The sequence below is a fragment of the Arvicola amphibius genome, chromosome 5 (genome assembly GCF_903992535.2).
Source record: "Arvicola amphibius chromosome 5, mArvAmp1.2, whole genome shotgun sequence".
NCBI lineage: Eukaryota > Metazoa > Chordata > Mammalia > Rodentia > Cricetidae > Arvicola > Arvicola amphibius.
Genome location: NC_052051.1, coordinates 1112250 through 1396747, shown reverse-complemented (window position 1 = coordinate 1396747; position 284498 = coordinate 1112250). Strand labels below are relative to the sequence as shown.

General features: G+C 48.6%; 9 protein-coding genes across 20 annotated transcripts in view; 6 read left to right on the top strand and 3 right to left on the bottom strand.

The window, feature by feature from the left end:
* Ntsr1 (neurotensin receptor 1) overlaps positions 1-4575 on the top strand; it is a 41844-nt gene extending 37269 nt beyond the window's left edge. Inside the window, exons 3-4 of the mRNA XM_038329269.1 lie at positions 3240-3330; positions 4326-4575. Coding sequence (XP_038185197.1) covers positions 3240-3330; positions 4326-4575 — 341 coding nt within the window. The remainder of the gene's footprint in view (positions 1-3239; positions 3331-4325) is intronic.
* Positions 4576-42080: 37505 nt separating this feature from the next.
* LOC119814640 (MRG domain binding protein) lies at positions 42081-45492 on the top strand. Of its 3 annotated transcripts, none has more exons than XM_038330551.2 (5): positions 42081-42311; positions 42747-42868; positions 43710-43791; positions 44101-44172; positions 44648-45492. In XM_038330551.2, the coding sequence occupies exons 1-5, from the start codon at positions 42164-42166 to the stop codon at positions 44791-44793; spliced, it is 570 nt and encodes a 189-aa protein (XP_038186479.1). In that variant the 5' UTR covers positions 42081-42163; the 3' UTR covers positions 44794-45492. The 3 variants fall into 3 exon arrangements, 2 of the variants coding, with proteins under 2 accessions (XP_038186479.1, XP_038186478.1); XM_038330550.2 differs by having other exon boundaries at positions 44503-45492; XR_005285446.1 differs by having other exon boundaries at positions 43710-44172; positions 44648-44724.
* Positions 45493-49590: 4098 nt separating this feature from the next.
* On the top strand, positions 49591-56092 carry Ogfr (opioid growth factor receptor). Its single transcript, XM_038330191.1, has 7 exons — positions 49591-49791; positions 51277-51345; positions 51721-51799; positions 52883-52961; positions 53447-53513; positions 54085-54233; positions 54779-56092. Exons 1-7 carry the CDS (start codon positions 49651-49653, stop codon positions 55779-55781), a joined length of 1587 nt encoding a protein of 528 aa, XP_038186119.1. The 5' UTR covers positions 49591-49650; the 3' UTR covers positions 55782-56092.
* Positions 56093-58438: 2346 nt separating this feature from the next.
* Col9a3 (collagen type IX alpha 3 chain) lies at positions 58439-82520 on the top strand. Its single transcript, XM_038330454.1, has 32 exons — positions 58439-58615; positions 59155-59223; positions 60269-60304; positions 60832-60903; positions 61625-61678; positions 62740-62775; positions 62975-62998; positions 63212-63265; positions 63802-63855; positions 64112-64153; positions 65185-65241; positions 65675-65728; positions 66401-66454; positions 66722-66775; positions 67001-67054; positions 67542-67595; positions 68305-68358; positions 69460-69513; positions 69623-69676; positions 70110-70154; positions 70256-70309; positions 70678-70731; positions 71267-71320; positions 71442-71513; positions 73309-73344; positions 73926-73970; positions 75097-75129; positions 75314-75460; positions 75623-75677; positions 76186-76368; positions 80453-80530; positions 81934-82520. The coding sequence occupies exons 1-32, from the start codon at positions 58550-58552 to the stop codon at positions 82122-82124; spliced, it is 2043 nt and encodes a 680-aa protein (XP_038186382.1). The 5' UTR covers positions 58439-58549; the 3' UTR covers positions 82125-82520.
* A 783-nt stretch (positions 82521-83303) lies between these two features.
* Tcfl5 (transcription factor like 5) lies at positions 83304-107634 on the bottom strand. 2 transcript variants are annotated; one of them, XM_038332246.1, is made up of 6 exons: positions 107021-107634; positions 105984-106167; positions 105411-105573; positions 96801-97047; positions 93664-93805; positions 83304-83426 (listed from the first exon to the last, which is right to left on the bottom strand). In XM_038332246.1, exons 1-6 carry the CDS (start codon positions 107632-107634, stop codon positions 83304-83306), a joined length of 1473 nt encoding a protein of 490 aa, XP_038188174.1. The 2 variants fall into 2 exon arrangements, with proteins under 2 accessions (XP_038188174.1, XP_038188176.1); XM_038332248.1 differs by having other exon boundaries at positions 96801-97044.
* A 17358-nt stretch (positions 107635-124992) lies between these two features.
* Dido1 (death inducer-obliterator 1) lies at positions 124993-181872 on the bottom strand. Of its 6 annotated transcripts, none has more exons than XM_038330069.1 (17): positions 181742-181872; positions 158107-158284; positions 156761-156872; positions 155142-155976; positions 154003-154324; positions 151385-151597; positions 150213-150408; positions 141865-142294; positions 141590-141749; positions 140384-140500; positions 140137-140241; positions 139176-139311; positions 138437-138965; positions 137902-138055; positions 137450-137539; positions 136625-136820; positions 124993-129638 (listed from the first exon to the last, which is right to left on the bottom strand). In XM_038330069.1, the coding sequence occupies exons 4-17, from the start codon at positions 155972-155974 to the stop codon at positions 126391-126393; spliced, it is 6729 nt and encodes a 2242-aa protein (XP_038185997.1). In that variant the 5' UTR covers positions 155975-155976; positions 156761-156872; positions 158107-158284; positions 181742-181872; the 3' UTR covers positions 124993-126390. The 6 variants fall into 6 exon arrangements, with proteins under 6 accessions (XP_038185997.1, XP_038186000.1, XP_038185999.1 ...); XM_038330072.1 differs by lacking the exon at positions 181742-181872 and adding an exon at positions 181450-181634; XM_038330071.1 differs by lacking the exon at positions 181742-181872 and adding an exon at positions 171366-171560.
* Positions 181873-182054: 182 nt separating this feature from the next.
* Positions 182055-189247, top strand: Gid8 (GID complex subunit 8 homolog). Of its 3 annotated transcripts, none has more exons than XM_038331785.1 (5): positions 182055-182191; positions 185270-185399; positions 186519-186715; positions 187314-187511; positions 188363-189247. In XM_038331785.1, exons 2-5 carry the CDS (start codon positions 185282-185284, stop codon positions 188534-188536), a joined length of 687 nt encoding a protein of 228 aa, XP_038187713.1. In that variant the 5' UTR covers positions 182055-182191; positions 185270-185281; the 3' UTR covers positions 188537-189247. The 3 variants fall into 3 exon arrangements, with proteins under 3 accessions (XP_038187713.1, XP_038187714.1, XP_038187715.1); XM_038331786.1 differs by lacking the exon at positions 182055-182191 and adding an exon at positions 182198-182449; XM_038331787.1 differs by lacking the exon at positions 182055-182191 and adding an exon at positions 182916-183194.
* Positions 189248-196180: 6933 nt separating this feature from the next.
* Positions 196181-212010, top strand: Slc17a9 (solute carrier family 17 member 9). 2 transcript variants are annotated; one of them, XM_038332203.1, is made up of 13 exons: positions 196181-196295; positions 202278-202405; positions 202851-202990; positions 204380-204479; positions 206684-206814; positions 207642-207738; positions 207922-208018; positions 208577-208664; positions 209398-209432; positions 210272-210387; positions 210987-211042; positions 211152-211181; positions 211742-212010. In XM_038332203.1, the coding sequence occupies exons 1-13, from the start codon at positions 196287-196289 to the stop codon at positions 211903-211905; spliced, it is 1191 nt and encodes a 396-aa protein (XP_038188131.1). In that variant the 5' UTR covers positions 196181-196286; the 3' UTR covers positions 211906-212010. The 2 variants fall into 2 exon arrangements, with proteins under 2 accessions (XP_038188131.1, XP_038188130.1); XM_038332202.1 differs by having other exon boundaries at positions 202278-202475.
* Positions 212011-241645: 29635 nt separating this feature from the next.
* Bhlhe23 (basic helix-loop-helix family member e23) lies at positions 241646-242319 on the bottom strand. Its single transcript, XM_038329856.2, is given in 2 exon segments — positions 241646-242179; positions 242182-242319. Coding segments are annotated over 2 exon segments (672 nt in total).
* Between the last annotated feature and the right edge of the window lie 42179 nt (positions 242320-284498).

The window sequence follows — 284498 nt, the reverse complement described above, 5'->3', positions numbered from 1 at the left end:
AAGTGTGGCCTGGTCCTGATTCCAAGAGGGAACCCAAGGCTGAAGGCAGAGAAGAGCATCCAAGACTGCAAGCAGAGCTGTGTCTGGGGACGCCAGTGGTCAGTGCTGCCTGCTAGGATCTGGGCCAGGGGACCTGCCAACTGTACTTTTTGTCCTATCACAAAGGTCCAGGCCCTCCCTATAGAGGATAGGTTGCCCATCTTACTGAGTTTCCCTTTGCCTTATTGGCCTCTGTGGGCCTTGTCCGAGTCCCCACCATCCCTACCTGGCTATGCCCATAACAAACACAGAGAAAGAAAGAGAGATGGCCCTTCCTGTCCCTACCAGGTCAGCAGAGGGTGTCCCTGCACCCTCAGCGCCCAGAAAGTATAGCCAAGTTGGCTTGCTTTCTTCCTTCCTTCCTTCCTTTCTTTCTTTCTTTCTTTCTTTCTTTCTTTCCTTCTTTCTTTTTTTTTCGGTTTTTCGAGGCAGGGTTTCTCTGTAGCTTTGGAACCTGTCCTGGAGCTAGCTCTTGTAGACCAGGCTGGTCTGGAACTCACAGAGATCCGCCTGCCTCTGCCTCCCAAGTCCTGGGATTAAAGGCGTGAGCCACCACCACCCAGCCAAGTTGGCTTTCTTTATGCTGGGCCTGGTCACGGCTGTCTCAAGCTGTCTCAGTTCTCCCTCACCCATGTCAACCCAGGCTGGGGATACTGTGGCAGGAGTTTTGGGGATCTGGATGGAGACAGCTGCTCGGGGCCCTTCAGCTTCAAGGCACTAAGGTGCCACAGCTCTGCTTCTAGCAAATTTGGCAGCTTCTCTTAGAGCGATACAAACTGAAGACCTCAAGGGTCCTTATTGGTTTAGGTGAGGAAACTGGGGCCAGCGAGCTAGAACCAGTACCTTGGGTGGTCCCTGTAGTGACTGCCCTAGTAAGGCTCCCAGATTCTGCCTTTGTGATGGCTGCTCACCTTCAAGGTTGTCCCAGCTAGGATGAACTCCACATAGCCTGACAGAAAAACTGGTTCTCTACCAAGTCCCGGCAAGGCAGGGCTTCAGTGCAGGCAGGTCAGACAAAAAAAGAGGGCAGTGAGGGTAGAGCCTAGAGTCCTGCTCCGGTGTCTAGCAGGACTGTTCTGGGAGCGCCCGTCAGGTCTAAGACGGAGCAACCCAAAGAGGCTCTGGGAGATCTTCACTGACAGCAGACACTCCCCCTCTGCTACTGCTGCCGTGGAAATGGCTCCTTCAAGGCTTGCCTTTCATGATGACTAAATCACTGCCGGTCACAGCGTCCTCCACCCCACAGTGGCCACAGTGGCTGCGGTGGAGTAGCATGGGGCTTGGTGGAAGGAATGGAAGCCACAGCAACTGTGAGGACCACACGTGAGCTGCTTAGAAGGGAGGCAGAAAAGGAGGACCAGAGACGCCTAAATCAGTGTCTTAGATCAGAGCATCCATTTCAGGGGTTCTCTGGGGGTCTTCTCTACAGGATCCAGATGACTCTGCCTCAGTACCCTTGATGGGTAGTCCATCCCAGCCCTGCCGCCTGGTGCTTCCCCTCTGAAACAGGCAGCTGCCCTCATAGTTGGTTCCACATATCTGCCACAGTACCAAGGTGGGCTTGCTTAGCTCTATGACTCAAGTGCCGAGCCCCAAGAGCCTGTCACTGCCCACCAGGGGCTTGCAATTAGCCCTGCCTCTTCCTGGCCTTGAGGCTGCAGCTAATCTGCCTGCCCATCATCAGTGACGGGCTGACTGGAGAGGGAATACCCAATATCTCAGACACACTCTGTCTGAGTGTCCACTTGCACCGCCATGCCATACTGTTCTGAGATCTTACATTGCTGTCTGGCTGTCCAGCTATTCCATTCTTCTGATCACACCCACCAGGAGCTAACTCACGCAGGGCAGACATCAGGACTGAAGGGAAGACAACTATCAAGCACCCTCTAGGACCCCAAGGTGTCCCAACTCTGCTTCCACTAACTTTGGGGGTCTGCACCCTCAATGGAACAAAACTGAAAACCTTGAAAGCTCACATTGTATAGATAAGGATACCGAGACCACAGCCTCCCTCCGCCTGAGTGACTAAGTATCAGGTCAAGTGCAGGGCCATCCTGATGCTCAGACCGCTGTGTTGTTCTCAGGGTCCCCCACCCTCTGCTTTCAGGGAGTTCTCTCAAGTAGATTTTTGGTTTTTTTTTTTTTTTAAAATTTTATGCCAAAAATGCATAGCATAAAATATTCTACCATAATCATTGTTAGGTGCTCAGTCTGGGACATTAAGCAGCAATTGCACCTCACCACCTGTGTGTAAAACTCTTCACCTGCCCCCCCAGCCCAGCCCAGCCCATGAGTCTGACTCCTGGAGGAGCCTTGTATGCACAGAATCATACAAGAATTAATGGCTAGTGTGTCTCCATACACAAAACATACTCCAAGCTTGTCTGTGTTGGAGCATATGTTAGATCAGACTCTCCTGCCTATTTAATACTGAATAATATTCCATGGTACAGTGCTCACTTCACGTTTCAGGAGCACACACCCATGACCAGAGACCGGCGTGGCAGCAGCTCCACCCGTCTGTGCACAGGCTCCCAGGTCTCTTCCACTTCTGTGACTGGTTAGGGATGATGCTATTGTAAGCGTGGAGTGCAGTATTTCTTTCAGTTCTTTCAAGGCAATTCCCAGAAACGGGGCTTTGGATCATGGGTTAATTGTTGTTCTATTTTCTTTAATTGCTGTTTATCACAGTGGCTGCAACATTTAGCATCCTTGCATCTGTTTGGTTGTTCTGTGTGTGTTTGCCTTGTATGTTCGTATGTATGTGCAAAGTGTGTATGGAAGCCAGAGGTTGAAAGTGGTTGTCTTCCTCTTTTGCCCTCTGCCTCCTCTTTTAAGATGGTGTCTCTCACTGAACCTGGAACTCACTGATTCAGCTGCACGAGCTTGCCTGTGAGCTCTAGGTATCCACGTCTCAGCGTGGGGCTGCAGTCTCATAGCGCTGGGTTACAGACACACGCTGCTGCACCCACTGTTTTTTTACTACAAAAGAAAGAAAGAAAGAAAGAAAGAAAGAAAGAAGGAAGGAAGGAAGGAAGGAAGGAAGGAAGAAAGAAAGAAAGAAAGAAAAGGAAAGAAAAAAGAAAGAAAAGGAAAAGGAAAAAGAAAAAGAAGAAAAAGGTCCATGAGCTCAGAATGTCATCTCTGTCTCTTGTGGCTCTCTCCACATTTCCGAGACCAATGACTCTGTCTTGCAGGTGCCGTGGTCATCGCCTTTGTGGTCTGCTGGTTGCCTTACCATGTGCGGCGCCTCATGTTCTGCTATATCTCGGATGAGCAGTGGACTACGTGAGTGATTGGTTTATAGCACATGGGAGCAGGGCTGCATGAGCCCCACAGCTCACGAGCCAGTCTGGAACGGGGTGGAGCTGTTGTGAGCATATGGCTCCAGGGAGGATGGTTGGTTGAGGATGATTGTAGCCAAGAGGTCAGAGCAGGCAGCAGATCTTCAGCGTCATGCCTTGGGACATTTGGGTCAGACCTGAAGGTCCTGCGGGCCACAGCCATCCCAGAGTTGGCCTTGAGACTCACACAGAGTGCTGTGTGACTTGTCACAACAGAAGGAAAAGAGGCAAAGTTAGGAGAGACATACAGGTTCAGCTCTCACCTCAAGCCACTTGTGAATGTTAACTGGGCAACTCTTGGGAGACTTGGTGTCCAGGTTCTTAGAGGAGACTAGTCAGAGACCCTGTTGCTAACCCTGAGCCAGGCTCCCAGAGAGAAAGCAGGTGGTCAGTAAGAGCCCTGTTTGTACAAAGAGTCAGCTTCTGGTTAGAGTAGGCCTGAGGGCCGGTGCAGATGCCATCTAAGGGCCAATCATTCGGGAGGCCTGCTCTGTGAACCCTTTCTGTACCCAGAACAGGGCTACCAGATATATGAGTAACAGCGTCTTCAGGGTAATGGGCACAGGAACAGCCCTGTGAAGGTTTCTGAAGCTTATGGATGCCTGGGGATAGGGATATTAAATCCTCACGAGTGGACACAACACACACAAGCATTAGCAGCCTTAGTGGTTCCTGTCTTTGTAATATGGTCAGGGATCAGTGGGCCCTGAAGCCTTAGGACAAAGAGCTTCTAAATAGGACTTGACGGGCAATTAAGATGTGTTACTGAGAGAAGTGGAGGCAAAGTAGAGAGGCCATGCCCAAGGGGGGCTGTGGTCAAAGCCAGATCAACTGGATTCCCCAGGAACAGGGCCCTTAGGGCTGCTATACTGCTCATGCCTGGATATGTACATACTGAGGGCTTTGGGGTCTAAATGCCTGTCCGTCCGTCTCCCGCAGGTTCCTCTTCGACTTCTACCACTACTTCTACATGCTGACCAACGCTCTCTTCTACATCAGCTCTGCCATCAACCCTATCCTCTACAACCTGGTCTCTGCCAACTTCCGCCAGGTCTTCCTGTCCACGCTGGCCTGCCTGTGTCCTGGTTGGCGGCGCCGAAAGAAGAGGCCCACGTTCTCCAGGAAGCCGAACAGCATGTCCAGCAACCATGCCTTCTCTACCAGCGCCACGCGGGAGACCATGTACTAGGCCCTGAGGAGGTTGGAAGGGGGCCTCAGCTTGTGGGCCTCAGGGCAACGCCCTCCCGGGCCTTCACGGGGTTCACTAGTGGCCAGTCTAAACCATGCCGGTGAGGCTGGGGCTCCCCACACCTGGAGGCTTCTTTCTTTACAGTTTCTCTTTCCTTTCCTCCTCTGCTCCCCTCCTCCCCAGTCCTCTATTCCTGCTCTCTGTCCCTCTCCTACCTCCAATTTAAAAACGAGAACAGAGGCCATTTCTCTCTCTGCCCTTCCAAAGGTCTCTAACAAGAAGAAACTAGCACTCACCAAGGATAGCCTCCTTTGTTCCCAGACTAATGGATGCTTAGAAAGAAGAAAAGAAAGCACCGCATTGGGACCCGGCTCTTGGGTAGACAGGATGCTGTAATCATAACAGCACCTTGTAGCTGCACCAGCTGGGCCAGACACCCACTGAAGCTGGACTTGGGCTCAAAGTCCAAAGCATAGGCTCCATCTCAGCTTCCTATGCCTCTGCTCCTGCCCTAGTCCTGCAGGTCCTGTGACTCTCTCTGAGCCTCACGTCCAGACCCTTCCTCGGCAGACTGGCATACTGCCTCTCCCTGAGTGGTCCAGAGAATCCCTCAACATTCTCCTTAAGGCTCAGGACCATAGCTGAAAGCTGAGAGGATCCACGCCTCTGTCTCTACCCTGGACAGCTATGGCCCACTAAAGAGACCAAGTTCTCACGTGCTCAGAAAGGACAAAAGGCTGACCTGGACTCATACAGACCTGGACCCCCTCTTCTTTAGACCCATCCTCACCCAGGACAATCCTCAAGTGGCCTTGCATGGATACCTGCACTGGGGCCTTGACCTTTTAGATCTGCAGAGGGCTGGCAGATGTTAAGTGGGACCCAGCCTCCCCTGTCCAGGTGATTTTGGTGGGGAGGAGGATACATAGTCCTGTGTCTCTTAGACAGCTGTATAGACTAAGGTCTGGCAGCTGCTGGCTTCAAGACAGGACTCCTGAGAAGGGCACTGAGCCAGGTCCTCAGCAAGTTGCCAGTGTCTGAGACTTTGCAGGTAAGGAGAGGCCAGTGCCCCAGCATCCAGCTGGCCAGCAGCCCTGGACTGAGGCATATGCCAATTTGTAACCAGCTGCCAAGCAGCCGCCCTGGCCCAGGTTCTAGGCGCCCGGAAAAGCAGGCACCCTTCATCTCTGGGAGCTGTCTCCAAATAAGACAGAACCATCGAGCCTCCAGCCAAGAAAGTTGGCTGAGCGCTTGGAGATAGTCCCAGGATGCCCTGGACCAGCAAGGGAGGAGTAGCAGGAGGGCCAGAGAACTAAGCTCAGCCTTTTGCAAAAAAGAGTCTTTGGCCTCACTGTCCCAAAGAGAAATGACTAAATGGGCAGTTGGCCGGTGAGTACAGTACTGCCTTGGGTCATGACCTGGGGCTAGCCTTCACTCCCTCTGGGCTATAAAACAACAGATTGAATATTGGGGTATCTGTGATCACCCAGATATAGCCACTGTGCTACCTGAACCCCACAAAACACCACTGCCAATTAAATGACCCTTCAGGTCATCAAAGGCAGAGTCTGGCTGAAACCAGGAAGATGTGATCAGCCCAGAGGGGTCCTCTCCATCCAAGAACTGTCTGCATGGGAGCCCTCGCAGCCAGTGAGTGGGTCGCAAGCCAGTGCTTCTTCATGAGGATATGGACGTATACCCTGACCAGGCAGTCCAGCCCCAAGCCCCCGTCCTGGGTTCCCAGACCTTGGGCAAGGCTTTTTCTGAGCCTCAATTTTCTCATCTCAGCTGACTGGGACTGTCTTGAAGGACCCAGCCTAGAGTAAACAGAAGTGAGAAGCCCTGAGGCTGGGTAGAGCCAATACCCTATGATATAACCTCCCAGAAATGCTGTGGCTGTTACCAGAAGTCCTTGCTGTGGTCTTTAGCCTCTTGTCTGTGTGCTTGACGTAGTTAAGGACATATGTCCATGCCCCACCAGACACACCTATGACCTCGGCTTAGTATTCTCAGCTCTGGGCCAAGTCAGTATGGAAATAGCTCTAGAGGCTGACCTTAGTGTCCTGGGTCACAAGTCCAGAGTCTCATGAGCCCAGTTAGTGATGTAGACACAGGTCATGTGCCCTCAGACATCCACCAGAATACCCCCACCCCATCCCCACTGCGATCAAGGAACACTCTCCCCCATGTGTCCCCCATAAAGAATAAAGGAAACTGTGGACACCCAGTTTGGGCTTTGTGTATGCTTCCATTCACATACCCATCCATTCATTGAGGCAGACAGAGCTGATGCAACATATGGGCTTTTATCTGCCTCCTATAAGCTATGGGTGGGGTCATAGCTCCTAAAAATTGAAAGGATCCTGGACACTTCCATGACCACCTTCCCAAAGACTTAAAAGTCCCCCTCACACACCTGCTGCCCGACCACCTCCCTGCCCACCTTCCTGAAGAGTCAAAAGTCCCCCTCACACACCTGTTCTCAGCAGACAGCTCCACAGACAGCTGAATGATGGCTGCTTTTGAACTCTGGTTAAACTTTAAAAAAAATAAAATACTGGAATTTTAGACAATATAATTTTCCTCCAAGTTGAGAAGTCTCCATCCAGATTGAGGAAGGATCAGCAACGCTTCCGGGCTTTCACTCAAATGTCAAGTGGCCCGAGCTGAGCAGATCTGCACTCAGAAGGGATGACAGCGTGAAGACGGTGATGATGTCGACCGTGAACACTTTCCAGTCCTATCTCAGAAAAGGAGACTCAGCTAAGCCAACAGGACCTCAGAAGCCGCCAGCCTCCTGCCTGTGGAGCTACTCCCCACCCACCAGGCTCTTTGGACCCTCTGTACTGCCTGCGCTATCACTAGCCTGCCTAGATTCTCTTGGCCTTGGGATTACAATCTGTTCTACTTGGTTTACTATTGCAGCGATGAAACGCCATGACCAAAGGCAACTTGGGGAGAAAGGGGTTTTCACTCACAGTTCCATATAACGATTCATCATCAAAAGCAGTCAGGGCAGGAGCTGATGCAGAGGCCATAGAGGGGTGCTGCTTACTGGCTTGCTTCCCATGGCTTGCTCTGCCTGCTTTTTTATAGAACCCAGGGCCACCAGCCCAGGGGTGACCCTACCCACAATGGGCTGAGTTCTAATTAAGAAAATGCCTGCAGACTTGCCCAAAGCCCGATCTTATGCAGGCTTTTTCTCAATCGAGGTTTTCTCCTCTCAGATGACTATAGTTCATGTCAAGTTGGCATAAATCTATCCAGCCCATAATTCCACACAGTGTTTTCTGTCACAGAGGTACAGCCCTGAAGCTGCCTTTTCACCTGCCTGGCTCTCTCCATCTTCCTGCCCCTTGAGGAGAGGGAAAAGTTGCCTTCTTCTCAGGTTGAGCAGCATGGGAGACCAGTACCCAAAGACAGGTAGAGATGAGACTTGTGCCCACTTGCTTAAATATTGGATGGGGAAGTAGTTATAAGCATGTATGTCATGGTACATGTATAAGCCACACACACACACACACACACACACACGCCACACACTTTAAATGAATGAAGACTCAGGGCCACCGGCTTTGGAGTCACCCTGCCCAGCACCCACAGAGATGCTTTCTGGGCTGGGGTATACACTGCCTCTTCTGCCATAGTCAGGGACTCACACTCCAGCCCTGCCTACTGTAAAGTTCTTCTGCCAGATGTGAGAAAAGGTCTCCATCAGAGCCACCAAAATCTCTCCCCCTTCTCCCGGAGTCCTCAAGGAACCTCATACCCTCAGAAGCACACAAGCCTGCTAGCATAGCCTCCCAGCCTTGCCTCACCCTGTGGAAGCAGGAGCCCAGACCTAGGAATCTGCGCTCCTAACAACTGTTCTATGAATTCTCCTGAAGTCCAAGCAGGAGTCACCACATCCTCCCCAGCCTCCTATCTGCTCACTCACTCCTCATTCATTCATTCACTCATTCATTCATCCTGTCTGGCTTCCTCTGGCTGACTCCATCCCCTTTCTGATGGCTGTGAGGCTCTCACACACTGCAGAGAAGTCCTTCAACTCCCTCTCACAGGCATGGGGAACTAGCTGGCACACAGATCCAAGAGATACATAGACAGAAACACCAAAGGAATGAAATACTAATGGTGGGATTCCAGGCTAGTCACAAAAATCAGATTCCGGGACTACTGCCCGTCCCATGGACCCTACAATCCTGGCAAAGCCCCTCCCAGCTCTGATCATGTGAGTGTGTCTCCCATTCTGTGACCTGGACAGAGGAGGAGTCTGCCAGCTCCATCACTATTGCTAGGCAACAGGGCAGGGCTTGGGAGCGAATCCTATGTTCTAAACACATTTGAAAGAAGAAAGAATGCCAAGCTTCCTGTATCTGTGAAGCTCCCCTCCCCAATCCTCCCTTCCCCCACCACTCCCTGCAATTATGATCTGAATTCCAGTTTTTATCAAAACACCATGGAAACCATGTCCAGGCTGAGTCTGTGAAAGAACGATGTGGTGGAAGGATGGGGGCAGGGAACCCAAGTCACGGGAGCAGGCAAGGAGCGAACAGGAGGCAGACAGAGGCAGAGGGCAGAGGTGAGCTGTCCTGGGATGGAGGAGGCTATTGGCACCTGCTGAGCAGAACGAAGAAGCCTCTTCAGCACCGGCACATGTACACACACACAGATGCACACACCGTGCACACTCACACACACACATACACACACATGCACACACCATGTACACTCATACACACATAGACACACACACACACACAGACCATGCACACTCATACACACATAGAAACAGACACACACCACAAAGCAGCTGTACACATTGTGAGAATACATACTTCCATGAAAGCCTAACCATACCATATGCAGATGAGAATGCACACACATAAGTACACATACCATACACACCAACATGGGTGTACACCTGATGTACACATATGCACGTAGGTATGCACACTTATCCTGTGCATGGGCTTCTGTCCACCTCATTCCTTAGGTCTGTGATACCTGCTATTTCTGGTCTTGCTGGCCCACTAGTAAGCAAAGGTTCTGGGGTGTTGGGAAACCCCTAGCCAGGCCCAGAAGCACCAGATTTCCAGGGCTTGAAGTAAAAAGTCCTCAATCAAGCTGAGGACCAGATGATAGCTAGATGGGGTCTTCAATAAGAGCGAAAGAAGCCCAGCTCCTGACACACGAGCTCCATGGCAGCCCTCACTTACACCCATTTGTACTGGAGAAAGCCTCCGGCTTCCCTGAAAGCAACCACTCAGTATAGACCCTGACCAACCGTCCAGTGAGGCACTAGCTTCTACCCCTGCGTAGGGTACCTTCCTTCCCATCCTCTTCCCCACTTCTTTCTTCCTCTTGTATAAACAAATGACAAATATTCAAACTTGGTCTCGGAGCTGCTTGCTGCAGGAAAATGAGACAGAAATACTCCACACAGTCAGAAATGCAGCAGTGTGAAGATGGGGTGGGGGCAGCTTCAGGGACCCCCGCCTAGACAGTGGCCTAAGGTGAAAGCAGAGAGGGGGTGGGAAGTAAAGAAAACAGAGGAGGGAACAAGAAGAGGTTAAGGTAGAAGAGAGAGAGCCACAATCCATCGAGGAGGAGAAGAGCTACCTGGGGATGAGCTGGGAGAGGCTCACGGAGGGCTTCATGGAGGGTTTCATGGAGGCCAGCAGGAGGGAGAGCTCCTGGAATAACCCAGGATTCTTCTGCCTCCGAGACCAGCCTCTCCTGCAGGGCCTCAAGGGCTTGACCTCTCCTGTAGAGCTCTCACAGTCTGGGCTGAACCTTCAGGGCCTCCACGAATCACCTCTCCTCCATATTTGAAAAGCATGAGACGGTAAGATTTAAGATCTGTGTAGATAACCTCACAACCCAAAGGTCCTCTTTTACCCCTTCTAAGCATTTTACTGATGGGGAAACTGAGGCCTAGAAGGGGAAATGGCTAGCCTAGGGTCCCAGAGATGTCAGGACTAGACCGAGGCCTAAAACCAGGGTCCTTCTCCCCACCTCAGAGCCGGGTCTGAATATGTATATCTTTCCCCATGAGACAAAGATTCTCCAGCTTCCACAAACCACAGTGCTGAGGTCCTAGCAACCCAAACCCACCCAGCTAACAAGAATTCGTGAGTGAGGGCTCTAAGCCACTGCCTAAGGACAGTGCAGCTCAGCCCCCACAAAGAGCATCAGATGCTACCACTCTCCAACGGGGACAGATGTGTTACATTTGTATCTGCTGCAGAATATTATTTTAACTGTGTAAAGGTGTTACTTTTGTTTATGCTGCATTTGTTTAACAATGTAAGGATGTGTGTTTCATTGTGTAAAGATGTGTTATATCTGTTTCATCTTGCCTGCCTGAGGCACTTGATTGGTTTAATAAAAAGCTGAGGAGTCAAAAGGAGAAGGATAGGTGGGGCTGCCTGGCAGAGACAATAAATAGGAGGAGGAATCTAGACTCGGGAGAGAGGAATAAGAGAAGAAGGGAAGGAGAACTAGGGAGACACCAGCCAGTCAGCCATAAAGAAGCAGTGAAAGTAAGCTATACAGAAGAAAGGTCTTAAGCCCTGAGTCAAAAGGTAGATAAAGAGAAACAGTTTAAGTTAAAAGAACGTGCCAAACTATGCCAAGCATTCAAAACTAATAAGTCTCTGTCGTGATTTAGAAGCTGGTTGGTAGTTTTAAAGAAAAAACCTGGAACACAAAGGAAAGGAGGGTGCCCTGGAGATTTTAAGCAAGGAAGGCCCTCTGCCCTCAGGATCTTGGGGTGTGTTCCTCATCATTGTCCTCCGATCTGTTTAAACATGGGCTCTAGGACCCAGGGTGAACGTGGAAAAGATCAGTCCCTTTCCAGAGCATCTCAGGGCACCCAGATGGTCGCAGGATGTTCTATAGATAATCTGGGCCACAAGGCTCTGAGCAGAGGGGTCTGGCTGTACATAGTGGGTTCCAGGAAAGTTCACGGGCGCAGGCACAATTTTCCTCAGACTTGATTTTTTTTTTTACATTCAAGGCTGTTGGAACGTCCTCTGAGAATTTAGCTATAAACTGCCTCCTGCTCCCCCAACCCTGCCCCATTTTCATGTGGTCACATGGATGGAAGGTTAACTGAAAGGAATTCTCCACTGTGCAGCCTTAAAGAGGTTGTCACCCATATCGGGCCACCCACACTTCCGCAAATAATCCCTCATCCATTCTTCTGCTAGTAAGCCCAATCAATAAACTCACTTATCCACGAGCTGGGTAAATGGGTGGAATCATTACTTGGTCTGTCATTGGTAACCATAAGTATGTTTTTCTCATCTCCCCAGGAAAAGTTAATGCAGCAGTGCCATGCTCTGATATCCACAGGCAGTGACCCAGGATCTGAAGCCAGGATGGATATTGTCACAGGGTCCTCAGCGGTCCCTATGGACTAAAGAACTCTAACTGCAGGGGCTCAGGCTGGCTACTGCTATACCTTTGCCCTCATAACTGCCAGAAGACTGAGCTCCAGGCTTTGTACCATTGTTGGATAAAGCTGAGAGAGAGGGGGGGGGAGGGAGGGAGGGAGGGAGGGAGGGAGAGAGAGAGAGAGAGAGAGAGAGAGAGAGAGAGAGAGAGAGAGAGAGAGTCATTTCTCTGCTCAAGGCTGATGAAAGGTAGAGGCTGAAACCTGCTCCCAAATCTGCAATCTGCACAAGAGATATACACTTTCATAGTCTGGCTGACAGGATGATCACTCACCAAGCAGGCTGAGCTTCCTGGCTCAGGTCGCATTCAGACAGGAGACGAACAGTTTCCAATACCTCTGGCTCACCTGCCTTCGAAAGAGCTTGTGCAAGGAGGACCTGAATCCAGGCAAACTCAGCCCCATTGCTGACAAACCCAGCAAGACAGCCAAGGTCCAGCTGTGATGCTTGCACGCCAACCAGGCAGTGCCTAGTGGTACTCAATAGATACTCGGACCCATTGATCAAATGAATGGAAGAAACGCCTCTTCCTTTGCCAGTGCTGGAGATGGAAAGGCTGGGCAGTTTAATCAATATTTCTGCCCGTGCACAGCCCGGAGGTGCGCGCCTAGTGTGGGGTCAGCAATCAGGGAATCAGAGTTCCATTTCTGTCCCTGACTTTTCCTAGGACAGGAGAGAGTAGGGTGCCTGGAACATGATAGATAGAATGCAAAGCCTCCATAATGATCTCTGGGTAGACGTTTGTGTCTAAGCTGTAGCCACCTGCACAGTTCTGAGCAGAGCAGACAGCAAGGCCACAGTTAGCCACACACTTGGATCTGGCAACTCCTGCAAAAAGCCTTGTGCACACACATTCCTGCTGGGCAGCCATGCTACAGACAGGGATGGACAGATCCCCAGGGCAGCAGCTGGTCTAGTGTTCCAGCTTGGGACTGGTGGAAGCAGGGAAGCAGGTACGAGCTCAAGTTTGCTGCCATTGGTAGTCTCTCCCAAAGCAGTGACTGTCCCTCAGGACACATGTGTTGTATGGGTTTATCCCTCCCAGTCCCCAGTGGTCAGAGGTGTCAGAAGTTCCACGAGCTGCTGTCTCTCAAGGCTGGACGGATGCCCAGATCTCTGCCTCCTGATGTACTCCATGACATTTTACCAGCTGTCTACTGTCTACCCCATTTCACCGGAAGGCAACACTGCACCTCATTTGCCCCCAAGGCCCATAGCTCTTCTGCAAGCTGTGATTCTGTGGCCGTCTGTGCCAGATGCAGATATCATGGCAGACTCTACTGGAGTGCCAGTCCTTGGGGTAGACTCAGACCCGCATCTCCCGAAACTGAGCTGAGCTGAGAAGTCACCTAGAAACATAAGATTATCACAGCAGCCCACAGCCAAATGTGGGAATCAGAGGGAGAGCAACAGCCCAGCTCCCTCCCCAGTGCCAACATCACAGGGGTAACTGAGGTCTGGAGCCCCAAGTCTGGGAAGGCTCCAGCTGCCCCAAAGTCATCAGTGAACTTTTCTGTGATAAGACCACCCTTAAGTGACCCATATTCCTGTTAGTGACACCAGTTGACTTATTGTTCACCAAAGCAGACGTGGATGGAGGTCTATCTTCTCTGTCTAATATCAGCATATGTTCTTTGTCTCCCGGGCATACGGCATCCTGAATCCCCCCTGCAGAGTTATGGTCATGTGCCCATCGGAGTCTATATGAGATTCTGTAGCTCCCGTCTGAAGTTGCCGGCAGAATATTCCACAGTGTCTTCTTTCCTTCCTCGTCCGGTCACCAGGAGCTCAGAGGGAAGCTGGAGTCCTCAGACTGAGGGTTTCCCTTCCTAGCATGAGGGACCCGCCCGACACAGCACCCTTACCACGGCTGTCACGGGAGATCAAGCACCTCCGTGCCTTCTGCTGGCCAACGGATCCAGTCGTAGAACTTCTCTCGGTCCTCCCATGCTGCCTTGGTGACCAGAAGGGAACGGGGACAAGCGTGTCACTCGCATCTTGGATCAGAAGACCCACAGTTCTGTGTCCAATAATCCTCTTGCCTTCTGCCTTTCAACCCCAGGTCTCTAGCTCACCACCCAGCAAAGCCTGAAGCCCCGAGGACCAGGGCAAACTGTCTCCAATCCTTGCCCCAGAGTAGGCTAGATGTGCAGTGGGGACCCATGACTTTGAGCAGACGCTGTGAAAACGCTCTGACCTGATGGGGAAGGAGGTCCCAGGAGGGATGTGGGCTCCTGGTGCATTGTTTTGGGCTAACAATGAACTTAGCCATCAATTGCTATCTCTGCTTCTCAAAATGGCTCCACATGGTCACCTCCCCACCACCCTCAGGCCACTCACAGGCCTCTTCTCTCTTCCTTTGACTCGGGAGTCACTAGCTGTGATCCCCACTGAGGGGTGCCTGAGTCTGTTTCCCCACCCCAGCCTTCCTCTGGCCTCCTAGCTTGCCGTGTGCTTTCTTGATATCTCATAAAAGCGTTCATTTTCTGGTGAAAACGCTAAATATGCAGGAGTATACCACACAACTTAAGTCTTCTTCCCCCCCCCCCCCCCAAGATTATCACCACTAACAGATGGGCGAGCATGCTGCCTGGCGTTCTACACAGCTGCAGAAATGTATATATATCTATACACACATATATATCTAACTTGGAAGCAGCTCACACACTTGCTTGCCGAGGCTCAGGCTCTTCCTGCCAACAGCCCCGTCGCAGTAACACGCACGGCACGCTCCTTCCTGGTGTGCACAATTGCAAACCCTCATTCAGATTCTGGATAAAATGACTTGGTGACATCTGAAAGCAAAATAACCTGTCTTGCCAGGCGGGGTGGTGCGCACCCTTAAGCCTAGCACTTAGGAGGCAGGGTAGATGGATTTCTGTGAGTTTGAGGCCATCCTGGTTTACATAGCGAGTTCCAGGTTACATATTGAGACTCTAGTCTAAAAACAAAATAAAACAAAAAGCCTGTCTCAAAGGCCTCTTTAATCCAATACAGAAAGGCTTCCTGTCCCCACAGCATCTAAGCAGAGAACCACACCTCTTTATTTGGGACATAATTTGGGGACACAATTGAGCAGCAGGGGCACTCCATCATGGTAGTTTGTGCATTAAAGAGCAACGGGGAGGGCTGGGGAGATAGCGGAGTGGGAGGAAAACCCTTGCTATACATGTGTAAGGACCTGAGTCCTAAACCCAGGGCCCTCATAAATCTGGGTGAAAATCTGTAATCTCGGTGCTCCTGGGGTAGATGGGAAGCAGGGTTCCAGGAGGATCCCCAGAAGCTTGTGGGCCAGTGTCAGCGAGACTGACCGGCACAATGGTGAAAATATCAAGGAGGAAGGTGAGGACCACAGTACCTGAGGTGGTCCTCTGGCCTCCACGTGTGTACTATGGCATGCATACGTCTACATTCACATACATGCACACAGGCATGCATGTGCATACATCACACACACACACACACACCACCACCACCACCACCACCACCACCACCACCAAATAAAAAGGAGGTTAAGAAGGAGGGGCCATCGAGACGGCTCTGTGGGTAAAGGCACTTGCCTCCACCCGTACTATTGATAGAGTGTTTGGCTAGTATGATCATAAACCAGCACGGTAGCCCGTGCCTTAGGAAGAGAATCAGGAGGATCAGAAGCTAAAGGTCACCTTCAGATGTACAGGGAATTGAGGGCCAACCTGGGCTGCAAGATATTCTGCTCCCTATTTTTTTTTAATTTTATAAAGTTACAAATGTAGCTGGGTGTGGTGGTGCACCCCTTGAATCCCAGCACCTCGGAGGCAGAGACAAGCAGATCTCTGAGATGTTGACCAGCCTAGGCTGCAGAATGAGTTCCAGGACAGACAGAGAAGCCCTGTCTTGGAAAAAAAAACAAAAACAAAAATAAATAAGTAAATAAAGTAACAATTGTAACTATCCAGTCAGCAAGGTGGCCAGACTTCGGATTCTTTACCCCTCCCCTCTGACAGTCCTGGAAGACCAGGTCTTGCGGCCGGTGTGAGGTCACCGCCTCTGCCCCTCTGACAATCCTGGAAGACCAGGTCTTGCGACCAGTGTGAGGTCACCGCCTCTGCCCCTCTGACAATCCTGGAAGACCAGGTCTTGCGACCAGTGTGAGGTCACCGCCTCTGCCCCTGCACCACTTTTTGTTTGTGTGTGTTGTTTGTTTGTTGAGATTTTGAGACAGGATTTCACTCTGTAGCCCAGACCCCCCCTCGAACTTGCCGTTTGGCCCAGACTGGCCTCAAACTCATGACTACCCCTGTTCTTCAGCTCCGTGGGTTCCGGGGTTACTGGTGTAAGCAACCGTGCCCAGCTCACTCTATTTTTCCTTTAGTTTTTGTTTCCCTGTGAGGCTGCAGACCCTGGGAAGTACCAGGCTCTCACTCGCCCAGTCATCTGCTCCCCTCAGTCCTGTTACCTAGACCACAGCTTCCTCTTCTTTTCAGTGGAAGAAACTCCCTGATTGTTCACTGAACTGCTCGGCACTAGACCCTAGGGATCACGAATGAGGCAGCACAGTTCCTGCCCTTGCGTTTCCGAAGAGCCACAGTCTGATGGTGTCCTCTGAAATCTACGTCCTAACCCACACACCTGAGACTGGGACCTCATTAGAGAAAAGGCTTTGCAAATGAAAAGGGCTAGGATATCAAGATGAGGTCCCCATGGTTGGGGTGGTCCCTAAGTCAGAAGATAGACATTATTAGAAGACTAGAGGACACAGACTTCGAGGAAGTGGGGACAGCAACCGGAGAGATGCACCCACCAGCCCAGAAGCAAAGATTGTGGCACCTGAAGTGGAGAGAGAGGAAGAGACACCCTGTTTGTTCCCTGGATCCCCAAAGAAACTGACCCCACCAGAACCTTGTTAGAGATTGTTGACCTTCTGAACTTTAAAACTGCAGTACTGGGGCCTATAGAGATTGTAGTGATATTTTGTTCATAATCTAACAAGTAAAGCTTGCCTGAAGGTCAGAGTGCAGAGCTAAACCACTAGTCACCCATAGAGGCCGGGCAGTGGTGGCACACACCTGTGGTCCCAGCGCTCGGGAGACAGAGATAAGATGGATCTCTGAGTTCAAGGCCATCCTGGGCCACACGAAATTGATCCAGTCTAAAAGAGAAACAGAGCCAGGCAGTGGTAGCTCACACCTTTAATCCCAGTATTTGGGAGTCACATGCCTTTAATCCCAGCACTAGGGAGGTAGAGACAGGAAGGGATATGGCTGGACAGAGAGAGGAATATAAGACAGGAGGAGACAGGAGCTCAAATGCTGTCTGAGGATGCCATGTCTGGGGGGTAGTCTGAGGACAGGATCACCCTTTTGGTCCAAGGATTCAGTAGACAAAAAAGGTCTCTCTAGTGGTTGCACTGCTTCTCTGATCTCCCAGCTTTCACCCCCTATATCTGACTCTGGGTTTTTATTTAAGACCAATTAGAATTCGTGTTACAAGAGATGGCTCAGTGACTAAGAGCACGTGTTGCTCTTTCGGAGGACTCGGGTTGGGTTCCCAGCACCCACATGGTGGTTCACAACCATCCTTAGCTCCAACTCAGGGGGTTGGGATCTGATGACCTCCACTGACTTCCACAGGCACCAAGCATGCATATGGTGTATCTACCTGAATGCGGGCAAAAACACTTACATATAAAATAAAATAAATCTAAAACAAAAGAAAGGAAAAATAGCATATTCCTGTTGTTTTCAAGGCTTCTGATTGGTGATGCTGTGTCACACAACACCAAAAACCTCAACCAAGGCTCAAAGACTCATGAATTCACTGTACCATCGGGATGGACATGATCTGCTTTGCAGCCAGGACCTGGCCTTAACTGCTTCAAGAGCTGCTGACACCCAACCTAGGTCACTGCTGACCAGGCTGGGGCCACAGACTCCGTGAGACAAGCTAGACACCTCCCTAACTGGTTCACATTGGCTTCATCTGTCATCCAGGACCCAACCTCTCAGGCTTCCATGGCCCATGCTGTCCTCCACGGCTCCATGGACACTGGCCCTCTGGTCAGCAATGCCTCTTCCTGGTCATGGGCTGCATCAGCCACCAAAGTAAAGCCCTGTCTGTGTGTTCTGGGACCAGCTCTGAGGCCGACATGGGCTCTTCCTGGTGTACAGAGGCCTCTTTCCTCCATTGACAAAGCACATTGTAGGTGTTGAAGCCACCAGGTGCATTATGGGCTGACTGATATGACACTTTTTTGTTTTGTTTTGTTTTGTTTTTGTTTTTCGAGACAGGGTTTCTCTGTGTAGCTTTGGAGCCTGTCCTGGAACTCACTCTGTAGACCTGGCTGGCCTCAAACTCACAGACATCCGCCTGCCTCTGGCTCACGAGTGCTGGGATTCTAGTGTAACACTCTGAGCCTGGTATTCCTACTGTTCTTTGCTCAGCAAATTCTATGCTCTGAAGACTGCGAGGCTATATGCACCTGCAGCTAGCATTGGCACAGAAACATCCTCTGCACCTTGACCAACAGATGTCAGACAGACAGCATTCTCCAGGACACTGGACCAAGAGTCAGAAGACAGTCCCAGACGCATCCGCTCCTCAGAACTACGGAAGACGTTGGTTTTCAGACCTAAGGATGCATGCCTGTTATGCCAACACTCAGAAGTGTGAATCCAGAAGACTGCAAGTTTGAGGCCAGTCTGGGAGTACAGGACTGTCTTTGGCCCACTCCCTGTGCCTCCCCCCTTACATAACCCAGGCTGGTCTCAAGCTCAGGAGCTAAAGAGGCCCTGACTTCCTGAATGCTGAGGTGTCAGGCATGCACTACCTATAGGCTTTGTTTTTATTTTAATCTTCTTTTGGGTTACATCCCCACAGGTGCAATGCTCCCAGATGTGCATTCAGCAGACAACCTTTAAATCACATGTGTAATTAATTTATATGTTTCCATTTGAGGCCGGCAAGATGGCTCAGTGGGTTAAAGCACCTGGTGACTGCTGATAAGACAAACAGCCTGCGTTGCAATTTCAAGAATAAAAAGAGGCTCAATAATAATAGGCCAAGAATAAAAACACACTGGTAGAATTCCATTGATCCCTTTATTATTTTAGCTAGGGTTTTTTGTTTTTTTTTTTTTTTACTTACAAAATAACAGGTTTTCATTTTGACTTTTTTTTTCCAATATTTTATATATTTGCATAGATGTATGTGCACCATGTGCATGCAATGCCCACAGAGGCCAGAAGAGGACGTCATGTCTCTGGACATCAGCAGGTTATTATGAGCCACCCAATATGGGGCTAGAAGCTGAACTCGGGTCCTCGAATCCACTGAACCGTCACTCTAGCCTCCACATTACGGTATTTTTGTTTGTTTGAGATTAAAAGTGTGTGCCACCATGGCCTGGCTTCAGTACGGCAGCTTCATACACACATTTAATAATATATTTCATCTAGCCTGATGCATCCAAAGTGTTAGTCCTTTGACATAGACTCGGAATAAGAAATGTCTATTTTCCTACAAAGTCTGAAATCCATCATGTATTTTATGTTCCCACACACTCAGTTTAGACATGAAATTTGCATTGGTAATACTCGATCCGTATTTAGATTTTGTAAACTGCATAGCTCAGAAGATAAACTCACATATGTTGTTCCAAACAACAGTAGTTTACTGAAGTTTTCCAATTACTGGATGAAGTATGAATTCTTTATTTAAATGTTTACTATTATTTAGTGATGTGATTATGTCCAGCTGTAGATGTGTTGCTTTATTGGTTGATGAATAAAGCTGTTTTGACCAATAGCTTAGCAGAGTACAGCCAGGCAAGAAATCGAAACAGAGATATATAGAGAGAGTAGGTGGAGTCAGAGAGATGCCATGCAGATGCCTGAGGAAAAAGACACCAGAACGTTAGCCGGTAAGCCACAGCTTCATGGTGATACACAGATTAATAGAAATGGGTTAATTTAAGATGTAAAAGTTAGCTAGGAATATGCCTAAGCTATTGGTCAAACAATGTTGCAATTAACGTAGTTTCTGTGTGATTATTTGGGTCTGGGCAGATGGGAAACAGAAAAGTAATCTCCTTTTACAATTTGGCATTTTATGTGTATTGCTGTTTTGCCTGTTGTGGTAGTTTGAATGTAATTGGCCCTCATAATCTTCTAGGGAGTGGCACTATTAGGAGGTGTTGCTTTGTTGGAGTGGATATGGCCTTGTTAGAGGAAGTGTATCACTGTGGGGATGGACTTTGAGATTTCTTATGCTTAGGATTCTGCCCATCGTCCTAGTTAGCTTCCTGTTGCCTGCAAGATGTAGGACTCTCAGCTACTTCGTCAGTACCTTGTCTGCCTGCTGCTGCCATGACAATGGACAAACTTCTGAAACTGTAAGCGAGCCAGCCCAATTAGTATCTTCCTTTATAAAAGGTGTTGTGGTCATGGTGTCTCTTCACAGCAATATAAACCTAACTAAGACACCTGTAGATACACCATGCACCATGCTAATGCACTGTCCACAGAGGTAAGAAGATGGTATCGGTGAGCTGCTCGGAAACAAACCTTGGTCCTCTGGGAGAGCAGCCAGTACACTTAACCACTGAGTCATCATCTCTCCAGCCCTGGCTTTGTTTTTATTTATTTGTTTGTTTGTTCATTTTGGTTCTTGACACAGGGATTCAATCTGTAGCCTTGGCTACTCCAGAATTCGCTCTGTAAACCAGGTGGACAAATTCACAAAGATCCTCCTGCCTCTGCCTTGCAAGTGCTGGGATTAAAGGCGTGTGTTAAGACTGCCCAGCTTTGTTTTTCTTTTAAGTTAATTTATTTAAAATAATAGTTTAGGGCCAGGCATGGTGGTACACACCTTTAATCTTGGCACTTGGGAGACAGAGATAGGAACATCTCTGTGAGTTCCAGGCCAGCCAGGGCTACACAGCGAGACTCTGTCTCAAAAAAGAATAGAATCTGGAGAAATGGTTCAAAGGTTAAGAGCACTTTTCTGTTCTAAAGAGGACTCAGATTTGGTTTCAAGGAGTTCAGAGTTGCCTGTAACTGCAGTTCCAGGGGATCTGGTACCCTCTTTTAGCCTCTGCAGGAACTGCATACATGTGGTGCACGTACAGACAAGCAAGCACACACACATATACATAAATACAAATAAATTTTAAAATTTAAAGAATAAGAGACCCACTGCTCTCGGGCTGACCAATTTGGCTATTATCCGGGCCCAGATCCAGCGCTTTGAGTCAGTGCACCCAACTGATGCATCTACTACTGATGGAACAAGCAGAGGACCTGGTGCTGCAGAACCAGACCCAGGAACAAGTTACCATCAGGGACGAAAACCTGAGGCATGGCTGCGAATGAAACCACCGCCGCCGCCACCACCACCGCAGAGCACCTCCGAGGAGCCTGGGACACCCCGGAGGCTCCGAAGGGAGATGAGGTGGCGGCAGAGGAGTCCGCACAGAGCCCACACTGTCCCCGCAAGCCCTAGAGAAGGACAGGTCCATGGGAAGACGCTTTTAAAAACTGGACTCATGAAACTGGAAGGAAAGATGGCGGAACAGAGCGGATGCACAGACGGCGATGCCAGCCATCCAGACCGTAGCCGGAAACCTTGCAGAAGTCCACGATCCGTGCAGCCGCCGACTACACAGGGCAGTAAGCTTCCTTAGCAGTGGTGTGGTTGACGGCAGACTCACAGTTGAGAATGAGAGACATAGAAGGCTTCTGGGACAACCTCTCCCCCCAGTCCCTCCACAAAAGAACCAGTCTAGGCAGGAAGCCGTTCAAGAGAACCCTTAAAAATTGTGGTAAGGATGCTGACGTGTAACTCTTCACAGTTGATGGCTTCTGGCGGGTGGCGGGTGGAGGGAGGACTCGGTTATCTTTAAAGCGCTGGCCACTGCGAGTTTGGCCATGCTACAGTGAGTATGGGCAACACAAATTGGACTCGATATTCTTTTTTTTTTTTGGTTTTTCAAGACAGGGTTTCCCTGTAGTTTCTAGAGCCTGTCCTGGAACTAGCTCTTGTAGACCAGGCTGGCCTCGAACTCAGAGATCCGCCTGCCTCTGCCTCCCAAGTGCTGGGATTAAAGGCGTGCGCCACCGCCGCCTGGCTTCGATATTCTTTTTTATTCGCCTTTTGTTTGCGGGGAGGTCGTAAGGGTTTGGGGGTGGACCTGAGAGGACTGGGAGGTGGGTGGGATCAAGGTGCATTGTGTAAAATTGTCAAATAATCAATTAAAACATTAAGTTAAATAAAAAGAATTTAAAGGCCGGGCGGTGGTGGCGCACGCCTTTAATCCCAGCACTCGGGAGGCAGAGGCAGGCGGATCTCTGTGAGTTCGAGACCAGCCTGGTCTACAAGAGCTAGTTCCAGGACAGGCTCCAAAGCCACAGGGAAACCCTGTCTCGAAAAAACCAAAAAAAAAAAAAAAAAAAAAAAGAATTTAAAGAACAAAATAAAATGTTAAAGTCTAGCCCCTCAGCTGCACCAGGCCCATTTCAAAGGATATTCATGAGGCTGGTTGTGGATTAGGAGCTGGCCCCAGGACGAGGCCTGTCATCCTAGCGTTTTGGGGTGCTGAGGCAGGAGAATTGCAAGGCCAAGGTCAGTTTGGGCAATTTAGCAAGTTCCTATCTCAAAACAAACAAAAACAAACAAAAGAAAGAAACCAAAGCAATTTGTCAAAAAGGGAAAAGGAGGATGGGGAATATAGATCAGTGTAACGGTCTCAGCCTGGCATTCGTAAAGCCCTGGTTTTCTTTTTTTTTTTTTTTTTTTGATTTTTCGAGACAGGGTTTCTCTGTGGCTTTGGAGCCTGTCCTGGAACTAGCTCTTGGAGACCAGGCTGGCCTCGAACTCACAGAGATCCGCCTGCCTCTGCCTCCCGAGTGCTGGGATTAAAGGCGTGCGCCACCACCGCCCCGCAAAGCCCTGGTTTTGATTCCCAAGACTGGCACAGAAAATCAAAATAAGACAAACAAATAAACAATGACAAAAAAAAAAAAAACCCACAACCAAATAGGTTGTCTTTCATCCCAGAATTTGGGAGGCAGACCCAGGCAGGTCTCTGAAGTTTAAGGCTGGACTGGTCTACAGAGCGAGTTCTAGGGCGGCCAGGGATACACAGAGAAACACTGCCTTGGAAACAAACAAACAAACAAAAAGATTATGGATGACTTGAAGCCTCCTGAAGTGGAGCGAAGCCCCACAGAGGGGAACAGCTCCCTCCTGGGGTATTTCTAGCGCTGCACAGGAAGCCTGCTGCTTCTCACTGCCGTCCAGTTCGCTGGCCATGCTCAGTCTACTCCTATCTCTGCCTACCCTGGACTCTTCCGGTGCCTCTGGATGTCTCCTATCTACAATAAAAGCTTTCCCTTGCCAGGCGTGGTGTCTCACACCTTTAATCCCAGCCCTCAGGAGGCAGAGGGAGGTGGATGTCTGTGAGTTCAAGGCCAACCTGGTTTACATAGAGGACAGCCAGAGCTACACAGTGAAACTTTGTCTCAAAAAAAAAATAAATAAATAAAAACAAACAAACATCAACAACAACACTTTTCCTTCCCCTTAGCCATACCATGGAGTGAGCACGTCAGTTTATACACTAGGCACGTGTGGATGGGGGATAAATGCACACCACGCAGCTCCTTACCCCAAGAGCCACCTCCATCCCCAGTTACCCCGGTCCCACAGATGGGATTCTGACGTTACACACGGAGCCAGTCAGTGTGGCAGCCTGTGTCACTGGCTGTTTGTCCGAGCCAGTCATTTCTCTTAAGCTCAAATTGCCTTTAATCACCTCATTCTCTGTCCGGCAGTCTGGCTCCTCCAAGTGGCCTGGTCATTCATCTGCATTAGAGAACCATGCTTCCAGCAGTCCAAGAGAGCAGAGAAAAGCACCCATTCATCAGCTCGCTGGTTCTGCAAGGCCACACTTCTAACTGGGATATAGAGTAGACAGCCGATGCTGTCCCATGGTGTGGTCCTTAGCCTGTCTATTTTTATAAACTCTGGTCTGTCTGATGATGTAGATCATGACTTATCTGGTAGACCTAGCCAGTCTGACGGGCCTATGATAGCACAGACCCTGAGCTCCCGGATAGTGTGGATTTTAGCATGTCTGATGGTGTGTACACAGCCTGCCAGAGGAGACTATGGTGCTGAAGGGAGCAGCATGTCCCTCCTCTGGCCACCATGAACTCATACATACCTGTTCCTGACTATAGTCCCCAGGGTCTCTCTACCTGTGCCCACAGCCCACCCTATACCTGCAGATCTGCTTACATTGCTCAGCACACATTTAATGAGTTCCTACCACGTGTGCAAACTCAGGCACTGGACAAATGAAGAGGTCATGGGGGCGGAGGGGGCAGCAGGAGCCCTCAGTGCGGGTAATGCCGTGTGTCAGAATGTCTCTCTGGGAGGTAGCTTAGCAGCCCTCATTACACCAGAGGCTCTGGCAGCTCTGGGAGATGGGTCCTTGCCATCCCTTTGCAGACGAAAGGGAGGACTCCCATCCCCTGAGCTCTTGTTCCCCAGGACCCAACTGGTGCAGAAGGAAGAAGACTCAGCCAGAGTCTGGGCTGTGTCTCCCACCCTCATGTTCTCACCTTCTGCCTTGATCCCAGACAGAGCATCTGGGGGTCACAAGAGACCTGACCTTCTATGAGGCAGCGTCTGTGGCCAGGAGAAATGGTCACACATAGTCACATCGTGAAGTTTCTTACTTTGACCCTGACCTTGTCTTGTATGCTCTTCTGCCCCTACAGCCTGCCTCTATCTGAAGTCCCACTCACTACGCCCCTTTAGAAACGATGGGGTCACTCAGCTAATATGCCAACTTCCGTACGCTCGAGGGAAATCTGGTGTTGGCATTCTGCAAGTGTAACCAGGAAGTATGATAATTGCACAACAGAAATCCCTGCTTCATAAAGGGAGAGGCTTGCCTTCTTCAGCTTTTACTTTGAATTTGTAATTGAGATGTACTTGACATGTGTGTAGACCTTCTTAAGAGCTAACTAAGCCTCTAGCGGGCATTCAAGCTGGGAGTCTTTCGGGAGGGTGGGGAGCCATCCATCTCTTTGAAATTAACACCAGGGAAGACTGTGGCGCCTGCCCCACAGTCCCTGCCTGAGGAGGGGGAGCCTAACTGCCTCCTGTCTGAGAAACACCCGGAAGTTTTGCTTCCCAATTAGCAAGCACAGATGGGCCCCACAATCTCCAGGTGGGTTTGGGATGACATGCCTGTAACAAATGGTGCTGTCAAGTCCTCCCACTAGAGGAGCTGGGAACTGTTTACTCTGAAGACGTGTTTGTGATGCCTCGTCTGCCAGGATGAAGGCAGTGAGATGCTCTGTCATCACAGGCTGTCAGCTGTCAGACTGGGCTAATGGTCATCGGTCATCACCTGCTGAAACTGGTTCTTCCTTCTGCCTCCATGGGCAGGGGTCTCTGTGGAACTGGAGGGTTTGTTTTTTGTTTTTTAATTATATTCAATGTGCACAAGCTCCCTCAACTCCATGTGACTTGGAAGAGGGTGGGGAAACCCTGTAGGGACTATCAGATACTATTGCATGTCCCTCCTGACAAACTTTCTAGCTTTTACATGACTTTCGTGCCATAGACAAGGCACCTTCAAGCACCACTGAGCAAGGGGAGCATGCTGGATCCCAAGGCACTGTGCTTGTCAAAAAGGCAGATGGCCCTTCTGGTGTCCACACCCATCCCAGCAGCCAGACAATGCTGCCTTCTACCCACCAGCTAAATGTGTCTGTGATTCTGTTCCCGTCCAATCAGAAGACCAGATTGATCCATAATTTAAGGAACAACTGCTGGATTCCGTGATTAAGAGCAGGCAGTGCTCTCCCAGAGATCCTGAGTTCAGTTCCCACCAACCATGTTGGATGTCAGGTCCAAAGGAAACTCCAGTTCCCCAAACTCCAAAAGGCAGTCCATATATTCAGAAATGGCTCAAACTGGACTACAGGAGGATTCCTCGCAGTTAGATAAAAGCCAGCATTGCTCAGGAACTTGTGAAACCAGTTCCAATCTGCCAAAAGGAGTCATTTCCCTTACTTCTGGCAGAAGGGACATATGGTTCCATTGACATGTACCTGTGGCTGCATGTCAAAGCCCATGACAGTCTCCAGGCTCCCTCGGTCCTTGTTATACATTTCAAAGTCCATGCTACCCTCCCCGGGCTTCCCTCCTCCTCCTCCATACTCTGTGTGTGTGTGTGTGTGTGTGTGTGTTGTTTACTACGGCAAGGTTTTTCCCTGCCCCCACTATCTCTTGCTATCCCCCTACTCTGAATATTCTCCCTTCTCTTACAGGTAGCCCTGGCCACGTCCAGTTTGCTTTCTTTTCTCTCTGCTCTGGACCCTTTCCAGATGCCTCTATTCATTCTCTCTCTCTCTCTCTCTCTCTCTCTCTCTCTCTCTCTCTCTCTCTCACACACACACACACACACACACAATAAAAACTTTCCCTTAACCATACCATGGGGCGATGTCTTAGCCTCTAATCCTTGGCCTATGTTGTGCTAAGTCAGCACCCCGATTACCTATTTACTTTTATTCTGGGTGTGTGTACTCGCGCTATAAGGTGAGGGTGGCGTGTGCACGCCGCCGCATGTGTGTGGAGCTCAGACGACAACCTGCTCTCCGACTTTGTGGAGTCAGGATCTCTCTTGTCGGAAGCCGTGAGAGTGACAGCAGGTGACAACTCGTGCTCAGATGTCCTCCCGCCAGAGGAGTGGCTCTCTGATGGAGGCCAATCCTGTCCAGGCAAGGCCTGCAGGACCGTCGACTCTGGAAACTGCCAAATTTTCTAGAGCAGCCTGGGGTCTCCCCATACCTGCACTGTAGCGTGTAATCTCATGTGATGTGTAGTAGGCAGCCTCTTGTTTGTTCCCTGCTGCCCAGAACCGAAATAATCACACAGAAGCTGTATTAATTACAGCACTGCTTGGCCTGTTAGCTTTTGCATATTTCTAGCTCACTCTTAGCTCTTAAATTAACCCATTTCTATTATTTTATATTTTACCAAGAGGCTCGTGGCCTACCGACAAGGTTCCTGCTGGCAGCTTATGTCTTTCTCCTCTGACGGCTCCATGGCGTCTCCCTGACTCCGCCTTCTTTCTCCCAGCATTCACTTTAGTTTTCCTCTTATCTGCCCTGCTATAGGCTCAAAGCAGTTTCTTTAGTCATTAACCAATAAAAGCAACATATACAGAAGGACTTCCCACATTAGCGATGTGTATATATAATCTCATGATTACACCTCAGTCTTATAGGCACGTATATTTGTAGGTGGTCAGGAAGATAACTTTTCATTGAGATATATAATTTTGAAATATAGAAAATATACCAGGACACGCTTTAAAACTAGATCTATTGTCCCGTGAGGACTGTGGAGGACTGTGGAGACACTTAAAAGCTGTTTTGTTCCTTTTGGTCAGGCTAACTGCACACAGTTAGTTCACTTGCACCTCAGAACAAGTTTAAACTGGACTAAAGGCTTTTTGTAGAGCTATCACAAGTTTAAAACCTTACAGCTAGGCACAAGGACAGAGTCACAGGTGTCCAACCAAGGTCGCTACACAAAGCACCCTAAGAAAAGCATGCCAGCTCTTCACTTGCCAAGCCTAGCTGACAAAAGACCTATGTCTCAAAGTTTACCACTGAGTACTGTGCCATTGGACTCTGATTACAATCTTACTACCGAAACCTTGAAATCCGTGTTGCCACGGCAAATGGCTCAGCTCCTTATCACTTACTCTAAGAATGTGCTTTTGTGATTTTTTTTTTTTATTGCTTCAAGCCTCCTGTAAGAAGAGAATGTTTAGGCTATAGGAGAAGCTAGGAGAATAAGAATTAGGACAGGAGAATTAGAGCAGAGGCAGAACAATGAAGAGATCTGGGTGGAACAGCACGCGCGTGAGCCTTTGCCCTCAGACTAGAGCCGTCCTAGGTTCCCTTCTCTGCTCTGTGGCTTCTGACCCAGACTCTGGAAGGCAGTCTTGTGAATCAGACCTCCCAATCTGCCAGTACCCTCTGTCATTTCTGCCATGTTACATACTCCAGGCTAAGTAGCCCAAAAGTCCTGTGTCTACCTCCCATCTCCCTGTAGGCAGGCTGGAACAGCTTATGGGTGTTACTGTGTCTGGATTTCTGTAATTTGTATTTGTATGGGTGATTGTCTTGTATGTATAACTGTGTACTCCATATGATGGTGCCCCAGGAGGGCAGAAGAAGGCACTGGAGAGTCCCTGGCACATGGAGCTGCCATGTGGGTGCTGGGAATGAAACTGGGTCCTCTGGAAGAGCAGCCAGTGCTCTTAACTACTGAGCCATCTCTCCAGCCCTCCACATCTGGTTTTTGTTGTTGTTTTTGTTTTTTTTTTAAGACAGGGTTTCTCTGTGTAGCAGTCCTGGTTGTCCTGAAACTAGCTCTGTAGACCAGGCTGGCCTCGAACTCAGAGATCTACCTGCCTTTGCCTCTCAAGTGCTAGGATTAAAGGCATGTGCCACCACCTCCCGGCATTTTCTGGCTTTATAAAATACATTTTGGTTCCAAATTCAAATCCTCAGGTTTGCTACTTTGCCTACCTATTACCCCAATTTTGAGATCTAAAGACTAGCTGGGTGGTGGTAGGAATCCAGAATGGAAACAAACATCTTAAACGTTGAAAGTCAACTTGGGTGTTGCCTGGTCTCGGATTTTTCCTGAAGAAGCACTCCAGTTAAAGGGGATGCTATCTGTAGGGTAGATGATGTTTGCAGCCGTGCAGCCATATTGTGGGGACAGAAAACTTTTGGGAGGCAGCACCAGGGATCACTCCTCCATCACATTGCCCAGGACTTAAGGAAGCTGGCCTTGCGGTCAGCAAAGACCTGAATGGTCGCCAAGAGTTTGTTGGTGATGCCTGCCATGATGCTGTCTTCTTCTTCTTCTTCTTCTTTTTTTTTAGATTTTAAATTTTTTTATTAATTATGTATACAATATTCTGCCTGCGTGTATGCCTGCAGGCGAGAAGAGGGCACCAGACCTCATTTACAGATGGTTGTGAGCCACCATGTGGTTGCTGGGAATGGAACTCAGGACCTTTGGAAGAGAAGGCAATGCTCTTAACTACTGAGCCATCTCTCCGGCCCAATGCTGTCTTCTGCTGAGACCACCTCGACTTGGATGTTGAAGATCTGACTCTGAGATTTTGGGGTCTGAATCCCCAGTAGTTACTGATGAGCCACTACTGGTATCTGGGGGTCCTGGAGCAGTGAAATGGTTGAAGTCAACATTGGCCTAAGGGGTGTGGTACCCAAAACAGGTGATGTCAAAGCTACCTGTGGTTGCAGGACCAGAGGATCAAACAGCCTCTTAACGGGCTCCCTACTGAGACCGTATCTGCATCTCTAACAGACTTCTCAGAGTCAGGATTTCTCATGGAGACCATCAAAGAAGGTATTTGTGGCCACACATCCTGCTTCCCACCCTCTTCTCTGATTCCTGCCTGAGAATCAGAGAGCCTAGCTACAGGCTTGTGCTGTGGACTCCCGATCTTCAAAAAAGGCATACATAAAGAACCCACGTCTGCCATAAAAGCCCTGATTTCCTCTTTTCAGAGCCCCCCCCCCATTCCATCTGTCTCTGGTGCTGGGGCCCGAACTCCTCAGAACCTCTGCCGTGCTGTTGTCTGTCAGACTAGCCATGAGAGACATAACTCTTGCCCCCAACAATCCATCCCAGCATCCTCCTGAACCCATATCAAAGGACCTTTACCTACCTCTGAGCTGTGACCCCAGGCTGTCCTGACCTTCCATGTCTGGAGGGTTTCTGCTCAGTGACCAACAGAGGGCTGGAAATGGAAGATGCTGGGAACTGGAGGTGGGCTTCCATCTAGTCAGAGCTCACAGGAACTCTGTTCAAAGTGTCCTTGAGGCTTCGTCACCCAACGTGGCCTCCACAGGAAGTGTCTGGTGTTTCCTGCCTAGAAAGCCACTGGCATACAGGTGGAAACAGGTTGGTGGCCTTCGGGGTGAGAATGGGAAAGAGTGGGCAGCAGCCTTGGTACCTACCCTAAGTAGAGTTAAGGAGACAGGAGGCAGGAGCCAGCGGCTGCCTTCCAGGGTGGCTTACACTCCCCTGGGGCTCAGGCTGGCCCCACGCTCACATTTGCTGCTGACACTGCCCTGAGATCCACGTTTGCCAGCCTTTCCCCACCCCCAGCCTGCTCAGCCTCAGGGAGCCGAGAATATGTCGGCTGTCTGTTGAGATTTCATAAGCAATTGCAATGTGTCAAGCTTTGAGGGAAAACATGATAAATACTTGCAATTTTCCTCAGTCAAAGAGAGAAAGCACACACCCAAGGAAGAAAAAGGAGGGCCTCGAGTCCCCTGCACCCACACTCCACAAGCTTGGGAATCTAGAGAGCTTGAGAGAGCCTCTTGCCCAAGACCCCAAAGCTGGCAAAAGGCCAAGCCCTAACAAGGCAGCCAGCTAGTTACAATCAGCCAAGCAGAGAAACCTGGGACAGCTCACTGCCAAGAACAAAAGAAATTCCTGGGGCCTCTCAGTGAGCCAGCTAGTCAGCCCCCTTTCCCCATCTTCACTGCAGCCCTAAGGGGACCAGGCAACAGCGGCCTCATGTAGCATTCCCCTCTGTACGCTGTGAATGTGTTCTGTTACTATTGGTTAAAGGGTTAATTTAAGATGTAAGAGTTAGTTAATAAGAAGCTTGAGCTAATAGGCTGAGCAGTGTTTTAAATAATACAGTTTCTTTGTGATTATTTTGGGTCTGGGCAACCAGGAAACAAATAAGCAGCCTCTGCCTACAGCAGCCTCAAGTGGCGAGAAACTTCAAGGAAAGAAAAGCCCACTAAGGGGACTGGCCTCGAGTCCCTAGACAAGACAGACCAAGACAGTGCTTTTCTCAAAGTTCACAGCAAGCTCTGTTCTCTGTTTCCTTGGTGGAAGTTGTGAGAACATTGTGGCTCTTGGAATCAGCTTGGCCACAGCCTAGGCAGGTGCAGTAACAGGCATGTTGGGTAACAGGCATGTTTGAGCTTTATCAGACATATCTTTGCTCCAGTTACCAAGAGACAGAAGAGCAGCCTGTGTTACAGTGGGTTGGACAAGTGAGGAGGACCCCTCCTCCCTGTAGGAGCCCAGGTGCCAGGGATTGTTTATACACACACACACACACATACATACACACACATGCATACATACACACACTCACACACACATACACACACACATACACACACACCACACTCTGAGACCCGGATGATCTGTGGTTCTGAGAGTAGAGCCCTGAGCCCCTGGCTCTCAGCACAGGAGGGAGGGAAGGGCTTATAAGGCTGAGTGTAAACTGGATTGATCAAGGACAAGATGTCGTTCACTCTGAGATAGCACTAACCTACGTCCCTAGCTTAGAGTTTATCTGTCTGTCCTCTCTCAGCCTGCTGTGCAGGGGTTACCAAAGCCTGACCACACAGACCCTAGAAAGATGAACTAATGGGGTGCTTATCCTAGCAGGTGGCAGAGTTCCAGGTCCATAGGGGTCATTCCAATGGACCAAGATGGGAAGGGAGGATAGGGCACAGTGACCAAACAGGACCCTAACCTCCAGAGCGTCGAGTCACAATTGTGGTGCACAGTCAAAGGCAAGGGAGTCCCAGATACACACTCCAGAGAGTTGAGCCAGGGATATCTGCTCCCAACAATCTGGGATTGTCAGGGTTCAATTTGGGAGCCCCAGCCACAGGCAAACCTGCCACCAGCTCACAGCTCCTAGGCTCTCCATATTTGCCATCCACACCCTGTTTTTACCAGACAATATCTCTGTCCTGCGAGCCAGTGTGGAGCCAACCAGGTTAGGTCCACATCCTCCATGGGGCATTTAGCGTTGTTTGGTGAGCCATAGATCCTTCTTCTCCCTAGAAGCACCTCATCTTACTTGATACATGATTCCTTTCTCCCTGAGAACCATTGGCTGGGGCGATGCCCCCTTATCGAGAGTATAGATCACCCCTAGGCATTCCTACACAGGGATATGGTCCATGCCAGCCCCCTGGGGCCCCTGCCTACACCTCAATTCCACACCCTTCACGGCCCCAGCACCCTCCACATTCCTCCTAGGAAGCTAGATTGGCTTTGCTATTTAACCACCTCAGAAACCAGAGGACTTGTAGGAACACAAGGTGTGGACGCCTCTCTAGCCAGCAGCAGACAGCTGCCCACATAATCACTGCCCTTGTTCATAAGAACGGAGGGTTGGGCTGGAGAGATGGCTCAGCGGTTAAGAGCACTGGCTAAGAGGCTCCCGTCAATATCTCCTCTGCTTCCCACACTGCACGTTTTCGGTCTGGGGGGGGGGGGGTCATGGGTACACACAGTGAGAACTGTTCTCAGATGCACATGCTTGATGAGCAAGTGTGCACACACCTGTGTGTGGAGGCCAGTAGACAGCCTCGGTGTCTTTCTGCAGATGCTGTACCGGTTACTTTTCCCTGCTGCAATAAAACAGGACAATCGAGGCAGCTTGCAGAGGAAGAGTTTCTTTGGGCTTATGGTTCCAGAAGGAGAGTCTGTAGTGTCTGTAGCGGTGATGGGGGCCTGGCAGCAGACAGGAAGCTGAGCAATCACTTTTCCAACTACACACACACACACACACACACACACACACACACACACACACACGTAGGCAAACTGGAAGTAAGCCAAGGTCCTGAAACTCCTTCTTTAGACCAGGCTGGCCTTGAACTCACACCTCCTGTTCAAGGCTGTAAATTCTTAAAGGCCAATTCTGAAGGTGTAATCCCTCCAGCAAGGTCACTCCATCTAAAGGTTCCTGTAACCTCTACCAAACAGGATCACCAACATTCCAGCAAGAGTCTGGGAGGAAACAGTGCTCTCTGGGCACAACAAGGCAGATGCACACATGAACTCCCAGAGACTGGGAGAACACACACAGAGCCAGACAAATCCCAGCACAGAGAATGGGAAGTGAGCACGAAGTCACTGCTTTATAATTGACAGCAGCTTGGAGAAGGAAAATCAGTCAGCTTTTTTTTTTTTTTTTTTTTTTTTGCACCAGAGCGATGTTGGGTGTATCAAGCACACTCCAGGGCAGGCCTAATGCTCAGCGTAGTTGGCCAACACAAGACAGACTCCATGTTTGGTGTGTGTGTGTGCATTGTCTTTGTTGCATGTATGTTTCCTTTGATTTCTTTTTATTTTTTTATAGACAGAGAACATGAAGTTGGGTCGGGGAAGAGATCTGAGAAGAGCTGAGGAAAGGTAAAGAATATCAAAATTCACTGCAAGAAATCGGGAGCGTGGGGGTCACGGGAGAGGGGAGGAGAGGAGAGGGGAGGAAGGACAGGGAGCAGAGAAAAAAAGTATAGTACAATTAAAAACAGTAAAGAAAGAAACCCATTTTAAACAGTATTTAAATTATTTCACATATTAACCCTGTAACTATAGTTTCAGATGACAAAAGACATTTACTAGGATAGAGAGGAACATGCAGGCCCAAAGTTGACCCAGAAAAGCAATTTGTTTTCTCTCTGATCCCAACCTCAAATATACCGAGGGTTCCCAGTGGGACCCATTAAAAAGAAACACTTGATTCCCTGAGTCTTTGTCAAAAGACATGAGTTTTTTGTTTTCTGTTCCCTTTTCCATGAAGATATTCCCTTTTAAATGTCCCTTTCCCCCACTTTTATAACATTTGCCCTCTCCTTTCTCTCTGGAATCTTTCTCCTCCATTGGTCCCATTAAGAGTCCCCTGATGACATGGGCCTTAAATTCCTGAGTCCTTGGTTTACCCTCACTGCTTGGTTTAGAGTTGCCAATATTGTCTTTGCCAGAGGCACCAGATCCTCCTAGAACAGGAGTTACAGGCAGTTGGGAGCTGCATGACCTGGTGCTGGGAACTGAGTTCAGGTCCCTTGGACAAGCAGCGTGTTCCCTTAACCACTGAGCCATCCCTGGTGCTGGGAACTGAGTTCAGGTCCCTTGGACAGGCAGCGTGTTCCCTTAACCACTGAGCCATCCCTCCAGCCCATTGGCTCTTCTTTCTCTTCATCTCTTTTTATGTAGACCTTCTGGGCCGCTCTCAACGACTCTTCTTTCTGTTCCTCCAGCCTTCAGTCATAGAAGATTAGTTCTCACTGCGTCTGTCCAGCTGTTAGTTACAAAATATAATTTTAGCATCCCTCCTCTCAAGGGTCCTTCATCTAATCCAGGGCACTTCCTCATCTGCTCCTTAAACCTTTCTAGGAAGCCTACAGGCCCTTCTTCCTCTCCTTATTGTACAGCAAAGGCTCTATTCATATTCTGGGACCAGGGTACTGATTCTCTAATCCCCGCCCCCATGGTTGAGTCTCAAAGATCCTGCATGTAGCCTCAATGAGATCTACTTCATTATCATCCATATGGGTTGGGGGTTGGAGAACTTGTCATCTGCTGTCAGGTATTCTTTCTCCTCCTCTCTACCAGAGGGAAAAATACTCCATATAGGCATCAACTTGGACCAGGAATAGAGTTGTGATCTAAGGAACTGATCCAACCAATCAGACTCAGGGCTGAAGAGACAGCTAAGAGATTAAGAGCACCTGCTGCTCTTCCAGAAGACCTACATGGCTGATCATAATTCTCTGTAATTCCAGTTTCAGAGGATCTGGCATACTTGCGCAGACATACACATAGCCAACTGATGAGTCTCTCTATGTGGATCTTCTCTCAGAGGCCTCAGATCCCAGTTAAAATTTTGGACCTCTGAATTGGAAGGATGTGGTTGACAGATCCTATCCCTCCCCACCTAGAGAAATGTCTCTGACTGGAAACATAAATTGAATAAGTTCTTTCATTGGGAAAGGAGGATTTTAGATATCCTTCTGACATTGTTTAAATTCATTTCTTTTTGTTGTTGTTGCTGGTGGTGGTGATTTTGGTTTTTCAAGACATGGTTTTTCTTTGTAGCCCTGACTGTCTTGCTCTATAAACCAGACTGGCCTTGAACTCACAGAGATTTGCCTGCCTTTGACTCCTGAGTTACGGGATTAAAGGTGTGTGCCACCACCACCCAGCTTTCAAATTCATTTTCTAATTTTGAGAATGAGGGTTGAAGAGGGGTCAGGGCTTCAGGGTGTCTCAGTTAGTGCTGCAGGGCCCCAGCAGCTGTCCCTTGGGGGGAGAGGGGAAGTAGTCAATGAACCAACAATGCAGGCACAAGCTCGGTTTATTTTAGGAAGCGGTAAGTCTTATATATCCCCCACCCTGCCCGGGAGGGGAGATCAGCATCTGCTGAGGTGATGTGGTCGTTGTCCATAGGTCTATGTCACCTCTTATTAGGTTCAACAGCTGTTGTCAAGGCCCTCTGGTAGACCCAGGATTTTGGGAAATATCTACTGTGCATCTTCTTACTACCGGTCTTGACTGGTTGGCTCTTGGGCCCATTTAGGCTTAGTTAGGGTTAGTTAGGGTTTCTATTGCTGCGATGAAACACCATGACCAAAAAGCAAGTTGGGGAGGAAAGGGTTTATTTGGTTTACATTTCAGCATTGCCGTTTATTACTGAAGGAAGTCAAGACGGGAACTCTATTTGAACAGGGCAGGATCCCAGAGACAGGGGCTGAAACAGAGCCTATGAAGGGGTGCTGCTTACTGGCTTGCTCCCCATGGCTTGCTCAGCCCACCTTCTTAGAGAACCCAAGACCAACAGTCCAGGGACAGCATCACCCACCATGGGTTGGGCCCTCCCCGAATGATTACTTAATAAAAAATTACCTTACAGCTGGATCTCATAGAGGCATTTTCTCAAATCCTGAGGCTCCTTCCTCTGATGATTCTAACTTGTGTCAAGTTGACATAAAAAACCAGCCAGTACAAGAGGCAAGAGGGAGACCCTTAGGAGGAAGAAGAGGAGCAGAGTAAACCAGAGCTGGCTTCAAGTTCTTTGGGGACTGTTGGTCACTTTGCTTTCATCCAAACACTCATAATGCCTTTCTCCTGTCTGAAATGTCAGCTTTTGACCACAGTGCCACTTGGGGAGGCTGATTGACATTTCCTCATCTCGGATTTGTCCTCACTTGAGTGCAGTTTGTATCCTTCAGGTCAACCTATGGCCCCAGTCCTCAGATTTGCATAGGCTCACAGTAAAGCAGGGATGTCCCAGAGCTGCCTCAAGGATTGTGCTGGGGCAGAAGAAACTTTGTATCAGAGCGCTTCTTATAAAAAGAACATCTCCTTCTGCAAAGAGAAGACTGCCATTCTCTAGGTTGGTTTTGGGAAAGAACAGAGCTAGGCTCTGGAAGCTGGATTCACAAAGGAACTATGTTCAGTGTGTGTGTGTGTGTGTGTGTGTGTGTGTGTGTGTGTGTGTGCATGTGTGTTCACATATCTGTTTATAAGAGAGAGAAAGTGTCAAGGCCAGAGGACAACCTCCTATTATTCCTCAGAAACCATCCAACTTGTTCTTGAAGCAGGTCTCTCACTGGCCTGGCCTGGAGGCCCTCCACTTAGATGAGGCTCCACCACAAAGACCCAGGAATTTGCCTGACTCAACCTCTCCAGCACTGGGAGCACAGATGAATACCACCATTCAGTTAGTCAGTTAGTTGGTTAGTTTGGTTAATCAGTTAGTTGGTTAGTTTAGTTAGTCAGTTAGTTGGTTTAGTTAGTTAGTTTTAGTTCTTTATTTTGAGACAAGATTTCTTTGTGTGACAGTCCTGGCTGTCCTGGAACTCACTTTGTAGACCAGGCTGGCCTCTGCATCCTGAGTGATGGGATTAAAGACCTGCACCAGCATGCCTAGTTCACCCCCCACACCCTTTTTAATGTGGATCCTAAGAGTCAAACTCAGGACTTCACACTTTCATGGCAAGCGCTGTACTGACTAAACCATCTCAGAATGATTCCTCATGACCGTAAAAAGAATTGCTTCTGCAAAGAGAACACTGGTTGTTATTTTTGTTGGTTCATAGAGAGAACTGACCTCTGAAAGCTAGATTAATGGGGGGGGGGGAATGTCAATCCTTTTAAAGATACATTCAGCCCTTCTTGGTCACATTGGAACTACTTGAGACTGAAACTATTAGTAACACAGGCACAGCCCCCACAGGAATGACAGCTGCACCACTGTCCTCCAGTGTGGAAGTCATAATTGCTCAGGGCCCCAGGGATCCAAGATGGGAATAAAGGCACTCCCCACCAGACAACGGAAAACCTTAATGTTACGACATAGGAGGGGGAGGAAGCCTCATGGACAGAGTTATTGCTGACATTTGGCTGAGTCACGAGTAATGTTAAAAGTTGACATCAATAAACATCCTAAGATCAAGGACCAGAGACCCTGAGTGGCCAAGAGGAAGGCCCTTGAGACCATGACCACTGCCTTCATGCTGTCCTGTGGTCAAATCCCAAGCTACTAGCTCCCTCCCAGGAAGAGCATCTTCCTATGCAGTCTCCCTCCAGGGCAGGCTACAAACCTCAATCCTGCTCCTATTGCCTTTGGCCAGCCTGCACCTCTCCATCCACGGGAAACCAGCAGGGTTTACTGGTGACAGAGAGAAGGGCGAGTCATCCAGACAGCAAACATGGAGAACAATTCTGGCTTCACGTCCTCAAGAATAGAGAACAGCTGGTGTTCAGGCACATTGTGAAACCTGCCTCCCTTATCCATTTACCCAACATTCCTGTGCCTCCGTTCCCCCATCTTCCAGAGACCAGTAAGGGCACCACTTTTAAGATTTCCTATATAAAGTTTAGTGATATAATATTCATTGACAGATGCCACCACTGGCCACGTGAGCAAAGACCTCTTCCCCATCCCTCAGCTGGGCAGGTCAGGGCCTGGACAAAGCTGCTTAGCTCTCTAAGTCGCTCCTCACCAACTGGACAAAGGTTCTGCCAGCCAGGCATGGTTCATAATAAGGAAGACCTGTGGCAGAGGTGGTGTTGGCATTCATGAAGACGGCAGACAGGAAATTCTCATCTTTCCCAATATTAGAAAACAAAGATGAGCATCAGCTGAGTCTCAACTGAGCCTCAACTACACCCCCACTTGACCTTCAGAACACTGCCAAGGGGTAGCATGTCCCAGAGTGGTCCTGAATTCTCACCCCCTAAAACAAGCCAAACCCCAGAAAGAATACTTGCCTTTTGGGTATCATGGCAATTCCTCATGGGCTCCTTCTGAAGAGCTGGGTTCTGTCAAAATGCCTGGGTGGCTCAGGCAAGCACCCTCCCTTGGGTTCTGCTGGCAGATTTCAAAGCTAGAATGGAGGTTTGCATCCAAAGAGTTGGCGGACAGCGCCCCCTACAGGCAAGACTCGGCAGCCTGACTGCAGCAGGTCCTCGCCTAATGGCCTTTGTAGGTCCAGGGAAGCCACGACTTTCAAAGACAGCAAACAGCTTTGAGAAGAATGGAAGTAATCACATAGGTCCTTAATTACATCAACTTACCATGAACAGGAAGATAGCGGAGATGGAGCTGAGCTGTGCTCATCAGACCATGGGTTCCCTTCCTGGCTGCAATCCCAATAGGAAAGGACTGGGACTGAACTGGAAAGTCCAGGTTCTATCTGATGACCGCTTAGTTCTAGGCCCCCTGCTTCCAGTGCTCCACAGCCTGCAGAAAACAGCACTGCTGTTCTCAGTGTGCATATGTTCAGGCGAGGCCCAGAGAACAGTCCGTGGTCGTCAGGTGAACACATGTGAACAGGATCCACGGGTAGATTGACTCCAGAGTCCTGAGTCTCCAGAATTCTTTAAGGGAGCAGAATGGAGCCAGCCATGCTGCGGGAAATTTCACTATTGCAGAAATGCAGTCTGCAGGGAGATAGTGTGGCCAAAGGCAGGTAGACAAAAGGCTTCATCTGACCCAAGCTTTTACAAATATTTCTCACACCGGATCCAGTTTTTGTGCCCAAGAGCTAAATGTTCCTTTGGTAGTGGGGGCAGGCTCCTTCTTGTTAGCAATGACCGCCACCATCAGATCCTCAGACCAGAAATGTCATTTGGGGGAGATGACGTCCATTGACTGCATGAAGCCCTGAACTCGATCCCCAACATATGTATCAGTACATACCTGTTAGCCTCCACTTAGGAGGTGGAAGAATGAGGATCCAAGTACATGGCAATCTCTGGCCAATCAGTGAGTTCGAGGCCAGTCTGGAATATGTAAGAACTTGAATGAATAAATGAATAAATAGAAAGAGATGATACTTCGTTGAGACCCAGTGTAGTCTGGGGAATAGTTCACACTGGTCAAGCTTATACAAGACTGGCGTATAAACTGTAAGGCTGGCATACTCATTAAAGAAAGGAGAGCCTTCTTAGGGGCTTTATTTCTAATCTGTGCCCAGTCTGAACCCTCCACCCCTGGGATCAAGACTCCCAGCGCTCATATCCACCTTGAGCAGCAGGGACCTCAACAAGTGATGAGAGGGCTGACCAGATGACTAGGGACCCCATCAGCAGATATCACTGTCCGCTTTATATGCTGACCCCATCTGGGAAGTAGGGAGCCATGCTACAAAGCCAGTCACAGTCCTGGCCCTCTGGAAGTGACTGACGACCTCACAGAGCAGACGAACGTAAGCAAAGCACACCAGGGATTTCCACAGTGGATGAAGTGCAGCCCAGACACCTGCTCCGGGCCAAAGGGACTTGTCTACAGACTCGGAGGAGCCTCTCAGCTCCCCACAGGTATGAGTTCACCCTGAAGCTACTACTGTATTGGGATGACTCGCTGGACATGCAGGAACCCAGGCTGCAGGAGTGCACACACAGCCAAGGGCTAGAAGTTTCTCTACAGCTCCTTGTTAGAAAGCAACCACAGGAGAGCTACAAAATGAACAAGTACGGCTTCCTCTTAAATTTATGGGATTGGATACAAGTCCTACATGTGTCTGGCTCCAGCTGTCTCTTCTGTTCATGAAAATAGGAAGCCAGATGGCTCATGAGACAGTAGGCAGAGTCCTGACAGCTGACCTCACTGCTCAGCCTCTTCCCATTACCTGGCATGCCATTACCTGGCATGGAGTCTGTTCTACTGCAGCTTCACAGAAGAAAAGAAAGAAGACATTCTTCTCCCCTACAGCATCTACCCTGTCTACAGGCATAAAGTCTGATCGCCAGTCACACATTCCAGGGTATGCCTGGATGGCAGTCAAGTGTTTGCAGATGTCATGTCTACTAGGCTATGGTCTGAGCGCAGTGGTAGACACGGGCCACACAGAACGGAGGACCAGCTAGGATAGAGGACACTGAAGGTTACATAAAGGAAGCTCCCTGTAGAAGGAGGCGCTCCAGATTGAAAAAGGATCCTACCTGGGGGGGAGAGACTATGGCGAACCACAGCTAGAAGCAGTCAGCAGCAGGGTCCCCCATGCCCCAGGCATTCAGAGAATAACCAGGATGTTGTTCAGAACTCCTGCTCCTGGGCATTTAATGTGAGGGGGGGTGGTCTCAGGCTGGGGACCTGTTTTAAGGCAGGTCACAAGTGATAATTATGCTTCACCCAAGCCTTAAAATAATTAAGTTAAATTCTGCATGCCAGACAGACAGGCAAGAGCGCAGGCTCCGTGTGGTCTTAGACTCCCAGGGGCGTTATAGCTCCACATGGCAGCAGTGACCCCAGGCCCCTAACGAAGTTTCATTGGGCCATATTCCCCCATGGCATTGTGGGGGCTCTTCTCCCAGCTGCACCTCCACAGTGGGGAAGCTGAGACCTGGCTACAGACTGCTGGTTGGCTCTGAGTCCTGAGCTGTCTCAGACAATGAGGCTGGTCAGAGACTGCACCCTCCACGGTACCCTGCTCACTATTGTGAGCACTGTTACGTTTCAGGCTTGAATGAAGGGCAGGTACAGGGCTAGGACTGGATTCCAAGGCCAATGGCAACCAGGAGACGATTCTTATCAGTACCGAGAGTCCAGGAATACAGTGGCTCCTGGCACAAAGGAAAACGGTCTTACAAAGGACCTCAGTCTCTCACCCACACAGCTGAGAGGCAGCAGCCTGAAGCCTGAACATGGAGGGTACAGCCAAGGGATGAGAGACACCCTATGTCTCTCATGGGAACGTAGAGGGTGTCAGGGAGGGCCCATGCACAGCTGACTGGGGTGGCTCAAACCTCAAGGAGGGACCACATTCTTAAGGCTACTCAGCCCAGCCCTTGGCCCTGCCCAATCCTGTGTAGCGATGTGACCAGACCAGTAACTAATGCCTGCCTGAAATCTGACAACCCATCTCTGCAGAAGTAGATAGCAAGGCTGGCAGGACCCAGATTTCTGTCTCCTGATGCCAAGAAAGCACTGAACTCCTGGGTTGTCATGCGCACCCAGGCCAGGGCCACTCAAAGATAAGCAGAGCCTCACTTCTACAAGGTTTGGTTGTCAGGCTTTTATTTTTGTTTATTTATGGTGTGGGTGGGTGTGCAAGTGTGCACACACCACAGTATAGATATAGAGGTTAGTGTACAGCTCTCGGGAGTTGGTTCTGTCTTGCCCCTCCAGGATCCCGGGGTGGAGATCCAGCTATCAGCCCTAGGTTATGAGCATCTCTATAGAATGAGATCTAGCATCTCACTAGCCTCTAACTTGTTTTTTTGGGGGGGGGGATCCTTTAAACTGTTTAATTGAAATGTAATTTGCATAGTGTATAATTTATCACTGGCAGGGGAGACAAAGCCTGTCACTTTTGGCATCTGTTACTTCTGGCTATGCAACCTGAGCTCTTTTCCAAGACATCATCTCAGGTGAAGCGGGATCTTTTTCATCTTTTAACATATTTAACTTTGGGGCGTGTATATCACACTATGCAGATCTGGATGGCTTGGAACTCTCAGAGACTCTACTGTCTCTGTCTCCCGAGTGCTGGGATTAAGGGACTGTGCCACCACGCCCAGCTGGTGCCCTCTCCCTCGCTATATGAGTCGAAGGCAGGGAAAGGATTGGACACCAGAGGGCGCTGCCGGCACCGGAAGCCAGCCTCTGTTGCGCCTGCGCGGACGCGGGTGCGCGGCGTTCCCGAGCCCGGCGAGTGCGCGCCCTCAGCATCGAGTACGCCTGCGCGGAGCCTGTAGCCAGCCTCCTCTCGCCGGGCGCTCGTTGCTCGCCGGCGGCCATGGGGGAGGCCGAGGTGGGCGGCACGGGCGCCCCAGGTGACAAGGGCCCAGGGGAGGCAGCTCCGAGCCCTGCTGAAGAAACGGTGGTGTGGAGCCCTGAGGTGGAGGTGTGCCTCTTCCACGCCATGCTGGGCCACAAGCCTGTCGGTGAGCGCCGCGCGGCGCCGCGCACCCGCGTGGGGGTGGGGCGGGCTAACCGGCCGGCGGGCGGGCGGGCGGGCGGGCGGAGCCTGCGACCTCTCCCGGGATGGGACCTCCCATTTCGGGGTGCCCTGCTAATCCGATACCCCATGACTTTCCTACCCGAGAAGCCCTCACCCTGGGGACACTCCTGTCCTTGAGACACTTCTTCCCCAGGGAATGCCTCCACTCTCCCCGCTTCTGCAGCCCCTCTAGGACCCGCCTGCTGTACACCCTTGTCCCTGGAACACCCACTTGCCTTGTGACACCTCTATTCCCTGTGACACCTGACTCCTGCACCCCCCACCACCACCTGCCATCTCCTATTCCTGCCCCTCCAGCATCCTTGCTCTCTGCACAGAGGTGCCGCCCCATCCCTTAACCCACTGTCCTGTCTGGCAGGGGTGAATCGGCACTTCCACATGATTTGTATTCGAGACAAGTTCAGCCAGAACATTGGGCGCCAGGTGCCATCCAAGGTCATCTGGGACCATCTGAGCACTATGTATGACATGCAGGCACTGGTGAGTTGGACCGTGGCCCACCCACTTGGGGGCTGAAGGTGAAGACAAGCCCCGCATTCCTGTCTTCCTAGGATCATCTGCGGTACAGGACAGAGCCCACTGCTCACTTGGGGGTTTGCTATGCAGAGTAGATGTGACCTCAGTAGCCGAGGTCCCTCCTTCAGGAAAGCTCAGGCCCTGCTGTGAAAAGCACTAACTAGAAACCTGCTTTAGATTTGGGGTGGTCACAAAAGGTCTCCAGGGAGATAGGTGGGTGCTGAGATGCAGAGAGAAGCATCAGCAGAGTGCTTTAGGTGGAGGGTGACCGTACCTGAGTCCCACGGAGGTGAATTTGATGTCTCTGTGGGAGCCAGACACAGTCCTCTTCATAGAGCTTAGAGGTAGCTGGGTCTGGTGGGAACCTAGGTAACCGGTTTAGAGAGCTGGCAATGTGTGACAGGTATGCAGGGTAACTGGTAACCGGGCTGGTCAGATAGGCCGTGTACCTAGGTACCGGGATGGGTGGAGCTGGAGGCGCCTGTGGTCATGGTGCTCCTGGAGAATACTGTCCTGGTGCCATGCTGCCACGGTGAGCCAGGTCAGGTCCTGGTGTGCCTATCAGCAGGGCTGCCGTGTCTTCAGGGTCCTCTCGGCTGCATGAACCCGATCCTGTCCTCTGCTTTCATTGGGCTGATGCTATCCTGGGCCTCCCTACTCATTTGAAAAGCCCAGCTGAGGTAGATTCTGCCAGCCAAAGGAAGGAGCCCTCAGCAGTCAGCCTCCAGCCTGCTCCCCGCGCGTCTTGGTGCGCTGACATCCTGTTTTCTGTTTCTTGAAAATACAAAATGCTTTGTGCCGGCAGCACGAGTCTGAGATTCTTCCATTCCCAAACCCAGAGAGGAACTTTGTCCTTCCCGATGAGATCATTCAGGAGGTCCGAGAAGGTGAGACGCGGCCACCATCAGGGCTGGGAATAAAAAAAGCCGGACCAGGCCAAAGGTGGGGAGGTCTGGGGCCTCCAGGGAGGTGGAAGGATCCTGCTCAGACCCCGCCTCCAGTGGCACCTGGGAGGTTTTGGGAGCCCAGGGCTGGGGAGAGCGGTGCTCAAAGGCAGTCTCCTGATGGATGCCATCTCGTGATGGATGCCGAGGCCTGTGTGGGCAGCGAGAATCGGAAGCAGTCATGGCCAGACCGTCCCCCAGCGCTGGCCACCACCGTGGGTTTCCAGTGAACGGCAGCTGTCTCCTCCACAGGAAAAGTCATTGAAGAGGAAATGAAGGAGGAGATGAAGGAGGATGTGGACCCCCACAGTGGGGCTGATGATGGTAAGTGTGGAATGCCCCTGTCTCCTCACTCCTGAAACCTGCCTCACGTGGGATCTGAGGGATGGAGGATCCACTTAAAGATGAACTCAGTGCGGATCCCCTTAGGCAGGAGGGGCCAAGCGTTCAGACTAAGGCCAAACGTGGTAGCATCGGGGTGTGCTCAGGAGACCCCTAGGGAGACTAGGTTTCTCTTGTAGCCCAGCTGTGCAGGCCTCCTCCCTAGGGGACTTTAGGGGCAAAGGGCCTGATGTGCATCTGATCCCCTAGCTGAACAGGAAAGCGGAAGGAGTTTCTGTATATTGTTTTCAGCCAAATGATTTTGTTTCTCAGTTTTTTCATCTTCAGGGAGCTTGGGGAAAGCATTAGAAAAATCCAGCAAAGACAAGGAGAGGAACTCCTCAGACTTGGGGTGCAAAGAAGGGGCAGACAAGCGGAAACGCAGCCGGGTCACTGACAAGGTCCTGACCGCCAACAGCAACCCTTCCAGCCCCAGTGCTGCCAAGAGGCGCCGAACATAGACACCGCAGCCCCAGGCGGCCACAGCCATGCTCCAGTGCTGCAAGCCCTCACTGCCTGTTCTCAGGGCCCTGGGTGAATGTGACCATCCAGCAGAGATGCTAGTGGGGGCTTCTCCTGTGTCGGCAGACCATCAGAGCACCTGATTGGTCCAGCGTCCACTCTGCTTGGATGGTGAAGCCTCTGAGCCAGCCTCTTGCTTTCTCCTGGTTGGTTCCCCCTGTGTCCACGGTGTGTGGAGAGGAGCAGGTGCATCGGACCAGAGGACCGAGAGTCAGCAAGCAATAAGCGGCCGCCCTCACTGCCCTTTGACGAGGGAGCCACCCATCTTCCCTGGATGCCCACTCTGCATCCTCTCGTCCTGTGTGCACCAGCATCAGGAAGCGGTGTCTTTGGAGTTCACACTGTGCACAGAAGGCCTCCCCCATCTGGAAAACAGAACTGGATATTTTGCCTCATTCATTTGTACTGTAACAATGTATATAATTTGGTTGGTATTTTACTATTTAATTTTTAAGAAGCCTATTTTACTAGTGTTTTGTATGAAGAAAAATACTGCAGAAGTTAAACTTGTGATGTGTTTTTTTCTGAGATGTTTTGTTTTAAGGTAACTACTGAGATACCTCTGGCCCTGTTTTTATATGCCAGATACAGAATTTTTAGCGGTTATTTTTGTAATTTTAGTAACTTGGGAAAAAAACAATTAAGGCCATGGAATACAGGCATAGCCATCAGACCGAAGAGCCACTGGGCTGATGGTTGAAGCACACTTTCATCTGCAAAACATTAAAGCATTAAAAAGAATCATCTTGGCAGTTGTGTGATTTGCTACTAAAATAAGTGTTTTCCCCACCACAGGATTCATAGCTGTGCAGTTAGACAGCTTCCCGGCATCACAGACTAGCGGGACACCCACCCCTAGCCCCAGCCCTCACCACTGCCTGCCCAGCTGCTGTACTGACCAGACCATCCTGACGATTGCCAGTGACTGCAGGGTCCCAGTGTTGGGCCCCAAGCTGGCCTGTACCAGCCCACTGCCACTCCTAGTCAGGACAGGTGGGTCACCATGAATATACCACTAGTCCCTCCCTGGCGCTGAAAGCATCTTGAGTGGATACAGATGAGTTCATCTAGGTTCCTGTCCTGTCCTCTCTTCTGTAGGGCCTGGACAAAGTCATAACAGTTTCCTGCCTCCTGGGATGGGGTAGAAGAGGAGCCTACTGAGATGAGGCCCTGACACTGTAGACTGCTCGGACCTGGAGCGGTGACATACATGTCCTAGTGCAAGAGACAGGGAAAGCAGTGTTACAGCATGTTTGGGGAACTGGCTTGGGGCCACTCCACGCCCAGTGTTCACTACTGGAGTCTTATTTGGTGGGAGAAGCCTTGCTATTGAATCCACCACTAGCAGGAAAAATGGGGAGCAGACAGTGCCCCTGAGGAGCAATGGGTTATGATCAAGAAGGCAGTCTTCTCTCCAATCAGGTTCATTCTTTTAAAACCACCTGAGAACAATGTAGGGGCACGAGAGCAGCAGGAGGGTCAGGTCAAGACATTTGTCCTGAGTCATTTTCAGTTTGTTCTGGCAGCAGACTTCACCCAATGTCCCATCTGGCCACATTGTCTCAAACCTGCTGCCCTCCTGAGTCCCTGTGTCCCTTAAGAAAGATCTAGGTAGCTGGGCAGTGGTGACACACGCCTTTAATCCCAGCGCTCAGGAGGCAGAGGCAAGCAGATCTCTGTGAGTTTGAGGCCAGCCTAGTTTACAAAGTGAGTTCCAGGACAGCCAGAGCTGTTAAACAGAGAAACCCTGTTTTGAAAAAATAGACACACACGAGAGAGAGAGAGAGAGAGAGAGAGAGAGAGAGAGGAGAGAGAGAGGAGAGAGAGAGAGAGAGAGAGAGAGAGAGAGAAAGAGAGAGGTGTGTCTAGGTCATGCTGCTAGCATGAAGTATGTCACAGCCTGGCAGTATAACCTGGAGTTCTGCTTACCCTTCCCCGGCCTAGGCTGGGATCTGTGCACCCCTAACCAAGAAGAAGAAGCTACCAACAATAGCTGAGGAGTGCAAAGGAGGCAAGAGTGCTACTAGCTGTAAAACAAAAGTTCAGACTTCTAATAACTGAAAAGCCGCACTGGTGCTGAGACTGACAACCTCCACCATAGATGGCATCCTTTGTTGAGGACACGGGACCACAAGGACACCTGTTCTGTAAAGAATAGAGAGGCATTTTCTTTCTTCTCTGCTCTGGAGAGAATTCAGTATGGATCCTTCAGGTAGGTGTGGTCTTACCTCTCCCAGTCTGGCTCAGAGGTGGTAGAGAAGGGAACCAGGAGTGGGTTCTGCACAGAAAACAATGAAGAATGCTGAGTAGCAACAGCAGGCTACAAAGTGTTTGTGGTAGTGGGGGAATCAGAAAGGGCAAAATAACAGGGTTGTAACTTGTTATTCCGAAAGGACTTCTAACCTGAGCTCACTCCAGCCAGACACCTGCAAAGCTCAAGGCAAGCCCTACTACCTCCTATGTGGACAGAAGTCTCCTTTTCTTCATGACTCGGGGAAATATTTTGACCCTCATTGTAGGTGAGACAGCACTGAGCCACCCTGGGCATTTTCAGACCAAAGATACTCAAGGAAAGAGCAGCACGTGGCAGTCTCTCAAAAGCAACTAACAGGCAATTCAACGTGGCTGCAACAGAAACACTGGTGTTGGTATCTTTAACACTAACAGCACGGGTCTGCAGCTGCTGCACTGGCACCCGCCTCCTGCAGATATTATTATCAGCTCATGGCACGTCGATCTTTGAACTTTCTGGGGCAGTTAGGGGTGGGTGTTGTCCATCTAAGGGATGGCCAAACCTTGAGGAGATGTCCCCAGCACCCACTAACATTCCACCTTTAGCTTCCCTATCTAAAGACATGTTTGGTTTTTGTTGTTTCAGTTTGGTTTTTCGAGACAGGATTCCCTGCGTAGCTTTGGAGCCTATCCTGGAACTCGCTCTGTAGACCAGGCTGGCCTCGAACTCTCAGAGATCCGCCTGCCTCTGCCTTCCGAGTGCTGGGATTAAAGGCATACGCCACTGCCAACGAAGTGTTTAACCAGGTCCAGCCTGAGCAGGGCCGGTATCAAAAGCAGTGGAGCAGAGGTCAGACACAGCTCCATGCTGCCACCTACAGCACCGAAATGTGTTTTTTTATTACATTTTTATTTATTTAATGTGCATATGTATTTATGTGGGAGTACACAAGGAGGTCAGGGACAACTTTCAGCAGTCAGTTCTTGTCTTCGACCACGTGGGTCCCTTGGAGTGAGTTCAGGTTGCCAGGTTTGATGGCAAGTGCCTCTACCCACTGATGGTTCTGCTGGTCCATGAGTTCTTTCAGAGATCACTCAGAAAAAGCCAGGATTCTTGACTTCACAGGGTGAGTTGGTGTGAGGCAGAGATGGAGTCTGGAAATCTAGTTTAAACGCATGGGTTGATAGAGGTGTTTGGGAAGAGCAGAGCTCATCCAAGTGGACGAGCTTCTCGAGAGAAAATGGCATATGCATCTCTAGTCGTCCATCAGTCCAGTTGTGGTGGGTTCTGAAGTTTAACTCAAGGAGTTGCTAGAGAATTTAACAGATCGTTCCACAATCTCTATTGTGTACTGGAGAGTCACTAGAGACAATGTATTTTTACTGTGAGATTCCCAGATAATTACAGATTCACATCTGGTCAAGGAGTTAAGGCCACACTTGAAGGTTATATACACATAAACCTGAAGTACAATCATTACTATTTTAATATTGGGGGGAGGGCTGGAGAGATGGCTCAGCATTGGCTGCTCTTCCAGGGGTCCTGAGTTTAATTCCCAGCCCCCACATGGTGGCTCACAACCATCTTTAATGAGATCTGGCGCCCTCTTCTGGCCTGCGGTCATACATGCAGGCAGAACACTATATACATAATAAACAGTGTGCCACAACACCTGGCTATGGCTATATAGAAGGAATATTTTCTCTATGTAGGTAGTCTTCAAAAATTTTTTATTAACTGTCCTAGAATTCCTAACTCTCAACTGGTGAGAAACTTCAGCCATACTGGAATGAGAGTCCTTTCCCCTGCATCCCATTCATGTCCCCTTAACTTTCCCTATCTCGTCTCAAACAGTATGTCACTTAAGGAGGTCAGACTCGTGGCCACAGTCGGCAGAGGAATTCCAACTAATACCCAAAGGCTACCTATCCACATGATCCCAGGAAATTTGCAGTGGACATTAGCGGGTTTCCAGGACTCCCATAGCTTCAGGATTTCACGATTGTTCTTTCAGAAAGCAGAGGGGTGTACGGACATGGCTCAAATGGTTTTCTTGATGTTATTGTTTTAAATGCCTTGCCTTACAAGCATAAGATTGCCTGCGTTTGAGCACAACCTAGAAGCTGGAGTTGGTGGCGTATACCTGTAATTCCAGTGTTGGGGACGCAGAGACAGTAGGATCCCTGGAATTTTCTGGATCTGTGAGCTCCAAGCGAAAGAGCCCCTGTCTCAAAACAATAGGGTGGGCAACGCTACTGAAGAGCTATCCTCAACACCGATCTCTGGTGTCTATGTGCATCCAAACAGCTACACACAAATACGTACAGTGTGAGCTAGTATGGACTCAGAATCCAGACAGGGGATACCGCAGTTAGACAGCTCAACCAAGGTTAGAGACCAGCAGCACCCAGCAGCCTTCACAGCAGGCAGAGAAGCACTTCCCGCAGGGCTGGGGAGAAGCCTCCCTCTATCCTCCGGGAGACGGTGGGGGGCAGGGATCCCCGGTGCACAGCCTCCAGGGGTTGCCCTTCGCCGGGATTGCCTCCTCTCCGCTCCCCGCGTAACGGCGGAAACTGAGCGGTGGGCGGGACCTGGCGCCGCCCCGCCTCCGCGCTTCCTCCTCTTTCACTTTCCTTTCCGCGGAAAGCGGGTCCTGCCTCTCGAGCATGGACGACCCGAACTGCGATTCCACCTGGGAGGACGAGAGCGAGGAGGATGGCGAGGACAGCCAGGCGGATGATACGGGCGATGCGGACACGGGCGACGAGGAAGGCGACGCGGAGGAGACACGGCCAGGCGTGTTCCAGGTGCAGGAGGGCGGGAGGGCGACAGGGCGACACCAGGCCGGCAGCGCCTGGCACTGGCCGCTGTCCCGAGGGGGCGCCGGGCCCAGGCCGTGTCGGACCGAGCGCCGGTGACGTCAGGGCAGCGACTGATGGGGGGTCGTGCGTGGGTGACGTCAGAGAGCGCCCCAGGTCCCCGTCCTGCGTGGGTGGCCTTTGCTCTGGTTGCCCTTCCTCCGCCCCACGTTCGCCCCCCAACTGCAGACCGACTCCACGGGCTCGGAAGCGACCCCAGTCTAGGAGACCTGAGGCAGGGGGCTGTCTTGTCTGCCTCTAGCTCTGGTAACTTTTGTTGCCATCAAGAGCTTGTCTCCGGGTATACTTTTGTAGCAACCAGCAAATAAGTCGCAGTGTCATTCTGTAAGATGAGCTGTCCTGGTTACAAATGACTGTGGTTTCAGGTTTGGTGGTAAGCCTAGAAAATCTCTCCGCTGCTACAATCTCTGGGTGTCTGCTATTTTGGGAAGGTGGCCCAGAATCTGAAAAGGCAGCCTCTCAGGCCGGCCTTCTAGGCAGGCCAGAGCGGGCCTCTGTCTGACTACAATGGAACCAAGCTGAGGCTAGGTAAAGTCCAAAGGCCCTGATAGGAATTGTTTCCCCGTGAGAGCTCTTGGATCATATCTGAAGGAGTAGTCACTAAAAGCCAGGCCCTCCAGGCGGTGGTGGTGAAGTGGTGAACGCCTTTAATCCCAGCAGCAATTGGGAGGCAGAGGCAGGTGGATCTCTGTGAGTTCAAGGCCAGCCTTGTCTACAAGAGGTAGTTCCAGGACAGCTAGGACCGAGAAACCCTGTCTCCAAAAAACAAACAAACAAACAAACAAAACAAAACAAACAAGCCAGTCCTAGCTTGGAGGCATAGTGTCTTCTATCACATTAAGCCAGGGAGGAGCAGGGGTTTGCAGGGAAGGGGCCTCATTCGTCCCCCATCCATCAGAGGCATCTGGGTTTCCTCTTGAGACTGTGGCTGGCAAAGTAGCTGCCCTTGGGGATACAGCCCAGTGACCATTCATAGCATAATGTGGGGGAAAATTCTATGGTACTCAGGGAAGGGGGACACTCATAGGACTTAGACCCAAACGAGGTTGGCCAGCAGACCAGCTGGGGCCTGGGGACAGAAAAGCACCAGCCATGCACACCTTGGAAGTATTCAGGTTAGCCTGGGCCAAAGGAGCTAGCCTGGGCCAAAGCTCCCTAAGGAGAAGAGGGGAGCCCTGAGAGAGGCAGGAGTGGTAGTTGAGGCTACTCCCGTTCCTCTGTGTTGACATGGAGGTGTGTTTCTCTAGTGTCTGGATCGACCTTCTCAGAACTCCTGACACAGGTGGGTGGAGACCAGAAGAAAAAACAAATACCCATTCCTCTTGCCTAGAGCTCAATGGTGGTTGGCCCAAGCCCTGCTGCCTTCATCCTGGACACTTTCCAGGTAACTTATTCCTTTTATTCTCTCTCCAGCCCAAGATGACAGGGTATCGAAACTGGCGAGCTATGCAGGACATGCAAAGGTACCGACACCACTATCCGGTAGGTACACATGGCCCCTACCTTGAGACACTCTTCCCAAGTAGAGTAACCCCTGGCCTGCTGAAACTCCAACTTTGGGTTCTGGGATGTGTTCTTCATTGTCAGCGCAGATCCGTGCCCTTCTCCTAGTCATGGGTGATAGAGCATGTTGTCTTACCTGAGCCTCAGAAAGTAGCTTTAAAATGGGGGACCATGTTCTGACAGAACACGTGACTGTGTGCTCACACGGGCTCCCTGGCTGGCACAGGGGATCACCTCAGTCTATCCTCTGTACCCATTAGCACTGGCTGACCTTTGGGGTCTGCATGAGTTAGGGTCCCTCAGAAACAGCCTGTTTCTCATGAATCCTCACCCATCCTTTCTCTGGCTCTTCAGGATTTGGCAGATCAAGACTGTAATGGTGACATGTCCAACCTGAGTTTCTACAAGAATGAGATCTGCTTCCAGCCAAACGGTACCTCCTCACTCAGCTCCAACCCTTCTGCCTTTGGCCAGTTGTCCGTTCTGTTAGGCTGTCTGTTGTCCTCAGTCCAGTTTTCAAAACAGGGTTTGTCTGTAGCTTTGGAACCTGTCCTGGAACTAGCTCTTGTAGACCAGGCTGGCCTTGAACTCACAGAGATCCGCCTGCCTCTGCCTCCCAAGTGCTGGGATTAAAGGCCGTCGCCACCACTGCCTAGCCAGTTTTGGCTTTCAAATGTCTCTGCAGTGTCTCCTTGAAGCTGCCAAGGGGATTGGAGCTTAGGTTGAGGGGCCAGAGAGTAAGCTTTCGGGGTTTTAAAATGGTCTTTCTGTGTATCCCACGCTGGTCTCAAACTCAAGATTTTCCCACTTCAGACTCCCAAGTGCTGAAATTATAGACCTGAGGCGCCATATTTGTTTTGTGACATAAGCGTTATTTGAAACTTTTTTTGAAAGTTTTGTTTTGCCTGCTCACATCCATCCATTTATACAATTACTCTTTCACTATAGCATGGAAAAGGCCATGCAGCTAAATAGCTGAGGCGTTTGCTGTCTGGCCTTCAAAGACACCTTCCCTAGACCATGTTCCAGGCTCGGTTTCTATGGGGATTTCTTCCTAGCTTCCTAGCTGACAATAAATACATATGCGCACGCACACACACACATGCATACGCATGCATACACACACATACATATACATACACATACACTCATATATATGCACACATGCATATGCATGCATACACATGTACACATACATACATATATGCACATACACAATACATGCACACATATATACATGCACACCTATATATGTGCACATACATACACATACACATACATACACACACATACATACATGCCCACCCCAGAGAGGAAATAGTGCACCCCTCACATACAGAAGTAGGCCAAGTTACCTAAAACTAGCACATTTTGTGTTTGATGAGCTATGGATAGCTCCGCTGAGTCCTGTGAACCCTAAAGCAATTGAGGGTAGGCAGTGATTTTTCACATAGCTCTGCCCCATGAGCTATGTCACAGAGGCCTCTGTAGCTGACTTTCCCCATGGGACTTCCAGGTTCTTTCATTGAGGAAATTCTTGAGCACTGGAAAGACAACTATGAGCTCCTTGAAGAGAATCACTCCTACATCCAGTGGTGAGTGGAACCTAGGGAGAGGGCTGGTCTGGGTGGGAGCTATCGTGTGGTGTGTAGACTTAGGTGTGTCTGAAGCACTCCTTCCTTCCATGAGCCTCTATGTATGTGACAGGGATTGCCGCCAACCTAGTTGGTGTCCCTGTTGCCGGGCTCTGTGGGGACGGTGTGTGCGGGTCTGTGGGGCAGGCCTGACTGTTCAGAGGGCAGCCGGAGCGACCTGCCTTGGTTTCAGCAGGGCTCGAGTGGGGTGCCACACAGCAGTCATTTCCTGGCAAGTACACATCCCTTGCTTGAGGATCGCTCCCAGGACTGCTCCCAGTGCCCTCTTGCCATGGCGCACACTGTGGCAGTAACTCTACAGGACTCAGGACGAGAAAGAACAAAATAGGAAGGCATAGGAAAGAGGGATGAGAGGGAGGCACTGGATTCAGGACAAGGAGTTGCTGGCTGATACTAAAGTACCTGTCTCCTCACCGTCTTCACAGGCTGTTTCCCCTGAGGGAACCAGGAGTGAACTGGCATGCCAAGCCCCTCACACTCAAGGAGATTGAGGTAAGTTCCCTTCCTGGGCCCAGCTAGAACGTTAGGGAGAGCTACCCCTGCCTGCAGAGAGGTCACCGACAAAGGTGCCCCTGTGGCATATAGAAGTCTGCCTGGCCGGGCGGTGGTGGCGCACGCCTTTAATCCCAGCACTCGGGAGGCAGAGGCAGGCGGATCTCTGTGAGTTCGAGGCCAGCCTGGTCTACAAGAGCTAGTTCCAGGACAGGCTCTTAAAAAGCTGCAGAGAAACCCTGTCTCGAAAAACCAAAAAAAAAAAAAAAAAAAAAAAAAGAAGTCTGCCTGATAGGAATGATGCTGCCCGTTGGGGACATCACAGAAAGGGGGCATCCCTTAGAGGCTGAGTAGTAGAAAGAAGGGTCGGGAGGCCCTGGATAGGGACAGCAAGGATACCTTGTGGCAGGTGACTCGGGTTAGTAGAGGTGACAGCGTTCCTGAGGTGTGCTGATGTCACCTCATCCTAAGGGAAGGCACTGGCCTCCCTGGTATCCAGCGCCCCACCCAGTGGTCCTTGGGAGCAGTGACCAGTGAGGGTCACTTGAGCCCCCATGGGGTTGTTTTCTAGGAATTTAAACGCTCCAAGGAGGTCAAAGAGCGTCTTGTCCAGGCCTATGAACTCATGCTGGGCTTTTATGGGATCCAACTTAAGGACCGGGACACAGGTATAGTCTGCCGTGCACAGAACTTCGAGCCACGCTTCCGCAACCTGAACAGGTGAGCGCAGGGCCCTGCTGCTCCCCTTTAGTATCTGGGACTGGGCTTCCAGCAGAGAAGCTTAATACAGCCATAGTGTACAGGTCCGCCATGTGGTGGGGGTTGCGGTATTATACGGAACCAGTCCCTTGGCTTGGGAGTTTTCATCCCCTCCATTCATGCAGGCATCTCAGTCACTCTGGGTCTGCTATCAGCTGTGTTTCCCAGGCAGGAGTCCATGAACTGGGGCGTCCACAGGTCCGGGGTACACAGGCCACTTTCCCAGGTGGGGGCCTGAGAAGACCCTGAAATTTGAGATGAAGCCAGCTGGGGATGCCTTGGCCAGATCTGCATCCCCAGGGCAAGTTCCATCCAACCTCCTGTCACCACGGGGGGTGGTGGCGCACACCTTTAATCCCAGCACTCAGGAGGCAGAGGCAGGCGGATCTCTGTGAGTTTGAGGCCAGCCTGGTTTACAAGAGCTAGTTCCAGGACAGGCTCCAAAACTACAGACAAACCCTGTCTTAAAAAAACAAACCAAAACCTTTTGTCACCCACTTTCACAGACACAGCCACAACAACCTGCGTATTACGCGCATCCTCAAGTCACTGGGTGAGCTGGGCCTAGAGCACTACCAGGCACCACTGGTCCACTTCTTCCTGAAGGAGACACTACTGCACGACAAATTACCCAGCGTGCGCCAGAGTGCCCTGGACTACTTCCTGTTTGCCGTGCGCTGCCGGCGCTGGCGCCGCGAGCTGGTGTACTTTGCTTGGAAGCACTTCAAGCCACACTGCCAGTTTGTCTGGGGGCCCCATGACAAGTTGCGGAGATTCAGGCCCCAGCTACTCCCGGCACTAGGGCAGGCAGATAAGGATGAGGGCTCCAGAAACCCCTTCCGAGAAGCTGGCACACGGGGTCGGACCTATGGATCTGGAAGGAACCTGGGTGGGGACAGTGGAACAACTGAGGATCCCTCACTGCTGAGCACAAAGCCCCAAGATGATGTGGGAACCTTGGATGGGGACCAGAGGGGTGAGGCTGAGTCACAGAGCCCCAAAGAGAGCAAGAAGAGAAAGTTGGAGGGAAACAGGCAGGAGCAGATCCCATGGGATCCTCAGGTAGAGAAAATTGTCCACAACCTTGAGGGGTGTGCCCTCAGCCCTAGCAGCCAGGAACCCAGGGAGGCTGAACAGCCCTGTCCTGTTACCCATGGGGCCGGGGTGACTGATGAGGTAAGAAAACGTAGGAAGGTGGAGGAGGGGACTGAGGGAGATGGAGTAGCCAGTAACCATAGCACTGATATGTTATGCCCTGCCCTGCCTCCTACACCTTCAGAGTGTGCTGAGGCCCAGAAAGATGAGAATGGACCAGAGGACTCAGAAAGCCAGGTGGGGTCAGAGGACTCAGAAAGCCAGGCGGGGACAGAGGACCCAGAAAGCCCGGTGGGGATAGAGCAAGATACCTTTGGGAACTTGGTGGAGCACCCTGATACCACAGAAGTCTCAGTGGGTGAGTCAGAGAAGTTGGCAGGGATGGGGGCCTCTGCTGAACCCCCAAAGCCTTAGAGGTGCATCTCAGTCCTACTCTGCCCACTGCAGGGGTTGTCTTGAGTCCCTGAGCCCCATTGTTGGCTCTTCTTGGTGCCCCACAGTGCTGGCCTCTCCCTGGTGGCCACTGAAGCAGCCACCAGAGGGACTAAGGCCCTGCCCTCAGGGAAGGCCATGGCCTTTAGAACCCTCCTTACCTCACTGTGTCCTCCCCCACTGCCCTCTGAGCCCGTGTTTGTGAACAGATCCTAAGGGTCTTGGGGGAGGGGCCTCTTTTCTTAGTCTGGTGCCAAGTGAGGCCTTTTCTGAATAAACTCTTTAGACTTTGATTTTTGGTTGCCTGTGGGTTCTGTGAGTTGGTTCTCTAGACTGCCCTCTTCCCTCAAGTTGAGAGCAGCCTGGCCAGTGCCACACACATCGTGCTGCTTTGCCCGTATAGAGCCTGGCAGATACTGGTTGCACGGTTCTTTCTGGGCACAGGCGCCCTAGAAAGACCTATCCTAAAATACGCTTTCAGCCTTCCTGAGTATAGGGTTTGATCATCAGCTCTTTACCTGAGGCTTGTCTCTTGGGTGGGCTGGGGACCATGCTGGGTGTCATGCCCCTCTCCGCTGATCTCCAGGGGCTGTATGTGGCCTGTCAGACGGGCATTCCACTGCAGCTTCTCTCTGCTGGGGCTTTTCCCCCTTCTAGCTCCCCTGTGCCTATCTGACCTTAAGGAGAGAGCCACACACATCTTGGTGCAAATGAGACGGCAACCAAGTACAGTCCTGGGTGTTCTGGGGGAAAGGATCACAGTTCTCCCCGAGTTGAACATAGGAGTCAGGTGCCATTTCTTGACAAGGTCACTGTATGATGCTCTGGACAGTTGCCCTCCCAAGGTTAGCTCGAGGCTGTGGGCCTCCAGACCCTCAGCTGTGGTTTGGCACATTGGTGAGGTTTCCATCATGAAATGGAAATAGACGTTCTGAGATGGAGAGAAGGCATCTCGTTACTCCAGCTGGGCTCCCTCTTGGAGTGCCCAGGCATCTTTGACTAGATGGCTGGGACTCAGGTCAGATGGGGAATATCAACACTTGAAAGTGAGGAGAGGCTCTAGGAGTGGCTGGCCATTCTGACTCACTTGACCCCCTGACTTTCAGGAGAATAGTGTACCAAAACGGGTAGATAAAGCTTCAGCTCTGCACGGCTCCAAGGCAAGCGCTGGGCGGCCTGGACCTGAGAGGGTCTAGGATGTGAGGCTGGGGGTGTGAGTGTGTTGAAGACAAACCCTGCTTCAAGTGCCAAAAATGCTCCCCAGACCCAACCCAAAGGCCAGCCGTGTCTCATCTGAGTCTCCCTCTGTGCCACATGCTACATGCTGAGGTGGCAGGAAGAGCAGGACTGCGGTGCCCCTAGGTCAGGTAGGAGGTCCTTTCAGGAGCCATGACATCCTAGTCTCAGACCATGTGGGTGGTTCACGGCCCCCAGCTGCAACTTCTGCTGCCTGAGTTGCTCTCTCTCCTCAGTTTGTGTTCATCCACAAACTCCCCCTGCAGGGCTAAGAAGGCAGTGGGGTGCCTGATTCTGGAAGGAGAATCTCCTGTTACCTCACTTGGCAGGTGAAAGCCACAGCTTCCCGTTGGGGCCATTTCTCTACCCCCACTCCCGCCCTATCTCTCTGTCTCTCTCCCTCCCTCCCTCCCCCTGCTCCTCTCTCTCTCTCCCTTGTCCGCTCTGTTCTTGTTCATTTCTGTCACGTGATCCCTGCCTGCAGATGGAGCTTCTGCCATGTCCTGTAAACTCAGGGCGGTGTTACTCGGGAAATTCAGTTTCCCAGAAAAGGACAGGTAGGCTGGGATCCTGCAGCTTTGGCAAACCCCATAGGTGATTTAGATGTCTGAAAGATGAAGGGAAGGGGCTAGAGAGTTAGCCCAGCAGTTAAGAGCACTCACTACTTTTGTAGAGGACTCAGGTTCCATTCCCCACATCCACATGGAGGTTCACAAACATTTGTACCTTCTGACCTCTGGACACCAGGCACGCACATGATAAACATGCATACACCATACATGCAAGCAAAACACTCATACGTAATTTAGTAAAATAACCTGAAGTTAGGTTAAAGGACAGACCACTAATGTGGAGACCTGCTTCCAGGCGGGCCCTAACACTGGGTCCTTCTCTCCGCAGACTTGGTCGCCTTGATCTTCAGGCTGCCGCTTTCTTCTTGCTCCCTCCTAGGGAACAGGGTACAGCATATTTATGAGGCTTTCCAGTGGTGGCTGAAATGAACCGGTCCACCCTTACCCCAACTAGAGCCTGGATCCAAGCTTAAGAGAGAGGGCAGGGATGGCTAGCCAGAAGTGCTGGGCTGTCTGCCGTGGTAGGCATCCTCAAGGGAGATTTACCCACCGTGATCCTCTTGGGATTTGGGCAGCTTGGGCGTGCCCTTCGCAGTTCTCAAAAGATGCCCTTTACTGTGGCGCTTCTTTCTGGCCACGATCTGGCAGAGGAGTGGGAGAGAAAAGAGTCTTTCTTGTGCGCTGAAAGGTGCGTGTGTGTAACGCGCTGTCCTAGGATAATTTTAACTCAGAGGAGGGCTGGAAAATGTTTCTGGGTTTTTTTTTTTTTTTTTTCTTTCCAGCCCATGTGGCGCCCCGCCGGCCCAGGTGGGCCCAGTTGAATGGGGGGCTTGTGCGCGGGCGGGGCGGGGCAGGGCGGGGCGCACGGCCTCGCGCCGCCCCCAGCCCCTCTCCCCACCCTGCTGCCTGGCGCCAGCCGCTCAGAGCACCCGCCAGCCAGCCATGACCGGAGCTCCCGTCCTAGCCCTGCTGATGTTGGGGCAGCTTCTGACGGCCCCCTCCGCGCAGGTGAGCGCGAGCCCACGGGTGCCGACCGGGTCGGGGATAGATAGGGCTGTGCGTCAAACGTCATAACCTGGGCCAGCTCGAGGCTCCTGGGCCAAACTCTGAGTTCTGCTGCCGGGGACCTTCGAGGACATCTACGGCAGCCTCCTCGCTGCCTTGCTCCGGCGAGCGAGTTCTAGTGATGCAGCTGAGCCCCATGGACATCAGGACAAGACGACCATGAACCTGGACTTCCACTGTCTTCGCCCTACCGGGTCAGGCCGCTGCCGGCGCTGCTACCACCAAGCTCTGAACAATGTTGTCTTTGTTCCTGAAGACTCCCTGCGGGCCCGCAGCCACTCCTGGCTCAAGCGGGGATAAACTGTACCTCCGCGCCAGGCGACTTTGGAGACTTTGGGATTTTCTAGCGGGCAGGAATGGGGGTCAAGGGCCACTGTCACAGGCCCCAGAATTACTTGGGCTGGGGAAGATGAGACGGGGCGGGGAGAGGGAGGCTGACATGGTAGAAAGGAGGGCTACCTAATAACTTATCTTAATTTCAGAAAGTGGGACCTCGAGGCCCCCCTGGTCCACAAGGGCCTCCTGGGAAGCCCGGCAAGGATGGCATCGATGTGAGTTGGGAGAGGAATGGGGGAGGTATCCTGAGACTCATGGTCTTGTGACAACAAACGCAAGCCGCTCCTCTGAGAGCTAGGGTGATATAGGGTACCCCTGGTGGAGCTAAATAGACCTCATTCGTCTTTGGGGTAGATCCTTGGCTAAAAGTATGGGCCCTAAGGTGCATGTGCTCCCGTATTCTAGGGTGTACTTTGGGAACCTGGGGTTGTTGTTGGGACTGAGAATAAAGCTAGTCTTGGATGGGGCTGGGGACCAGCTTAGGCTCAGAGATGGTATCTTATCATCCAGTTATGGCCCAAACAGTTTGGGGAGACAACTGAAATCGTCCACCCCACATCCTCCCATCATCTGGCACGGAAAGCTTCTCATAGGGTCTTCTCCAGGAAGGGCAGCCTCTGGTCATTCATGTTATTCTCCTAGGGACGCCATAGAGAGGTATAGGAAGCTTCACCACGAGTGCCCTGAGCTCTTCTCAGTATCCCCAAGAGTCCCAGTACCTAGCTCAGCTAAAATGACCATGGGCTCCCTCACACCCTTCCTGGCCCGCCATGTTGGATGTAAGTTGCCTAGGACCGTACCCTCTGAACCCCCTCTCTTGTAACTGAGCATCCAGGCTGAAGTCTCGGTTGAAAGATTTAGCCACCCTAGTATGTATCCACAGGCGATGAGGCTCCTGGGACACCCTTCTGGAAAATGGGGGTGGAACTGCCATCTCCCAAACAGATGGAGTCAAGACACTTAGCTAGCCATAGCTACGTTATCTCTAAAGCCATCAGGTCAGTGCAGAGGAGCCCTATGGAGTGTTTCCTACGGAGTGATTCTCAAACGCTATTTGGCTGAGCCTATCTCTAGCTCGTCCCATCCTTGGTTAGCCTGCAGAGGAGAGGCCTCCAGATATAAATGAGAGGGTCTGGGGATCCCCACCCCCCCACAATGTCTCCAGGGGCCAAGCGTCCAGTGCTGGATTGGAGAATGGCCCAGCTCTAGGTGGGTTTCCTATTTTTGGGGGTTACATGTGGTCTTTTCCTTTTTTTGCAGGGAGAAGCTGGCCCCCCAGGTCTTCCTGGCCCTCCAGTAAGTGTCCCTGGTTGGAAAAGGGAGGCTTTTCCAGTTTACAAGGAAGAGATGAACACAGAAAACAGAAGGGCTTTGATACCCTGCCCTTATTGCTATAGGCTTGTATTGCCCCAGGAGAGACCTGAGGGCAGAGCCTGGCAGTGGGGGGGGCATATGGGACTCTGTTCTGGGTCTGGCTGGAAGCTTTCTTTATGCCAGTGTCCAGATAAACCAGAGAAAGGAGATAGTACAGTCCCATAGGTCTCTCCCCACCGTGTCTGGGTAGATTGAAGATTCTGAGCCCACTGGCGTTTCTATATGGTGACCTGCTGGTCTTTTGCCGGGGAGGCTGGATCCATTCGGTGAATATTCAGTGGATGCTATGGGAGTGGGGCAACCTTCCAGGGTCCAGTGGAGCAGCAGAGCGAGGAGCCCATCGCCGTGGCTGGGTAGCAGCCGACGTGGAGAGGACTTGACTTCCTTGATGGAGGCTAGAGCTTCGAGCCAGGTACTTCCTGCATAACTCTGTCCTTTCCTCCTACCAGGGGCCCAAAGGGACCTCAGGGAAGCCAGGGAAGCCAGGAGAGGCAGGACTGCCAGGACTGCCTGGTGTGGATGTGAGTGTACCCTCCTACTGCATCCCTACCTCACCTCACCTCACCCCTGTCACAGCCCAACCAGGGGTCAGGCTTTCCTTGCTGTTCTGCAGCTGGGCTTATTCAAGCAGGAAACCTTGTCCTGACAGAAGTGGCGGTAGTTCCCAATAGGGGTCCCTGGCCTTCATCCCAGACGCTGCCAGCTCCTGGCTTGGACAGACCCGGCTTCCAGTGGCTGGAAGTCGCATCAGCTCTTACTGATCCAGGAACAAGTGCCCATTGTCAGGCTTCCTGCGCCACGCTGGCCGCACGGGTGTTCCTCCAAGAGCCCCTGATGTCTTGATGGATAATGGTGTACTCAAGGCCCTGGCTCTGGGACTAGCCAAGCAAGATCTGGGCTGGGCTGCTAGACCTATTTGTTCTGTCAGTCTTGGGATTTGGTAGCAGTACTGGCCCCATGCCCTCCTTGCACCCTGGGTGCACCATGTGCACCGGGGACCACTAAAAGTGGTCTCTGCCTTCTGGATTCATAATTAAGAATCCAGCACTCTGGAGGCAAAGGCAGGTGGATCTCTGTGAGTTCGAGGTCAACCTGGTCTACAGAGTGAGTTCCGGGATAGCCAGGGATACACAGAAACCATGTCTTGAAAAAAAAAAAAAGTTCTGTGGCTCACTCTTCCTGGGCATGGCATGTGCTTCTCATTGGTGGTTTCTTGAGCCCACCCCCTCCCTACCTTTCTAGGGTCTGACCGGGAGGGATGGACCCCCAGGACCCAAAGGTGCCCCTGGAGAACGGGTAAGTGTTTGGGTTCCAATGACTGCAGTCCAGAAGTAAGGTTCCCAGGTGGTCCTCAAGGGCCATCAGGATGAAGGTTCTGTGGATGACGTCCATGACTGCACTGGCCGGGCCCTATCCCATTAACTCCACTTCAGAGGAGGATGCCAAGTGGACAGCCCATAGGTCCTCCCCTGTCCAGCAATCCCACAGCCCCTGGTCAGAGTTGTTGTGGCATTCAGACCCTGGCAGGGATTGCTGGTGCAGTGATGGGAACACAGGCAGGAATGAGCCCCAGATATCCCTCCTCTCAGTGTCTCCGGACGCCAGGGCCCTGGGCGAATCAGCACAAGAGAAGCCTCTACACATCCCTACACATCCTCTGAGTCTGATGAGTCTGACCGCCTTCACTGAATCCCCCGTTTACTAGCAAATTGGCTCTCTTTTTCCACTGCTTCTGAGGGCAGATCCGTTCACAAGTACTTCACCTCGGGAGAGGGAGCCATGGGCACAGAGCACCTCAGAGAACTGAAGGCGTGGGTGGGACACATGCCCATAGCTAGCATGGGGTACTCAGATGTGGGGGTACCTGAATGAAAGTAATGGTTAGTAGCAACCTGGGCTCCAACTGCGGTTCAGCCTGGGGTGGGCTGGTCCCAGGCTGTCTGGGGGGACACTTTGACTGCAATGTGAGAACCAGAGTGCACCCCACTCTTGACAAACCAGTCATTTTTAGACCCTGTCTGCCTAGCTGATCTCAGCAGCTTTTGGAAGCTAGTGTTGGTACAGCTTCCCAGACGACAGTCCAGGGGGACCTAACTGTGGCTCACACCTACCTTTGTGTCTTGCCCTCCTGTTGATTCTGCCCACCCACTAGCAACTTTCTTGGCTGTGCTTTTCCTCCACACTCACCCGGGTACTAGGACAGCAGAACCTTTCTTTCTATATAGGTTTCCATCCCTGCTCCCCACCTCGTGAGAGTTATGACTTAGGCTCCAGAGAGGGAAAAATGGGTTTGCAAACAAAGGCCAGAGTTTCTTCCCTGTGTTCCTTCCCATTCAGACCCCTGTTTTCCTCTTCAGGGAAGTCTAGGACCCCCGGGGCCACCAGGACTTGGGGTAAGTACCAACCCTTCTGTATATAGTCATTGTGAGGTGGCATCTTTGGGGTTCTCTCGCAGCCTCCCCTGGGCTTTATCTAGGCTATGGCCTCTGCATTAGTGGGTGTGTTTCTCCCAAATCAAGTACCTCCCTCTCTCTAGAACTCAAAATTATCTTGGGGGTGGCAGGGCCAACCTGTGCATTCTTGACTTTGCAGGGCAAAGGCCTCCCTGGACCTCCTGTGAGTATTCATTGCCCCCTTGGCCCCTCCCAGAGCAGCCCTTGCTGAAGCCCACCTTGGGATATCCCAGATCACGGCACAGTGGTCTTCTTAGGGTGCGACCTGACCACTCCACACTTGGAGTCCTGGTCTTTCAAAGGGCATACAGCCCTGGTGGGATTCCCTCCGTCAGGGTCACAGGCTGCCCATCTCCCCCTTCTCTACCTCCTCCAGGGAGAGGCAGGAGTGAGTGGCCTCCCAGGTGGAGCTGGTCTGCGAGGTCCCCCGGTGAGTGACTGCTCCCTGTGTGGCCATTGCATGAATGCGTGTAGCCTTAGTGCTCACACCTAACCAGAGGCTCCCTGGTACCCCTACTTACCTTCTCCCTGTCCCCTCCATTTTTCCTGTACACTCTCTCCTCTCTGTTACCTTCCCCACCCCACCCCCATCCTGTACTTGGTGGGCCCTGGCTGAAGCTCAGGCAGAGAGGCACCAATGACTCAGGATGGCAAACAGACAGATGGATACCAACACAGGCTTCATCCACGGAGGATAAAGGGAGCTTGGGCTGGAGAGTTGGTTCAATGGTTAAGGGCACTGGCTGCTCTTCCAGAGGTCCTGAGTTCAATTCCCAGCAACCATGTGGTGGCTCACAACCATCTGTAATGAGATCTGGTGCCCTCTTCTGGCCTGCAGGGATACATGCAGGCAGAACACTGTATACATAATAAAAGGGGGGGGGGGAGCTGTAGTATCCTCTACTTTGGGTGAAGCTGGTGCCCTCAGTGGGGCAGGCTCTGCTCTGAGTCATGAATCCTCTGCAGGGACCCTCTGGACTCCCAGGCCTGCCTGGTCCCCCAGGACCTCCTGGACCTCCTGTAAGTACTGAGGAGGGGTGAGTCTTGTCAGGTAGCCGAGACGAACTAGGCTGGACCCCACCTTCATCCCTGCCCAGGGTCTGTGCCACTCCCCAGAAGCAAGTGAGAGAGGTGGGCTGTACAGCTTGCCCCAAGGACAGATGGTTTCTGCTGTCACCTACTCTGCAGCTGGGTCAGCAGTGCATCACACTGGCTACTGGGGAGACAGAGTGGGTGGGGGGTAGATGGACACCAACTGCTTTTTTGTATGTTCAAGGGAAACCCTGGAGTCCTCCCTGAAGGTGCCACTGATCTTCAAGTAAGCTTTGGGGTGATTATGGGGGGTTATAAGGGATGCTCCTGCTTTGGAGGAGGAGTCTTGCTGGAGGCCACTGCTGGGGGCGGGGTTCCAAGACAGCTTCCTACCCAGAAAGGGACCTGCTTCCATCCCTATCAGTAAGGCCCCAGAGAGAGCTCCCTGGGGACTCTCTGCAGATGGCTCCAGGCACAAGCCTGGCCTCATCTTCTCTGCTGACCATCTACACCTGTGTGGTCTCCCACAAAGCTAATAGTCACGGGGAGGTGACACCTAGGCAATACAGTTCCATCGGGTGGCAGCTCTGGTCCTGCAGAGCCACCTCTCAGCTCCTCTCAGTTATATGTGGTAAGTAACCACCGCCCTGGGGAGCTAACAGGCCTCGTCTGCTGCAGGGCGTTTCTAGTTCCTAGGAGGTGGTTTGTGTCTGGTTTCATCCCCATCCGGATGCAGTTTCGCTCGGTCCTGATGGTCAACTGCCCTCTGATCTTCACCCTTACTCAGCATCCCCTAGCAGGGGAAAGGAGGGTTCTTCTAGATGAGGACAGTGTTGAGCCTCTGAGATGGGCTGGTAGTTGGTAGTCAGTACCACTGCATACCCAGGATTGCCCTGGCCAGTTCAGCATGGCGTGAGCTAGAACTCTCCAGTAGCGTCTTGGTATCTGGCGCAGGATGTGCTGTCAAACCAGAGCGGTGGTGCTGCTGGTTGAGTTCACACAGCATCCCTCCTAACAGCCACCAGGTGCCTGGTCACATGAAGGCTCCTTTGTGGAGCCCCAGCCAGGATGTAAATAGCTGCTTTGAATCTGAGAGTCTGTCTGTAGGGAGTGAGGGAGGGTGACTGGCTGCAGTCCAGCCCTCCACCCCCTCCACAGTCACCACACCTCATGCCCAGCACTGAATGGGGCCCTATTGAGGCCTGTCCACGGTCCCCTTCACTGATGAAATGGTCCTTTTCAGTTCCCCCGCCCCCTGCCACTGGTATCCTGCCCCAGTTGTCTTGGAAGGGTCTGACCCTTCTGTTTTTTCAACAGTGTCCTGCCATCTGCCCTCCAGGCCCTCCTGGACCCCCAGGAATGCCAGGGTTCAAGGTGAGCGGGAAACTTTAGGCTGAGCACACTTCTCCACTGACAGAGGCCACTGGGTCCTCTCATGCTGTGGAGTTTGCGGTTTTAGGAATTCTGAGCCTAGACTCAGCCTTGTTGGCGGGGGGGGAATATATTCACGAGCTTATTATGTCTTCTCTACCCAAATGACACACTGGAAGCTGGTGTGACCAGGCTAGGCCTGGTCTGAGTTCAGAAGAGGCAAAAAGAGAGATGAGCAAGGATTAATCTTAACCCTACTCCTTGAGGGCCCTTGGGAACCATAGTCACAAACCCTCCCAGGCCTCAGTTTCCCTGTCTGGTTCTGGCCTTGGATTCTAAATCTCATGCCTGACTGGCTGTATAGTCCTTGGTTCTGTATAGGCAGATTGGGGGCATCCATGGGTCTAGGGACGGTCACTTCCATGCTTGTTTTCAGGGGCCTACTGGCTACAAAGGGGAACCAGGAGAAGCTGGCAAAGACGGTGAGAAGGTAAGATGCTGTCTGCTGTCCACGTAGGTTTACTGACCTAAGTGGCAGCCATAAGGAGGAGGAGGGGAGCTGGTGGCTTGTGGTCCCGAACATCATAGAGGAAGGTGCTGGAACCTTTGGGAAGCTGGTATATCCTCAGTGGGGCCTGACTCGTCAGAACTGGGTGCCCTGGAACAGAGTCCTTTCATATAAACAAATCCTTCCCTATCTGCCCTCACATGGAAACTCCTGGTGTTCTGAGAGTCCCTGAGGACTTGGCTCTGGGCCTAACGTGTTTATAGGAGCTTCTGCCACTCTGACACAGTAGCCACTGCCCTAGATGGCCCCTGCCTGTTCTTACTGCATGCTGGGAAGAGGCCTGGGATACTCTTCTGGTGGCACTCCCCGGCTTGACTAGGAGGGAGGTCCCTAAGAAGGTCTGGGGGCTTTGTTTGAACACAGACCCCTGGTCCTTAACAGGGGATGTTGAGGTCGCTGTGATTTATGTGGCCTATTTCTAGCTGTAAGCAAGTCCCCCGCCCCCCCCCCCCGCCACTTCACTCAACCTCTGTGGCTCAGCTGTGAAGGAGTGGTGCCCCTCATGGCTCACACTCATGGGAGGGGACCAGCGGAAAATCAAAGATGCTAGAAGAACTAGGGTGAACTAGCTGGCTACTGTTTTCTCTGTTGTAGGGTAATCCTGGCCCCCCTGGGCCTCCTGGAATCCCAGGCACCGTGGGGCTACAGGTGAGGCTGGGGAGGGAATCAGGGTGGTGAGGTGGAAGCCCTTTGATGGTCTCCAAGGGAAGTTAGACTCCAGGGACTGTAAACCAGCTCTTGAGAGAGGGTCCCATCCAGGCTGACACCAAGGCTAGTGTTGCTCCCTCCAGGGGCTTCAGTTGAAGTCAGCTACTTCTAGGGTAGACGCCAAGGCCTGGGGGACTCAGAGGCCTATGGTGACTGTTGGGGTAGGTGTGCCATCTGGCCCCTGTAGCTCTGGTTCTGTTCTCCCAGGGACCACGAGGATTACAAGGACTTCCAGGGCCACTTGGGCCACCTGGGGACCGGGTAAGTGCTGCTGGCTCCATGGAGGGCTGTGGCTCAGCTGAGGTCAGTCCTGGTAGTTGAGTGGCTGGGATTGTTCCTATCCCGACTCTGCTAGGGCTCAAGATGAAAGAACCTAACCGCCAGGATCTCGGGCTCTTCCTGGCTGGCAACTTGAGACTGGGCTGGAGCTTCCCTCTGGGTGTATGCTTCTGTGGAAGGACTTCAAATGCCTTCTCTCCTCTACAGGGTCCCATTGGGTTCCGGGGCCCCCCTGGGACCCCAGGAGCACCTGGGAAAGTGGTATGTATCTGTCTGGGCTTGAAGGTTGACCTCACACCAGCCCAGACCATTTGACCCTCGACCCCTTCTTCCTGCTATTAATTCACACAAATGCTACCCATATCCCACTGGGTTTCCCTGAGCCCCATCCAAGGATGGACTGTCCATAGATACATGGGGCATCCAGAACATACCAGGGGTGGGTGTATCTGTGAGGTTTAGGACACATGAGAAGTAGCATGTGCCATGCCTGAGTGCCCGCACAGCTGGAGCATGGGGCCTCTGACCTTCGTGGGAGATCTGCCTCCTTTATGGTCTGGCTGTGAGCTGGGGATGGGGGTGTGTCACTGTCCCATGTGACCTTCAGCAGCAGCAGGCAGCCTCTGCCTAGGTCTAGAGGCCTAAACCAGGCAAAACCTGGAAGGGGCCTCAGCTGCTATTGACAGCTTCCTGGCCTTCTCTGTGTTGCTAACACTGGCCCTACCTACCCCTCTTGTTATTTTTTTAGGGTGACAGAGGCGAAAGGGGTCCAGAAGGGTTCCGAGGCCCTAAAGGTGACCTGGTAAGTGAGAAGGAACTTGGTTCTCTAGACCTGTCTGCAAAAGAGCCTGATCTAGTTCCTAAGTAGAGTTGGGGGTGGAGGACACTTGGAGAGCCCCTGCCAGGGGCACGGAGGCTCCTCATACCTCTTCTGAAAAGGGGTATAATGCTAGAAACATGGATCTGAAGGGTCCCAGCCCTCTCTCTGCCCTCTACAAACACCCAAAGTCCATATGGGAGACTCCAGAGCAGCCAGCATTGAGAAGCTCTCAACAGAGGCTGGGGCATGGGCCACTGAACTCAGATCCTGGCTCCAGTCCAGCCTAGGAGCTAGGCAGGGAGCTTCCTCCCTCCACTTCACTAATCTCAGACTGCCCAGCCACAGATGAAGACTCTGTAGTGAGGCGTGTGAATAGGAGCTATGGAGAGACCCAGGCATCTCCTGAACAGACGTGGCTGTCAGCACACATTGGCCTCTGGAAGCCTCCAAACCTCTTCTTCCCCACCCAAGACCCCCAAATTCTAAGGGTGCCACTTGTCTCCAGAAGCCCTGATAACGGAGCCTCTCTACAGTGACTGGGATGAGCCAGGGCACTCTCCAGTGGAAGCGTAGTCTGTCTGATGTCCTGAAAGCTGGCATGTGTGGCTGAGCCTCTGGGGACATCGTGAGGCAGGATGGGATGTTCCTCAGGGTCCCAACTTCAGCTGTTTCTATCCCACGTTTCCTTTAGGGCAGGCCTGGTCCCAAAGGAATTCCTGGAGTGGCCGGACCCGGTGGAGAACCAGTGAGTATCTCAGGTATTCATGGCATCAGGATGGTGTCCTGGCCACATAAACTGCCCCAATGTTGCTACTCCTCTGGGCTGAGATATTGCCATTAGTAACCACTCCTCTCAGGTTCTCTTTCCACAGTCCCTTCTGTACACAGGGCCTGGCTTCACAGGTGTATGACCTACGATGGGTCAGGGACCCACTCAAGAGTACCTGTACTGTGTGTAGACTAACCTGCCAGGACCTCCTTGCCCTTTAAACTGCTGTGCTTTGGCAATTCCCAGCAGCCCCAGAAGCTCCCAGAGACCCACAGCAGCACCTAGCAGTCCCCAACAGCTCTAGCACCCACCAACTACTCTGCAGGAAAAGGGAGCTGCTTGTTTGTCCTGGCTGCTCAGCCCCAAAATAATCACACAGAAACTGTATTCATTAAATCATTGCTTGGCCCATTAGCTCTAGCTTCTTAGTTTAACCTGTCTCCATTAATACATGCATCACCACGAGGTCGTGGCCTACCAGCACAGTTTCAGCATGCCTGTCTCCGACAGCGGATCCATGACTTCTCCCTGACTCCACTCTTCTTCCTCCCAGCATTCAGTTCTGTCTTCCCTGCTACCTAAGTTCTGCCCTATCAACAGGCCAAGGCAGTTTCTCTATTCACTAATGGTAATCACAGCACACAGAGTGGAGGGGACTCCCACATCACTACTCTAGCAGCCCTAGAAACCTGTAACCTCCCCCAAAAGACCTCCCAACATTTCCAGTAGCCCCAGCAGCTCCCAGAAACCTACAGCAGCACCTCGCAGCTCCCGGCAGCCTGAAACACCTCCCCACAACAGCCCACGTCTTCCTCTTGCTCCCCCTGTAGTTCTGCAGCTGCTGTAACCCTACAGAAGGTGGTTGGTAGACTAGGGACAGTAAACACAGATGGGTATGTTGAGGGCCCTGGGCACACCGTCTATCTACTCCCTTGCAAGGTCTCTGAGGGTAGCCAGGAAAACAAAGCCACTCTTGGGGGCTTGAGAGACATTTTTAGTTTAGAAGGTAAGGAAGGGGTTTCTCCATGGGACAAGGTGGTTCTGTCTGAAGGGCCTCACACTGTCATCTGTCCTTAGGGCATGCCAGGCAAGGACGGCCAGGATGGCGTGCCAGGGCTTGATGGCGAGAAGGTTGGTGCCTGGTGGCATGCTTGCTGGGAGGAGGTGGGAGAGGAGGTCAGCTTCCCCAGGCCTCGGCATACTATCATTTTCTCTCATTCCCCAATCACTGTCATTGCAGGGAGAGGCTGGTCGCAACGGTGCCCCAGGAGAGAAGGGTCCTAATGGGCTGCCGGTGAGTGGCCCAGCTAGGTAGCTTAGCTGCTCTGGGATTAGTTCCTGTGGGTGTCCTAGCTCTGTTGGAGGTCCGGCACGACGCTGGTGCAGGAGGACAGGGACCACTTTAGCTTATCTGTACTCTTGTGTGGGGGACAAGTGCAAACAAGCCTGTATTCATCCTGGATATTGTGGGGCCAGCCTTGTGGACCCTGCCTGGGAGTGCCGGCAGGGGCTCTGCATCAGACTGAGGAGTACCTTGTCTGGCCTGTGCACACTACCCAAGTGCACACTGTGCAACTGTACTGTAAACGTTCTCTGCACCCATGCCCTCCCATGGCTCAGCCATCTTGGCTCTGACCCTATCCCTATCCCTAATCCAAACCCCAGCCTTGACCTAGACTGTTACCTTGACTTCAACCCTGAGCCTGACCCTGATCTCTGTCCTGCAGGGGCTCCCTGGCCGAGCTGGGTCCAAAGGCGAGAAGGGAGAACCGGTGAGTGGCTCCTTTCCCCAGAGAAGGGAGGAACAGCAGGCAGTGCTCCGGTGGTAATGGATGGAGGGGACATAGCATTCTCTGACTCCTTGCTTCTACAGGGTAGAGCTGGGGAGCTGGGTGAAGCTGGCCCCTCTGGAGAGCCAGGTATCCCCGTGAGTATCCATAGCCCTTCCCTGTGTGTACATAGGAGGACCATGCCCCTTCCCCTCCTCTCCCTCTCCCTATGTTGACACAAGAACTCTACCCCTTCGGTGTGTGCACAGTGAAACCCTGCCCCCTCTACGTTTGTGCAAGGGACCTTGCTCTTTCCCCCATGTGTACACAGGGCCCCGTGTATATGGAGATTCTGCCTTGTCTGTGCATGCTGGGGACCTGCCCTTCCTTCCACGTGTACACAGGAACTCTGCCATTTTTCTATATGTACCTGGGGACTCTGCTCCTCTGTCCATGTGGACACAAGGATCTTGTCTCTTCTCACACATGTCAAAGGATCCTGCCCTAACCTTTTCTTTCCTGGCAGGGAGATGTTGGTGTTCCAGGGGAGCGTGGTGAGGCTGGTCACAGGGGCTCAGTGGTGAGTGACGGGCACAGAGGGACGTGGTTTATGGGCAAGAAGGGGTAGGGTAGCATTTTGGATATATAAATGGCCAAGTCCATGAAAGCTGAGAACGGTTGGAGAGGGGTACTCTTACTTTCTTTACCCCTTACCCTCTGTAATAATGGTGCATTGCTGGGCTACTTAGCCTTAGATTCTTCAAGCCACAGTGCAGCTGAGACCCTGGCAAGTTTAGATGGAAATTCCCAAGCCTTGTACTATAACATGTGGACTCAACCTTCTCTTGGGCCCTGTGGAAGGCACTGGGCATTGGTAACTGGCACTGAGCCAGCCTGACAATTTGGGTAGAGACTGTGTACAAGCCCTGAGATCTGCTGCCCATACTTGATTGCCCCAGAAGGTAGCTGTGCTTGTGCCTTCAAACCTTGCAACTCAGCGACATGGCTCAAGACTCATTCACTGTCCACACAACACATAGCTTGGTTTTCAGGGCCGCAAAGGCTGCTGGGGCCTCCATGGATCTCACAATATCCATTTATACTTGATCTTTTAGGGAGCCCTTGGCCCACAAGGTCCTCCTGGGGCTCCTGGCGTCCGTGGCTTCCAGGTGGGTAAAGCTGGAGTAAGGGTTTGAGTCAGGGCAGTGAGCCCTGGTTGACTGGGCAGAGGCGGGATCCTGACTGGGTTCTAACAGGTGCTGACTAGCTGGGATGTTATCCAATCCACAGGGCCAGAAGGGCAACGTAGGAGACCCTGGCCTTCCAGGCCCTCAAGGTCTACGGGGAGATGTGGGTGACCGGGTAAGTGTCTTTGTCTTGTGCCTCCCTGCTCTAACCAGTCTCTACCCCTTCCACATGGGTGGCAGGGACAGTACCATCAACTCTGTGAAGAGGTGCCTTGGTCCTTTTGTTGCTCATTCTTTTGGTGTTCTTCTTGGGCAAGAGGGGATCTAGAACACTCACCGCTCTGTTGCAAGCTCCACATGCAGGCCTAGAAGAACTAATAGCTGGGGCAAGGGTAGAGGCAGCAACTTGTGACTCTAGGTCCCAGGCTATCTGTTGGGTATGAGCGGAGACCTGAATGACCCCAGTGTTTCAAACATGTAACTCCCCAAGACTCTGCTGCTGGTTCTAATGGCAGCCAGTGAGTGACCTCAGTGTTCTACAGGGTCAGGGCCCAGGGGAGTTGTGGCTTACTCAGGTCCTCATTGGTTAGTAGGTAAGGACTGGGATCGCCTGGGAGGAGGTTAGGAGTCTGGGCTGGGGCCATACAGCAAGTCCTTAGGAGCTATGTGATTGCTTTCTTGGTCCCTACTGGGCAGAGCCAAGCACTTGGAGTATGTATATATTTAGGCATCGGAGGTTCCCAGGCACCTTTACAGACACAGGGAGTCACAGAAACCACCACCACACAGCAGGCACAAGAGGTGCTTTGTTAATGTCCAGGCAGGAAATTCCAGGGCTTAAGGAGCTTGCCAGCAACTCCAAGGACCCTAAGCTGATGCTAGGTGATAGCGTGCTAGTGCCTGCCCAGTCCTGGGAGGCTGGGGGTGCATCTTCTGACTCCCTCTTCCTTGGATAGCTCTTACCTCTCACGTTTGAATTCTCTTTTTAAAAAAAAAGTTTTATTTTATGTGTATGGGTGTCTGCCCACATGTCTATATGTGTATTGTGTGAGTGCAGGAGCCCAAGGAGATCAGAGGTGGGTGTCTGATTACCTGAAGCTGTGCTGTGGGATGGTGCTTTGAACACTGTAAAGATTTGTCACTCATATTAGTTTAATAAGGCACTGATTGGCCAATCACCAGGCAGGAAGTATAGGTCAGGCAACAAGACTAAGAAAATTCTGGGAAGAGGAAAAGCAGAAACACAGTCACCAGCCAGACTCAGAGGAAGCAAGATGAGAATGCTGCACTGGGAAAAGGTACCAAGCCATGTGGCTGCACACAGACAAGAATTATAGGTTAATTTAGTTGTAAGAGCTAGTTAATAATAAGCCTGAGCTAGTAGGCCAAACAGTTTATAATTAATATAAGCCTCTGTGTGCTTCTTTGGGAGTGAACAGCTGCGGGACCAGGCAGGACAGAAACTTCCATGCTACAGAGCTACCCGATGTGGTTCTGGGGACTAAACCCAGGCTTCCTACAAGAGCCGCCAGTGCTCTTAACAGCTGAGCCATTGTTCTAGTCTTTACCTTTAGATCTTGAGGAAGCCTCATGCTTTTTGCCCACTAAGCACATACTCCACCGTTTAAGTGTACTCACCGTGGTGAGAGAATACCTATACATTATACATATTAATGTCACAGACATTAATAGCTGATTTAAAGGATTCACTGTCTACTGGGAGTGACAGGCAGCTGTTGTCCTGAGAAAACTGGCCCTTGAAGGAGCTGTGGGGCATGGAGATCTGTGTGCTCCTGTTACCTGTGGACTTGGGCTTGGCAGCTGGGGCTAGGGTCTGGTTCTGAGCCCCCTACCTGAGGAGAAATTTTTATGCCTACTCTAGGTGAGATGCCTGCCTCTGCTCTGCAGGGCAGTGACACCCTGTAGGGATCCCCAGGATTCCTCTAATCTAGAACATTCTCTCTGCCCAGGGTCCAGGAGGTGCCACAGGCCCTAAAGGAGACCAGGTGAGCAGAAGACCTATGCATGGTCAGGACAGCTCTAAGCCATCTGGCTGTGAGTTTACTTTCACTTGAGATGCTCCTTGAGTTTTTTTTTCTCTCCATCCCTGCTTAGCACAGCCATGGGCATCAGAATGGACAAAGTCAGCTGCTTTACTGGGTACAAGAAGTTGTCTAGATGATCACTATAGAGCCCTGGGTGGGGGAAAAACTATCTCTGATTAGGGAAACTGACTTTTTAAAAGGGCCGAAGAGAAGTGAAAGTCTGGGCTCTAAGCCTTGTGTTGCAAAAGCAGGCTAGAGCTGTGTGGCTTCTTTCTGAAGCCCTTTTCCTCCCTGAAACAGCTCAGAGAGGGGGCTGTGGTGGCTGCTGCAATCCATCCTTGCAGCAACTGCTTCCTCTTCTCTGGGTGATCTAGGGCTTCTCCATACAACACCCTGGAGGTGCTACCTAGCAGGAAGCCTCTCTTTGTTGCTTTGGGAGCTCCTTTGACTACAGGATCCCGGCCTGGACTCTGGCCTCAGTCTTAGGATCAGTGGCTTCAGGTGGGGAGGAGCCAACAGTAACTTTAGTGTATCATCCTCAGGGCATTGCAGGTTCTGATGGCCTTCCAGGGGACAAAGGAGAGCTGGTGAGTATGTCTGAACCCCTTACTGCCACCTGAGAGCCACCTGTCAGTTTGGGTGGGAACTGTCCTGTGGATGGGGTACCTGAAGAGGGCAGATAAGGTCCGAATAGCCCAGGCCTTGCCATCCCATTAGAGAATATGTGGTGGGGGAGAGGGGTCCAGGCACAGGCAGAGAGATTCCCTGCTGAGCTCAGGACTCTCCAGGGGCCTTGTTACATTCTTCCTAGGAAAGTCACCCATGCCTGAATCAGCCACTGCTAAGGTCTAAGTGAGAAAACCCCATTTTAAGAGCTGGAACTTGGACCTATTATAGAGTAGCTTTGACAGAGTCACTCACAGCTCTCCCGGAGGCACCAGGAATAGAACTGCCTTGGAACTCAAATGGAAAGGCCTTTCTGGCTACAAGGTGGTCAGGGATTTCAGCTCTGAAGTGATGTCTTTCCTTGTGGTCCAAGTGACACACAGAAAGCCTAGCTCCAGGGATCCTGCCTTCAGGTCTCAATCACTGGCCACTGTGAACCTCTTACGCCTTTTACAAATAGTCCCAGTTGATTGTACTTTATTTTGGCAAATTCTTGACAGAGCCTTAGAATCAGCCCTACCTGATCACTCTTAAACTGATGGAGAGGGGTACGCAGAGCCCCTGCCAGCTAGAAACCTCTGTGTGGTGCCAGTTACCATAATGGTGAGCCAGGTGGGGACCTCACCCTCTGTCCTTCCCTGCTTCAGCTGGGGACAGTCAGCTCACAGCTGTGAGCAGAGTCAATAGATGGGCCCAAGCAGTCCGCTTACACCATGGGGACCAGTCGTTTCTGAGGCCCCAGCTAGGGAAAGGCCCAGAGTTCCTGGGAGGAGATGTTCTGCTCAGCACTTTAAGACTGTAGTAAAGAGATGAGGAAGCAAGCCAGACTAAGAGCAGATACCACGCAGCCACTAAAATCAAATGTCAGGGGAAAGAGGCGTTGAAATAGCATCGGTAGGTGAAGGGGACATAGTGCCAGTGTGTTCATGTGTGGGGGGCCTGAGTGTTAGCTTGAATGCTGTCCTCCACTGACCATGATCAGGTGAGTTTTTAGAGCCACTCCCAGACACCCCACAGTTAAAGCATACACTCACTTCCTCTTTACAGGGTCCCAGTGGCCCCGTTGGACAAAAAGGAGAGGTGAGTACCTGGCAGATGCTTCAACAATGAATCCGAGGAGCCCACAAGCTCCCATCCACCTCTGGGTGTGTAGCTGCCCTGTAAGGTACTGCCTACATCTGAGATCTGGTGGCCACTCACTCCTGAGGTTCAGGCCTTCCCAAGGAAGGCTCACTCTGACCCCTTTCCTCTTGTTTTTCTGCAGTCTGGCAGCCGAGGGGAACTGGGCCCCAAAGGTATCCAGGGCCCCAATGGCACCAGTGGAGTCCAGGGCGTACCTGGTCCCCCAGGTCCACTGGGCCTCCAAGGCCTGCAGGGTGTCCCAGGCATCACAGGAAAACCTGGAGTTCCGGTTTGTGGCTTTTCCCTTCTCTTGTGTTGTGGATGTTGGACTTGTGCTGGTTTTAGATCATGTTTTTTTGTGAACTATCAGTTATTTTGGGGGTGAGGTGTTGGGTATGTCAGGGCTGCTGGTGCACTGCCCCACCTGCTGATAAACCTGGGTGAATTTCAGGGCAAGGAAGCCAGTGAACAACACATCAGGGAGCTCTGTGGGGGGATGATCAGTGGTGAGTGTCCTGCGATTCCTCCACCCCTCACACAGCCTCTGTCCTTGGCCACTGTCCTCCCTACCCTGCCTGTCCTCTGATCTCATGGAGGGCTACCCTCTTCCCAGGGCTTAACACAACATAGGGTACTCAGAAAAGCCCCAACTAACTATTGAGGACAACAGTTACAAGGAAGAAGGTGGGTGGTGGTGGTGCACACCTTTAATCCCAGCACTCAGGAGGCAGAGGCAGGCAGATCTCTGAGTTCAAGGCCAGCCTGGTCTAAGAGAGTTCCAAGACAGACAGGGGAATACAGAGAAACCCTGTCTTAAAAGGGAAGAACCAAAAAACAATTACAAGGAAGAAACAAACCACTGTGCCTTTTGGCTGGGAGGTACACTTCCTTCCCTGACTGGCTTTGAACTTCTCATCCCAGCATGTGAGGTGTTCCGAGAGAAGGGGGACTCTCATGAAGATATTTTGATAATCCTCGCTGAAGTACTTACTTGGCATTCTTGTTTTCCAAAAGAGCAAATCGCACAGTTGGCTGCACACCTGAGGAAGCCCTTAGCACCAGGCTCCATCGGCAGGCCTGGTCCAGCTGGCCCCCCAGGGCCCCCAGGCCCTCCAGGATCCATCGGCCACCCTGGTGCTCGGGGTCCCCCTGGATACCGAGGTCCCACTGGGGAGCTGGGAGATCCTGGACCTAGAGGTAAGTAGAGCAAGACATGGCCCTGCCTCAGCCACTTGAGGAAACCCCAGCTTCGTACAGCACTGAACAGCAGCCCTGCCCTCCCCATGCTGTGCTGTCTCTCTCCTGGGGTCCAGGGAAGAGAGGTTCACTGAATGAGAGATTGCCATTTCTGCCCTTGGTTGGCCTCATGGTCGTGAGACCCGAGAACAACACACATTTAGGCTGGCCTAGTGTTCCCCAGTTCTACTGTCTACATGGCTCACCTAGAAATGCTATGAAGACACCAGAACTCATTCAGGGAGACTCTGAGAGGGCTGGGCCTTTGTGCTTTTGAGGCCACCACAGCTAATTTACTATTCTGTGGGAAGCACAGTAATCTGAAATGTGGTATTTTCCTCAAATACCACCAGGACAAAATGTGTTGGATATGTGAGCAATAAATAATAGGAATCCATTTTCACTCACGGGTTCAGACTTTAATGAAGACTGGCAGGACATAACAGTTGCAAAAGTTAAAAAAAAAAACTCATTCACTGTATTTAAGATGATATGAATCAGGGACCCTTTCAGGAAGACACAGGTCAGTCCTCACTGCTTGTCCGCTGGTGTCACAGCTACTAGCACACACTAGACATCTTGCTTGAAGAAAGCTGGGTCACCAGACACAAACTGGGGTTTTGATGACACACTGAACTAACTGACGGACACCAGCCTTTCCCCAAACCCTTTAGGATTTGTGTATTTTAAAATGAAGACCTCTCAAGCCACACGTCACCCTGGTGACAAATTTGAAGCCCCTGATTCCACCTGGTTCTGACTGGTCAATAGCTTCCTGCTTCCCAAAAGAAGTTTTTTTTTTTTAATTTATATTTATTGAGCTCTACATTTTTCTCTGCTCCCCTCCCTGCCCTTCTCCCCTTCCCCCTTCAGTCCTCCCCCAAGGTCCCCACGCTCCCAATTTACTCAGGAGAGCTTGTCTTTTTATACTTTCTACTTCCCATGTAGATTAGATCTATGTATGTCTCTCTTAGTGTCCTCATTGTTGTCTAAGTTCTCTGGGATTGTGGTTTGTAGGCTGGCTTTCTTTGCTTTATGTTTAAAAACCACCTATGAGTGAGTACATGTGATAATTGTCTTTCTGTGCCTGGGTTACCTCACTCAAAATAATGTTTTCTAGCTCCATCCATTTTCCTGCAAAATTCAAGCTGTCGTTATTTTTTTCTGCTGTGTAAATGCACCACATTTTCCTTATCCATTCTTCTGTCAAGGGGCATTTAGGTTGTTTCCAGGTTCTGGCTATGACAAACAAAGCTGCTATGAACATAGCTGAGCACATGTCCTTGTGGCACAATTGAGCATCCTTTGGATATATACCCAAAAGTGGTAGTATTTGGGTCTTGAGGAAGGTTGTTTCCTAATTTTCTGAGAAATTGCCACACTGACATCCAAAGGTGCTGTACCAGTTTGCATTCCTACCAGCAATGCAGAAGTGTTCCCTTTTCCCCACAACCTCTCCAGCATAAGTTGCCATCAGTGTTTTTTGTTTAATATTTATTTATTTATTTATTATGTATACAATATTCTGTCTGTGTGTATGCCTGCAGGGCAGAAGAGGGCACCAGATCCCATTACAGATGGTTGTGAGCCACCATGTGGTTGCTGGGAATTGAACTCAGGACCTTTGGAAGAGCAGGCAATGCTCTTAACCTCTGAGCCATCTCTCCAGCCCCTGTCATCAGTGTTTTTGATTTTGGTCATTCTTACAGGTGTAATATGGAATCTCAGAGTTGTTTTGATTTGCATTTCTCTGATGACTAAGAATGTTGAACATTTCCTTAAGTGTCTTTCAGCCATTTTAGATCCTCTCTGTTGAGAGTTCTCTGTTTAGGTCTGTACTCCATTTTTTTTTTTATTGGATTAAGTGATCCTTTGGTGTCCAATTTCTTGAGTTCTTTGTATATTTTGGAGATCAGACCTCTGTCTGATGTGGGGTTAGTGAAGATCTTTTCCCATTCTGTAGGCTGTCGTTTTGACTTGTTGACCGTGTCCTTTGCTTTACAGAAGCTTTTCAGTTTCAGGAGGTCCCATTTATTAATTGTTTCTCTCAGTGTCTGTGCTGCTGGGGTTCTATTTAGGAAGTTGTTCCCTGTGCCAATGTGTTCAAGTGTACTTCCCACTTTATCTTATATAAGGTTCAGTGTGGCTGGCTTTATGTTGATCCATTTGGACTTGAGTTTTGTGCATGGTGATAGATATGGGTCTATTTTCATTCTTCTACATGTTGATATCCAGTTATGCCAGCACCACTTGTTAAATATGCTTCCTTTTTTCCATTTGATATTTTTTGCTTCTTTACCAAATATCAGGTATTCGAAGATGTGTGGATTGATATCCGGGTCTTCTATTCGGTTCCATTGGTTCTCCTGTCTGTTCTTATGCCAGTACCAGGCTGTTTTCAGTACTGTAGATCTATAGTAGAGTTTGAAGTCAGGGATTGTGATGCCTCCAGAAGTTCTTTTATTGCCCAGGATTGTTTTGCCCATCCTGAGTTTTTTGCTTTTCCAAATGAAGTTGAGTACTGTTCTTTCGAGATCTTTGAAGAATTTTGCTGGGACTTTGATGGGCCCCAAAGAAGTTTAAGAAAATAATCTGTATGGGAAATAAGTCTGGGTCCCTCGTCATCTCCAAGGTTACGCTTAAAACTTTGGTAGGTGGATGGACTTGGTATAATTTGCATATCATTTTTACCTGTTTTAAAATTCTTGGAGATTGAGGAATTTCAACACTGGAGAGCAAACATGGAGAATGGAGACTTCATCTTGTCTCAGTGCAGTGTCTGTTCCAAATCAACTTTCAAATGACTGTTTTCTTGGTCATGTCTCTAGAGTGTGGCCTTCTCAGGCAGTCTATGCCATCTGGTGTCATGTGACTGCCATCTTTAAAAGCATATAGGATTTCCTCCAAAAAGGGATCTGAATTCCTTCTAGACCGAAAATAAAATTTAGAGCATTATGTGCCTGTATAGATGATCTGAGTTAAACAGTTGGACGTTGAAGTCCATGACTGAGACACAAAGGTCCCAGGAAGCCTGCTGGGATGGCCACACAAACCTGTTTTCTATTTGAAAGTGAACATGTCACACTGCCTACTCTGTGTGAGGCACTGGGCACCTTTAATCCTGAGTGTGCCTCAATCCATGAACCCACTGTAGAGAATGTACATACCTGGTTAGGCCCTCACAGACACCAAGCTCAGGCCATGGTCATTGCTGTACCTGTTCTTCCCTCCCTGAAAACACAGCTGAGTCCTCTGTTGAGGTTCATCATATGGAACCAGTGGGTGTCCCAAAGCATTGAAGCCCTTCCAGGTCACTACCGACTGTAACCACAGCACCATTCTGACTGCTGTAGTATAAAATAGTCCATCAAGCAGCCATAGCCTTAAACCTGCACGAGTGTCTGGTCCTAGAATCAAGCAAAAACACCAGTGCTGTATCTGTGTCACTGGAGGCTGTTTGCCTGTTTTTCTTCCTGAGGTGCTGATGTAGGGCCCTGTGCATGCTGGGTAAGTGGTTTACTATGGCACTGTTGCCCCAGCCCTGTGTGACCATGACCAGACCAAAACAGAGATGAAAGATCTGAGGAACACTTAGGTGATATTTTAACACCTGAACACCAGATGTCATCCCAGCCCTGAGGCAGGATCACTGTGAGTTGGAAGCCAGAATGGGCTGCACAGTGAGTTTCAGACCTGGATCACAGACTAAAACCTTGTTTCAATTAAAATAAAATAAAAACAAAGTGTCCGTTGATAAACCGTGGACCAAAACTGATACTGAAAATATGAACACCAAATAACACAAACGTTTCAGAGGCATATATATTTCAAACAAAACTAAATCCCACTAGTGATTTGGTGTCAGTTGATGTGCTGGGGATGTAGGTGTGCTTCTCTGGTAAGACTTTCCCTAAGCTGCACCTTGGTGAATAACCTCACTTCAGGAAGTACTGAAAAGCAGCAAGCTCTGGGGAAACACGATGTAAAAGGCCGTCACTGTGGATGGCAGCTGTTCTAACATGCCTGTGTCTTTTCCTCACTGCAGGAAGCCAGGGTGACAGAGGAGACAAGGGTTCAACAGGCGCAGGGCTGGATGGGCCTGCTGGGGAGCAGGGACCCCAAGGTAGGCCGCTGCCATTGCACAGTTCTTCTGGGGGAGGACTAGAAATGTTTTTCAAAGGCAGAGCATTAAGGACCTGGTTAGCAACTGCTTTTATAATCTCTTTAGTATATAGAAATAATGAATAATCAATGATCAATAATTTTTCTGTATCTAAGTAGGTTTGGTTAACTTCCATCTTACCAAATATATGTCTATTCCAGAAAATTATCTCTTAGTTGACCACATATACATTGATTTTTCATTTTACTTTGTGTGAGTGCATGTGCCTGTGTGTATCTGTATGCACACATATGCATGCATAAACAGGTACCACAACACACACGTAGATACCAGAGTCCATTCTCCTCTATTTTTACATGGGTTCTGGACATTAGTTTCAAGTTACCAGCTTATAGGCAAATACTTCTACCTGCTGAGTCATCCTGTCATGCTTCAGTGTCTTAATGTAAAAAACTGAATGCTGGGGCTAGATGTGGTGACATACACTTGTGGTCTCAGCGTGGAGGAGGTTGAGGGAGGATGAATTCATCCATCTGCAGGCCCCCTGAGGAATTTCATCTGCAACTGTGTATCCACTCTGGGTTCCTCTACCAGACCTGCGCTTGGGTGACCCTCCCTGCCTCCTCTACAAGGCACAATCCCTCTCCCTTATAGGGTGTCCCCACCTCAGAAGGCTCCTTACCTTCCTCCCTGAGGCACAACCTCCCTTCTCTTCGTGGAACCCCTGTCCTGACTGTTTAATTGCTGTCCTGACTAGCCTGTTGGCAACCCCAGGCTATGTGGCCTTAAGTATTAGCTCTCAGCTGCCACTCCCAGCTATGCCCTCACATTTGGGTCATATCATGTTGGCAAATGGTTATGGTCTACCACCTCTAGTTAAAGCTCCCCAACTTCCTCCCAGGCTGCCTGCCACCCCCAAATATGTTTTTCTTTTTAAGATTTATTTTATGTATGGAGGTGTTTTTGTCTGCATCTTCACACCAGAAAAAAAAAAAGGCATCAAATTTCATGAGACTAATAGTTATAGATGGTTGTGAGCCACCATGTCAATGCTGGGAATTGAACTCAGGACCTCCGGAAGAACAGTCAATGTTCTTAACCTCTGAGCCATATCTCCAGCCCCTCCAAATTATGTTCTTGACATAAACACTACAAGCCCTTCTGAGACCAAGTACACCATGTCTTCAGGACATGAGATTATCTGTGGCTAGCCTGGCCTAGGCTGTATCTGCCCACCTCCTGCCCAGTCCTTGCCTCTGTTCTTCCAGACTCTGTCCAACTGTCCCATCTCTGACCTTTTGAAGGGTTCAGAAGTAAGCCAGTAGAGAATCTTCCAAGTAGATTGTGAGTGGCTGCTGCTTTGGAGTTCTCATGGCCTCTAACTGCACTCTCCTGGTTTCTAGGGCCTCAAGGTGTGCCTGGCATCAGCAAAGATGGTCAAGATGGTGCTCATGGTGAGCCTGGCCTTCCTGGTGATCCTGGCCTTCCTGGAGCTGTTGGTGCTCAGGGAACCCCAGGGATCTGTGACACCTCAGCCTGCCAAGGAGCTGTGTTAGGAGGGGGTGGGGAAAAGTCAGGTCCTCGGAGCTCATAAACAACTTTAGGAACTGAGGGATGGCGCACTCCAGCAGGCAGCAGGTATCAGTCATGTGGTTACTAGAAATGGACAGGACTGCTAGCTACAGTCAGCTGGTCCTCCCGCCTGCTGCCTGGACCCCCAGGAGCATCTACTGGCACCACTGTTACTATCGCGTCTGCAGGATTAACGCAGCCCATTCATCTGTGACAGCATACCTCAGGCTCAGTTCCTAGGGATGCGGACTTTACACCGAGCATCTGGAAGGGATGGTGTACCTAAGAGGTTTTTTTGTTTTGTTTTGTTTTTTGTACAATTCCATGAGATAAAAACACTCAAGAGACTTTTGTTTACATAACATTTATATAAAGCCTATGACAGAGTACCAATAAAGCAACCTGCTAACCTTCAGATCAGCACTGGCTACAGTGATGGTGAGCAACTCGATGTCTGTTTCACCTGCCTTCTATTGCAAACAGAACATCTCTGACTCCCAGTATTTATTGAAGTAACTACAATGCACCGTCTTGTACAATAAATAAAGCTACTCACTGGAAACCTGTGTTCCAAACATGCAGTTTATTACACGAAAAGCAATGACTCACAATATGGAAATGTGGGCATTGAAGCAATCTACCGAGAAAATGTTTATGGGCAAAAGGAGCTTTAAAAGAAGTCCCTGGAAAATTCTTAGCAAAAAGTTTTAAAATGGCACTGCATCTTCCAATACAGAGTACCATGAGACTGGAAATGGGGGGGTGACAGAACAAATGAAATAAAGTTTCCAAACCTCTTCTAGTTAAGAACAATTTACCTTCTTCCAATTGCTAAAGGGGCAAATTTAAAATGTGAACAAAATAAGTGAACGGCAATGGTTTCTTTCGTCTTGAGACTCAAGAAATTACCAAGGATGTTAATTTTTTTATGTTATCATGTTAAGAACACATGATGGTGTTGGAAAGGTAATTGAAAAATTACTAATTATCAAGATGTCTTCATCCTCAAATGTTCATCCAGGCATAGTGGGTATTTTGTTTAGATAATACTTTCATAAAATGTGCTCTCAAAGTCCTTACTCGAGTCCCACCAACTGGAGCCTCATCCCTCTCGAGGACTCAGAGCTGAGCTCTGGGATGGCAGGCACGTGTACGATGCCGAAAGAATGGCAGTTCTCTCCCAGGTCCTGGGTCAGTCCAGTCACTTGATCTCCATGGCGGGGCTGCTCTGCAGACTGCCCTGTGCAGGGCAGGTCACCAGGGATTCCGGTCTGGTCAGCTTTAGCCTTCTGCCAGTCTTACCGCAAAACACGCTCTCAAATTCCTAAAGTCAAGAAGTGATCATTAATGCACTGAGTTCAAAGATGTGAATGCTGCTAGTTTCAAAAGCACAAGAGGCTGAAATTAGGAGCCATGTGGTTTCTCAAAGTACAAGGTATGTGAGAAAACAGGGGAAAAAAATCCCAGTATCAGTAATACTGTATTTTTTTTTTTTTAGATTTCCAAAAAAAATTCTCAGTGTCTGAGTGTGTGTGCCAAAAATGGCATTTTTATGGTTAAAAAAACATAAAATATACCATTTTCATCATTTGTTAAATGTCCAGGTCAGTGCTGTCCCTTCACATGCAATGGTGGGGATCCTTGGTTAGTCAAGGATTTGGCACAGTCCCTGAGGTTGCTCTGCACACAGTGAGACCAAGAGCAACTCCCTGCAGGTGGCTAGTCTCTGCTTATTCACCCAGCTTTTCCTGCCCTGTAAAAGGCCATAGGACTAAAGTCTAGACAATGCTGGCCCCCTAAACACGGAGTTGGTATCAATGTCACCAGATAGCTACCAAGTCTGATGGCCAAGCATTGTGAGAGAGAGAGAGCCGCTCAGGAAGGCTAGTCTAGAAGATGCAGGAAACAAGTAGTTAACCATTTCCATAATTTGTGAGAATTATGTGGGATTCAGAATGTGGGAATTCCTACAAGATAAGTGACCTTGAGAGGAAAGGGACCAGTATTTGGTTTTCATTTCAAATATACAAAAGCATAGAGACCTGTGAATGCAGAGACAGACATTGGGATGGCTGTCTACAAATGAAAGCAAACAGCTGGAAGTGCTCTAATTCACTAAAGTGGGAGGAGACGAGGCTCAGGGCCTTCACTGTTCTATTGTTTTTGTTCATGTTTAGAAATTAAAAAATATATAGTTCTATATTCATAAATCCAAATTTGTGTGTCCCTGCTTTGGTAAATATGTAAAACTTGGTGTTTTCATCACTTGCAAGCTTACAATTCCATGACATCAAATACTGTGTCTGTCACCAGAAGCTTCTTCCAAATGTCTCTCATCATTCCAAAGAGCAATTCTGTCCTCATTAACCATGGGATCCCACTGCCTGCTCTGACACACTCCAGTAAGTTTCCATCTTTGAGTTTGATCTATTCAGGGACCTCACATTGGTGACTGGCTTATCTCACTCAGCTTGTCAAGCAGGTGCCAGAATGTTGAACATTGCTGTGTGTCCACAAAACACTCTGCTTGTCCATTCTCTGATGAGCACTGGGACTGCTCAGCCAAATGTCAGCTTGATGCTAGTTTTGTGGAATTGCTGGGTCATATGGTAATTCTGAGAATGTTCTGAGAACTACCATACTGTTCTCCAGTGGCTACACCACCTCGTATTTCACCATCAGGGCACACACAAGTGTTAAAATTTCTCCAGATCTTTCCCTAACTCTGGCTATTTTCATTTTTTGTTTTGTTTTCCTGATTGATATTGAAGTGGTACCTCACTGTTTTTTTGTTTTGCAGCACTGGAAATCAAACCAAGGACCTTGCAAGTACTCTACCAATGAGTCACATCCTTGGTCCCAGGAGGGTGATGTCCTAGATCCCAGTGCAGAAAGCCAAGGGATGTCTTGAGGGCCCACATGGACCCATCTCTGGCTGAGCAGTATGGGAGCAGCAACTAAATGCTTCTGGGAGACCTGAGAGGGTACTCATGCCTTGGGTTCAATCCCCAGCATACACTGGGCACTTGAGGAGGAAAGGCAGGAAGACCAGAAGTTCAAGGTCAACCTGAGCTACACAGACTCTGAGGCCAGCCTGGGCTAGCTACATGAGCTATGAGGACTTGTTTCCTAATCCTAATACAAAGAAAAAAATATTTGTTTTAAATGCACTCATTAGGAAGAGACTGAGAGACATAAAATTTTAATTTGAGGACAGAGGAAGTATGGGTATTCAATTAATAAAAAGTAAACATGAGGGGCTGGAGAGATGGCTCAGAGGTTAAGAGCACTGGCTGTTCTTCCGGAGGTCCTGAGTTCAATTCCCAGCAACCACATGGTGGCTCACAACCATCTGTACTGAGATCTGGCGCCCTCCTCTGGCGTGCAGGCATACATCGAGGCAGAATGTTGTATACATAATAAATAAATCTTTAAAAAAAAAGTAAACATGACCAAAAAATACTAATGCATACAGAATAATCAAGGAAGCTGGAGCATGGCCCTCAACAAGGAGGGGCCCAGAATAGCCAATGGGCAAGGCAAGCATAGAACAGAAAAAGGAATACAGTTATTTTGTGCAAGACACTTTATTTTTAGAACAGAGCATTGCACAGTTTTGACCACTCAGTGACACACAAGTCATAGGTACTTGCTGGGGGGCTGACAGGTACTTCTGGTGGCATGTTCTAAGGGGGGAAAGAGCCTCCACAACAGCAGCTTCCCTGGAATCAGAGTATGAGAAGCCAATCTACCTCTTGGCTTCCTACTCCTCCACCTGTGCCAACCATGCTCTTATGAGGACATTTAGAAACTTGCAGTCATCAAGCTACAAGTTCCAACCTTGAGGCCCCTGAACATAGGCTATGCTGTAGCAAATGGACCTACATCAGCCTCAGCAAAACCTCTAGCTGTTGGGTTTGTCATCCGCACTGCAGAGCCCATCTAGGGCTAGTGGCAGTCTTCTCTGGGAAGCTGTGTTTACTGCCTGTTGTATCAGCTCCACACTGAACCCCGGTGTCAGGTGAAGTCAGTGGTAGAGAGGATTCAGCTTCCCAGGGCACCAGGCAGGTCCACCCCACAGGCTGCATGAATGACACCTACCTGGTATGGGCTGTACTTGGATGACAGCATAAAGGATGCAGTTTAATGGATCACATTCTCCATCATGTATACAATACAGCTCTGGTATGCATATCAGCATGGGACACTGCAGTACTGGTAGGCCAAGGGCTGCAGCTATCAGTGGCAGGCACAGATCCCCAAGAGTTTTGCCATGAGGGCCTCAGAACCTCTGCATGGAAGATGGTACTCAAAATGACTGAGCGCAGTCTCTGCAAGGGGCATCTTCTCTACCCTGAGAGCAAAAGGCTGAGTCTAGGTTAGAAAGGATGATGGAGGGTTCTGGACTCAGGAAGGCGCACCACTGTCTAAACAGTGAACACTGCATAGCAAAGGGCAGATACTTCACCTGCCTCAGCTGCTTAGCTCTAGGCTCCTACACTGAGCCAGGGGAACCCCATAATTAAGAAGCTGAAAAAAAGACTCAGAGGAGTAGACCCCAGGAGGGTGATGTCCTAGAAGCCAGTGCAGAAAGCCAAGGGATTTTTCCAGGGTCCCCAAACCCCTCTCTGGCTGAACACTGTGAGGGCAGCAATTAAAGGCTTCTGGGAGGAGACCTGAGACCTGAGAAGAGGGTGGACTTCAGAGAACTCATATGGTCTCCGAGTTAGCAATAAGGAAGACAAATAACAGGGCAGAGCTAGCAGGGGACAACAAAACCAAGGAGTTCCCTAACACCAGGAGAAATAACAGCAGTTTTCATTAAATTAGGGGAGAAGGCCTGGGGCCGAGACCTATACGTCCAGGACAGGGTCTGGGAGTATTCAAGTGAAGGTACGACTTCATAGCAAAGAGGACCCCTCCCTTGGTAACAAAAGGAAGGCAAAGCAGATGAGCATGGAATGGCAGTGGGGCTCTGCAGCCTTGAGCACCTTGCTGAAATCCACAGCCACAAATCCCTAATAGCCTCTCACACCATAATAAAATGTTACCAGTGACCCTGGACTGGGTTCCAACCAGGGAAATAGCTGTGGAGATGGGCATTACTGGGACAAGGAGAAATGTGTAGACATTAATTGTTCTAGGTAAAAGTGCCCACCCATGTTCCACACGCTAATCTTGACATGTTTGCTTATCTAAGACAATGCACAAAAAGCAAACACTGGAGAACTAAGGTATAAAATGGCATCTGTAATTCACTACCAAATCATTCAGACATAAGCAACCTGGGACACTGAGCAAGTCTAGATTGGTTCTTATGATATCTATGCCTGAAATTACTTTATAATTAAAAAATCATCATCAATAACCCAAATCAAGAAGGGGACATTCCACAGACCACTGGCCAGATCTCTTCAAACCTCAATGCTACTTAAATAGGGCGGGTGGGGTGAGATTTTAGTTGCTTGGTCTGAAGGGCACGGCGGAATCAGTTTATGAGCCATGGCTGGATAGTGAGGTGAGAGGGAGGAACAGGATAAACAAAACAAAACTCCAAGTCAGGAGATGCAACATGAAACCCAGCACTTGTGAGGCAGAGGCAGGCAATCTCTGAGTTTGAAGTCAGCCTGATCTACAGAGTAAGTTCCAGGACAGCCAGGGCTACACAGAGAAACCCTGTCTTGAAAAACTTAAAAGAATTCTTTACAGAAATTTAAGACACTGCCACCAGCTTTGTGGGGATGACATGGGTAGAGATCAGTTTTTTGGAGCCTATATAGAAATCTTTCTAGAGGAAGATACAAACCTATAATTGTCTCTCGGGGAGGTGGGGAGGAGGCTCAGTGGTTAAGAGCACTGGCTGTTCTTCCAGGACCCAGGTTCAATTCCCAGTACCAATATTGCTGTTCCCAAACATATTAACTCCAGTTCCAGGTATCCAATTCTCTCTCTTGGTCTCCATGGGCACCATGCTCACACATGGTTCACAGACATACATACAGGCAAAACACTCCTACATATTTTTTAATTAAATGTGTGCATGGATGAAGTACTAGCATATCAGCTGAGAGGTTAGGTAATGGCCACACATGTATCCTGGTTCAACACATCTGGTTAGAACACTGCTATGTAATGGTCATCTACCTATATCATACTCTCTTCTGCCAGACCCGAAAGCTCAGCATGCCCTGCCAAAGATGGGCTGTGAGCCATCCCTGCACCTTCCCACTGTGCCCCCACATCAGTACACCACAGCAATGCTGAGTTGGGGCCATTCCCTCCACTGCCTTCTGACTGAGTCTGTTTCCAGGGCTATAGCTGCAGCCTCCTCAATAGCAAGTAACAAATATGAAATGTGCTCTGACCATGTATCTCCCAGCCAAAGTCCATTCAGGGTTCTGATTCTTAGGAAGGTCCCATAACCACTGCACTCTGGGCAGACAATCGTGTGCCCCCTCCAGACCCTGCAGTGAGGCTGGGGACACTGCTCGCCTCAGTCATATGTGTGTGACACCTCCACTTGACAATCTGTGGGACTGCAGCTCCCAGCCTCTACATTCTGACTCAAATCCACGCTGCTCTGCAGTCCACTGGCCCTCGAGGGGCTTCTGTTCTACGCAGAGTCTGACTGCCACTCACTATCTGCTGTTTCCTTTCTCCCTGGGAGTCACCTTCACCAGGAGCCTGTTACGTTAGGACGGATCTGAATGAAATGGGTACTAACAAAATTGGGGGAGGACTGACATTTAAAATCTCATTAATCAATCCTAAAGAACAAGAATATACATACAAATAAGAGGGGGAAAGTTACTATTGAAATAATCAAACCTGAATATGTTTAGGCCAATGATAGCCCAACAATCTGGCCCAGAAATCATTTATAAATTCAGTGAGACAGAATTTCAAAAAGAGCCTAGAAATGTAATAGTCTCCCCAGGGAAAAGGACATCAATTGGTTATCCAATACCAAATGGCCAGCCCTGAAAACATATATATAAATAACATTATAAAGATTAAGCAAGTTATATACTTAGAAACATATATATTATACACACACAAATAAAAGAGGCCATGAATTTGAAAGAGAGCAAGGAGGGATATATAGGAGAGTTTAGAAGGAAAGGTAAGGGGGAAATGATAACCTCAAAAGGGGGTATTATAACCTCAAAAAGAAAAGAAAAAAATTTAGTTTTAAAAGCCTCATCTTTTTAGTATATTCTAAAATTTTATTTCAAAAATTTTAAATACTTTTTTGAACTGGACTATATCGATAATTCACCACAAATAGGTACACAGAGGCAAAGACTAAATCTTTTTAACAAATAGTAAAGCTTTATTTTAAGACAGACCAGTGGCCTATTCTAGCAAACAATGTTACCAGCAACCATAACGATCCAATTAAACAGCAGTGCTCTAAGTCACTCCAGGTGCACTTAGAGACAGTCCACAGTGCTGCATTACACCAATGGAAACGCCACTCAGACACAGGTGCTAGAAAGGGACAAAGATAAAGATGACAAGGTCCAGTCCAGGGTGACTGGGTCCTTGGCAGGCTCTCACAAGGCCCTTGCCAAGGTTCCAGGTTTGCTGTACCACCTGAACCCATTCCCCAGCACATTGGGCTCCACAGAACATGGGTCCAAAATCAGTACCCAGGTGTGACGGCTTTTTTTTTTTTTTTAAGATTTATTTATTTATTATGTATACAGCGTTCTGCCTGCAGGTCAAAAGAGGGCACCAGGTCTCATTACAGATGGTTGTGAGCCACCATCTGGTTGCTGAGAATTGAACTCAGAATTGAACAGCCAGTGCTCTTAACCGCTGAGCCATCTCTCCAGCTCCTGTGATGGTTATTCTTGATTGTCAACTTGACTACATCTGTAATTAACTAAATCAAAGCAGCTGGGTATACTTGTGAAGGATTTTTTTTTTTCTTAAATCATTCAGTATTGGAAGTCCCACTTTTAATCTGGATCTTTTGTGGGGAGAAGGTACACCTTTAACCTAGACCACACCTCTGCTGGCAGCCTATACAAAGGACACTGAAGAAGGAAGCTTCATCTCTTCGCCTGCTGGCTCTGACCCTTGCTGACAAGTCCATTCTTCACGGGCATTACAGCCTACTTGTTGGGATTTCAGTGTGTGCTGGAGACCAGCTGAGACCTCATGGACTGAACAACTACTGGATTCTTGGACCCTCCGCTGGTAGACAGCTATTGTTGGACTAGCTGGACCACAGACGGTAGGCCATTCTAATACATTCCCTTTATAGCTTGTGTGTGTGTGTGTGTGTGTGTGTGTGTGTGTGCGCGCGCGCGTGTGCGTGTAGACTCATTCTATCAGTTCTGTGCCTCTAGAAAACCCTATTACAGATTTTGATGTCAAAAGTGGTCCTAGAGCAACAGAAGTATAAGAATGAATTTTTAAAGTATCTGGAAATCTGGAATATGTTTTCTGATTTGTCAACACCTACAGTTACTGAAGCCTCTTCTGGAAATTTGGAGAGTACTGAAAGCCCATCATGGGACTTATTTTGCAAACTTGAGACAAATACATTTGATTATCCTGATTCACCAACTGGGAGAGGTAACAGATTTGTGGAAAATAAGGAAATTGATGATGGTGGTTGGTTGTTCCTAGCATCTCTGGATAAACTGACAAAGAAAAAGAATGAGCTGTGACAAAATTAGCCAACTGCTAGCATCTCAGAATATGGTGAGAGACAAGGAACTCAGCGAGAGAACTGACCTGCTCCAGACGTGCATAAACAGCTACAGGTTTCTAAGGTGCCCAGAAGGGAATCTTCTCTAGCAGTCACAGAACTAAAGATGTGGCTGAATTTCAGAGAAAATCAAATCCCAGCCTCAGACAGTGTCAGTGTTTAGAGGGCATTAAGTGGTAAAGAATGGAATCCTGTAACTTGGAATGGGGATTTGTGGGGGGACCCTATTGAAGCTGAGAACTCTGAGCCTTCAGATTCTCAAGGGTTTATCTCATTTGAGGAAGTAGTTTCTCCACCCTCTGCAGAAGATGAACATAGACCCCCACCCTGAGACATATTGCCTTTTCCACCTTTGACTAAGGAAATTAATCCTTCATTGTCTGCTAAACCAGCAGTAACTTTTTCTGAAGGAAATGCCAGACAAGATAATACTGATGTCCCCCAGGGCCCACCAATAGGTGTCTCTAGACCTATAACCAGACTGAAGGCTAAAGGCCCTTAGTGGGGAGGTAGAGAGTGTGGTCCATGAAAAGGTACCCTAGACTACTAAAGCTTCCTACTAGTGAGTTTCCTAGTTCATTCAAGCATAAGTCTGGGGATATCTGGGGATATGGGGAAATGGGTTCTAAGGGTGTGGAATAATGGTGGGAGGAACATGAAACTGGATCAGGCTGAGTTGATTGATATGGGCCCTATGAGTGAAGAATCTAGGTCTAATAGGGAAGCTCACACAATTGGAAAAAAAAAGGTGTTGGGTGGTGGTGGCACATGCCTTTAATCCCAGCACTTGGAAAGCAAAGGCAGGTGGATCTCTATGAGTTCAAAACCAACCTGGTCTACATAGGGAGTTCCAGGACAGGCTTCAAAGCTACACAGAGAAACCCTGTCTCGAAAAACCGTTGCTATCATATTTGAAATACTAAAAGGATGTCCCTCAAGGAACATTGCCACTTATTCTAAATTTATAATGCATTTGTGGTTATATGAGGATAAATTATATCAGGCTAGGCATAATTATGACCTGGTTAAATATATGATGCACTTGCAATTATACTTGGGAATAGTTATATCATGTTAGGTGTAATTATGACCTGGTTGTTTTCATTTGGAAATTAAGCATGACACAACGAGATATGATTGTGTGTCAAGCTGACAAGAGGAGGATCTGTGGTGGCTATTCTTGGTTGTCAACCTGACTACATTTGGAATTAACTAAAACCCAAGCACCTGTGAGGGATTTTTTTTTTTTAACTAAACCCACTTTGAATCTGTATCTTTTGAGGTGGGAAGATCCACCTTTAATGTGGGTCACACTGCCTGCTGGCAGTTTACAGAAAGGACATGAAAGAAGAAAGTGTGCTCTCTTTGCCTGCTCGCTGTTGCTGGCAATTCCATTTCTTCCCTGACATTAGAGTCTATTTCTTCAGGAGTCCAGCATGTACTGAAGATTCTTGGAAGATTCTGTCTTCCATTGGTAGACAGCTATTGTTGGATTAGCTGGACCACAGCCTGTATGGTGGTTTGAAAGAAAATGGCCCCCAAAGGGAGTAGCACTATTAGGAGGTGTGGCCTTGTTGGAGGCAGTATGTCACTGTGGGAGTGGGCTTAGAGGTCTCTTACTCAAGCTTCCCTAAGTATGACAGGCAGTTGATTTTCCTGCTGCCTGCAAGATACGGACTCTCCACTATTCCTCCAGCACCACATCTACCTGCATGCCGTCATGCTCCCTGCCATGACGATAATGAACTGAACCTCTGAAACTGTAAGTGAGCGCCCTCAAATGTTTTCCTTATAAGAGTTATGTGGTCATGGTATCTCTTCACAGACATAAAAACCCTAAGACAGCCTGTAAGTCATTCTAATAAATCTCCCTTTCATTCTTTCAGTTCTATTCCTAGAGAGAACCCTAATACACTAGGACTTCACTATCCCTCAAGGACAAAGGCCATACATAGATGTGACCACCAGAATTCTGAGGTCAAAACCTATGGTGTGACCACCAGAATTCTGAGGTCAAAACCTAGCACAGGAGTCTCCCAAGCCCAGCACAGAACCCACCCACAATTGTTCCCTTTCTTCCACCAGTCCATCCCAGGACTAAGACAACTCCCAAACCAAGCATCAGCCCTTGCAGAACCAAGAGGACTGGCCAGCTACTACAGTCCACGTGTAGAAAGAAAGGAACAAAGTGCCAGCAGTCCCCAAGGAACAGGAAGTGTGTGAGCATCAAAGGCTCAGCCTACAATGTTTACACACACCACAGAAATCTAATAATTTGCCTTTCAACCCACCTGAAGGCGGAAGTCCAGACTATTGATTTGGCATTATCTACTTCTTGTACCCCCACCTCAATTTTTGCTATTACTTTAATTTCTTTCAAAGCTTTCATTTTCTCCCCTCCCCAAGTCTTAACAAACACTAGGCTTGTACCTGACCACTGAACTATACCTGCTATCCCTACCAGGTAATGAGAGGAAAATACCATGTCCTGAATGCCATTCAGACCCAACACAATATACTGAACATAACAAGTACTCAATTTGGTATCTGACAATTGATACTTGACAGTCATCCATATTTTGTAAACAAATCTGGGCTGTGACTATGACTTTAGTAAGTGACATCAACAGGCAGAACTCCCTTCATACTGGACTTCATATCTGACCTCAGAGTCCAGGATACCCAGAGTAGTCTAAAAAGAAGGGACCAGAGGCAACACTGACAACTACAACAGAAAATTCTCAAGTTTCTGCCCCCTTTTCAGTCACTACATCAAGAAGATGCCCATCTTCACTGAGCACAATTTAGGAACACTGAAGTCTACTTCATGAATACTCACCTTTTTAAGAGAATCCCCATGTCTTTCCTGAATGTACTTCAGGAACGCTGTGGTCCACTGAAGGGTTGTTGCTTTATCTGTCTCCGCATTGCAGAACGGAACTAAAAGATTCAGCTCATCACAGCAAATGCGGATTCTGCGCCTGCAGTCAAAACCCACAGTAATCACACAGGACGGCTGGAGAAGTGCAGGAGCAACAGAGTTGCTCATCAAAGAAAGCGGAATACACAGAGCTGCCCTTGAAAGCTAGGAGGTGTGTCCCACCTGGAAGCCTCAGGTAAGCTAGTGGGCACTTTGACACTGAGTGCCTGTCTACAGAGGCCATTGCTGCCCATGGCCACCAGAGAACCTGTAGTGGCCCAGCAGTCTCTAGATCCCTACACCTTCTCTATTTACTTCTCATGGGTCGGCTCTCCATACCAGGGATAGCTGCAAATCCCTGAACTCAAGAACAAAATTTCTGGGCAAGTATTTTGTTGTTGTTGTTGTTCATTGTTTTCTCTTTTTCCTGCAGTGCTGGGCACTGAACTCCAGAGCCAACCCCAAACTGTTATTTAGGAATCATGACTTGCTTTCGACATACAGAAATACGTGCTCAGGCACAAGCATAGCTTTCAGACTGAGAGGGGTGTGATGAGACACACCTCTAATAAAGCACCTCAGAGACTGAGGTAGAATTATCATAAATTTGAGGTCAGTCTGGGCTGTGTAATGAGACCCTGTCTCATAAAAACAAACTTGTCCGTTTTTAGAGAATTTAGGGCTAGGGCTGGGGATGACGCTCAGAGGTAAAGTGCTTGCCTATTATTCCATCACCAGCACTGAAAAAAAAATCTTCTTGAAAGAATTAAGCACACCTGTTTTAAGCTTTACACATTATATCCAGCATAAGCAAAGCCCTCACTGTGCTGACACAGTTTCATGGCACGGCACACTCCATACATCTTCACACCCACACCTAAAGTCAAATGGAAGCTAGTGCTTTCTGCATGTGCTCTAATTTCTAGTTGAGAGTCTAAACTCCTTCCCTATCAGCTCAAGTAGTTATGACTCAAGTCTGTGCTGTAGGTAGCAACCGTATCCTATAAGTGAGAAACTCAAGAAGCACAGAATTCATTGGAAGCCATTAAACTAGGAGGTATCGAGAATTCCACAGAGCAGCAATCCCATACGTCTCATTAAACACACATCAGGTGAGCAGTACTCCATTTACAATTCACAGTAGACTAAACAAGTCCCTCAGGTACACCATGACCTGTGTACAAGTATAAGAAAATGTCTGGGCTACAGAGGGAAACCCTGCCTCAAAAAAAGAGAATGCCTTTAATCCCAGCATTCAGGAGAAATAAGCAGATCTCTGTGAGTTCAAGGCCAGCCTGACCTACAGAGCAAGTTCCAGGACAGGCTCCAAAGCTACAGAAAAACCCTGTCTTGAAAAACCAAAACCAAACGAGAGAGAGAGAGAGAGAGAGAGAGAGAGAGAGAGAGAGAGAGAGAGAGAGAGAGAGAGAGAGAGAATGCAATGGGGCTGGAGAGATGTCCCAGTAGTAAAAAGCGTGTTTTTTTAATGATTTTTAAAAATTTATTTATTATGTATACAATATTCTGTCTGTGTGTATGCCTGCAGGCCAGAAGAGGGCACCAGACCTCACTACAGATGGTTGTGAGCCACCATGTGGTTGCTGGGAATTGAACTCAGGACCTTGGCAAGAGCAGGCAATGCTCTTAATCTCTGAGCCATCTCTCCAGCACCCCCCCCCCCAAAAGCATGTTTTGCTCTTGCTGAAAACCCAAATTCAATAACCCAAACCCACATGGTGGCTCCCAACCATCTGTAACTCCAATTCCAGGGATCTTCTGACACAGCAGTCACCAAGCACACACTTAAGCAAAATACTCATAAACAAAGAATAACACAGCTGGAGAGAAGGCTCAGTCAGTGGCTAGCTGCTCTTCCAGAGAACATAGATTCAGTTCCCAGCATCTGCATGGTGGCTCACAACCATCTGTAACTCTAGGCTTAGAACCCAATGCCTTCTTCTGGCATCCACAAGCACACAAGTAATGAAAAGACATAATTTTTTTTTTTTTGATAAATGAAGAAGAAATCCCAGCACTTGGGAAGCAGAGGTAGACAGATCTCCATGAGTTTGAGGTCAGCCTGGCCTAAAAAAAAAGGAAGGAAGGAAGATAGATATCTATTTAGTTTTAACACATCCCTCTAAAAAGCAATAAATCACCTTGGCTTATTAAATAATAGAACTTCAATACACAATACTATTTCATTAAAAACTATTATTCCTGAGCGGAAAACATTATAAAATCCACAGGCAAACTCATTTCAGTAAGTTTAACCTCTTTCCCAACATTGTTTTTTCTTTTTCTTCCTGTTCTTCTCCTCTCTCTCTCTCTCTCTCTCTCTCTCTCTCTCTCTCTCCCTCAGATGTAGGTTCTTGCTATTCAAGACTAATCTATAATTCACTGTATATCCCAGACTGTCCTCAACTGGAAGCAATCCTCCTATCTCAGCCTCCTGAATACCGCAACCACAAATGTATGCCACTATACATGGCTTCCCCAAATAGAACAGAAGCCTAAGATGTTACCTACTATGCAGTTAACCTGAAGACCCAATACTCTCCTTAAGGACCTGCTGACAAGTGACCTTCTAGTGTCTGGGAACTTGGACTTGGGGAGATTGGTGAATAATAGCCCACAGAACCTCAACTCTGCAAGCAACATGGCTCACAATGGGAGCCTGGTATTTAGAGTGTGCCTGATAAACAGTCATGTGATGGGCACCAACACAGTCTCTGAGCCTCTGATGAGCCCTCTGTTTGGTGGCACCTTGTTGGTGCCCTGAGGACACAACACTGGAGTCATCAATTAGGAGGTCCTATGTACCCTTCTGGGAGAAGACACTGGGGACTGTGCTCCCTAGGTCTTCCCACACACCTTGGGTCATTTTGCCTTGTACCCCGCCACTGCAGTCAGTCAGAGCATGAGTCCACCAGAGATCACTGAGTCTTGAGGACTCCTAAGTCTCCAGAGAGAGGGTGAACTATCATACAAAGAGCCAGCACACCTACGACAACTGCATGGGTATGGGTGGAGCCCATGGTCCATCACTCTATTACCTTCTATCTCTTTCCATTCGGTTATGCCTCTCCCGACGCTGAGACCTTCCTCCCTGGGGTCCGCTTTGCGTCTGCTCCCCCAGGTTTGACTGTGAGGACTCAGAAGACTGCCAGGTACCCTGTGAAGCTGTAGAACCGTCGCCCACATTCTGAATCTCTCCAAGGGCTCTTCGCTCCACACTTGTGTCCAACTGGCGGATTCTACTCCGATTCCTCTTATTGATTGCTTGTTTACATAGCGCTTCTTCTTTGCAAAAGAAGAAAAAAGCCGTCATTTAGTATTTTTATTCTTGTTTTTCAAAACAAGGTTTCTCTGTAGCTTTGGAGCTTGTCCTGGAGCTCACTCTGTAGACCTGGCCAGGCTTGAACTCACAGAGATCCACCTGCCTCTGCCTCCCAAGTGCTGGGATTAAGGTGTGAGCCACCACCGCCTGTCTAGTTTTTTTTTTTAAATATTTATTTATTTATTATGTATACAATATTCTGTCTGTGTGTGTGTCTGCAGGCCAGAAGAGGGCACCAGACCCATTACAGAAGGTTGTGAGCCACCATGTGGTTGCTGGGAATTGAACTCAGTACCTTTGGAAGAGCAGGCAATGCTCTTAACCTCTGAGCCATCTCTCCAGCCCCGCCTGTCTAGTTTTTATTCTTAACTCATTCCCATTAATGTGGAATATCTTTGTTGGGTGCTTTTTTTCCCCCTAGGAAACCCAGTACTGCCTTAACTCACAATGTAGTTGAGGACATCTGTGAATTTCTGACCGTCCTAAGTGCTGGGACTAAGGTGCGCATCACTACGGGTTATTTTTCTTTTCTCTTTTGACTGTGCGCGCCTGTGCACTCACCCATGCATAGGCATGTTTTGCATTTCAATCCAAGCTTCCAACACCATCAAGTAGGAATTAAAGAAGCAAGGAGCTGTGACGACAGAGACTCTGGGCACTAAGCAGTGAGCTCTAGTCCTACAGCACAACAGTTAAATTACCCCTCTAACTGGGTGGTTAGTGGCGCACGCCTTTAATCCCAGCAGAGGCAGGTGCATCTCTGAATTCAAGACCAGCCTGGCCTACAGAGTGAGTTCCAGGACAGCCAGGGATACAGAGAAACCCTGTCCCAAACAACAACAAAAAAGCCAACCCACAAACCAAACCAAACCACCCCACCCCTTCCGAGTGCCGTGCAACCAACACGACTAGGTCAGCTGCTCCCTCTTTGTCATGGAGCTAAAGGGAGCTGGGGCCTCAAGTCCTCTAGCACCGACCCTCACTGAACTACACATCCCACTCCTCCCTTTTAATCAACAGTTGTTACTACCCATGAATAGAGAAACTAAGACATTGTTTTCTTTTTCTAGAATTTAGAATGAAAATATTTTTTCTTCATATCCATTCTAATGAGTATAAAATTCTAATATGAAAATCGATACTTTACCACATGTGACAATAAAACTTAAGTGGTTCAGTTAAATTTTTTCATGTTAAAAGTGATTCCACAAAAAAGCAAAGAAAAAAATCATAGATTTTGTACTTTATTGTGCACACATTGTACACACAGTACAGAAATACGTCAACTTCAATCAGACAAAAGAGTGGGCCGGTGAAGTGTTCTCCCACTTGTCACAAAAAGTCAACCGTCCTTGACACCAATTCTGGACAACACTTAAGAGAGACAGAGGAAGGAATTCAGAAGTTCTGGTGCTTTCTTCCTTAGCCTGAGCAGTGGACACAGGCCCATCTTAGCGTTCACCCTTTATGTAGGAGAGCTTTTACATAAAGGTACTGACAACAGGGCTGAGGGCTGAGAGGAGGCAGCAGTGTTCACCTCATCCTGCCTCAGCAGCAGCAGCAGCAGCAGCAGCTTCCAGCAGTGGTTACAGAAGCTATCCTAAGACGTTCCTCCGGAAAAGGGCACCTGTTTCCCAGCCAGCATCCACTGCCATTCTCAATATGACATACCCCGCCACTGCAGTGGCCACCAGAACCTCAGCCCCACCTACATCTAGAGAAGCAATCACCAGAACCTCAGCCCCACCTCCACCTGCATCTCAAGGAGCAACCACCAGAGTTTTGGGCCTGTGTGCACCTAGAGAAATGATCGCTGAAGGCTCTGCTCTGTCTGCACCGGAAGGAGGGTTCAATGGAGCCACAGCCCCCAACAACACCAATTGGAGGAAGAGGGACCTTCTGAAGCACAGGCTTCACCTACACCAGTTGGAGCAAGAGATGGGTAGATAACAAGGTAAGAATACACTCAACAACATAAAGAGCAATACGGCACCACCAGACACGAGTGGCTCTACAACAGCAAGACCTGAACACCTCAACACAGAAGACGCAGAAGAAAACAACCTTAAAAATAACTGTATCAAGATAATTAAGGCCCTTAAAGAGGAAATGAAAAATTCCCTTAAAGTGTAAGAAAACACAAAAAAATTGGAAGAAATCAACAAATCCCTTAAAGAAAATCAAGAAAAAGCAATTAAACAGGTGAAGGAAACAGTTCAAGACTTGAAGACTGAAATAGAGGCAATGAAGAAAACACAACCCGATAGAAGTCTGGAAATGGAAAATTTGGGTACACAATCAGGAACCACAAATGCAAGCATAAACAACAGAATCCAAGAGATAGAAGAGAGAATCTCAGGCATTGAAGATAAGATAGAGGAAATAGATTCATCGGTCAAATAAAATGTTAAATCCAACAAATCCTTAACAAAAGCCAGTCAGGAAATCTGGGACACTATGAAAAGACCAAACCTAAGAATAATAGGGCTACATGAGAGAGAAATCCAACTCAAAGGCACAGAAAATATATTCAACAAAATCATAGAAGAAAACTTTCCCAACCTAAAGAAGGACATGCCTATGAAAGTACAAGAAGCTTACAGAACACCAAAGAGAATGAGCCGAAAAAGTCCCCTTGCCACTTAATAATCAAAACACTCAACAACAAATAGAATAAAGAAAGAATCTTAAAAGTTGCAAAGGAAAAAGGCCAAGTAACATATAAAGACAGACCTATCAGAATTACACTCAGTTTCTCAATGGAAACAATGAAAGCCAGAAGGTCCTGGACAGGCGTTATGCAAACACTAAGAGACTACAAATGCTAGCCCAGACTATACTATATCCAGCAAAACTTTCAATCACCATAGATGGAGAAAAAAGATATTCCATGACACAACCAGACTTAACCAATACCTAGCCACATATCCAGCCCTACAGAAAGTACTAGAAGGAAAACTCCAACCCAAGAAAGTCAGCTACATCCACAAAAAAAACATAGGCAATAGATGATCTCATAGCAGCAAATCCCAAAGAAGGGAAAAGCACACACAATGGCAGCACCACCACAAAAATAAAAATAACAGGGCTGGAGAGATGGCTCAGAGGTTAAGAGCATTGCCTGCTCTTCCAAAGGTCCTGAGTTCAATTCCCAGCAACCACATGGTGGCTCACAACCATCTATAATGGGGTTTGGTGCCCTCTTCTGGCCTGCAGGCATACACACAGACAGAATGTTGTATACATAATAAATAAATATAATTTAAAAAAAATAAATAAAAATAACAGGAACTAAAATCACTGATCATTAATATCCCTTAATATAAATGGACTCAATTCGCCTAGAAAAATACACAGGCTAACAGATTGGATACAAAACAGAAACCATCCTACTGCTGCATACAAGAAACACACCTCAACCTCAAAGACAGACATCACCTCAGAGTAAAGGGTTGGGAAAAAATTTTCCAATCATATGGACCTAAGAAATAAGCTGGTATAGCTATCCTAATATCTAAGAAAACAGACTTCAAGCTAAAATCAAAATATATAAAGAAGGACATTTTATATTCATTACAGGAAAAATCCATCAAGAAGGAATCTCAATTCTAAACATCTATGCCCCTAATACAAGCATACCCATATTTGTAAAAAAATTCTAAAACTTAAATCACACATTAAACCCCACATACTAATGGTGGGAGACTTCAACACCCCATTCTCACCACTGGACAGGACTGCCAGACAGAAACTTAACAATAAGGGAACTAACATATGTTATGACTCAAACGGACTTAACAGATATCTATAGAACATTCCATCCAAACAAAAGAACATACCTTCTTCTCAGCACATCATGGAACCATCTCAAAAATGGACCACGTACTCAGTAACAGAGCAAACCTCAACACATACAAAAAAATTGGAATAACCCCATATATCTTATCGGATTACCACGGCTTAAAGTTAAAATTCAACAGCAACACTAATTTCAGAAAGCCCACAAACACATGGAAATTAAACAAAGCTCAACTAAATCACCACTGTGTCAAGGAAGAAATAATAAAGTCTTCCAAAAATTTAATGGAAATGATTGCACAACATACCCAAACTTATGGGACACAATGAAAGCAGTGCTAAGAGGAAAGTTCACAGTACTAAATGCCTACATAAAAATCCCACACTAGTGAATTAACAGAACACCTGAAAGCTCTAGAACAAAAAGAAGTAGTCAGGAAAGAATAAAATTGAGGGCTGAAATCAAGAAAATAGAAACAAAGAAAACAATGCAAAGAATCAATGAGACAAAGAGCTGGTTCTTTGAGAAAATCAACAAGGCTGACAAACCTTTATCCAAACTAACCAAAAGGCAGAGAGCAAATATAAAACTATAACAAAATCAGAAAGGAACGACATGACAACAGACACTGAGGAAATTCAGAGTCGTCAGGTCATATTTCAAAAATCTGTACTAAACAAAATTAGAAAATTTTAGGGAAATGGTTAATTTTCTGGATAAGTACCACATACCAAAATTAAATCAAGACCAGATAAACAGATTAAATAGATCTATAACACATAAAGAAATAGAAACAATCACCAAAAGCCTCCCAACCAAAAAAAAAAAAAAAGGGGGGGGGGGCAGGGTCAGATGGTTTCAGTGCAGAATTCTACCAGAATTTCAAAGAAGAGCTAATACCGATACTCCTCAAATTGTTCCACATCATAGAAACAGAAGGAACACTACCAAATTCTTTTTTCGAGGCTACAGTTACCCTAATACCCAAACCACACAAAGGTGCAACTAAGAAAGAGAATTACAGACCAGTCTCCCTCATGAACATTGATGCAAAAATATTCAATAAAATACTGGCAAATTGAACCCAAGAACACATCAGAAAAATCATCTACCCTGATGGAGTAGGCTTCATTCCAGAGACGCAGGGATGGTTCAACATACGAAAATTCATCAATGTAACACACCATATAAACAAACTGAAAGAAAAAAAACCACATGGTCATTTCATTAGATGCTAAAAAGGCTTTCACAAAATCCAACACCCCTTCATGGTAAAGGTCTTAGAGAGATCAAGGATACAAAAACCATTCCTAAACATAATAAAGGCAATATACAGCAAGCCAACATCAAACTAAATGGAGAGAAATTCAAAGCAATTCCACTAAAATCGGGAACAAGACAAGGCTGTCCATCCTTGTATTCCATATGTATTCAATATAGTAGTCAGAGTCCTAGCTAGAGCAATAGTACAACAAAAGGAGATCAAGAGGATACAATTTGGAAAGGAAGAAGTCAAACTTCGGCTATTTGCTGATGATGATATGATAGTATTCATAAGTGACCCAAAAATTCTACCAGGATCTCCTACAGCTGATAAACACCTTCAGTGATGTGGCAGGATACAAGATTAACTAAAAAAAAAAAAAATCAGTAACTCTCCTATATACAGATGATAAATGGGCTGAAATCAGAGAAACATCATCCTTCTCGATAGCCACAAACAACATAAAATATTTTGGGATAACTCTAACCAAACAAGTGAAAGACCTGTATGACAAGAACTTTAAGTCTTTGAAGAACAAAGCTGAAGAGGATATCAGAAAATGGAAAGATCTCCCATGCTCATGGATAGGCAAGTAAAAATGGCAACCTTACCAGGCGGTGGTGGCACATGCCTTTAATCCCAGCATTAAAAAATTAAAAATAGGGAGGCAGAGGCAGGCGGATCTCTGTGAGTTCGAGGCCAGCCTGGTCTACAAGAGTTAGTTCCAGGACAGGCTCCAAAGTTACAGAGAAACCCTGTCTCGAAAAAAAATGGCAATCTTACCAAAATCAATCTTCAGATTCAATGCAATACACATCAAAATCCCAGCACAATTCTTCACAAACCTCTAAAGAACAACACTAAATTTCATATGAAGAAACAAAAAACTCACGATAGCCAAAACAACCCTGTGCAATTAAGGAACACGTGAAGGTCACCATCCCTGACTTCAAGCATATTATAAAGCTACAGTAATGAAAACAGCTTGTATTGGCATAAAAACAGACAGGTGGACCAATGGAATCAAATTGAAGACCCTGACATTAACCCACACACCTATGAACACCTGATTTTTTGACAAAGAAGCTAAAAATATAAAATGGAAAAAAGAAAGCAACTTCAACAAATGGTACTGATGTAACTGGATGTCAACATGTAGAAGAATGCGAATAGATCCATATTTATCGCCATGCACAAAACTCAAGTACAAATGGATCAAAGACATCAACATAAATCCATCCACACTAAACCTCACAGACAAGAGTGGGAAGTACCCTTGAACGCATTGGCGCAGAAGACCACTTCCTGATTATAACACCAATAATACAGACACTGAGAGCAACAGTTAATAAGCAGGACCTCCTGAAACTGAGATGCTTCTGTAAGGCAAAAGACATAGTCATAGGACAAAATGGCAGCCTACAGAATGGAAAAAGACCTTCACTAACCCCACATCAGACAGAGAACTGATCTCCAAAATATATAAAGAACTCAAGAAACCAGATACATCAAACTTCCAAATAATCCAATTAAAAAATGGGGTAGAGATCTAAACAGAAGTCTCAACAGAAGAATCACAAACAGACAGCTCATGCTAGAGTGGATGTAGACTAAAGGGTACACTCCTCCATTCCTGGTGGGAATGCAAACTTGTACAGCCACTGTGGAAATTAGTATGGCAATTTCTCAAAAAATTAGGAATCAATCTACCTCAAGACCCAGCAATACCACTTTTGGGCATATACCCAAAGGAGACACATTCACACCACATGAACATGTGCTCAACAACGTTCATAGCAGCATTATTCATAATAGCCAAAACCTGGAAACAAACTAGATGACCCTCAACCAAAGAATGGATGAAGAAAATGTGGTCCATTTACACAATGGAGTACTACTCAGCAATAAAAAAACAATGACATCTTGAAATTTGCAGGCAAATGGACGAAACTAGAAGAAAAAAAAAAAGTCATCCTGAGGTAACCCAGATCCAGAAAGACAAATATGTACTCACTCATAAGTGGATACCAGACATAAAGCAAAGGATACCCAGCCTACAGTCCACAGCCCCAGAGAAGCTAGCGTCCTCTTCCAGAAACAGATGGAGGCAGATGCAGAGATCCACAGCTAAGCACTGGGCTGAGCTCCCGAGTACAAAGAGAGGGAGGAGGGATAACATGAACAAAGGGGTCAAGACCATGATGGGAAAACTACAGAGTCAGCTGACCCGAGCTAGGGGGAGATCACTGACTCCAGACTGACAACTGGGGACCTGCACAGGACAGAACGAGGCCCCTGAAGGCAGGTGACAGTGGTATGGCATGGGCAGTGTGTGGAGCCACTGGCAGTGGGAACAGGACCTAATTCTAACGCATAAACTGATGTTGTGGAACCCATTCTCTATGGAGAGATACTTTGCTCAGTCTCAGGGTGTGGGAGCGTTGGTCCTGCCTCAATGAGGCGATGGGACAGACTTAGTTGACATTCCAGGAGAGGTCTTACCCTCTCTGAGGAATGGATGAGGGTGGGGGGAGTTGGAGGAAAGGAGGGTTGAGGAACTGGGAATGGTGTGTAAAAACTAAATAAAATTAGAGCTGGAGAGATGGCCCAGTGGTTAAGACTACTCTTCCAGAGGACCTGGGTTCAATTCCCAGCAACCACATGGCAGCTAACAACAGTCTGTAACTCCAGTTCCAGGGCACCCAACACCCATGGCAAAACACCAATGTATATAAAATAAGAATAAGTAAATTGGAAAAAAAACTAGATAAAATTAATTTTAAAAATGATAACCTTTTCCAAGGAGGGAGAGGCTGCACTGACCATCACGGAAGCAATCTGCTGATGGCAGCTTCTTTACCCCAGACCTCGGATCACTCAGTGGCCTCTGCTGAGTCCTGCCACCCCCACGACAGTGTTATTTCTATCTCTTTGGAGCTTTCAGCTGATTTTAGGCTCCATCATCACCCACAAAGTATGAAATAAAATAAACTACAAAGTACTTACAGGGTTACGGCACCTTGTGTGTCTGTCGTTATTTTACGGTTAAGAAAAAGCTCCCAGATTTAAAGTGTCCAAATTTGAGTAAACTATGAAGTTCACAGAGGAGACAACTGAAGGTGGGCAGCATAGAGCAAGCCCCTAAGACCTCCTACACGCGTACAGAAAGGGCCTCTCCTGTCTGCGCCCACCAAAGCCTAAACACTCTGCAGCTACAGACTGCCAAGCGTACACACACAGCCACCACCTGATTTATCACCTACCTCCCACCTTAATCCAAACCTGCTCGGGCAAGGCTTTGTTTCTACTACCACCTGTCTGTTTGGTGGACTCAATCTCTTGCTGGTAACAGAAAGAAAATGCTCTAGGCAATCCAATATCCTGGTGCTTGGCAGCTTCCAGTATAGAACATGAATTACCAGAACTCTGGAAAACATCAAGTAACAGGAATTTTATCAATACATGTAGCTGTGTCGGCTCTTTACAGAACAAGTAAACTGTACTCAATTAATTATGCTCAGACTTCTGAAAAACTTTCTTTTTTTAAAGATTTTCTCTGTGTATATGTGAGGGTTGTGCACATGACTGTAGGTGTTCTGGATGCCAGAGGGATCCCCTCCTAAAGCTGGATGTAACAGGCAGAACCAATCTAGGATCCAATACACTCTTAACCACTGAATCATCTCTCCAGCCCTTTCACTAGGCTTCTTAATAACTCTTAACAATACAAATATTTCAACCTTAAAAAGGTCACCAGTTCTATTTAAAAATAAAAATCCTGGGACAGGATGACACTAAGCTATGAACTCTGCATGCAGCGCAAACAGAGGCTTTACCTGTGTCTGTGCAAGGCTGGCATTCCCGCCAGCGGGGCAGGCGCCTGTAAACAGCGGGTAGGTGAACTGCAAAGCAGCAGTGGCAGCAGCAGTTTTATTTTTCACTAAGGTCGTACATTTGTTTTGTTGCTGGTGAAGAGGAACATTCATTAATTCAGATGGATGCCGAATAAGAGTTACCAAACTGCCAAGACAAAAGAAAAACCCAGAAACCTGAGGAATAGGTGGTGGAGTGGCTCCCAAAACACTGCCATCACCCACTCCACCACTATCAGGTTACGCTAGACTCCGCCCTGCTTCTCAAGCGGTCCTGGACACGCCCAGTATGATCCACTGGCCAGCGGTGGTGGTGGAGCTCACTTGCTTCCTCCCTGCCTGCAGCACTCCCTGACACCAATCTCTGTCATCCTCCAAATCTGGCAAGGATGGGCAAGACCAGGACAGCCAGAGCCTGGGTGATTGGAAAACTGCTGAGTCCGTGTCTTCAACAATTACCTGGAAGGGCACTAAGTGGGCCAGGAACTGCCACAAGTTTCAGCTTAATCTTACAACTCCTGCCTTTCCCTTCCACAGGTCCAAGTCTGCACTGGAGGCCTGAGCAGCTAGCTTTCCATGGTACTCAGGAAGGAGACAGAAGAGCAAAGGGAACCGTCCCCAGAACTCTTCCTCTCCTTTTTGGAGTGCAGCCCCAAGGTACTCCTTAGAATTGTCACTCAGCGCTCGTATGGTGTGCAGCTTTCAGAATCACCCTCAGGTGAAGTGAGAGCAGGCGGGCATAAGACCTCTCTAGCACCCAGAGTGCCTGCCCCTTTGCACTGAACCGCCCAGAGATCTTTGGGGAAAGCTGGTGTCCACGCAGCCACGGCAAGTAGCCCTGTGGATCCCGTCCAGGTATCCACCCAGACCCAAGAGGTGGTCCTGCAGGAGCCCCTTCCAGGTACCACCCAGACCCTGCAGGCGCCCAGAATGACCCCTCAGACGGCACCGGCTCTGAGAGCCGGCCCCTCCTCCCCGAGAACCCCGCGCCCCGCACGCACTTGTTGAGCGCCACGCCCGACTCGCCGGGCTCGGCACCGCGAGGCGCAGGCGGCTCGGCTGGCATGCTGTTGAAGCGGTCCTCCAGGCGGACGCGGACGGTGGGCTTGGCCCGGGCCTCGGGCGCTCCGTCGGGCCCCGCGCCGCCCGCGCCCTCCTTGACCGCGCCGTCCGTCCGCGTCCGCGTCCCGTCCGCGCCGCCGGGCGTCTTCTCCGCGGCGCCCGCCTCGCCCAGCAGCATCATGCGCAGCTCCTGGAAGTCGACGTGGCCCAGGCACGGCGCGTCGGCCGCCAGCGGCGGGCAGAGCACTGGGTACACGGGCGGCGCCGGCGCCAGCGAGCCCGCCGCGCCCGAGCCCGCGCCCGGGCCGGCCAGCAGCGCGGAGCCCAGGCGTGCCTCGAGCTCGCCGTCCGCCGCCTCCATGTGCGAGTAGAGGATGTGCTGCAGCTGCGTGTACTCCACTTCCGTCATCTCCACCAGACTCAGGTCGGTGGTCGTGAAGCTCAGTCCCGGCTCGCCCAGCGCCGCGTCCCCGCCGCCCGCGCCCTCGGGGCCCGCCTCGCCGCCCGTCGCGCCCGCCTCAGGCGGCGGCTCCCGCGGCCCCGGGCCCGACATGCCGGCGCGGCGCGGCCCAACGGCGGGGCGCGGGCGCGGGGACGGCGACGCAGACGCGGGCGGGCGGCGAGGCGGGGTCGCGGCCTCCGCAGACGACGCGCCGGCCACCGCGGGCGCGCCGTTGGGGGAGGGAAACCGCTTAACACCACCAGAGCAGTGCGCCTGCGCAGTCCCGCCCACAACGGTAACCCCACCCCCTTTTGGCCACGCCCCTCCGTTACCCGCCGGCCCCCCCTGCCAACTGCCCTCCCGCTTGCCCCGCCCCCCCCATGCCCTTCGTGCTCAAACCCTGGACAGGTCACGCCCACTGTGGCCACGCCCACTTTCGAGCCCTCCCTCTTAAGACACGCCCATTGGCCCAATGTCTGGCTCAGGCTTGCCCCCCCCCCACCCCACTGTCAAGGCTCTAGCTACTTGGTGCCAGCTCCTGCATGCATGTACCAGTTAACCCTGTGGACCCAGCCATGCCCCTTCCTAGTCATGCTTCTCTGGCGCTATCACGCTCTTTACTGTGCCCAGTCTCGGCCTTGGAGTCCACCTACTTTGGGTGCTTTATGTGCAGTACTATGCCACGTACACTCGAGTTTTTCATTTTTCAGTCAAGCTGAGGATTAGAGCTTGGGCCTCTTACCTGCTGAGCTACTACTCTTTTATACCCAGCAAAGATAGCATCACTATATTCTATACCCAGTATCTTAGTTAGGGTTTCTATTGCTGTGGTAAAATAGCATGACCAAAATCAGCTTATGGAGGATAGGATTTAATTTCATGCTTCTAGGTAACCATCAATGAGGGAGCTGGGATCACCCACATCAATTGTCAATCAAGCAAGTGCACCACAGTCTTGCCCACAAAGTTACAGCATCACCTCTAGTCTATGCCTAGCAAAGCTATCTCTTGAGAAGCAAAGATAAAGTAATCCTTCCTTTCCTATTTCTTGTTTCATTTTTTAAAACAAGACTGACACTGTACCCAGACTGTCCTCAAACTTAGTGTGATCCCCCTGCCTCACACTCTGGATACTGGCATTGGAGGCATGTGCTACCACACTTAACACAATGATGACTTTTTCTAATATATATATTAATATATATATATTAATTATATATCTATATATATTAAATGTAAGCCAGGCAGTGGTGGCGCACACCTTTGATTCCAGCACTTGGGAGACAAAAGCAGGCGGATCTCTGTGAGTTTGAGGCTAGCCTGTCTACAGAGCAAGTTCCAGGTCAGCCAGGGCTGCTACACAGAGAAACCCTGTCTTGAAAAAACAAAACAAACAAAAAAGTAAATGTAAATAGGGTTGCAATAGAGTTCAGTGATAGATGTATAAGGGCCCAGGTTTGATCTCTAGCACTGGAAGAAAAATGTTAAATAACCATCTATTACTAGTAGACTTGTACTACAGGAGAAGTTAAGGCAATCCATCATACCGTACACAGAGAAGGTATAAATTTGGATCTACACAACCCAAGAAAGACCTGGATAAGTTAAAAATGTTCAACAAAAGCCTTAAAGCAACCACTAACAAGAAAATGACAGAAAGAACATGGGATTGCAGTGTAAAGAAGCATAAGAAGAAACAGTAGAAAGATGGGCACAGGAGACAAATGTGGAATAAACAGATGGAAGGTTTATGTCCAACGAGATCACATAAAATAGAAATGGCTTAAATGTGGAAAACGCAGACTGGAGAGACGGCTCAGCAGTTAAAAGCACTTGTTGCTCTTGCAGAGGTCCTGGGTTTGGTTCCTAGTACCTATTTTCATTCATCCATAACTTGAGTTTTGGAAATCCAGTGCTCTCTTTAGAATCCCACAGGCACCAGGTATGCACATGGTGTGTGTACTTCACATGCAGGCAAAACACATACATGACTAAATCTAAAAAACACTAAATTTGGAAAAGCAGTGGTTACCAAGATGGACACAAAGCCAAGCCCTAGGGAGGGTGCCTATGTATAAAATCCTCTAGGCTGTTGTGTGGTGGCACACACCTTTAATTCCGGCACTTAGGTGCAGAGGCAGATGATATCTGTGAGTATGAGGCCCGCTGATCTCCATAACAAGTTCCAGAGACTCTGTGTCAAAAACTACCTCTCTAGGGACAGATGTCTTACATCTGTCAGCACTTAAGGTTGCAAGGAGGTTGTTATGCACTTCAAGACAGCCTGGGTTACAGAGTTCCAGGTACGCTTGACTACAGAGTTAACTTTTCCCTCAAAAACAAAACAAAGAAAATAAAGGTTTGTTCACTCCAATTAGAGGGGCATCAACAACAGACCTGTGAGACCACCCTTCTCTCCATGAGGGAATGCCCAATTTTGGGAGACTCTCACATGGTGGTCACAGCTGCTCTGCATCTGTACAGGAAAGGGCATGTCAAGCTTAGAAAAAATAGTTATATACTGCACATTAAGATGCAAGGTGGAAACAGCACCTGGTCTATGTAAACAATTCCATGGAATCTGTTAAAGAAAAAAACCAGGAAACCCAACCAGGTTGCAGAATCCAAGAACATGGAAATACCAGTATATTTCTATATTCCAACAACAAACTTGTAGATGCTTAATTTAAATTCCATAACATTTATAACTTTTCAAAAATGCGCTTAAGTATAAATCTAAAAATATGCATTAGGAACAAGGATGTTGGAAGTTACACTCTTAGAAACTGGAGATCTCGACAGTTGCCGTAGGAAAACCCAACAGTAACCATACAGTCTTCCCGAAGTAACAGATCTGATGAATTTATTAAAACCCAGTAAATTTTTGTTGTAGATACAAACTTTATTCTACATTCAATGGAAAGACAAACTTGAATAGCTATGAGTTCGGTAAGAGGCTGTCGGCAGGAAGGGTGGCTGTCGGCAGGAAAGGTGACTGCCAGCAAGTCTGATGACCTAAAATTCAATCTCTAGGTTCCATTTGATAGAAGGAGAAAACTGATTGCCACAGTGGTCCTCTGACCTCCATACATGCCCATGGACATGCATACTGACAAACACTCACACCAAATAAATATATTTTATGTTTGATAAGAGACTAAAACAAAAGTCTGTGTAGCATTAGAGAAGAACTAGGTATGAGATTAAGGAAACAGCAGAGCTCCAAGACCCGTCTTCCACAGGCAGGACCAGTTGACTACACAAAGGTGCAAAACCAGCTCAGTGGAGAAAGAGCGGGCAGCGAAGGGGAACCGCTATGTCAACCTTGAGTCTTAACTCAAAAGGAAGACTGAAAGCTTCATTTATAGGAGAATGAAGGTAAGTCAGAGGTGGTGCCACATGCCTTTTCGAGGAGGAGGAGAAGTGGGGAGAAGGGAAAGGAGGAGGAAGAAGAAGAAGAATAAAAGTGAAAGCAAACCCCTTCAGAACCCAGGGCTAGGTTCTTAGGCATGATACTGATATCCAGACCTACTTTTTAAAAAGTGAACTGGGGGCTTGGAGATATGACTCAATGGCTAAGAGCACATATTGCATTTCCACAGGACCTGAGTTTGGATACCAGTATCTATGTCAAGTGGCTCCCAACCACCCCTAACTCCAGCTCTGGGGGGGGGGGGGGTCTGATGTCCTCTGGCCTCTGCAGGTACATGTCTGGTTTTTAAAATGAGATGCACCAAGCGCGGTGGTTTTATTCTCAGTGTGAGATGACGTTGAGAAGGGCAAACAGCACCCAGAACTGTCAGGAGCTGTGAACCCCCAGATCCTGAATTTCTTGTAAACAACTTGTTTTCCTCTGCTCTGAGACAGCCTGCAGCTGCTCTGAGCATGAGACCCTCAGGAGTTCCTGATGGCAGGAGAGTGGTTTCTGGTGGGTTTGGCTGGGGCGTGGCTATCAGTTAAGGATCTCTATATAAGCGGCTCTGGTACACAATAAATGGGGCATTCTTGGGGGCATTTCTGTTTCAAGGATGACCCATGTCTCTGTCTGTGAGTCTTTGTGTGTTTCAATCTCCAGCCCCTTGCCGGGTTCATGAACTGTATGGCAGCGCAAAGGGCACAGACGGGCGTGATGCACCGCGCAAAGCAGCAGGATAGAAGGATGGGGAAATCATCTGGTGTGAGAAGAAAAAAGGACTTCTCACCTCTGAGTGCGTAAAACCTCTCTCTCACTGCTCGGCATTATGTCACATTCCTTTAGTCTCAGCAAGTGAATCTCTGAGTTTGAAGCTAGCCTGGTCTACTACATAGGGTGTTCCAGGCTATCCAGAGCTACATAGTGAAACCCTGTCTAAAAAACAAAATAAGGAAACTCTGATGACTGAGAATCAAGAATTCCAGCATCATATCACATTTGCCATGAAAGCAGCCAACATAGAGTAAACACTCCTTTCAGATAAGTATTGTATGTTAAGTAATAACCCAGGGTTGAGGCCTGACTGTGTGTGACCTTGGGCAGTGCCTCATTTCTTTCTAGAGAATCTTAAAACCTTCCTACATCAACTTTTACCTCATCAAATGTACTCCAGACAGATGCCCCTCAGAAACCTAAGTGATCTCACTTAGATTTCCTAACAGCCCTCAAAAATAGCAACTTTGCCTTTAATCCCCATACTCAGGAGGCATAGGCAGGCAGATCTCTGTGAATTTGAGGCCAGCTTGGTCTACAGAGCGAGTTCCAGGACAGCCAGGGCTACACAGAGAAACCTTTGTTATACTCCATAAATAAATAAATAAACCCTTGTCATACTCAATTCTGGACTATTGTGGAACTCTTTGATATTACTATAATTTGTTGTCCAATGTTTTGACTGAGGTTTTCCATCCCACTAGGACCCACAGCCATTTAGTCCCACAGAAATCACACAGAGATATACATTAGTTATAAACTGATTGGTCTAGTAGCTCAGACTTCTTATTAACTCTTATAACTTAAAGAAATTGAGGAAAAGACAAACAATTGAAAGATAGCAGTAAATCACTTAAAGAAAACCAAGAAAAAGGAATCAAACATATAAAAGAAACTATTCAGGACTTGAAAACTGAAATAGAAACAATAAAGAAAACACAAGCCAAAGGAATTATAGAAACAGAAATCATGAGAAAAAGATTAGAAACCACAAACGCAAGCATGAACAGCAGAAAACAAGAGATGGAAGAGAGAATCTCAAGCACTGAAGATACAATAGAGGAAATAGACTCATCAGTTAAAGAAAACATTAAATCTAACAAAAGCTTAACCCAAAATATCCAGGAAAAATAGGACAACATTAAAAGGCCAACTCTTAGAATAATAGGTATAGAAGAAGGAGAAGAAGTTCTGCTCAAAGGCACAGAAAATTTATTTAACAAAATCATAGAAGAAAACTTTCCCTACCTGAAGAAAGATATGCCTATGAAGATACAAGAAGCTTATAGAACACCAAATAGGCTGGATCCAAACAACAACAACAAAAAACTCCTCTAGCCACATAATAATGATAACACTAAATATACAGAGTAAAGAAAGAATATTAAGAGCTGCAAAGGAAAAAGGCCATGTAACATATAAAGGTAGACCTCTCAGAATTACACGTGACTTCTCACTGGATACTATGAAAGACAGAGGTCATGGTCAAGCATTATACAGACATTAAGAGACCATGGATGCCAGCCCAGACTACTATACCCAGCAAAACTGCCAATCACCATAGAAGGACACAACAAGATATTCCATGACAAATCTAGATTTCACCAATACCTAGCCACAAACCAAGCCCTACACAAAATACTAGAAGGAAAACTTCAACCCAAGAAAGATGGCTACACCAACAAAAACACAGACAATTGATGATCTCATAACAGCAAATCCCAAAGAAGAAAAAAACACACAAATTAACATCACCAACGATGAAAACTAAGTTAACAGAAGATAGCAATCACTGGTCATTGATATCCCTTAATGTAAATGGATTCAACTCACCTATAAAAAGGCACAGGGCCGGGCGGTGGTGGCGCACGCCTTTAATCCCAGCACTCGGGAGGCAGAGGCAGGCGGATCTCTGTGAGTTCGAGACCAGCCTGGTCTACAAGAGCTAGTTCCAGGACAGGCTCCAAAGCCACAGAGAAACCCTGTCTCAAAAAACCAAAAAAAAAAAAAAAAAAAGGCACAGGCTAACAGATTGGATACAAAAACAGAATCCATCCTTCTTTTGCATATAAGAAACACATCTCAACCTCAAAGACAGACATTGTCTCAGAATAAAGGGTTGGGAAAAATATACCAATCAAATGGACCTAAGAAACAAGCAGGTGTAGCTATCCTAATATCTAACAAAATAGACTTCAAGCTAAAATCAGTCAAAAGAAAGAGGGTCATTTCATATTAATCACAGGAAAAATCCATCAAGAGGAAATTTCAATACTGATCATCTATGCCCCAAATACAAGGGCACCCTCATATGTGAAAGAAACACTTCTAAAATTTAAATCATGCATTAAACCCCACACACTAATAGTGGGAGACTTCAACACTCCCCTCTCACCACTGGACAGGTCAATCAGACAAAAAAATGAACAGAAAAATAAGAGAACTAACAGATGTTATGACTCAAATGAACTTAACAGACATCTATTGAATATTTCATCCAAACAGAAAAGAATATACCTCCTTCTCAGCACCTCATGGAACCGTCTCAAAAATTGACCACATACTCGGTAACAAAACAAACCTCAACAAATACAAAAAAATTTGAATAACCCAATGTACCATATCAGATCACCATGCTATAAAACTAGAAGTCAACAGCAATACTAATCCCAGAAAACCCACAAACACATGGAAATTAAACAATGCTCACCTGAATCATCAATGGGTCAAGGAAGAAATAAAGGGAGAAATTAAAGACTTCCTAAAATTCAATGAAAATGATCACACAACATACTTAAATTTATGGGACATAATGAAAGCAGTGTTAGAGGCAAGTTCATAGCACTAAATGCCTAAATAAAGAAGCTGGAAAATCCCACACTAGTGAATTAACAGAACATTTGAAAACTTTAGAACAAAAAGAAGCAAACTCACCTAAGAGAACTAGATGGCAGGAAATGATCAAATTAAGAGCTGAAATCAAAAAAATAGAAACAAAGAAAACAATACAAAAAATAAATGAGACAAAGATCTGGTTCTTCGAGAAAATCAACAAAATAGACAAACCTTTATCCAAACCAACCAAAAGGCACAGAGAGAATATCCAAATTAACAAAATCAGAAATGAAAAGGGGGACATAACAACAGACATGAAGGAAATACAAAGAATCATCAGGTCGCCGGGCGGTGGTGGCGCACGCCTTTAATCCCAGCACTCGGGAGGCAGAGGCAGGCGGATCTCTGTGAGTTCGAGACCAGCCTGGTCTACAAGAGCTAGTTCCAGGACAGGCTCCAAAGCCACAGAGAAACCCTGTCTCGAAAAACCAAAAAAAAAAAAAAAAAAAGAATCATCAGGTCATATTTCAAAAACCTGTACTCCACAAAATTGGAAAACTTGAAGGAAATGGACAACTTTCTGAATAAATATCACCAAAATTAAATCAAGACCAGATAAGCAAATTAAACAGACCTATAACTGCTGAAGGAATAGAAACAGGCATCAAAAGTCTCCCAACCAAAAAAGCCCAGGACCAGATGGTTTCAGCTCAGAATTCTACAAGACTTTCAAAGAAGAACTAATACCAATACTCATCAAATTATCCCACACAATAGAAACAGAAGGAACATTGCCAAACTCTTTTTATGAAGCTACAATTATCCTGATACCCAAACCACAGAAAAACATTATTAAGAAAGAGAATTACAGACCAATCCCACTCATGAACATTGATGCAAAAATACTAAATAAAATACTGGCAAATCAAATCCAAGAACACATCAGAACCATCATCCACCATGATCAAGTCGGCTTCATCCCAGAGATGCAGGGATGGTTCAACATATGAATATCTGTCAACGTAATCCACCATATAAACAAGCTGAAAAATAAAAACCACATGATCATCTCATGAGATGCTGAAATGCTTTTGACAAAATACAACATCCCTTCATGATAAAGGTCTTGGAGAGAACAGGTATACAAGGAATATACCTAAACATAATTAAGGTAATATACAGCAAGCCATCAGCCAACATCAAACTAAATGGAAAAAAAAACTCACAGCGATCCCACTGAAATCAGGAACAAGACAAGGTTGTCCACTCTCTCCATATCTATTCAATATAGTTCTTGAGGTCCTAACTAGAGCAATAAGACACCAAAAGGAGATCAAGGGGATACAAATTGGAAAAGAAGAAGTCAAACTCTCACTGTTTGCTGATGATATGATAGTTTACATAAGTGATCCCAAAAATTCTACCAAGGAACTTCTACAACTCATAAACACTTTCAACAATGTAACAGGATACAAGATTAACTCAAAAAAATCAGAAGCCCCCTGTACACAGATGATAAAAGGGCTGGGGAAGAAATCCGAGAATCAACACCCTTCACAATAGCCACAAATAGCATAAAATATCTCAGAGTAACTCTAACCAGAGAAGTGGAAGACTTGTATGACAAGAACTATAAATCTTTGAAGAAAGAAATTGAAGAAGACACCAGAAAGTGGAAAGATCTCCCATGCTCTTGGGTAAGCAGAATTAACATAGTAAAAATGGCAATCTTACCAAATGCAATCTATAGATTCAACACAATGCCCATCAAAATCCCAGCAAAATTCTTCAAAAACTTCGAAAGAACAGTACTCAACTTCAAAGCAAAAAACCCAGGATAGCCAAAACAATCCTGGGCAATAAAAGAACTTCTGGAGGCATCACAATCCCTGACTTCAAACTCTACTACAGAGCTACAGTACTGAAAACAGCCTAGTACTGGCATAAGAACAGACAGGAGGACCAATGGAACTGAATAGAAGATCTGAATATCAATCCACACATCTTTGAACACCTGATCTTTGACAAGGAAGCAAAAATTATCAAATGAAAAAAAGCATATTTAACAAGTGGTGCTGGCATAACTGGATATCAACATGTAGAAGAATGAAAATAGACCCATATCTATCACCATGCACAAAACTCAAGTCTGAATGGATCAAAGGCCTCAACATAAAGCCAGGCCATACTGAACCTTATATAAGAGAAAGTGGGAAGTACACTTGAACACATTGGCACAGGGAACAACTTTCTAAATAGAACCACAGCAGCACAGATACTGAGAGAAACAATTAATAAATGGGACCTCCTGAAACTGAAAAGCTTCTGTAAAGCAAAGGACACGGTCAACAAGACAAAACGACAGCCTACAGAATGGGAAAAGATCTTCACTAACCCCACATCAGACAGAGGTCTGATCTCCAAAATATACAAAGAACTCAAGAAATTGGACACCAAAAGATCACTTAATCCAATAAAAAAAAATGGAGTACAGACCTAAACAGAGAACTCTCAACAGAGAGGATCTAAAATGGCTGAAAGACACTTAAGGAAATGTTCAACATTCTTAGTCATCAGAGAAATGCAAATCAAAACAACTCTGAGATTCCATCTTACACCTGTAAGAATGGCCAAAATCAAAAGCATTGATGACAACTTATTCTGGAGAGGTTGTGGGGAAAAGGGAACACTTCTGCATTGCTGGTGGGAATGCAAACTGGTACAGCCCCTTTGGATGTCAGTGTGGCGATTTCTCAGAAAATTAAGAAACAACCTTCCTTAAGACCCAATACTACCACTTTTGGGTATATATCCAAAGGATGCTCAATTGTGCCACAAGGACATGTGCTCAACTATGTTCATAGCAGCTTTGTTTGTCATAGCCAGAACCTGGAAACAACCTAAATGCCCCTTGACAGAAGAATGGATAAGGAAAATGTGGTATATTTACACAATGGAGTACTACACAGCAGAAAAAAATAACGACAGCTTGAAGTTTGAAGGAAAATGGATGGAGCTAGAAAACATTATTCTGAGAAAGGTAACCCAGGCACAGAAAGACAATTATCACATGTACTCACTCATAGGTGGTTTTTAAACATAAAGCAAAGAAAGCCAGTCTACAAACTACAATCCCAGAGAACTTAGACAACAATGAGGACACTAAGAGAGACATACATAGATCTAATCTACATGGGAAGTAGAAAGCAGAGAAAGACTTAGGGGCTGGAAAGATGGCTCAGAGTTTAAGAGCACTGAGTGCTCTTCCAGAGGTCCTGAGTTCAATACCCAGCTTCCACATGGTGGCTCACAACCATCTGTAATGAGATCTGGTGCCCTCTTCTGGCATGCGGGCACATATGTAGGCAGAATACTGTAACAATAATAAATCTTTGAGAGAGAGAGAGAGAGAGACAGACAGACAAGATCTCCTGAGTAAATTGAGAGTATGGGGACCATTGGGGGAATGGGAGAGGAAGAGAGGGGAGCAGAGAAAAATGTAGAGCTCAATAAATATCAATTAAAAATATCATTAGGAAATCTTTTATTGTTTATTTTTTCTACTATTGGTTTCTGGGCTATCCAGCCTCCTGTTGATGGTCATCCAGGCAGTGTAGGGCATGGGCTCCCTCTTTTGGCGTGGGCCTCAAATTAGACCAGTCATTGATTGGTCACTCCTACAAGTTCTGCACCTCTATTGCCCCAACACATCTTGTAGGTGGGATAGATTGCAGGTTGTAAGTTGAACCTGCAGAAGAGAAAGTGAGGAATACCCTTGGGTGCATTGGTACAGGAGACAACTTCTTGAACAGAACACTCATAACACAGACACTGAGACCAACAGTTAATAAACTGAACCTCACGAAGCTGAAAAGTTTCTGTAAGATAAAGGGCAGAGTCAACAGGGCAAAGCAACAGCCTGCACATTGGGGAAAGATTTTCATCAACGCCACATCTGATACATAGATAACATCCAGAATATATAAAGAACTCAAGAAACTAGATATCAAGAAAACAAATGATCCAATTTAAAATGGGGGTACAGATTTAAACAGAATTCCCAGTGGAGAACCAGTTCCCACAAGCTGTCCCCTGACCCTTGGTAGACATACTGTGACAATGCATAGCTGCAGCACAGATGTTCATCAATGTGTGCACGAGTGAATAAATAAATACAATAAGAATTTTTAAAAATATACAACCAGTCCTGAAATCCTTTTTAGCATCGAAGCCATCAATCCCGGTTGAGAACTCCTTATTTAGCCTGCCATGAAGAGCAGGGGGAGATATGTCTCCTGACAGGACAGATGGGCTGTGTTTTTAGGCTATCCGTGTTGTCTTAGTCCTGATTTTGTTGCTGCCTATGAAGGTTTGGCTGTGCCATTCCTGGACCCGCTCAGTTTCTCTGCTTTAGTGTATGTGCCTACGTATGAACATGTGTGGGTGGGTATGCACTTGTTTGCATATGCATGTGTATAGGAGTTGGGACTCCACTCTGACATGGACCGCGTGGTAGCCACTGCTGCTTGACAAAGTTATAACATTTTGATCTTGTGGATCCTAATTCTCCAGTACCATTCACTTTCATTTTTCTCACTAATAAGTTTTCTGTCCTCCAATAACAAACAGATTTCTCTGTCAAAGCAGTACGCCAGATCAAGCGGAATTGAAAACGTATAACAACAGGTTTATTTGAGCAAAGCAACTCCCTCCTGGAGGATCTCCAGTCCCAGAGATAGAAGCTGGAGAAGTTGTGTGCCTGGACTAAAGGAGATTATATAGGTTGGAGACGAGGTGTGGCAGTGTGTCTGCCACAAATTGGGTTTGTGCCAAGTATGGTCAAAAGCTGACTGCTTTAGGTGGGGACTTGGGTGGCTAGCAACTTCAGGGGAGGAAGCTTCCATAGCTTCCAAGGATGTGGAACTGGGTTTTTTGGTGCCTTTGGAGCTACACTGAGTGGGCGGGGGTTTATTTGGAGAGACAGGACCGGGACTTCCCAGATGGTGCAGGAGGGAGTTGGAGGTTCCAACTGAACACTCACCATTATGCCTTTCCCATGGGCTTCAATGAGGGTGAGGATGTATACAATGGTAATTGCTTTAAACAAAATAATTCTTCTGTCTATCAGAAAAAAGTCCCCGCCACCATAGAACCATATAGCATGATAACTGTGCCTGCTCCCGCACAAGTTAACACCGAGCTGTTAGAAAATCTAGATGAGCAACACAACCTTGATAAATAAGGTGCACATGATAATCAAGACATAAATCCTAAGGTCTACTCAGGCTCACAGCAATATTTGTCTAGCTTCGCCTTTGCTCACTTTTAAGCTTCAGCTATTTGGATAAACTAAGCCATGTAAGAAACTGCAATATTCTATAATGGAGTGGCTGATCCCCCAAGAAAGTCCCTTTTTCCTAGGCCAGGCATTTAGATTAAAACAAAAAAAAAAAACACACAAAAAACCAAAACTATTCTCTCAGGGGTTTAAAGAAAGTTCCTGCTTGCTAAAAAGGGAGACATTGCTATCTCCAGCAAGAGGAACTTGTGGCCCTTCCTTTAACGGGTGACTGGTGCCTATTAACTTGTCAAGTTCAATACTAACTTCCTCAATTCCCAATCACAAGCCACACCTCATCTCACGTGCTCTCTTTCTCCCACTTAACCCTTTGTGCAATTACAGAGTGGAAATAGATGTAGCCTTTTTTCTATAAAGGAGCAGCCATCCCAATCCACCCTCAGACTGCGCTGAAGAGCCCAGGAATATGAAAACTTACTTGTAAGCCTATAGCCTGTATGCATATTCTAGGGGTCTTGGGGTGGTAGCTGCCCTAAACAAGCTACCCAACCCTTCGCTCTACATTCTCCCCAGCGATGGGAAAAGCAGTTAAAACAGACCCACAGCTATGTAAACATCTTGAATTAATACCCTGTAATCAGAGGTTGTAAATCCCTACTTCAGCTTGGGGATGCACTCCCCAGTGGTCATAAATCCGGACCCCAGGAATGCATTCCCCAGAGACTGTAAATCCCATCTCCAGGGATGAACTCTCCGCTGCTTACTGTCTTTTGTTATAAAAAGACACTTCTGGTCCCTTCTTGGGGGTCACAGAGCCAGATACCTACCTACGACCCTCACTAGTTAATAGTTTTGTACCCTGCGATGATGAAATAAAGTTGCTTCTGGTTAATAGACTTTGGTGTTATAGAATATTATTCGAAGAAGTATTACATTTGTTTACGTTGTGGAACATTAGTTTAATGATGCAAAGATGTGGTACATTCTTCTATGTTGCATTTGTTTAACTCTATGAAGCTGTGTTACTTTGCCTGCCTAAAACACCTGATGGTCTAATAAAGCGCAAGTAGCAAGGCAGGAGAAAGAATAGGTGGGGCTGGCAGACAGAGAATAAATAGGAGGAGAAACTGGGAGGGGAGGAGGCCATCAGGGGCCAGTCACCCAGCTACACAGCAAGCCATGGAGAAAGAAGTAAAGAAAGGTACATAGAAATAGAGAAAGACAAAAACCCAGAGGCAAAAGATAGATGGGATAATTTAAGAAAAGCTAACTAGAAACAAGTCAAGCTAAGGCCAGGCATTTCTAATTAAGAATAAACCTCCACGTGTGATTTATTTGGGCACTGGGTAGTGGACCCTCCTAAAGAGCCAAAAGGGTAACAAATAACATTTTGGCATTCCAGCATGAGGCTACAGTAAAAGAAACCCAACAACACTTTGGTGGTCTGATTCCCATTATTTGTGCCTCCCCAGGACCTAACAGTGCCAGTGTCCTCTTCCCCTTCACCGACTCTATCCTCCTGAAGCCTGCGGGAACTGCCACCCACTACTAGATGGATGTCCATGTCTGGAGCCTTTTTTATGTCATGTGATCAGAGCAGTCCCAGTTCCCCAGGCTGTTCCCTGTGCTGCCCTTTATCCTTGTCCCAGCCAGGCCACCCTGATCTTCCTTCTGTTCTCAAAGTATCACCTTACAGAGCCACTCCATGACAGACTCAGGAGGGTCCTGGCCTCACAAACATGGCTGTCACCCAGCTGTGATCATGAACAGATTAGTGACTTCGGGACTTGAGGCCATTCCTGGGCCAGGCAGATCTGAATGAATCCACACCATTCCCTCAGGGCAGTGCTTCTCAGAACCTACCTTCTTGCTTTCCCCCCCCCCCCCCCCCCCATCTTTCCATAGCTCAGCCTCTGCTCCCAGGAGCCCATTACCCCTCAGAGGAAGCTAGCTCTGGTTGCTGCAGGCTGAGTGGCGGCTCTCTGGGTCATCTGAGGAGGGAATAATAGGTGTTTTGCTTGCTTCCTTTGCCCAGTGCTCTACATCCTGTCTTGTGTCATCATTTGGCATACAGCACTGGTACGTACTGTAGAACAACACACTACACTCAGGTTTTCCTGTCCTCTTAGGCTCTGGTTTGCTCAGGGACAAAGAACTCAGGCAGCCTTGCTTCTCCTGCATCCAGGATGTCAGGCTTCACACAGCTAAGAGATGGCCACAAGTCTCCTGAGGGGCATGGGTGCAGCAAAAATGCCTATAGCAGTAGCCAGCCTGAGCACCGCACACTGACAGGGGCCAGATTCTCTATTACACCAGGCTTACGTGGAGCCACACACAAAGCCCTTTGTTCCCTGGAGCGTCATTTCTGGTAAGTATATGTTTCTGTCATGTCGTTGCCCCCAGCCAGTAGTAACAGCGGGCAAACATTGCAGTGGCTGTCCCAGGCAGTGCACTGTAGCTTTGGGCTTTCACACACACCTCATTTCCCATTTTCCCTGCCAGAAGCATCAGGGACTTCACGAACCTACAAGGAACATCTATTTTATTTTATTTTTTTTTTAGCTGTCTCACTATGTAACCCAGGCTAGTCTTGAATTCCTGTCTTCCAACCACACTCAAGCTCCCAAGTGCTGGGATTACAGGTACACCACCACACCACGCCTGGTGAGCTTGTACCCTGTTAACTTTTCCTGGGAAGATATGAATATGTCCGTCTGCTCCAGATAGGGTGCTGGCAACAGAACAAAGAAATAATTCTACCAAAGTCCAACTTGGTCAGCCCGGAAGTGATGAGGCCTGCTTGGCGCAGGAGTGTCTCCCGAATGGCTGCATCACCGCAAAGTCCCGCCCTTGTGGATGGTGACCTCACAGCAGCTACACCAGGGAGCCCCACTTGTAGCGGGGGAGAGCAGGGAGTATCAGCACCATTACCACATTGTCCTTTTGTTTGCTTGCTACTGGACTTAGTTTAGTTTGCCATGGCGACAGATGGTATCATGCTTATGCCTAAAGGAAAAAGACCTAATAAACTCCTTTTTATTTATTTATTTATTTAGGTTTTTCAAGATAGGGTTTCTTTGTGGCTTTGGAGCCTGTCCTGGAACTAGCTCTGTAGACCAGGCTGGTCTTGAACTCACAGAGATTCGCCTGCCTCTGCCTCCCGAGTGCTATATCGCCCGGCTATAGCTCCTTTTAAAAAAAGTAGATACAAACCTTTCAAATAATGCTGGTTTTGAGGCAATCTGGCCTTAAACTCGCAGATTTCTGCCTGCCTATGGAGCACAGGCCACCAAGCCCTCCTGTAAACAAGAGTCTTGGTAAATGTGTGAGGCCTTTCAGAATTATCCAGTTTACTGACAAAAAAACCCAAAAAACAAAAAACCCCACACCAATAAATGTATGATACTATACGATCCAAATTTGATTAATAAAAAAATAAGCCAGGCAATGGTGGTGCACACCTTTAATCCCAGCACTCAGGTCCTGAGTTCAATTCCTATCAACCCACATGGTGGCTCACAATCATCTGTAGTGAAATCTGGTGCCCTCTTTTGGCCTGCAGGCAGACATGCAGGCAGAACAATGTATACATAATAAATAACAAATCTTTTTTTTTTTTTTTTTTTTGGTTTTTTGAGACAGGGTTTCTCTGCAGCTTTAGAGCCTGTCCTGGAGCTAGCTCTTGTAGACCAGGCTGGTCTCGAACTCACAGAAATCCGCCTGCCTCTGCCTCCCGAGTGCTGGGATTAAAGGCGTGCGCCACCACAGCCCAGCTAAATAAACAAATCTTTAAAGAAAAAAAAAAAAGATTAAATATGGTTGAGTCTGAAATGTCCCCCACAGGTTCAAGTGTTTGAATACTTGGTCCTCAGTTGGCGGTGCTGTTCTGGGAGCTAAGAAAACCTTTAAGGCCGTGGACCTGGCTGGAAGACACAGTCTACCAAGTGGGGGGTAGGTGGCTTTGAGGGTTACAGCTTTAGGTCCTGAGCAAAGCTTCTTGAGTCACTAAGATGTGAACAGGTCACATGACAGCTGCTCCAGGCTCCAGGACGGACTGAATCCCCTGAAAACTGCTAGTTAGAATAAATCCTTCCTTGTTTTTGTTAAGCATCCTGTCTCAGCCACGAGAAAGCAAACATCTAAGGGTGTACCAAGTATGACTAGCTGTTTGCTGGGTGTGAAACTATGGCTGGGACCTCCCCCCCACCCCACCCCCTGACACACACATGCACTTTTGCTAAGAGCCATACAGATCTACATTGCTGCTGTAGGGAGCAGTATGAGATCAAGTTACCTTCCCAGTGACTGTGGACAGCTCCCCTCTCTGCTCTATAGCCCTTCCCGGGCTGGGCCATGGCCAGTGTCTACTGCTTTCCCGGGGACACAGATACTTTTGTTTGCTTGCTACTGGACTTGGTAATGCATGTCCTGGCTGCTGTTGCCAGGGCTCTAGAATGGGTGGGGAGCGCTAGCATACACTGGGGGGCTCTCACGGCTCTTTTCCTTCCCTGTAATCTGCCCTTTCTGGTGTCACATGACCCTGCAGTAGGCTTCAGAGTTGTGAAGACAAGTGACATAAGTCAGGAGGCTGAAGGAGAATTGCTGGGAGAGTGAGGCCTCATCGCGGGACTATCTCAAAACAAAAAGATGCTATGGCTGTCAGAGGCTTTTTTGGTGAGGGAGTTGCAGTCAGCCTCCAATCCCCAGCGAGCACCTCACCAGCTGGGTCCTGCCAAGTTCTAGTTGCACTGGGTACCTACGTGGAGATACAGCAGCCAGATTTAGGTTCAATTCCGACCAGCAGGTGGCAGTCAAAGGCAGGGCCACACGCAGGCAACCTGGGCCACCGACTCCGCTCCTTTTAAAAAGCTAGCAATGAAGGGCTGGACTCTATCCACAACACCTGGGCATTCCTGATTCACTACTTCCTGCTCCAACACAGGCTACCTTCAGGGACACCCTCAGGCTTCCTGCAAGGCCATACATTGCAGTCTGGGTTCTACATAGGATACCAGCCAGCACATTATTCTCTGGGTCCTGACACCACGCAGCAGGCAGCATCCAACACAGGGACTAGGGCTGCTAGCTGGGAGTGGGGGGATGGGGTGGGGTGGTGTGTGTGTCAAGGCTGAGTGAAGAGAGAAACAAGAACTCTGTAGATATTTATTCTACTTCAAGTAACAAAACCTATGAAGTCCTGTGTTTAAATGGACAGTGATATATAACACTCTGCAATACAAAATACAATGTACAGAAACTTCTACCAAGTAAACTTAAAAGAAACACACTTGATTTGTATGCTTGTGCATTTAAGTTAGAAAATTTTACTTTATATGTTAAAAAAAACTTCACATCTTATTAGATGTTGAAACTGACAGTCATGTAATTTAACCTACTGATATTTGGTTTATAATAGCAAATATCCCAAACTGCTATTTTTCCATGTCTTCTCAACTTAAAAAATTTGTGCTATAAAGTGAAAAAAAAATCTGTAGTGATGTACAATGAAATAAAAGACTCCAAAGAACAAATGAAGCTCTCTAATTCTCTATCTGAAAAAGTAAGTTTATGAAAATATAAAAGGAACTATCAAACATATTTGCACAGTCAAATAAGTTAGCCGGCCTTCTCGGCATCTTCAGAGGATCCTTGTGGCAGCAGGGGAGTAGCCTTTCACAAGGCAGTCTGTTTCACCAGCATCCTCCTCTCTTCCAGATTTGGTACAAACACTGCCCCACCCCACTGAAGTTTCCAACCCCATTACCTGTCCGGGGTCTGACTCTGTGGAGAGCCACTCAGAGGACAGCATTGGGCAACGCTTTTCTGACTGACTCCTGCCTCTTTTCTCTTAAGCTACTCTGAACCACTTTCTTTCTTTAGGCTGATAAATTTGAGCATTTAAAAATAAACTGTTATTTAAAATGTAACAATTTCTACTAGGACGAATTATTTCTAATTATGTTCTGAAAAAACTTGTAAAGTGATGCATTGTGGGGAGCCAGGCCTAGGAAGACTGTTCTCCCCCAGCTGCAACCACACACCCCCAGCCCACCCCTTGACAGTGCTTTCCACCCAGGACAGCACCGAGAGTCCCTGGATAGGTCTGAGTCTGCGGAAGCAGAGATGGCAGCACAGGGAAAGCTAGCTCTACAGTCCACTGAAATCCCCTTAAAACTTACACCAGTCAAATTATTGGAAAAGATAACTTTATAATCTGAAAAAAAAGCAATATGCTTTTGTAGATACTTTCCCATTTCTGTAATTTTAAATGGAAATATTAAGTTATTAAAAAACATCAGAATTGTAAAGTTGGGAAATTTTGTAACAAACCATTATACACAAAATTACAGTAATTCCTGAAGTCCAGAATATTATATCCTGTATCTAATTTCATAGCTATTTCAAAAATTCTTTGCTCAACACATTTTATGCACTTGGCTTTTAAAGAGGTCTTTGCCAGGCTGAGCCTATATTAACAACAGCGGACACGAGGTCGTTGTCCTCACCAGAGTGTCTGTCTGGTCACCAGCCCTAGGTGCAATGGCCCCTAGGCCTGGGCTGCAGCAGGGCCCGCATCAGAGGTCCTGGCCTCAGACTTCAGGTCCCGCGGGCTCTCTCTGCTCTTGCTGCGGTCTTTCCGGTCCCGGCCTCGGTCCCGATCTCTGTCTCGGGTTCTCTCACGGTCCCTGTCCCGGTCTCTGCTCCGGGACCTGTCTCTGTCTCTGTCTCGCCGCCTTTCCCGGTCACGGTCGCGATTCCTGCTTCTCTCCCGGTTCCGATCCCACTCCTTAGCCCGGTCGGTATCTCGCTCCCTGTCCCTGTTGGAGCTTCTATCCCTGCCTTTGTCCCACTCCCGATGTCGGTCCCACTCCCGGCTCCTCTCCCAGTCTCTTTCTCGACTCCAGTTTCGGCCTCTCTCTCGCTCTCGCCTCCGGTCCTCAAATGCCCGGCCCTGCCGATTCTCTAACCCTTGAGCTTCAGGCTCATCCAGAGGCTTTTCTTTAGGTCCCGATTCAAACCGTTCCCTCTGTCTCCCTTCAAAAGCCGGGTTCCTATACTCATGGCCTTTGCCTTCTCGGTACTCTGATGAGGCCCACTGTCCATCAGTCTCAGGGCCCTGGTGCCCAGGTCCAGCATTGGAAGGCAGGGCAGTGGCTGGGCCTGCCTCATCCCATCGGTCCTTCCTATGCTGAGGATGGTGGCTTGGCAGCTCCAGCAGGGGCCGAGGGGGAGGCTTCACAGGCTGTGAAGACGGGCCTTGAAAGTGAAATCGAGGTGGCTGTTCATTTTTCTCAGCAAAGGGTGCAGGACCCCTTGGTCCTCCATATGGCAGGGGTGCAAGTGCCCTCTGACCTGCAAACCGTGGTGGTGAATTCACCCTCTGCTCTTCGAACTGCTGGGGCTGAACACCCCGGGGGCCAGGCATGAAACCCGGTGCTTGGCCCCTGGGCCCTTCAAATTGGCCAGGGTGAGGGCCCCGGGAAGTTTCAAACTGACTAGGATGGGGCCCACGTGGGCCCACAAAATGGCCAGGAGGTGGACCCCTTTGACCTCCAAACTGAGATGGTGGAGGTCCTCCACGGGGCCCTTTCATCTGAGTCAGAAGTGGCCGTCTCTGGCCTCCAAACTGGAAGGGTGCCCTGTTCCCCATGAACGGAGCCTGATCTGGCCCTTCACACTGAGCAGGGGCCCCTGTCATCTCATTGTATGAAGCGTCCTGGAATTCCCTGTTCTCCCCATGTGGATCCTTGCGTTCTTCAAATTGGGCCGGTGCTCCTCCTCTGGGCCCACCGAGATAGGAAGGTGAGAGTCCCCTGTTGTCCCCATAGGGAGGTGGCCCATGTTGCCCAGAGAATAAGGAAGGGATTGGTGGTTTCTGGGTCCCAAATTTGGCAGGTGAAGGGCCTCTTGGTCCATCATTGCTAGGAACAATATTCTCTTCTGAAAATGGAGGGACTGGCCCCCTAGGTCCTGGGAAACCAGGGCCATGATGCCCTGACATCCCAAAAGTGCGTGGTAAAGGTTCACGCTGGCCAGGAAACTGGGGCTGAGGGCCCCCTCCCCTCTGCCCAGATTGGGGAAATGGAGTAGTGCCCTCACCAGGCCTGGGCTGTGGCTCTCTGCTGTCCTCGGTATCAGCTACTGGGCTCTCACTCCTCCCAGCAGATTGTGCACCCCGAGGGTCCTCGAATTGGGATGAGCCAAGAGATGTTTCCTGAAACATGGGCCCTGGAAAAGGCTCCCTGCCTCCAGAACTAAAATTCTGGGCTTCTTCGGGGTGCAAAGGGAAGCTGGGTGGAAAGGCGGTGCTTGGGGGTGTGGGCAGCAGCACTCTGCGGGGTGCTGCTGGCCTGGCTGTGCCATCACCAGCAGTAGGAAGGTGACTGCTGTCCAGGGGCAATGAGACAGGGTTACCAGGGTGCTCACACTTCTGAATGTCATGTTCAGGTCTCAACACAGTGTTTTCGCCTGGAGCCCAGGGAACAGCAACTGGTTCCTTGGCTTCTGGAGCCAGCCCAGGCCCCTGGGCTGCTGCGGTCCCAGCAACAGTAGTCTCCCTGGGAGGCAGGGTACCTTGTGGGCCAGGTGTGCCTCCTGTGGGAGCCCTGGGAAGAGGTTCATTCTCAGTGTTCTCAGCAGCCAGTCTCCTGGCTTGCCTTGGATCCCTACTCTGTCTTGAGTCTAAGTTGTGGTTGGCACCCAAGGCCCCATGACTCGGGTCTGGGGCCTGTTGCTCCTGGGAGAACAGGTCTGTCTTGGCCAGGGAAGACTTGGGAGGTGGTGACATCAATGCATCTGACACAGAGAAGTGTGCCATGGAGACGCCAACAGCAGCCCTCTGCTGCCGAAGGGCTTCTTCTTGTTCCTCCAGCTGCCTCTTTTGCTCCTCAATCTGTTTATTGAGCTCTTCTAACATTTTCTGCTGCTCTACCAGAGAGGCATTCGTGGCATCAGTGGTAAAGTCAGCAGGCCTCTCTGCGGAGCTGGCTTTCACGCACATCCGATTGGGCAGGTCATCAATGGTCACCTTAGCTTCTTCTAAGATGGTCTCATCTTCTGGATCATAGGCCACCTCTTCCTTCTCAGCTGTCTCAGGAACATTTTCCACGTCATGGTGTCTCCCTGGCTCAGCAATCAGGGTGTTGTGAAAGGCTCGCTCGGGGTTGTACTCTTCCTCTGGGTCATAGGGCCTGTCATCTTCCTCCTCCTCCTCCAGAGCCTTGTCTTTTGAGAACTGACCAAATTGTTGAACAATTGGATCCAACAAAGGAGCTGCCGACATGGCATCCTCCCCCTTGGCCTTGGAATCCTGAGACACAGACCCAGCAGATTCTTTCGTGGAGGGGTCAAATGTTTTCTTTTTCCCAAACAGAGTCTGCAGGATGTGCTCCAGAGGCGAGGCTGTTTTTGAAGTGGCAGAAACAACAGGGGAAGCTGTGGTGGTCGTCATTGCTGAGGTGGTGGCCGCTGTGACGGCGCTAGTGGACCCTGGCTTGACGGATGACAGTATTTTCATTACTGGGGGTTCAGGAAGAGGAGGAGGGGGTGGAGGAGAATCAGGAGGTGTAGTGCTGCTGGCAGCTGTGTCTGCAGAGTGCAGGTGGTATTTGGGAGTCTTCTTCTCAGATGGCAAAGTTGCAGTTACTTTGGGATACACTGAAGTTTCTACCTCTTCCTGTTGGAGTCGAGTCCGTTTCTCATCTATTTTGTCTAACTCTCCAGCATTTGAAGGACGTTTGACTTTCTGACATATTACTAACCCAAGTATTATATTTGGACGTGGTGATTCAAGACCTGGAAAACAAAATATTTATACAAACTTTAGAATCTAAGCCTAGTTTCCACCCTTCAGAGGAACTTTCACTAATGGGGAACTTCAATAGAAGAGATTCTGTGGCAAAATAAAACCCCACGTTTAAGAAGCTTATTGTAGAAAGCTAAGGGACTGTAGTCTTTGAACATATCGGCATACCTACCTAGTTCCAGCTCTAGTGGTCCGAAAAGGACCCATAACAGATCAATACCCATCAGAAACCACAAAATAATAACTTAAGTCATGAGCAAACCCACCCCACATCAAAAATCATGCTGTCTTTCCAGTTGCTAAAATGCCAAAGCTACAGAAGGTGAAAAGAGGCAGGCATCTACTGGTTGTTGGGACATTTGACAGGCACACACAATGGTGTTTTTGAGACAGGGTTTCTTTGCCTAACTGTGGCTGTCCTGAAACTCACTCTATAGATCCACCTGTCTCGGCCTCCTGAGGGCAAACAGTGTTTAAAAGTCTCAGCTATGTTCTCTCATTTGCCCCCATGGCACACCAGGGGGGTTAACACACGAGCTGCACAGGTTAAGTTAAATACACTAAGCTAGCAAATAGTTAGGGACCAATTCAACTCAAACTAAAATGAACCATGACAGTGAATTTAGTGTCTGATGTCAGAATTATGGTAATGAGAAAATGAAGCTCAGTTTAAAACAAAATTCACTGGGCATTGACATATCACATTCCTACAGGGCCGTGAATGGCGGCACAACTGCTGGCCTGGAACTTGAGAGGCACCAGCAGCAGCAGGACTGTGAGTTTAGGGTCACCTACTGCTCAAGTCTTCATAAAGACTCCCGCGAGTCAGTGAAGCACAGGTGCTTCTGGTGGTAAGGAACACACCCCAGGGAGGAAGCACTAGGGAGACTCAAGGCACACTGCTCTTAAAGGCAAGGACCTCTCTAAGACAGTGTGGCCAAGTCAGCTTAGGAATGCCAGTTTTCAGTGCTGCTTCCCAATCCTCTATATGTAGAACAAAGCAATGAAAAGTCTAGTCCCAAAACTAGTAGCTTGGGCAGGGGTGCTGGGCAGGGGTGGGGGGGAAGAGGACATAGAGTCAAGAGTACAAATGTAAAATGAATGAATCTGACCACACTATTCAATTTACTGTTATAAAATACAACCGTATGATTTTTAAGCGATTTTTAATCACTATCAAAGGTTTTACTTGTTTTAAGCTACTGTAAACAACTGCTTCTAGACACTGTTACGTAGTTAGTTCTAAGGGTGTTACAAATCCTAAATTCCAGTAAGGCTTAGCACACAATGGGGAATGGAGGTGGCAGACTGGGCCAGCCACTGAGAGCTGACCACCCAGCCCCCACACCTAGACCTCCTCCCTCTTCCAGGAATCTCTGCGCCAGCCCCCTGCTTCTTGGAGGGGTGTATAAAAACTAAATAGTGCTGTAATTGCCTAGTATTTCAGAGAAAAGAGCTAGGCAGTAGGGAAGAAAAAAAAACTAACTTGAGGCGCAGGCAGATTCTACAGAGCACTCAGAATGTGTGGAAGGCTATCAAGTTCTAAGGAAAAATTAGGGGTTTTTAAACTTAAAACGGCAGCTGCTGGCTGCTTCCTGGATACTATAAAGCTTAACATCTATAGTTTGGATTAATTGCTAAACCAGGGTTTTAGGCTTTCTGGAAGAACCTGTAGAAAACAGCCAGAGCTTACAAATTTGAGCCACAAGCTGAAGTTTTACTGGATAGCTCTGTAAACCAGGCTCTTTTCAGAATCTGACACTAGGAAACTGGTTGTAGAGGAACACGGTGCTAAGGGCTGGGGGTCTTGGTGTGAGGAGGCAGGGTTGGCAATTTAACGTGGGTCACTTAGTCCTCGAGAGAGGACTTTCTGCCTCACTCCAGAAAGGACTTCCCCCAATTGCATATGGGTCCTCTACTGTAGTAGACTCCTGCTTCCACTGCAACCAAAACTCAAGTGGTCCAGGGTACTGTGTCCCAGCACAGCAGGATGCTCTAGCATCCACAGTAGGCTGGTAGCTATGGTAGAGTTCATGCTGGCCGTGCGCTCAGTAGGCTGCCTAGAACAGCATCTCACTAGCAGCTGTTTCTAATCACCTGGTTATCCATGTGCATACTGCAGGGCTCCAAGACTGGTCCGTGTTCTCTAAATTTCTGGCTAACCTCCCCAGAATGCACAGCCCTATTCTGAAACAACTCTTATTGCCTGTCTCAAGTATACCCACAACTACATAAATATCCACGAGGAATGGTGGATCATATGTACTATCTGCTCAGGAGTCTGAGGACAGTCAGATCTTCGTGAGTTCAAGGCCAGTCTGAGCCAAAACCAAGCCAAAACAAAACAAGACAAAGAAAAACAAACAAACAAAAAACCACCCACCCAAATCCAACCATAGCTAGTACCCTGGAAGCAGCATCATCTTGTGAAGAATCAAATTCAATTATCCGTCATGGGCCTTGGAAGTATCTTCGCTGAGGAGTGAGGGGCATGTCCCAAAGTTAACGATGCTGTTCCATTGTGTATGCAAGGTATGTCATGTAACAGGAAATGTCAATGAAGGTCAGATGCCCCAAGTCTCCGTCTCTACCCCACACCTCTAGGAGGGGCAGTGGAGATCCAGGTTTCTTGGGGTCCACTTTCCAGGCTTGCTGCATTTTGTCAGCCATCAGGTTAAGAATTCAGCTTCCCAGAGTGTGAGATGTATGGCCTGAGAAGCAATGGTTACCCCAGCTGCAGTGCTGATAGGGGTTCCACAAGAGCCAGCACTAGACAGAATGGCAGTTACTTACACACCACCCTCTTTGGGGCTCTTATGAGGCTGTCAATTCACACAACTACACAAAACAAGCAGTGGGAATCTGACATAGCAGATGCAGTTAAAATGTGCTCTTCAAGTACAAGGGATACACTGTTTAGTGTGTATGAAGGCAAGCTCTTTAAGCTCCACCTCTGTCCCCGTTTTTAAGGTGCAAATGCCTACTTAGCCTTTGGACTCAGTGGGTATCAGAAGATAAACCAGACTGAAGAGGTGTGCCAGTTAATCTCTTGGGACCGGTATCCAGACATGTTAGCAACGGAGTCTGCAGGTGTGGCTGAAGACAACCACCTGCTTCTACAGATATGGGAGGTGGTGCTGTGAACGGTGTGCATGCTAGTGTTCCCATTTATTAACAGGATCTCCCACCTGCTTCTACAGGTATGGGAGGCGGTGCTGTGAACGGTGTGCATGCTAGTGTTCCCACTTACTAGCAGGATCTCCCCAAAGTAGACTCCAGCTGATCTCACACCTATCAGATCAACACCTCTATTCCCCAGTCTAACAGCATGTTCAACATGTTCAAGATGAAAACTCTTTTATGGTTTGAATCTTTCAACACAAAATGTACACACCTGCTGGATCAGAAACTGTGTTTTTAGGTATGACTTGGACACACTTGGCAACTCTGAGGGGAACTGAGTACTTCCCAACCCACTTAGCACACACACACTCACGCACATGTCCTCCCTCTTCGACTCTGAAGCTCTAAGAATAGGGTAAAGCCACTGCACCCGTGCATGCTTGGGGTAGCAAGGGCGCTGTCCATCTTCTTCCAGGTGCCCGAGTACAAAGGACACCATGGAGCATGTCAGTCTGCATGCCCTCTGCTGTGCCCCTGTACTACCGGAAGAGTTATGCTGGCTTACAAGAAGCAGAGGTAGACCCAGGGCAAGTGGCCCTAGCTATCGCATGGTTCCAAGTCAAACAAACAATGACCAGTTTCCATGACATATTTTTATTGATTTAAGATAGACAAAGTAGTACATTCCATTCAATACTGTATTTGACTTTGATTACAGTTTCTATGCAAAGCTTTGATACATACACAAGAAAACTGGAGTGCTTACCTGCTAAAATTTCAAAGCATAGAACTTGCCAGCTAATTGAACTGTTTGTGTAAACACAGACACTGGAGTGTGACACTCCCTGAGGGTGGTTTGGAGAGGAGACTGGTTGCATGCTGCTGTGAGTGCAACAGGCACCGACACCAAGTGAAGTGCCTTAGTTTTCTTCAACCTGGCAGTAAGCCCTGATGAATATGAGGTGGGTACATGGGTTGCCAGGGCCAGGTAGAAGGGAAGGGCTCCTGTAAACGAACTAGGCTCGCTCCCTCGATTAAGGTCACAAGTTGCCTGAGAACCTGTTGGTGGCTTTAAAACAGCATCTAAACTAGTGTGGACAGGATGGACAGGGGGTCAGAAGGACCTGGGCTTTTTAGCTGTCCTCTGAAGTAATCATATTAGGTGTAAACAGTGTCTAAGACCAACAGTATTTTTGTGTAAAATCATTACAAAAGACAAGGGCACTAGAATCATTAAAAAAACACAGCAGTTCAGGATGTACTGACTGGGTCTGTGAATTTTACACATGCTAAACCAAGAATCAAATGCTGGCAGTAGGTGTTCTCAAAGTTGTGGCCTAAGTACTTTTGAGGTCTTGTCATTCTTAAAGTCAGACTAGAGTTCAAAAGGCCAATTGTCAGAAAGTTCTGGGCTCTGAGTCCGGGTGGAGAGGAGCTCCTTGTGTAACGTCCTCTCCACTCCCATCAGGATCTGCACCACACTACCTGGGGCTGACTTTACCTGAGCCTATGAGGACAGCAGCACAAGGTGAGTGCTGTACCACTCTTACAGAGATTACAGGCAAAGCCTTTGCATTGAGAGAAAGGCTTTGGGAATGCAGACCCTAGGTATGCGGAGAGACCCCCCAGCTTATTGGGTAGCTGGTACTCAGATGGGGCCACTGGTTGGCTGAGGGGGCCCAAGGTGTCCAAGGCTTCTGGGAAGATTACATGCTATGAGTACCGAGGGAAAAATAAATAAGCCAGGAACAAGGCTCCAGCCCAATCTTACACACATATAGCACACATAAACATAAGCATAAACACAAACACACACACTCACACCTACACCTAGAAAATGCCAAGTCAAACCATCAGTATGTAAGGCAGGTCCAGCCACAAGCCTGGCCTAGGCCAAGGCTGTTTGCACTGATAGTGTGCAAATACCACGCATGTAATTGTGGCAACAATATCATCAAAAACTGTATTTTTCAGTCCTTAAATTAAAAAAAAATCTTCAAAAGTCTATAGGTAATACTTCATTACTTTTCTAAATTCTTATTTTAACAAGACACACTTCTGACTTCTGTGGAGGAAAATTTGCCTGTCTTTTGAGCGCACCCTTCAGTGCCACGGCCTCAGCGAGTGTGGCCCTCCACCCGGCCAGCCACTGCACGAGTCTGGGTGGGCAGTGCCTATTTCTTAGTGGGATACAATGTGTCAACCCCCAACCCCTGTCATCTTGGAAGCCCAGTGTGGCCTTATCCTGTCCTGGCTGGCTATCCCAAAACCCTGCACCCAAATGATTGTGTAGCCACAATGGATGGTACCATTCCTTTGGTTGTGGTTGTCTCCTTCCTGGCCCTGGCCACTGGGAACCTCCCCCAAGTCCTATTTGGGTAAAGGCTTCATGTACTCTGCAGATTTCTCAACACTGGCCTCATTGGTGACGCTGACGGAGATGGGGAGAGAGAGCATAGAGGATGAAGCGCTGCTCTTTCTAAGCAAACTGGAGGCAAGGGGTCTAACTCACACTTCTGCAATAAATGGTGTGCTTTTCCGCCGGAGAGGAGGGTGCCCAGGGGCAGTTCCTGCCCTCACTTCAGGTACTATCCATGGACACTAATTCCTACCCGGGAGCTGAGACAAATCTAAGCGACCGGCCGCTCTTCACACAGGTGCCAAGGGTCAGCTTCTGGATCTTCACTTCCAGGAGAACTGGAGCCTCTTTCCCCTTGGTCATGGAAGATGCTGGCCAGAGCTCTTCACATGGCTGTCATCGAGCACTTCCAGGGCACTCTCTGCCACCCACAGTGGTAATTTCTTTTTCTTATCCCCAATATGGCTTCACAGAACACACTAATATACTCTGCTTTTGAAATGTGCTGGGCACTACAATTACCTACCGCATCATGCCCATTAACATTTAACCCCTGTATTATGACACCAACCAATACCTTAATGTGCATGTATTTTGAAACTGTGGGCACAGGTAAAAACTCAAGCCATGAACTAGGAACAGGCTGTAGTTAGCAGAGGGCTGTCCTTCGGCATCCCAGCCAGTTTAGATGCAGTGCAAGTGATGTGGGGTACAGGGCTTGAGGCATTCATCAGCTACCTCTATGACAGCATTTTAAAGAATGTTTAGCAATGTCAAACCCATTGGATTTTAGGTAAGATTAATCCACTGGGGAAAAGAGACCAATTTAGGCAACTAGTGCCAATTCCCTAATTGAAGCCATGAAAACTCTTTGAAGGTGCTTAGCAGAGCAGGATATCACTGGACCAGAGCCTTCCATGCCATCTAAGTCCAGTTTGTGTTTCTTTCTATGTAATCTGCTAAGTAATACTTCCAAGGAAAGAACAAATCTAAATAGTTTGAAAAGGTAAAAGAACTTACTCCAGTGTGCACTGATTGAAAAGTAGTCATTTTGAGATGTTTCTCCACGGCACTGTTACAAGACCCCTTAGGAATCAGGTCCTGCGGAGAAGCACCTTAGAATGGAAAAGGCCAGTTCACTTCGAGCAGAGCGGAAACAGTAACAGCAACCGTCTGTCTGGAGTGAAAGGCACCCTGCATCCAGGCAAACTCTGTCCTCCCTCTCTGGGTCTGGTTCTTGGTCCTGGCATTTGAAAAACTCCCTGGTCTGAGGCAGCAAACAATTTGCTTGTAAGGAGTGAGTCAATTTTCACCTGAACTAAGATACTTTTAGAGCCATGAGTCTAGATCTCCTGCCATGCTTATCCATTGGTTGTCCTAATCTAGATCCGGGGCCAGGTGCCAGATGTTCTTGTGACAATCCCAGAGGACTGTGTCAGTGTAGAGAACCGTGTGAGATTGGCTGTGCCTACCAGAAACTGGGTGCTTGCTTACCTGGGCCCTCAAAGGGCAAGAGTTTGGATGGCACAGGGTCCTTAGCACTCAGTGGAATCAGGTACAGGTCCTTGACATGCCTGTTGTTATTCGCTACAACCCCAAACCGGCCACGGCTGCTAAAGTAGGAGTAGAGAGAGATGTAGGCAACCTCCTCCTCCTCAGTGGCAGGGTGGAAGCGAATCAGACAGAGCTCCTGAAAGACAAACAGAGCACAGGGAAGCTGCACCTGGGCTGCCCTAACGGCCCTGCTTCAGATGCAGACCCCGAGACACGCTGCCTAGCAGTTCTGTCACATCTACTGCCTGCACTAATTCACATCAAGTGTAAAGGACACAGGTTCTGGTCAGACTGCTGGGCTCTGCCACTTCCATTCCCAGGACTTTGAGATGATGGGGATCACAGCACACAGGACACACCAGCAGCAGGTGCCATCTGGGTGTCTCCACACTAGAAGGCCAGTCTGGCACAACTATAGACCTTTTCAATAGAAACCTCACCCATCACCTGCAGCTAACTTGAGGGATTTTTTAGGAAGCCAAAGCCTGTATGTGAGAAAAAACTGTGCCTGAGCCAGGATGTCTCCACGTTCCTACCTTCTTTTCCCTTAGTCACAAAAGAAGGAAGCAAAGCCTGTGTATTTACTAAAATCTGAATACATCACACCATTGTAAGTCAGAAGCAAACGGCTACCACCATTAGTCAAGTACAGCTCCATACCTTTATGTGCTTCTCAGCACTCAACATCTAGGGAGTGAGAAATTAAAAAAGGTTTCAGCAAACACAATTGCCCACTGTTGAAGAGACCACATTGTGAGCAGGTACCTTAGACACGGATGACTTGAGCTTGCCAACATAATCCCAAACTGTCTTTGGAGCAATCCTTCCACCGATGTGGATGGTGTCTGGCAAATCCTACACAAGAAGAACATGCAGTCAACACCAGAGCTGCAGATTGACACAGTTAATTCCAAAACACCAGATCAAACAACAGAAACAGCACCACTTTAGAAGTGCCCCTAAAGTCGGGTGGAAGGAAAAAAACCACCCCCCCCCCAAGGATATTATGTTCAGAAGCTGAAACAGGCTGAATACATGGAAATAGCCCACCTAAGCAGGAAACTGGGATGCCTAACCGCTGGTCCACATTTCTGTCTGGCCATACAACAGAGGAACAGCATGAATCTGACTCCTCCAAGACACACCACACACCCGGAGGAGGAGAGGAGAGGAGAGGGGGAAAGGGAGCGGGAGAGATTTGAGTTCTTGGTTCTAACCTCACTGAGATAATCCAAACACCCAGAGACAGGATATGCCTTAGTGACAAATTTTGCTACACTCTGCATATTAATAAATCCTTTCCAAATCGTGTTGAGCCGAGACAAAAAGAGGGTTGTGTCTCCTTCTGGCGGGGATCGTGATTCTGAAATGCTGTAAAACCAAACCATAAAAAAGTGTTAATTTCTTTTTGTACAACAGATATTTCAAACCGTGATGACTTCATACTTAGGAGCAAAAGAGAAGCCCAAGGTTAGTGGCTTCCTTTACCAAACAACTATTTAAGTCATAATGACTTAGATATTTGGTCAAGAAAATAAGTTGTTCAGGCAACAAATCAATGGCCATTAAGTAAATTAAAAACTTTGTACTCAAGATCTGAATGAATGAGACCAAAATATTAATTAGGCATCCAAGAGATGGAGCATCTTTAGGATACTGAAGCCAGGTTTCTGATAAATCTAATCACCAGCCTTCCTTGTCAGTCTAAAGCAAGAGTTTGAGGTTTGCTCAGGCCCCATCCTAAACACACACCTCGTATTTGGTGATGGTGGTACTGACAGGTATCTTGGGTCAGGAGAGGAGGACGGCTTTGCCAGTATGGACTTAGGCACCACTGCAGGAGTCAAAGCAGGCTTTATCATGTCCAGTTTGGCTTCTGAAGTATGAGAGTTATCCAGGTGGGCTGCCATGGAGGCTGTGACTGTGCATGACCCGCTCAGGGCGGTCCTGGGGTCTCGGCCAGACACAGTGACTGTGGTGACCACCCCATTGCCACCAGAGGCAGAGCAGGGAGAGAGGCCATCCAGTGGGGAGGGGTCAGGCTGGCCATCACCTGGAGGCCCAGGGAAACATTTTCTCTCCTGGTTCAGACTAGATATACTCTCCAGGTCTGGCTCAGAGGCATTTTCAGGCAGTGTCTCTGCAATTCCTTCATCAGCAGTGGTAGGAACTGGATCAGATGGAAAACTGTCATGCCTGGGCTTCAAGTCTTCTTTCTTAACAGAAGCTGAAAGCTTTTGCTTTTTAGGAGCTGGTTCATCCTCCAGTGATGGAACCTGACCTGAAGAGTGTGAGGTACGAGGAAGACACATTCAAGAGTACAGCTCAGTCATAAGAGTAGGCAATGACTTAAGTTAATCAAAAGATATTGGGACCGGGCTACATAAGCACCAGAAAGCCACCCTGTCTAAACTGGGCTGGAACACTGCTACTTCAGACAAAGCCCAGTCTTGTCTCATTTCCAAAGTTTCAAGTCCTAGATTATGCTCACCTGTACAAATTTTACAGTTTAGATCAAAAAGATGAGCCCGATGCTGACTTGTGGTGTCCTTTAGCATGCTGCTGAAGACATCCAGAAGAGGGGTCGTGTTCTTTTCAGGGGCAGCTCTCACTGACTCCTGCTGTTCCTGCAATTGAAACGCAAGCAGGTCTTGCCTTTGTTGTTTTCTTGAGACAATGTCTCGCAATGTAGCAGAGGATGGCCCCAAACTCCTGATCCTCCTGCCTCCATCTAGCACAGAGGTTCTCCACCCTCCTAGACCACCATCCTTTAACACGGTTCCTCATGCTGTGGTGACCCGTAATCATAAAATTATTTGTGGTGCTACTTTGTAACTGTAATGTTGCTACTGTTATGAATTCTAATGTAAACATCTGATATGCAGGACATCTGATCTGTGACCCTGTGAAAGGGTTGTTCCACCCTCAAAGGACTCATAACCCACAGGCTGAGAAAAACATATCTAGTAAGTGCTGGGATTACAGGTGAGAACATGCTTGGCTCAAGTAGATAATTTCCTTCCCAAATTCAATCTATCTTTAATTGCACAAACCAATGGAGAGTCAGGTGTGGTGCCAAGGCATTTGGAAGTGGAGGCAGGTGGATCTCTGAGTTCAAGGCCACCCAAATCTACAGAACAAATCCAAAACTCTGTCTCAAAAAACAAAACGAACAAAATTAATGGAGAAAAAGCCCACCAAGACAGGTCTATAATCCCCAGATTCCAGAGGTGACATATTTTAGGCCAGATGAAGAGAGATTGTCTCAAAAAACTAAAGGAACCCAAATCGTCCCAATGAAGAGAAGCACTTGGGAAATACTACACCATGCATACGTATATACTTGTTCAAAGGTCAGTGACTTGCTCAGTGACTTAAGACACCTGAAAGCAGGTAAGTAAGAGATGTTAGTCTTAGTCCCTGTGTAAATACTGAACACCCCAAATGCTCACTTCTGAATCTGACACTGGTGGAGAATCTTCCATGTCAGGAATAGTTTCTGGCTTAGCAGTGTTCTTCTTGCTTTCATTAAGCAACTTAGTCCTGGACTCCATTACCTACAATGAGAAGGATAGATATGAAGGCTTCAGCTTTGGGTTCTAGGTAGAAAGAATATTCATCCATCCTTTAAATAGCTTCATTGATTCTAGAAAAATGAAACCTCCAGGGCCTCAGGCAGTCACCCTCCTCAGCACTCACAGATTTTGTAGGCTTCTCTGTCCACATGGAAAGTTCTTTAGATACAAGTTCTTCAGGTTTCATTCTGACAAGTTTTGCCAAGGAGATTTCTTCTCTAAGAACTCGATGGAAAAGCCCCTAATGAAAAAAAAAAGCCCCTTTCATTTCCTCACCCATACGTCTTTAGTGTTATCTTTACTCTGGGTCAGTATGAAGAAACAAAACAGCACAGTGAAAATCAGACGGACCCTGAATACTCCAACAACTTTTACCACACACCCTGCAGAAGTGCACCCTCCACCCACTATGAAATAGTCAATAGTACAACTGAGAGCCGGCTTCAAGGTCATCTGCAGAGTCTAAGCCTTCTCAGGATCACAAATCACATATACAACTTGAAATCCAGTTTAAAAAGTTGGAAGCCAGTAGAGGTGATATACACCAGGGAAGAGGAAGCCCAAGACTACCTCAAAAACAGTAGTTAAAAGGCCAGATAGTACATGCCTTTAACGCCAGCACTGGGATCTGAGCTTGAGGCCAGCCGGAGCTACACAGTGAGACTGTTTGCCCCGTAAAAAAAAAAAAAAAAAAAAGTTAGAAATAAAGGCAGGAATATGCATCACTTCTACCATGGGATTGCAGAGCATATGATGCAGCCAAGACACTTGATTCTGGTCCTAAAACTCAGAATTGTGTGTGCTCAGAGTCTAGAGAACACTATAAACAATCCCAGCAGTAGAAAGGAAGAGAGGCATCATTGAGAACTGCAGGGTACCATGTATCATGTGGCTGAGGAAGAGAGGTTAAGGCAAAAAAGGTTGCTTGAACCTTTAATCCCAGTACCTGCTAGGCAGAAACAAGTGGATCTCTTAAGAGTTTGAGGCTAGCCTGGTCTACAAAGCAAGACCCAGGGCAGCCAAAGCTACAGTGAGACCTTGTCCCAAGAAAGTCAAACCAAACCAAACAAGATCCACCAGAGATCCCTGAAAATTGGGATGAAAAACTTTTAATCTTAGGGCAGTGGGCATGTGATTTTGCAACAATTCAGGCTAACCTAGTAAAATGGAAGGTGAGGAGTCATAAAATCTGTTCTAGCAGGGATGACCCACAAAGATGGAAAGGATGCTCCAAATGCGATTTGGTGCGTCACCGTGAAGCTAAGAGAAAAGAAGGCAGGGCTCTATTCCGGGTCAAAAAGTCCCAACATCTAGTTGGGGGCACACAGACCTGATTCTTAGGATCCTTAAGGTTGAACATGATGCTGCGATATTTGCTCTTATAACGATTATCAGTAACCTGGAACAAGTTAAACATCTCCTTCTCAATGTGGAGGGCAATTTTTCCTACTTCATTTTCTGTCATTATTAAGTCATCGCTGTCATTGACTCTGAATAGAACGAAAAGAGGGATTATATAAACCGGGGGCACTTGCCTAGTGGGGAAATCCAGAATACCACCACCAATGCTCTCTCTGCAAAGGTATGATGTGTACAATAGCCCACCTTTTCCACAAAATCTCTTTCAAGGAGCGCCTTATGTTTTGCCGAATTTGTGAATTGGGCTGTGCTGGGGCTGGAGAGGCCGCGGAGACACTGGCAGCCACTGGCTTCCTCACCACTCCCACCCCAGCAGCAGCACCAGGCAACTTTCTGGAAGCAGCTGTCACAGGTGTTGGTCCTGCCTGCCTGGAAGAAGTGCCTGAAGGGGTGGCCGAAGGCCATGGCCTCTTGGGGATGGTACCCTTGAAGCCTGAGGGCAGCTTCTTAATGGTTGGTTTGGCTCCTGCCATGTTAGCATAAGGAGGAAGCTTCTTTGGAACAGGATTTCTAGGTGAAGTCTGTCTGCCCATCAAGGAACCTGGAGGAACTGTCTTCTTTGGGGCTGCAGCTGCTGCCACCGTTCTGTCCTCCATCCTTCTGTCCTCCTTCATGGCTGGAAGGCAGAATGCAGACAGTGTAAGACACGGGCAACACAGACAAAACCACCCAGACATAGCCACTGCAACCCAGGCATTAGTCAGATACATTTGCAGATAAGGTCTTAAAATCTTGAAATTCAGAAAGATTTTTCACAGTATTTCATGGTGGTGATTATTATTTAGAAAGAAAAGGCTTTAGAGTCTCATTACATTAAACCTTTTACTTTAAACAAGTCAATTATCAAAGGCTCCAATTAATCACTAGCTAAGCTCTAAAACTAAAGTACAGGCTTCCCATCAAAATGGAGCAGATTTACAAAATAATTCTTATTAACAAGTCAAGGTATTTTTGTATAAACTTGAATTAAAAAAAAATCTTCTCAAGGGGACTATCAGACAAACTCTCGCCCACGAACAGTCAACCCTTAGTGCCCTGGAGACTGACACCTTCCTTTAGCACAGGGAACACACATTACTTCATCATCCCTCTGCAGGAGTCCCCTGGAGACATAACTGGTAAAAATACAGACAGGTGACGTCTGCAATATAGGGAAAATCAGTCAACCTATTTTCACATCACAAGTCAGACATCAAAATAGAAGACTCCGGCAGCTGTCTATTCCTAAGAACTCTTAGCTCCCAGGGTATTTATATTTAGCATTTCACCTGCATGTCTGCAGAGGCCACATGAAATGAAATCAGAACTGACTCCTTTTCTTAAGGGAAGGAAGCAATGAACATCAGATGCCAAACCCTGAACCCCCCTCTCCTCAATTCAGTCAGCATGGTAAAATGACAACCTGGTGTTTAAATACTTGTTCTGAGTTAGATCAGTGGATCAGTACCACAGCCTGGGCCACGGAATTGCATGGTGTTTGTCCAACATGATGACCAGTGGCATAAGGGGTCAAACAAGGCAAAGAAATGTCTGAACATGTGGCTCAGGGCTGCTGTCCTGTCAGACAAGGAACTATGAGATGGCTCATTTAGATAGGCAATCTAAACAGTGTGCTGGCAAAACCCACACTACACAGGCAGTTCCAGTCATCTCTGAAGCATGATTTCAAGATCATAGGTGATTACTTTCCACCTTCTGTTCCCAGGAAGAGTGGAGACCCCACATACAAAGAAAAGTTCATTTCAACAAACTACTCTAGATTCTAGGGGCCCCGCCAAACCCTGCCAGTCCTGGCTACCACCATATCGTTGGTAGCCTGTACCACTGCCATATGGCCAATTACAAAGTGGCACTAAAAAACCTACAAGATGCAAGTCTTGCATTTCATCTGAAACCATTCCAATTTCACCCCGATGGCCCTTTGTTGCAAGTGTTCTCAAGATGACGCCAAACCCCAGCCTTAAAGCACTTTAGGGGCTTTGCAGAGTGAAGTCACATCTACCAAAACTACATGAGGACAGAAAAATATCCAGAGGCAGATCTGTATAAAATAGAAATTAGATACATATTCTGAACAAAGGAATATACTATTTTTTTTGGTCAAGAACCTGTTTTTATAATACAGTGTGTAAGACAATTGGTTTATTAGAAGAGAGCACATTCTTAGCCAAGTTTCCCATAGATCAAGGTCAAAGTCCAAGGACTCTGCAGTGGATGTCTTATTTCTAACTCTCAGCTCCAGGGGGTTCAGCAATTCACCTGCATGTCTGGCTGCTGGGTTACATGGAGGAAAATATAAAAAGTGCAGATTCCTTTGAGAACAGTAAGGACCAAGTGCTACACAGGCACCGACACCGGGCAGGGGTATAATGTGTACTAGATCGCCAGCCGTCTACGACTACAACAGTGAAGTGGTAACAAAAGCAGGACTTAAAGCCAGCTGTCTTCCCCTCTGTAAAAGGCACTGCCAGAACCTCAACAAAGCCTGAAACACCTGTGATAGGATTTCCTTGCTTCTTTCAGAGCCACAGATCCTGATGACCTAAGAGCAGGGATACCTAAATGTCCTTCATCACTAACCATCACTCTGCACTTAAGGTCCAGTTGTTTTTGCCCATTTAAGGCCAAACAGTCAAGACCCTTTAGTGATACTTCCAGCAGTGTGTAAAAGGCCATGTTATATAGTTATAAAGTGGCAAATGTCACACAAATGATGGGTGTCACTAGTCCTCTGCCAACCAGCATCTCGACACTCCAAGCACTCTTCTAACTTTGGAGGGGGTCAAACCTGGCAACAGTCATGCTCTGCCACTGCTCAGGGGACTGACATGCTCTAGTCCCTAGAGACAGAAAAACCAGTGACGTTGATTTAGAGCAGCAGCTGCTGCAATGCCAGCAGCAGAGATTCACTTTCATTTATGAGTAGAGCAATAATTTGTAAATCCTTGTTCCACTCCCTTCCCCAGGTCCTGGGTTTAAAACCAGTGCCTTATTCAAGTCACTTCCTCAGCCCCAGTACTCACTTTTAGCTATATACTGTATAAAAAGTAGTTGCTACAACTTCTGTGTTTTCTCTGCTAGCCAGCAAAGAGCCATACCTGGTGCCACTAGGCAACCTACAATGCTGAGTTCCCATTCCCATGCCGCTAGTTGAGACATTCTAACATCCTTCTCTGCCCTCTTGTGGGGGTAAGAAGGTACTGAGCAACACTGAGTAGAAGGAAGAAGGTTGTTTCCAGTGCTGTTGTTGACCACTATCTTAGGGGAACTGCTGCTAAGGCCAGTTTTTTGTAATGGAAACTCAGTTTCAAGTTTGATGGAGTAAGGCAGGATGCTCTCTGCACAGGCTCACAACAGCTGAGCTACTCTCACCACACCATGGGTTCATTAGCAAGGCTATAGCATTGCTGGCCACCAGATGGCAGTAGTGACCCACTACGGAGGTAAGGAGAAAGGAATTGGGGGACAAACTCTGGGCTTATGTACTCCCCAAGCAGAACCCTGGAACTGCATGTTGAAGCCTAACAAGGAGTAGGGTCCACACACAGGGAAGGTGTCAAATCTAGAGTGCCAACCACCCCCAGACACCCTGTCTGGTGATTGTCCTTGCAGGAGGCTGCTAAGCTCATCCCCATGCAGGCATTTCACCTCCAGCACCTTAAGAGAACTGCTTTGTGGAGTGACCATAAGCAGCACTAAGTTGAATTCTGCTCCTTAGCTGTGGACTTCCCATTGTGTCATTGCACCTCTTCATGGCGAGATAGCAGTACCAAGTGGAAATGTTTCTGCTGTTGCTCCCTAAACATGTTGAAGTATCTTCAAATTAACACCCTTTATAGAGGCCGAGGCAGGACCGAGGGAGAGGTGGCCAGGGGTGTTGAAACCATCTCAAAAACAAATTATCTTTTTAAAAGCAGGTACTTTTATATAAGATCTGGACAAAAGCAGCACAGGATATGTCAGAGATGCTCCTTGGATGCCCACTGTGACTACAATGACCCTGTAGAGGTTCACATCCAACTGCTATGTTCAGGGGAATGAAAACCAAATTTTTATTTCTGACTGATGTCCAGTATTTAACTTCCATCTTAATGCAGAGATCAAGTCTAAGAAACTTGCAAATTATCTTAATCATTTCACTTAGTATCTTGAAAATTTTAACTTAAATCATATTGGCTTGGTAATGTTATACATTAAGTCACTGGAATGCAGTTGGTGAAGGCTGTGTAGGTGTTGTCTTGCCCAGCTATGTGGAAACTGAGCTGCTGTTTCTCAGATTTCTCCAAACACAGGCACAGATGACTTCAATAAAGTCCATTTTAACCATTACTTCTTTGTACCTATTGTTTACTGAATCCAATAAGACAGGAACATGTTAAAAAATAGTCCATGCGCCTTCCTTGGACCCTCTACACCTTAAGGGTCCAAAGCTGGAGGTGCAGCTGAGAACCAGTGAATGCGACATTACCTTAGGTTCTTGCCGAACTCGTCCAGGTTTGTGGCAAATCAACGTTGCCCAAACCCTCATTAAAACAGCAAAGAATCTGATCTTTCACGTTAACTCTCTACCTTTTGGACCCTAACATAGCAACTATGTGCATGTCGGTGTGTAGCAAAAGCGTTTTACCACTTTATACAGACTAATATAAATATACTAATGATGAGTCGTGGCAGGCTTCTTCAGAGGTGACCTTTGTACTCTTGACAGCAGCAATGCAATCAAAAGGATTTTCTTGGAGTGTTACTCCTGGGATCCACAGGAAGGTAATTCAGAGAGGTGAAGGACACACACAGGGACAGTTGCAGGATAGACGTAGTATTCTTAGGGGCTCATTTGGCAGGTTCAGGTTAGTGCTATGATCCAATTTTTAATAGTAGGCTTTTAAGAGATTTATAAAAAGTAAAATGATTTAAAATACCAAACTGACAACCTAGTAAGTTTCTGCTCTATGTATATTATAAAATGGCTGCCAAATTTAACCCCCTTGGTACAAATTTTGTTTTGGGAGGGGCTTTTAGATGTGAAAGCTGCCTCCCCAATCCCCATTTTATTGCCACTAACAACTCTGGAGGAGACAAACAAACGGCTCATACAGCTGATAAAACACAGGTCCACCCTTAGGTTTCTAGTTCCCTCCATACACCAGAGAATTAGTCCTTCATGATCCTATCTCATGTGCTTCTGGAGCCCACACCTTGAGACAACCTGGTAAAAACCCTCTCTTCTCCCTGCTCCATCCACCCCCCCCCCACCTAGTCGCCTGTGCAGGATGCATGCGTCAACAAGAAGAATGTTTCCACATGGGTAGGATGCAGTCAATCCCCAAGATGTGGGTTTATAGGCGGCTGGGGTTTTCCATTAACCCCCACAGCCAGATGCAGTGTTGTCATATCAAGACCTATTCAAACACCCAGTGTCTTAAGTCACTTGATGAGCCATTTAATGAATCCAAAATATTAATTGTTCATACAAGTATAAAGGCCAAATTGTTTCAAAACTAATAAACCAAGAATATTTTAGGCAAGTGTTTAGCCCACTTCCCTCCCCTGACAATGGGAGGTGTCAGTGAAAATAAGAAACAGAAGGAAACAAAGAAGGGTAACAGCAATATCAGGATCTTCAGGTATTTTAAAAATGACAACTGTTTCTATAAATTAATTGTACAGATATCCTAGAAAAAAATCAGAGAAACAACTGGGCGTGAAATGGAATCACCTGCATGTGGAGGAGTGGCTTCCTGTGCAGGGCAGCATGCTGCCCGCCCGCATTCACCTAGGGGGCGGCAGCAGCAGGGCTCGGCTCTGCCATGCAGTCTTCTCAGTCAGTGAACATGGTGAGCATCCATTCGGCAGATTGGAGGATGTGTTCCCAGCACTGGTTTCACTTTGTACCCCACCTCCCAGTCCCTCCCCATCCCTCATGTGTTCTGCACACAGGCAGTGGGCGACAGGGCCAGAGTCCTTGAGACACAGTTGCGGACTGTGTGGTGGTCCTTACCACTGCGCAGGCAGGGCAAGAGGGGTCAAAGGGGCCAGGCCTGACTGGACAGCAAGAGGCAGAAGGGATGACACCACTCTTCTTAATGTTTGGAAGATAATTTTTGTGAAATACGGGGTGTGTGGGGGGGGGAGAAACAGGTAACTGGTTCAGAAACATGTCCCTAATGCATGCTGTATTTTGAATGCCGGTCAACTTTGAGATGCTGGTATGTTGGGAAGACTAATCGGCTGTTAACTTGTCCCACTTTCCTGAACCTGGAGCCTATCAGCTCTACTAAAGAGCCAATGTGGAAGACAAGGTGAGATAGGACAGAGAAGAACCTAAGCATAGAAACGTAACCAGCCGGGCAGTGGTGGCGCACACCTTTAGTCCCAGCACTCGGGAGAGGCAGGTGGATATCTTGAGTTCGAGGCCAGCCTGGTGTAAAGACTAAGTTCCAGGACAGCCAAGGCTACATAAAGAAACCCCGTCTCAAAACAAAATAAATAAACTGGTCACCTTGTCGACCCCTGGGAAGCCTTCCATCTCTCCCAATGTCGCGGAAGGGAGACAGAAGACAGCACTTAGATCTTAGGTTCACTATTCTCCATCTTCCTCACCAATATCCTCTCTCTCCAGGACACGGGAACTTCTATGACGTCACACAAGCAATATACTTACCAGGGTCTGAAACTGAAACTAGAGGTTTAATTGCTTCTAAAGTGAGACCCTGAGCCAGAATTTCAACAGCGTTCCTATTCCGGGCACACAATAAAGGTAAACCGAGTTGTTATCTCTTCAGGCCCCAGTTTCTGTCCTTTATTGTTAGGTCTACAGACACGTAAGAAGCACGTGAGCCCCATAGGTGGCTGGGCCTTTCCCTGTCTGAGAGGGTATTTGGCTCACCATGCTGCTGCTGCAGAGCTGCTGTAACTCAACACCCGAGACCAGACATGTCCTCTGCAAACTTAAAAACTCACTACTCTGCCTGAAGTACACAGGGGCTGCCATAAAACAGCAGGGTACGCCAATTTACTCCCGTTCTTGGATCTTTTACATTCCTTTCCCTCCTCCCTGCCCTAGAGACAGGTTTTCACTCTGCAACCTAAACTCAACATTCTCATCTCATCTCAAGTTAGAACTCTGGACCCATACTCCATGAAAAGTTGCATTCTCATTTTGTGAACCTATGCAAGAGGTCCCTCCTTTAGTGAACTTGCTAAAGGGTTAATAAGAAATGTAGCACGTTTATACGTGTGAAATTCAGTGTGATACTTTTTAAAGGTTACAAATGCACTAATGGGTTAGGGTACAGACTGGGCAGTAGCACTTACCTAGTCATGCATGAAGTCCTGGGTTTGACCCCCAGCACCACATGCCTGTAATCCCAGCACTCAGGAAGTGAAGACAGGAAGATCATGGGCTAGGAATACGGCTCAGCTGGTAGACTGCTTCACTAATATGCCCCAAGTTCACGCCCCAGAACATAAATCAGGTGTGTGCCTGTATATCCCAAAACTCTTTACAGGTGGAGGCAGGAGGATCACAAGTTCAAAATCATCCTCACAACAGATTTACGGCTAGCCTGAGCTATAAGAGCCCCTATCTTGGGCTGAGGGTGGGCACAGACGGCACAAACACTATCAGGAACACAACTGAGAACTCACTAGAGACCACTGCATAGACAGTGTACCTTGTAGAGCAGGGACAGGGCTATGAAACAAGAATGGCTTCAAATTTTGTGATCTAATCCGGGGTTTCAAAAATTTACTCAAAACTACTGCCATTACAATTATTTGAAATCTTGGGGCAGACTACTAATCTAAACATCTAAAAGGAACCTGGAAGCCACTACCCACAATTCTCCCTTTGATGAGGACACTATCTTAGTATAAAGGTCAACATAATTGCTCACATTAGGGTCTGAGCAGCAATGATGAATGACCTTCAAACTGTGAACCTGTTTGTCATGTAGGTGTGTAGTGTGTGAAACAGACACAGCAAACTATCTACCTGTCCTTTCAAATGTCTCAGCTCCTGAAAAAAAAGTTTTTGCTATAGACGAGCAACGATGCCTACGTGTGCAGAAACAGGAAATGTGGACAGTTTCTCATCGGTTGTGCAGAGCTGTCCTGGGGACACTGGTGCCTGCACAGCACACAGGTAATGTGAACAATTTCTCATAGGCTGTGCAGAGCTGTCCTGGAGACACTGGTGCCCGCACAGCACTGAGCCTGGAATCTGAAAAGTGTGCTGATGCAGTCCCATCTCGAGAGCAGTGAGAATACTTACCAAGACCTGAAACTGAAATAAGGAATTGCCTCCAGTGTGAGACTCTCAGTAGTGAGACCTACACATCTCTTTAGGAAACACCTAGAGAAGCTCCACAGGCTAGACAGGAATACCTGGGGTCCAGAGGCAAAGTGGCATTTGTTTCTGGCTGGCAATGAGCAGCTAGCTACCAGTTCACTCATGAATCCATTCCTAGACAGCCCCAAGCAGCCATCCAGACGACGGGAGGGGCCTGTGACGCCAGCCTTCGGGTGATACGTACATTTACTCAAGAGGGCGGGCTTCGCGGGCTTCACCGCATTGTAGTTGTGGTCACTCGCCCAGGATGGGGTGGTGCTTTCGCAGGTTATCTCCTTCCCTGAAGCTTCACTCCTAGGAGCCACCATCACTTTCTTCACTGGGTTTTCTTTTTTTTCTGAAGCTAGTCTCTTGTGCACAGAAGAGATTTTAATCCCCACCTGGATAATCAGTGAGATCCCAATTATTAAGGTCTGAAGTGACACCTTTGCTTCAGTGACCAATTAGAGACATGATGCTGCCTTTTATTTTTATTTTGGTACCTGAAGACCCTTCACCCAAGCTGAAGCAGAATCTAGAATCTTGTGATTCCATATGGCTATGTCTACACACCCAGTAACCCTTAGCACTCCCACTTAACATCTGGGATTGGTCTGTAGCCCAGTGGAGCATGAACCCCTCTCGGCAAAACAGCAAAATAAGCTAAAAACAAATTGAAAAGGGTCTGCACGTGGGCATGAGGACGTGTAGAGAAGAGATGGCACTGGCATTCCCTGTGGAAACTCTACCCACTGGGAAACTGTGGCCTGACTCCAGTGCTCTGCACTATTGCCCCGCACACTGTATAAAGCAACTACTTTTCTGGGAGTTCAAAGATCCAAGATGACAGCCTTGAAAAACAAACAAAAACAAAAAACCTAGACAGACTTGATGGCACAGAACTGTAATAATCCCAGCTGAGTGGGAGCTAAGGAAAGAAAACCAAGTTCAAGGTCTGCCTGGCTACAGAACCGCCTTTAAAACAAAGGAAACACTCTCCCAGTGGGATATGTAGAAATCCTAGGACTGGCCAGACGGCAGTGGTACACGCCTTTAGTCCCAAGCACTCAGTAGGCAGAAACAGGAGGATCTCTGAGTTTGAGGCCAGCATGGTCTACAGAAACTAGTTCCAGGACAGTCAAGGATACACAGTGAGACCCTGGCTTGAAAAACAAAACAAAGAAACAACAGCCACATGCTTATTTTACTATATTCATGTCCTCAGCAAACGGGGAACATAGGAGATATGAAAAATGTGATCTAGATTTTGTTGACAACTGTTGTTCCCTGCACTCCTCATGCAAACACCAACAAATCTATGAAGAGTACTTTCAAACACTGTTTCAATTGTTCTGAAGGTAACTTTCGTCAGCTTACCTGAACACTGCATTTTGGAAGATTGAACTTTTCTGGCTTCATCTTGACCTTTTCCTTGGGTTTTGGTTTTTGTTCTTTACCTGAACTTAGAAATTTCATAGTAGCTGCAGCGTGTTTGAGAATGCAATCATTACTGCAGTACACTGAATCAGGCTGTGCTACACTGGAACACCCAGGGCCAATGCACTTAGCAGCACCAGGAGCCTCTATGACCTGCAGAATGAAACAGGTGACTTCAGATAATATACACGCTAACACTAGTACTGAGCGCTGTGACAGCTCTACTGATGGCACTGATGGCTGCTATGATCGAGACACTAGCAGTGGTTTGGTTTTTTTTTTTCCTTTTTCTTTTCTTTTCTTTCTTTGAGAGGATGTCTCACTAACTCTGGCTGGCCCGGAACTCAGAGAGCTACCTGTAGCTTATGCCTCCCAGTGCTAGGACTAAAGGCACAACAAAGTCTATACCACTATGACTGGCTCTAACAATATTTTTTACATGAATAAAACATATTTTTTCTTCGTTAGCTATGCATGGTGACATAATCTTTAATACAATTCTAGTACTTGGAAAAGGAAGGCAGCAGATTCTCAAATTCTAGGCCAGCGCAGGCTATATAGTAAGACCCTGTCTTTGTTTATGTGAACTACATAAACCCATTTCCCTCTTAACTGTCCTGACAAACTCTGTATACATGGGAGCTTCAGATCAACATGCCTCCTACAGAAAACATGTGCAGGTTTCTAACTAGAGTTAGAACAGGGCTGGAAATATGGCCTAGAAGGCTTTTATAGAAGACCATATCAGACAGCTCACAACCTGTAACTTTAGACTTCTGACCTTTGACAATACCTTAAAATAAAACATTATAAAAAAAAGTCAAAATGTCTATTTAATGAGGCACAAATTATGTCCTTAAAATGCTTACATTTTGTGCATTTGCGTGTGTGTAGAGGTGCACACACATGTACAGTTGGAGTCAGCTCCCTCCTTTTATATCACGTGGGATCTGAAGATCAATCTCAGGTCATTAGTTTTGTGACAGGCGCCTTTACTCAATGAGCCACCTCAGAGGCCCAGGTGGAAAACTCCTTTATGAGCATGGGTGTTTTGCCACCGGAGTCAGAAGTGGGCATTCAATTCCCTGATGCCTGAGTTGAGATGGCAGTGAGACATCATGTGGGTGCTGTGAACTGAACCCAGATCCTCTGGAAGAGCATCTAATGTTTTTAGTCACTGAGTTACCTCTCCAGGCCCCCAGGAGAAAGAAAAAGGTCTCCTAATGTAGCCTTTCTTGCCTGGCCTGGAACTCACTGTATAGACCAGGTTAGCCTTAAACTCACACTGCCTCCAGAGTGTGGACTCTGCCACACCCAGCCCTCAGGTGAAAATTCTTAAGAGAAAATGTGCCATACCCTAAAAGAGAAGAAATCCAGTGGTTTTTGAAGAAAGGCAGCCTTTTTTTAAGTGGTGTTAACACTCAGGATATACAATTAAACATTCATTTTGAGTAATTAGTGACCATTTAGTTTGAAGTATATCAGAAAGACCAGATGTGACGTAAGCCTGACAGCTGAGAGACCTCAAAGTGGGTCACCTCTAGCTATCTTCTAATGAGACCACATCCTCCAGCCAAGATGAAGCCGTGGGAAAGGACACTCTTGTTCCCCTTTGGGGTCAGGGTTCTGTACCGAGACCTGACTCATGGATACCAGGGTGGAATTTTAAGCAAAGTCTGTAACTCAGCAGCAGAAATCACACACAGCAACAGCACATGTGACGTCTCTGCTACAATACTATTCTGTTGACGGAAAAGCTAAGGACACAGTAACATGTCCCTTACACTGAGCCAAGCAAAATGTCAGTCTTCAGTTTAAATATTTAACATAGTTGCTTTTCTTCTACCAGATCTAAGTTTACACAGAATAAAATTCAGGCCATGTCTAATATATTGGCAATAAAAACATCAAACCGATAACTCCGAGTAAACGGTACCAACAGCACAATTTCACGCAGCCATCACTCTTTGGCCTTGCGGCACACAGTGCATGCTAAGGCGGTGACATTCTAGACTCTACACCTAGTGGAGATGGCCTCCTCAGCAGCAAAGACTGCCAGTCTCAGTTCACAGGAAATGTGCACATCATGGTCCCATGAGATAATATGGATCAAGAAGGAAGAATGAGTAGAGAAACAACCCAATGAGTAAAGGCCTGTGACAACTCAGGTCAAGATGTTAAGGGGAGAATACAAGTTACCTTTCTCTCAATGATTCTGCCAGCACTCAAAACATGGAACACCAACAACCTCCCCCCCACCCCCCAACCTTAGTCAACAGCAGCATGGAGACATTTTTTTTTTCCTTTAAGGGACCATTTGAGTATGGTGTTGGTGGTACATATCTGCAATCCTAGTACTAAGCACTAAGGAGGCTAAGACAGAGGGGTCACAAACTGGAGGCCAACCAGAGTGACACAGACACACGTGAGCTGAGCTAAGAGGGAAACAGTAGCATGATGCCCCCCAAAAGCCACTGCAAAGGAATACCCTTCTAGTCTTGTTTTCACCAGCAGTGAGTGACATTTGTGCTTGTCACAGCAGACAGACAGATACTTACAGGCTGGAATATCTTGAGTTTTTTCTTGCCGCTGGGGTTTGCCGCCTTTTCAATTCTACCCTTTATCCCCTGGTCTTCACCAGACTTCTGTTCTACTACCCCTATGCTTGTACAGTCTGTGCCATCAGCACCTACAGGTCTGCACCCAGTGTCCTGCTCATCAGTGGCACTGGCACCCGTCTCATCCTGAACTTGCAAAATGGTGCAATTTGGGCAGATGTAGTCTTCCCCATTCCTCTCCAGGAGTCGCCCTCGGGCCTCAGAAATACCCACACAGTCACCATGGAACCACTCCTCACATCGATCACAGCAGATCATAAACCTGAAATTGGAAGATTATGTGGTCACTGTCTAACATATTACCAAATCAAACTTTTAATATTATAAAAAACAGTGAGATCAGAACTAAAACATCCACGTGCCCTTCCTTCTGTTACCAATATTCCAAATCTGATTCATTTTTTTTTTCCATTTACTTATTTATTTTTTGAGACAAGGTTTCTTGTGTCTCAAACTCCCTAGGTAGCCAAGGATAATCTTGAATTTTTGATCTTCCTGCCTCCGAAAGTTGAGATTACAGGTATATGCCACCATACCATTTTATGAGGCACTGGGGATCAAACCCAGAGCTTCTACCCATTGTGCTACTCCTTAGCTCTTCATTTTTTGGCCGGACCACTTTAAGAGTGAACTAGAGGCTTCAGAGCATCTCTACGCAGCAGGAGCAACAACTTCATCCCCTAATAACCCCACAAGGATGCCCCATCACCACCTGGCAGCCAACTCAAGCAAAAGACCACACTGGATGCAGTCACGATCTGAGTAACACTTTCCCATAGGGTCTTTGGAACAACAGCTGGCTCTCACCTATCTAGTGTCCACTGGCTGCACATGGCTTGTCTCACGCTGGACACTCTGTGTCTGCCACAGTGGAAAGGGTGGCTCTAGGTAGTCCACATGGATCCACTCCTTGTTTTTTCCACTTTTTTTCACAGGACTCATTCATCCTTTTTCAATAAACCAACTGCCTGGCAAGCCCAGCTTTAAGCTCTTTGGCATCAAAGCAATGGGAGTCCTCTCGCTGTCTCCATCCCTTGGCTCTTTCTGAAAATGGGCACGAGCTCCCTCCCTCCACCTACCTGTTGTTGTGAGGCTGGCGGCAGATGCAGTACAGGGCATTGGGGTCGTAAACCTCACACTCAGGCTTTGGTTTGCCCGCATCCCTGGGGCCTTCCTCTTTACTTCCCTGAGTTGCTTTCCCCTCTGACTGATTTTCTTTGTCATCTTTCTCTGACTGGGACACTGGTCCCTGACTAGCTTCAGGCTCCTGCTTACAAACAGGTGCGTTCTCATCAGTACTGCCAGCTAGGGCACTCCCAGTTTCAGCAGGGTCCTCCTCTCGGCGTTTCTTCCTTAGGCGATTCTGAGCGCCTCTCAGGGGCCTCTCCACAGGTTCTTGTTCTCGCTTCCTTCGAAGGCGGTTCTGAAGTTCCTTCAAAGTTAGGCCATCGCTGTCACTGTCAGAGGTGTCTTCTTCCTCATCACCTCCTTTTGCCTTTTCAGAAGAGGCAGGATGTTGTTCTTTTCCTGAGGAGCCCGGTGCAGGGCCACTTCTGATCTCAGAACTACTCTCCACACTCCCTTCTGAGGCCGTTTCCACATCAGTGACTGTGGAGGATGTGGGTTCACTGGAATCCTCCAGGGAGACCGGCACATTCTTTCTCCCTCGGCGGCGAACTGTGGTTAGGAACTCTTCTACTCTCTCGGTGCGCTTTGGCTGCCGTCCACTGCGGCGCAGGGAGAGGCTATGCTGTTGTGGTGGCTGCTCACTGGGGTCCACCTCGGTGTCTCCTGCACCCTCACGTTTGGCAATCGTGGTTCTTCGAAACCCCCAGGTTTTCCTGAACTCTTTACTGGTGGGTTTGATAGCCTTGGGTGCTTCCTCATTGCTCAGGTGCCCTTTGCCATCCATACCTAATGATAGAAGGCAGTTACACCGTGACCAGCAGACTACCAAGCCACCACACTATGTCGTCCTGGATGGCAAGCTAAGGCATTTTCTAGAGGAGCAGAACTGCTCTGATCACTGTTTCCCATGGTGTGTATGAGACGATGTGAAGTAACTTATGAAGAGATTCTAAGTTATGCAGCAAATGTCGAGAGTGAACGTAAACAAACTGGGTAGGAAACTAACAAGGGAGGGCAGTCCAAGCAGCATGAACACACATTCAATCAGTGAGGCCACCAGAGGCCAGACTATTCTCAAGGCCTTCTGTGTAGTCAGGCTGCTGATGGCCATCAGTGAGCGCAGGGCACATGCTGTGTGCCACTTCTGGGCCCAGACTGACTGGGGCTTTGGCCCTGACTGTTTTGCTCTCATGCAGGGCCTAGACTGGGAGGGACGGTGTCTTCAACACTGGAGCCAACTGAGCATGGAGTAACTCTTGTGGACACCAAGTTAAGAACAACAACTGCCCAGATCCCTGACCTACTGATATAATCAACAAGCTTTAAGGTATATTACTGACTGCCCAAGCATCGCCATGTGTGTATCCCGCCCTAAGGTCTTGTATTATCACGTGGCAAAGGTGGTAGCCCTCATGCCTCAGCACCCCAAGTGCTAGGATTCCAGCATGCACCACCACACACTCAGGTCTTTCACCTTCTTTCTAAAATTTCTAAAATTTCACTTTCTTTCTAAAATAAAATGAAGTTTTTATTCTTGTTTAAAATTGATAAAATTGGAAAAGGTATATACCTTGAGAATTCTTTTCCTAGCTGTCCAAACTTCAATAGCATTTAAATGCTAGTGATGAATGATTTTATTACATGCTCCATCTTAGGGAAAGGATTGGTATTAAACGAAAACCCTAAAAATGCAAACACAGAAAATTTAAAGTTATCAGCACCCTAAATAATGTTTTCTTTCCTAGCAGTTTAGTAGATAACTGTCACAGGCTGCCCAGCACTAATCTTTCTCACCCTGTAACCTTGGCCTTCAGGTCACGGGAAGCTACTGAGTGAAGAATCACCTTAGCCACCTTAGGTTTCTTCCCCTAAAATGGTAAAAGCCAGAAGCCAACTAAGTCAGGTGCCAACCCCTCACCTGGACACCAAGAGCAGAAATAATGGCATTAAACTGTTGTCACTCAGAGGTGGGGCTGGCTTCCCAAGGCAGAGGTGTGCTCCTTTCTCTATCCTTTTGGAGACTGGGTCTCACCATGTAACTGACTGGCCTAGAATTCAGAGATCCACCCACCTCTGCCTCCCCATTGCTGGAATTAAAGACATCACTACCAAGCCCACCTAGTGTATTCCTTTTAAATACACATAGCTAGGGCCGGAGAGATGCTCAGCAGTTAAGAGCACTGGCCACTCTTCAGGAGCTAAACTCGAGTCTCAGTACCCACAGAGAGCTAATAATTTATTCTACTCTCAGCCCCTCTGGCCCCTGTGGGTTCTGCATACACATGGTGCACAGTCATGCACACAGACAAAATGTCTATACACATGAAAGTAAAAATTTTTTAAATGTAGAAAAATACCTAAATATACACAGCTGAGTAAATAGCAAACTATCTACTGCAATGGCTTGTTCATTCTAGTTAGAAAATCTTGGGGAGAGAAGTATGGTTTTGCCATTTAGGCAACAAAACATTTTTACAATAAGCTCTTTTATTTTACCACTGAGCCATACTCCAGACAAGCTGAAGCAAGACAGCTGCATCCTAATTTCAGGCAACACTGCATCTCTCCTCAGAGTGCAGTTTAGGGGCCAGCCTGCCTTCCTAAGTCGTCGTCCTGCCAGAGCCCAAGAGGCAAGGCCGCTTTTTCTCCACAAAACTGTTTTTTTTTTTTTTCATTTAACAGAAACTACACAATTAAGGCTTACAAACTGATAACATAGTCAAAATGAAAACAAAGAAACAGCAAAATTCTTTCTTTAAAAAAAAAAAAAAAAACCGAGTAAAATTCTTAATAATGGTCATTCATTAAACACAGCTGTGCTGCTGTTAAGGGTATAAAATCTGGTATTTTAGATTATTAAAAATACATATAAATGATACATTATACTCATTTATTTATACAAATAATGCCACTTACCTGTCCCCAAACTGAAAGTTTGGAAATCTTTGGCTGAAAATCCTACATATAACAATGAACCTGGGAACCAGGTCCAGCAGACAGCCAGGCCTCACCGCACCTCTGTCAATCTCAGTCCATCAGTGAGAAGATTCTGGAGCTTCCAACAACCAAAAGGAACTGCTTCCCGGGCAAGCTCCTACAGGAGGGAAAATATATTACAGATCTTAAGCAATCGTGACTAAACCACACACCAACAACCAAGAAAAAGCAAATTCTACCTAACCTATTCTGAGTGACCTGCAAGGCTATCTGAAGAACAGAGAAGTAGTGGCACTGGTATACTCTGAACGACGGGCATCCAGGAAGAGTCAAAGGCAAGGTGAGAAGAAGGCTCAGGCTATATCAGCCGCTTCGGAATTCAATTACGAACCTATCATGAAGCAGACCCAGCACAGAGAAACACAACATCGAGAAGAAACACAAAGAAGTTATGAGCCTGAATAAAAAAATTATGTAATTGTTTTTCTTTAAAATTTAGTAATGTAGAAGTTAATTTAAAATCTAAGCAATTTAGAGGACTAAATTTATATTTGCTTAAAAAAAAAATCAATGTGATGTGGTATCTATGTATATTTGAGAGCCAGGCAAGGTGGTACCTATCTATAATCCCAGCACACAGAGGCTGAAGCAAACAGAAGATCATGAGTTTGAGGCCAGTCTGGAATACACAAGGAGACTGTATATTCCAAAATAAGTAAGTAAACAAATAAATAATCATTTTGATTTTGCCCAGTCTTCCTGGTAAGGTCCTAATGACACTGTTCTCAGGCTCTATCTCAGAAAAGCAAAATACCTTCCACCCTCAGTCCCTAACAAAAACCAGCCCCCTCCTTTCCTCTTTCATATAATCATAATCTAAACACCCTCTCCAGATGTCTTTGTTTCTAGACAGGTCTTTTAAACCATAAGGGCCAGAGCCAGCAATTCTGAGCAGAACCCACCTCTTACCTCCTCTCTCTGCCTGGCTCCAACTGCCTTCCAGCTAACTGTGGTGGTCTCCCTAGTAACTAAAGACAAAGAACAAACATTCCATGTACCCTTAAAGAGACAGTAACCTTTTAGACCTCATGTTCAATCTATGTAGCTACAGGGGATGTCATTATAGTTTCTGGCACATGGAAAGCTAGCCACAAAAAGTCAACTTCAAGAGTTCAGAAACTACTGGCTGGACCAGGTCACAGGACCTGGGTTGGATTTATAGCACCCCCAAAACTAAACACACAACAAGAAGCAGAAACTACTTTTTAGAAATGAAAAGCATAAAAAACAAACAAAAAAACACTTATAGGGATTAGAGGGATGGCTGCTAAGTTCATTTGTTGCTTTTGCAGAGGACCCAGGTTTGGTTCCCAGCATCCATAATTCCAGTTCCAGAATATCCCCAGAAAATCCAACACCCTTATCTGACCTGTTACACAGGCAACAGGCACATGTGCGGTGCACGGACATACTTGCAGACAAAACACAAGTTAATTTATAAAGGAGAATGTAGCTCACTGGTAGAGGGTCTGCAAAGCACGGACTGGATCCACAACATGGGTAAAAAGTACAGGTTAACATGAAAAAAGAAACATGTTTCTAAGGATTTAGAATAAACCTGAATACTAAGAAGTAGACATGCAGTTATTTCTGCTAAGAGATAGAGGTCATTTGTAATAAATTATGGTAATCTATATTTCCAAGAGTTTTCATAACTCTGACAATGCAGAAAACTATTGAAAATTCAGCTTGTGAGGTAAATGCACATAAATGTATCAAGACAAAAGTACAAACAAAATGAAACACATTCATAAGCTATAAGTAAAAAATAGTTACAGGCATGTAAATCTCAGTACTGCGGCGATGGGGAGGACAGGAGAATGGCCAGTTCAGGGCCAACCTCAGTTATATAAGACCATTTTATAAAACTAGGTAAGAGCTGGGCTGTAGCACAGTAGTGAACTCTTGAAGTCCAGCTTCAATAAAGAAATTGTGTTACATTTCTAACCCAAATTAGTATATAATTCTGCACATATATAGCACAGTCCATATAAAAAGTAGTCATGAAATTGTAATCACATCACATTAACAAATCCTCCCCAAAGAAGAAAAAAGTGGCCATTTCTGAGTGTGCTAAAGTTATAGTTAACTTTCCACATTTCTAAGTGTGTGCATGATCTATCAGTCTCTTTCTGAACAGGGTCTGATTTTAGACCAAGATACCCTGGAGCCTGTGGCAGTCCTACTGACTTTAGTCTCCTCCTGAATGCTAGAACTAAAGGTGTGCAACACTAAACCAGATACTAGAAAGGGCATTTCCCCCTCCCCTCAGTTAAAACCCACTGTTTCCTATTAGCCAGAAGTACAGATTATATAGTGAAATTACAGTATTAAAATATTGTGTAGGGGGTTGGGGAGATGACTCAGTGGGACTCAAGTTCAAATCCCCAGCACCCACATATGAAGTTTATATGGCTCCATGCACTACACCGGTAACCACATTAGAAAAGTGCTCAGAAAGGCAGATCCTGAACACTTGAAGGCCACTATCAATCCAGCTAAAATGCCAAGCTTCCAGTTCAGTGAGACCCTGTCTAAACAAGTAATGTAGAAAGCAATAGATTAAAATACAGAATGCCAAGCACACAGACATGCACATTCACATGTACACACCATATACATACAACACACACACAACTTAAAGCCAGCAAGGTGTGATGGCATACACTTACAATCTCAGCACTCAGGGAGCAGACAGGAGGACTGTAGCAAATCCAAGAACATGGGCTACACTAGTGTCCTTAAAAAGAGCTACCATTTCTCAGCAGTGCTGTAAAGGACAGAGTCTCCAGGTTCAATGCCAAGTACATGCTGAAGCGTGAGAAACAGGTTATATGGCTGACCAGCATTTTTAGGTGGTAGGTTTCAAAGCTTTTGGTCTCAGTGAAGTACACACTGAAGACTCCTACATATATATATATATATATATATATATATATATATATATATATATATATATATATATGTGGAACACAATACTTAATATCACTCTTTGTTATTTCCAAAACCATACAAGTATTAAGAATGGTAATTCTCTGGCTAACAAAAGATAACAGGATTTCCAAACATGCATCTATCATGTATGGTTTTGTGTGAACTATATGAAGAAAGCCCCTGCCTTACAGAGGCATGTTATTCATTTCACATACTTGTGGATATCCTTTGAAACTGCATCAAATCAAGAGCAGCAGTTTCAAAAGTCAGCAGCACTGTGGGTTGTAACCCAATCAAGGTCTCTTTCTTGCATTAATCCACTGTCTTGTTTGGCATTATGTGAGTCTTTTACCCAAATTACATCTTCTGACCCATTAGAAAACACTAGAGCACAGAAGATCAGGCAGAGTTAAAGAAAGGCATCTGTAATGGCTTGGATTGCCTCAGCAATGTTTAACTATTGGAAATCTATCAAGCTCACGCTGACAGTTTCCAAAATTCTAATTTTCTCTTGGAAGTGCAAATTTTATGTTTAGCAAGAAATCCTCAGTTGCTTTTCTTGAGACTTACATCATTTGTATTGGAGAACATGCCTGCCAAACACTGAGTCTGACAGCTGCAGGGCCTTATCATCCAAGGAGACCTTCCACAAGAATCACAAGTATCAACTCCTCACAGGAGGACCAAGCCTAATATAAGCAGCATGTACCTGTACATTTGTTTGAGGATATTAAGACTGCACTTATTCTCTGTGCGCACACACAGTTATTCTCTGTGCACACACACACTTATTCTCTGTGCACACACACACTTATTCTCTGTGCACACACACACTTATTCTCTCTGTGCACACACACACTTATTCTCTGTGCACACACACAGTTATTCTCTGTGCACACACACACTTATTCTCTGTGCGCACACACACTTATTCTCTGTGCACACACACTTACTTTCTCTGTGCACACACACTTATTCTCTGTGCACACACACTTATTCTCTGTGCACACACACTTATTCTCTGTGCACACACACTTATTCTCTGTGCACACACACTTATTCTCTGTGCACACACACTTATTCTCTGTGCACACACACTTATTCTCTGTGCACACACACACTTATTCTCTGTGCACACACACACTTATTCTCTGTGCACACACACACTTATTCTCTGTGCACACACACTTATTCTCTGTGCACACACACTTATTCTCTGTGCACACACACACTTATTCTCTGTGCACACACACACTTATTCTCTGTGCACACACACTTATTCTCTGTGCACACACACACTTATTCTCTGTGCACACACACTTATTCTCTGTGCACACACACACTTATTCTCTGTGCACACACACACTTATTCTCTGTGCACACACACTTATTCTCTGTGCACACACACTTATTCTCTGTGCACACACACTTATTCTCTGTGCACACACACTTATTCTCTGTGCACACACACACTTATTCTCTGTGCACACACACACTTATTCTCTGTGCACACACACACTTATTCTCTGTGCACACACACACTTATTCTCTGTGCACACACACTTATTCTCTGTGCACACACACACTTATTCTCTGTGCACACACACACTTATTCTCTGTGCACACACACTTATTCTCTGTGCACACACACACTTATTCTCTGTGCACACACACACTTATTCTCTGTGCGCACACACACTTATTCTCTGTGCACACACACACTTATTCTCTGTGCACACACACTTATTCTCTGTGCACACACACTTATTCTCTGTGCACACACACTTATTCTCTGTGCACACACACACTTATTCTCTGTGCACACACACACTTATTCTCTGTGCGCACACACACTTATTCTCTGTGCACACACACACTTATTCTCTGTGCACACACACTTATTCTCTGTGCACACACACTTATTCTCTGTGCACACACACTTATTCTCTGTGCACACACACACTTATTCTCTGTGCACACACACTTATTCTCTGTGCACACACACACTTATTCTCTGTGCACACACACACTTATTCTCTGTGCACACACACTTACTTTCTCTGTGCACACACACTTATTCTCTGTGCACACACACTTATTCTCTGTGCACACACACTTATTCTCTGTGCACACACACTTATTCTCTGTGCACACACACACTTATTCTCTGTGTACACACACACTTATTCTCTGTGCACACACACTTATTCTCTGTGCACACACACTTATTCTCTGTGCACACACACACTTATTCTCTGTGCACACACACACTTATTCTCTGTGCACACACACTTATTCTCTGTGCACACACACTTATTCTCTGTGCACACACACACTTATTCTCTGTGCACACACACACTTATTCTCTGTGCACACACACTTACTTTCTCTGTGCACACACACTTATTCTCTGTGCACACACACTTATTCTCTGTGCACACACACTTATTCTCTGTGCACACACACTTATTCTCTGTGCACACACACACTTATTCTCTGTGCACACACACACTTATTCTCTGTGCACACACACTTATTCTCTGTGCACACACACTTATTCTCTGTGCACACACACACTTATTCTCTGTGCACACACACTTATTCTCTGTGCACACACACTTATTCTCTGTGCACACACACTTATTCTCTGTGCACACACACACTTATTCTCTGTGCACACACACACTTATTCTCTGTGCACACACACTTACTTTCTCTGTGCACACACACTTATTCTCTGTGCACACACACTTATTCTCTGTGCACACACACTTATTCTCTGTGCACACACACTTATTCTCTGTGCACACACACACTTATTCTCTGTGCACACACACTTATTCTCTGTGCGCACACACAGTTATTCTCTGTGCACACACACACTTATTCTCTGTGCACACACACACTTATTCTCTGTGCACACACACTTATTCTCTGTGCACACACACTTATTCTCTGTGTGCACACACACTTATTCTCTGTGCACACACACTTATTCTCTGTGCACACACACACTTATTCTCTGTGCACACACACTTATTCTCTGTGCACACACACACTTATTCTCTGTGCACACACACTTATTCTCTGTGCACACACACACTTATTCTCTGTGCACACACACTTATTCTCTGTGTGTACACACACTTACTTTCTCTGTGTGTACACACACTTACTTTCTCTGTGTGTACACACACACACGTCAGAGGGCGACTGGCAGCAGTCGTAATCTCCTTTCACCACACAGGTCTGAAGCTCCAACTCTCAGGCTTGGCAGCAAACACTCTCACCCAGTGAGCGAGCCGTCTTCCTTGGCTTCAAAGATATTCTAAAGGGAAATGTGTACTTTACAAACCCAGTCCACAGGGGGAGCACAGGGTCCTTTATGCATGAGTGCACAAATCAGCTGTCAGGAAAACTCAGCATGTGGCTCTATTATTTCAGAAAGTTTTGACCACGCAAGTCCAAGGCAGGTTCCAGGTGTCCCACAGAAGCTCACAGAGCATAAAAAGAACTCTGTGCCATTTCTACTAATTAAGATAATGCTGGACAGTGCAAGACAGTCAGAAGCAGCATCTACAATGCACCACCTTCCGTCCTATGTGCCCCACAACCACCTCCAAAATCCCTTCCCATTTCCTGACTCAGCAAAACATCATTACCATTGCAAAGGAGAAATTAAGCAAGACCCACTCTCCCAAAATGTTAAATATCACTTTTAAAAACTTTAGTGTGGTACATGGTTTTTTAACCACTCCAATCTGAAGATTCGATTATCACTACTCTAACAGCTGTGCACTTAAAGATGTCTACAGTCACAGACACAAAACCAAATTCTTAGCTCTCAATAGGAACTACTTTAAAATGTGATGGACTGTCACAGGAAGCTCCTACACGAGTGCCACAGCAATTCCAGAAAACCAGTCATGACAACACCCAAGTGTACATGCACATTCTGCCCTACTGAAACACAAAATGTTTGCAAACTTCAGTTTTTCTTGAAATGATATTCATATGCAGCTAAGGATGACCCCGACCCTACCTCTTGAGTATTGTTAGGATGCTGAGAAGACCGCGCTTCCCCTGACTTAGGCAATGCTGGGGGATGAGCCTGGGGCTGAGCACTCTACACAACACCAGCAAGAGTCGAGTTCTGAAGCAATTCTAACTTGTTAGGAATTAGATGGTTTGGCCCTAAGAATTTGTTAATGCTAACAGGTTCGGGCAGTTTATCATCACTGATATTTTCTATTTTTAATAATCTTTTATCTGGGCAATCTCAGATAAGTAAATGGGGCTTAAAAGGTGCTAACCCAGTTTATGAAAAAAAAAATCAAAGATTATCCAAGAAAAGGCGCTTTTTAAACTCAGTTTTAATCCCATAAAGTAAATAAATAATTAGAATGTGCCTAGAAAATTCAGCTTGTTCAGAAACGGGAAAACTTCCTCTCTTCTTGGCCTCAGTGGGAGCAGCTTGCTGTCCATATGATTCTTACCCAGCAGGCTGTAAGGCCTGGTTCTTGGTATTGTGCTCCAAGGTCTGCACACATGTTGATGCTGGAGCCCATGAAAGAAAATTAAGAAGCCCAGGTTTTATTTCTCTCAGTATCTATTGCTCAACAATATAAATGATATTTACCAAATTACATGTTATTAAATTATTCTGGTTAGGTGAAAGAAAACTATGAGGAAATCATTAGAAAATGCTGGGAATTGGTGGTACATACCTTTAATCCCAGCACTTGGGAGGCAGAGGCAGATGGATCTCTGAGTTCAAGGCCAACCTGGTCTACAGAGTTGATCAGGACAGTCAAGGCTACACACAGAAACCAAATCTCAAAACAAACAAACAAACAAACAAACAAAATATCCTTCACAGCTATTACTGCTTCATAAAAACGCAGAGACAAACAGCAACACTTGTCAAGAGAAAATCAACTTTGAGAATTGTTGAAACTAGGCCTCCAATGTATCCTACATTCACTCCTTCCAATATCTAGTTTTTTAAAAAAGTACGCACACACACATTTTTAAATTTGGTGGCAATTCAGGGAAGAAATTTAAACTCTTCTAGTGGTGGCTAGGAACAAGAAACTCTGTGACAGTTCTGTCTTTTTTGGAGCAGGACGCCAAGTTTCTTAAACTACATAGAGGGTGGACTCCCCTCCTGCCTCTTTCCATTCCCAGAGACAGTGGGGCTCTTTATAGGTAACTGTTGCTCTTACGGTCACCCCACGTGTCATTTCTTGTGCTCATCAGGAAACCTAGCAGCATCCATACTGTACTTCAAGGCTGACTACCCAAGGATGTGTACACGCACGCACGTATCTTGGAGGCCCTCTTTTAGTGTTTCCAGGACAACCCTACAACCTGGAGCTAGTAATACTCCCTTCCAAAGCCCCAGATGAAGGTTAGTTTTACCATCTTAAGTCCCACTGCTACAATGAAAGCATATTACATCCTATGGTAAATGCAAAGAGCTAGTCAGACACAACCCCGGTTCCTCTCCCATGCTGACACCTTCAGCTGAATGTGGCACTGTCCTAAGTGCCATGGCAATAGCAGTTCCTAACTCACATCTCTGGAGAAGCATGAACTGAATGAAAGCACAAGAAATCATTTGTTTCACACCTTCCCCCAAAGGAGACAATAAAAATAGTTCAAACTGTCTAACAGTATAAAGGTGATCTGTTTTTCTAGGTGTTGAGAGTCAACTATTCTTTGAACTCATTTCAATAACAAGAGCACCCTTTTTGAGAGAGGTTCTCTGTGTAGCCCTGGCTGTCCTAGAACTTGCTCTATAATCCAGGCTGGCCTCGAAGTCACAGAGATCCGCCTGCCTTTGCCTCCAGAATGCTGTACCGCCTCATCTGGCAATAAGGAGGCATAGGCAGGCTAGCCTGGTCTACATAGTGATTAACAGAACAGCCAGAACCACATAGTGAGACTCTTGGAAAATTGAAACAAAACAAAAAACCAAAATGAACACTTTTAATTGTTATGAACAGTAATGGTCACAATGGCTAGTGACCCCAGATCAAAGCTATCTGCACAGCAGTAAGGTATCATATGCCCTCTTTATTGTCACTGAGAACCAATTCGCACCTTCAGAAGCTAAGTGATGTGCCACTTGAAGTAGAAACAGAGGGAAGGAACCCGGCACTGTGAGATGAACAAATTTACAAAAAGCATAACCTCTACTTTTCTCATGAAGTGGTCTTAGACTTAGAAATCAGTTCCACAATATTTTTATTAACATAAAGGCAGGTGAGTTTAACTATTTAAAAATGACTAAAATGTTTAAATGTATCAGTTGTAAAATCAAACAATCAGGATCAACAAAGCCTAAATCAAAAGCTCTTTAGTGTCACCAGGAATCTGGAGTCTGGGCTGAGCACAGAGCTCCCACACTGGCTGCTAACCATAGAAAGCACCCTTTCTATCTAGCCAGGATTCACAAGGGCAGTAACTACATCCAATCTGATTCCACCTCTTTCCCTCCTCACTGAGGTTCAGTTATTATGCTGAGGAGGCCGTAAGGCTTGGGAAACTCAAGTCAGGCACTGTACTCCGGCTGGAATCTTCCTTTTCTCCTGAGACTAGCTGGGAACAATGCATGGGTTTTTCTTCCCTTTGGTTTTATTGGGGGTGGGGGGTGGGGGATACTGAAGTATGGCACTGATAAAGCAGAGTTTCCTATATTATCTTGTGCAGATCCATGCACAGCTGAACTCCATTCAAGCCAGTTAAGAGCAACAGCCAGTACTTACTCAACATTAGCACAAGTAAAAACAGGTAAAAAGAAGGCTATATCAATTCAAAGATACATGACTTTCTTAAGTTACACTCTAACAAATCCTGATGGTCCCTGGCTATCAGGCTTCTCAGGGGATAGCTCTCTGGATATAGGCTCTCAATTCCTGCTCCAATCCCAATAACCAGTACTTTTTATCCTCAACAGTTAGAGAAATGATTCCCTTGTAAGACATTTGGGGGTTAGGGTTAGCTAAGTGGGAGTGGGGTAGAAGCTCAGGAAGAACCAAGTGTGAAAAGGAACTCAGGCTGCAAATTGTGGACTTTGCACTGGGCTGTTACCATCTCCTTCCTGAAGTGCGGTCAACACAGACCTCAAGTTTCCTAAAATCCTTTTTGAAGTCCTACCAGGCCAGCACCCAACTTGACAAATGTACAAGAGATGGTCAACGTCACCTACCAAAATGACAAGTGTCCACATTTCCTGAAGGATTTAGGGACGTATTCAACCAAGAGCACCAAAGCATGTATTATCATGCCTGTGCTCATGCCAGAGGAGTCTGCTTCCATTTAATTTAGTAAACTAATGTGAGAGTGCACACAGCTATGTTGTCACAAGAGGTAACTAGTTTGAAATTTCAAGACATGGAAAGTGCCCCTGAGAGGGTCTCCACAGCACTGGGGCACCAGCAAACAGCGCACTTCTGAACACACGAACAGCTTTAACATAAGCTACTCAGTGTTTCCACTTTTTCTGTACTGTTTACGATTTTTCTAGAGAAATATTATCCTTTAAAAATTTATGAGGCCGGAGAGATGGTTGATTACTGAATGCTGTTCCAGAGAACCAGCGTTTGATAACCAGCACCCACATAACAACTTATAAACACCTGCAACTCCAGTTCCAGGGGATCAGTTACCCTCTTCTTGACATCTGAGGGCACCAGGGACACATGACATAGAGACACACATTCAGACAAAACACCCATGCATAAAACAAATTATTCTGAAAATTACTTATGTTTATTGTTTTAAATTTTGTATATGTGCATTTGTATGGGCACAAGTGCAGGTGCCCATGGAGGCCAGAGGTGTCAGATCCCTGAAGCTGGAGTTATATGCTGCTGTGAGCTGCCTGGCATGGGTACTGGGAACTGAACTCTGTAAAGCACACATGCTCCTAACACCTGAGCCATCTCTCTAGCCCACTCTGAAGTATTACACCTCTTGACCCAAGCACAATAAAGCCACCTTCATTTTGGAAAAAATGACTTACCCTTTCATTGGTGTATTACATACCACTACAGTTTTATTAGCACATGAAAAACATACCCCTAGCACTCACACATCTGACACACAAAAAGAAGTATATGCCCTACAAACAGTGCAGAAGATAATCAACTCCTAGGGATAAATTGTATAGAAACAAGCACAGAATCATTCTTTTAAGAGGGCATAGGATTTCCTGGAACTGGGGTTACAAGCAGATGTGAGCCCTCCAGATGACACAGATGCTTGGGAACCCAGCTCTGGCCCCCTAGAAGAGAAACAGGAGCGCCTAACAGCTGACCCACCTCTCTAGCCTCAACTGCCAACTCACCTCCCCTATCAACTTCTCAAAATGACTGCTCAGAAAATAAACTAAAGTCTGGTCAACAAGGTCTGTCTCACAGGTGAGCTTGCACACTCAGAACAAAAAAAGCACAACTTAGACTTTGGGCTTTGACCTCTTTCCTAAGAGCACTGTATCACTGTCTGTTAATCATATAACCTTCCTAACTGAACCAACACACATCATTTGATACAATCATAGAAACTAATGGGCTTTTATCTACATAGGACCCAGTCATCTAATTAAGATTCAAAAGAGACTCTGTTTCGGGACAATTTCTTAATTGAGACTTGAGCATGAAAAACTGATCCTAAGACATGGGACACTGTGCAGGGATCTAAGAGCAAGGTGAAAGAGGCTGGTTTACATATGGACATCTGACATCGTCGTACAGGTGTATAACATGGTAAGACAAGTCCTGCTGACAGATGTGTAAAGCCTGGCACAGCACCCATACACTGAGAAATCATTCCTTGAGCTGTTCACCATTGACTGAGGAATTACGACTCTAGCCTATTAAGGCAGTACCTACCAGAGGTCCAGAGAGCTTTAATGGCAATAGAAAATTCCCGCGAACGAACTGTCTCACAGGAAGACATGCTACCTCACCTTCAAGACCGACCTGGGCCTCCCTCAGCCCCCTAGCACATAGTCTCAGCAAGCCATTGTGATGCTACACATGCCCTGAATGCCAGGAGGAAAGTGCTGGTCATGGGTGCTGGCAGGGGCAATCAGTTGCACAACCTTTTCTGTGTGCTGTTTCTCTTCTGTACACAACTGAGTTTGTGTGACAGAATCTCCAGTTAATCAAGTATAACAAGAAACCTCTTTTTGTGGAAAATTAAATATACACTCCCAATCAAAACCAAGGTCTTTTACTCAGTCACTTAAGATCCATCTACTTTAACACGCACCTGGCCACCAATATCGGTAAGAGGTAATGCGGGGGTGGGGGGGAACGCCCAGGCGCTAAGTCACACACGAGACCGGGACTAAATCTTCCTCAAAGCACCCCTCCCCCACCACGAGATACCGGCCCGCACACCCGCGGACGCGCGCCCAGGCCCAGTCACCGTCCCACACAGTGCTCGACCACAGAGCCGAGAACCTGCGGCCGCGGGCGGGCGGGCCCTCAACTCCGACTCGCACTCCTGGGCTCCCCCGCCTCCGAGGCCCGGACCGGCCTGGACCACACAATTCAACCAGACGCAGACCGCCCGCCCGGCCGCGCGCGCTCCTCCGCGACTCCTCTGTCAGGGGCCGGAAAGGGCCCCGCGGGCCGCGACGCCATTTTCTCGGCGCGATAACGCCGCTCGCAGGAATTGGGCTGCGGGCAAGGCGCCGCTCCGACTAGTCCCGATTCCAAGTGCCGTCCGGGTCCACACGGCTCCCGCCCTCCTTCCTTGCAAAGAGCCACTTACCGCGGCCGCCGGGATCCCGCAGCCATTTCCAGAGCAGCCACGGAACTAGAAGGGAGGAGGCCAGCGAGACTGCCGGCCTAGAGCGGCAAGCCGCACAGCAAGCGGAAGAAATCAACCGGCCACCGAGACGCAGCAAGGATAGAGCGCCTATGCCGTCCTGACCGCACGCATGCGCCACCGCTGCTACCCAGGTTCCCGGGAGCGCCCGCCTGATCCTGTGTCCTAGACACGCTAGACATTTTCCCGCGTCTCGAACCAAGGGGCTAAACTGGGATCCAAAGCCACCGAGAGATTCCTCGGGATATCCTGAGGCAGTACTCTGCCGAGCATTTCAAAAGCTTTAAAAGCTCTCTGCGCCAGCGGGGATGGATGCTTGGGGTGAACCTGGTCCGATTCCGTTGGGGCGGAGCCAGGAAGAAAACACCCCCAAAGCCCTTCCGCAGGGGGGCAATGCTCACTTGGTCTCCGGCAGGGTGTGTGCGGGGCAGGGAGCGGCGTCCGCCCAGCAGGAACTCCCTAGGACTTGACCCGCTTCACTCCCGACCCCTGCCCGTGACCGTTCCTTCCTGGAACCAGTTCTCAATGCCTAGGTGTACGTGAATACGAGGGTCGGACCCCCAGCCCAACCTTACGTATTTTCCCCTAGTGCTAACTGAGTGACATTCCTTCACTGTCCCCCAAATACTTCAGGAAAGCGTAGGTAGGTCGTTATTCCCTTGCAGGACCATGAACACTAGCCGCTTGTCCTGAGAGCAGTGAACACCAGGGTCCATTCAGCCAGTTTTAAATTTACGTATGCACACAGGCACGTCGCTTGGAAGTCAGAGTCTTCTGGCCTCCCGAAGAACCAAGATGTGTCCTTGTCTAGTAAAGCCTCACCCACACTGTGGAGCGCTCTAATGCTCCAGCCAAAAGCCCAGGGCTTAAGTAGGTTTGTTTTCTCTCTAACAGTCCCAAGGTCACATGCTAACTCCTGGGAATTCCAGTGAAGTAGGAAGCTGCGATCCTTCAAGACCACTTTTCTGACTCTTGTCAAAGAGTCTACTCTGATTTCTCAACTCTGCCCTTGAATTGAGGGAGGCTTCTACCCTCAGACACAGAACCAGACAGGGTTGAATACAGTGTGAGCCCGTGCAAGCGGCAGAATGGGGGCACTCACATCACAGGCCACAGCGAAGGCCCAGATATTACAGAACAGGACGGAAGCAGGAACTCAGCCCCAATGAACCACCCTGCAGTGTGCTCAAGGAACTGTGCCTGAGTGGCCATCTACGGAACAACTATTAGCTCACTGCTCCTGTCATTTCCAATAGGTACCACCCTCCTTGGTGAAAAACATCTGTAGTTTGAGTGTTTTTAAGTTGGATTCTACTAACCGAATAATCATTCCTATTCTTTAAAAGTAAAAACCAGAAGACAGAAGAACAGTCACCAGTTAAGATTTTGTTCCCAATCACGAGCACCCACATAACAAGCTGACATCCTGGCAAATGTCGGTAAGCCTGGCTCCAAAACGGGAGGATCCTACCGCTTTCTGGCTTCTAGCCTAAGAGGACACTGGACACCACCCACCATGCTTATGTGTGCGTACACAGACAAATTTAAAAAAAAAAAGGAGAGGAATAGCAGCAGGCCTGGCAAGATAGCTCAACAAATAAAGGTGCTTGTCACCAAGACCTAAGTTTGATCCCTAGGATCCATGTAGCAAAAAGAGAGATCCCACTCCAAGTTGTTCTCTGCTAACATCCACACAGACACCATGGCAACACATGCAATAGAGTGCAATACAAAAAGTTAAATCCTATGGACGGTGCCACTTAAAATTCTGCTCTGAAACCCCCAATCCAAAATTTCAACACCCTGGAAATTTTCAGCAAACATTGGAAACTTGGTAGGTAGGACCACTTTCCAACTCAGCCCATGCCTGGGACGGAGGAGGCAGAAAGATGGCAGTTTCAGGCCAGCCCAGACTACTCACCACAGCAAGATCTTATCTCAAAACAATATGAGATCCAGACTTAAGGGATCTGGGCCCAAAGCACTGCTGGCTTTCCAGGTAGGCAACAATAAACCATCCCAGGGGTGTGTAGACCCTGAGAAAAATCAGGGTTTGAAAGGAGGGAAAGGCAGGGGGGGAGATAAGGCAAACCAGGCTGGCTTGACCTTGCTTCCTCTTGTCCCCTGAGCCCTGAGCTACCCTCAGATAGGGTTTGTTTATGCTCCCTTTGGAGAATCCCTGCCGACACTGCTGACAGGTCATGCACAAGGGTGGTGCTGTGCACCTGCACTTGGCCAGCTACACCTGTGGCACTCTCACCCACAGAAACCAACTAAAAAGTGTACTACGGACTGGTTACCACACAGCTCCTGTTGTACAGACACAAGAGAGACCTGGCACAGCCCTCCCTCCTCAGAGTGCCAACATTCACGGACCTCAACTCCTTTATATCAAGTATTTCCTTAGAGCCTGCACACACAGGTCTGTGGACGACTTGCACCAGATACGATGTAATACTACATAAGTGGTATGCTGTATTGTCCAGGGACTAAGGACAAGAAACAAGACGGTACTTGTTCAGTGCAGCTGCACCCCCCAGCACCACACACAATCTGTCTATGTAGCCAACCACCCTAAAACTTAAGATCCTCTGCTTCAGCTTCCATACTGTAACATCGCAAGCTTGTGCCACCGAGCCTGGCTCCACAGAATTACAGCTGAGCCTATATGTCAAGAACATGCAGATACACTGGTCACTAAGGGGAGGGGCAGGGCATGCAAAGATGATGTGTCTCCTTATTTCTAAGAAAAGCTTAAATCACTGAGTGTTTTTTTATTTTGCTTTTTGAGAAACTGATAAATCCTATATTAAAACAACTGGAGAGATGGTTCAATGGTTATAAGAGCACTTGCTGCTCTTACAGAGGACTTAAGTTCTCAGCATTCCAAAAGAGGGAAATAACTACTCATAACTCCAGTTCCAGGGGGATTCACTACCCTCTTCTGGTCTCGTTGGGCACCAGGCACCCACTGCATGTGCACATACATACAAGCAGAACACTCATACACATAAAAAAAAACCACGAAAATCAACAGTTAGCTTCTAGTTCATTTTATTATGTGCAGTACTAGGGATTCAACCTAGAGAGATGCCAGGCATGAGTGATCTGGTAGCCCCAACAGTTAACTTTAGATACAATACATTCATTTACACAGCACCGAACAATCCATTAACAAATCACCAGCTGCTTTGCACAAAGCAGAGCAAAGTAAAGCAGAGGCCTTTGGTTCCTCTTTAAAGACAACAGGAGATTCAAATTTGCAGCAGATCTTTATCTGGTAAGGCTACATCCATACACAACTGAGAACCAGCATCACCAGCCATCACAGTAAAGAGCAGAGGGTAATGGCAGACCAGAAGAGCCAAGAAAACAATTCACAGACTTTGTAGCCATGTGTGGTAACATTTGTATTGCCAGCGCAAGAAGAGACTGAGGCAGGAAGGAGTGAGTTTCAGTCTAGCTTTGGCTACATACTGAAACACTGTCTTTAAAAACAAAACAAAACAAAAAACCCAACAGGCAGTGGTAGTGCACACCTTTAATCACAGCATTGGTGAGGCAGAAGCAGGTGGAACTAAGTTTTAAGCCAGCCTGTTCTACAGAGTGAATTCCAGGGCAGACAGGGCCAGAGAAACCCTGTCTTTAAAAATAAATAAATAAATATCAAAAAAACCAAACAAACAACAATAACAACAAAAAAACAACAAAACCAAAAAACAGACAGGGAAACTGTGAGACCCTATCTCAAAAACAAACACACACCAAAGCTTGTGTGGGTGTGTGTTACAAACTAATGTGGCCAAAGGAAAACAGAATCTATGCAAAAATACCTATAGAAGGTGAAAGGTCGGGTGGGGCTGGAGAGACAGCTCAGCAGTTAAAAGTACTGGCTGCTCTTCCAGAGGTCTTAAGTTCAATTACCAGTACCTACATGGTGGTTCACAACCATTTATCATGGGATCTGATGCTCTATTCTGATATAAAGTCCACAGAGTACTCACATACATTAAATAAATAAATCTTTTTTTTTTAAAGAAGGGTGAGAGGTCAATCATAGTCTCTTTTTGGGATTTATTTTATGTATAGAAGTGTTCTGCTTGCATATATGTATGTGCACCATGTGTGTGCCTAGGGCCCCCAAATAAGTCAGAAGAGGGAGTCAGATCCCCTGGAACTGGAAGGAAAAGTTCCTTCCAACAGAAATATATATATATGAAGAGTAAATATGAAGCTGTTTTGCAGATTCTACAAAAGCCAAAGACTCCAGAATGTCAGGGTTTATATGTTTTTGTTGAGAGTAAAAGTATCCACAGAAACAATGTAGTTCTGGCCATGCCTGGTGGCACACATATTTAATCCCAGAATTTGAAAAGCAGAGAGGCAGGATAGTCTCTGAGTTCAAGATTGGCCTGTCTACAGTTACACCCTGTCTCAAGGTGGGAAAAAAGCCATTCTGTACAACATGGCTAGCATCCTGGTATCTGAACATTACCCTAATGGAAGTGTTCTGTATTTTATCCTCAGAATGCTTTTCCTTCTTATAAAAAACCTCTATGATATTCGATTATTCAGTGTAGGGATTGAATCCACTATGGATGTGTCTCTGCTAGACATTTGCTCTACCACTGAGCTACCACCTCAGACCCTTGACAATGTTTTTCAAATTTTATTTAAAACTGTTTATTATTGTGCTATGTGTATAGCCAACCACCAGCACAGGTGTGGTGGACTCCTTCCACCTTTACATGGGTTCCCAGGGCCTAGAACACAGGCCATCAGGCTTACAGCATCATTCAGCAAGCACAAATACCTTTTACCTGTTGAGCTATCTTACCCGCCAGTTCTTTCAAGTCCATATACTTTTAGTTCTTCTCTCCAGAGCTGCTACTGTTTCTTTTTCTTTTCCTAAGACAGGGTTTCTCTGTGTCGCCTTGGTTTTACTGGAACTCACTATATAGACCAGTCTGAGCTCAAACTGGGGAGATCCACCTGTCTCTGCCTCCCAAGTGCTGGTATTAAAGCTATGTATCACCAACACCAGGCTTGAGAACTGCTACTCTTTAACAATGAAACAATTTCAAATTCCTGTCTTGGCTTGCAGAATAGTGGCACCTTTGACCACAGGGTAGCCCCTCCTACTTCAAGGCCAAACCTTATGGCTGTCCACCTAGTACACACAGGAAGTTTGGTTAGTTAATGATTCCACAAGGCTGATGATATTCCTGTCGACTTGGCAGCTGTCTCTGATTGTAGTCAGTGTGGCTGTCTCTCGACATGCCCACCTATTTCCTACTCTCCTACATCCTTAGTACCACTGCACATAGGTCTTCATTGCTCTGCTCCACTATCCTATCTGTTCCACACGTACTGCAGAAATCTACCTCTACTCATCTGGATCTACCCTTTCCCCTGCTCCCCAGAACCTTCTCTTGTATACCTCAAACTCAAAAGCATTTCAAAGCCTAACACACAAAAATTGGCTCACATGGGGTTGAAAGATAGTTCAGTGGGTAAGGGCATCCGAGTTCTAACCCCTAGCACCCACATAAGAAGCCAGAGTTAAGCATGTGCCTGGAACCTTAGCACTGTGTGGGTGGTGGTGAGGAGGCAGACAGTGGATTGCTGGGGTTTGCTGGCTACAAGTCTAGCTTCAGTGAGAGACCTTGTCTTGAAGAAATAGGTGAAGTGACAGAAAACACAGGCCATCTCCTCTGGCCCTTTTGCATCCCTCAATTTACCCACCCCACACACAGAAAAGAAATGAGCTATTGTCTTCAAACCCTCTCACCTTTGCTAGTATTCATCCTGGGGAAGGACCTCAGAGTATTCACTCACTTATTTCCCCATCTACTCAACAGATTCATATAAAGACCTAAAATGTACTGGATACTTTTATTAACTGAGATGCCCAATACTCAAAAACCTTACTTGTCTTTGTGTGTGTTCACGTGTGTATGTATGTTAAGATGCACATGTATACCCAGGCAGGTAGCAGGCTAGGTCAGTGTTGGTTAGATGTCTTCCTCAATCTCTATCTTACTTTTGAGAATGACCCTCATTGAACTGGGAGCTCCAGTTCAGATAGGTGGGCTTGCCAGGAAGTCTCGGGGATTCTCGTGTCTGCCTCCTAGCACCGGGATTACAGACAGAAGCTCCAGTGTCAGTTTTCAGGTTCTTACGCCCGCGTAGTGAGCACTTTACTAAGTCATCTTCCCAGCACAGTGAACCTTATGTTTTTAGGGACTCATGATATAAGGCACTAGCAATATGGGGGTAGAATGTCGAGATCCAAAAAAAAAAAAAAAAATAGTAGTTCCACTCTTTTTTTCTTTGAGACAAGGTCTCTCTACATAACCCTGGTTGACCTAGAACTCACTGTGTAGATAGGGTTGGCCTCAAATTCCTCTGCCTCCAAGTGCTGAGATTAAAGGTATGCAGCACCATGCTTATGTTTGTGAGAATCTTGCCTGCATAGACAAGTTTATTATATTATATATTATTATAGACAGTTTATTTATGAGTGTCTTGCCTGCATAGGCAAGTTTATTATAACATTAAATGTATTATTATTATAGACACTTTACTTATGAGTGTCTTGCCTGTATCTGTATGTATGTGCACCATATGCATGAACAGTGCTCACAGAGGTCAGAAGAGGGAACCAAATCCCCTGAAGTGGAAGTTACAAGCAGTAAGTGCTCTTAGCTGCTGAGCCACCTTTCTCAGACTGGGAGTTGCCATCCTCTATGGGGTCACATAACTGAAATGGGAAGAGTAGACCATGCCGCTATGGGTTTCGAAGCGTGCAACAAATAAATCAAAACCAAACACATACTGAATCTGAGATGTTTCTAGCAAGGTTCACCCTTCACCCATGCTGCACTGATCAACTGCTTTCTTGGTTTTTTTTTTTTTTTAATGTTTTGTTTTTGTTTTTGAGACAGGGTTTCTCTGTAGCTTTTGGAGCCTGTCCTGGAACTAGCTCTTGTAGCCCAGGCTGGCCTGGAACTCAGAGATCCACCTGCCTCAGCCTCCTGAGTGCTGGGATTAAAGGCATGCACCACCACTGCCCGGCTAAATATGTTTTTATTATTTTAAAATTATGTGTGTTTGTGTATGTGTACGTGTCTGTGCACACAGGTGCAGATGCCTGCAGAATTTAGAAGAGGATACCAGAGCCAGGTGGTGGTGGCACATTCCTTTAATTGGGAGGCAGAGGCAGGCAGATCTCTGTTGAGTTTGAAGTCAACCTGGTCTACAGAGTGAGTTCCAAGACACGTTCCAAAGCTACAGAGAAACACCCTATCTCAAACAAACAAACAAAACAAAACAAAAAAGAAAAAAAAAGGAAGAAGAAGAGGAGGAGGAGATCACATCCCCTGGAGCTGGAGTTACAAGAAGTTATAAGCCATCAGATGTGGGAGCTGGGAATCAAACTGCCAAGCAAGATCAGCAAATACTGAGTTATTTCTCTGGGCCCTGCAGTCTTGGTTCTGAATACAAAACATGAATACTTTATATGCCACGAAATACCTACAAAAGCACCTTGCTCAAGACTATTACTTGATATGAACTGCAGTGTTTTTGCTTTACAGTTTATTTATGCTCTTAAAGAAACACAACAGAATCCAGATACAGTGGTATACACCTTTAATCCCAGTACTTGGGAAGCAGAGGCAGGCAGATTTTGACCGTCTCAAAAAAAAAAAAGTTATTAATTTTGAAAACACTCTCATATGGTCATTCTTCAGCATTTTAGTTTGAGTGTAAAATTGGGAACTTTGGATTGTGTATTAGAATATTAATTTTAAAAATTGCTGTTAAATTTATTTGCTTGAGTTTTGTCAATGAATACATCAGAATTGGGCTGTTGTTAGCTGGTAGACTGCTTGCCTAGTATGCACTTGGCTCCGAGTTCACACCCATATAAACTAGGTGTAGTGGCACATCTAGGTTGTGGAATAGAATATTTGTTTATGTAAAGATGTGTTGCCATTTTACCTTGCCTGCCTAAGGCACCTGATTGGCTTATTAAAAAGTTGAACAGAGGAAGGTTGGGCGGGGGTTGTCAGGCAGAAACTAAATGGAGGCCAGTCAGACATAGAGGAAACAGAAAAGCAGGATAGACAGTATGTAGATTAAGTAAGCGAGCCTCAGGGCAGCAAATAGATTAATAGAAATGGGTTAAGTTAAAAAAAAAATCTAGCTAGAAGTAGGCTGTGGTGGTGCATGTCTTTAATCCTAGTACTTGGGAAGCAGAGGCAGGCTGATCTCTGTGAGTTAATCCCAGCATTTAAGGTAGAGGCAGGAGATCATAAATTCACTGTCATTCTTGCCTACACATACATTTAAAGCCAGCATTGACTACACAAAACCTTGTCTTTCAAAAAAATAAAATCGAGCTGGGCGGTGGTGGCGCACGCCTTTAATCCCAGCACTCGGGAGGCAGAGGCAGGTGGATCTCTGAGTTCGAGGCCAGCCTGGTCTACAAGAGCTAGTTCCAGGACAGGCTCTAGAAACTACAGGGAAACCCTGTCTCGAAAAAAAAAATCAGAACTCAAAAAATAAAATCGGGGGGGGGGGGGGGGTGGAGAGATGGCTCAGAGGATAAGAGCACTAGCTGCTCTTCCAGAGGTTGTGAATTCGATTCCCAGCAACCACATGGTGGCTCACAACCATCTGTAATGAGACCTGGTGCCTTCCTTGCAGTACATTGTATGCTTAATAAATAAATCTAAAAAAAATAAAATAAAACAAAATCCCAGGCTGAACTAAGGGGCTCAGATCACTTGTTCTTTCAGAAGCAGAGAGTTTGGCTCTTACAACCTCTGCTACCAGGGTTCTAACAGTCTCTTCTGGCCTCCAGACCAACATGCTCAGGCATGCACACACAAAAATAAAATAAATCATGGAAAAAACGCATTCAGACTTTTTTGACACAGGGTCTCTCTATGTAGGCCTGTCTGACCTGGAACTCTCTATGTAGATCAGGTTGACCTTCAACTCAAATACTGAGACTAAAGGTCTGTGCCACCTCATCCAGCCAAATTTCTTTCTTTTTAAAAAAGATTTAGCAGGCATGGTGGCACACACCTTTATTTAATCCAGTACTCAGGAGGCAGAGGCAGGCAGATCTCTGTAAGTTCACGACCAGCCTGGTCTACGGAACAAGGCCTCGAGTTCCCTAACAGCCAGGGATACACAGAGAAACTCGTATCTGGAAAATCCAAAAATAAAAGAAAATAATCACCCGAGCAAAAGACACAGACAGAACCTACTGGTGTTTAGGAAAGATGGCCCAGGAAGTCCAAGCAGCTGAGGGGAAGCGTTTCACACAGGCATTAGGAAGAAAGGACTAAGAGATTTCTAGCTGGGCTTACAATAGGCAATCAACTGAAGAATGAATGCCTTACCTAAAGGAGGCCAGGTAAAAGAAATAATGTAAGTGAACATGCCTGTCACATTAGGAAAGACGCTGTGGCTGAGGAACAGTGTGGAGGAAGGACTGCAGAGAAGGAAGAGAGCCCTTGGCACTGGCCAGCTGCTGGGAAGACACTGAACTTCCGAGTGAATCGTTCTCTTTAGGATACTGGCCTCTTCCCTTGCACTTTAACCAGAGGTAAGCAGTGCAAAGTGTTTACTGCAGTACTTCCTCAACAGCTTTGGTCAGAACTTTGGGCAGCAGCTTCAGCGCATGTAATAAAATGTTCACAGCCAGCGTGGTCATTATCGAACGTAATCTGCTAAATTGGATTTACTTTCGGTGATTCAGTGAGTTGCTTTCTCTAGACTCTGTTTTTGGGGGTTTTTTTTCCTTCTTTTAAAAGTCACAGCTTGCTGTGCTCTGTCTTTTTGGTTTTCCGAAACGGGATTTCTCAGTGTAACAGCCCTAGCGGCCGTCCCCGAACTCACAGAAATACGCCTACCTCTGCCTCCCGAGTGGTGAAAGGTTCACGCCACCTCACCTAGCTAATTCAGTTCATTTTTAAGCAAGTACACTCAACCATCTCATAGCAGGCTGTCCAACATTCCAACCAGAAGCATTCCAGAATACATTTGCATTGCAATGACCGAATTTGCATTTTCCTCGGGTAGACAATAAGCACATAAACATGCAAATACTTATCTACCAACTACGGCGAGGCAGTTTTCTTAGGACTTCCAGCTACCCCCCAGCCCTTACCGCGAGCACTACGGACCCATTCCCAAGGCAAGGAGTCACCGCGACTCCCAGGGCATGGGGGTCCCTTCTCCGGCGGCAGGGATTCCCTCCGCCGGCGTCTCGAGCATGGTCCCCACCACACGCAGCTACTCTTCGTGAACGCCCCAGACGTAGGAAGTCTCTCTGTGCCCGGGGAAAAGGAGTCCCCACCGTGAGCGTTTCTGAAGCACGGATGCGCTGCGCTCCATGAGTACCTTAGAAGCGGGGAGTCGCTTCCGTGCATGCTCCCATCCCTGAGAGTCCCAACACTAAGGAGTCACCTTCGAGGAAGCCCAGAAACGAGGCGTCCCTGCCCAGGAAACAGGAACCTCGCGGTCCGCTCCCGAGCTCCAGGCAGTGCTGTCCCTAACGCTGGTCTGGACTCGGTTATAACGTTCGCCGAGTAAAATCCGGAGGCCTTCCCTTTGGGACTAGAGCCCAGCGGACTACAGGCCGGAGAACGTCCTTCCCTTCTCGCGCATTCCCGCGTTCCCACACACCTATTCCCCTCCCCCAGCTTCACACACACACACGCAAAACAACCAAAACCAAAACCAAGAAAAGACCCGGAACCTTTGCCTCGAACTCAGTCTACAGGTCTCCATTCCGGTGCTAGCACTCAGGACGCAGACGCCCCCGCAGCAGCCATCTTGCGCAGGAGGGGCACCGCTCTTTTGACTCTCGCGCCAACCCGTAGAGCTAGGGCACCGCCGCAGAGTTATGCGCAAGAACGGAAGTCGCGATCCAAGCGTCCGGTGACCGTGCGCCCGGCCCCTTCGCGAGAGGATTCCATTGGTTGCCGGTTCGCATCTCGAGATCTCGCGATCTCGCGAGAGGTGTCTGAGAGGCGGACGCCGGTGTGTCTACCTCCGCTTCGCGCCCCGCCCCCGCCCCCGCCGCCGCCTCCGCCTCCCCCTGCTTCTCCTCCCTATCTCCCGCTATCGCCGCCGCTCCTCCCCGGCCCCGGGAGCGGCCGCGGAGCCGCCGCCCAGATCGTGTCGCGCGGGAGGCGGGATCCGCACGGTAAGATGGCCGCAGCAGGCCCCGGCGGCCGTGCCGAGCGTCTCCATGGGGCTCCGGGGTGGGCCGAGGTGCGGAGGTCAGAGGTCGGGGGTCTGTGCCCGCCAAGCTGACCCGCCCCGGGTATGCGAAGCCTGCAGCGGGAGCCGGGGTCAGGCCTTGCTCCGGAGCGGGAGGTCCGGAGGCTGCGTTCGGTTAGGGTGCTGCCGGGACCGGAATAGTTACTGCAAATGTTCCCGTGTCTCTGTGAGGAAAGCCGCAGTAAGTCGGAGACTGGAAGGTGAAGATGCAGTTGCTTCGTTGAAAGTCATCATCAGGGCTTAGGATGCTCCCCTGTCGCCGGTGTAATCGCTGGATTTGGCATCCCTGAGTCCTACAAAAACGCTGTCGCCGGGTCTCTGCAGTCTGCTTCGGGCGGCAGAGTGGAAATCGAGAGGAAGGGGCCTAATCAGGGAACATCTGCCCAGACTAATTGTTAGCTTGCCTGTGTATCCAGAATAAAAGTTGAATCAGAGTAAATTCTGCTGTTACCCTGTGGCTGTGGAGAGGCACAGTCCTATGACAACCCCGTTTAATTTCACTTCCCTCCTCTGCTGCTACTTTTCAGAACTGGAGGTCCTCCTATGCCTCAAATTGGAAGCGCCTCCTCATTCCCTGCCCACATTCTCCGAAAGTGAGCTTTGAAACTTTAACATCTTATGGTTTTTATTCTTGGACACTCTTGCTTAAATAACTTTCCTCCTTCCGGCGTGTGCAAATGTGTGTTTCCCTAATTGCTGTTTCCAGCGTGGGTCCCAGGAACTGTAATCCAGAGGCCTACCACACCTCTCCCACTGCCTGAGTCCTTTGCACCCAGACTTGCCCTGCTCCTCCAACCTGTTCTACTCATCCCTCCCACGGTGTTGTGGTCCCATTTCTAAGGCTTGACACCTGAAATCTCCAGTCTCCAGTTGCCCCGTGCCTGACTTTTCTCCCTTCGTATTCAGTCCAGCGACAGCGGCCATTGGTATGGAGGCTAGAATGTGATCCCGAGTGTCTGTCCTCTTCTGCTGTCCCCTGTGAACGTCCTAGGATGTCTCTTTGTTGGACTGCTTAGCTCTCTCCACCCAGTGTGCATTCCGTTGTCAGCCCAGAAACCAGAGCTATCTTTCAGTTTTATGATTTATTAAAGCAAGTTAGCTTGCCCTTTGCAGTGTGCAAAGTAATATCCATGAGGCATATGTTGGTCACAAAGTGTGAAAAACGGTCCAGCTGTTGCTCCCAGAGCTACCCCAGCTGCCTTACTGTGGCTCTGCCATCCTGCCTTCCTCTCACATGAAACAATTCCTGTCAGATTCCACGTCATTGCTTTAAACTACTCGGTGTTTAGTGCTAAAGACTTGCCATGTAGTTCGTTTCATGTTGGATTTTGCAAAACTCAGCTCACAGTTGGACTTTTAGCCCCCCCCCATTCAATGTTGTTTTAAAATGATACACAGCTATGTTTCCTTCTAAAGTCTAAATACTCTGAATGTAGAAGCAGTTTTTTAACTTTAATTTTATTTGTTTATTTTCAAGACAAGGTCTGACCATGTAACTCTGGCTGACCCAGAACTTGATCTGTAGACCAGGCTCAGTTTAGAGAGATCTGTCTGTCTCTGCCTCACAAATGCTGGGAATAAAGTTGTGTGCTACCACACCCAGCCAAAACAGTTTTCTAAAACCTATTTGTTGGCAAAACTTGATAACATGTTTCAGCTTCCTTTACACTGAGTGTGAATATGCATGCCTCACCAAATGATGTTTGCTTGTTCCATGCTCCCGAGTCTCTGGAGAGGCTGTCATGCATAGAACAGACCTGAACGTGTGCCGTCTTATCTGTGTGCGAGCTGCAGAACACACCTACCCAGGGGTTGGGCGTGTCATCTGTATCTCAGAGTCCCTTTACTCAGGCTGGAGGATGGATGTTTTGGGGAGTGGTGTCCACACTTTTGCTCTCTCAGAGTGTGCATTGGAGAACAGCACATCTTCAGTGCATGTTAGACCCTTTCTAGGATGCAGGAGTGCAGTTGCTGCACTGCAGGAGGCATCGTGTGCCCTTATAAGGAGTGTTTTCACCATGTGTGTTCCAACAAAAGAGTTAGAGAAGACTCCATCCGTCACCAAGACTTGTCTTCATTTTTTTTTATATTTATTTATTATGTATACATTATTCTGTCTGTGTGTGTCTGCAGGCCAGAAGAGGGCAGCAGACCTCATTACAGATGGTTATGAGCCACCATGTGGTTGCCGGGAATTGAACTCATGACCTTTGTAAGAGCAGGCAATGCTCTTAACCACTGAGCCATCTCTCCAACCCCGACTTGTCTTCATTTTGCCTGTATGATTGGTGTCTGTTTTTTTACATCATAGCATGTAATTTTTAGTATAGAATTCTCCAATGACTGCCCTAACCACCTCCTTCAAAGTATGATGACTTTTCTATCTGATACAATCTGATGTCTTGGCCTCTTCATTCTAAGACTTGACTCTTTGCTTCATTAACCATACTTCCTACTGGAGATGGAAGTTTCTGTCCTGCCCAGTCCCGTTGATTCCCAAAGAAACACACAGAGGCTTATCTTAATTATAAACTGTTTGGCCTATTAGCTCAGGCTTATTATTAACTAAGTCTTACAACTTAAATTAACCCATAATTCTTGTCTGTGTTTAACTGCATGGCTTGGTACCTTTTCTCAGTGAGGCATTCTCATCTTGCTTCATCTGCATCTGGCTGGTGACTGCATCTCTGCCTTTTCTTTTCCCAGAATTCTTAGTCTGGTTGTCCTGCCTATATTTCCTACCTGGCTACTGGTCAATCAACATTTTATTAAACCAGTTTAAGTGACAAATCTTTGCAGTGTACAAAAGCATTATCCCACAGCATCCTACCCTTGACCATGTTACCTAGACATATGTTTTTCTCAGACCTGTTTTGCCTGTCAGTTTTATGATTAAAAGTATCCTCCTACTCTTCCACTTCTTACTATATTGTTATGTTTATTTTTTGAAATGATTACGGTGGGCATATAATTCTTCCTCAATCGTATCTTTTTACTGTAGAAGTAAATCATAATGAGTTATGCAGAAAAACCCGATGAAATAACCAAAGATGAATGGATGGAAAAGCTCAATAATTTACATGTTCAACGAGCAGACATGAACCGTCTCATCATGAACTACCTAGTCACAGGTAAGGCTGGCTGTGAGTGCTACCGCTTGACCATAGCTCTCCCTTAAGTAAGTAGCCCTTTACCCGGGAAGCATAGCAATAATGTTAGGTTATGCTGAGAAATCATAAAAACACAAAATTAACTTGATGTCTGTAAATCAAATAGACTTGTTAAAGATGGTCTTTTTCTAGCCCTGGGTGGTATGGGTCACATCCATAATCCCCACACTTGGGAGCCTGGACTGTAATGTGAATGTGATTCGTTTTCTCCACTTTCCGACTCCCTAAAAAAAAATATTTTTCTTGTTAATAAAATAATTGTGCCAGATCTCTGAGCCCTTAAAGCAGCATCCTTTCTAGGCTTTTGACAGTTTTATACTTAAGCCTTCATTATCATTCAGGATCTTCTGACTTAGAAGGCTAAGGCAGGAGGATTCTGAATTCTAGGCTAGCTGGGACTACACAGCAAGACCTTATCTCAAAATTAAAAAAAAAGTTTCAGAGTAGATTTAAAGTCTAAATAATTGATTCCTTCTGGCCAGTTTGGAAAACCATTCTGGCCTGTTACTAGGTGTGCCCAGCTCCAAACAGGGACGAGAAAGAAAACGGGAGGGGATGCAGAGAAGCAGCACTCTGGTGCTCCTGTCGCAGGAGTGAGAGTCAGCTATCTTTCTGCCCAATTCTCACAAGTGAGGAATGGAAGTTTCCCAGTAATCCGTATCCTCCTGCACCTCTCCAGTTAATTTCTGCTAAAATTTCTTAGAAAGTGGTTACAGAAATCTTAGCCTGCCGTGTCACCAGGCTAAGCACCACTAAAGCAGCTGCGCTGTGAGGATCCAGCAAGATGCCTGCTTCACCTGGAGTTGGCTCTTTCACACTGGCATCCTGACCTACAAAAAGGTGTTGAAGGTGTCACAGCACACAATGGCTAGCAGTCTGTAACCTCCAGGTTGAGGCTAGACATTTTGAATAGCTGCAAAAGAATGACAGCATTGACTATTAATCACAGAAATAAATTTTAAAAAGTCCCTGGGAAATTGTGCTTTATATGTAGGGTCAGCTGATGGTGGTTGTCTCTCTAGAGCTACAAAGCCTTAATTCCTGATCATTTCCCAGCAGTGAAGGTAGTTTTCTTTTCAGAGGGCTTTAAGGAAGCAGCAGAGAAGTTTCGAATGGAATCTGGGATCGAACCAAGTGTGGACCTAGAAACACTTGATGAGCGAATCAAGATTCGGGAGATGATTCTGAAGGGTCGGATCCAGGAGGCCATCGCCCTGATCAACAGCCTCCACCCAGAGCTCCTGGATACAAACCGATATCTTTACTTCCACCTTCAGGTGAGTTCCAGAGTCTGCGGTGGTTGCTTGGTAAGTTGGGCTTGTTCGCAGTGAAAGACATTGGCAGTGTTAGTAGTGGACTGCTTAGTGTTGGGAAGGGAATACCAGGCTTTGAGGTAACTGCTGTGTGTACTGTAGAAACCAGTACTTTTTGAAGGTGAGAGAGAGAGAGAGAGAGATAGAGAGAGAGAGAGAGAGAGAGAGAGAGAGAGATAGAGAGAGAACATAGTGTGAGAGGACAATCCTGGAAGTCTGTTCTCTCTACCTTTACACAGGTTCTGGGGATCAAATGCTTGACTGCAGCAATCTCACCAACCTCCGTTTTGCTCTTAAGGGAAATCTTAGAGATGCTAGAAATGTCTTCCTTCTTTTTCTTTTTGTGGCGGTGTTGGGTAGAACCCAGGGCCTTGACTACATGCTAAACAAGTGCTTTAACACTAAATTACACCCTCCACCCCATAAGATAAACTTTTGACAGGGGTCAAGTGTTTATCTAGGTGTGTGTCTGCCAAACTTGGCTGTCTTTGCTGTTGGCCATACTGGGTGTCACCTGCAGGGTGTGTGCTAGTTCAGCTTGTCTGTCTTTGATATTGACCAGCAACAGCACTTGATTGAGCTCATCCGTCAGCGTGAGACAGAAGCAGCTTTGGAGTTCGCCCAGACGCAGCTGGCAGAGCAGGGTGAGGAGAGCAGAGAGTGCCTCACAGAAATGGAGCGCACGCTGGCCTTGTTGGCCTTCGACAGTCCTGAGGAGTCACCTTTTGGAGACCTTCTCCACATGATGCAGAGGCAAAAGGTAAAAGGCTGGTAAGGGAAGAGCTGTGTTCATGGACACTCGGGGACCTGTGTAGAGATGGTACACGTGCTACACTTGTGATGGGTGAGACACAGGGCCCTGGTGAGGGTACTCCAGTAGGGTGCCACAGCTCCTCTGCTCTGTACCCCTTTATCTTGTACAGTAGGAGAGGCAGCGTTACAACTGTCGGTATTCAAAACCCTTTACCAGTTTTTATTCTCTTCATCCTCTTAACCTTTTTCCCATCAATGTAGAAATGGGTATCCTAAGTATTTCCAGCTAAGATCTGTTTATTCTCCCAAAACTTTCCCTTGTTCCTTCTGTGTGCTGTAAGCATTACAGCTCATTGCCTCCCCAGAACCATGTCCTCCTTTCCCCATATACTGGATCCCTCTCTCCTAGGCCTCCGTCCTCCACATCCTATTAGGACTGCCCCTCCTTGAAGATGTCTCGTTAAGGCTTGCCTGCCGAGAGCTCATGCCCTTGTGCTGCTCTTCTCTTGCTCGCCCTCACAACACTTCTGTTTTAAAGGGCCAGGACACTTGGCTGACCTCACTGTGACATTGCAGAAAGTGCAAGAGCCCCTGCAGATGAGGACCTTTTAGGGTCCCTGGAGTGGCTTCTACTCACATGTTTAATGTGTTTTTAAATTAGTGACAAGCTTCTTGGGTGTGAACAGTACCCAGATGGGCTGGACCATAGCGTAGTGGTAGAGTGCTTGCCTGATGAGCATAAGAAAGAAGATGTCTTGGGCCGGGCAATGGTGGAAGAAAAGATGTCTTAAGTATATTATCATAGTTGCTGGTAGTACACATATGTGGCCATCTCTATTGGATTTGTTTCTTTTCTAGGTGTGGAGTGAAGTTAACCAGGCTGTTCTGGATTATGAAAATCGAGAGTCCACACCCAAGCTGGCAAAATTACTGAAACTGCTACTTTGGGCTCAGAATGAGCTAGACCAGAAGAAAGTAAAATATCCCAAAATGACAGACCTCAGCAAAGGTGTGATTGAGGAGCCCAAGTAGAGCCTGTGCACGGACCCAGCACTGTCAACCAGCACAGGACTCTTTCCCCTTCTGGCTGTGACTGGCAGATTTGTCACTGCAGTAGAGAACCTTTTTCCCCTGTAATTTTCTTTGGCCTGTATTGTTTAAAAAGGGGAAATGGCCTTTTTAAACACTGGCAAACCCGTGATGGAAGACACCACCTCTGCCTTGCCCTGCATCCCGAAGGTTGCACACTGCAGTTGACTCTCCCAGTGCTTCCGGTATTGCTGACTCTAGAAGATCTGGTTTTCCAGATGTTTGCTGCGCTGCTAGGGAGTCTGTGAAGAGCGCTGACGTCGTTTGCTTTCTGCTGGTGTGCAGGCAGGCAGTGTTTAGTCTCCTGGGTCTTCACAGGCCTTCACGTTTTCCTTACCCGTTTTCTTCTTTTCTCTCTTCTTCCTCCTCTTTTTTTTCCTTCATAGGAAAGAATATATAAATTTGTAAATCTTAATTCAAAGAAAACTTGTGTGGGTATTGAGTTTGGTTTAGTTCTTTACCTTTTGGTTCGGGCTGTGTGGCTTTTGGGAGGGGATATGTGTGTGTTTGCGTGAGGGATGAGGCTGTGTTTCTTAATTTTTTAAATATATTTTTTGGTGCTGTATGTGATGAGAGACTCGTTCATAGTGAATCAATGAACTGTCTCTTGTAGGCAACTTTGTTGAAAATAAAGATTTCTCTTTACTTCCAGGATGACCACCATGGCCTCTAAAGAGTTCTCATCCACACAGCCCTTGTTTGGGTGTCCTTTCCCTGTTGGCACAGGGACAGTACCTGTACTCATAGCTGAAGGACTAATTAAAGAGTCCGTCTGCCTAGGGAGTGCCCTCCATGACAGCACGGCAACTGGGTGCTGGTGCGGATGGCTGGGTGGGGATGGGGTGCACAGATCTGCAGAGCCCTCAGTTACCTGTGGATGTGGATGGTGGAGATAATATGGGCGCCTTCCCAGGCTGAAGGCTGGGGTGGGGAGATCTACAGAGCCCTCAAGTTACCTGTGGATGCAATGGTGGAGATGGTACAGGCGCTGTCCTTTGCTGGGAGCGCTGCCTGTCTGAGTTCCGGTGCCCGGTGCTCACAAGCAATGTCCCTATTGACTGCCGAGTTGGGGTTGTTTGCCTGGTTCTTGAGCAGTGCAGTGCACACTGACCAGCTAGGTCAGCCAGGGTTGGTTCAGCTTGCTGGCACCTGGGCAGCAAGCTGACACAACTAACCAGCTGTCTCGTGTCCTACTTGAGTGTTGTTCATCTGTTTTTCTCCCACAGGAGACTTTCCTTGTTGGGATGGAAGTGTCTTCCAGCTCTCTGCTTTCGTTACAGAAGGCAGGGCTTTGGCAGTATTCCTCTCAGGATCCCATTAGTAATAGGCTCAAGGATGCAGTTGTTGTGCTCTCCTGGTTTGTGAGTGAGGAGCGAGCAGACTTCCCCTGACCTCCTAGACTGGTGTCCTTCAGCGTCACTAGGTTTGAGGATAAAAATAAGATAGAAGGAGTCACTGGAGAGATGGGTCCTCGGTTAAGAGGACGTGAGTCTAGCATCCACATAACAAGTCAGGTGTTCCCCAGCTCTGAGGGATCTGATGCCCTCTTTGGCCTCCACATACATAGACATGCAGGTGCATGTGTGTACTTTCATGAACACAAAATATTCTTTTTAAGGTAGAGGGAAAGGAAGCTTCAATTTTCAGGTAGTAAGTTAAATGAAGCAATGGCTGGGGAGTGTTTGTTTTTAAAGCACCATATAAAGCTAGGTGTGGTTGCTGCTGCCTGTAATTACAGCATCCATGAGACTGAGGGAGAATTTTTCCAGTCCAGCCTAAGCTGTATTATGTATGAGATCCTCTTTTAAACAAACAAACAAACAAGGCACCAGATAACCAGAATATCTGTATCTTTTGTTAATATGTGTAAGATCTTTCTTACAGCTAATGAGTTTGATATGTTCTTAAAATTAGAATGCATGAAATGTATAGTAATGGCAAGTTTCTTCTGTAGGGATTATCCACACATACACAAAAGAGCCTTGTTGCATGCATGAAAGGTTAAACGGCTCTAAATCTTAACCACTTCAGTCAGTAGCTTAATCAGCCATTGTCACAGATGTCAGTGAAGCTGTAGGACTTGAGGTAGAACTGCTAATTCATCCGTGGTCTGCCAGTGTCCAGAGAGCCTCTTCCAGTGGATCCAGTGGAGTGCACGTGGACTCTATTGCAGCAACAAATAAAGTTAAGCTACTTGCATGCAGGAGAGATTAGTTCTTTTCTACTTGTCTCCTTTGAGTCTTACTCAAAAAAAGTGTTTCTGGCCTTTTACAAAGTAGCTTTATTTCTTTTTGCACCTTTTGATGGAAAGTGCCTTGAAATAAATGAAACTTGAGAATGTTCTGGTACTCTGTTCCAGCATCATAGAATTGTGCAAGGGGTAGCCCCAGTTTGAAATCTCCTAAAGCATGGTGATTATTGCACACTGAAGATGGGGTGTATTTCTAAAGCATGGTGATTATTGCACACTGAAGATGGGGTGTATTTCTAAAGCATGGTGATTATTGCACACTGAAGATGGGGTGTATTTCTAAAGCATGGTGATTCTTGCATGCTGAAGATGGGGTGTATTTCTAAAGCACGGTGATTATTGCATGCTGAAGATGGGGTGTATTTCTAAAGCATGGTGATTATTGCACACTGAAGATGAGGTGTATTTCTAAAGCATGGTGATTATTGCACACTGAAGATGGGGTGTATTTGTTTTGTTACTTGAATTGTAGCTCAAAGTTGGTATTTGAGACCTCTGTAGTGTATGTACCAGAAAAGTAGTGCCTTTGAGGTCGGGCCTGCCGACCAGGTGGGCAGTGTGAAGTCTTTATTTTCTTCTGTGCCATACTTTAGAGAGGAGGAACCAGGGTTCCCAAAAGACTCTTAACTTGTTCCATGATAAAGACACTGATGTCATCAAGAGAATGAAATGAGATTTCTTTACAGGTTGTTGCTGTCCAGTCTCTGAACAAAAGACCAAATCCCAAGTGTCATGTGAACCGCATGGTCTGTCTACACCCCTGCATCTGCACACTGAGCTCTGTGCAGTGGACACCATGCATGGGTACAGTCTGACCTCCAACCTTAACTCTGTCTACACCCCTGCATCTGCACACTGAACTGTGTGCAATGGACACTACGTGTGGGTACAGTCTGACCTCCAGCCTTCACTGTCTACACCCCTGCATCTGCACACTGAACTGTGTGCAGTGGGCACCATGCGTGGGTACAGTCTGACCTCCAGCCTTCACTGTCTACACCCCTGCACCTGCACACTGAGCTCTGTGCAGTGGACACCACGCGTGGGTACAGTCTGACCTCCAACCTTCACTGTCTACACCCCTGTATCTGCACACTGAACTGTATGCCTGTGTGCAGTGGACACCACGCGTGGGTACAGTCTGACCTCCAACCCTCACATACTGTGCTTTGTTCATACATCTCGTTCTGACACTCTGTGTGTATTTTTCTGTTGCACAAATGTATTGCTTTTTTATGATGCTTAGTAAGCTGATTGGCAGCAGTAGACGTATAGAGTATATAAATCCTTAGCTGGGTAGAGTACTTGTGCATACTTAATTGTAATTCTTCATTCAGGGACATTTGGGCCCCAGCCACGCATCATCTGAGAAGTACAGTTGGGTAGCTTCTGGCTGCCTGATGTGGATTTGTTAGTGAAAGTTTATAAGTTTTTCCGCAGAACAGTTGTCTGAAAGCTGTCCCCCCGCCCTCACTTCCCTGGAAAGGTACCTGTGCAAGTCGGTGTATTAGACTTGGAAGAGTTGGAAGATGTAGTTGCACCTGGTTTTGCTCTGTCCCCACTTCAGCAGTATTTACCTTGTTATAAGAAAGCTTCCAGAAATGAAAAATAAAAGCACCGCTGTGCCTTAGCATGGTGCCAGTCCACTCCACTGACAACTGCAGCATTTCTGGGCCCCAGGATGTGGTGGCTGTGGCTGCCCTGTGTAGTATGCAGTGGCTCCCATGCTTCTGGCCGCATGGATGGACCTCTCCATTGCCGTTTTCTCAGCTGGGCAGGGAGAGGAAGCCTCCAAGGCACCGTTAGCACACTACAGAGGCATCCTGCATTGGGTGGTGGGTGGTGACTGCACAGGAAAGGGCCCTTGCCACCCTTGGGCCTTCATGGCAGTGCCATGATGTGGTACTCTTAACATCGCTCAGTTTCCTCATGCTCTAAGCGGGTACGGCTAAACTCCCAGTGGCAGAGATCTCTGGTATGTTCAAACGTGAACTCTTGTGTGTTGAGTGTGAGGGGTTTGGGGGACCACCTTCCTATCATGAATACTTTCCCTCAATTTTGGAATATCATCCTGACTTGAGACTTTATATTTACATGAAAGAACACAGGATTTGAATGGCCTCTGATGTCACTACCTATCACAGATGCTGACATAGTTCTGTGCACTGTAATATGTCCTGAGATAGGCTGCCTGTTTTGGAAACGGAATAGCTCTGAGCAGCTACCCATCAGTGGTGTTATATGTGAATCTGGTGGACTGGTAGGGCGTGAGTGTGTGGCCTCAGGGCGGGTATGAGTGTTTAAAGGGTTATGGAAGTGTACTGAATCTGCAGCTCATCCATGCCCCTAGATGAAGACCAGGTTAAAGGCCCAGGGTGACCCTAATACAGAAGACTGCAGACCTGTTTGTGCCCAACTGTAACCAGATGTGACCACTGAATGCTGCCTGCATATGACTTCCAACTTTTCTGTGTGTGATTGTTCTGCCTGAGTGCATATCTGTGCACCATATGTGTGCCTAGTGCCCACAGAAGTCAGAAGAGAGCCTCAAATCCCTTGGAACTGGAATTACGGATGGTTGTGAGCTACAATGTGGGTTCTAGACTTCAAACTCAGGTCCTCTGTCAGAACAAGGGCTCTTAATCACTGAGCCATCTCTCCAGCTGCTTGCATGTAACTTCAAGGGAATTTCCTCCTGAGATGCAGGTCCTGATGAAATTTCTCTTGCCTGGCTTCTTTGAAAGTTTGGTGGAGACTCTGGATTGAGGGCTTTTGGACGAGAGTGTAGTAGCTTATTCTGCGTGCGACTGTCCACTTGTTGAATCTTCTATGCCATGCATGACTGCCCATCTCCTAAGGCATGACCTGCAGTGCCTGGTAGGTTGTTTTACAGGTTTCACCCACGTGCACACACGCAGGAATTATCTCTCTTATAAGCCAGCTATCTGGCAACCCCTCCCAACTGGTACTCAGATGTAAAACAGGCCACCCTGTGGTGTGGACAGGGAGGGAGGGAGTCGTGGAGGTGGTGATGGTGGTGCTTCTCAGCACTTTGGGTGTTTATAAGGTTCAGCGGAAGGCACCGGCACCCAAGAAAGAGCTGCTCCATAGCCCCAGAGATCATTTTGTGAAGGGATTTGACCACACACAGGCATCTTTGGTCGTCATGATGTCCACTCTGTAGCTTCCCGTAGACTCGGACCTAACTGCTTGAACTCTGCTCTTAGCCCATTCAGCTTAGAAGGTGACTGCAAAATTATGTTCAGTACGAAAAGCTTTTTTATTTTCAGATTTTACTTTGTAACCCAACCTGCCTACAACTGTGCCGCAGGCCTGCAACACTGCATCTGGTTCCTGAGGTCTTATTTCTTACCGTTCCCTGTCAGTAACTCAGTCTGGTTTATTTGGACTTCTCATCTTCAGAACTGTGTATGTTGGGTTACAGAGGAAGCAGGGGATAAATGGGATCTTGGAGGACATTTAGGCCCAGGGTAAGGTCTGGGGGTTGCTGTTATTCATGAACCCGGTCATCTGAACCACACTGCCTGGCTTCTCAGTAGGACTAGCCAAAGAAAGCCAGGATGGTAGTATAAGCAGCAAGGCGTCACTCAGCTCAAGGAAGCATGGCATGGCTCCCTGTGCCAGATTTGTATAACAAAACAGATAACATGGGGCAGGCAGATGCACCCAAAAGGCACAGCACCCCTACAGAGCAAGGAGCCTGTGTGTGGCGGACTGACAGGTATTACCTATCTGCTGTCTCCACGTGGAGTCTTCCAACTTTAACTGCAAAGATGGTTTTGTCAGTTGGGTGTGGGGCAACTCACAGTATCAACTAGAGAATGTCCACCCCAGCTACTGCCAACTGCTGGTGTTGCTCACCTTCCAGCCAGATGTGATCTTTCGGGCAATTCTGGCTGTACCCATACCTTCCCCTTTAATGACTGTGGGAGCCTGGGGAGGAATGCCCTCAATTCTTACCCACAGCCCAAGAACTCAGACCTGGGTGATGCTGGGGTCTGTACCCTCCACCCCCCCACCACCTCTGGCATTACCTTGGCTACTCAGCTATTCACAGGACAGCGAGGGTGTCCCAGCACTGAGGGGGTGGAGACTCAGATCTCCCCTGTACCTTGGCCCTGTCAGTCTGGCAGTGTAGCCCAGCAGCTACCCTACCGCTGATGCTCTGGCCTTAGAGATGCATCTCCAGTACCCTGTGGCTGCTCCTGCTTTAGAGTAGCATCCCTTCTCTACTTCTGTCCATCTGTCCCCCCCAAAGCAGTGACCCCTCAAGAAGAAATGCTAAACGGCTGCCCACGCTGTGATTTTGGATCGTCCATATACAGTTTCTGAAGAACATCACATAATAAGATGGTTAACTAGAAGATAACAAATTAGTACCACACACTAACAAGCCATCCCTGGGCTACCAGGGAAGCAAACCTTTCTCTGTGTCCTACTGGATAACTGATGTGGGTGGAAGATTAACCTTGCTTTTCGGTCCTGATTGTTTTCTCCAGTACTGGGAATTGAATGCTGAGCACACCCTAGCCTCAGGTCCTAATATATTTTTTAATGCAAATGTATACTATAGTGAAGACCTGTGGCGGGGCTGGGCTGTTGAAGGCTCAGAAGGCTTTCTGTGGAGGAAGGAGAGAAAGTGGAGATTCCGAACGCAGTGGGAAGCCTTTAGTGAGGGTGTCCCAGGTGGCCTGCAGCTGTGTTGGGGGAGGGATTATTTAGGAAGGCTGGATGAGCCGGTGTAAGGAAGGAGCCTCAAGCCTGCAGGTGGGGCGTGGCTGAGACCCACCCTAGTGCCTAGCAGGCTGTCAGCAGTCAGGGCTCACTTTGCCCAGGATTTCAAGATCAATGATTTCACTGCCCTTAGTGCTTTTACCAGCTTAGTTCTGCCCCCCAAAGATCCATTTTTAAAGTTGACTGCCCTAAAGTTTTGCTATCTTTGCATTTGGTTATGGATTGATCCCTAATTTTTCTAGACAATAACACAGCCCTATGAACTTTTCCATCACTACCCCCCTCACGACTTGTAAGACAGGACCAGAGATCCTCATACGTGCTTCGCTGAAAGTTACTGCTGGCAGGTTTGGGGCCATGGTCCCCCAGGGAATTCTCTTCTCCAGCCGGAAGTCCCAGTGGTAAGCCTGGGGCTTCGGAGCTGGGAGGTCCCTGGCCCTGCCTCCCCAGACATCAGTGGGGCGGGACTCAATTCCGGGGGCGACACGTCCTAGGAGAGCTAGACGGAAGCACTGGGACTGACACGTGGACTTGGGCGGTGCTGCCCCGTGGGTTGGCCTAGGCCTGAGGTGGGAGGGCACGGTACCGGGACACAACGGTCCCCATGCCATCTCAGCTCCCCAGCCTGATGCATCCAACACCGGAGGAAGCCCGCAAGACCCCATCTGCAGCAGCAGAGTATACACAATGGTCCAGGTGAATGGGGATGTGGGTGGCGCCAGGGCAAGGAAGACGTTTACATTTAGGGAGACGCTGCTTCACGGGACCTGAGTTCAGGACCACCAGACTCTAGGGGTACCTCCCAACCTCTATATGTAGCCTGCCACCTTCACTTCTGGGATTGGCATGCTTCTCCCTGGGCGGCCTTAGCCCCCCAAAAGAGGACACAGATGCTCAACCAAGTAAAGGGGCCCTCCTCTTCTAATCAAGTGTCAAAATCTGGCAAATGGCCCCTTTGCTCTTCTCCCTGCCACTTTCTTGAGGTTCTGGGACGCTCGGTGGAAGCGCTGGGCTAGACAGATGCTCACAGTCTGACGATCCAAGCAACACCTCTGTGTCACAGAGGCAGGTCTTGAGTTCACAAGGCTTCTAAACTAAGAAGGAACACAGACGGCAGTTAGTTACCCCTCCTCAGTCGCGTTACTTTCCCACTGTTTCCACTGCCTCCAGGCAAGTAGCGCCACAGAAACCAGGTGCAAGAAGAAGGTGGCATCTGGCCAAGGGACCCCCAAGAGAGGGTTCAAACGGGAGCCCAAAAGCCCAGTACAAAAGAACTCACAACCTGCTCTGGTTCTTGAGGCCCCCAGGTGGAGGTGCTGGACCCCCAGAGCCAAACCTTGGCACCTCCCAGTCACTTGAGGCAAGAGCCCTGGATCTACAGGGAGGAATTTCTAGGTCCTCCTAGAGCAGCTGAAAGGCACAGCAGGAGGCCGTGGAGAGGCGCAGAACCAGATCTGCATCTGCGAGGACAATTAGGGGAGGGCCAGAAGAGGAGCATCAGGTGCCTCCTCTCACTAGCTCTCTGGTTTACTACCTCCCACCCTGCCCCACGTTTGTCCCAACGCCTCTGCCTCTGCGTCACCTGGCCCTGGAGGCACCACCCTGGACTTTTTGAGAACTCTAAACTGTTCTGCCAGTTTTGCTGTAGGTTACAATTTAATGGCTCTGCCTGGCCCTTTGCTGCTCTCCCTGTAAGCAACATCACCTCTGGCAGAGGCGGTGGCTGAAAATTTTGGGAGGTAATAGTAACAGCAATAAGTGCTCTGTCTACCCACCATCTCTTCCAGTCCTCTTTGTGATTTGGGAGGCAGTGCAAATTTTGGGGTGTGGGGAGGTCGGTGGAGGCTGAGTTAGGGAGATATGGTTCCAGGGTACGCACTGGTCTCTCTGCTGCCCTGGCTACTGGTGCCAGCACATTTCCCCTTTCTGAACCAAGGGCCATGTGACCACCCATTTGCTCAGCCCCGGATGCTCTGCACAGGCAGTCTACAGGAAGCCAAGGCTTCACAAGTCTGGGAGGAAGTGTCATGCCTCCTAGAGTACCAGCCTGGGCTCTGGTGCCAGTAGGGCAGGTGGGGCTTTTCAGGCAATCCTGACTCAAGCTCTCAGCAAGATGAGGGATCTTGTTTTTGTTGTTGTTGTTGTTGTTTTGGTTTTAGGTTTTTTGTTTGTTTTTGTTTTTTCCAGACAGGGTTTCTCTGTGGCTTTGGAGCCTGTCCTGGAACTAGCTCTTATAGACCAGGCTGGCCTCAAACTCACAGAGATCCGCCTGCCTCTGCCTCTCAAATGCTGGGATTAAAGATATGAGCCACCACCGCCCGGCTGTTTTTAGTTTTTTTGAAACAGAGTTTCTCTGTGTAGTCCTGGCTGTCCCGGAACTCACTCTGTAGACCAGGCTGGCTTCGAACTCACAAAGATCCACCTGCCTCTCAAGTACTGGGATTAAAGGCGTGCACCACCACCACCCAGCTGATAAGGGATCTTGGACCTGGGGTTCTAACTAGTCCTCAGGCAGCTGGCCCAGCAGGGCTCCTCCAGAAGGACTTAAGTGTTGCCTAGGCCTTTTCTAACCGGCCATCAGGAAGTTTGAGACTCCTCTCATTTGGAAGGTGTGGGTCTAGTTGACTTCCTGCTTCTAACTGGTCTCCAGCAATGACAGGGCTGGGCAACCATAGATACACCTGGGGAAGAATGGCATGCTGTGTGGCTCCCTCTTGAGCACAGGTGACTCTCTGCTGCATTAGTCACATAGAGGACACCTTTGGATTGTGTGGCTTTAGTGGGTGACTGAGTGCAGCTCCTGTGCTCCTGCTGAGACCCTCCAGTCAGCTGAAACAAGCCACCCATTCTGCTGTTCTGCATATAGAGTCCTCACCTAGGGCTAGGCTTCTGCAAGTGGGACAACACTTCAGGGCAAGCAGAACACCCTCCAGGGCAGTAGTGTTCTGCCTGCTTGTATGCCTGCGGGCCAGAAGAGGGCACCACGTCTCATAGATGGTTGAGAGACTCCATGTGGTTGTTGGGAATTGAACTCAGGACCTCTGGGAGAGCAGGCAATGCTCTTAACCACTGAGCCATCTCTCCAGCCCCTCCAGGGCAGCTGTAATGCTTTACTGGTCGCCCCGTGTTTTCAATAGTCCAGTGGCAATGTTTGCTCAGGACACTGCCTGACAAGAAATGAAAGCAGAATTGGGGGGCAGGGGTTGCTGTGTTCTGGGCTCTTACTGGGAAGAGTTCTGTCAAATTCAAGAACAGAGTCTTGAGGAGATAGGAGGGGAAGACTCAGAAGCCCAGCTCCTAGAGGCCTGGACTATGTACATGTGGCACCAGCTAATAGGGACTTGAATCAACTGTTGACAGTTTCCCCGGCTAATATGCTTCAGACCCACTGATTTCTCATGGAGTCTCGCCAGACGACGATCCCCTCCTGCCTGCTGTCCATGCCTTGTCTTCTCTGACTATGGAAGAAAGTAGTTTCTCAGGGTCCCGGCTGAGAGTAGCTTGAGCTCTGAGTCTTCCTCCTCAATAGAAGACTTGTTGGCATCATATTTGCTAAGCTTACAGCTTGCTGCCCTCTCCAGCGCTGGGGTCCCTGATAGGTGGCAGAAGGCTCAGTCCTTCTTGGACCTACTCCTGACTCTGGGGTTCAGAGGTTCCTTGCCACACAGTAGACACCACGTTGGCCATAGCCAGGGCAGACCTCAGAAGTTTCCACCTCCCCGAGCTCTCTGGAAGGAGCCTGTGGCTGGTCCCCAAGACCCCACAGATCTTTTGGGGAGCATAGGCTGTGATGTCTCCAGGAGCCCATCTTTCTGCTGCCTGTCTCACTGTGACTTCTCTTCTGTTCTGCGTGCTGTTCTTTGACACCCACGCCACCTTCTTCCCCCGCTACACAGGGATCACACAATTTAGGTTCCTGGCTTGTGACTCAAAGTCTTCTCTCTGCCATTTTATTTTGACTTTGCTGTTCCCATGGGCTGCCCATTCTGCCTTTTGGCCTTCACCATTGACCCGGCTCCTGTTTGCCTGTGACTATCCAGCACTTACCTCTTATGGGGTACTGGACTCAGTCCAGCTGCAACCTTGGGTCCCCCAAGCCTGGTACTCTAGCTGGGTATCTGCCACTTTGTCTCTTCCCTGCTCTCTGTGCCTGTGTTGAGGGGGTGGGCGGTATCACCTGCCTCAAGACACCACTCCGCCTCCAAAGAATTTGTGTCCAGTCATGTCACCCTCCTGCCTGCCCCCTCCCAGAGAGGTGGTCCTCCCTCACGCCCTCCTTCCTTCTCCTGTATTGGGCACCCACTTCCTCAGAGCTCAAACCCATTTCATATTTAAAAAACCTGAACTTGGGGGCTGGAAAGATGGCTCAGAGGTTAAGAGCACTGCCTGCTCTTCCAAAGGTCCTGAGTTCAATTCCCAGCAACCACATGGTGGCTCACAACCATCTATAATGGGGTCTGGTGCCCTCTTCTGGCCTGCAGACATATGCACAGACAGAATATTGTATACATAATAAATAAACAAATAAATATTAAAAAAAAATAAAAAACCTGAACTGTAGATTTCTTCCAGAATCATCATGAGGATAGTTGTGCAGAATCCCCAAACGTCCCAACCCACTTCTCCACATCCTAGATGGATGGTATGCTCTTGTGAGCCAGTGTGACATTCTAATGGTCGGGGACTGACTGGCCAGTGCTGTGTAGAACATCCATGTTGATATTTGTTGTACAGGGTGTCTTTAAGAGGAGTGTCTCATGGGCAGAATCAGGCCAGGTTTGCCTATGTCAGTCACTCAAACAATGAGCTCTTACAAAAGAGAATCTGCTTGCCAGGTGACCACTCAGAGACAGAGCAAATCTCAGATCCACCTCCCACTAGAGACACGGCTCAGTGGTTGAGTACTTGCCTAGTAAGAGTGAGATCTTAGATTTGATTCCCACCTCTAGAAAGAATAATAATAAAAAAGGAATCAGATTTTCTCCCCCCAGAGCTGGGGTCTTTACAGGCTGAGGTGAGGGAAGTAATGTGGGCCTTAGGTCTGTGCATGTGTGATCAGAGTCACAGGACCCAGACCTACGCGTCTGTGCATGTGTGATCAGAGTCTCTAACAGGACCCAGACCTACGCGTCTGTGCATGTGTGATCAGAGTCACTAACAACAGGACCCAGACGCAGGTCTGTGCATGTGTGATCAGAGTCACTAACAGGACCCAGTCCTAGCGTCAGAGTCTCTAACAGGACCCAGACCTACGTGTCTGTCATCACCATCTCTCCTAAAACTGCTGATAAAGAGCAAGGAGCCAGGGCAGATGAGGCCATGTCTGGAGGACATGCCAGATTTCCTGTTTCCCTGTTGTCCACAAATTCTCTGGGCAGATGTTAATTCAAAACTTGAATGTTTAAGAAGCTAGCAGCACATGCCTTTGATCCCAGCACTTAGAAGGTAGAGGCAGGAGGATCTCTGTGAGTTGAGGCCAGTCTGGTCTACACAGTGAGCTCCAGGACAAAACAGAGAGATCTTGCCTTAAAAATAGGAGAAGCAGGAACAGCAAGCCAGTTAATAGCTTACACCTGTAGGCCTAGCACTCTGAAGGCTGAAACAGGGAGATTGCTGTCTGAAGTCACCCTAGGCTCTATCATTCGAGACTAGTCTGCACAATAAGATGGGGGCGGGCAGAAGGGGGAGGGGTGCTTTGCTTGCTACCCCTGCCCTCCAGCCAAACCCACCAGTCCACCATGTGACCCTAACTATACCAGAGAGTTAATTATCTTCATAGCTCCTCCAGGAAGCATGAACCTGACCCCCATAATTGGGCCACATACCTCACTCTAAGAGACCCTTTCTTGGTTGGAAGCCTAGCCAGGCCTTATTCCTGCTCTGAGGCTCTCTGCCTCCCCACTGTCCGACAATAAACCCCACTCAAGGAGAAGCCCTGAGCTGTGTGAGCTGTAGCTGCCCAGCAACCTTGCCGTGCCTGAATTCCTCCAGGGCAAATTCCCCCCACAGTTCCTTATCCTCTCCTGACAGCCTCTCTTATGGGCTCAAAGGCTTTGCTGGGGACCTTTGAGGGCTGACTGTACTCCTCCCTAGGAGCCTTCTGCTCCCCCTGAACCTTGCTTTCTTTGGATTCCTATGCTTAGCACATTGCCCTGCAGATTGTTAACTGTCTACTTGTTCTGGTTCCCTTTCTGTATCACCGTGGTCAACAAGAGGCTTGAAAGGATATGAGCAATGCTGGCATCTGGTCCTCAACGTGGGATCCTGATACAGTCCTGGCAGCCAGAAGCATGGACCCAGGCTCTGAGCCTTGTGAATGTGCTGTCACGTGTTTGCCCTGCCCCTGTCCCGAAGGCTCTTGTGCTGTTCTCAGTCCCCAAGTTTAGTATTGGCCTTATCTTCTAGAAGTCAGTGGACTCGGTGCCTTTAAAAGTTTATTAACCTGACCAACTCCCCCACCAAAGAGGTTATCTCAATTCCCACCCTTACATTTGCACGACTTCTCCGTTCCCTAGATACCTTGGGATGGTATCTGAGTAATCAAGGCTGTGTAGGGGCTCTCTCCAGGTCCTGACCTCTCTCTGTGTCTGTCTCACAGGCCCGGGTGCCAGGCGTGGACAGGGATGCTGTGTAGGGGTCCTCTCCAGGTCCTGACCTCTCTCTGTATCTGTCTCACAGGCCCGAGTGCCAGGTGTGGACGGGGATGCTGCTTCTGGGCACCTGCCTGCTGTACTGTGCTCGCGTCACCATGCCTGTCTGTACCGTTGCCATGAGCCAGGACTTCGGCTGGAACAAGAAGGAGGCTGGTATCGTGCTCAGCAGCTTCTTCTGGGGCTACTGCCTGACTCAGGTGGTGGGCGGCCACCTTGGGGATCGGTAACCAACCCCTTCTCCCCATTGCTCGGGCTTGAAGGGGGGCCATCACCTGGGTGCCTCAGAGAGGCAGTATGGTCAACCCTGCCCTAGTACACAGGAGAGGAGGGGCCGGTGGAGGAGGAGATCAACAGATATTTGGGAAGAGGCTTGGCCTTTGGGAAGAGGAGGTCTGGTGTGGCAGCTCTAAGGCAGTGGGTACAGAAACAATGACACAGACAGGCCAGGCTCAGCCCCGTGCGCTGCACTCAGCCCCGGGCCCCTCCTCGATAGGGCAGGTCGCTGCACTGCTCACTTCAAGGCTCTGTACAGTGGTTAGTGGTGGTGCCCCTCAGCCCTCTCGAAAAGTACTTTATCCTGTCCCCACGTCTGCTCCAGCATCGGAGGTGAGAAGGTCATCTTGCTGTCAGCCTCCACCTGGGGCTTCATCACGGCCATCACGCCACTGCTTGCCCATCTTGGCAATGGCCACCTGGCCTTCATGACATTTTCTCGAATCCTCACGGGTCTGCTTCAAGGTAAGGGCCATCTTTCAACCTTGGGAAAGGGTGGACAGAGCGCCATACATACCCGTGTGCCTGTGTGCTACCCTTTGCTCAAAAGTCTGTTCTGTATAACTAAGATCTATATTTGAATGACAGCCTGTGACTGTTGACTCCAGGCAAGGATGGGTGTGTGTGTCTTGCCATATCTTTGTTATCTGTGTGCAGAGAGAGGTGATGGAGTTCCCCAAACCCATGTGGTTCTCCTTCACTGGGTGGTGGGTCTTTGGCCGCTGGAAAGGTCCCAGGTCCCACACTCTCAAGAACTGCCTGCCTTCTGAGGAGCCCCATTTACTGACTTGGTGATAAAAAATTTCAAAGGGGGAAAGGCTGATGGTTCCTGCCTCCCCATTATGAATAAGAACAACAGGGAAGAGCCGGGCGGTGGTGGCGCATGCCTTTAATCCCAGCACTCTGGAGGCAGAGGCAGGCGGATCTCTGAGTTCGAGGCCAGCCTGGTCTACAAGAGCTAGTTCCAGGACAGGCTCTAGAAACTACAGGGAAACCCTGTCTCGAAAAACAAAAAAAAACCCAAAAACCAAAAAAAAAAAAAAAAAAAAAAAAAACCCAAAAAGAACAACAGGGAGTTTGTGGGTTCCTATTTTCATACCCCCAAAGGGACTTCTCGAGGAGTCTCTCCAGACTGGGGTTTGGCACACTCTAGAATGGAGAGAACACTCACGCTTTTTCATTTATTTTGAGATAGGGTCTTACCATGTGCAGCTCTGGCTGTTCTGGAACTCACTGTGTAGACCAGACTGACCTCAAACTCATAGCGATTTGCCTGCCTTTGCCTCCCGAGAGCTGGGCTTAGCATTGTGTGCCCCTGCTATTTCCAAGCTTTTAAGCTGCCTACGAATCAAAGGAGGAAACTGTCTGTAAGAAGCGTAGGTAGAGGTGCTTTCCTGGAAAGGTACATGTATGTACATGGCTTACATGTGTCTGAAAGTGCCAGAGCACAGCTGAGAATCTGCTGTGTAGACTCTGTGTGCACACATAAATGTGTAAATGTGTTAGTGGGAAGGCTATCAAGTGTCTCTGGGGAGCTGACGTGGGGCGTATAAGCATATGTGTGCGTGCACAACACCCTGGGTGCAAGGCAGTTCGCCTGGGAGCAGAGGTGTTTTGCTTTGAAGTAAAGTGTTCTTCAACGGATGTTTTACATTGTAACTCTCACCCTGAATTAGTTTGGTTCCTTCCCTAAATGTTGCCAAAAGCCCAGCCCTTCTGGTCCCTTACAGCCCAGTGAGGTAATGGGAAGGAATCATGGACATCCTCTGGATTCACAGCCCAAACCCAAGAGGTGCCCTGGCCCTCACTGGCTGTCTCTTGGCACCCAGCAGCATCATTCTCTGTTCATTTCAGGTGTTTACTTCCCAGCCCTGGCCAGTCTGCTGTCCCAGAGAGTTCCGGAGAATGAAAGAGCCTTTACCTACGGCACTGTGGGTGCTGGCTCCCAGTTCGGGTAAGACCTCACCTACCAGGGATTCAGGAAGCTTTCACTTGAGCCCTTAAGGGCCATCCTTCAAGTACAGCAGTGATGGTCAGAGTAGAGGTGCTTGAGGACTCTGTTCCCTAGTGCTAGGTTCTGATGGCTGGTCGCTGTCCCTTGAGGACTCTGTTGACTAGTCCTAGGTTCCGATGGCTGGTCATTGTCCCTTGAGGACTCTGTTCCCTACTGCTAGGCTCCGATGGCTGGTCGCTGTCCCTTGAGGACTCTGTTGACTAGTCCTAGGTTCCGATGGCTGGTCGCTGTCCCTTGAGGACTCTGTTGACTAGTCCTAGGTTCCAATGGCTGGTTGCTGTCCCTTGAGGACTCTGTTGACTAGTCCTAAGTTCCAATGGCTGGTCACTGTCCCTCAAGTCTGTGACAATTGCTGCATTTGTTGCTTCGACAAAAGAACTGACAAGAAGCAGGTTAAGAAGACAGGATTTGCTTTGGCTCACAGTTTGAGGGTATAGTCCATCATGCAGGTAGTCATGACAAGAGGAAATGAGGCAGCTGGACACACTGCATCACTGTCAGAAGCTGAGATATGTGTTGGTACTCGGCGCACTTTCTCTTTTTTTGCGGGAGGGGGGATGTGTTTCTTTCTTTGTTTTGCTTTTGTTTGTTTGTTTGAGACAAGGTCTCACTTTGTGCCCTGGCTGGCCTGGAACTCACAGAGACACCTCTTGCCTCTGCCTCCTGAGTGCTGGAATTAAAGGTGTGCACCACCACACTGGCTCACTTTCTCCTTCTTATTCAGCCCAGGACCCCAGCCTGTGGCTTGGTGCTGCCAACACTCAGGATAGTTCTACCTCCCTCTCTGCACTTTAACCTTTCTGGAAATACCTTTGTAAACCCAGAGGTATGTTTCTATGATGATTCTAAATCTTGTCAAGTTGACAATAAAGGTTAACCATCACAGCACGTCTCTGCCTTTCTGGATGCTGTAAGCTGGGGCTCCAGCATGTGGACTGGTTGAGCACCCGCTTTCCCTAGGGGAGCCATAAGCTGCCCCACCCTCTGCAAGACATCCCTATGTGAGCATGCATGGAGGAAGGGCTACTAACTGTTATACTGGGTAAGACTCCTGGGAGGTTAATGGGAACTTCCTGGATCATCCAGGCCTGGGTCTACTGTTGCTGAGTTCAGGATTGGGGGTTGGGGATGGGAGCACAGAGGCCACCTGTGTGAGGGGCCAATGCTGCTGATTAGGGTGACCTGATTTAACACTAAAGGCACAGTTCACACTGGGAGGTGTGGATGTCAAAGGCACAATAGGGCTCAAATTCTGCAGAGGGGTCCAGGATATATCGTCAGTCCCAGTTCTGGTGGCCTGCACAGCAGTCAGGGTTCTATGCATGGCCAGGAGGGATGGGAGAGAAAGTGCTGCCCCCGCCAAGGGTAGGTTACTGCCCCGGGTGCTGTGCCTGGGACACAGATGAATGCCCAGGAAGAAGGAAGGCCGCTCAACCTCACCCCAGAGCCCAGTGTTCTCGCTCTCTTTCTTGGCTGAGTGCACAGGGTGGTGAGGTTGAAGGGTGAGGCAGAGGTGCCCTTTACTGCATCAGGGACCATAGTACCCTGGAGTCAAGAAAGAGGAAGACTGTGGCGCTTGGTGTTTGCAGCCATGTTTTTGCACTTGGAAGTTTTTCTAGATTTTTTGTTGTTGTTGTTTTTTCGAGACAGGGTTTCCCTGTAGTTTCTAGAGTCTGTCCTGGAACTAGCTCTTGTAGACCAGGCTGGCCTCGAACTCAGAGATCTACCTGCCTCTGCCTCCCAAGTGCTGGGATTAAAGGCGTGCGCCACCACCGCCCGGCTAGAATTTTATCCTCTATAATATATGGGGGAAGAAAGGAAAGAAAGAAGGAGTGTTTTCATTTCAGTGCTTCCTAAACTACCCTTTCATTATTGCCGTTTTTCCTTCAAAGCATCCGCATGACACATTGTATGTCAGTTTGAAGGTCTAGAAGAGAGAAATCAGGAACGCAACGGCAGCAGTTCTAGTGCTGAGTCCTTAGCTGCTCCCCAATTCCCCTCGCCCCAACCGCCCCACCCCCAGTCTCCCTGAAGAGCAAAACAAGTGAAGCAAGCCACCTGAGTAGCTCCTTTCCCTTGGGGTTTGACTCATCTGTGGATGGCCACCAAGGTCACTGCGGCCCTCCCTCCTCTGTATCTCCCAGGACCCTGGTGACTGGGGGCGTCGGCTCGGTGCTCCTGGACTGGTGTGGCTGGCAGAGTGTCTTCTACTTCTCCGGTGGCCTCACCCTGCTCTGGGTGTACTACGTGTACAGGTACCTGCTGAATGAGAAAGGTAACTACAGCCGCGTGGGCCAGTCCTTGTGCCTCCTCCCCTGGCAGCCATGCTTCAAACATCTACTGTGTGAACATTTTCTGGGAAGAGCGAATGAAGACGCACTCGCCCCAGACAGGGCACCAACAACAGATCAATTCCACTCGAGTCTAGCTTGGTCTTACCCCAGCGTGGATGGAGTCTCCTTCCCACATAATTTCCCAAACCGCTGTAGCTGGAACAATATTACAAAAACCGTGGGTGGTGGTGATGCCTGCGTACAATCCCAGCACTTGGGAAGCAGAAGCAGGCATATCTCAGAGTTCCCGGCCAGCCTGGTCTACAGGACACAGGGCTACACAGAGAAACCCTCTCTTCGGGGTGGGAGGAAGCAAAGGCGAGAGTTGCTGGAATCTTAGGTGAGGGTCTGATGCCAATAGGCTCAGTATTGAGGATATCTTTGTGGGTAGTCATAGCTGCCTGGTGAAGATAGTTCTGAAAACCCAAGTGTTGATCCCTTACCCTGCCTCAGCCCTGAATTCTCATCATACTGTTCCATCAAGGCTCAGGCTGGCACAGGGAATCTAGCAGGTTAAAGCAGGTGGTAGGACTAAGTTGAGTCTTCGAGTAGCAAGAAGAGGCCCCAGAGGGACTCCAGGCACGGGTCCAGGTTAGACACAGAACTACACTCTCATGGGTGTTGGCAGCTGATAACCACTCCTTAGAAGGGATGATAAGAGGCAGCCTGACTCCTCTGCCTAGCAGCTCCTAACTGGTGGCTATGTCCGGGACAGATGTGGGGCACCTGGTCCTGAGAGCTATCACTGTGAAATCATTTGTTCCCCTAGACCTTGACCTGGCCCTGGATGTCCTGGCACAAGACCTACCTATGGTCAGGCCCTCCAAAGTGCCCTGGAGACAACTCTTCCGGAAGCCCTCTGTCTGGTGAGCTAGGGTTGGCATGGCGCTGGCTGTGCTGGGCAGGATCCAGTCCTGACTCTAGCAAATGTCCCAGGTTTCACAGGGTAGAGCCTTAGTGTCTTGGGGGCAAGGACTGGGTCCCACATGGAATCAGTGTCATGGAGAGACTGGCAGTGGGTAGAACCCTGAGACCGGTGCCCCACACAGGGCTGCAATCTGCTCCCAGCTGTCCTCAGCCTGCTCCTTCTTCATTCTACTCTCCTGGCTGCCCACCTTCTTCAAGGAGACCTTCCCCCACTCCAAGGTGGGTAGTGCCGCCTGGGTCCTCAGGGTAAAGAGGGCTAAGCCTGGGCTGTGAAGGTGTGGGGGCGGGGTAACATCCTTTGCTTGGCAACTCCATCACCCTGTGGGCTTTAGGTCTAGAGATGACAGTCCATCTGGGGACTCGTTAGTTCAAGGCTACGAGAGCTACACATTATAATAGCGGTAGCTTCCTTAGCACAAGACTTTGACTTTTGCCCAGAAGAGCCCCCTCTCTCGGGGCTGGCCGGCTAATCTGCTGATGCCACGTCCAAGGGAGATCAGTGAATACTGGAGTTCTTGGCTGTACATTCCCAGGCAGACCCACTTGGCTCTCGCCCTGTCACCTGTGGGAACACGTGGGGAACGTGGCTACAGGTGTTAGCCGTTAGTGTGGACTCAACACTTGCCCAGGCTGTCCTCCCAGGACCTCCGCTCTTAGGCCCAGCCTGGTGGGTAGAGCTCAAACGACTAGATGAACTGGGCTGGTCCCCTTGCCTGGCCATCATCCAGAGGCAAGGTGCCACCCTGGCCACCTTTGAGGCTGCACCTCTCCCTGCAGGGCTGGGTCTTCAATGCAGTGCCCTGGCTGCTGGCAGTCCCTGCCAGTCTATTCAGTGGCTTCCTCTCTGATCATCTCATCAGTCAGGGTGAGTGTTGCGGGAAATTGTCCCAGGGAAACCACCGCCTCAGGGATCTCACTCCGCTCTGGCAATGCCGCTGCATCACTGGGGAAAGAAAGGCCGTACCACCATCCTGTGACAGACCATCCTTCAGAGTCAGCTCAGTAATGGATGCAGTCTTCAGCTAGAGAGTCTCCCCTTTAATGAGTAGAAGTTGGGGTCAGCAAGGGGATCCTAATGAACCCTCTGCAGGGAAGGTATCTGATGCACCAAATGTCACAGGTAGCCAGATTTGCTCTTGAATCTTCTGGAGCTCGAGGGGCCACACTGCAGCCCTGTGGGGGCAATGTCCTTACAGACTCAGGTGTAGAGGACACGTGCACACGTGTGCTCATTTTTCAGGATACAGGTGTTCCTCAGTAGAAAGTCGCATGTATTCGCTGTGGTAAGATCAGATAACTTGAAGAAACTCAGAGGAACTGGACTAAGCTCGCCTGATAGCTGTCACTTTTGCCATGGCCCATGGGCTGCCTTTCCATATTTCTACCCAAACCACACCACAGGAAACCCTCTGACATACATACTGAACAGGGAAGGGTTCACTCCATGATAGGGGATCTCCTGTTTTGAGCCCTGAGGTGTTGCCCTGGGTACCCCAGTTCCTCTTCTGTGACTTTGGGTGGCACCCCATTGAGGATATCTCTAAGGGTCACCCGGATAAGCTGATGGAAACTCATTCTGGGTCTCTCTCCTTGCTTAGGTTACAGAGTCATCACAGTGCGTAAGTTCATGCAGGTAGGAAAATCCCTGGAATCCCTTGTCCATTTTTCTATTGTTGTGATAAGGCACTGTGACCAAAGCAACTTACAGAAGAAAGACTTTGTTTAGAGCGTCCAGTTTCACAGGGCTGGGGTCTGAGACCATCATGGAGGGGAGCATGGCAACAGTCAGGCAGTAGCTGAGAGAGCTCACATTTTGAGACACAGCCACAAAGCAGAGAAAGAAACACTGGGAATGGTGTGGCCTTTCAAAACTTCAAAGTCCACTCCTAGTGACACCCCTCCTCCAACAAGGCCACATCTAATCTTTCCCGAACGGTTCCATCAACTAGAGGCCAAGTATTTAAATATACGAATCTATGGGGGCCATTCTTAGTCAAACCGCCACATCCTTCTGTGTTCATCCCTACTGTGTTATGGACTCTAGGACCTGAGGGTTGTGTACTCCACAGGCTGAGATCAAAGATATGGGCTGGGAAAACTACACCAAAAGCTTTCATGGCTCCAGATACAGTACCTGCCTCTGGCAGGGTCAGCTCAGATTGGAAGGTCTGGGATATCAAACCATCGGAGGTCAATCCATATCAATAGGACCCGGAAAGGGGCTGCTGTAGGTGGCCCTTGGAAGATGCTCTGGGGTCAGTATTGACTGACCTGAGAACCTCTGAACATGGTCTCAGTCCCCTTTTGTGCCAGGGCATGGAGAGCAGGGAAGCCCCAGCCTGGGAGGGGAATTTTAGGTAGAACCATCCCAATCTTGTTCAAAACACTAGGGGTATTTTGGGTAGGACCAAGACAGAAATGAGCCATATTGGCCAGCATGGCTCCTGGCCCCTCACCAGTCCTGTCCTATAGGTGATGGGACTTGGTCTGTCAAGCATTTTTGCCCTGTGTCTGGGTCATACTACAAGCTTCCTCAAGGCTGTCATCTTTGCATCAGCTTCCATTGGCTTGCAGACCTTCAACCAAAGGTAAGAGTCCACAGTTCCATCCCACAGGGCTGCCAGGTTTTAGTGCATTCTGGTTTAGGGGCTTATGAAGGTGGAGCTAGGGACAGCTCAGTATAATCTGTCACAGTGAGCAGATCTGGATACCAAGCCAGGGTCATTCAAGAAAATAGGAAAGCCCCCCTCCCCCATGCTAGGAGGAGAGCCCGGGAAGGAAGATAAGTGAACATAAATACTAGCTTGATCTCACTCTGCAGTCTGTCCCTTCTTTTTGTATCTTGTCTGTTATTCTGAGCAATAGCAATCCCAATTAAGCATCTCAGGACGTATTAGGAGCCCAGTTCAAAGTTGTTTCGAATTAACAGACAGCGAGCCTACTGCAAGCATGCTTCTCTGGCCTTGCTTACATTCTCAGGAGCAGCTTCTGGGGGTGTGGGAGAGCTGGGGTGTGGGGTAGATGGCATCAGAAGCCTAGCAGCGCCTGGCAGGTAGAGGCAGGGGCAGATCTGGATGTCTTTGGTGACTTATAACCCTCTCTTATGCTCTAGTAGCCCTTTCAGGCAAAAAAGTGGCAGTGGCCAATCCTGTGGCCATTCACACGCCTTCCTTCCTGTTTCCTACAGTGGTATTTCAGTCAATATTCAGGACCTAGCCCCATCCTGTGCTGGTTTTCTGTTCGGTGAGCCACTTGCTTATCCATACCCACGCCAGTGGGCTGTCCCAGGTGGTTGGGTTGTAGGACAGCAGGGGGTCTTCTCATGGTCTCTCTCTCCATGTCCTGTTCACAGGTGTGGCCAACACTGCCGGGGCCTTGGCAGGTAAGGGGTGGCTCTAGGTCCAGGCTAGAGGTTCTCTTGTTCTTAGCTTTGGGGCAGTCAGGAAATGAGCTCAGAGTGGAGCTTAAATGGGGTTTGCCCCCATCTCACTCAACCAGGGCTACCGAGTGGGGTCCCAAACTCAAGGTAGAGCACAAGCCCCAAGATGGCCCAGGGGGATCACAGATATTTCAGCGGAGGTGTCACTTGACTTGGCTGATGGTGGGGGACTCGCAAGCCATTCTCCCGACTCACCCCAAGTCCCATAGTTTAGGGTACCACCTGGTTCCTCCACAGAGTACCTGGGCTAACAGGCTCATTTCCTACCTTCTGCTTTGTTTCCCTTGGGTGGGACATGGTATGGGGACACCATCAGTGTGTGATTTGGAATGGCCTGTGAAGTATCTGTCCTCTGAGACTCCTGTGGCCCACAGCTCAGATTTTGAAATTTATCCCAGGGTTTTCAGGGCATCTATGCCTTGCCCTGCTCTGCCCTTGGAGCTCACGGATGTGTGGGACCAGTTTCCCTGAAGCATCAGTCAGTCTCTGCCTCTCTTGTCCAGGTGTGATAGGCGTGTTTCTGAGTGGCTACTTGATTGAGGCCACTGGCTCCTGGACGTGTATTTTCGACCTGGTGGCCATCATCAGCAACCTGGGACTGGGCACCTTTCTGGTGTTTGGGAAGGCCCAGAGGGTGGACCTGACCCCTGATCACGAGGACCTCTAGCTCCCTGACTACCCGGTCCCACCCAGGACCCTGATGTCGCAGTCTAAGGAAAACAGCTCTGTTGGTGAAACCCTGAATCTGCACCTCACATGTATGAAGCAAACAACAAAGACCACGGTCTCCTGGAGAATCCCAATGAGATGGAGAGATTGGTGGAGACAGACACCTGAACCCACACGGGCCTGTGTCAGGAGTAGGGTCGTGGCCTCTCTGGGCATCAGTGTACCCATCTGCCAGTCAGGACCATCCTGCCTTCCTCTCAGACTCAGAGGGTCTGCTGCCTGCTCTTATGGATTCTGCACTGCTGACAGGGTTCTTCCCAGCTCCCGTCTATGTGGGTTGTTTCTCTGATAGTGTTGAAAATGTTTTGTGTGCTGGAAGCCTTTCAGAAGCAGCTCTGACACCTTCCCCCCACCCCATTTCCAGGCATCTTCCAACCTCCATCTCTCCAACAGAGATAATCCAAGATGTCTATAGACATTCAGCCATGCCCCTGTGGTAGGACAGGCTCTCTCCAACCTCCATCTCTCCAACAGAAATAATCCAAGATGTCTATAGACATTCAGCCATGCCCCTGTGGTAGGACAGGCTCTCAAGATCCACAGCGCTGGAGAGCACATGGTTCCCGTTTTCCGCCAGAAGTCAGAGTGCCACTCCAGTGTGCAGGAACTAGAGGTCCTTGCCTGCCTCTGCAGACCCTGCACAGCCCCTGGTTCCCTTCCTGTGGATTCCTCTGCACTACTGATGTGTCCTGGGTAGTTAGGTGCCTGGAACTCCTTGGGCTTTGCCTGGATACTTCCGCTATCACAGATCCCAGGACACCATGAAACTTCCCCCTACTTTCTGGCCTTGTTTTTCTACCTCCCTTTTTATACCTTGTGGAGCCTGTGGTCTCATGAACTGATCATGAACTCTCCAAGATGCCTGTTAGAGATTACCTTTATAGATACGATGGGTCTCACCAAAGCCTTATTTAAGTGAAAGCTATTAAACTATTTAAAAGAAGATCGTTGTTTTATTCAACACCTTTTGTTTGGGGAGACAAACAAACTTCTGTTCACCCCTAGTTAGATCACCAATGGCATAAACACAAGAAAATGGTTCTACATAGCCAGGCACAGTGGCATGTACCATTAATCCTAGCACTTGGGAGGCAGGTGAATCTCTATGAGTTGGAGGCCAGCCTGCTCTACATAGTGAGTTTCAGGACAGCCGGGGCTATGTAGAGAGACCTTGTTTCAAAACAAAACACAAACAAAAAATGGTTCTACCCAAGTCTAATGAGTTTTGTTTTGTTTTTGTTTTTGTTTTTGTTTTTTTTTTTTTTTTTTTTTTGAGACAGATAGCTCTGTCTATCCTGGGAACTCACTATGTAGACCAGGTTAGCCTAGAACTCAAAAAGATCCTCCTGCCTCTGCCTCTCAGAGTTGCCGGGGTTAAAGGTTTGTGCCACAATGCCTCAGATTTACCAGTGAGTTTTGCGGGTGTTATTTGTAGGAACATGGGCAACTTACAGACAGCTATACCACAATAAAAGTCTCCTCACCCAGTAACTATGGAGGAGAGCCTTGCGTGGCTCACTGGCCTCATGTTCTCCTCTCCTCTGTGAGGGCATGGTAACAGACTCAGTCTTGTGAGGGCCTCATGCTCCCATTTCCAAAATGGCCATGTCCGGCCTGGAGGAGAGCATTTCATAATTCCCTTGTATTTCTAAGAATGAGCATATGGAGTCTGGGTAGAAGGCTCCATGGGTAAAATGCTTGTTGAACAAATATGAGGACCCTAGTTTGGATTCGCCAAGACCCATATACAAAAGCCAGGTACTGTGGTGTGTACGTGTAACCCCAACAATCCTGGGGAGTCACTGACCAGCCAGTCTAGCTTAACTGGCAAACTCCAGGTATAAGGAGAGATCTTATCAAAAGATGGGGCACTGTTGAAGCAAACATCCATGCCCGCCTCTAGCCTCACATGCACCAGCACGGGCAAGCACGCATACACACATACAATTAAAAAAAAAGAATGAACATGTTTTGAAGATGTTTTATGATCTGCTCAAGGCAGCGAGGCGTCGGGCAGTCAAAGGAGCTCCTCAAAGCAGAGACATCTGTGATTCAGGAGCACTGGTGTGGATGTAAGGCCCCAACTGCTTAACTAGTAGCCACAGTGCTCACTTGGCTGTGTATACAATTCTGTCAGTACTGTGCACAAATTTCTAGAGCAAGTTGCCCTAAACCAGACCACCAGAAGTGCGATAAAGTGACATACGGGCATAAATTTTCCCCATAGTCTCCCAATTTTGATAAAAGTAATATTTTAAGGTTTATTTTTATGCATGCATGTGTGAATGTATGCTACATGTGTGGGGGCACCCACAGAGGCCAGAAGAAGAGGACATCAGAGCCCCTGGAGCTGGCCTTACAGACAATTAGGTGTAAGCTGCCCAGTGTAGGAGAACCAAACTTGGGTCTTCTGAAAGAGCAAGCTCTTAACCAGTGAGCTGTCTCCCTAGCCGCCCTGTAGATGGGCCTGAGTTTCACTTAGTGGGAACTTTCCTAAGAAGCTCAAGCTGGGCTCCCAGATACTCCATACTGAGTTCCTGAGGCTGGGATGCTATACCCAAGAAGACCTCTGTGCTGACTCGTATTTTCAATTTAACACAAGTGAGAGCCGTTTGGGAAGAGGGAGCCTCAGTTGAGAAAATGGCTACAGGCAATCCGGATGGACCCTGTGGGGCCATTGTGTGGGAGGGGCCCAGCCATGTGTGGATGACGCCACCACTGGACAAATGAAGCCTGAGCTTCTAAGAATTGAGCCAGGCAGTAGCGGCATACGCCGCCTTTAATACCAGCACTCGGGGGCAGAGGTAGGTGATTCTGTAAATTCAAGGCCAGCCTGGTTCTACAGCACGAGTTCCAGTGTAGGCTCCAAAAGCTACACTTGAGAAACTTTGTCTCAACAAAACTAAACAAAAAAGGAAACAAAAACAGATATGAGCAAGTCATGAGGAGCAAGCTAGTAACTGCTTAAATTTCTGCCTCCAGGTTTCTGCTCTTGACTTCTGCCCTAATCTCCCTCTGACCTGTGACTTGGAAGTTGTAAGGTGAAATCACCCTTTTCCCTGGAATTTGCTTTTGATCATTATGTTTTATCACAGCAACGAAAAACCCTAAAGACAGCCTCATCCTATCGGTGCGAGGGGTGGGTTTCAAGTCAGTGTCCTCTCCTTCCCCCCCTCCCCCACCTTCTCACAGGTAATGTAACATTATTATCTTGCAATTTTAAAAAAGTGTAGTGGGGCGATGTTAAGCTGATTGCATTGTGCAATCATCACACCAGCCTCTAAGAACTTTGTTAACTTGCAAAACAAACTGTCCCTGTCAAATATTAACTCCTCTCCCTGCCCTTAGCTCCTAGCACCCATCCCTCATACTTTTTATGGATGAATTTGACTCCTTTTGTACCTCTGTGAAGAAATTATCAGCATCACATTCCCTACCTTAGCCAGGTGGTGGTGATACACTCCTTTAATTCCAGCACTTTGGAGGTAGGGGCAAGTGGATCTCTGCGTTTGCGTTTGAGGCCAGCCGGGTCTACAGAGTGAGTTCCAGCACAGCCAGGACTACACAGAGAAACCCTGTTTTGAAAAAAAAAAAGCTTCCTACCTTTTCAAAACTGGATAATACTCCATTGTCTGGATCTCGGACAGAGTTCAGTCCTCCAGCTCTTGCTTCATATGTGAGAGTATCTGGGTTCAGTCAGTTTCAGCACCATAGGGGTGGAAGGAAAGCCAATTTAAAATATTCCATTGGCCATTGGGTGAGTGTGGTGGTTGATGAAATGGCTCCCATAGGCCCACAGGAAGCAGCATTGTTGGAGGTGTGACCTTATTGAAAGAAGTGTGTTATGGGGGGCATTGACCTTATTGGAGGAAGTGTGTTTTGGGGGGGGTTGACCTTATTGAAGAAAGTGTGTTATGGGGATGGGGGTTGAGGTTTCAAAAGCTCAAGTCAGGCCCAGTGGCTGCCATCTCTTCCTGCTGCCTGCAGATCCAGATGCAGAACTCTCAGCTCCTCTCCAGCACCATGTCTGCCTGCTTGCTGCCATGCTGATAATGGACTGAACCTCTGAACTGTAAGCCAGCCCCAGTTAAATACTTTCCTTTATAAGAGTTGCTGTGGTCATGGTGTCTCTTCACAGCAGTATAAAACGGTAACTAAAACAGTTGGGGAAAGAGGGTCTTGCTGTGTTGTCTCTTGACTCAGCCTCCTGTTAGCTGGGACTGCAGGGATGGGTCTGCCTGTTGACACGTGATGGGCTGTTTCTGTCCTCGTGTGAACTGTGCTGCAGCCCGTGTGGGTGTAAAATTGGCACGTTAGAACTTTGTCCGCAGCTAGCTGGACAGTCTTTCCCTGTGGGGGAGAGTTCCCTTCTCCTGGAGGCCCTGAATGATACGGCCGGCCTCTCAGTACCTTGAAGCCCCCTGAAGTGATACAGCTACCTTCAAAGGGTAAGCAGAAGTTGCTGCCTGGGCGTCAGGGGTACCACCTCCTCTCTGCAGCCGCTTCACCTGGCCATACAGTCTCAGACCCCGGTTCTGACAAACCCTCAGGCTGTGTCTTGTGGAAGAAGAGTGTAGAGACTACAGCAAGGTGGGGCTGAGTGTCTGTAACCTTAGCTTAGGCAGCCACGTCATAATCAGGGTAGGGTAGGCATGCTTCTGCCACTGCCTAGGACGAGGTAGGCCATGAGAAGGTGAACATGCAGTAGCTAGCCGAGTGCCGACGAAGTCAGCTGGCTAATTTGCTTGCTTGTAAGTTCTCAGCAAGATCCTATAACCTGCTTCTCACAGTTCCAAGCTCTAGAAGCAGTCACTGGGATGTGGCGGTCTTCTGGCTGTCCCAGGGAGTTTTGGGTAGAAAGTCTTGGCCACGATGGGCAGGGGGCCTTTCAGAGGTAGCTAGAAGGGCATAAGAGGGAGCCTTCCTGGGGACGGCTGGTAGAGGTGTTAGGACCTTACTGCGATCATGTACAAGCTGCATTTGTCTTGAAGAGGGGTCTTCACATACAGTGCAGTGGGTTTAGGAGCTCGGAGCAGACCCTGGAGACACCAGAGTGAGCGGTGAGGGGGAAGCTTGATTCCCTTCTTTCTTCCCTCACTTGCTAGATTCCTTTATCAGCTCGTGGAGCCCAGCTGGGTCCACTTCCTCAGCCCTGCACCGTGCACATAGCTCGTCTGGCTTTGTTTTGAAGGCCAAGCCACAGTCATCAGGTTGCTCCAGACCCTTAGATTGATTGATGCCAGACCCTTCCTCCTGAGTTCAGCGTCTAGAAAATGTTTTAGGGCTTCCAGACCAATTCAGGATTCCTGTTGCTGTCTATGGGGGTCTCTCTCCTGTAGGCTGGAACCTGAGGACATATCTTCTTTGCTTTTGCTTTCCAGAAAACAGAGTCGGTACGAGAGTGTGGGGCATGAATGTGTGTGGTGCCTTTGACCAGGCTGGGAGTGTTTTTGTCTGCTCAGCCCCACAGCCTGCTTACAGAGTCATTGACATTCCACATCTGGCCAAAAGAGGGCACTGCCGGACAGAGCCGTGTCCACCTCGGATTCTGTGGGGACTGGTACCACCTAGTGTCCTGTCTCAGGATAGAAGGGGGCATAGAGAATACTTGAAGATGGCATGGGAGAAGGTCCAAACCCAGTCCATACAGGAGCAAAAAATAGAGATGATACCAAGGAGGAACCTTCTCTAGGGCCTTCAGTCCTTCCTTCTCCAGGGCTGGGATGCATGTTGATGCCGGGGGAGGAGCCTGAGGTCTGGGGACAATCTGCAGTGAGTACCTCCTGCTGGCCAGCAGAGCTGGACATGAGTTCCTGACTCCATCTTTGACGAGAAGATACAGAACGCTGGAGCTGAGAGGTTGTGGGTCCGGTCTCCCAATGATGTGGTACTCCACCACCTGCCCTCCCACATCCTCCTCTCCACATCCTAGGTACTTTGCTGCCCCAGGAACCTGTCCTCAACCCCTCTCAGGGCAAGAGTGGGTGTGAGATGCTGGGCTCAGTGTCGGTGGTGAGGGCTGTCCTCCACCTGAATGCATGTGGATCTCCAGTACTCTGTGCCGGAGACCTGCAGTCTCTACTCAGAGGATATCCTTCATGGAAAAAAGAGGCTCGTTCCCTTACACTGGGGGCCCATCAAGAAATGATCCATCAAGAGAGCCAGGTTAGGGGGAGCAGGAAGCAGCAGCACCCCCTCCCCACTTTATACATGGTTTGTCCCACGTGAAGATTCTGGGATTGACCATAATCTACGTGATAGTTGTTAGAATGTTCATAAGGGAGTGGGGACATCTCCTGCAACCTGGGGTCCTGTTGTGGGCCCTGGGAGCCTGTTCTGGTCATGGCTACTGTCTCCCTGAACCACCTGCCAGGAGTCCTCCTAGCTCTTTCTGCCTAAATGTCCCTCCAGCTGAGATTGTGTCTACCCAAGCTGCTGAAGCCCTGTGCAGATCTCCCTACAGGTCCCCCACCCTCTAACTCCAGCTCGGGTACAGGGCTGCCCCCTCCTAGTTACCTTAAGTGAGACTCTCCTGTCATTTCTTCAAGGCAGAGTCTTTAATGGCTGTTTAATATTCATAATTAGTATGTTAATGTCCCCTCCACATCTCTGGGCTCTCCCCATGTCTCGGTTATTGTCCTTCAGCTGTAGGATAACAATGCCTTGAGGTGCCCACTCGCTCCCTTGGGAACTCCTGGACATCCGTTTTCTGGGTGAAGCCACCAGACCTGGGGTGTGCCCTGGGCTGAGGAGACTCCCAAGACCCCAGGGTACTCTGTTCACCTGTCTGTCAGCCCTTCCCCCATCCACCAGCTCCTGCTAGGTGAGGTAGCGAAGGGAGCTGGTTTGTGAGCTAGAAATGTACTTTTGATGGGATTTATTTTATTATGTTTAATTGAAAAGCACTGAAGTTGAGTCATGAATATTCAGGTTGGAGTCTCTGGAAAGAAGCCAGTTTTTGGTGATTCAGGGACTCACCTCAGCATGGGGTCTGTCCAAGGGGGAGTAGTGGTGGAGAAGCTATTAATTGAAATAGCTTCATTAATTAGTAATTAACAGCAGGGTAATGACTATGTCACACGTCGTATTTCAGTGATGCCCTTCATGTGTTACGGGGCCTTTAATTAAAGGATGTGCATTTTAATTAAAGGCAAGCCTGGCCCTTTAGCCTTTGGAATACAAAAGACCCTCTTGATTCAGTGAAGTTGGGGGGAGGCTAACGGCCATGAGGGTCATAGGCCAGTGCAGGAGAGGACCTTGGTCGAAGGCTACCGAAGGGAGGGAGAATAAGAGTCCCCTGAATGCTGCACCTTGTGCTCACTGATGCCCCAAGGGCCCAGAGTCCTGGCGGGGAGGCCTGTCTCTAGGGACACAAAGCACCTGGTGCCAGCTTTAGTCTTCTTCATCATGAGCGGTAGGGAGACTACAGCTACTCACCCAGCTCAGCAACACGCAGGAGGGCTTCAGCTTCTACACACGGGTTCCCAGGGCGACATCTAGAGCCCAGTGGGCAGCATCCTAGCCCCTGGCAGTGGTGCTGGGCCCCGGAAGGGAGAAGGAACAGGAGACAGAGCCCTGCTACCTGCTTTGATGAACAAGGTTGAGATTACTGCTGTGCTCAGCTTTCCTCTTCCTGCTGAATCACCCCAGACAGCCCTGATGCAGGCGACCAAGCTGCTCTCTGCCTGGAGAAAGTGACTGTGGCCAGTAAGGGGGGACTTCCTGCTCAACCCTTGACACACAGCAGCAGAAAGTTCCTGCCTGTCTCAAGGCGACAGGGTCCTTTCACAGCTCCTGCTGGACAAACACTTGAGCAGAAAGCTGCTGGCCCCGCCCTGCTCCGGTTCCACTCCATCCCCGCCACGCCCACATTTCTGTCTCTACCAGTCTTTGTCTCTCCACTTCTCTGTTTCGGTCTTACACAGGACACGGCCACACATCGCACACACACCAGTCAGCATTCACTCACATTCGTGTAACACGGCACAACTCACACACTCAGACAGACACACGCATATACACATTCAGAATACATAGGCATATCAACACGTCACCACACATGCATATATCTGCATACACGCACATGTATGTGTGACTGTGTGTACACATGTATGGACTCAGGTTTAGAGGCAAGGAAGCGTTCACAGGTTTTTAACAGCTTGGTACACGTGCACTTTCCATCCTGAGGCACCCTAAGAGGTCCGTGTTGGGGTCCCTGTTTCCTGGAGTCTTTGAGCAGTGCTCATTGGTACTGAGTCGCCCCAGCTGGTAGGGATTAGTGACTGAGGAAAACTCAAGAGCCCCTCCCCTGGCCTGGGAAGCAGAGCTGCAGGAGGCACCTGGGAGTCCTTGTCTCCCCTGAGAGGGCAGGACCTCGAGATTGGGACCCCTTCTCTGCTGAGGCCATTGAAAATGTGACGGCATGTCTCTCAATCCCCCTGATTCTGGTGGTCTCAGAAGCTAGACCACGGCTTCTGCAGCTTCCCTGTCCTGCACATGTCTGGGACATTTAGTGTTGGATTCCAGCAGCCGTGCTATGCAAAGATTCTTTTTTTTTTTTTTAATTGTCTTTTTGGTTTTTTTCGATACAGGGTTTCTCTGTGAAACAGTCCTGACTGTCCTGGAATTCACTCTGTAGAGCAGGCTGGCCTTGAACTCACAGAGATATACGCCTGCTTCTGCCTTCCAGGTGCTGGAAATAAAGGCCTGTGCCACCACACTTGGCCTTTCAAGGGATTGTTTCTTAAGTAGCGGCCACTTCCACTGTAGATTAGGAGGAGAAAGAGACCACAGGAAAGGAATGGCCAGGCCCAGCATCCTGGTGCCAGACCAGGTGCTGGGGTTCTGAACCGAGATCACAGGCTGCCGACGGTAAGGATTGTGCAGAACCAGGTAAGGCACTGGGAAGAGGGTGTCTGAGCCGGGACAATGACAAGCTCTGGAGGAAGTACAGGGGACTGCTTTCTAGAGTGACTATCCTGGGGGAGCCTGGTGGCCGAGAGCTTGGTATGTACACTAGGTAGTGTTGCCTGAGCATCCAGTTGGTCCAGTGGCCACCCTCAAGAGTCTCTGATGCTTCATGCCTTAGTCCGTTCACGACTGTGGCTTGGAAGGAACTTGACCAACACTGATAGCCTGCCTTATCTCAAAGCTGTGCCCCATCTTTTCAGAGAGGGCAGCCAGACCTCAGAGCTGTTTCAGGAAGAAACCTTTAGTTGGGAGAATCTGTGTCAAGGTCATGCTGGTATAGACACCACTAAGCATGCAAGATATGTGACATAAAACATAGCTTGTCCAATTAAATTATTTAATTAAATTATTTAAAGCATTTAGTATTAATTACCATCCTCCAAATGCATGAGTGGTACCCATGCTCCCGCCTTTTTTGGGCCAGGATGCAGGCTGGAAAGATATCCTAATATTTCCCTGGTTTCATCAAGAAAAGCAAGACTGGGCCACAGAGAACCTCGTATCTGACTACAGAGGTATTGGTGCCCACACAAGCCAGCTTATACCTCAGCTCTGGCTTTCTGTGATTTTCTGGTCATTTGGTCTCTCCATCTAAGAGCCATGTACCTATACTGTAAACAGAGCTGAGAACGCACCTGCAGGCATTCCCAGTGCATCAGAGTTGATATTCTATCTCCTCCACCCGTTCAGAGTCCCCACAGTCTCCAGTTTGATACCTTTTGGGGGCTGAAGACCCTTGGCCCCTTGACTTTCTTTGCCTGCTGGAGTGAGACAACTTGTTTTCCCATGTCTGCACTGCTCTGAGCACGAGACCCTCATGAGTTCCTGATGGCAGGGGAGTGAATTCTGATGGGTTTTGCAGTTGAAAATCCCAAAAGCTGGGGTGTGGCTATCAGTTAAGGATCCCTATATAAACTTCCCTGGAGCACAATAAAGTTGGCATTCTTGTTTCAAGGATGAGCCGTGTCCTTGTGTCTCTGTCTGTCTGTGTGCTTGTGTTTTTAAATCTCCAGCCTAGTTCCCAGCTCGCGTACCATCCCATAGGGCAGGTGCTATAGATGTCCTAGCTGATTTGGAGTCTAATTGTTACTGTTTGTTCATCCATCTGCCTTTAGTGGACAGCAAGTGACCCTCCAGCCAAGTCCAAGGACCAGTCAGCCAAGAACAGGCAAAAAAATCTTAGCTAAGGGTAGCATTCTTGGGACCAGATCTGCTACTGACCAGAGTCTCTTAGGAACTTCTCCTGGTGGCTTGTGGGATTCTGTCCCTCTGGCCAGCATCAGTTGCGGATGTAGCCTCTCATTCCTCATTGACCTTTTCCCATAGTGAAGGTTCTTGCCCCTCAAACCCAATGTTCTGTCCATATTGAGTAGATTGCCAAAAGCAAGTGCCTCGGGCCAGTCTTATAGTGATATTTTGTTTCTATTTTAATAAATAAAGCTTGCCTGAAGATTGGAGTGCAGAGCTAAGCCACTTGAGGCTAAGAAATAGTGGCACACACCTTTAATTCCAGTACTCAAGGCCACCCCAGGCTACACGAGATCGAATCTGTCTAAAAGGAGAAATAGAACTCACACAAAGGTGATCCCAGCACTTGGGATCCCACGCATTTAATCCCAGCATGAGGGAGGTGGAGACAGGAGTGATACAGCTGGGTGAAGAGAGGAATCTAAGGGGAAAAAGACAAGAGCTCCTTGGAGCCTGAGGTTTGGTGGAGACACAGGGCAGTCAAGGCAATCTGAACATTGGTAGAGGCAAAAGGTCTCGTTAGTGGCTTACTGCTCTGTTTCTCTGATCTTCAGTTTTAACCCCTATATCTGTCTCTGGGTTTTCATTATTCGTGTTCTTGGGAGACAGATGGACACTTGCACTAACCTCCAGCAAAGGAGACCCTCTGCCTCTTTAATTAGTTCCCCTGCTTGTCTCTATGACCTCACCCTGGGCCTGGGTGTCTGTCAGGAGGCATCTTTAGAATTGGCCTTAATTGGCAGCTTCTTGTACTTTTACAGAGAGAGAGAGAGAGAGAGAGAGAGAGAGAGAGAGAGAGAGAGAGAGAGAGAGAGAGAGAGAGAGAGAGAGGCCACAGCTACCTCCTAATGTGTGGAGAACCAGCCTGGGCCATGTAGAAGCACTGGGGACAGCCTTCGCCCAACCCTGTGAGATTAGCTGCTCTCTGGAGCTGGGCGTTGAAATCAGTCTCCGTGGCAGGGAGAAGACTCTGAGCATATCCACAATCACAGTATTTCCTGTTTAGAGCAGTGGCCCCAGGAAGCAATGGCCATGCTCCCATGCCCATACCACATGTGTGGCCCACTAGGTCTTGCCCCAGGAGGCTCTGGCTTCCTCTCATAGCCTTGTCTTGCTATTCACAAAATCCCCGCATCTTCCTATCACAAAGACAGGGTCGGTGTCTGTTGGCTCGCGGGCAGGATTCAAAGGGGTTTGAAGAATAAATGTTTTCCTAAGTTTTAGCTGACATTTAATTTTAATGACTTTCTAAACAAAGTAACTACGGGTTGAGTGCCTTTTCATGGCTTGCTGATGTCTGACAGGTGTTTTGCCCATGTGGGAAGCAGCTGTGGAAAGCGTTCTCCTAATAGCTCATAAATAACAAGCACTTAGCATCTCTCTTTGTAGGTGGCGCTGCCAATGGCCAATTTGTTCCTCAGAAGTGCCCACGTTGGCCTGTCAATCAGTTTTTGCCGTAGGCACTTTTTGGTGATTAGAAGCCCCTTGGAGAGTGAGGGCTCCAAATTAGTTTTAAATAAAAAATAAGAATATTCATGTTGCTGAACATCTAAAGGCAGGGGAACAGCAGAACTGGGCCAGTGGGTCTGGTCCCACTGCCACAGGGGAGAGGCTGTGGGCCCAGACCCACTGGGGTCCCCTGGGAACAGATGCAGGCAGGTGACACAAAAAGCCACCAAAGTGGGGGTGACAGGCCCAGGACTCTCTCCGATGGAAGGAGCACCATGGGCAGTCGTACATTGCTGTCTTGAAGCACAGCCACAGGAGAGGGTAACACTGTGTCTAATTGGCAGGCTCCACGCAGGAGTGTTTCCTGTCGCTGAGCCTTTGCTAGGACATGAAAGCTCATTTGAGGAGCAGTGCGGGAGCAGCCCCGTCTCCGTGAAAGAAGAACAAATGTTCCTTTTGAAGAAGTTGCGCCGAGCAGGGCCAGCTCCTGCAGCGGGATGGATTCTGTCCCTTTGGAACCCTATTCCTGATGCAGAGGCTAAGACTCAGAGGAGACTGGCCCTTGGCCAAGTCTGCAGTTTCCAAGATGCAAACAAGGCCAAGCTTGGGTCCAAACAGTCCGCAGGGCTGCAGTGCACCACCTCTGAGGGCAAGGAGAGAGGAGATTGGGGTTAGCATGAGCCAGTCCTGAAAAGCCAGCTCAGGAGCTGTTGGGTGCTAAGGAAGCAAGGGCCTGCAGCTTCAGGGTCCAGGTCCAGGTGCTTTGACTGTGCCTGCTGCACTTCACTTGGATTAAGTCTTCCCTGTTTTTGTCCCTTTTGCAGATGAGAGCTCCCCGCTGCTCCCTGGTGTGTGTGGAGGCTCCAAATGTGTTAGCTATGGAGAAGTTCTGGAATTCCCTGGTCTTTTTTGGTTCTGCGTAGATTGGCTTGGCGACTAAGGATGAATTATGGGAAAACAGCCCCACCTACTATGGGGCTGTTGAGGGCTACTGTTCTTCCTCCCCCAGGGTTGTGGGTAGTGGGTGCAGGCAGGTGAGATGTCAGGGAAGGTGTGGTATTGGACTGGCTAACTGAGGTCATGATTGGCAGCAGTTGACCTGAGATCTCACTTGGCACACTGAACAGGCCCTGAAGGGTTGGGTACCAGGAGAAGGGGCTGTCAGGGGCAGTGGGAGCTGTCCAGGCCCACAAGGGCCTAGAGGCAGGGAGAACTTGGGGACAGCAATATTAGTTGTTGGGTATTATCTAGAGGACATAATGTGCTCTGTGACAAACCGGTCTCTCTGAGAATGGGACATATTGGTATATGTCAGGCAGTAGTCTTACCCCAAGTGCTCCCCATATGCCCTAGGTCCCCCCCATCTCTCTGCTTCCTTCCAGAAACATCCAATACCACAGTCGCCAAACCTCGTAAGGATTCTATTTCCTCGGAGTCCAGTCGGCCCTGTGTGCCCTGTGCTCCTGGTGAGAGGTGGACTCTGGTGCTGGAGCTGAAGGTGGAGCTGAAGGTCCTTGCTGTCTATCCCAGGTCTTGGAGCAATGGGACTGGAACCTGGGAAATGCATCGGGATCCACAGCCCTGCTCACTCCGCCATATTGTTTTTGGCCTCTCCAGCTTCCTAGCTTACAGTTGTTAATGGAGAGAGATAATCCACGCCACAGCCATTTTGTGCTGACTTAGAAGACCAGTGGGCACGGGAGGCTGGTAGCCTAGGCCCACTCTAAGCGAATAGTTGAGGTGATCAGGCCTTGTGATACACCGTGAAGCCAGCGGTAGCCTCTAAAGGTGGCTGAGGGGAGCAGCGTGTGAGAGCTGGTATCTTCCAACCTGTAGCTCGGTGCTGCCTCAGCCCCTCTCGCACCCTGTTCCCTTGCCTGGTGAGCCTCTTGATTCTACCAGAGTTTGGCCACGGTGTGCCCTCTGTGGGACACAAACCAGTGTGTGACCTTTGCCCTCCAGCAGGTTGCAGCTGCTATCGCCAACATCTCACCCTCTCCACTCTAAAATTACTTAAAAAATTGCAAAACTTTTTGGATTTTTTTCTGAGATGACATTATAATTGCATTCTTTCTTCCTCCTACATTTTTAAAAAAAGATTTCATTTTGTATGTGTGCATGTTTACCTACATATGCATACGTGCACCATGAAGAGGATGTCTGATCACCTTCAACTGGAATCACGGACAGTTGTGAGCTGTGGGTGCTGACAACTGAACCCGGGTCCTCCGTAAGAATAGCAAGTGCTGTTCAAACCAGGCCATCTCCAGCCCCTGCCGTTTGGATTTTAGAAACAGGGTCTCTCTATATAGCTCTGGTTGTCACGTAATTCACAGTGTATATAAAACCAGGCTGGTCTTGAACTCACAGAAATCCACCTGCCTCTGACACCTGATTGCTGGGTTTAAAGGCATTTACCCAGCTGTTTTTTTTTTGTTGTTGTTGTTTGAGGTTTTTTTTTTTATTTATTGTGTGTGTGTGTAATATAATAATAAAACAAGCCAAATCACTTGAGTGTTAAGGCTCATTTCAGCTGCACCAAATACATTGTAATTGTGCAACTAGCACACTTGTCTCCACATCTTTTTCACAGAATAGTCACTACTCAGAACCAGTCACTCTCATTCCCCCCCTTAACACAGGCAGGTCCTGGTAGCCCCCAGTGGCCATTCTTGGTCCCTGTGGGTTCACTATTGTCTGCTCTACATAGAAAAGAGAGAACCGGAGACATTTCTGGCCTTTGTGGCTCTCCTCCGACTACAGTTCAAGTCTCATCTGTGCTGTAGCATGTCAGGGCTCTGAGCTCTTCTTGACCGAGTGATCGTCCACAACGGGACATGGCTTGTCTGTCTAGGCACTGGCCGATGTGTTGTTCCTGTGGAGGCCTGTGCAGAGTTAAGTGCACCAAGGGCTGCTGCTGTGTGCCCAGCATTTGTCTTGTTAGTCTGTGTCTGTTTGTGACCCTTGAGCTCACAGAGTCTCCCAGGATCTTTGGCTATAAACAAAGAAGTCAAAGAAGACCATCCATCTTGCCTCAAGATGCAAACAGATTCTGATAGGTAGATATACCAGGCTCCTACAGACCAGGGGCTTGGGGATCAAAGTGGACCCCATTCGGTCTGGGGTCCACCAGGTTGCTAGTGGGGTACTTGTGTTTTGCTAGGCACGAGTGTCTGTATGGCAGCCGAGTCTCCAGCTAGGCCCCTGCTAGAACCGCTAAATATTTCAGCAAAGGAACATTTTTTAACGGAGTGGCCAGATGTCCAGTTGACAAAGTGCTTAAGGCGTTTGCTGATAAAAAGCCCGAGTCCCCACTAGACGGAGATTGAAAAACTCGCCTGAGGCAAGTGTGTGATATTAAAAACATCCCCGGATCCTTTGGTGCGGGCTCTGCGCATGGAGGTTTTGAAGTGGGCATCCATCGAGGTCGCCACAGTGTGGCCTGATACCTCAACAAAGCTTGATCGATCTTGGAGCAGGGCACTTTGCAGCAGTCCGCTTAGGACCATGAAGCCAGGAGCTGCTCCACACACGAGGGAGCATCATCAATATGTATGAGCTGGGCTGTGGCTGGCAAGCTGAGCCGGGCTTATGAAGAGGGCATAGTCCGGTCTGTGGAAGCCTCTCACCAGCTGTGGTCTCCCAACTCTGCTTGCTGGAGATAATTGTTCCTTGGAGAACTATCTCTGGCAGCCAGGAGACCCCAAAGGGACCTATGGAGGCCACAGTTCTCTCTCCTGTTGCAGAAGTGGACATGGCCCAGACCCTGAGCAAAACCATATGTCAACCCAGACAATAGGGAGAGGGAAAGAGAGAAGGCCTTGGAGGAGGGGCTAGGGCCACTGAGGTTTCCCAGGAGCCAGGGGCAGCCCACACACCACATGGTACAAAGAAAGAGCTAAGAACGCATCCCGTGGGGATCAGCGGAGCTCCTGACCCCAGCTGTGATTTAGCATCCAGGAGACTGATTTTCAAACCACTGCATGCATATGATTACATGGAGGTCCCTAGCACTGACACGGATCCAGGATGGGCAGTGTGACTCACATGGAAGGCATTCTATGACATCACATCTATCATTGAGGGACGTCAGGCAGAAACTCAGTGGGAACCTGGCGCGGCAATCATTGCTGGCCTGCTGTCATGCTTTCTCACTCCAAGCTTCTACTTACCTAGCTCTCTTTTTTTCTTTAGGTTTATTTACTTTATGTACGTAAGTGTTTTACTTGTATGAATGTATACATACCACATATGTACTTGGAATCTGTGGGGTCCTGAAGAGAGTATCACATCCCCTGGAATTGGTGTTAAAGCCACCATGTGGGTACTGGGAACCAAACCCAGCTCCTCTGCAAGACCGGCAAGTGCCTGTCTCTCCAGACTATTTGCTAGCTTTTCTTCCTTCCTTCCTTCCTTCCTTCCTTCCTTCCTTCCTTCCTTCCTTTCTTTTTTATGAGAGGATTTCTCTGTGTAATAGTTCTGGTTGCCTGGAACTCACTTTGTAGACAAGGCTGGCCTCAAACTCACTAAGATTCACCTGCCTCTGTCTCCCAAATTAAAGGCATGCACCACCACCATCTGACCTTGCTTATTTCCTTTGGGGTGTGTGTGTGTGTGTGTGTGTGTATGAGGGGGGTTCAAGACAGATTTTCTTTGTGTAGCCTTGGCTATCTGAGAACTAACTCTGTAGACCAGGCTGGCCTTGAATTCCCAGAGATCTGCTTCCTCTGCCTCTCGAGTGCTGGGACTGAAGGCATGTGCCACCACTGCCTGGCTTTCTAGTTTTCTTATATGGTCCACAAACACATGCCTAGAGGTGGTACTTCCCACAGTGGACTGAAGTCTTATACATCATTTAATAATTAAGACAATCCCTCATAGATACATCCACAGGCTAACCTGATAAATAAAATTACTCCTTTTACGAGATGACCAACTTGGTCAGGTGAAGTGTTCAGGGAAAGCAACCAGATGAGGCATACAGGTGAAATAGTCACTGATCAACTGAGCTGAGCAGGGGACTCACCTCTAGGCTGGCTCACAGGTTCTCATAGCTATGCGATTAAAAACTCATCCATCCTGGCAGTGTTGGCCCAGCCCACTCAAAGACTTCTCTACCCATACCCCCAAAGTTCCCTTCATGGGACACTTTTGGTCATCACACAGAATCTGTGTGAGAGGTCAGCAACCTATACCCAGCCTTTCGATGAATTTTGTCTACCTTGAAGGTTTGAAGGTTTGAAGGTTCTTTTTTTTCTTTCTTTCTTTTTTTTTTTTTTTTTTTTTTTTTGCTTTTTGAGACAGGGTTTCTCTGTAGCTTTGGAGCCTGTCCTGGAACTAGCTCTTGTAGACCAGGCTGGCCTCAAACTCACAAAGATCCACCTGCCTCTGCCTCCCGAGTGCTGGGATTAAAGGCGTGCGCCACCACCGCCCAGCCCCTTGAAGGTATTTCTGAGCCTGAAAATTACAGACAAGCAGGGAACTGGCCCATCAGGCTGGTTGGAAACGAGGAGTTAGGGCTACAGATCTGTAATAGGTGATGGAGGGGGCAGATACAGCATAGTGCAGGTCGCAGGAATGCGTGTGGGAGGATAATGGGAGAGAAGGGTACAGGTGGAAGGGGAGGGGGTGGGAAGGGGAGCAGATGGGAAGGTGTTACTCCAAACCAACACATCTCCGATCCTTAACTTCCCCCCCTCCTCTCCCCTCTCTTCCCCTGTTCTATTTCTTATCCCTTCATGCCTACTCCTCCCTTCTCTTCTTTCCTTTCTTTATCCTCCCTTCCTCTTCCTTCCCCTGATCTCTCCTTTCCATTGGATCAGGCACTGTTTCCTGAAGCTATTGAGGGCTGAGGCTACCCTCCTGGCTACTGGGATTCAACCTGTTACAGAAAGCCTGGCTACTATAGTCTGTTTCTTAGGGTGGCTCACAACATGCCTCTAACTTCTGGTAGCTCTCCATGCTATGTGGCTAGGATGTCTTTTTTTGTTTGTTTGTTTTTGCTTTTGTTTTTTGAGACAGGATTTCTCTGTAGACCGGGCTGGCCTCAAACTCACAGAGATCCGCCTTCCTCTGCCTCCCAAGTGCTGGGATGAAAGGCGTGAGCCATCACTGCCTGGCTATGGTTATAATGTCTTAAAGTGAATATCTAGAAAACCAGAGTTCAGGGAAACTTGCATGGAATCTCTTTCCAGAAACTTTCTAAGGTGGCACCCCAACCCTGACTGGACTAGGTAGGGCATGGGTCTTCTGTGGGTGAGGGTGAGTCACAGAGACCTTGGTTTATGTACTTGTAGGCAGCAACTGAAGGACCTGCGATGAACCCCTTCACCTCCTCCTCTTGTCTCCCCTGTGAGGCAAGGGCAACAAGCTATGACTCTATGATTCTTCTCACTGATACTTGTGTTTCCAGAGAGAGCGGCATACACAGCAATAGCACGGACCCCACATGTACAGTGTAGCTCCTGGGAAGAGAGCTGAGGGGCTGCTGGGCTGGTAGGTATCTTTGCTGAGTAGTTTCTGGAATCAGGTAGCGCCCCCATACCATGTTCACAGGTGTGCAACATTTTGCACTCACATGTATGCCAGGATGGAAAGGGTTAAGGAACACACAGCTGGCCAGCTCAGAGCCTCTGATTCCTCTAACAGAAGAAAGTCAGAGTGGTGTGGGAGAATTGTCTGTATTCTGTCAATTACATTTTAAATAAATGCTGATTGGCCAGTGGCCAGGCAGGAAGTATAGGTGGGACAACCAGACAGGAAGTAGAGGCGGGTCAAGGAGAACAGGAGAATTCTGGGAAGGAGGAAGCCCTGCTCATGGTGGCTAAGGTCATGCTATGCTGGGACTATTTATACCCTGTGGGGATCATCACTCAGCCCATGAAAACATCCCCATGTGGCCAAGCTAACGTGGCGGCACAAGCCTTTAGTCCCAGCATTCAGGAGGCAGAGGTGGATGGATCTCTACAAATATAGCACTAGCTTAGCTTCAGAGGGAGTTCAAAGCCAGCCAGAGTTACACAATGGAACCCTGTCTCAAACAATGAGAACCAAAATGGAGGCTGTATGTGCTGCAAACAGTTCTTCTGTTCATGTCTCACTTGGGTCCTGGAACTGTCTGCATCAGAGGGACGAGGTGGATGGATGCTATTAGTGGGTGGCTGCCTAGTGTCCTCTCAGCAAGTGGCCCAGTCCTTTCCTGGTCCTGGTTGAGGGAATGGAAGTTACTGGCATCCGGTCACCGGGCTGCTTGGGCCTCATACCATGGTCTGGCAGTGCCAAGGGCAGAGCTGCCAGTGGTCACTCTGTATTGGATCTTTACACCAAGACCAAATGGGTTTCATCCTTCTGGGCAAAGCAAGGGTTATAGCAGCAGACACATTTGCCACCACTTAGTGTCCAGAGAATTGTGTGTAAGGCATTCATATGCAAGTGTGTGGATATGTGTACACACATGTACAGGTATGTGGATGAGCATGCACGGGTATGTGCAAATATAGGTATGTACCTGTCTAGACATGTGTGGACTGCATGTGTGAACATATGCAGGTATGTGTGAGTGTGCACTTGTGTGTACATGTGCACACATGTACAAGTGTGTGTGTGTGTGTGTGTGTGTGTGTGTGTGTGGGCAATGACACATATGGCTGTGACTTTTGGGTCCTGGCTATGCAAGGAGAAGGAAGAAGATAGTAAATTTGACGTAAGTCAATTTAGGGTGCAAGGCTCTCCCTGGGCTTGGGTGTCTAATGACTTTATGACCTGGGCATTGTCCAGGGCCTAGCGACTATAAAGGGATCTGAGCATGGTTCAAGACTCTACTGTCATCGTTCTAAAATCCTTAATGGTTTTGGAATAAGGGTTCTTATTTCATTCTGGGCTTGGACTGCAAACTCCCAGCCCTGCTCCCAGCAGCCCAGGGAGCAGGAATGTCCGTCATCTTTCAGAAGAAACAGCAGAGCGTTTTCCCTGGGGGCCCTAGCGGTGCAACTTCTTCTGATTTCTCGGTCTCGTTTAATATGTCTAATGTGTAGAGAAGCAGGTCAGCGCCCAGCACGTAACGAGGGCAGCTGCTTCTGTCCATCTGGAGCCTGCCTGCCCTGGTATTCCCATCCAGGGCTCAGCCACAGGTCTCGCCCACCGACGTCTGCTGGTCTCTTCTTAACGAGCGATTTTGGATTAAAGTGGGAGTCCGCGACAAGGGCACCGATCTATATTAATTCTCAGCAAAATGAAAATTGCAAAGATTTACTTAGGGTCATTACAGAAGGAAATTTAATCACAGCTTCATCTCTACCATCCATTGGCTGGATGCATAACTGTTACCACTGGGGGATTTTAAATCCCTGTGTGTGCTCTGCATCAGCGCAGAAGTGGCCCTGAATAACCCTCCAGGCGTGTGTGTGCGCGCGCGCGTGTGCATGTCCTGTCACCTGAGCAGTGAGTGGCTCAACCCTGACAGCTTATTTTACTTATTAAAGATATCTCCTGATCACAGAAGTACAAAAGGGAAAACGGGAGATGACATGTGAGTTGGAAACTCCCCACCCCCATTTCTGTCTCTGGGAGGCAGCCAGCATTCAGCTGTGTCTTCCCCTAGAGCTCATTAAGGATGGTTTCAATGTATCCAGGGCTTTCTTCCTTGCCATTCATAGGAGCTTTCTTTCGTAAGATCCCTCTGGGCTGGGTTAAAGTCTGTGGTTGCTTAGGCTTCCAGCCATGGGAACCAAGTGCTCAGCCACAGCTCCTGGCCCACATGTTCCCTCTTAGGTTGCCATTTCTGCTTAGTCAGCTCATGGAGACTTCCCTCACTCAAGATGCTCAGGCTGACCCTGACTCTCCCTCCTGTTTTATCTCCACCTGCTGGGCGGATCCGCAGCCCTAGCTGTGCTTGAGCCATAAAAGCCTCTCTAGGAATGCAGGAGACAAGCTCGCTCAGAAGGGGCTTTCTGCATTGGTCCTTCATGGTGGGGCTTCTCTGTATATGCTATATAGCAGGAACCTCTTTAGATGTCTTGGGATAGACTGTGGGATCTTTCCAGCAAGATTAAGTTCAAACTGGGCTCTTCATCCCCAAATGTCTCTCATACCCAGAGGCTCCCTTGAGGAAACACCTATAGAAATCAGGGGTGTGGACTCTATAAGGGTGATAGCCATGGTAGTTGCAGGCAGGCAATGCATGTCTGAGGTAAGAGCTAAACTCCCAATCTTGTCCTGTTTTCTCAATGCCAGGTATAGATCGGTTCTCACCCTTGTGATGGGTTGAGGCACAATAAGAAACCTGGGTTGGTCTGTGCTGAGCAAAGCCTCCCCCCCTTTTTTTTGGTTTTTCGAGACAGGGTTTCCCTGTAGTTTCTATAGCCTGTCCTGGAGCTAGCTCTTGTAGACCAGGCTGGCCTCGAACTCTGAGATCCGCCTGCCTCCGCCTCCCGAGTGCTGGGATTAAAGGCATGCGCCACCACCGACCAGCTAAGCCCCTCCCTTTTAATTGATGAACTGAAGCAACACTCTGGAGCCATCACCTGCACAAAGGAAGATCAGAGACACAGGGTCAGAGTGCTGGGGGTTTGGGTAGGTACTGGCAGTATTTTATAGCTTGTCATGGTCACAAGTATTTACTGTGTAGTATCAGCACCCATAGAACTGTAGATCTCAAAAGGGGACATTTTCTGTACAGGTATAATTCCTCAATAAACGTGCCTTAAAAAGAAAATTGTGAGCTGTAAAAATGTTTTGGAGAAAGATGGGGGTTGCCTGACATTGTGAACATCTTTAGTGTTGCTGGATGAGACACATGAAATTGGCTAAAATTGAGTTGCGGTGTAGCTTGGTGATAGGATTGCTTATTTAGCATGTACAAGATTCAGGTTTGTCTCTGGTATCACGCAAGAAAATGTTTGGGTGATATATGTTATTCATATTTTACCATGATTAAAAAAGAAGAAGAGGAGGAGAAGGAGAAGGAGGAGGAGGAGGGAGAGGAGGAGGAAGAAGAGGAGAAGGAGGAGGAGGAAGAGGAGGGGGAGGAGGAGGAAGAAGAAGAAGAGGAGAAGGGGGGGGGCTGGAAGATGTTAGTGACTAAGCACACTGACTGCTCTTCCAGAGGACCCTGGCTTGATTCCCAGCACCCATATGGTGACTCACAACTGTTTGTTACTCTGGATCCAGGGGATATGACACCCTCTTCTGACATCATTTGGAAAAACACCCATATGAACAAAATAAATTAATTTAGGAAAAGGAAAGGAAAGAATCCTATGGCGGGAGACTGATCTACTCCCTTGAAGAGCAATCGTGCATTCTCTCACCTTTGGGCCTTTCAGAACAATGATGTTTTGTTTTGTTGGCCACAGATATTCTTTCAGTGGGAGCCCAGGCCCTGGTTTTACCTGAAAGTCCCTGACCAGGGAGTTTTACCAAAGAGCCACAAGGCTACGTCACTGATGTTTGAGCAGAAGCCATGTGACTCTCAGCTGCCTAAACAGTGAGCTTGGGGACCTGGGGAATGTGACTGTCCCATTTAACCCTCAGAACATAGGGTCTCATCACCGTTACTCCACAGAGTAGGGGAGGGGAGCCCAGGTGGGATTCAGGGGGAAGCCTGAGTGCCCATCTCAGGCATGGTCTCTGGGGACAGGGTCTGAGGAAAGAGTCACAGTGCCAGAGAGAACTTATTCACCCGTGTGATGGGCCAGAGTGTGGGGTAGGAACAGTTGAAACCCAGCATCCTTTCTGTGGTCCTGTTCGTCTTACGGGTGTGATTGGAGGGCTACAGGTTGCAGTGAGATTCCTAAGACAGGCAGTGTCTTTGGAGTCTGTCTGTTCTGCCATCTGTTAGCATAGTTATTTTCCAATGAGATATCACACACTGTGTCCCTGTTCCTTAGAGTTCTGCAAGTCTGTCCTTCAATTCTAATGAGCAGGTACCACATCTTTTCAAACTAGAAGCCACCCGGCCCCACATGGCCCTTTCCTGGGTGTAGTTCAAATTCTAATTGGTCTTAATAATAAAAACCCAGAGTCAGATATAAGGGGATGAAAACTGAAAGACCAGAGAAATAAAGGAGCCAGTCACTGGAGAGACTTTTTTTTTTTTTGAGACAGGGTTTCCCTGTAGTTTCTAGAGCCTGTCCTGGAACTAGCTCTTGTAGACCAGGCTGGCCTTGAACTCGGAGATCTGCCTGCCTCTGCCTCCCGAGTGCTGGGATTAAAGGCGTGCACCACCACCGCCCGGCTGGAGAGACTTTTTAACCTCAGACTCACAAAGGCAAGATCCTGTCTCCACGAATCCTCAGACTGAATGCCTTGAGCTCCTGTCTCCTCCTGCCTTATGTTCCTCTCTCTGCCCATCCTATCCCTTCCTGTCTCCACTTCCCTAGTGTTGGGATTAAAGGCCTGTGACTCCCAAGTACTGGGGTTAAAGGTGTGGAGGCACCACCACCTGGTTCGGTTTCTCTTTGAGACTGGATCAATCTAGTGTAGCCCAGGGTGGCCTTGAACTCACAGAGAACCACCTACCTCTGCCTCCTGAGTGCTGGGATTAAGGGTGTGTGCCACCACTGCCTGACTCTACGGCTGACTAGTGGCTCGATCCATACTCTGATCCTCAGGCAAGCTTTATTTGTTATAGGTAAACAAAATATCACCACATGCCAGGCGGTGGTGGTGCCTTCTAGAGAAACCAGGCCTTTCCATAACCAGATCCATTAGCACCTCATCTGTGGGCAGTAAACACGGCATTGAACCCCAAAAATGCATGTGGGATACTTCGAGGAGAACTTGACGGTTGGGGGAAGAAGGGCTACTCACAGAGAGGCATATGTGGGCAGGACCCACGTCTCTTCCCAAACTGGCTGCAGGTGGCAGTGGCATGGTTCGGAGAGGAAGCTTGAGGGGTGAGCCATTTTCTAGGAATGGACACGGACCAGACCTGCTCTGGGTGCAGGTCCACCAGCAGTGGCTTTGTCTGTTCTGGTTGATGCTTTCCTCCTTCTGGTGCTCTGAGTTCACTAAGGTAGAACAGACTGAAAAGTTCTGAATTAACATCATCTCATTTGTCCTAAACATTGGAAGTTATGATTTCCTGGCATCCTCTGTGGGGTGTGTGAGGATACACTGGGTGGGAACAGCTCTGTCCAGAGGCCGCCTGAGGAGTGTGCTTGTCCCAACAGTCCTGCAGCAGTCTGCTGCTGAGACCCCTTGGTGCCAACTGGCTGACTGATGGTGCATATGTGCATTTCTGACACCGTGGGCCATTCCCGCTTGAATATGTTAAACCCTGAATCTAGTGTGCAGTTCACGGGCCATGTTCTGATCTATGTAAGACACACTCAGAAGGTCTGTAGAATTTGGAGTCCTGGTTCCCACCCACGCCATACCAGTCAGACAGGCAGGTCATGGCGTGCTCCTCTGGGATGGCCTCTGACCCTCACCAGACCATGGGACCACGGCACAAACCAAGGCAGTCTGAGAGTCACGTGATACCTCAGGGTCTGCTGGAGCTATATAAGATGGAATTTTCCAGGTGCACAGAGACTGTTTCCGGGGTTTTAGAACATCGGTGCTGTGAGTAGTCAGAAACTGGGAAGTGCTGAGCAGGCTGGGCACAGCCGTGGATGCAGCTAGCCTCTTGTCAGGCTAAATCAGAGGCTATGGGAGGGTGACAACTATGGGTTCATTGCTTTGGACAAAGTGGGAATCGGAGATAGAAACAGGACAGAAAGATGGGTGTTCTCTGATGTGCTGGCTGTTATTCTGAGCCCCTAAGCTAGTAGCCCAGGGTGAGGTGGGCATGCCAAGTGACCTGAGAGTCTTGGGGTCACACCCAGCTCAACATTACATTGTGATGGCCATGCCTCCCAAAAATGCAGACTCTGGCTGCTTGAGCCCTGGAGGTGTACAAAGGTGTACTCTTGTGAAACAGGACAGTGCTGGCCTGCCTGGAGGCCCTCTTCCATGCGTGCAACCCACAAATGTCACCCTCCTTTCCGGCAGCCACTCAAAATCAGCTTCTCTACAGACGTAAGTAAACACTCCCAGGGGATCTCTGGGCTGGCAAAGCAGGGACCTGGCTCACTTTCACTGCAGGGACAAAACTGGCTTTGAAAGTCAGTTAGCAAAGGTTTGACCCTTCCTGTGCTCGTGGCAATGTGGGTTCTGTTTCTCTGGGGTGAGTTTGCGTTCATGTCATAACTTTCCGGTTTTTTCAGAACAGACTGTTGTTGAGGTGTTGGAACAGAACGGCTGGTTACAAAGAGGCAATTGTTAGAGAAATGGTTTAATACATTGCAAATCCCTCTATCTCCATCCCTTCAAAAGGGAATAAAGACTAAAAACAGATCACAAACAAATTTACATTATAAAATTGCTGTCATCATTCTCTGCCGGATTAACCCAGGCTTAGGAGCCTCTGCTCAGCAATGCACTGCAGGTTGTTTCCGTTGGCACAGCAGACGGTGTGGCCCTAGTGACGGTGGGGCTGAGGTGATGGCTTTTCACTTCTTAAGGAAAATCACAAAAATAGTATTTGTCCTTTGTGAAGAAGTACCTCCTGTGCTGGCAGGAAAGGCACCTGTCACCAAGGTGACGACTTGGGTTTGGACCCCTATGGTGGAAGGAAAGAGCCAACTCCTGAGCATTGTTCTGTGCTGTGCATCCACCCCCCCCTACACACACACACACACACACACACACACACACACAGTAAGTAAAAGTGTAAAAGTAAAAGTGAAAAAATTTCTAAAAGTGCCTCTCGAGGCTGGAGAGATGTCTTAATGATTAAGAACACTGACTGCTCTTCCAGAGGATCTGAGTTTGTTGCCTAACGCCCACACCAGGTGTTCATAACATCTGTAATTTCAACTCCAGGAGGATCCAATCCCTCCGGTCTCTGAGGGTGTCTACACGTGTGTGCACATGCCTACACACAGATCACACAGTTACAAAGTCTCTCCTGTTGATATTTTCATTTGGGCTGGAGATGCTTCTACTTGGTTCTCTAGTGACCTGGGTAAATCTGCACGAGAGAGGGTTTACATTCAGCTCTGAGATAAAATGAACAAAATGAAGCATCTGGTGGCCCACCTGCCTGGAAGGGGGGGTATAGGAGAGCCAGGAGAGTGGCAGAGAGTTGGAGGGGGATGTTGGAAAGGGGCACCTCGGGGTCACCTCACATCCACTTTTCTGCGGCTGGAGCTGGACTTTCAGTAATATCCAGAGTGGCTGGATGGCCCCACAGCCTGGCTCTGTGGGGTGTGTGTGTGTGTGTGTGTTTGTGGTTCAGGCCAGTATATTTCTTAACTTGCGAGAAACAAAGGCCTTTGTGTATACGAAACCTGGAGGTCTGTGGGGACTCCCACAAGCCCCAGGAGTTGACGGGAGAACCCTCAGCAAGCAGGTTTGATGCCTGCAATGTTCTAGCTACAGGAATCACAAAGCGTGGAAACGTAAGGAGAGACCAGTCCGTGTGTGATTTAAGAACAAAGAGGAAGAGAGGTGATGTTGAACTTAAGATTTTGGCCCTTAAATCAGATAACCTTAAGCCTCCTGACCTATGTGGCAGGCTGGATGCCCTGGGGAGAGTAGCTGGCCAACAAAAGACGTCCAGGAGTGGATAAGACAGTTTGTGGTTAAAGATGGTGTAGGGGCCTGACTGGGCAACGTGGTTCCTAGGGAGCCATTGGACCCATCATATTGTTCCCGTAAGCTGGACTTCCCCAGACCCTTCTCAGATAGGCCAAGTCAGTGTCTTTGAGGTGCTCAACTAGCACCCAACAAAGCTAACTTCACCCATGAGTCAGCAGGGAACTACCTGTCCCCAGGTGGGAGGGACCTAGGGTCGTCACCACCTTCCAGCCTTAATTGTGGGCTCCTCTGGCTTGGGTGTGGTCAGTCAAAGTGAAGCAGGAGGACATGGGGCCAGAGACTCATTGCCCATCCCCTCTCTTGGCAGACAGTTGACGGTGGTTCTTCTCGTTGGTTCCACTCCAGCGTCTTGAGGGGAGATTCTATGAGTAGGTGTCAAAAGAGAAAGTGAACAGAGCATTTGTATGCTCCCCAAAGTGGTGGCCATTTCCTGGAAGTTATTGGACAAAGGGAAGAAGCACAGGGCATTTCAACGCTCTCTATGGTTACAGCCTGGAGCTGTGCCAAGGCCACCGTGGCCACGAGCCACGAGTGTACACAAAGAACCGGAAACATCTCCGGTTGAACAGAGATGAGCTCTGTGAGTAAGATGGCAGCTTGAAGGCTGTCATGGTCGCATGTGGAGACATAAGCATCACCAGTAAAAAATGGTTTAACCCATCTCTGTCCATGCTTTATGCAGCCACTTAGGAAAAACATAATCTTCACATACCACCCACTTTCCCGTGTGGGGCACGCTGACTCACTCGGCGTGGGGGGAAGAGCCTAGGTCTGGGGACCCACTTTCCCGTGTGTGGCATGCTGACTCCGCGTGGGGGGGAGAGCCTAGGTCTGGGGACACTGCTTTGCACCTTAACAGAACCACACCTACTTTCCAAGCAAAAAAAACAAACAAATCACACCAAGGTAAAAGGAATAGGGCTCGATGAGATGAGCCCTGCAGAGTACTAGTTCAAATCCCAGGTGTAAATGAGGTGCCTTCCCCAAGGACTCAGTGATTCTTACCCACATGGGCTTAACCCTTTACTCCCATGGAAGAAACAACCAGAGCCCCCAGGAGCTGCTTCAAAGGAGCTACACTTACAACAGGCACCCTTGCCGGCTGAATTTTCCTGTTCCGTGCAGAAGCTGTGGAGGGTAACCTCAGAATCAAAGCTTGACATGCAGGCCCAGGATGCTTTATTAGTGACCACAGTTGTTTTTATTAATACCATATTACTTTATGAATGGCCACAATTAAGAAAACTATGGAGTTTCACTTCGAAATACCCCATCCTTACTCATTGATCCCAGTGAAAGTTTTGCTGATATTTGGAGAACAGCCTGCAGTTTTAAAATGTTCTGATTTAATCTGAACTTTTATTTAAGATTAGTAATTGGAGATGTTTTATTAGAAAAAAATGGTTAGAATTGTGTTTTGGTTTTTTGTGGGGAGAGGTTGTTATTCCTTTGTTTAGACAAGGTCTTATTCTGGTTCAAGCTGAGGCTGAATTGAATTGAAACATCTCTTCCATTCCCCACCTCCCAAGTGTCAGCGTTATGGGCTCCTATGAGCCACAACTCCTCCCAGCTCCTTAAAAGTTGCTTTCATTCTAGGGGAAAAGATTTTTTTCCCTTTTCTTTTTTTAAAGGGCTTTTTTTTTTGTTTTTGTTTTGTTATGTTTTGTTTTTTCTAAGAGGGTCTCACTAAGACTGTCCTCAAAATTCCCCCCTCTTGCTTCAGTCTCCTGCAGGTGGGGTCACTGGGGTGTGTAGAACCCCACTTCACTTTTCTCAGATGCACCCCATCTATCTGTTAATGGCGTTTTGTTTTAAAACCTCAGAGATTTCTTGGGGCTCTGGAAGAAGGATCCCAAGTCGATAGATACCATTGCCTGAAAACAGATTTTATAAATCAAGTCAAAGATGGACACTCAATTTGATATTAAAATTTAATAATATTATTTTTTGTAAGGTAAGCTGAAGTCGAATACTTTATTCTGCACCCCATCCCCAGTCTTAACAGATATAGAGGACTTTTTCAGTTAATGATGGGTAGTGACCCCAGAACTAACAACACTTGAGTTTCCAGTTTTCCCTGCTCATTTTAAGAGAACTTGAAAAACAGTCTGTTTTGAAATGTGCAAAGCAGATTAGTTTAGGGGACGGAAAAAGAATTAAGAAATAAAAATGGAAATGAGCAGAAGCCAGTACTGAGCATACGTCTTTATGAATAAGACTTAACACACACGTCATTTTGCAAATACAAAAGGGCCTTTTCAAGCGCTTTAATTGAAGTTAAGCGCCATAGACAGGCGCTTTGCAGGGAGGCAGCCCTCTCTCGATTTTCTTTACCTCTACGAAGGCCGAGATAATTGGGTAAACAGAGGCGGAAGCTGCCGAGGGCCACGCAGCGAAAACAAGCAAGCATCTCGGGCTCCTGGCTAAGGCTCCGGCTAGAGACAGTGTCAGGATTCTGGGTTGCGGTTCCACTTTGTGAGTGACCAGTTACCATTTAGTTCAGCGCCGGGTACTCACCGGTAGCCGGGCTTCCTCCCGAAGTCCCCGAACTGGAGCAGAGGGGCTTCACAGACCCTGAATCTAGACTGAAGTCCTCGGCTGACCCTCAAGTAGCCCCGTGAGAGTTGTGAGGACCTGTACTCCACCTTGGAACAAACAGCACGAAATGACGCCGTTCCTAGCCCGCGGGAGGCAGGCGCTGGCGATTCGGGCGTATTTAGAGACGAGTCCACAGACTTTGAGGCCAGAGTGGGTTTCCTGAGCCTCTGGGCAGGAAAGAACGTTACAGAACACGTTTATACTTGGAAAATGCTGCAAATTTCATCTCCTGGGTTCCTACATCTGCCCTCACTTCTGTTGCAAAGGACCGCGGTGGAGCCTCTCTCAGCGGCCCGGTCCGGAGTCTTGGGGCCATCAGAGGTCCCCCAGTGAGGAGCCACACCACCCGTCCTGCGGAACACGTCTAATTGGAGCAAGGCCCTGCAGACTGGCCTAGAAGGGATTGGGGCAGAGGACGATCCCTAGTGCTAGGAAGTGCTCGGTGTCTGCGCTCCTGAGCCTTGGGCTGAGTCACCTGTCAGAAGTGGGACCAGCCATTTACCTGTTTCCTACCGTGGCTTTCTTTTGGCGCACAGCTGGTAACCTGTCATCCTCACCCCTACGGCGCTGGCAACGCCTAGCGGACCCTGAGAGAGCTCTGTGGATGTGGTGGTATCTGGAGAGTCCTCTGGCTCTGCCAGGACCGACTTCGGGTTCTGCACCCAACAGTTCTACAATCAGGGTCCGGGGTCCGGCTGCCTTCTCCTCATAGGGCCAGTGAGGACAGTGGGTAGTCTAATAGAAAGCGGCTGCGGAGGGGCTCGGCACGGTCAGGCCTTCTCGCCGCAGTGTTTGCAAAGCGCCGAGGGCGATCCGGAGAAGGCGGCGCACTTGTCTGGGCAGGGCCCGAGCGCCGAGCTCGCCGAGAACGGGTAGACCGCTGCCTGGCCGAAGGGCGTGAGAGGCGTGGCGGCCACGGGCGCAGCGAGACCGTGGCCTTGGTTGAGGTAGGCCACCAGGCGCCGCATCTCCTCCAGAGCCTGAGCCTGCATGAGGATGTAGTTCTTGGCCAACAGCAGCGTAGCGATCTTGGAGAGCTTGCGCACCGACGGGCTGTGCGCATAGGGGATGACTGCGCGCAGTCCGTCCAGCGCGTCGTTCAGGTCGTGCATTCGCCGCCGTTCGCGCGCGTTGATGCTGAGCCGTAGTGAGCGCTGCTCCCGGGGCCGCCGCCTTGCGTCCACCGAAACCCCGGGCCCTCGCCGCCGCCGCCGCCTCTCGAAGGCATCGTCCTCGTCGCCGCTCTGCTCCCCGCTGCTCTCGACCGTCGCGGCGGGGACGCGGGAAGCAGGGCGTCGCGGGGAGGGTCGCCACCTGGACCGGATGCACCAAAGCCGCGTGTAGTCTCTGGTCCGCGCGCCGCTGCGTAGGCGTGACCGGCAGCGGTGTAGCCGTGGCTCAATGCCAGGTACGCGTCCCCGGACAACGACTTAAGCTCGGCCATGACCCTCTGGAGCCTGCTACCTCAGTGCAGCTTCCTGCCCAGCGGGCACGTCTGGCTGCTCGGCTGTCTCTCGGTCCCTGGGCCTCTGCGTGGCCTCTCTGGCCTCCAGCCACCCCTTCTGCACTTCCGCGCCAAGGCGCATGGCCGGCCGGGGCCGCTCTAGATCTTGCTCGTCGGGGGCTTTCGTTTTTAAGCTGCTGAGGTGCCGGGCTGGGACTTTGCGTCGTCCAATCAGAGGGGACCTGCTGTCCGCGTCTTCCCAGCCCTGCTCCATCCGCTACAAGCAGACCTACAAGCCTAGAGATGAGAGCCGGGTGACCCGGGAGAGGGTAGCCTGTTTCTCGGTGTCTCAATTGCCTTCTCTTGTTTCCTTTGGGGAGTGTGGGGGTGGCCGCTGCCCCAAAAGTTCTGGTCCTGGGGTACCGGTTTCAGTCTTGCCTTGTTTCGGGCCTTACCCGCAGGAGTTGAGCGGTAGCTCTCTGCCGGGTTCTCCTCAGGGTCTCGGGCGGACTTGGTAAGGCATAGCCTGCTGCTCCAAGTGATCACAGGTCTGGCCCTCTGGGTTGAGTTATCACCTTCCTGAAGGCATCCAGTCCTTTAGCCAGGTCTGTTGCTCCACCACCAAGTGCGTCCCAATGCGGCCCCCGCAGTCTGCTTAAGTTATGATTTGAGGTGAGGACCGGCATTGGGGATGCAACCTTTTGCTCAAGACAGACAGCCTCTCGTTTCCCTCACTTGACTTCTCAGGTGAAGGATTCTCAGTCTTGTCCTGGGGGAAGAATAGGGTAGATTTCCTCAGTTTTGACTGGGAAGAGGAGTTAGAATTTGAGGGCCGATCAGAGGTCCAGACTCCTTGTTGGTGAGCGAGTGGGGTTGCCTTTACCTGGCGAGGCCTCAGTCTCAGCCCAGACACCTCTCCACACAACAGGTAGCCTAGATTTGAGGGCTTTGTGTGCCCCAACTGGTCTAGAATGTCTGTTTCCAATATTGTCGCCCCCACTCAGAAGCAGGGGGTGTGCAGGGCATTTTTCCTCTAGGGGTGCACGATCAGGTCATCAGAAGAGGCAAAGTCCACAAGACGAGTAGCAGGGGCCACTGGGATCCAGAGGAGAGGCACGTAGCAACAGCACCATATGCTGATGCTGTCCAGGGGAGTTTGTCCTCTTGGAAGACAGGGAGGTTGGTGTAGCACCACTAATAAAAACCCGGAGACAGAAACTGGGGTTTAACCTGAGGATCAGAAAAGCAAAACAGCCAGCCACCGGTTCTTACCTCTACCTCAGTATGAAATGGCGATCCTGCCTCCAGGAATCTCAGAATGAGACCCAGGCAACACTTGAAGACCCACCTGAGACCTGGAGGAGAACCTGGCAGAGGCTTTAACCGTGGCTGCCATTGTCATTGCTAGGGAGTCGGCGATGGGATGGGCTTGCGGTTTCTAAACTTTCCTGGCCAGGAGGGCAGACGTTATCCAGTTAGATGGTTAGTGTTAATTACCTGCTTGACAGAATCTATAATCACCCGGGAGGTGGAACTTTGGGGATTTTTCTGTGTGTGTGTATGTGTGTGTGCGTATGTGTGTGTGCGTATGTGTGTGTATGTGTATGTGTGTGTGCGTGTGTATGTGTGTATGTGTGTATGTGTGTGTGCATGTGTGTGTGCGTGTGTATGCGTGTGTATGTGTGTGCGCGTGTGTGTATGTGTGTGTATGTGTGTATGTGTGTGTATGTGTGTATGTATGTGTATGTGTGTGTGCATGTGTATGTGTGTTTGTGTGTGTGTGTGTGTGCGCACGCGTGTGTTTATCTTGATTGTGACAGCAGAGGTGGGATGACAGGCAGTTATGCTTCCTGGGCTGTATAAAATTAACAGCGGCATCAGCATGACTCAGTTGCTCTCCTAAGGTGGTTGTGGATATGATGAGGTCATCTGCTTCAAGCTCCTGCCAGCTTGGTTTCCCCACCACAATGCACTCTACTTAAACTATTAGAGAAAACAAACCCATCCTCAGTGCAGTTGCTCTCCTTGGGGTGTTTGTCGTGACAACAGGAAAGAAACAGAGACAACCAGTTAATCAAGAACGTTCAATATCACATGTCCCCAGCTCTGAAGGAAACCCAGGGAACGGGTCTGAAGTCCGCCATCTGTTTGTAATGGGCAAGATTGCTGGGCGTGGTGGTACAGGACTTTAATCCCAGCACCTGGGAGGCAGAGGCAGGCGGATCGCTGAGTTTGAGGCCAGCCTGGTCTTCATAGTGAGTTCCAGGACAACTAGAGATACATAACGAGACCCTGCCTCAAAAACATAACAAACAAAACAAAACAAAATAAAAAAAATAAAACAAGAGCCAACTTGCAATAGGCAAGCTGCAAGGAGAGGTGGGGTTTGCAGTGCCACGCTGCCACCTGCTGGATGGTAGGGAGATTGCAACTTCTCAGGCCCTTGTTAGATGGGTTGTTTCCCAGGGAAGGGGAGGAATACCAACTCTACCAGCACCCCCGTGGAATGTTCCCCTGCTGGAGCTGGGTGCTGTAGGTATCCCGGGACTGAGTGGGACCATGACTGAGAAGGCAGAGCTCTTTCTACCTTTTATTCACCATGGCAGGGAGGACTTGGGGGTCTGCACCAATTAAGGTTTCCATTCCCGTAAAATGTGGTTCGTCTCTGTAACACGCATGGTCTTAGGATAACCTGTGGGACTGGAACTAGGACAGCCCCATCCTGGCTTAGAATCAGCATGGTTTGGCTGGGAAAATCGACCTGGGATTTTGGATGAGGCTGTCCCTATGCACTAGTGTGAATGTCAGGTGATGGCTGTAGCCCCTCACTCCAGTCAGCTCATAGGAGGGAATCTTCTGACTCGCGCACCTTTCCCAGGTGCTTCTGGGTGGCACTAGTCCATGCCCTTGAAGTCTTCCTGGGCATGGACTTCCCACTTCACCTGAGGGCCTGTCTTCAGTGTTCTGTTGCTGTGAACAGACACATGGCTTCGGCAACTCATAAAACAAAGCGTTTTATTGGGGCTGGCTTACAGTTTCAGAAGTTTAGTCCATGATCAGCATGGCGGCACTCGGGAAGACGTGGTGCTGGAGAAGGAGCCGAGAGTTCTACACCTGGATCATCAGGGAGCAGGAAGAGAGAGCAACCCTGGGTCTGATTTGGGCTTTTGCCACCACAGTGACACACTTCCCCCAACAAGGCCACACCTCTAATCCTGCTCAGGTAGTGCCATTCCCTGATGACTAGGCATTCAAATACATGAGCCTCGGGGCCCATTCTTACTCAAACCGCCACAAGGACCACAGAAAAGTCTTGGCCTCAAGCCCTGATGTTTGCCCAGGTTCCTGTTAGTCCCCAAAGGACACCCTCCCATCCGTGCACCAGCTTAAATGTTTTTAGGATTGGTGTGACGGCTTAATAAACCTAATAATAACCAGAGTTCAATCCCCAGAACCCACATGAAAGAGAACAGATTCCTGAATGTTGTCATCTGACCTCTGTACAGCCGCTGTGGTATACACATACATGCTCACACATACCACACACACGTATGCTCACACATACCATACACACACACACACAATCACACACACACTGTAATAAATAATATATATGTATGTATGTGTGTGTATGTATATGTATATATATATATAAATAATTTTTGGTTTTTCAAGACAGGGTTCTTCTGTAATTTTTGGAGCCTGTCCTGGAACTAGCTTGTAGACCAGGCTGGCCTTGAACTCACAGAGATCCACCTGCCTCTGACTCCCGAGTGATGGGATTAAAGGTGTGCGCCACCACCGCCCGGCTAAATTTAATATGTTTTAAACTACAGTTTATCAAGACATAATTTGTGCAGTGAATCTAGAGCATCAGTTCACAGATGTTCACAGCAGGTTTATTCTGTGATACACAGTCATCACCCTAACCAACCTCAGGACACCCTCTTCTTTCTCCTGCCACATCCCTCCATACCTTCCCAATGTTCTCATCCTCCCAGCCCAGTCCCACCCTGCTGACGCTCCCTCTGTGCTGGGCTTGAGGAATTCTGCTCTGCGCTGCTTAGCTGAGGGATGTGATCTAAGTGATTTCCCTAGGGTGACGAGAGAGAAGGCCCAAGGTTCTGCTTCAGTCCTGATGTAGTTACTTGATCACCATCTCTACACAGCTTTTTCCCCATTTAAAATGTTTTAAGCACTCCCTTTCACCGGAAGACAGAATCCTTACTCCATGGGAATAACATATAAGGTCCCTCATGCCCCTACCCACCAGGCAGAAGTGGATAAGTTGTGTTGACATTGATTATGGCTTCTGGGGATTGACTTAAATCATCTTTTTTTGCCTTCCAGATCTGAGCAGAGCTGTTACTTCTCCTCCACCTCCCAGAAGCCTTTTGGACACGCCCCCTGCCACAAAGGATGAGGTCCCTCCAGACCCTTGCTTGCAGGGAACTGAGAAGAATGACGGATACAGATCCCTGTCCACACACCGCAACCCTTGCTTCTCTCTGAGCGCAGCGCTGCATCCAGGTTTGGCTGGCAGTCAGTCTCCACACTCCCCCAGCTCAGTCTTAGCAGACCTCACCGTGAGGAAGCAGTTCTGAAGCATGTGAGTAAATCTTGGATAAACACACAGGCACATGAGTGTTTGTGGGTTTTCCTTCCTATTCTTTTCTAATTCAATCAACCCATGGTTCGTGGATACGTCTCTCAGGATGGTAGTTTTACTGGATGGAATTGAGACTTCTTTTTTCCAATACGCGGTCAATCTTGGGAAATGTGCCTTGTGTTTAAGCTGCAAATAATGTGTGTATCAGACATTCATATCCCATCAAGATATTACATCCAGGGCTGGAGAGATGGCTCAGAGGTTAAGAGCACTGACTGCTCTTCCAGAGGTCCTGAGTTCAATTCCCAGCACCCACATGGTGGCTCACAACCATCTACTATAATGAGATCTGGTGCCCTCTTCTGGCCTGCAAGTATACATGCAAGCAGAACACTGTATATGTAATAAATAAATAAATCTTTAAAAAAAAAGATATTACATCCAATTCCTAAATTCACTTTCCCCTTTTTTTGAGATAGGGTCTTACTTTGTTGTCTAGACTGGCTGAGAACTCATGATATTCCTGACTTAGTGCTAGGACTATAGACATGTGCTACCATGCCCAACTTAGTTCATTTTTTATGTTTTGTTTTTGTTTTCCAAGACAGGGTTTCTGTGTAATATTGGCTGTCCTGGAACTTGTTCTGTAGATCATGCTGTCCTTGAACTCAGAGATCTGCCTGCCTATGTCTCCCACGTGTTAAAGTCATGTGCCACCAATGCCAGGCTAGTTCATTTTTAAATGTTTTTATCTTCTAGATTCAGAGAGAGCTATGATAAAGTCTTATTATTTAATTGAAATAAAACACACACAACCCGGGCTGGAGAGATGGCTCAACAGTTAAGAGCACTGGCTGCTCTTCCAGAGGGCACAGGTTCAATTTCCAGCACCCACATGGTAGCTCACAACTGTCTGTAACTCCAGTTCTAGAGGATCAGACACCCTCACACAGGCAAAATACCAGTGAACATAAAATAAAAATAAGTCATAAAAAGCTGACAACCCAGTAGATAACAAGACAAAATAGCCCCCGCAAAGCTATCCTGTAGTAGCTATGTGGGTTAGTCTGAGAATCTGTTCTCTGAAGACATTAATACGATTGTTTGCCTTTGTGTTGGGATGTTCTTTGGGCACAGCATATGTACAGCCAATAGAAAAATTTAGTATTTTATTTTTTCAGGGCAGTTTCAGTATGCAGGAAATTGGTGAGGAAGCAGAGTGTTACAGATGTGGCATCGGCACGCTACACTTCACCGGTTGTCATGTATTAGTGGAAGACGTTTGCTTTCCCTGGTGCGCCTATGTGGGCATGTGGTTACTGGGACTCTTGGTATTGCCCATTTCAGAAAGACACTATTACCCTAAAACTCCCTGTGCTCCACCAAGGAGTCTCTGACCTCCATCCCATGGGATCAGTTTGTGTCAATGTTTATACCATGTATGCATTTGCCTTATATGTTCATTAGAGAACACACTATGCTGCATCTAGTGCTGTACGGCCTTGCTATGCTCTCTCTGTATCTGTTCAGTTACAGAACACATGCTTCTACATATCCTACTTATATTTTTTATAGGACGCTGTATTTGTAGAGTGCCGTGTTCTGCATGTTAATTTGGCCAGGTTGCGTTGCTAAAAGTATCTGTGTATAGTTAATGCATCCTTGTTGATTTCTTTCTTCTCTCACTTGCTGTGGTTTGTACCTGAAGCACAAAGGAATATTTCTCCTGCGTTTGTTGTGAAGGTTTGGGTAGAGCCATAAGGGTCATATTTTGAAAAGTGAGGTCTATGTTTGCACCCCTGTGAAGTTTCTAGTCTGTCCCTGCAGAGTCTGCAGCAGTTTTCCCATTAAAGGAAGTTTCTCCTGAGCTGACTTTGGCACTCTCCCCCAGTAGGTTATGGTTTGGTGGGACTTGGTCATCAGACTGGGACCATGGTGGTCTGATGCATCCAGGGGAATTGATTCTCAGCTTGCTTGGCTTCCTATTGGGGTAGAGTGCTAGTTTTCAGGCCCTTCATATGTGCGTATGTGGGATGGAAAGCCTTCCTCCCTCCCTCCTTCCCTCCCTCCCTCCCTTCCCTCCTCCCTTCCTCCCTCTCTTCCTCCCTTCCTCCTCTCCTCCCTTCTTCCCCTCCTCCCTTCCTCCCTTTCTTCTTATCTTTCTATCCCTTTGGGCTCGAGGGCTTCTTGGAAAGCCTTATTGCTGTTGACTTTGATTAGTTCTAGAAAACCCTGCTGTCAAATCTTTATTTTTTTATTTGAAAATTTTTATTTATTTTTATTTCATGTGTGTTGATGTTTTGCTTGCATGTATGTAAGTTCACTACATGCATACAGTGTCCTGGGAGGTCACAAGAGGGCATCAGATCCCCTGGAACTGGAGTTTCAGACTGTGAAGCCACCTCTTCAGCCCCTAACTGTTGACTCTTTTGCCTTTCTTTAACCCCATGCTCTCGCATCTCGTCTGGGTTCTGGCTGTATGTGCCTTGATCCTTCTCGAACCCCTCCTCCTCATCCTTCCTGTTTCCCTTGGTTTCATCTGTAATTTACTCATGGTGCTTTCTCCTCGCCTATCTCTAGTTTGCTGATTCTGTCCTTGGGCACATTTGCCCCTCAAGGTCTTATGAAATGTCTAAGCCACAGTCAGTGCTAGAACGTTCTTTTGGTTTTGTAGGTCTCTGCTGAAGTCTCAATCTCGTCTTCTCCCTCAAATGCTGAGCAGACAGATTCAGGCGACTGCAGATCTCGCCTGCAGCTGTTGCTGCGACCAGATCATCTGCTCCGTCTCCCAGACCACTTGGTGTTTCTGCTGGGCTCTGACAGTTGCAGTTCTGAAAACTAAGTTGCAGATATCACAACATGTCTGCGTCCTTCCAGGGAAGAATCCCGAGCCTCTGCTGCGTACCGTTACCAAACCATGCCTTCTGCTCACCTTACTCCAGAGTATACTTGCTCATTGTCCAAACTCAAAGTGAGGGGTTCGCTGGCCTGGCCTAGAATCCGTCCCTGTGGTGAGCGCCACCTCCTCCCTGAGCTCTGTCCCTCAGGGACAAGCCCCATGCTCAGAGAGGATACCTCTTGGAAGATGTGCCTAGCAGACGCTGATCGGGAACACACCAGCTCTCACTGTGTACAGGTTACGGGTACAGAGAACAGAGTCTGCCCCAACCTCTTACCTTGTCAGGGGAGGGGAGCAGGCAAGGTGTCTGACTCCATGTGTTCCTAGTGGACATTCCGCTGTGTCTTGGCTATCCTAGACGGAGGTGCCTCTCAGCTCTGCACAACTACCCAGTAGAAAAGCAACTGGGCTCCCGTTGCTCTTTCTGTGCCTGTGATGGGTGATGGTCTCTAGCCCTTGAGCATGCCACGGGGTCTTTTTGCTTTGAGAATGGATGGGCCCGGGTTGGCTCTTCTCACCTGACATTTCCATGCCGCAGTTTATGGGCCCTGGGAGCATTTGTATACCTCTTCCACATGTGTCTCTAGCGTGTCCAGCAGCCCACCCTGTCCTGCCTCCCCAGCCTCCTCTGCTCACTGGCCTCTGGTGCTTTTGGAAACCACAGGACTCTGGGTTTTTCCTTTCACACCATCAGCCCTTGCTCCAGTCTTAGCTCCTCTTGTACCTGTGAGCCGCTCTGCTTCTTCCCATCCAGGGAAGGCAGGCGGGTCCTCAGCAGGAGGTCAGGACTTGCCCAGCTGGTTCTCCTGTGGTTTTCTTCACAAATCACAAGAGCAACCTGTTAAAGCAGACCAGGTCTCATCCCACATAACTGGTCCCTCGTGTTTCTCGGTGTCCACTCCTGTCTCATGGGCTGGGTGGTAGTTCCTGTATGACTGTCCCTTTCTCAGCCCTGGCCCCACTGCATGACCCTGCTCCAAGCAAGCTTCCCTTTCTTAAGGCTCCACCCCCTCCATTCCAGGACTCTACCCAACTATCTCCATCCTTTGCACCTGTGTTCTTTCCTCTAGCTGCCTGAGCAAGAGTAGAGAACACCCTTAGGAGGTCACCTGGAACTCAAAAAGGTATCTATCTGGGAGGGGTTGTAGATCTCTGGGGTCACAGTGAGATCTGCACATTTATTTGTTGTCTGGGCACAGTCTGCTGTCCAGGCAGAGGGTCAGATTCTGATCCTTCTAGAAGCCTGAAGAGAGGTTGGTCGTGCAGACTTGAGTAGTTCTCTTTCAGGCCTCCAGGGGGCAGCAAGCCCCCGATCTTGTGTTGCTGTGTCCAGGTACAGGTGAGGTTTTATGGGCAGGGAAAGCCGGGTAGTCACATGCATTTGTCATTTTTTTTTTTTTTTTTTCTCTCATGGTTTATTTTTTTTTTATATATTTAAAAATTTCCATCTCCTTCCCTCCTCCTCCCCCTCCCTCCCCTCCTCCTCCCCCTTCCCTCCCCTCCTTCTCCCCCTTCCCTCCCCTCCCCTCCACCCATACCTCCCCTCCCTCCCTCTCAAGGCCAAGGAGCCATCAGGGTTCCCCACTCTATGCTAAGACCAAGGTCCTCCCAACTCCCCCCAGGTCCAGGAAGGTGATCGACCAAGCTGAGAAGGCTCCCACAGAGCCCGTCCATGAAGAACAATCAGAGCCCAGCGCCATTGTCCTTTGCTTCTCAGTCAGCCTCCGCTGTTGGCCACAGTCAGAGAGCCGGGTTTGGTCGCATGATCCATCAGTCCCATTCCAACTGGAGTTGGTGATCTCCCATTAGTTCTGTCCCACCGTTTCCATGAGTGAACGCACCCCTCTCGTTCCTGACTTTCTCCCTCATGTTCTCGCTCCTTCTGCTCCTCATCGGGACCTTGGGAGCTCAGTCCAGTGCTCCAATGTGGGGCTCAGTCACCTTCCCCATCTGTCGCCAGCTGGAGGTTCCCTCACGGTCCTGACTTTCTTTCTCATGTTCTCTCTCCTTCTGCTCCTCATCAGGACCTTGGGAGCTCAGTCCGGTGCTCCAAGGTGGGGCTCTGTCATTTTCTTCGTCTATCGTCAGGTGGAGGTTCTATGGTGATATGCAAGAAATCCATCAGTATGGCTATAGGAACTGGCCTTTTCAGGCTGTTGGGAACAGATTGTGGGCCCTGAGTCCTTAGGACTGGCAGGGACATAGCCATCAGGATAGCTGGTGCTGGGTTGCACAGGGTGGTGGGGGGAAGAAGAGGGGAAAGGTGGGGCTCTCTTGCCCAGACATCCTTTGGGCATAGCAGCTCTGCCTGGATGAGATCTCAGGGCGCTTTAGAAGGGCCTCTTAAGATTGAAGAGGAAAGGGAAAGGCCAGAACATGGATCATGTGATAGCTGATGTAGTCAAGACCCCTCAGGACCAACACGGGAAAGTCTATGCCAGCGAGGCTGTTGTGATTGAGGTAGCCACTCTGCCAACACCTGCGGGGGCAGGCAGCCTGCCTGCGGGATGATGACTGTATGACATGGGTCCCCCTAAACTCGTCTCCTGGGCATCCTCTCAGAAGCCTCCTGGGGCTGACGTTTCCTATAGAAAGAGAGGCAGCCAGGAGCAAACCGTGAGTGGTGTCTCCTGTCTTCTCTCAGAACTCATGCAGGCAGGCTGAGCGCGATGGCGCACGCCTTTAATCCCAGCACTTGGGAGGCAGAGGCAGGGGATCTCTTAAGTTAAAGCCGATCTGGTTTACACAGCGAGTTCCAGGTTAGTCAGAGCTACACAGAGAGACCCCGTCTCAAAACCAAACCAAACCAAAAGTGCACGTGGCTGCCTCGTGTATTACCCACTGTTTTCTGGATTTGATTCTTTATTCTTTTGTGTAGATTCCATCTGGAACCATTTCCTTTCTGCCTAAATGGTGTCAGTGCATCCTCAGCACAAACTGACTTCGCTCAGCTTTTAGCTGGTTAGGTAGTTTGCCTAAAAACATCTTTATCTGTTGCAACTGTGGGGATGTATTCCTTGGATACAGAACTGTGTTGGTGTGTGTTAGGCTGGCAGGTTTGTTCTGAGTGTGTGTGTGTGTGTGTGTGTGTGTGTGTGTGTTTGAGATGTGGGAGGTGATGTATGCTGTGAATATGCTTTATTGCCATTGGTTAATAAAGAGACTGCTTTGGGCCAGTGCAGGAAACCTAAACTGAATGCTGGGAGAAAGAAGGTAGAGTCAGTGAGTAGCCATGTAGCCACCAGAGAGGAAAGACATTAGCTGCTAGCTGGAACCTTGCCAGTAGGCAAAATATAAAATAATGAAAATGGGTTAATTCTAGATGTAAGAGCTAGCTAGCAATACACTTAAGTGATTGACCAAGCAGTGATTTGAATAATATAGTTTCTGAGTGGTTATTTTGAGTCTGGGCAGCCGGGAACAAACAAGTGGCCTCCGCCAATGTGTGTGTGTGTGTGTGTGTGTGTGTGTGTGCGCACGCGCGTGCGTGTGTGTGGTGTGCCTGTGGTGGCCAAAGGACAACCCTGAGTGGCATTCCTCAGGCCCGGTCCACATTTTTTGTTATTATTGAGTTAGGATCTCTGGTTGGTCTGGAACTCACCGGTTTGGCAAGGCTCGCTGGCTGTGTAGCAAGTCATGGAACCCCACCTGTCTCTGCTCCTTCCACGCAGGGTTGCAGGCGTGACACTGAGGCTCCCCCCGCACCCCACCCCCCTGGGGATCTGTAGATTTCACTCAGGTTCCTTCGCTCGCACATGAAGTGTGTTACTCAGCCTCTCCCCAGCCCCTTTCTGGTTATTTTCCCTCCCTGGCTGCTCTGGGGGAGGCTGTCTAGAATATCAGCAGCAGATTTGTTGAAACCTTTCTGAAGTGTTGGACATGGCTTTGGGTAGAGCCGTTTCTTCCCAGGCTTGCTCTTCACCCCGACAGGGCCATCCCACAATGTTGTGATTCATCACGTCACCCTGCAGGGGCACCTCCCTGTGAGAACTAAGCTGTTGTCTGGCCTCCGGCCTGGGACGAGGAGGGTGGCGCTTGTCAAAACTCATCATCCTTGTAAAGCGACCTCCAACCTGGCTGGGTTTTCCTCACTTCTCTCTCCACTGGTGTGGGACTTGGGAAAAGGAGCCTATTCAGTGCTTACTGAACAATGGCAGGGTGACCTCTGAAAAGACAGCTCCAAGCTGGGCACTCAGTGATCTAGTTTACGGGTGTTTCCCAGTGGAGGAAGACAGCCTGCCGTCAGGCAGCTACTCATATCCTCACTGGCAGAGCCAGTTTTTCACTGGCAGCAGAGGGGGGTCAGGTGCCCGTCCACTAGGAACATAGAGCGTGGAATGGTGGGCACGGTGTCCTCTTATCTGTGGGGAAATCTCCGGCAGCTGAGCTCAGGGAAATCTGATTCCTGTCTGCTGCATTCTGTTGACCCTCCCCCTATTTTTATCCCTAGTGCCTGAGCAGGAGAGGGCAGGAAGGTGTAAGGAAGCAGACGACAGGGGCCATAAGTCTGACAGGGGGCAGAGAGCCAGATCCCCTCAAGATCTGTGAAGGAGACAAGCTGGGCTCATTGACTGCTCTGCTCTGCAGAGAGAGGCTGTATCTGAAGCTGCCTGCATTGGCCTGCCCATCAGTGCTTCTGTGTGATCCCTGGCAATCACACCCTGGCTGCAGCACCCAGAGTCCGAGCCTCCTGCAGTATCTGGAGAGATGGACATGCCTGGAGATGCCCTGGGGCAAAAATGTATCTGTTAATGATTCTCCCCTGTGGTTCCCACATTGCTTCACAGATGATTTTCCACTTGGCTGAGATTAAACGCAAATGCATAGAAAAATTGGGAAGAAATAGTGTCTTATTTTGAAAACTTGTTTTTGCTGCGATTTCTAAACAAATCAATATCAATGGTTCTCATCGGGAGCAAGTTTGTTGGACTGGGGTACCCAGCCTGATGTGCAGCTGGTATAAGATGGGAACTCCCATAGTGGCAGTCTGGTACAGGGGGCCCTGTGTTAGTGCTGACACACTAGTAAGCAATAATGCTGTCCTGGTTCCCACAGCCTTGCTCCCTCCCTGACAAGCCCTGGGGCCTTCATGCATGCTAGGACTCTAGAATATTCCTTTGTATCTTGAGGGGTGTGCAGAGCTGGCCCCTCCCGGAGAGGAGAGCTACTGGCGGGGTCCTCCCTCTTTCCTTCCTAGCTGGGAGGGTCTGTAAGGAGCAGCAGCACTAGGCTGGGAGGTCCCAACTGCTGCACATGGGGCCTGAGCCCGAGTCACATGGGAGCAAGGTGACCTATGGTGACGGGGAACACGTCCAAGGCTCTCCAAGGCTGGGAGATTTTGGTCCAGACAGTGTAGTTGTCTTAGTGGAGTTGTCTCTGACTCCTCTACCGTCCTGAGACAGTATGTTTGTGTGTGGTGGTGGTGGTGGTGGGGTGTGTGTGTGTTGTATGTGTGTAGTGTGGTGTGTGCGTGTTGTGTATGTGTGGTGTGTATATGTGTAATATGATATGTGTGGTGGGGTGGGGTGTATGTGTGTGTATGTGTAGTGTGGTGTGGTGTGTAGAGTGGTGTGTGTATGGTGTAGTATGTACATGTATGTGTTATGTGTTATGTGTTGTGTGTGTTGTGTGTTGTGTGCATGTGGTGTATGTGTGGTGTGTGTGTACATATGATATGTGTGAGGTGCGTGTGTGGTGGTGTGGTGTGGTGTATGTGGTGTGTGATGTGGTGTGTGTGGTGTGGTGTGTGTATGGTGTAGTGTGTGCATGTATGTGTATGTATGTGTTGTGTGTGGCTAGGCTGGCACATGTAGATGTGCCCCGCTCTTTATGTGGGTGCTGGGGATTCATCTCAAGCCCTTATGCTTGCCCAGAAAACAGTTTAGCCACAGAACCATCTTCCCAGTACCTCCACTTTCTTCCTTGGCATCCGAACCCAGGTGGTTTGGTATGGGAAGTGAGGAGGGATTTGAGGAGGCCATGGGTCCCACAGTGGGGAAAGTCCTCTCTCCAGAAGTGGAAGGCCTATGCCTCTCCTCCCCTTTCCATGGGGGCGGGACTCCATCTGCACTGACTTAACTAGGCACAGCTGGGTTCTAGTTCCCAGGGGCCACCGGGGTAGGAGAATTGTCCCATCCACAGTGACCTTGTCTGACCAGAGTCCTAGGCATCATAGAATGGCCACTTAATCAGATGCCAGATTGGAAAATGCCACATTATTATTTATGAAGACCCTAATAATCACAGTACGATCTTCACAGGCAGTGGGGTGGAAAGTGCAAATAGTAACTTTTAATTTGGCCACTGGTAGGAAAAGAGGAGAATAAATATCCTCCTCCCCATCCTGGTGACTGGGAGTGTGGAGCAAGCGGGGTAGATGGGAATCGCCACTTCCGTCTCCCACAGTGGGCACTCATGGTGGGCCTGGCCTTGGTATGGTTGAGCCTCCTGCCACCTGGCCACATGTGTGCTCTGGAACCGGCCGTTGGCATGTACCAGAGGTAAACAGAGAAGGGAGAAGTAAACCATACAGTGGAAATCCCCAAACGGGGACTGAGGCAATGGGCTTGGGGCCAAGCAATTGTGTCAGGAACTAATAACACTGTTTGGTTTCAGAGCTGAATGCAACAGTTAGGGGTGGAATGAGAACAAAGAAAGGAAGCAGGTGGAGGCTGGGCCAGGGCTGAGGGGCCGCCTGCAAGACCAGGCTCTTCCTGATTGTTGCAGAGGCCTAGTCCAGGCAGGCTGGAGGTGGGGACCCCAGGGAGCCTATCTGTGTGCCTTAGGGCCTGCTCTCTGGCCCTGCTGTGCCGGCCCTGGGGAAGGGACTGTGTCTGGCTTCCTAGTGTGGGGAGTTACTTTGTTTCCTTGCCGCCTACCCCCAGGCTAGCGGGCAGTTTCGTCTCTTTGTGCACTGAGAGGGACATCTTGTATGAATGTACAGGGACCCAGAGCCTGTCCAGGGGACACAGTCCCCTTCCTGTGACTATTCCTCCAGCTCTGCCACTTGAAGCCTTCCTATACGTGGAAAGATGGCTTCCCGCATCTCAGGCATGAGGACTAACTGATCTCCCAGGATGTCCTCCTGACAGGGAGGACAGAAGGTCCAGGGACCCAAAGGACCCAGCTGAGTTGGCAGTTGGCTCAGCAGGGGAGGTAGTGAGTCCTTGGGCCTCACTCCTTTCTTCCTCCACAGTCCATAAGCCAGGGTCAGAGCAGTACCGGCTTTGGGTGGTTTGTTTGTTTTTTGTTTGTTTTGCCACCTTCACCTGCTGCACGTCCCTCTAGAGGCTGCGTAGTGAAGCTGGGATCGGCTGCCACCACCTTGCAGAGTGAAGGGTGACGGGAGACGCCTCCAAAACCCAGATGTTTAGCGTGTCTTGTAGAGATGTATCATGGCTCCGCGGAGCTGTGGACAGGACCAACCTCAGTTGCGGTGTCGCACGTGAACAGGTGTACTCACAGGAGAACCTGGCTGGCGTGCCTTGCTACCACAGGAGTGGGTAGGTAAGCAGAGCCTCAACTCTCACATCTAGAACTAAAGGAAACAGGCGTCACACTCAACTGCTGCTCTGTTTGTTTGGCCAACTTGAAGAGCGATGAGCCCCCAGGTGGCATCAATCCATAGCTCATACCATTGTTCCACCCTGTTCCCTGCCTCTTCCTCCTAAGACAGAGTCTTATGTATCTCAGGCTGGCCTAGGATTTGCCATGTAGCTGGAGATGACTTTGGACATCTACTCTTTTCTTTATTTACTAAGTGCCGAGATTCCAGGAGTGATGACCGCACCCCGTTTATGTGGAGACTGAACCCAGCATGCTGGGAGAACACTCTGCCAGCTGAACCACATCCTCAGACCTTGTATTGCTTCTTGAACATTCATATCCTAGTATTTCTTTTCGTTTTAAAGATTTACTTTATTTTTAATTATGTATGTGTGTGCGTGCACGTGTGAGTGTATGTGTGTGAGTGTGTGTGAGTGAGTGTGTGTGTGCGCGCGTGTGTGTATGTGTGTGCGTGCGTGTGTGTGTGTGTGTGAGTGTGTGGGGGTGCTCAAGGAGGCCAGAATAGGGCTTTGGAAACCCTGGAGCTCAAGTTACAGGTGGTTGCGAGCCTCCTGCAGTGGGTCCTTTGCAAGAGCACCGAGTGCTAATGACGGCTAAGCCATCTCTCCAGTCCTTACACCAGTCCTGTGCCTGGTATAAGTATAAATTCCTAGATTTTCAATCTAGAAACCAAAGTGTCCAGAAACCCCAGCACCCATTCTTTGCACACATCGTAGTTTGGTGTTCGAGGATCTGCTGCATCTTCAGGGAGAAAGGACACAGGGGAGAGTGAAGAATATGATCCAGGGGCTGGAGAGATGGCTCAGAGGTTAAGAGCACTGACTGCTCTTCCAGAGGTCCTGAGTTCAATTCCCAGCAACCACATGGTGGCTCACAACCATCTGTAATGAGATCTGGTGCCCTCTTCTGGCCTGCAGGCATACAGACAGATAGAACACTGTATACATAATAAATCAATAAATCTTTTTTAAAAAAGAATATGATCCAGGAGGAAGGGTAACTGTGGGCTCCCTGGGTCCTAAGCTGGAACTGCTCCTTAGTCCGCCACAACAGTTGCTCCTACATGTGCGCTGTGCTAGTCTGAACACCAACAGTGTGGCTGTTCTCTTCACAGTGATGTTTTGGTAAAAGATGGTGATGCTTTGTAGCGTGGTCAACATTGGGCTCTGTCTTTTCCGGTGACAAATGCACAGAATCTTCTGGGACCTTGACAGTAAGACAAACGGACAGATGCCCCAGTGACACAGCCACTGACTCAAAGGGGAGGCAGCAGCCACTGGCGGCCCCTCCTGTTGACCAGACTGCTGGGGTTACAGACCCTAGCTCTCTGAGACATTTTCCATGCAGGGAGCACCAACTGGGAATGTCAGAGGAGACGAAACTTATTTGTTAGCTTGTCATACCTATGGCTAATTATTTAATTACCATAATTTAAAGTTTTACCCGATTTAGCATCAAAACATAAAAATCTTGTGATTGCAGAGTCAGAAAGTAATAATGTAATTAACTTGTTTAGGGTAACATATTAACTCAGTTGATTGCGTGGCGTCTATCCTGTAGGAAAGTCATGTGGAGGAGGTGTGGGCAGGTGGTGGAGACCCAGGACTAGCGTGCAGAGTTCTACTGCCCTGTGAGGGCACAGCCAGGCCCTGTCTGCTTCATCCCTACGTGTTCTTCAGGCCTTGGCCCTTCTGGTTTAGACGGCTCCCTGACACGTTCCGAAGCTCGAAGCCTTGGCTCTAGCTCGTGGTTACTCCTCTGCACATCCCGAATCCAGTTGCAGACACGAACTTCCATGCTGTTGGCTGTGGGACTGAGATCACTGAGGAGCTGGATAACCAGGGTAAGATGTGGAGGAGGGGTGGTCAAGAAGGGGAAGAGACTGGGGAGGTGTGGGGCGCTGGAGCGAGTCAAGGAGAACTCGGGATTTATTATCTAATGTTGGAAGGAAGTGAACACTGAGGGCTTCTGTTAGGGCAATTATCGGTGATCACTAGGAGCCAAGTTCATAGCCACTGTCACCACCACCATCACCACCACCATCACCATCACCACCACCACCATCACCACCATCATCACCACCATCACCACCACCAGTATCGTGACCACCAATAGCACCATTATCACCACCTCAATGCCATTACCACGCATTGCCATCACCAGCACCAATATCATCTTCACTACCATTGCCACCATGGCTGCCACCCTCACCAAGTCATGGTCACCATCACTGCCATTGCCACCACGACCATAACCACCACCTCCACCGTCCCTACCGTCATGACCCGTTCCCATCTCCACTGTTATCTGAACAGGCTGGTGCACAGGACCAAGGTCTCTGAGCTATCATTTCTGGGGTGTCTTTCACAGTTCATGCATGATGCACTCAAGCTTGTGTGTCCGTATGATATCTTCTGTGTGCAGGTAGGAATGTGTGTGGGCACACATATCCACATGTATGCATGTGTGTCGAGACCAGAAGACAACCTCAGCTGTCCCTTCTGAGAAGCCACCTACCTTAGTTTTTTTGAGGCAGGGTCTCTCCCTGGCCTGTAACCTGCCAGTTAATCCAGGCTGACTGCCTCGTTCGTCCCAGAGACCTATCTGTTTCAGCCTCAAAACTCTTGGGACTTCAAGTTTGTGCTACCATTCCCAATTCTTTTTCATTTTTAGATTTATAAGTTCATTTTATTTTATGTGTATGTGAGTGTGTGTAGGTGCGTCACGTGCATGCAGGAACCCACAGAGGTCAGAAGAGGACGTTGGATTCACCAGACTGCAGTTACAGATGGTTGTGAGCCACCATGTGGGTTCCGAGAACCAAACCTGATCTTCTGCAGAAGCAGTGAGTACCCTACTAAGCCATCTCTCTGGCCCCATTTTCAGGTTTTTTTTTTTTTTTTTGAGACAGGATTTCTCTGTTTAGCTCTGGCTGCCCCAGAACTCTCTGTAGACCAGGCTGAGTGCAAACTCAGAGATCCTTCTGCCTCTGCCTTCCTAGTGTTGGGATTAAAGGCATGCATCACCATGCTTGACCACACCCAACTTTTAAAATGTGGGTTGTAGGGATCACACTTGTATGCCAAGCACTTTACTGACCAAGGCATCTCCTTAGCCCGTCTGTATGTTTATATGTGAGCTTGAGGAAGCAGAGAGGGTCAAAGAGATGAAGAGCACATATTTTACAATGGCCAGTGCTTGCCTAGATGGCTGATCTGAGCTTTGAGCTAAAGAGGAATGGACAGTGGCGAGGGTTTCTCTGTCGAGCATCCTGCAGGAGGTTGAGCAGCTCGGCCTTGTTTGTGCTGGGTGTGGCTCTCCTTTCCTAAGAGACTTCTGTCTAAGAAGCCCAGGGGATTTGTTATCAGGAAGGGAGCTCCTCTTTGGATTGTAGATAGAGGATGAGGACAGGTCAAGGGCTCTGGAATCCTACACACTAGGCAAGCACATAGCAAACAATTATCAGTACAGACTTCCTACTGGAGATCTCCATTTTACGGACTCTACAACTCATGATAACAGTCCAGCGTCACTTTGAAGGGTTCTGACTCTTGTGCACTGTTGCGCTATGAACAGATTAAAATAATGAAATCAGATGTTAGGCCAGAAAAGCAATGGAGATAGTTGCATCAGGGGAGAACTCTGTTGCGTCCCAGAGTAAGTTAAAGGGACATTTATCCTAATTGCTCCTGACATCATGAGCTAAGCAGCCACCCCAGGCACAGGTCCGCATCTCTGTTCACAGAGTACGGAAGCTGAGATTTACCATACACGGATCTATGAAAAGAAAATGAGGGTGTGAAGTCCAGCAGAGACCAGGAACCACAGCAATAAAGAGACATTCATGCCCTTTTGACACTGGGAAGGCTTTCTAGCTAATTAGATTTCCACCTACGCTAGAAGGTCCCTGTACTGGTGGCGACCAATTTAAAGCAGATTCTGCCAGACTCCCAGCCTCAGCACACAGCAAGGGTGGGGTGGATTGGGCTGCCCTGGACGGTTTGTGTCCCTTCTGCGGTTTGGGTGTTGAGGACTCTCCTGTTTGTCTACCTGCATTCCATCTCCTGCCTCCTTCCTACTCCTTCCAACCCCAGTTCTCACCCTCCCTGCCACACCCCTCCCCAGACTTGCAGAAGAAAGCAAAACTCCCTGTTTTGGGGTTTCTCTGTGTAGGATCCCACTATGCTAGGGGTCAATTCAGTCTCATGCCTCAAGACAGTCAGAAACCCACAAAGCCCAGGAGACTGGGTGACCATCTGCAGGAAGAAAACTTGAGTTGCAGGAAGTTCAGAGTCAGATTGAATGAAAAGCAAGTCTGCATTTGGGAACACCAGACAGAAAGGAGGCTTATGTCTCTCAGGTATCTGAGAAAGCAAAGGAGGCCATTTGATTGGTTGTGGCCTTTTTGGCACCTAGACTAGACACACGCACGCTTTCTCTCTCACTGAATGATGTGCTCACTGCCATCCTCAGCAGAGGGGAGGTGTGTTCTAAATCAACATTTGCTGGAAGTAGCCCAAGTGAAGGTTTGCTATGTCAGCAAATAAAGCAGGATGGAGACCCCTCAGGAACCGGCTTGGTTTCTTCTTCTCAGGGATCCTTCAGATCTACCTGGTCACTTGCAGGGAAGGAGGAAGGCAAAGCCCTGGGAAGATGTGGAAAGGGGATAGAACTATTTGCCGGTCCTGTCTGGAGGCAGAAGTGGGCTACCACATTCCAGTTCAGGCGTCCCGTGATCCCTGCAGCATGGAAGAGTGTATGAACGCAGGCTGGGTGTGCCGTTGAGTAGGTCAGGGACACTGGGCAGTTCCTGCAGGGTCCCCACCTAGTGTGCTTCACTGTGGGACCACCTGTCTCTTCCCAGAAGGTGACCCAGGGTTTCTTCCAGCAAAAGATGACATGAGTCCCCAGGTGCCCTCTGTGCTGGGAGGAGATTCCCATTTTGTCTTATGTGTGTTCATTGTGCCATATATCTCCTTGACCCTGCACCCTGTGGGATGCGCTTTGGAGACTCTCTGACTCCTCTATCATGCTGTGGAGACAGGAGCACCATTTCAAGGCCTCCTGCCTTTCTGCCCTGCTCACCCCATGGAGCCACCCCCGATTTTCATTTCCTTTCCTCCCTCCCTCCCTCCCTCCCTCCCTCCCTCCCTCCCTCCCTCCCTTTTTCCCTTCTCTTTCTTTCTTTCTTTCTTTCCTTCCTTCCTTCCTTCCTTCCTTCCTTCCTTCCTTCCTTCCTTCTAGAAAAGGTTTTGCTATGTAGCCCTGGCTAACTCGAAACTCACTACGTAGAACAGGCTGGCCTCAGACTCATAGAAATCTCCCTACCCCTGTCTCCTGAGTCCTCTGGGATTGAAAGTGTGTGCCTCCATGCCCAGCTTCAATCCCTTTCTTTGGCTTTAATCTCGTCAGTCTCCACGTGGCCCGGCTGATGGTTCTGCTGCCTTAATGTCCCACAAGCACCTGTCCCTTGTGTCTTTGTGGCATCGGTAGACTCTGCTCCATGTAGAGTCTTGCCAAGTTATGGAAGTTAACTTCAGGAAGGGCAGAGAGAGCAGCTTCCTGAGAATTATGTAGCCATTTCTGGCAGTCCACAGCAAACCTGAGCTGTCCAAGGCTCAAGAGGCAATTTAACTAACAAGTGTTTCCCTAAATGTCAGTACTGGGCTCTAGAGACAGAAACATAGGCTTTTGATATCCCCTACTCAACTGGCACTTATGGGCAGGTAGAGGGATGGGAGATGGGCCTGTGTTCTGGAGGAGATCTGGATGAGCAGGCAGCTCTTGGAACCCTGAAGACACTCCAGAGCTTTTTCCCTTCATGACTCTAGGCTCTCCCAGCCTGCAATGGGGGAGGTGAGGCTCAAGCTAGGTGGTCAGGGCTGCTTCCTTCTGCCAATGGGTTTATTTCTTAGCAAACTGTGACAAATGCTAAGAAGTGTCCCCAAGTTCAGGAACAGGCAGCAAGGAGAGTCAGTATTCCTGACAGGCCTTTGAAGAGTAAGGGACAAGAGGTGAGAGATACAGAATCTAGAATGACAGGAAAGCAGGGGAGAATAGAGCAGAGACTACAGCGGCCATGGTAGTTCCCCTACAGTTTCCTCTTCATGTCTACAGCCCCAAGGTTCAGGATCCGTGTGTTCTGTTGGTCCCTCTAAAGGGACTGCCCTCTGGTGCCTAGAAACACTCAGGGATAGGACCACGGCTCATAGCAGTATCCAGTACCAGACTCCAGAGACAAGACCCTGGTGTAGAGTCCCCTGAACGTTAGCTCTGCTGTCCCTGTATGAGAAATGTACTCAACTTTTGTTTCTAGGAACGCACATCTCAGTGACTTTTCTTTGGGTCTCTGTCTCCTGCAGGGCTAAAGCTATGCTTCCTGGCTTCATTTTTGCATCCTGCTGTGGCTGCAATAGAGTAGAGATTGCTTAAGGACATCTATGCACTCCTGCTGGGGCATTCCGTCTGCTAGGATGCACGGCCTAGAGAGACCAGCGCAAGCATTCTGGGCTACCTACGGTGAGCAGGCTCCCTCTAAACATTGTTCTGTAACCTCCCTAACCTGGGTCCCATCAGGCAGGTCCTCCCTGGTGCCTGCTTTGTCCAGCATCCTTGAAAGGGTGATCTATTTTGTTTGTGAAAGGTTGATTATCATAGATAAATAAATCTAATTAGTCTCATTTGCTGACACACAAGCCTCTAATTGAGAGATGGATAATTTGCATATGCAAATGACACAGTTAGGCACCCCTTCCCCATGTCAGACTTAACATGATTCCTCCAGAGACAAATAATTCTGTTTCGGGAGAGAATATGATATATTAATCCACAGGCAAACAGCTTCATTTAGAATCAGTGGCTTGTGTTTGTTTACACGAAGTAATGGCTGGTGGAGCAGAGGCAAGCTGTGTTGAAGAAGCAACTATGTGTCCCAGGGAAATCTCCGTGAGCTTCCTGCTGTGGGGAGGTCCCCGAATCAGGAGCTTCCTCAGTCCTCAGGGTGGCGGCTACCTTCACAGAGGCCATAGCCATGGTCTTATGAGCCTCTGGTAGGCCAGGTGAGTACCTGTAGGTTTTGTTCCCCTCTATGTTTGTTCCCTCCCCATTGCCCACTGGCAGCTGACGGCGCAGGTGCAGCCACCACCTGGCAGGTTGGTGGTCACTGAGGCTGAGGCATGAGACTGGTGTTTCCCTAAGGTTGTGAGCAGCACATTGTGGAGTGGCCAGCAGGGATGGGTTCTTGGTGGGTCACTGCTCAGTGCTTGGGACAGGCTAAACCACTGGGCCTCAGCTACTGACTTCATACAGCTGTGGCCAGAGTCAGCTGCCTCCTCTCCTTTACGGGTTTCATGCACCAGCAGCTGAGGGCAAGGGCTGAGGTGCTGGGCTTAGATGAACCTTGAAGTCTGTCTTCACGTTGGAGCCTTCCCACCCGAGTTCTTGGCTAAACCCACAGATTTCAGGAACACAAGCAACAGAGCTAGGGGTACCCTCCATGTCTGATTTGTGGGGCGTTCATGGCCAGTGATGTAGGAATAGGGACATGCATCTCCAGCAGGGCCAGGCTTAAAGAGCTAATGTGCCCACCTTCCCTGGGCAGAGGACCACAGCCTTCTTTGTGTGTTTTCCCCTTCCCTAAGCCTGGGGGTCACATGAGCTGGTCTGAGGAGGGCTGGAGTGAGGAATTTGGCTCCTGTAGAAGGATGGTGGCATTCTCTGCCTACCGAGGGCTCTTCAGGCAGTCTGTCACCCTAGCAACTGGCTCAGGAAGCATCTAGCTGATACTGCCCTAGATCGCCCCTGTGGTCCCCTCCCTTCCCGCTCTGGGCAAGGCTAGCCAGCAGAGGGCAGCAGTGGGCCAGCTACGGGTGTAGAAGAAGGAATTGGTGAGCCTGGAGAGACGTCCTGTGCTGAATTTTGGGATCTCTATGTCCCTCAAATGTGTCTACATGGATGAGAAGAACCATCACAGCAGCCGTTCTGGCCCTGGAACTGGGGGTGTTTTGTCTTTGACTGGACTTGGGTAGAGAGCTGAAGACGGGATCTCTGTCCACTCATGGCCCTCAGATGATGGGACAAAGAGAACTGGATGTCCAGTTCCCACACATTCCTTTATCCATGGGCTCAGTAATTCACTAATTTGTTCACCTGCTCATTCGCACACCCGTTCATTCACATAATCACTCATTCACCTACTATGCTACATACCTTGGCAGGGGCAGGTATCTTTCTGAACTTGTGTGGGAAGCTTCTGTGGTTTTTAAAACCAAGATTCCTGCTCTGCAGAGGCCCAAGTGATCCCTGAGTCTACAGCTAAGGTGTTTCCTTTGGCCGCAGTCTCTGGGTCATTTATTCTTTGAAGTTTCTTCCCCTCCCTTGTGGTTCACCTCATCATTATGGAAGACAAAATGCTCCTGTAGTTTTAAGCTCAAGGACCTCACTTGGAGAAGGATGGGACATATTTAGGAAGGAATGAGGAAACAGTGCCCACATCCATCTGTTACTCACATGGATGATATTCTCATGAGGATGTCCATGCCATGGGTCAAACATTCTGACTGTAGTTGACATCATGGGTTGGGACAGAGTTCTTGGACAGCTTATTGATCTGGAAGCCTACCTGAAACACAGGTATTGGGCCCAACTTTACCTTATCTGTGTCCTTCTCTGGGAAATGCAAGCATGACACTCCCAGCCCTGGCCTTGTGGATCTGGTAAGTGAGAGGGAAGCTGATGTAGATGGAGCTTTGGGAGTGCTATGTGCATGCATTTGCATATATGTCTGAGCTGTGTGCACATATTCCATGCGTATTCTTACACACATTGGCAGGGCCTGGTATTGGGTCTCTAGTGCGGGAGACCAAGATGTTACAGTGGAGTCAGAGCAATCAGCTGTGACCAGCATGGTGGCCTCCACAGCCTGTGACTCGCTGGACCCCTCTCCACTTCAGGACTACCGCTGGTGGCTCCCTCCCCATGGTAACTGAACCCTGCAGGCTTGCTCGGACTTTGGTGATGGAGCTGGACATGCACCTGCAGGTTCTTAGAGAGCAGGAGGGCAGTCATGTGCCTTTCCCATTAGGCAGAAGCTGTCTGTGCAGCCAGACAAAAGCGATCAATCTGTTCAGATTCAGGTTTGTCTCTTCTAGGACAAGATGCAGTCTTGAGTGTGGGCAATATAACAAGTGTTACATTTCATTACATTAGTAAGAATGTAACAAGTGTGTGTGCACAGGGTGTCGCAAACAAGAGAGTAGACATGCATAGTTAGTGTAACAAGAGATGTATTTTATTATGCACCTTCACACTCTAAGTTTCTAACTTTGGTCCTAAGCCTATCTCCCAAGGCTGCTCACCTGTATGGCATATCTTAGCTGAAGGGGTCAGGTCCATTCTCTAATTCTCTGAGTTGAGGGTCAGGATCCTGGGAGAGACTCCCCAGCCAAAGGGCAGATCAAATTGACATCACTCCAGATGTGCAGAGCCTAACATAGATCTTGGATTTTGCTCATTTACTGTCTAGTGAATGTCATAAGGTCTAGGACTGTGTCTGTTATCTTGAGTAAGTGATGTCACTGGATTCTGGTTATCAGGAGAAGCCTTGGTGTAGTGGGGTTCCCAGCTAAGCTGTTTTTGCATGTCTAAAAGGCATTTTTTTCTATGCCCATTACATAGGCCAAGCCCTGATAGCCCGTGGCAACACTGTTCTGGCCTTTCTCTCTAGCAGGTTCTAGTCCAGCAAGGATGTTCTTGTTGATGTTAGTCCCCCTTGCTTTCATCCGGTGCCAGAGAAAAGGCTTTAAGAATGCATCACTGGCTGCCCTGTGAGCCAGCCCCAAATGTCTTTGGTAAAAGATGTAGGGGTCACTAGCAACCCAATGTCATTCAGACCATTTGTATTGCCAGATCTTCATCTAGCTGGCCCGGGTTTCACTACTGTATCTACTGCTTTCTCTACTGATGTGGGAAATTGACATTTGAGGCCCACCCGGTGGAGCTAGGGCTGTCCCATTTGGTCAGGAGAACTGGGACCATGCCTGTGGTATCCTGGGATGGAGGGAGGGTAGGGACATCAAGTCTGGTTGCCTGATCTTTTCATCATGCCAATGACCATCCCATAGATGTTCTGAAGGTTGTCCAGCTCCTAAGCTTCAATCCGCTCTTGCATCCTTTAAGAGGTCTTGGTCTTAAAGGGCTTGGTGAAGTCACCTAGGTTACAGCAGGGAGGGGCACGCCAGGGACTTCTTCCAGATGACATTTTGTCAAGAGTGGGAGGTTCACAGCTTTTGATAGTTGGGACAGATGATTCTAAATACCAGTTGGGATCTTAAAACAGCTAGGTCCATCATGGCCAGTGGACTGCCTTATTCTCTCTGATTTTTCAATGGAACCACTGAGCACCTCTGCAAAGAATGAATTATACCCTCCCAAGTGTCCTGTGCTTACACTTGCCTGGAAAGAGGGATAGATAGATTATAGACAGAGAGAGAGAGAGAGAGAGAGAGAGAGAGAGAGAGGAAGAGGGAGAGACAGGAGGAGGGAGGGAGATGGAGAGAGAGTAGAGGGAGGGAGGGGAAGAGAGAGGGAGAAAGGGAGACAGAGGGCGGAGGGAGAGAGAGGGGGAGGGAGAGAGATGAGAGAGAGAGAGAGAGAGAGAGAGAGAGAGAGAGAGAGAGAGAGAGAGAGAGAGAGAGAGATCCTATTCTGTTCACCCTTCCTTCCTAGGCCATTGGGGAAATAGTTTAGGATCCCCTTGTCCTATTGTCTGGCCCAAAAGTTTCTGCAGAAAAGCCCTACCATGGAGCAGTACTGATTGATTAGCAAGTCAGGTGTGAGTCCTTGGTCCTCTCCTCCACTTCCTGCTCTGGAACTCTGGAGGAAGTGGGATCTGAGATGCAGGTAAGGTTCCTTGGAACTGGTGAATGCACCAGCCAGGGTAAGCTCAGGGTGTGGGCTTGGGGGACACTTTAGCCTGAGACACAACCCTGTCTGGCCAGGCAGTCATGTCTCATGACAAGTTATCTGCTCTCTGGGGTCCTTTGCAGACAGCTGTCTGGCTGAGGTGATTACGGAAGGTTGGAGGCCTTTGTGAGAAGAGGCCATGAACATCAGAGAACACTGAGGCAGATCAGGTCTAGGAGGCAACTGGGGGTCCTGAGGGCGAGCAGGAAACTCTTTCTGGGGTTCCTAGGGCCACCCTAGCTCCACGCTGCCAAGTTCATCCCATGACATCAAAACGGTACACACTCCCCCAGACTCTTGCTTTCCCGAACTGATACCGTGTCCAGAAACACCAGTTCCCCAGCCCCCAAATCTGCTCCCAATTCCTGGAGCCCACTTGGGGACCTCCCATGGGAGAAGTCATACGGCATTTCTTCTGCGACTGGCTTATCTCATTCAGCATAATGCTCTCAAGTTTACCCAGGTTGCAGTGGGTCTCAGAATTCCCCTTTTGAGGCTTAATCATCCTCCATTGTGTGGATAGACCCTGTCTTGCTTTTGCACTCACTAGCCCGCGGACCCCCGTTGTTTCTGCTTTCAGCTTTTGTGCTGCTGCTGGAACAGAAACTTGCAAAGATTTCCTCAAGACCCAGATCTCAGTTGCTGCTGGCTCTACCCTGAAGTGGAATTGCTTCAATAATGTTAATTATATTTTCAATTTTGGAGAGAACCTCCCCAATACTGCTTTCCACAGTGGCTATACCATTTTAAATCTTTGCTGTGGTACTTGGGCGCTTCTCTGTTGGCGATCACCATCTTTGAGGGTGAGGTCACATCTTGTCACGGCTTTGGCCTGCATTTCTTAGAGCCAGTGAGGGTCACCTTTTCATGAGTTTTCCCCATGTGTGTCCTATGTCTGTGTCGTATATCATACGTAAATTGCAATTGTTCTCTCTGTGGATTCTCTTCCTTCCTTCCTTTCTTCCTTTCTTCCTTCCTTCCTTTCTTTCTTTCTTTCTTTCTTTCTTTCTTTCTTTCTTTCTTTCTTTCTTCCTTTCCTCTAGAAACAGCATCTGCCTGGCATCAATGCTCCCACTCAGTCTCCTTGATACTGGGGTTAAAGGTATAAGGGCCTATGCGCATAATATCCGACTGGAAACAGAATTTCTGTGTCTCATTATCTATGCTGTTGGCATCTTAGCTCAGAAGTGACAGTCAAATTGAGCACTGTGGGGTATTTTCTGGGTGTTTTACTTTATTTCTGGGAATGCATTCAGGGTGCATACCTGGAATCTCGTTGGAGGAGGTTCACACTCTGGGTGTGGCGTGGCTGTTTGGCAGTGCTTCCCACTGGCCTGCGTGGGTTCATCAACACCAGAACAGTGGATTCTATTTGTGTCAGAATGTGATGTGGACAGCTCAGCCCTCCCACAGGCAATCCATTGGAAAGAACTAGCAAGGAGGGACCCCAGCTGTAGTGGAACGCAACAGGACTACAAGCCCAGGGGCCCCTAACCAGAGAAATCAAGGCTGACTTCCCAGTAGCCAGGAGGGAGGAGGGGGAAGGTGGGAGCAGGACCCAAAGCTCTGGAAGCCCAGTGGGGCAGAAAAATGGTCTCAGGAGCTCAAGTCAAGACCTGGGGAAGTCAGGGACTTTTCTCACTTACCTCCCAGAACTGTCAGCCTAACTATGCCCCAGCTTCCCGCTACACAAAGAGAGATCCTAGGCAGTCAGGAGGCAGAGATGACTTCAGGGCTGGCTGCTTTACTTTAACACTGTATCCCTGGTGTTTCCACCATTTTGACCTTGTGGAGTTGAGCAGCTGGAAGATTTTGAATACTTTATCCAGCTTCCCAAATCTGTAGCTGCCTGGTGGTATAACCAGAGACATTTTCTCATTCACTTCTGTTCAGAACCATTTCTTGAACATATTGGTTTGTTTGTTTGCTTGCTTGTTGTTTTTGTTTTGTTTTTAAAGACAGTGTTTCTCTGTGTAAGAGCCCTGGCTGTCCTGGAACTCACTCTGTAGACCCGGCTGGCCTTGAACTCACAAAGATCCACCTGCCTCTGCCTCCTGAGTAATGGGATTAAAGGCGTGCGCCACTATCACCTTGCTCAGATTTAGTTTTTAAAATCAGAGTACCAATTCTCTATGTTTATGGTTTTCACCTGGGGAAGTTGGGCAGTTCACCTGTTCATCGAGAGGGAGGAACAAACAATTTACAGGAACTGCAAGAGCCATTTAGAAAGAATATTCCAAATGTGGACTGTGTGGCCAGATCAGCGAGAAGTCAGGCTGTACCAAGGACTCAGGACAGCATCAGCCCTAACCCTGACATCTTCCTTCCCAGCAGCATCTAGGGCAGAAGGGAGAGAGGTGGCCTAGGTTTCAGAGCCTGCCCTTGTTTTGGGTCATCCTTCTGGGTCTCTGCGGTGTCTGTATATGTCCTCTCTTCTGTTGGAGGCGTTGTCCCTTATCCTATAGACACAGTGCCACCTCAGCAGGAAACATTAGAGTACCAGGCATGGTGGCCACCTGGATAAGGTGCCCAGTTCTGGCATGGATTTTATAGACGTGGTTCTGTGTTCTCCACTACTCATGTCTGGCTCCAGTGTTGAGAGACGGCTATTCTCCTGGGCCTTCTCTCCAGCCACTAGCAATAGTGGGTGCTATCAGGGACCTCTTTGATTGGCTGGCTGAGAGTCACCTGAGGCTGGGGAAGGTTTGTGTTAGAGGTGGGATGGGTGGATCTCCAGTCCAGGTTCTGACACCTTCCCTGGATGTCTGAACCAAAACAACTTAGAAATCCTCAACGGTCTGTAAACTCTAGCTTTCATGGGTAAAATCTTCAGTAGTCTGGAGTCAGTATACAACACACTACTGCTAGCAGGAAGGAAGAGACAGGCACTTGCACTCACCTGTGGGTGATACAGCCTGACGCAAGCCCTAGTTCCTGTGTTCCTGTGCAGGCAAAAGGTGGTGATAGTCTCGGACTCTGTTGTCTGGTGAGCTAGGATCAGATGTACTTGGCTGTCACCAAATATCCTTCACTTTCCTGTTGGTTTGTGGTTGAATATTCAGTGGGAATCACTGTGAATGAGATCAAAGCCATTTCATGGGTGTGATGCTGGTAACATCTGACCTCTTCTTGCTCCTAGGAAGTCAGGTCCTTGGAGCAATGAGTTGGGGGGGGCACACAAGGATGGACACATTCCCCGTGCTTTCCCATGAGGCATCTGGGTCTGACAGACCCTGAATAAAGATGTCTTAGGCTTAGACTTCTTCTGATGTCTGGTCTCCCGGAGGCACTAGGCCTCCAGAGTAGAGTGGATGTTGCCTTCCTGCTGTAGATCCCACAGCCCACGCCACACCCACAAGCTCTGGAGCAGGCATGTCACCAAACTGTCCTGTTATTTTAAGAGAAATGACACTCAGCACCGAGGCTGATCATGGACATCTTTTGTGGTTTTGTGAGATGAAGCCACCTGCCTGACGTTCTCCGAGCTCTGCCCCCTGGCAGTGTTTCTCCTCACGTGTCAACAGTCAGCACACTAGGTGGTGGGGTGGGGCTGCAGTCCTCGCCGCCTGCCTTCATGACGGACTTACCGCCCCCTCCACTCGTGGCACAGGCTGGGATATGTAGAGCTGGCATCAGATATGGAAGCCAAGACTGGCGTAAAATTCATGGTCTTTGCCCACCTTCCCACTGCCCTCCTGGGTCTCTGTATCCTTGCCTGTTTTCTCTCTGCACCTGCTCTGACTTTCTATGTCAATGGAGGTGATTTTAGCATCAAAGCCCAGGAAGGGAGGCTAGGAGTGTGCCCACACAGAAAGGAAGACAAAACGGAGCATATCTGCTGAACTAGCAGGTGAGGACAAAGTGCACACTCCCAGGCACACTTGACTGTCCCTCGCCCAGAAGGGGATCTGCTTGCCTCTTGTGTCCCTGAGAAAACAAGGGATCACTGTCCAAGGATCAGGGGCTATTATTATTATTATTATTATTATTATTATTATTATTATAGACAGGGTTTTGCTGTAGTTTTAGAGCCTGTCCTGGAACTAGCTCTTGTAGATCAGGCTGGCCTTGAACTCACCGAGATCCACCTCTGCCTCTGCTGCCCAAGTGCTGGGATTAAAGGCGTGTGCCACCACCACCCAGCTGGATCAGGGGCTCTTAAAGAAGGCAGAAGGTAAAATGATCATTTAGGCAGGGTAAGCTGGTGTGCTGTAGGCATAGACACGGTGAGCAAACCCAGCGCCTGAAATTTCAGGAGGGACAGAAAAAAGAGGCTGCCAAGGATGGCGGCTGGGATCCGTAAAACCAAAATAGTCCACGCTGATTGCTGATTTCTTGAGCTTGAGCTGATTTCATTTAGGTGGAGAAAGGAAGGCTACCCCAGAAAGAGGCCCTGATACAGGACTAATGTCTCCATGGGCTATTTCCTTCCACCAAGTACCCTCTTCCTGCAGCATGGGGCTCCCTTGCTTACGCTATCCTGAAAACCAGTGCATAGAGCAGCCAGCCTGATTCTCCCCTTGCCAGCATCTAGCAGCTACCTGGGTCATCAGATGAATGCCCATGGACAGCACAGGAACACTGGTCCAGCATCCCAGGCTTCCTGGCTCGACACCTTCCCCATCCACTCCCATCTGGTGTACTTTGAATTCATAGACACCGCTCCAGGCTCTTGACTTTCCTGCCACAAGAGACAGCAAGCACAAAGTATGTTGATAATGGGTAAAGCCCTTACTCAGACATAACCACATGGTGCCATCTCTTTCTGCTTGCGGGTATAGATGCAACACCACTTAAGCGGGGGGGGGGGGGGGCTGTAGTAGACCAGGAGGTAAATCAAGCTCCCTGCAACCAGCAGAGGTGGCATCTAGAGGACACAGGCCTTATATACATCCACATCAGTTTCTGATGGCTGTGGGCCTGCTCTGTGCACACATTCTTTTTTTAAAAATATTTATTTATTTATTTATTATGTATACAATATTCTGTCTATGTAGATGTCTGCAGGCCAGAAGGGGGCACCAGACCTCATTACAGATGGTTGTGAGCCACCATGTGGTTGCTGGGAATTGAACTCAGGACCTTTGGAAGAACAGGCAATACTCTTAACCGCCGAGCCATCTCTCCAGCCCACCGTGCACACATTCTTGACTCAAAGCTCTGGTCAGAGGCTAGTTAAAATGCCTGGCTCAGAGGCTCTGCTCCTCGGGGTCCTAAGCTGCCATCACAGTTCTCATCAGAGGCATGGGGCTGAAAGACCTGAGGGAGAAAAGCCGACTCCCAGGAATCACAAGGAGACAGGCTGGGCCTGGCATTCCTGCCAAGCTGCTGGCAAAGCCAGCTGTAGCTGCCTTGCCTCTCAGCTCTGCCTATAGAGAGCAGGTGTGGGGATGGGGGTAGGGTTGGGAGTGAGGGACGTGTGGTCACCAGTCTGAGGCTTTTGAGTCGGCCTTCTCTGTTGTCCACAGTGCTGGGACGTCAGTCCTGTGCACCGCGTGTGCTTGCGGGACCCTCTCAAGGGTGCTGACAACACTGTCCTACCCTTTCTCCTACCAGCCTTGTATGCATCCGAAGGCCTCACTGGCTGTGATGCACCGGGCTGAAGCCCTGTCCCTATGAGTTTGGTGACACGCCTCTCTTCTAACCTCTATCTGACCTTGAGTCTTCCTTGATGACTCTTCTCGGTCTCCTCTTTCTCCCTGGCTCCCTTTCACATCGGAGGGAGACTCCTCATCTGGTTAGTCTTAGAGAAAATGGCTTTCAGTGTCTAACTAACACCCTCTAGAGTTGAGGCCCAGGCAAATGGGTGGAACCGACATATACTGAATATCTTTAGGTGCAGCCCCAAACTCTGTTAACCTAAGGAGGAGACCCATGCTACTTGGCTGCTCAACTGATCTTGACACCAATTCATGAAGTGTAGCCTCTCAGGGGCTAACCCATTTCCCTCTTTCCCCCATCCCACCCCATGAAACAAGAGATTCAGTCAGATGCGTATCTCTGTTCTTCCTGAAATCGGCATGAAGTCATATTCATGTCCCTGAAATCTGTCCTGTTGTTTGGAAGCAGGGCCAGGCTGTAACGGAGAACAAGGCTTTGTAGCCTGGCTTGGGTGCTTGCATTGGTTGAGTGTATATTACAGCTGCCTGCACCATTGTGCCCAGTGTCCTGTTGTTGTGACTTTGTCCTCGGTCTTGAGAGGGGCTGATAAACGTGAGGATGGACCTGGGTGGGCCAGGGAGGAACATAGTTCAAGGCCGTCAAACCTGGTTGGCAACGCTCGTGTGTCCAGATTTGGAACTAGCCAGGGAGGCTGGCTGAAGGAAGATAGACCAGAAGGATACACAGGCTGGGGACCCTGATTGACTGTGGTTTGAAGCAGGTGTAGGCTGTTAGAAGGGTGTGACCTCAAGCAGCCGAGATGATTAAAGTCTATTTACCTCCCAGTCCCCTCATTTATAAAACATCACCGGGGTTCACTCAGTCACAACTCAGACATGGACTGTTAACATCCTTCCTCCCCTGTACCCAAGTCTCGAAGGACTCCCTTATCCCTCCCCTAGAGGTGGGGGACTCCCTTATCCCCCCCCTCCCAGAGGTGGGGGATCCTCAGACAGTGCCAAATCAGCCATTCTGGGACGTCCGAGCCTCCTCTTCTGGGTGGCAGGGGCCAGGACAGATCTTGAGTCTCAAGGTCACTGCAGGAAATGTAGGAGATCGATTCACAGTCTGGGGACCTAGAGGTCAATGGTCACTTGCCCCCAAACCTAAACCTGTCCCTGTGGAGTGATCCCATGAAAGTGTTTACTGTCACCCAACTGGATCCTGAAAGGTCTCCAGGACATCCTGAAACCCTGTTGTGGGAGACCCTGCCCAAGACCTGTGGATCCGTCTGGAGTCCTCCTGATAGGTGCCTTCTTATCAGAGTAGAGATCCCCACCCGCTGACCCTGGCTTCCACTTTAAGAGGCCTCCCCTCCTCTCTAGGGGCTTGGCTTAGGAAGGACTAAGGAACTCGCTCAATGCACCTACTCATATTGCCTTCCTTCTTGGCCCTGAACTCAGGGTCCCACGTAACCTCCTCCCCAGCCTTGCCCACATCTCTTCCCTAGTCCAAGACTCACCTCCCTGCCATCTTCGTAGCTCCACTTTCTGCCCCACACAGTCCTTGTAGCAAGGAATTCTTGTAAATTCCATCTGCCTTCTCCCTGTGTCAGAACCGCCCAACTCCTGGTGTCTAGAGAACTGCCTTCCTATCTCATCGTCTCCTGCCATGAAGCCTGCCACGAAGCCACGGCTCCACTGGCTTCTGGATTCTCACACAGGCAACTGGCCATCTGCTGCCCTGGGTAATCGTTCACTCCCATCCTGAGTGTGAGGAGCCCAAGGTTCCACCTCTACCCATTACATAGTAACAGTGAACACCTAGACCCTTATACCCAGGTACAGGGGTTGGCTGGGAAGCTCTGGCTAAGCTGAGACAGGGGGTCTTCTTGACCTTTCTCAGGCCAGATCCCCAGCAGGGAGGGAGGTCCAGAGAAGGGGTCAGCACTGCCAAGGAGAAGCTCATCAAGAGGACCTTGAGATGAAGCAGAGAGGTCTGGTAGAAGTGGGAGAAAGACAGGTGGTAGAGAGGGACGCAGACACTCATACTGAGGGTTGGTAACCATGAGCAGATGCATCCCTCCCCCTGCCTCCTCCTGCCCCACCCACTCCTGATGCCAAGCAAGGACTTTAAACTGGTCTCCTTTCTCAGTTCTTCTCCAAGCCTGGCAGACTCAAGGACAGCAGGTCCAGGGGAGACCTACGTGGAGCAGGACAAGTAGGAGCTGTGCCTGCAGCCACTTCGCAGGGCCAGGAGACGCTGGATGAAGGCCAGTGGACTCCTGTCCCTGATGTCTCAATATGAGCCTGGTATAGGAAATTCTGTTCCCAGTTCCTCAGGCACTCATGTCGGGCCTGATGGAATGTGAATGCAGGGTTCATGCTATTCCCCAAACACAGCTGCCTCTCTGCGGAGAATCATGGTTGACATTTCCATTCGAGAGATATTCTCCCAGGATGGGCCATGACGGAAAAGAGACCCCATGCCAAGAGGGATGTCTGGGCACAGAGAACAAGGGGCCTACCCGACTTAAGATTTCTTCTACAAACCTACAAATCAGAACGAAATTAATTCAGATGCTATGATTTTAATGATAAACGTCAAAATATGTAAATATCAAACCCGCTTCCTTCAGCCACTAAAACAAATGGAAAATACATTTATTAGCATAGAGATGAGTTTAATCAAATCAGCCGAGTACAAATTAGCCACAGGAAATGTAATGAGCTGGGAATTAATTAGCAGAGTAATGATAATAGGATTGCCTGCTGATCACCTCAGGCCAGCTCCGCAGCCACTGAACCCACAGCTGATCTGTCCCTTTAGCAGGAAACCCCGGGTAGGGGCCACCAGGCAGACCCCAGGTTCCTGGGAAACATAGCAAGAGGAGTTTTTGTCCTAGGGAGCTGGACTGACATGTTGAAACCCAGGATCTCTTCCTTGGGCAACTTTCAGAGGTACCATGGGTGGGGTATACAGTCTAAGAATAGCTTTCATTACTAGGGTGTTAAGGGGGCCCCAAGAAAGTGCTGAGAGGACCCGGCCTTGAGCTGGCCTTGAGGTGGCCTTGTTCAGGTCTGGGGCGAGGGGCCAGTACAGAAGGATCTTTGTAGGGAAAGATCTCCAATATGGAGGTCCTACAGCACCATGTCCCAGATGATTGTGGAACTATGGGGGGCTGAGTCAGTATCCCAACTGGCTGTGTGCTTTTCACATCCTAGGCAGGGGGAGCAGGCCTCTAGTCTACCACGTGGATACCATATTAAACATCCAGTCAGGGGTCACAGCTCATCTTCGGACTCTCTGGATGTTTCTGCACGTATATTAGAAACCCCTCTCCGCTCCAGTAGGCTTTGGGTGGGCGTTTCCAGCCTGGTTTTGCTAACTTGTTTTCTAATTTTTCGGGCTTGGTGTGATGACCCTCCCTTCTTCACTATTCACCTTATTCTCTTGCTTTCTGGTGTCAGGTGGGCATGTATGTGTGTGTGTGGGTGTGCTAGCTAGTGTCAGGTGAGTGTGTATGTGTGTGTGTGGTGTGATAGCTAGTGTCAGGTGGGCGTGTATGTGTGTGTGTGGTGTGATAGCTAGTGTCAGGTGAGTGTGTATGTGTGTGTGTGGGTGTGATAGCTGGTGTCAGGTGAGTGTGTATGTGTGTGGGGGGTGTGCTAGCTAGTGTCAGGTGAGTGTGTATGTGTGTGTGTGGTGTGCTAGCTAGTGTCAGGTGGGCGTGTATGTGTGTGTGGGGTGTGCTAGCTAGTGTCAGGTGGGCATGTATGTGTGTGGGGGGTGTGCTAGCTGGTGTCAGGTGAGTGTGTATGTGTGTGGGGGGTGTGCTAGCTAGTGTCAGGTGGGTGTGTATGTGTGGGGGGGTGTGCTAGCTAGTGTCAGGTGGGCGTGTATGTATGTGTGTGGGGTGTGCTAGCTAGTGTCAGGTGGGCGTGTATGTGTGTGGGGTGTGATAGCTGGTGTTAGATGGGCATGTGTGTGTGTGGGGGTGATAGCTAGTGTCATGTGGGTGTGTATGTGCGTGTGTGGTGTGATAGCTGGTGTCAGGTGGGCGTGTATGTGTGTGTGTGGTGTGATAGCTAGTGTCAGGTGGGTGTGTATGTGTGTGTGGTGTGCTATCTCGTTTTATGTCAACATAACATAAGCTAGAGTCAAGAAGAGGAGCCTCAGAAGCTTGGGTTGTTGGCAAGGCAGGGCTCAACCCACAAGGGCGGGGCCACCTCTGGGCAGGTGGTTCTGGGTTCTGTAAGAAAGCAGGTTGAGAGCCGGGCATGGTAATGCACATCTTTAATCCCAGCATTTGGGAGGCAGAGGCAGGCAGATCTTTGAGTTCGAGGCCAGTCTAGTCTACAGAGAGTTCCAGGACAGCCAACGATACACAGAGAAACCTTGCCTTGAAAAACCATAAACAAACAAGCAAACAAATACTAAAAGAAAGCAGGTTGAGCAAGCCCCGAGGATCAAGCCAGTAAGCAGCACTCCTTCATGGTCCCAACATCAGCCATGCTTGAGTCTCTGCCCTTCTCCTCACTGCTTCTGATGAAGAGCTGTTTCATAGACCTGTGAGTGAAATAAACCCTTTCCTCCCCAAGTTGCTTTGGTCATGGTGCTTCATCGTAACCACGGTAACCCTAAGACATGGGAGGATGGACAGACAGACAACACATTCATGCCAATGCACAGGCAGCCTGTCTGACAGGCATTCCCTAAGACAGAAGAGCTCACTGCTAGGAGAGGAGCTTCAGGCCGTCTAGAAGTTGGACCATGTTCCCTCAGGATAAAAGGCTTCAGCTGCTGTGACTGAGGAGCTGGTCAGTGTACTGGACAGTCTATGTCAACTTGGCACAAGGTAAAGTCATCTGAGAAGAGGGAGTCTCAATTAAGAAAATGCTGCCATGGGGTCCAGGCCGTAGGCAAGCCTGTAGGGCATTTTCTTAAGTAGTGATTGATGGGGGAGGGTCCATCCCATTGTGGGTGGTGCCATTCATGGGTGGGTGGTCCTGGGTTCTTTAAGAAATCAGGTTGAGCAAGCCCTGAGGAGCAAGTCAGTAAGCAGGGCCCCTTCATGGCCTCTGTACCAGCTCCTACCTCCAGGTTTCTACCCTGTTTGAGTTCCTGTCCTGACTTCCTTTGCTGGTGAACTGTATTGTGGAAACCTCAGTCAAATAAACCCTTTCCTCCCCAAATTACTTTGGTCATGGGGTTTCATCACAGCAATAGTAACCTCAGCTAAACCAGCTAGCTTCTCCACAGGTTTCCTGCAGTTCAGGAATAGCTTTGGTTTCTCGAGGGCTACTGGGTAAGGGAGTAAGAGCTAGCCTATTGGTAGTCAGAGCCCAAAGTGACCTTGAGAAGTTAGTGGGGCAGCCCCACTCCCACGTCGGGGCCTTTGCACACGTTGTTTATGCCACTTGGCTTGCAAAATAAGTTTAGAACCGAGATTCTAGCAAAGAGGTCTGCAAGGTCTCTCTGTGCTGCCAGAACCATAGAAGCTGTCATCATTACAGCCTATCAGTGCAGGTCTCGGGATACCTGTGTGTGCACCTGGGTCCTGAAGAAGACCAACAGGAGTGCTTTCTATGTGGAAGACAGGCAGACTTCATTCTTCTGGAGCCAGAAGTGGGGATCTGCTGGAGTCTTCGAACTCAGTGTGGCTGAAAGATGAGCTGTGACTGGTAGGTCTTCTCACGAGACATGGCAATGCAGGCCTTGTCACCAGCTCCTGCATCATCAGCTCTGACACCTAAAGTTCTGTGGCCCACATGGATTCTGGTGTAGACCTTTTGCCTCACCTAAACAGGTAAGATGCTGTCTCAGCAACACTGTCAGTTAAATTCCTTCCCTCTCCCAGCCTCCAGCAAATTCTAAGGGATGTGCCTCCCAGGGCCTCTCTTTGTCTCTGGTTCATGGGTCAGAACCCTTGGTGTGTGTGTGGGGGGGGGGGGGGGGCGGCATTAGTACTAGAAACTGTTTTCTTTGTCTTCATTCATTTAGCAACATTTTGATGCTGAAGGGTGGCTCCCAACTGTAGTGTGAAGCGGCGGGGCTGTGTCCCGCCACCCGGCCACCGGCTAGCTTTACACCCGAAATAATTACACGGAAACTGTATTCTTTTAAACACTGCCTGGCCCATAGTTTCAGCCTCTTATTGGTTAACTCTCACATCTTCCTTTAACCCATATTTAGTAATCTGGGTAGCACCACGAGGTGTGGCTTACCAGGAGAGATCTTAACCTGCGTCCATCTCGGAGAGGAGCAGCATGGAGACTCACTATGGCGACTGCCTGAAGCGTCTCCCCAACTCTACTTCCTTGTTCCCACAATTCTGTTCTGTCTACTCCGCCTACCTAATTTTCTGTTCTCTTAAAGGGCCAAGGCAGTTTTCTTTATTAATTAACCAATGAAAGAAACATAGACAGATAACTCTCCTCCATCACCCAACCGTGTCTGTAACACTTCCCCTTTATGGGGGAATCAACATGTACCCCTGTGCTGTGAGGGAGGCTGCTGGAGCTGTATTAGACGAGGTAGCTCCACGCAGTGACCTTAGGTGTTGAGGAAGAGCTATTCCCTGCCTCTTGTGCCTTGGAATCTACTGCCTGACGGCAACGACAACCTGGTTTTGCTGGGGAATGAGCACCATGGTCTTACATGGACCAGGTTGGGTCAGGAATGACCAGGCCCCTTCCCTCCTGAGGCCCTGAGGCCAAAACTCCTGTGGCAGGAAGCAGCCGTATAGGTGTTATATTTGGCGGTTCCCACTCTGTCCACTTCTTCATGAAGTGGAAGTGAACACTTCTTCACTATCTTGTCTCATATTCTGTTAGTCATGGCGATGCTGTGTGTGTCTCCAGGAGGAGGAATTAGCCTAACCATGGGAAATGGTAGTTACCGAGGCAAATTCTGCAGTTCTGCAGACACCAGGGAGGCAGAGTTGGCGTTCTTATGGCCTGCCTGGGAACCTGACTTCAGGGTGTGAGCTGAGGGCCAGGAGCAAAGAGCCTTCTGCTGCCACCGTCTGGGGCTACATCAGTTTCTCTGCCTGCTGAAAAGCTGTGCTGGGGACACCCTCCCCAAGACAGCACATGCTGGCTATATTCTGTGTGGGAAGCAGGGATCTGACGATCACGACTTTGGCTCTTGGGACTTGCTGTGTTCCATAAGCCTTTGCCAATTCCTTCATGCCACCATAGGGAGGAGAAGGAATAATTTGTGAAAATATACAGTCTTTCCTATGTGCCTCTGCATCTCCACATCTTACCAACACCAACTGTCACACCCTGCTACTGCTGATGTCCAGCTAACAATGGCCACCGCCATAAATGGCCAGGTTGATTCTACCCAGGACAGGTACTTATCCAATGAGCCAACTTGGTGATGACCAGGACAGTAGGAGAAAGCCCTGGACCCTAATTAGTGGGCTGACTAAGAAAGCTTACCTTCCATCATCCAAGACCGAGACAAGGACTGCTCCTTCCTGAGTGTGGAGCACAGAGGCATCTGTTTTGTTTGTGACCTATACAGAGCCTACATCAGATTCTCAGTTCACTTTGAACTTCTGATCTGTCAACCCTGTCAGAAAGTGGGCCTGCTTGACTCTGGTGTGTCCTGTATCCTGGCTGAGGGTTCCGTGGCAATACTGGCTTAGTCTGCAGCTCTTAGATGCCCCCAGATTTGCTAGGCAATGAGATAAAAGGTTTTGATTCCACAAATAGAAGAATTACCTCACCTGGGATGTGAACTATCTGAAATGGCTAACATGCAGATAGATAGAAGATCTCTGGTAAAGAAAGGTCTCTGCCAGAGATGGGCTCCTCAGCATCCTCATGTACCAGGGGTAGAGCTGCACTTGAGGAAGCTGTATCCTTTGAGGTAACACAGGAAGTTGGTCAGTTGCTTCTGCCAGGTCTCCTGTCAGGATGGACACAATTGCTGTTGCTGTGAGGATCGCCTGAAACTGGGAATACAAAGAGAAGCAGACACCATCTTCAGGCGCTAAGACAGCAAAGCTGCTGTGGAGAGCAGTGCCCTGGACAACAGGATGACCTTGAGATTGAGGCTTGTATCTGAATGACATCTGAGGGGAGACCTCAGGGGACTCAGGCAGAGGAGTAAGTGGAACAACATTCTACAGTGAGGAGTAATATGTCCAAACCACGTCTCAAGCTCCTTGGCTTGTCCAGGGGTACCCAGTATGGGCATAAGCCCAATCAGCTGAATAAATGGGTTGTAAACTGGATCAAAGCCGCAAGAATGGTGGGTGCACATCCACAGGGGTGATAGTTCCATCATGACTCTGGGCCTGGGCTTGACTATAAACACTGCATCCTTAGGGTTTCAGCATCTGAAATGTCCTTCACACAAGGGTTCTTTAGACATCACCAAGAAAGGGGGCCTTTGCCTGTTAAATCACTCCTAAGCTCTGTCACAATAGGGAAGACAGCATGGTTTTCTGGGTTCTCATCCTGGACCGTCACCTTCTCCCACAGAGTTGGCTCTGTGTTGGTGAGACGTGAAGGACCACCAGGCTGCGGTCCAAACAATGTTCAAATATGGTGCATGAATCAGACCTTTGACCTACATTTCCAGCTTTCAAGCGAGGTCTCAGCCGTATGATCTGTGTGAACAAGAAGGTCGGGAGCTGCCAGCACTCTTCCTCCCTGCTGACAGCCAGCCGTAGAGGTGAAGTCGGCAGGATGGGCGTCTCTGAAGTCTGGGTAGCCACGGTTCCTCATTCATCATGGTCACACCAAGTGAGAACATTGCACACGGGGCACTTTGTTGACTGTTATATGTCGCAAGGAGCCGCTTGTTCTTCCCCGTTGCCCGGCTAGCTTACACCCAGAATAACCACACAGAGGTTATAATAATTAAATCACTGCTTGGCCCATTAACTTTAACTTCTTATTGGCTAACTCTTACATTTTAATTTAACCTATCTCCATTAATCTGTGCATCACCACGAGGTCATGATCTAGCAGCACAATTTCAGCACGTCTGTCTCCGGTGGTGGATTCATGGTGTCTCTCTGACTCTGTTGTTCTTTCTCCCAGCATTCAGTCCAGCTTTCCCTGCCTACCCGAGCTCTGCCCTATCAACAAGCCAAGGAAGTTTCTTTATTCATTGACCAATAAAAGCAACACATAGACAAAAGGACCTCCCACACCAGTTGTACAATCAACAACCATCCTGTCACCACTGGCTGGTCTCAGGACTCATCCCCAAGGTGTGCAGCGAGGCGTGAGTCATGCTCTGATGGATGACCCAGCTCTGTGGAATAGTCACCTCGCCACAGGAACATGGCAGCCGGCTTATGTGCTGTCAGGGTCTTCTGGTCCCCCGATGGGAGGATGTACTTGCCCAGTGGTGTGGCCACTGAGAGCTTACTCTGGCCTAAGTGCAGCTCACAGTGGCTCCCTGGAACTGCCAGGTGAGAACCAACAGAACCTTCGCAGGACAGGTTGTGTATGAGGGCCTAGATCCCAGCCCTGTTCTGCTCCAAGGTCTGCCCACAGCTGTGGCTCTGAGACCAGAGCTCATGGACCTTCCTGCCATTACAACGACTGCACATTCCCACCAGGAGCAAACAGTCTAGAGAGCTGCCCCTGGGGTGAGGTCTCATGTCACGCACCAGGACTGGGCACCATCCTGTTGGCCTTCTGGATGGTATCCGGTTTAGCAGTAGAGAGCCTGGCCGCTTGAGACAGCCTGGCTCCTGATCACTGGGAAAGTGCTCTCTTTCCTCCTAAAGGACTGGGGGAAATCCTGATCAACTTGTCAGCCCTGGGGGACGCAACTCTCACCATGCTGAGGGACAGTCTGTTGGGCGGGCCCAGATCCTTGGTCCAAGATGGAGTCACCTAGGAGGACGCCAAGATGGGTGACCTGTGTGGGCCTCAGCCCCTTCAGGGAAGTGGGAACAACATTCTGCACTTCTCAGAAGCCTGATGACCCCTTGTCTCAGTAGAACAGCTTGACCAGTCTTCTGCTTCTCTAAGGGCCAGCCTCCCCACCCCTGTAAACAGAAGCAGTCCCCTCTGCCTGCATCGCCTCCTTTTCCCTTCATGCTCTCCTGCCACACTCCCAACCAGCTAAAAGCACCCTACAAAAACCCAAACTTCTTTTTGGTGGCGCTGCATTCTCTTCTCTTGGGGACAGCCCAGCAGTTTGTACCCTGAGAAAGCTTTGCCTTTCAGCCTCAGTGAGCTCTGGTATTCTTGATAGCCCAGACCCAGTCCTGAAACCCTGTGTGACTTCCTTCATATGCCGTGACTGAACCTCAGTTAGGCCTTAATTTACAGGACTCACAGGCTTCATCACCTCTTCACAGAAGATTCAGGAACTCTGTGGTGGGGCCGACTCCCCAGGCAGAAGAGACCTCCCAGCCCTGTGCTCTCCTCTGCCTCCCACAGGCCTGAAATCCTAAGAGATTTCCAGATGGACAAAACACAAATATTAAGACAGCAACCCCTTTAGAATGAGAACACAGAGCACAGGATGGGGGGGGGGCAGAACTGTGGCTGCCTTGAAGCT

Coding starts and splice junctions, on each gene's coding strand:
- LOC119814640 (XM_038330550.2), top strand. CDS start 42,164: ATGGGGGAGGCCGAGGTGGGCGGCACGGGCGCCCCAGGTGACAAGGGC. Junction 43,792..44,100: donor CATTCAGGAGGTCCGAGAAG/GTGAGACGCGGC, acceptor TCTCCTCCACAG/GAAAAGTCATTGAAGAGGAA. Junction 44,173..44,502: donor CCACAGTGGGGCTGATGATG/GTAAGTGTGGAA, acceptor TTTGTTTCTCAG/TTTTTTCATCTTCAGGGAGC.
- Ogfr (XM_038330191.1), top strand. CDS start 49,651: ATGGACGACCCGAACTGCGATTCCACCTGGGAGGACGAGAGCGAGGAG. Junction 49,792..51,276: donor CACGGCCAGGCGTGTTCCAG/GTGCAGGAGGGC, acceptor TTCTCTCTCCAG/CCCAAGATGACAGGGTATCG. Junction 51,346..51,720: donor GGTACCGACACCACTATCCG/GTAGGTACACAT, acceptor CTGGCTCTTCAG/GATTTGGCAGATCAAGACTG.
- Col9a3 (XM_038330454.1), top strand. CDS start 58,550: ATGACCGGAGCTCCCGTCCTAGCCCTGCTGATGTTGGGGCAGCTTCTG. Junction 65,242..65,674: donor CAGGAATGCCAGGGTTCAAG/GTGAGCGGGAAA, acceptor GCTTGTTTTCAG/GGGCCTACTGGCTACAAAGG. Junction 67,055..67,541: donor CAGGAGCACCTGGGAAAGTG/GTATGTATCTGT, acceptor TTATTTTTTTAG/GGTGACAGAGGCGAAAGGGG.
- Tcfl5 (XM_038332246.1), bottom strand. CDS start 107,634: ATGTCGGGCCCGGGGCCGCGGGAGCCGCCGCCTGAGGCGGGCGCGACG. Junction 106,168..107,020: donor TCGGGCGTGGCGCTCAACAA/GTGCGTGCGGGG, acceptor TTGTCTTGGCAG/TTTGGTAACTCTTATTCGGC. Junction 93,806..96,800: donor CGAATGGAAAGAGATAGAAG/GTAATAGAGTGA, acceptor TTTTGACTGCAG/GCGCAGAATCCGCATTTGCT.
- Dido1 (XM_038330069.1), bottom strand. CDS start 155,974: ATGGATGGCAAAGGGCACCTGAGCAATGAGGAAGCACCCAAGGCTATC. Junction 151,598..154,002: donor AACTCAAGATATTCCAGCCT/GTAAGTATCTGT, acceptor TTCATTCTGCAG/GTCATAGAGGCTCCTGGTGC. Junction 129,639..136,624: donor CTTGCCCTTTGAGGGCCCAG/GTAAGCAAGCAC, acceptor TTTGTTTTCCAG/GTCTTGAATCACCACGTCCA.
- Gid8 (XM_038331785.1), top strand. CDS start 185,282: ATGAGTTATGCAGAAAAACCCGATGAAATAACCAAAGATGAATGGATG. Junction 185,400..186,518: donor CATGAACTACCTAGTCACAG/GTAAGGCTGGCT, acceptor TTTTCTTTTCAG/AGGGCTTTAAGGAAGCAGCA. Junction 186,716..187,313: donor ATCTTTACTTCCACCTTCAG/GTGAGTTCCAGA, acceptor GATATTGACCAG/CAACAGCACTTGATTGAGCT.
- Slc17a9 (XM_038332202.1), top strand. CDS start 196,204: ATGCCATCTCAGCTCCCCAGCCTGATGCATCCAACACCGGAGGAAGCC. Junction 208,019..208,576: donor AGACCTTCCCCCACTCCAAG/GTGGGTAGTGCC, acceptor CTCTCCCTGCAG/GGCTGGGTCTTCAATGCAGT. Junction 211,182..211,741: donor CACTGCCGGGGCCTTGGCAG/GTAAGGGGTGGC, acceptor TCTCTTGTCCAG/GTGTGATAGGCGTGTTTCTG.